General features: G+C 54.9%; 18 protein-coding genes across 35 annotated transcripts; 6 read left to right on the forward strand and 12 right to left on the reverse strand.

Moving 5' to 3' along the window:
• Nucleotides 1-6,515: 6,515 nt before the first annotated feature.
• On the forward strand, nucleotides 6,516-57,160 carry NOL4L (nucleolar protein 4 like). Of its 5 annotated transcripts, none has more exons than XM_048962659.1 (11): nucleotides 6,516-6,831; nucleotides 22,150-22,305; nucleotides 25,283-25,394; nucleotides 28,998-29,107; nucleotides 42,565-42,706; nucleotides 50,608-50,879; nucleotides 51,088-51,273; nucleotides 51,359-51,550; nucleotides 51,657-51,779; nucleotides 51,895-52,096; nucleotides 53,229-57,160. In XM_048962659.1, the coding sequence occupies exons 1-11, from the start codon at nucleotides 6,523-6,525 to the stop codon at nucleotides 53,426-53,428; spliced, it is 2,004 nt and encodes a 667-aa protein (XP_048818616.1). In that variant the 5' UTR covers nucleotides 6,516-6,522; the 3' UTR covers nucleotides 53,429-57,160. The 5 variants fall into 5 exon arrangements, with proteins under 5 accessions (XP_048818616.1, XP_048818617.1, XP_048818618.1 ...); XM_048962660.1 differs by lacking the exon at nucleotides 6,516-6,831 and adding an exon at nucleotides 19,559-19,671 and having other exon boundaries at nucleotides 53,229-57,155; XM_048962661.1 differs by lacking the exons at nucleotides 6,516-6,831; nucleotides 22,150-22,305; nucleotides 25,283-25,394; nucleotides 28,998-29,107 and adding an exon at nucleotides 37,102-37,326 and having other exon boundaries at nucleotides 53,229-57,150.
• A 1,273-nt stretch (nucleotides 57,161-58,433) lies between these two features.
• ASXL1 (ASXL transcriptional regulator 1) lies at nucleotides 58,434-73,623 on the reverse strand. The gene is made up of 12 exons (XM_048962658.1): nucleotides 73,492-73,623; nucleotides 70,506-70,588; nucleotides 68,147-68,255; nucleotides 66,998-67,118; nucleotides 66,824-66,921; nucleotides 66,453-66,546; nucleotides 66,026-66,178; nucleotides 65,443-65,606; nucleotides 65,243-65,339; nucleotides 64,675-64,780; nucleotides 63,659-64,274; nucleotides 58,434-62,933 (listed from the first exon to the last, which is right to left on the reverse strand). Exons 1-12 carry the CDS (start codon nucleotides 73,549-73,551, stop codon nucleotides 60,027-60,029), a joined length of 4,608 nt encoding a protein of 1,535 aa, XP_048818615.1. The 5' UTR covers nucleotides 73,552-73,623; the 3' UTR covers nucleotides 58,434-60,026.
• An 879-nt stretch (nucleotides 73,624-74,502) lies between these two features.
• KIF3B (kinesin family member 3B) lies at nucleotides 74,503-84,188 on the reverse strand. 2 transcript variants are annotated; one of them, XM_048962740.1, is made up of 9 exons: nucleotides 84,086-84,188; nucleotides 81,000-82,432; nucleotides 80,317-80,418; nucleotides 79,540-79,662; nucleotides 79,313-79,431; nucleotides 78,966-79,079; nucleotides 78,209-78,314; nucleotides 77,832-78,010; nucleotides 74,503-77,555 (listed from the first exon to the last, which is right to left on the reverse strand). In XM_048962740.1, exons 2-9 carry the CDS (start codon nucleotides 82,380-82,382, stop codon nucleotides 77,462-77,464), a joined length of 2,220 nt encoding a protein of 739 aa, XP_048818697.1. In that variant the 5' UTR covers nucleotides 82,383-82,432; nucleotides 84,086-84,188; the 3' UTR covers nucleotides 74,503-77,461. The 2 variants fall into 2 exon arrangements, with proteins under 2 accessions (XP_048818697.1, XP_048818698.1); XM_048962741.1 differs by lacking the exon at nucleotides 84,086-84,188 and adding an exon at nucleotides 83,422-83,627.
• Nucleotides 84,189-84,337: 149 nt separating this feature from the next.
• Nucleotides 84,338-89,113, reverse strand: POFUT1 (protein O-fucosyltransferase 1). The gene is made up of 7 exons (XM_048962744.1): nucleotides 88,907-89,113; nucleotides 88,706-88,827; nucleotides 88,421-88,603; nucleotides 87,702-87,814; nucleotides 86,880-87,072; nucleotides 86,383-86,625; nucleotides 84,338-85,800 (listed from the first exon to the last, which is right to left on the reverse strand). The coding sequence occupies exons 1-7, from the start codon at nucleotides 89,004-89,006 to the stop codon at nucleotides 85,612-85,614; spliced, it is 1,143 nt and encodes a 380-aa protein (XP_048818701.1). The 5' UTR covers nucleotides 89,007-89,113; the 3' UTR covers nucleotides 84,338-85,611.
• On the forward strand, nucleotides 89,113-101,211 carry PLAGL2 (PLAG1 like zinc finger 2). The gene is made up of 4 exons (XM_048962743.1): nucleotides 89,113-89,210; nucleotides 91,532-91,756; nucleotides 92,979-93,372; nucleotides 94,283-101,211. Exons 3-4 carry the CDS (start codon nucleotides 93,110-93,112, stop codon nucleotides 95,502-95,504), a joined length of 1,485 nt encoding a protein of 494 aa, XP_048818700.1. The 5' UTR covers nucleotides 89,113-89,210; nucleotides 91,532-91,756; nucleotides 92,979-93,109; the 3' UTR covers nucleotides 95,505-101,211.
• A 1,328-nt stretch (nucleotides 101,212-102,539) lies between these two features.
• Nucleotides 102,540-118,469, reverse strand: TM9SF4 (transmembrane 9 superfamily member 4). Of its 3 annotated transcripts, none has more exons than XM_048962748.1 (18): nucleotides 118,345-118,469; nucleotides 114,302-114,415; nucleotides 112,711-112,810; nucleotides 112,153-112,321; nucleotides 111,943-112,072; nucleotides 110,630-110,753; nucleotides 109,922-110,040; nucleotides 109,614-109,725; nucleotides 109,079-109,149; nucleotides 108,361-108,493; nucleotides 107,741-107,822; nucleotides 107,542-107,617; nucleotides 107,119-107,202; nucleotides 106,752-106,927; nucleotides 106,350-106,413; nucleotides 105,642-105,761; nucleotides 105,001-105,090; nucleotides 102,540-104,632 (listed from the first exon to the last, which is right to left on the reverse strand). In XM_048962748.1, the coding sequence occupies exons 1-18, from the start codon at nucleotides 118,366-118,368 to the stop codon at nucleotides 104,483-104,485; spliced, it is 1,938 nt and encodes a 645-aa protein (XP_048818705.1). In that variant the 5' UTR covers nucleotides 118,369-118,469; the 3' UTR covers nucleotides 102,540-104,482. The 3 variants fall into 3 exon arrangements, with proteins under 3 accessions (XP_048818705.1, XP_048818703.1, XP_048818706.1); XM_048962746.1 differs by lacking the exon at nucleotides 118,345-118,469 and adding an exon at nucleotides 117,860-118,254; XM_048962749.1 differs by lacking the exon at nucleotides 118,345-118,469 and adding an exon at nucleotides 117,899-118,252.
• A 407-nt stretch (nucleotides 118,470-118,876) lies between these two features.
• HCK (HCK proto-oncogene, Src family tyrosine kinase) lies at nucleotides 118,877-126,859 on the reverse strand. Of its 4 annotated transcripts, XM_048962755.1 has the most exons (14): nucleotides 126,195-126,859; nucleotides 125,721-126,085; nucleotides 125,304-125,394; nucleotides 124,991-125,030; nucleotides 124,730-124,829; nucleotides 124,545-124,643; nucleotides 124,308-124,411; nucleotides 123,848-123,997; nucleotides 123,439-123,591; nucleotides 123,161-123,343; nucleotides 122,924-123,000; nucleotides 120,930-121,083; nucleotides 120,534-120,665; nucleotides 118,877-119,742 (listed from the first exon to the last, which is right to left on the reverse strand). In XM_048962755.1, exons 2-14 carry the CDS (start codon nucleotides 125,774-125,776, stop codon nucleotides 119,540-119,542), a joined length of 1,542 nt encoding a protein of 513 aa, XP_048818712.1. In that variant the 5' UTR covers nucleotides 125,777-126,085; nucleotides 126,195-126,859; the 3' UTR covers nucleotides 118,877-119,539. The 4 variants fall into 4 exon arrangements, with proteins under 4 accessions (XP_048818712.1, XP_048818714.1, XP_048818715.1 ...); XM_048962757.1 differs by lacking the exon at nucleotides 125,721-126,085 and having other exon boundaries at nucleotides 126,222-126,859; XM_048962758.1 differs by lacking the exon at nucleotides 125,721-126,085.
• Nucleotides 126,860-126,935: 76 nt separating this feature from the next.
• CCM2L (CCM2 like scaffold protein) lies at nucleotides 126,936-130,279 on the reverse strand. 4 transcript variants are annotated; one of them, XM_048962753.1, is made up of 10 exons: nucleotides 130,148-130,279; nucleotides 129,825-129,992; nucleotides 129,560-129,643; nucleotides 129,283-129,466; nucleotides 128,410-128,858; nucleotides 128,195-128,330; nucleotides 128,015-128,078; nucleotides 127,756-127,903; nucleotides 127,534-127,672; nucleotides 126,936-127,365 (listed from the first exon to the last, which is right to left on the reverse strand). In XM_048962753.1, exons 1-10 carry the CDS (start codon nucleotides 130,175-130,177, stop codon nucleotides 127,085-127,087), a joined length of 1,683 nt encoding a protein of 560 aa, XP_048818710.1. In that variant the 5' UTR covers nucleotides 130,178-130,279; the 3' UTR covers nucleotides 126,936-127,084. The 4 variants fall into 4 exon arrangements, with proteins under 4 accessions (XP_048818710.1, XP_048818709.1, XP_048818708.1 ...); XM_048962752.1 differs by having other exon boundaries at nucleotides 127,756-127,906; XM_048962751.1 differs by having other exon boundaries at nucleotides 129,283-129,484.
• A 47-nt stretch (nucleotides 130,280-130,326) lies between these two features.
• Nucleotides 130,327-139,104, reverse strand: XKR7 (XK related 7). Its single transcript, XM_048962754.1, has 3 exons — nucleotides 138,674-139,104; nucleotides 134,326-134,525; nucleotides 130,327-134,218 (listed from the first exon to the last, which is right to left on the reverse strand). The coding sequence occupies exons 1-3, from the start codon at nucleotides 139,102-139,104 to the stop codon at nucleotides 133,263-133,265; spliced, it is 1,587 nt and encodes a 528-aa protein (XP_048818711.1). The 3' UTR covers nucleotides 130,327-133,262.
• Nucleotides 139,105-142,338: 3,234 nt separating this feature from the next.
• On the forward strand, nucleotides 142,339-143,929 carry PDRG1 (p53 and DNA damage regulated 1). Its single transcript, XM_048962857.1, has 5 exons — nucleotides 142,339-142,513; nucleotides 142,590-142,665; nucleotides 142,742-142,816; nucleotides 143,000-143,080; nucleotides 143,535-143,929. Exons 1-5 carry the CDS (start codon nucleotides 142,430-142,432, stop codon nucleotides 143,615-143,617), a joined length of 399 nt encoding a protein of 132 aa, XP_048818814.1. The 5' UTR covers nucleotides 142,339-142,429; the 3' UTR covers nucleotides 143,618-143,929.
• An 834-nt stretch (nucleotides 143,930-144,763) lies between these two features.
• Nucleotides 144,764-155,619, reverse strand: TTLL9 (tubulin tyrosine ligase like 9). 3 transcript variants are annotated; one of them, XM_048962855.1, is made up of 13 exons: nucleotides 155,344-155,615; nucleotides 155,083-155,261; nucleotides 154,632-154,743; nucleotides 153,315-153,500; nucleotides 151,341-151,409; nucleotides 150,675-150,765; nucleotides 150,200-150,240; nucleotides 150,034-150,121; nucleotides 149,128-149,186; nucleotides 148,086-148,282; nucleotides 146,399-146,512; nucleotides 145,793-145,914; nucleotides 144,764-145,244 (listed from the first exon to the last, which is right to left on the reverse strand). In XM_048962855.1, the coding sequence occupies exons 1-13, from the start codon at nucleotides 155,356-155,358 to the stop codon at nucleotides 145,174-145,176; spliced, it is 1,344 nt and encodes a 447-aa protein (XP_048818812.1). In that variant the 5' UTR covers nucleotides 155,359-155,615; the 3' UTR covers nucleotides 144,764-145,173. The 3 variants fall into 3 exon arrangements, with proteins under 3 accessions (XP_048818812.1, XP_048818813.1, XP_048818810.1); XM_048962856.1 differs by lacking the exon at nucleotides 144,764-145,244 and adding an exon at nucleotides 145,251-145,679 and having other exon boundaries at nucleotides 155,344-155,619; XM_048962853.1 differs by lacking the exon at nucleotides 144,764-145,244 and having other exon boundaries at nucleotides 145,251-145,914; nucleotides 155,344-155,619.
• A 73-nt stretch (nucleotides 155,620-155,692) lies between these two features.
• Nucleotides 155,693-168,119, forward strand: DUSP15 (dual specificity phosphatase 15). The gene is given in 18 exon segments (XM_048963579.1): nucleotides 155,693-156,129; nucleotides 156,286-156,446; nucleotides 158,184-158,217; nucleotides 160,223-160,305; nucleotides 160,704-160,753; nucleotides 161,098-161,172; nucleotides 161,659-161,830; nucleotides 161,947-162,155; nucleotides 164,764-165,026; nucleotides 165,029-165,294; nucleotides 165,297-165,500; nucleotides 165,967-166,156; nucleotides 166,360-166,412; nucleotides 166,589-166,679; nucleotides 166,800-166,901; nucleotides 166,973-167,353; nucleotides 167,474-167,592; nucleotides 167,698-168,119. Coding segments are annotated over 17 exon segments (2,454 nt in total). The 5' UTR covers nucleotides 155,693-156,129; nucleotides 156,286-156,425; the 3' UTR covers nucleotides 167,839-168,119.
• A 763-nt stretch (nucleotides 168,120-168,882) lies between these two features.
• Nucleotides 168,883-170,286, forward strand: FOXS1 (forkhead box S1). The gene has a single exon (XM_048962838.1). It carries the CDS (start codon nucleotides 168,915-168,917, stop codon nucleotides 170,151-170,153), a length of 1,239 nt encoding a protein of 412 aa, XP_048818795.1. The 5' UTR covers nucleotides 168,883-168,914; the 3' UTR covers nucleotides 170,154-170,286.
• Nucleotides 170,287-172,189: 1,903 nt separating this feature from the next.
• MYLK2 (myosin light chain kinase 2) lies at nucleotides 172,190-180,042 on the reverse strand. Its single transcript, XM_048963388.1, has 13 exons — nucleotides 180,025-180,042; nucleotides 179,856-179,932; nucleotides 178,121-179,275; nucleotides 177,676-178,010; nucleotides 176,746-176,851; nucleotides 176,502-176,595; nucleotides 176,305-176,414; nucleotides 175,817-175,958; nucleotides 175,607-175,677; nucleotides 175,298-175,426; nucleotides 175,025-175,177; nucleotides 174,602-174,734; nucleotides 172,190-174,376 (listed from the first exon to the last, which is right to left on the reverse strand). The coding sequence occupies exons 3-13, from the start codon at nucleotides 179,239-179,241 to the stop codon at nucleotides 174,296-174,298; spliced, it is 2,475 nt and encodes an 824-aa protein (XP_048819345.1). The 5' UTR covers nucleotides 179,242-179,275; nucleotides 179,856-179,932; nucleotides 180,025-180,042; the 3' UTR covers nucleotides 172,190-174,295.
• A 3,744-nt stretch (nucleotides 180,043-183,786) lies between these two features.
• On the reverse strand, nucleotides 183,787-198,763 carry TPX2 (TPX2 microtubule nucleation factor). Its single transcript, XM_048962844.1, has 18 exons — nucleotides 198,740-198,763; nucleotides 193,393-193,533; nucleotides 193,057-193,182; nucleotides 192,761-192,866; nucleotides 192,105-192,236; nucleotides 191,571-191,621; nucleotides 191,320-191,442; nucleotides 190,773-190,906; nucleotides 190,285-190,442; nucleotides 189,702-189,873; nucleotides 189,437-189,575; nucleotides 188,712-188,928; nucleotides 188,399-188,497; nucleotides 187,608-187,784; nucleotides 187,318-187,464; nucleotides 186,648-186,759; nucleotides 185,809-185,996; nucleotides 183,787-185,467 (listed from the first exon to the last, which is right to left on the reverse strand). The coding sequence occupies exons 2-18, from the start codon at nucleotides 193,493-193,495 to the stop codon at nucleotides 185,357-185,359; spliced, it is 2,295 nt and encodes a 764-aa protein (XP_048818801.1). The 5' UTR covers nucleotides 193,496-193,533; nucleotides 198,740-198,763; the 3' UTR covers nucleotides 183,787-185,356.
• A 202-nt stretch (nucleotides 198,764-198,965) lies between these two features.
• On the forward strand, nucleotides 198,966-216,785 carry BCL2L1 (BCL2 like 1). 3 transcript variants are annotated; one of them, XM_048962842.1, is made up of 3 exons: nucleotides 198,966-199,167; nucleotides 201,235-201,896; nucleotides 215,106-216,785. In XM_048962842.1, exons 2-3 carry the CDS (start codon nucleotides 201,345-201,347, stop codon nucleotides 215,241-215,243), a joined length of 690 nt encoding a protein of 229 aa, XP_048818799.1. In that variant the 5' UTR covers nucleotides 198,966-199,167; nucleotides 201,235-201,344; the 3' UTR covers nucleotides 215,244-216,785. The 3 variants fall into 3 exon arrangements, with proteins under 3 accessions (XP_048818799.1, XP_048818798.1, XP_048818800.1); XM_048962841.1 differs by lacking the exon at nucleotides 198,966-199,167 and adding an exon at nucleotides 200,897-201,030; XM_048962843.1 differs by lacking the exon at nucleotides 198,966-199,167 and adding an exon at nucleotides 200,933-201,004.
• A 601-nt stretch (nucleotides 216,786-217,386) lies between these two features.
• Nucleotides 217,387-222,243, reverse strand: LOC125701218 (bactericidal permeability-increasing protein-like). Its single transcript, XM_048962898.1, has 16 exons — nucleotides 221,905-222,243; nucleotides 220,735-220,914; nucleotides 220,486-220,600; nucleotides 220,211-220,339; nucleotides 219,977-220,132; nucleotides 219,832-219,895; nucleotides 219,673-219,733; nucleotides 219,494-219,585; nucleotides 219,239-219,415; nucleotides 219,089-219,148; nucleotides 218,625-218,792; nucleotides 218,417-218,484; nucleotides 218,138-218,180; nucleotides 217,955-218,018; nucleotides 217,801-217,877; nucleotides 217,387-217,726 (listed from the first exon to the last, which is right to left on the reverse strand). Exons 1-16 carry the CDS (start codon nucleotides 222,032-222,034, stop codon nucleotides 217,685-217,687), a joined length of 1,626 nt encoding a protein of 541 aa, XP_048818855.1. The 5' UTR covers nucleotides 222,035-222,243; the 3' UTR covers nucleotides 217,387-217,684.
• A 1,680-nt stretch (nucleotides 222,244-223,923) lies between these two features.
• On the reverse strand, nucleotides 223,924-224,821 carry ID1 (inhibitor of DNA binding 1, HLH protein). The gene is made up of 2 exons (XM_048962840.1): nucleotides 224,333-224,821; nucleotides 223,924-224,190 (listed from the first exon to the last, which is right to left on the reverse strand). Exons 1-2 carry the CDS (start codon nucleotides 224,804-224,806, stop codon nucleotides 224,149-224,151), a joined length of 516 nt encoding a protein of 171 aa, XP_048818797.1. The 5' UTR covers nucleotides 224,807-224,821; the 3' UTR covers nucleotides 223,924-224,148.
• Nucleotides 224,822-228,902: the final 4,081 nt, after the last annotated feature.

Here is a 228,902-nt window from a genome sequence, read left to right on the forward strand (position 1 = left end):
GCCGTTCCAGCACTGGGCCTGCCAGGAGGTGACACCCTGCTCCCTGCCACGGCACAGCGTGTGACCCTGGCAGCTGGGCACCCAGCAGTCTCCCGGATTCTGACAGACCTTCAGTGGGCTTAGCAAACCGTGGCATGCCCTGGGACCCCCCCCCCTTGGCAGAGCTGGGCAATGCCTGTGCTTCCACCCACATGCACCCCATTCCCTCCGCAATGGCCGCAGAGGGAAGCGCTTGGCTGCCCTCCAGGCCGACCTGAATCAAAACTTGGATCTCCTGAAGGTTTTGCAGCCGTGGGGTTTGACTCTCTCCCTTGCTAATGTGAGCGGATCATTTGCACCTGAGTCATGCTGATGAGAATCGACTAAGTTGTGCAAGCAAAGGAGTTTATTGAATCATACACAAAACTGCTGGGGTGATAGCGATCAGGCAGGGCCAGGAGCAGCATGTGGCCCTTCCCATCACCCTCCCATCGAAGAGGGCCGTGCAGGGGCTCACAGATCTGCCCCAGCTCCCAGCAGGGCATCAGTCCTGGGGAGCGCTCCACAGTCATTGCACCTGTGGGCATGAAGCAGACATGAGTTCTGTTGTGTTCTGTTCTGATTTGTTGGCACTCTGTGATTACGTGTTGCCAACGTCGCAGGCATTGGGGCGAGCAGGGCTGCCCTGTTCTGCACAGCCTGGCTCCCACAGAGCCCCACAGAGGGTCCCTGCTGTGATGCTGTGATGCTGCCCTGGGTGAGGACACCCATGCTCATCCCAGCCCCGGCTCTCCCCCCTGCTGACATACTGTCCCTCCACTTGTTGATAAACAGAAAAAAAAAACGTACAATGGAGGCATTGAAGTTGTGTGGCTGGGCAAAGAGCGCAGCAGCACCGAGTCAGACGGGGAACCTCGGTGTCATTTCTTGCTGTGTTATTTCAGATGTGGGAATAGGCAGGGACACGAGGCATAGGGCCGGGCCTGGCAGGCACAGCGGTGCTGCAGGCAGTGGGTTTGCACCCAGCGCTGTACCCAGAGCCCACGCCTGCAGGAGGTGTGTGCAGGATCGGGCCCGGAGCAATCTGTTCCCATAGAAGTGGGCGGTAAATGAATGGGAACAGGAGAACATCCCCCTGCCAGCCCCAAAGCTGGGGGCAGAGCTCTGAGCCGCCGAGAAGGCTCGAGCCCTCCGTGCCATTTCATCGCTGCTGCTCTGCGACGGATTTCCCAGGAGCACTGCAGCCTCGGCCTCATTAATTATGCAAATGAAAAGGTGTTGCCAAGGCGCCGTCCCTAGGTAGGGTCCCCGTGGCCAAGGCCGGCTCTGGAGCTGCCCGGCCGCTGCCCCTCGCTTGGGCCAGCAAGGTCCAGGAGCACATCAGGCAGGATGGATGTTTGCAATAATTATCCAGTCATCCCCTTCAAGTGTACTGCAGCCATAGCAACAGACAGATGTTCTGTCCCAGCCAGAGTCCGCAGCGAGCTGGGGAGAGAAGCACAAAAATTAACCCGTTGAGGCCCAGTGTGACACAGAATCCACGTTATCCTGGGACCGGGGTGACCTTTGGCACCCCTGGGAAAACACCAAGAAATCTGGCAAAAAAAAAAAAAAACCCTAACCATTTGCCCCTATAAAAAAGGAAATAGTCGCCTCAGTGCCCACTCAGCTGCTGTCTTGCTGGAGCTGGGAGGAAGGAGCAGCATCCCATCCCACGGGGCTCTCCCAGCACCCAGCCCTGCAGGATGTGCTGCTGCAGCGATGCTCACACTGCAGTGAGCCCCCCAGACAGGCAGGGCCACAATGAGGACCATCTTCTGCCAGTTAACAGCTTTGTCTGAGTGTTTGGGCATGAGGAGGTGGGACAGAGGCAGGCTAGGAACATGGCTGCCCTGCTGTCCCACAGTGCCCTGACCTCAGAGCACTGCAGGCAAAGCCCCTGCAGACGTCTGCAGCTGCAGCTGCTGCCAGAGCGCACCCACAGCATGGATTTCAGAGGAGGACAATGGCAGTGGGGGAGGACAGCCCACACAGATGCACCTATAGAGGAACGAATGACACCTAGAGGGAAGGAGAGCCGCTCCTCTGGGCTGAGAGCACAAGAACCCACATCCCTGCGCTGCTCTGAGCTCACCGTTTCACTTCCCAAACCGCACAGCTGTTTTCAATGCACATCATTTCCCTGCCACACAGATGATGAGATCTCCCTGCACCTGTCCCCTCCAGCTCTGCTCACACCACATCCATGCAGCCGCTCCCGGACATCTCCTCCTGGCTGAGGTTTTTCTTCTTTCTCCTGAAGGACGAAGAGGAGAGCAGCAAACGCGCTGACCCTGAGGTGCAGTGCTGTATGCAGAGTGCAGGCAGGTGCCAACTGATGTCCTCACACAGTGCAGGGACGTAATGCAGTCCCGAAGTGCAGCCCCTGCCCGCTCTGCCCCAGCACCTGGTGGGTCTCAGTCCAACCAGAAACTGCTGCACTCCTTCTTCTGCCTTTTTTTTCCCCTTCCCTTTTTTTCTCCTATCTTTTTTTTCCCCCACGCTCACCAACTGAGCACTCACGTGGTCTGATTCCCAGAGCTCTGAAGCTGGAGTAAGAAGGGTGGGAGCAGCACCTGTTATTCCCACAAATCCCAACTCAGTCTGCAGCTCCCACTCTTCAACTTGCCTCGGTCCCAGGCAGGAGACACCAAATAATGTTTTGATGCTGTGACACAGACAGAAATTTAATGGGCTCCAGAAGGAATGCGGGCTTTTTGTGGACTACCCTTAGCGGTTTCAACTTTTTATCTGACCCGGATCTAAATTAGGTTTTGATTAAAGTCAGGAATAGTTTCTGCTTGGAAAAACCTCAGAGTTGGCATTACTGGAGAATGAGAGCCGCTGTGTGAGGAATGGTCCAGCAGTGATGCCCAGTGGGATGTTCCAGGGGTGATCCCAGGGAGCTGCTGCCATGCTTTGTTAGCACCTTCCAAAGCCAAGCATGGATTTACACTACTGGTTCCTTCCTAGCTGTCCAATGCAGTGCTGCAGTTTGCTTCTCTTCCCTGTGTCCATTTCCTGATGGTCCACAAACCTCTCCCTCTCCGCATCCACCTCCGCATTGCGGCTCCCACGAAGGGAGCTGCCCAGTCGCCCGGGATACCGCTCAGTTGTGACATTTGTTTCAAAATACAACTAATCCCCCTGTGATTATTTGTTCCAAAACATCACGGTGCCCACCTGGCCGGCGCCCTGCAGCGCTGCGTGGATCAGGGCCGGGTATGGAGAGCAGCTGTGGGGTCGGAGCAGAGGGGAAGGCAGGAAGCGATGGGATATCGCTGGGTTGGATCCATCCATGCACAGTGCTGTGCTGCCCCGGCCCTGATAAACATCAGCACTTCAAAGGAAGGCCGGAGTGCCACGGCGAGGAATGAAATGGCCACAAAGGAAGCATCTTTCTGGCTCCTGACAGTCGGTTTCAGGCTTATCCTCTGCAGCACACGTGTTTATCTCCCCTTTTCTTTTCCTGAAGTCCTTCCATGTGTCTCTCCTCCAAATGGGGACCCTCGCTCTTCTGCCATGAGAAGAGACCTCACAGCTCACACCGCTCACCTTCCCCACACGCTCCCCATGCTGCAGAACCCCACTGCAGCCCCTGAGCTCATCTCCCATTTCAGCCAAACCTCCTTCACGTTCCCAGCGGAGTATTTTCTGGGTGTTACAACCGCTAATTCCCAACTCCCTCATTTTTATGTCTCTCCTGGTGAGAGAATGATCATAAACCAACACGACAGCCCACAGCCTGGGGTACCCTGCGTGGCAAAGCTTTACAAAGAGAAGTGATGCCCAGTTCATATTAATTGGCAGTGAGTGAGGACAACTTTCAGAGCGTGAGCAGCCCTGGACTGGCCGTTATCACGTGTTTGTCTGCAAAGGAGCCCTCAGCAGATCCTCTGCGCTCAACAACGGTGTCTGTCATCCAGAACTGAGAGCCTGAATGCCAGCGCCACCAAACACACTTATTTTTTTTTCCTTTCCCCTTCTATTTTTAAGGACAAGAGTGGCCTCAATTTCATGCGTTATGATCTGGCATGTCATGAGATTACCCATGCAGCACAAGTTAAAGCCTTGTTGGATCTGTGCTGGATTGGGACCCAAAGCAGGGAGCTGAGCTCTGGGCCCATCTATGAGGGGTCCTCCCAGAACCCCACGCAGGGTTTAGCAGTTCTCAGGTCCTCCTACAGACTGAGCCTCCAACGTGCTCCTTCCTGCTCCTGCCATGGCACAGCCCTATCCACACAACGCCCCATCCTGCACTGCTGGAGCCAGCACTGTGCAGCACCTCCCATGGCCGGGAGGCTGTCAATTCATCACTGGGGAAAATAGAATGGGAAAAGGTCCCTGCCCCGAGCCATGCCCGCAAGAAGCCCATGTGCTGAGCCTGACCTCGCCTGTGCCAGAAAGTTGGCCGCTGATCCCAATCATGCAGAGCATTTTTCTCTTTTCTGCCACTTCCACCCTTCCCCAACTGCTCCTTGCAGCTGTCCCCTGAGAAAGCCGTGCTTCCACGGCTGACCGAGGCTTTAAAGGATGTCCATCTTATTTTTAGTGGTCAGCAAAAATACTGCAGCGTGTGAGCAAGTTCCTCGAGGCACCCTGTGCTGTGTGCCTTCAGATAGAAAATCCCAAACTGGGACTTCCTGCACTCCCCCTGTCCCACTCCATCGGTGTCACTCCGGGCTCTGCACAACCTGGATGGCGGCACCGGGAAACGGCTCAGAGCCGACCAGAGACCTAACGGGGTAGAAGGGCTCAATGCGATTCACAGCGGCACGTTTCAATCATTAATTTCAGTGCTTCCGTGTGACAGACGGCACCTTGCTGTCACCGCGCCGCCTCCAGCGAGGCAAACCCAACTGTCAGCTCGGGGATGTGTCGGACGGGTTAAGGGAGTGGGGTGAGGGCAGCAGGCAGCCAAGTGCCCCCGCCTGCACCTCCGTGCCCGCGTCAGCTCCCTTCTCCAAGCTCACATCTTGCTCCCACCTCCTCCGCTCACCCGTACTTCTACTGGTACGGGGCAGGAGCGTGCCACTGCCGCATACTGGCACGGCACACAGGCGTGGCACGGACGGGCAGACACGGAGCGGGCACATGGCACCACGAGAAACACGGCCCACGCGTGCACCGAGTGAGAAATCACCGGGTTCGGCGCATCCCGTTTGCCCCCGGTGCTGGCGGAGGCTGCCACCACCGGAGAACCCAGGGGGGAAAGAAGCGGGCAGGGACGGAGCCGCCGTGCGGGGCCGGGGTCGCCGCGGGGCAGCGCCGGGACCATCCCGCCGCGGAGACCGGCCGGGCCGGTGCGTGCGGCGCAGCGCGGACGAGAGCGGGGCCGCCCCAGCCGCGGCGGAGCGGAGCGCGGCCCCGGAGCCCCGTGCCACCCCCGCGCGGGGCCGGGCTCCGGTCTTTGTCTCCAGCCCCGAGGCTGACAGAGGCGCGCCCGTCCCGGGAGCGGCGGTGCCTCGCTCCGAGCGCCGCGCTCAGCCCGGCCCGGGACCTGCGACGCGGGGCGGTCCCCGCCTCGTCCCCCGCGGGCAGCGCCAGGCCGCTCCGGCGGGCGGCGGACCTGCGGCTGCCGCTGCCCCGCGGCTCCTCCCCGGCTCTGCGGCTCGGCAGGTGCCCGCCTCCGCCGGCCCGCCCGGCCCCGCCGCGCCCGGCCCGCGGCCCCGCCGCACACGTGCGCCCGCGCCCCGCCGCGCCGCAGCCGGCCCCGGCCCTTTGTCTGGGGCCGACACCTGGCCCCGCGCCCCCGGGCCGGCCCCCGAGCGCCCCCGCCGCCGGCCCCCGCCGCGCCGCCTCCGCCGGCCTCGGCCGCCCCCCGGCCCGGCCCCCGGGCGCCCCCTGGGTCCGGCGTCCCGCCGCGGCCGGGCCGGGCCGGGGGGCAGCGCGGGGCAGCGCCGGGGGTGGGCGAGCGCGAGGGCGGGAGGGCCGGGAGCGCAGCGCGTGCCCGCGGCTCCGGGCCGACCGCGGGGAGCACGAGGCCGGGCGGGCGGGGAGGGGAGAGAAGGGGAGGGGAGGAGAGCGCGGCTCCGGGCCGGGCGGAGGGCAGTGGGGCACCGCGGCTCCGGGCCGGCCCGCGGGAGGGAGGGGGCCCGGCGGCGGCGGCGGCGCGGCCGCTCTAACAGGTGGGATCCCGCTGAGAGGAGGAGGCGGCCGGAGGGGGCGGAGGAGGCAGGGACGGGCGGGCGGGCGGGCGGAGGGAGGGAGGGGGACGAGCCGGAGCCGCCTGTGATCCTGTGACAGGAGCGGCTGCTGCTGCTGTAGGCGCCGCCGGTGCCTCCCTCCGCCCGGCTCCCGGGTCGCCGTCCGAGCCCCGGAGCTCCCCCGCCGCGGCCCCTCCCGGGCATCGCCCCCGCAGTCCGTCCCGGGCCGCGCTGCGCCGGGGCTCGACGCGCCTCCCCGGCTCCGCCGCGCAGCGCGCAGCGCACAGCGCCCGCCGCACACCGCACGCCGCGCCGGGACAGGGCGCGGGGCCGCCGCCGCCGCCGCCGCCACCGGGCGATGCCGAAACCGCCGCTGCTGCTGCGGGGGAGCCGCCCCGGGGACAGCGAGCTGGGGCGGCAGTTCCGGGACTGGTGCCTGCGCACCTATGGGGACTCGGCCAAAACCAAGACGGTGACCCGGAGCAAGTACCAGCGCATCGCCGAGGTGCTGCAGGGGGGATCCGGCTCCGGCAGCGGCTCCGGCGGGGGGGAGAAAGGCAAGTTCCAGTTCTGGGTCCGGTCCAAGGGCTTCCGCCTGGGAAACGGCACCAGGGAGGCGACGAAGATGGGTCAAGTGGTGGTTTATGTGCCGGTGAAAACGGGAACGGTTAGTGCGCTCCGTGCCCGGGGGTCTGTGTCTGTCTGTCTGCCTGTCCGTGTCTGTCTGTCCTCCCCGGGGGTGCGGGCGGGGAAGGGAAAGGGTGGGGGGGGTACACCGGGCGGGCACCCCCGGGGCCCCCGCCCGCGCCGCGCCGGCCCCGTCCCGTCAGCACCGGGCGGCCCAGCCCCGCCGCGCCGCCGGGAGCGCGCATGCCCCATGCGGGGCGCGACGCGGGGCCCGGCCGCTCCCGCAGCCCCCGGGGCTCCGGGCGGCGGCCCCGGGGCAGCCGCCGCGCCCCCGCGCCCCGACCCCGTCGGGATGCGGATGGCGAGCGGCGCCCGCCCGGAGCCTCGCACCCCCGCCCCCGTCCCATCCGGCGCAGCCTCCATCCCCGAGCGGGCGGCGGCAGCGGCGGGAGGGGACGGGAGGGGATCGGAGAGAGGAAAGGAGGGGGGGGAGGGCGGCGGTGCCCCGCGCCCGCCGCCGCCGTGCACCTGCCCCCGCGGGGGGGCGGGGGGGACCGCGCCGCCGCCGCCCGCTGCGGGCTCCCGCCGCCCCCCCCGCCCCCCACCCCCCCTCGCCCTGTCCGATCACGTTCGCCCTGCATTTCCCATCCGCCCCACGGCCGGAGACAGGTTTGCAGTCAAGGGCAGAGCGGCGGCGGGGAGGGGGCGCCGGCAACCTCTTTCCCCCCCCCCCTCCACCCCCCCCGCTCCTCGTCCGCTTCTGCCGCGCCCTGCCCGCCCCGCCGCCGCGGAGCGAAGCGATCCCGGCCCGCTGCGGCTCGCCCGGCCCCGCCGTCCCGCGGCGTTGCCCGCCCCGCGCGGCCGCTGCAGCCGTTGCCCCGGGGGGTGCGGGAGCGGCAGAGCCCGGATCAGGGCTGCCTCCCCCCTCCCCGCGCCCGCCCGTCCCGGGAAACTCCCCCGCCGGAGCCTCATTGTTCGGCGCCCCGCCGGGCTCGGGGCGCACCGGGCCGCCCTCTGCCCCCCGCCCCGCCGCGCTCGGGGCTGCCCCGCCGCCTCCCCATTGTTCCCGTCCCGAGCGCTCCCCTCGGCTCCCCGGCGCGGAGGGAAACGCGCAACTTTCGCGGCCCCCCTGCCCCGCGCGCACGGGAGCGCCCCGGCCCCGCCGCCCCCCGCTGGGACCGGCCCGCAGCTACGGCCGGGGCTGCTCCGGGCCGCCGGGCACAGAAGGACTCCGGGAGAGATTTTTTTTTTTTTTTTTTTTTTCCTGTCCCTCCCCTCCTCTCCCCGCTGCTGCTGCTGCTGCTGCTGCCGCTGCTCTAAAGGGTGCAGTGTTTTCTGTGCACACACAGACTCCAGCATTGATGTGGCTGGAGGATGCTTCCATTGAGGGCAGCCCATCTGTGGCAAATGCTTCTAAACGCACTATTTACCTCCCATCTGGTCTGCCTTATTATTGGGGGGAGGGGGAAGGGTCATTATTTCTCCTTTTCCCTTCGTGGTGCTCAGAGGCTCCTTTCTTTCTCCCCTTGCAGCCCCCCTCCCCCATTCCATGCCCCCAAAAAATTCTTGGCGATTTTTTTTTTTTTTTGAGCCGTTCTCTCAGCTCTCCTCCGCCGAGCACCGCCGAGAGCCGAACCCCATCCTCACATCCTGTGCTTCCCCAGGGTTCCCCCCACCTCTCCGTCCGCTCCATCCCACACCATCCAAATGCTGCAGAGTCATGGCACCCCGGAGGCCGCCGCCGGGCTCCCCCAGCCTCACCACCGGCCAGACATCCCCTCCCCTTTGTCCGTGGCGGAGTCCTTAGGGTCAGGAGCTCCACCAGCCCGCTGCCAGCCTGCTTATTCCCAAAGGGCTCCCGCACAGATGAAGTTTCAGCCAGGAGTGCGTCCAGGCCCCCCACATCTCCCCCGCCACAGTCCCTGCAGGCTACAGATAGGAGCTACACCCAGGCTCCGTACAGCCTGCCAACAAAAAGCAGGCATGCCCGGGAGGGACGGCTGGATTTATTTCCAAAGGGCAAAGATATCCGTCTTTCCTGCAGCCTGTGTGCTGTACCTGCCCCGAGCTGGGACCGGCAGTGCCGTGCGGAGCCGCTCACGGGCTGCAGGGAGGAGCTGTCAGCGCTCCCCCCAAATCCTCCAGCACTGGGGATGGGGTTGGTTGCTGCCTCTCTCCTCTCTCCTCTCTCCTCTCCTCTCCTCTCCTCTCCTCTCCTCTCCTCTCCTCTCCTCTCCTCTCCTCTCCTCTCCTCTCCTCTCCTCTCCTCTCCTCTCCTCTCCTCTCCTCTCCTCTCCTCTCCTCTCCTCTCCTCTCCTCTCCTCTCCTCTCCTCTCCTCTCCTCTCCTCTCCTCTCCCTCCCCTCCTCCCCCCCACACCCCCAGTGCTGCTCTCTGCAGGGAATCCCACGTTGGTTTCAGATGGATGCGCTTGCTGGGTTTTGGTTTTGCCTGGAGTGGCTCTCCAATGGAGAGATAACTTAATAGGGATTTTTTTCTTCAGTGCTTTGGGTTGGTGTTGTGGGTGGATTTCATTTCTTTCATGCATGCAGTCAAATAATTTGAGCTTTTTGCTCAACAGCAAAGCGCGTTCTCTGCTTTCATGCCATTCTGCTGCTTTTCCCAAATACTCCTGGGCTGGTGTGCTGCGTGCTTTCTCCTGGCCGTGCAGCAACCTGATACCACCCGTCCCGTGCCTGTTCTCCTGCATCCTGCAGGTCCGTCCCACGATGGAAGGGCTGAGCAGAAATACCCTGGCTGGGGGCAGCGTGGGTGGGGGCACCTTTGAGCTGCTCCAGGAGCTCCGAGGTGCCACAGCCAGAGCTGGATGAGCTGGAGGAGAGGTGCTGAGGAGCACAACGTGCAGCGGTGGGGATAAGGGCAGGCCCCCAACAGGGCTGGGGTGGCTCCTTAGAGAGGAGGGGAAAAAAAAAAAGAAGGCAAAAATAAAAATAACCCCGCAGCAACCAGGGAGAGCAGCACCTTTTGGTTTATGCATCTCGAGCTGGCTTGTGTATTTTCAGCGCATCTGTAGCGAAAACATCATTACCGCGTGGTTATTATTTTCTCTCCCGAGGAACTTTCCCTTGCCCTCCTCCAGGCCTCTCATCAGAACAGGCCTAATCAGATTTGGGTGGCTTGAGAGCTGCGACTGTGCGCTGAGAAGGGGGCATCTGCCTTAGGTGGTGGCCGGAGCAGATGGTGGTCTTCTCAAAGAATGCACTGGGAATAGGAGCAGCAGTGCGGACGGATGTCTGGCACAGAGGCTGTTCGGATTTCTTTTTCCCAGATGAACGTCCCAAAGATGCTGGGCGTTTAACACACACAATTAAAAAAGCCCCTGACGGCTGAGGTGCGGCGGTGTGGGACGTGGCTGTGTGACAGCTCAGCTCGGGCTGGGCGCTGCCTGCAGGTCCGGGCACTGAGGCTGTGCTGAGGAGGGCAGCTTTGTGTGCTGTGTGCTGCTGCGGCGTGAACAATGGCTGTCCCAAAGTGCCCAAGGCTGCCGTTCCCTCGCTGCGTGGCGAGAGCTGAGGTGCAATGCACCCCTTTATCTGCCTGCCCCGTTGCTCGGTGGGGGCTCCCCTCATCCCAGCTTTGCTGAGAACTGGGAGAATTTGCTCATGACAAGGTGCTAAAATGCAGTTCCTTATAATCTCTTGTCCCTCCTGTCCGAAGCATTTAGCATCACTCAGGCAGTGCGACAAGGGGCAGGCAGCCCTTCAGCAGCACTGGAGCTCAGTGTGAAGCAGGGCAGGGCCAGTCCCAGACCCCAGCCCGGCTGCAGGAGGGGTCATGCCCTTCTCTCCATCAGTGCTGCCCTTCCCGTGCCCTGTGCTGGCATGGCAGCCCATGGTGCAGGCTGGGCGTGAGAGGAGCTGTGGGGAGAGGTGCAAGGAAGCCTCGCATCAGGCTGACCCATGGGGTATTGTGCAGAGCTTGGGGATTGGGTAGGCTCTGCAGCACTGCCTGCAATTTGATGTTGCTTTCCTGCTCGCTGTCTGTCCCCTGCAGAGCTGGCACGAGGTTCTGGAGTTCTTTTAGGCATTAATAAAAGGCCGATGACATTTGTGAGGGTGGGTTGCTATTGTTGTACTGGCGCGGTTCACCTATGCTGGCTCCCCCAGAACCAGGTGTTGGAAATCACTTCACAATTGCACCCGGTGAAATCCATCCGTGGGGAGGTACTGTAGCAGAGAAGAGCCCTGTAGAGAACAGAATGAGACCAAAAAGCAAAATGGATGCAGGCCTTTCACTGGCAGCAGGAAGAGCATCACATGGGACACCAGCTCACCCACTGCAGCACATCCCCAAGTATGTTTTAGTTCCCAGAGACAGGGATGCTGTGCTGCTGGAGCGTGCGAAAGCCATGATGCTGAAAGCTGCAGTGCTCGGCCTCGGGACAGCACAGCACAGTGGCAGAAAGCTCGAGCTGAGAAGCTGGGCATGCTATAAAGATGCTGCTCCAGCAGTTAACAAAGGCTATGTTTTTCCTGGTGCAAGTACACTTCAGTGCTCATATTCAGTGCCCCCCAAAGCTGCATGGCTATGACTTCCAAGAACGTGAGCCAACAGAAGGTTTTCACTATTGTGAATAACCACTTAGACCTTCTGTGGACTTCACATGATAAAAAAAAAAAAATATTAAGGCTGTTCAGAAGAGCCTCAGACAAGGCAAATGGGCCTAAGGGCATTATCTGCGAAATAGTCTCTTACTTCTCTGGCACAGCCTTACTTAGAGCACGCAGAGCCTTCACCTGCTGTGACAGAGCCCCCCCGTGCAGGGCAGCACTGGCTTTGCAGGGAGCTGTGCCGATGGCAGGCTGACATTCAGATGTACCCTTAGGAGAGCAGCACAGTGCTGCTGGGTGTGTGGTCCTGTAACCGAACCCAGAGGAAGTCTCCTGCCACAGTATTGCTTCCATCTTCAGCCCCCATGTTTGCACGGTGCTGGCAGCACATTTTACTGCCGAAGACTGCTGGTGCTGAGGGTGATGCTGCTGACAGTCCTGCATTCTGTGCTGGATGGCCCCAGCCTCTCCCACAGGCCTGAATGAACAGTTCCTAAAAGAACAATCTCTCTCCATCCTCTGTGCTGTGCAATCTCCGTGATTCCAGACGCACTGTGGCATTGCTGAGCTGAGAGAAGCTGAGCTCCAGGAGGATCCCTGATATTTTCTCAATGAACCACTCATATCACTGGAGAAGGGAAAAAAAAGAAACAAATGAAGCACAGCTCTGTAAGACCTTGTTAAAAATGGTGCTTAAATGGAAGGGCAGGGAAGCCAGGCCCAGTGAGAAGCTGCTGGGGTTCTTCAGGTTATATCCCATCCCTGCAAATGGCAGAGGCATGCAGGCACTTGGGGCCTTGCTTTAACCAGGAGCTCAGCACTGATGGCAGCAGCAAGGGGAAATGGTTTTAAGTTGAGGGAGGGAAGATTTAGGATGTCACAGAGAGAGCAGTGAGGTGTTGAAACAGCTGCCCAGAAAGGTTGTGGATGCCCCATCCCTGGAGGTGTTCAAGGCCAGACTGGATGGAGCCCTGGGCAGCCTGGTCTGGTATTAAATGGGGAAGTTGGTGGCCCTGCATGTGGCAGGAGGTTTGGAGATTCATGATCCTTGAGGTCCCTTCTAACCCTGGCCGTTCTGTGATTCTGTGATGGCAGCAGCAAGATACAGCATGTGTGCAGTGTATAAACTCTGTGGACAGAACAAATGGTGGGGAGGACACAGAGAACCATGGAGCATCACGGGTGCATCCATTCCCCCAGCCCTTGTCTGCATTGCTGGGACAGAGCAATAGGCACTAATTTATCTTCATAGAATCATAGAATCTTCCTTCAAAGCAAATTAGCAACGATCTTCCCCTAATCTTATATTAGCTGTGCCCACCTCTGAACAACTGGACCAAGATGGGCCAAAATCGCTGCTGAGTTTCAGTGTCTCATCTAATTAGCTGATTGTGGCTGGGAGGTACCTCTGGGCCAGAACTGCTGTCTTTGTTGGAATGCTGCTGACTTCCACTGTTATGGCTGGTGCCAAAGAGGAGCAATTTATTTGAGAAGAAAAAGCTGCAGAATGTATGTGCGTGCATATGGGAGCAGGCAGTAATAGCCGAGGTTTGGAGTAGTCGTTTCTCTCCTGCACATCTCAGATTAAGGCAGCAGCCATTAGAAGTTAGGACAGGCTGGTTATGTTGTACCAGAATGATACAGGGCCTGTACCAGAGATGCTCTGTAAATGATTTTCCCTTCGCCCTTGTTCTGTTTCAGCTTGGCAGCCCAGGATGCAATTCTTCTCCAATCTCAAACCCTCTCCTTGCTGTGAGAGAGGTTACAGTGGGAAGGATGGGGCAGGTTGGGTTATCTGTTTGCTAAATGTGGTGACTCTGGGCTAAAGAGTAAATTCCAACCAACAGCCACTACCCCAAAAAAGGAAAACAAAACAAAACAAAAACGTAGGGACTCCTTGTTTGGCTTGCATTTGAATGGTGAGTGATCTAAAAGCAAACTCTGGGTCATCCGCTCATCTGGGGCACATGAGCTCTTCTGGGTTTTGGTGCTGCTGCGAGTGCTGGTGTCCATTTGCAGCAGGGCTTTAGGGGGGGTCTGGCAGCACCCAGCCAGGGCAGCTGGTCCCTGTGTCGGCCGTGCTGTGCCCATTCCCGGTTGGGGTGCTGGCAGCTCAGTGCAGCAGCAGGAGGAGGAGGTCTGCCTGCACCAGCTCACCTGCGCCAAGAGCTGTGATCCAGCAGAAAGCCCTTGAGCTGGTGACAAAGGTCTGGATGTGGGCTGGAAAGTACAGTCCTGTCTCTTAGCAACTGGCTCCTACCTCTGAGCTCTGGAGCTGTGTGTGGGACAGAGAGCATCAGTCACGCTCCTGTGGCAGCAGCAGCAGCACCAAGCAGGGGATGGGGGACCCGGCCTGCTCTCACCACAGCCGAGATGCTTAGAGAAGCGCAGGCATTTCTAACACAAGCAGTCATCTGTGAGTCCTAATCAAAGCTTCGGTTTAATTGCTTTCCTCGTGCCCTGTCTCTACAAGACGAGCGGCTCGCCCATTGGCTGCCTGCGGAGGCTGCTCTGTGCTGTCCTGCCTTTTGGTCGTGGGGTGGGGACGGGGCTGGCAGGAAGAGGAGAACACGGCCCGTGTATTTCTAGAAAAATGAGGTGTCACAGGGTCCTTCCCCATTGCACCACGCTTGGGAATCCCCTGTCCCTCTCAGGGACGTTCGCACTGCTGTTTTCTGTCTCAGTGCTTGCTTCTGCTATTTCACCCTTGTGTTTCCCCCTCCTAACCAAAACCATCTCCTCACCGGTGAGCATTTCTCAGAGGCTTCCTTGCAAAACACTGTTTCATAAACATTTTCGCAAATCCTTTGCTTTGTTCTCCTAATTAACCATCCAATTGGCCCCCAATGGAGCCTTCGCCTCTCCTGTGAAGATCTCGCTTGCACAGATTATAACCTGTCAGCTGCCAATTTAGTCCTCATGCGGAGGGCAGGTTGCATTAATTGTCTGCCTCCCCTGCCCCATTTGGTTTGCCCTCCCTTTCTTCTACTCCCCAGCAGCATCCCTGCTGCAAGACAGAGGCTTGCAGGCAGCCGTGGGAGCCCAGCTGTGTGGCTGTGTGGATTTACCCATGTCCCTGACCTGCAGTGCTGTGGCTGCTGGACCAGATGTGATGGGATGCTGCTGGACCGTGTCTGACCCAAGAGAGGGGCCCTCTGATTAGCTTTGCCATCACAGAGCAGCCAGCACTGAGCAGCATGCTCAACTTTGGCTTCCCTATGTGTAGCGTTGGCCGAGAGCTCAAAAAAATCTATTGGGTTGGCCCAGGTTACTTGGGAATTCCTGGAGGAGCTGGGGTCTGCCGTGTGTGGCTGTGGTGGAAAGAAGCCACATTCAGAGGGGGTTTTCCCAAGTGCAGACATTGGGCAGAGTTCAGTCACCTTTCCCTCCCAGCCCCTGTGCAGGACGGCCGCCCTTTCTGGTCCCAGAGTAAATAAGTATGGTGACAACGTCAGGAGCCCACTGTCACTGGGGGTGGGTGCTGCGTGTTTTGTTTTGTTCAGCATCACTAAAGGTGGTGATGGAGTCCAGTGTGATTGCTGTGGCTTGGCACTGCTTTTGGGGTGAAGACAGAAGAAAGGCACAGCATGCTTAGGTCCTCAGTGCCCTTATCTGGTGAGGAGGCTCAGATTTTGGAGGAGGGGCTGAGCCCCCCCACATTGCCAAGCTGTCAGCATGTTCTTAGGGTGGCCCATGTCCTCTGCATCACTGGGGAACAATGAGCTGACACCAGGACACCATCATCTGGGGCTTGGCCCCAGCCTGGCCTGACCTTGATTTGCTGTAGCATCATTTGTAACTCACTTTACATAATTTTGCTTGCCCTGACGAGCACTGCTGTGTTCTGCCTCCTCCCACGGAGTTCCATTTTGACATAGCCATGTCCTAATGCAGGTACGAGGATGCTGTGTGGCTGCCCCAGTGCTGCTCAGTCTGTTCCCAGTTGGAACAAGGGGTGACCTTACTGTAAAGGGTGACCTTGCCTGTTCCTCTCCATCTGAAAGGTTTTACTTTGGTTGTGATCTTTGTTAGATTCCTGCCACAGCGCTGGGAAGGTTGTTTGCAGCAATGAGCTGCTGTAGGGAAGAGCCACCTTGAAGCATGTTCTTAGTGTTGCAGCGATGTATTTCAGTATTATCTCAATATTCAATATGTAATTTTCAGTATATATCTGTAGATTTGTTTCGGAATGCTACTTAATGTGCTCTTCCAATGCTGTTTTGTATGTTCTTCTAACTACAAACGCAGTTTCTCCCCATCCCCCAGCACACCTCCCCAAACCACGTAAAACAGATCCAAATGACATTAAGCAATTGTTACAGATCAATGTATATATAAAAAAAAAAAGTCCCAAACTCACACAAACTCTGCTTAATTCAAAACAGTCAAAACCACTGCAGCATGACAGCAGCCACTGGACCGCAGTGTCGGTGCCACCTGTGCGGCAGTGCTGGGCGTTGTGTCACAGGGCTGCCCCGATCCTCACCCAGCCCAATGGAATGGAAGCAGAGCCCAGCCCTGCTCTGGGCACCCTGCGCTTTGTTCCCTCGAGGCTGATGGCTCTTGCACCCCATCACCCTTCTGCAGGCTGCATCAGGCCGTGCTGAGCCATGCCAGGCTGCACCAGGCTGTGGGGCTGTGGGGCCCAGCAGTGTGCCATCCCCCACCTGGTACAGCGTTTCAGGTTTTCAGATTCCAGGCTGCAGCTCCGTTGCCCTGCATCCAGCAAAGCGTCCTCTGCTCCCTTGCACCCTCTGCACCCCCCCGGCAGCACCTCGGCACCCACAGATCCTGCACCCCACCTGGGCCCTCCCTGCTGCCGTTTCCAGGCTCGCCCCTCCCAGGCAGCTGCGTTTTCATGCAGAGCCCTGGGAGCTGGCAGAGAAATAAGCTGAGGTCAGAGCAAAGGGCTCACAGAGACGGCTCAGCTGTGGCTGCTGGAGGAGCAGCTTGCTCTGCGAGGCCACTGTCCCCAGTGAAAGGCACACACCTCAGCTTTGTTTGCCATCTAAAAATAATGCGCTCGGCTCCCCCTGACAAGGAAGTATTTACCTTGGGAAGAAAAAGTATTGTGTGCCACGCTGCTTAGAGGAACAATGCAGGGCAGCAGTGCTAGGCTGGCAGTGGGCGCTGGGCATGGTGCTCTGCAGGGCTTGGCCAGAGGAAGCATGGAGCCCAGGGAGCGCTCCTCCATCTGCCCTGGGACTCTCCCACAGGAATTGCCCCTCCTGGGCTGTGTGGGGATCCGCTGGGCTGGTTGTGCTGCAGGGAGGGGACTGCTACACATCTGCTTGGTACAACGTGCTGTGCAAACGTGTAACATAGAGAAACATTACCAGCACTTTAGCTACTGCTTTTCCTCTGTTTTGCCATCCGATCTGTGCAGGAAAAAATAGTCAGAAAAATCTTTCCAGGAGAAAAAGGAGCAAAATCCTGAAGAGGGAGATTTGCCATACTCCCCCAATGGGTTCTGTTTATTATTAGTAGTGCAACTGATGCTTTCCCTGGCTGAGCATTTCCCCAGGGCCTGTGCCTGAGGCACGCACCTTACGAGGGACAGGAGGAAGAGGGAAGCTCTAGGAAAGGAGCCCTTCCTCCCTTGCAGCATTAGCCGAGGGAGCCTGCTGTGGTTTAACATATCCCCCGCAAAAGCTGCTTTCATCCTACACCTAAATACCATGAGGAGTGAACTTCCTAAAGCCCTGGAGAAACCTAAATATAGAAGCCAATCAAGGGCTGACTTCTCAGAGATGAGAACCACCAAGAACTGTTTCTTGATCAAAAGTTGTAAGGGTCCATATTGGGGTGAAGCGTCTGGCTCGGTGCTGAGGGCTGTGCAGCAGTGGGCTCACAGCACCTGTGTGCATGGATGGCACGAGCTGCATCCTTCAGGGCTCTGAAAGGGATTGTTCTGATGTGCAGCAGAGCCTCACTTGCTGTGTGTTACCACTTTTGTCCTCTGTAAGTACCCACCGCTTTTTCCTCCCAACTGATCATTTTTTGGGAGAAGAATGAAAAGATTTCCCTAGAACAAAACACAACTGACAGGAAATTAGAAAGGCACAACACCGAGCTTGCAAATCTCCAAGCAGGTATTTGGCAGCACAGCAGAGGGAACTGTCACGGGCAGCTGGGGGCTGCTGATGGCAGATGGGAGCCTGGTCCCAACCTGCAGCGTGGCACACAGAGGGGCCGGTGCTGCCCCTTGTCCTGACTGTGTGAATGTGACCCGGGGGGGGAGTTGGCTCAGTGCAGCCATGCCGTGCGGGTGTCCCTGGGGATGAGCGTGACAGCGTCCTCAGATAGCCATGGGAAATGAGAGCTTAACGTGCTGAGAGAGGCTGTGCCGTGCAGCGGGAGATGCTGTGTCCCAGATGAGCATTTTCACATGAGCAGGAAGGGGCAGAGGGCCTGCTGCACGGACAGCACGCGGAGCTCAGCCATTACCAGGCCGTGCAGTGCCAGGAAGTGGCTTTCTGCTCGCAGGAAGCTCAGTTCGGCTGCTATCAGCCCCGTGCGCTGGAGCCGTTATCTGCCGCTGAGCACAGCAGATGGGGAAGCAGCTCCCTCCTACCCCGCTCCCTCTCCTGCACCCCCACGGCCCTCGTGTGACCCCGCTGAGAACAGCCACCGCTTTCCTGGGGAGCGGTGAAGCGGGGCTCAGCGCCCTGCATGGGGGCAGGGATTGCCCCGAGTGAAGGCGGGGCCCCTCCTGAGCTCCTTTCGGGCCCGTACACCACGTCCAACAGCAATGACAGCCGGGGAGCCGCACCCCTGCCTCGCTCAGGCCGAACCCGTCCCAGAACCGAGCGGGGAAGGGCATTCGGGTCGGCCGGCTCGGCAGGGCACACGAGGCAGGCCGGCTCCGGTTTCGCGCAGGGCGGACGGGGGGGTCAGCGCAGATCAGGTGGCAGATCTGCCGGCCCTCGGCCTGCCGCCCCGCCGCACGCGGCGTTCGCCCTTCGGCCCCGCTCCCTCCGGCTGAGGAACGGAACCCGAGGGCCCGTAGGACGAACAGGGGCTGCCGGCGGACCCGCGGGGCCCGGTGCGGGCCGGGCCGCGAGCTCCCCGCGGCCGCCCCCGCCGGCCACCGCCTTCCCGCCGCGAGGCGGAGCCGCCCGGCCCGGCCCGGGGGAGCGGATTACCGCCGGCAGCGCGCGGCCCCGCCGGTTGCCATGGCGACGCCGCTACCTGCCGCCGCCGGGGCCTCAGCCCGGGCCGGGCGGGGGGGAGCGGCCCTTCCTCATCGCCGCCGCGGCAGATGGCACCGCCGGGCCCGGCCTGGGCGCTCCGGGGCGGCCCCGGCGGAGCGCCGAGAAGGGAGGGAGGGAGAGAAGGGGACGGCCGCGCCCGAGCGGTTGGGTCACGGGGGACGGGGGCGAGAGGGCAGGGCGGCGAGCGGAGAACAAAGGTGCGGGGAGGAGAACCGAATGGCCTCGATGTGCGCGGGGAGCGGAGCTCGGCGATGAGCTGCAGGGTGCTGGGGCGGGGAGGAGATGCGGGGGCTGAGGAAGGCCGCTGGATGGGGGTAAAGCAGATGTGAAGTGTGAAACGGGGGCGAGCGAGGAAACGAAACCAGAGGGAAACAAAGGGCTGCGGGGAGCGAAGGGCCGGTGGGAAACGTGGGAGAGAGGGGTGAGGAGGGTTAGGGAGTGATGGAGGTGTGGAGAGGGGAAGGAGGGAGGTCTGCAGGAGACGGGGACAGGAAGGTGGGAGGGGGAATGAAGGGCAGCTCAGGGCGATGCAGGGAGCCTGGAGGTGCGAAGGGCTGCTCTGCCAGGCTGCTGCTGGCACTGCTGCGTCTGCAGGCTGAATTCTGCCCCTGAGTTTTCTTACGCGCTTTGGGGGCAGGCAGCTTCCAGTATAGCCCCAACACCAGAAGGGGGCAAAAGCATCCCTTGTTCTCATCCGCCTTCATCCCAAATGATTTTTATTGCTTTTTAAACCTAATGGCTTTTAAGCCGTTCTGAGATACTACGGGCTGTGACTCATGCCTTGAATTCTCATGAGCAGTGCTGGTGTGGAAGGAAGAAAGAGAGGGGCACAGGCCCTTGGAGAGGTAACACATAGCACATGTGTCCTCTTAAATCCTGAGTCAACATTTGGTTATATTGCCACTGATGAACCTTGGTAATCCTAGAATCACCAACTCGATATGGCTTCTGATATCCAGTGGATTTGATGCTCGCACCTCACCTGCTTCCCAGAACTGAATAAGCATCACAGAGAGCACGATGAGGGGATGTGGAGCCCTTAGCTGCAGGCGTTGTAAAACCCAGGAGGAAACAGGCAACCACCAGCCCTGCAGGGGTGAGGCTCTCTGTTGGTCAGGTGGCCCCGGAAACAGTGGTTAGCATGTGCAGTTGGTTGCAACCTCAGTTTTGAGGGCTCTGCTTGTTTTGTCTGCCTGTCCTTTTTTTCCCCGGTGCAGTTTCCTTTGTCCCATTTCTCTAATTATCCTCATTTCAACCCTGCTCTGAGGATTATTGGTCAGTAGGAAGGCTCCTAATGCCTGCTCCTCCTTGGCAAGGGAGTACCCATGCCCTGGATTAAAGTGAAACTCCCTGAACAGTGACAGAAGAAATTAGATCTATTCCTCAGAAACCCTCCCTCAGGCAAAGTTCCCCGACCCCCACCACGTCAGCCCTGCACCGTGCCCCTTGTGTTCGCTCTCAATATTCTCTTTGTTGCAGCCACCTTTATATAAGGCTCAGTTGGGGCACCCAGGGGAAGGCAGTGGTTGGGTTGTGGAGGAGAACCCCTGTGGTCATGTGTACAGTCAATAGGTGTACAGTCAGTAGGTATACAGAGGTTAGACTTATTAAGATTAGTGCAATGGAAAGATAATCAAAATAGATGGAAATGCTCACCAGTGTCGTAGGCTCACAGCAAACTCCACAAGGAGCAATCTCCAAAAAGAGCTCCTTCCTCAGTGGCAGTCAGCACTTACATAGGATCTTGGAGAGCTGCAGCCAGGCTCCATCCCTTCTGGTAGCACAGGTGAATTGTCTTCACCTGTGTTCCTCCAGCTGACTCATTGCTTGCCTCAGGTGGTCAATCAGAGGTTCAGGCTGTGATCAACAGTTCCCATACATCATGCCATGCATGAGTGCTCTGCTCTGCAGTTGGGGTGAGGAGCTGACCGACAGGCTACTTCCCAGTTTGTGGGAGTCCTCAGCAGGGACCGTTGCTCTGAAGGATTGGGTTTTTTTAAAGATTCCAATGACTGGACACTTAACAGCATTTATTCAGTCTGTAGGCTGTGTGGGAATGTAAAGCCCATCCACCAAAAGCAACAACAAAACAATAAAGGCTGGGAGGTGGGATATTTCCTCTGCACGCAGAGCTCTGCCTGCATTCACAGATGTAAATGCACATGAAATAGATAGTTTGCAGGTCGTTTAGATCATGGAATCATAGAGTGGGTTGGGTTGGAAGGGACCCCAAAGCCCCTCTGCCTCACCCTCTGCTGTGGACTGGCTGCCCCTCCTCAACCCCCCGCTATCAGATCAGGCTGCTTATGGCCCATCCATGGCCTTGGGCACCTCCAGGGATGGGCACCCACACTTCTCTGAGCAGCCAGTGCCAGTGCTTTGCTGCCCTCCAAGTAAAGAATTTCCTCTTCACATGTGACCTAAATCTCCCCTCTTTTTGTTTAAAGCCATCCCCCCTTGTCCTGTCACTATCTGCCCATGCAAGGTCAGTCTCCCTCCTGTTTATAAGCTCCGTTCAAGTACTGGAAGGCTGCAGTGAGGACTCCTCGGAGCCTTCTCCAGTTTGAACACTCCCAGCTTCCTCAGTCTGTCTTCATAGGAGAGGGGCTCAGCCCTGTAAGTGCAGATTGCCGTTCACCAGCCTGCTGTGTACAAACTGGGCTGCATCTGTGCGCTTATTTTCAGAAAGCAAGCCTCAAAGGGGTGCGTTGTATATAGGCATATTTGTAGGAATGTGTGTATAATATATCTTTATATATATCCTATGCTGGCGTTTTTCATGGCGCAGCCTGAGCAGCTTCCAGAACCCTCCCCTGGTGCTGTGCTTTGTGCCGGGAGCGCCCGGGCAGCCCCACAGCCCCCCTGCTATGCGAGCTCGTTCTGCTCCTTGCAGCCAGCTTGGAGCAGCGCTGCTCCGCGCTTCCCACTCCCACCAGTCTGTCGCCACGCTGAGCTGCATGCAGCCTCCTGCTCCCCGGCACATCCTGACACAAAGAGCTGTGCTGCCGCTGCCAGCGCTCAGCTGCTCCGCGTGGGCGAGGGAGGGAGGGTGCCGCGGGAAGGTCAGCGTGGGGAAGGAGGGCGATGCTGCCTCGTTCCCTTCGGGGCTGCATCCTGGCATCGCGGTGCAATCTTGTCCCGCTTATTGGTGGTGATCAAGGGGACTGCCTTCAACCCTACTCATAGCACACGCATTCCAGGGGTTCCCGAGGTGGTTTAGCACCCTGTGGGCCCAAAGAGCTTCCCATGCCTATTCCCAACCTAGCAAAATTACGAAAACTACATTTCTCGCTTGGTTGTGACTCTGGATGTTGTGATTCTGGACCCTTCTCTTGTTTTTATTCCTGGCCCAATTTCCCTGGCAGCGTGAGCAGCAGAGCAGCAGCAGCAGCCACTGCCCTGACCACAGCATCCTCCTCCCAGAGCTCTCACCCCCCCCCCTTCCCCTGCGCCCGCGGCAGCTCGGGGCCAGCATGCTGCAGCTCTGCCCCCACCATCGCGTTAGCCCCGGGCCCATCTCGTCACCCCTGTCACCCACCGCTGACACTAACTCGACTTGCCTGCACTGTTGTAGGGGGCAGATGGACTGTCGGAGCCCGAGGGCATCTCTCTGAAACGCGTGGCTGTGGTGGAAGATTTCTTTGACATCATTTACTCCATGCATGTGGAGAGTTCGACGGAGCCGGGCAAAGCACCCAAACATGCTGGGCAGAAGAAAACCTACCGAGCGGTGAGACTCCCTCTGTGGGGGGACGGGCACAGGGGACCACTGCTGCTCACAGGGGAGGCCGGAGGCAGTGGGGCCGCTCGCCTGCACGAGGAGGCGTGAGAAAGGGGCTGCTTAAAGGCACAGCAGCTGCGCCAGGGAGACGGGAAACGGGGCCGCAGCAGCAGCACGGCTGCTGGAGGAGGAAAGACCAAATGAATTATACAAAGGCAACTGTACATGTCTGGGGGAAAAGGAAAAAAAAAAAAGAAATGCTCAGTGTTGCTGATGTGAGGGGATGTTTACCCAGACCCCCCCCCCCCCCCCGCTGCTCTGTGTGCCATCTGCCTCCCCTGTGCCATCCGCTGTCCCCAGGGCCTTGGGGCAGCAGCAGCCAGGGAAGGGCCCTGGGGCTCGGCTGGAGCCCAGCCCTGTGCTGCACCACAGCATTGCCCTTGGCTCCCTGCTCTGCAAAATGGAGGCAGCTCCCGAGTTGGGTCTGCTCAGGTGCTCCCCGGTGCTGAAAACCAGATCTATCCATCCTGAAACCACTCTAGTTAGGTCAGGCATAATTCTGCTTGAAGTGTGCTTCTCCAGGGAGCTTGCCGTTTCTCCTGACTCTGCACAGCCCTTCGATGCAAATATTTGGGCTCTTCTGGTGCAAGAAGATCTTGAATTCATGGTCCAAATCCAAGCTGCTCTCACAGATCCTGCAGCCTAGGACTTGGGTCGCTTGGAGACATGTGGCTGGCACAGCTCACGCCTGCTACGTGCCTCCTTTTAGGGAGCTGCCTTGCTGTCTGCTCACCCTGGGGCTGTGCAAGGCTCAGTGCAGGGCTGGGGGCCGTCGTGTCCCATTGGTCCTGCACGTGACATTGGCTGTGCAGCCCCCACCCTGCGGGTCCCCTCTGCTGTCACTGCACAGTGCTTTGTGCCCTGCAGACCACACCGACCCTTCCCTGATCCCTTTGCTTCATCTCTCAGAAGCACAAAGCCGTGCCCTGGGAGCAGGCTGCATCCTGCTCAGCACGCTTCCCTCTCGCCCTCCCTCCCAGCTGAGCTCCTCCCGCAGCACAGCATGGCACCCAGGGGCCGTGCACTGCGTGGCCACATCCTGCCGGCCCCTCCTGCCTCCCTGCTGCCCTCCATTTGTGATTAGAGAGGCACTGGAGAGTTTGCCCTTGTCCCTGACCTCCGGAGGGAGGCAATCAGAAAGGGAGTTTGGATGGGAGATAACTCATCAGGGAAGCTGTCTGCTCTGCAGAGCATCAAATCAGCTGAGAAATAACAACTGTATCACTAAAATTAGCTGAACGGTTGCAGCGGGAGCTGGGGCTCTGCTGGAGCAGAGCAGGCAGGGACGCAGGCACAGCCCTGCTCGAGGCGGAGGGGCAGCCACCGCGCCGCATTTGCCAGCAGCAATATTCAGGCCCTTCAATGTCAGCATTTCTGCGGGTGCTCCGAGTGCTGGAGCGCTGATAAATACCTCACAGAGGCAGCGGCAGAGCCGGGCATCCCTGCAGTCACAGCAGAGCTGGATAGGGCTGTATCTAGGCAGGAGAATCCCATGAGGACCAAGCACTGCATCCTCCATTTGGCTGCTGGGACGAGGTCCCTGCCTGAACTTTCCACCCGCACGGCGTTTACGTGTGCGCCAAAGGCTGGGCTCTGCTGCCGCTCAGCGGAGGTGGACGCCTCTCTCTGCTGGGCCTCAGGGCTCTGCTGCTTCAGCCAAGCCCCCCGCCCTGCCCAGGCTGCACTGCTTCCACGAGGTTTTTTTTTTTTTTCCCTTCGTTTTTTCAAGAAAGCTTAAACGTCACCCCTTCCCGTGAGGTAGAAAAAATGCTTGGAATGTGTGCGTTTTTGGTTTTGTTATGAAATAGGTGGGAGGATGGTGCCTATGGGCCAGAGGAGGGGGCCGGGACGTCCCTGCTCTGCCCTGCTGTGCTGTTTCCCATTGGAAGCCCCGCTTCTGCCAGGCTCGCCGCCCGAGGAGAGGCCCAAACAATTGGATTTCTGTCTGCTTTATGACCCCACTTGTAAGTGCTGTGACCCCTGTTGGGGTCACGGCCCTGGTTTGGGAACCGCTGTGCTGGGACAGGGCCTTCAGACCAAATGCGATGGGTGATTAACCGTAGGAGCCAGCCCCAAAGTAAGAGGTGGACTCCCCACCCTCTTAATGTCTTTCAATTAAGACCAGATATCATGCTGGAAGTTGTTTTATAGGCAAAGCACTGGCTGCTGAGCTGCAGGAGAGCCTGGGATAGGTTCCCTGACTTTGCTGTACAGGTGGGGCACCCATGATTTTGTGGTCTCTTATGGCCTTACAGAAATCTTTACGTTAAAATCACATCCTCCCTTCTGAAAATAATCTAGGCTTGGTCTTTATAAATGCTGTGAAGTTGCTGCTAATGGGGACTGCTTGGAACAGAGGGCTCCTGACCTCCAGGTGCCTTCTGTGGGTGCTGAGGTCTGGATACAGTGTTCAGGGATCCAATTTTAAAAATGCATCCTCAGCTGTTTCCCACAGTTTTCCCACAAAGGTTTAGGACTTTATTCATTACTATTTGTAAAAAATGTTTTTGATTCCCTAGGTAAAATATGTCACAAAAGTGCAAAGTGTTATGAACAGTAATTGATTGTCGTTGTGGGAAAAAGTGACCTGCCCTTCCAAAAGATTAATGCATTCTTCAGGTTAGCAGTGCAATGGTAATTAGCAGTGAAACAGAGCTGGAAAGCCCTAACTTTCTCAGTCAGTCCTTATACAACCATGACTTCTCTGCTCAGAGCCCAAGCAGAGCAGGAAGGAGTTTCTGGGCAGGAGGGGCTGCATAAAAAGTCCACAGATGGGGTTCAGGAGCAGCGTGCTGCTGTGTTACGGTGCTCAGGAGCTTTGTACAGCTGTGTTCGGGGATTCAGGCTAAGAGGGCAGTGCTCGTGCTGTGTCCCAGCCCTCAGGCTTTCCCTCCCAGCACATACAACCCTTTCCTTATTTTCCCAGATCGCAGAGACCTATGCTTTTCTCCCAAGAGAAGCTGTGACCAGGTTCCTGATGAGCTGCACAGAGTGCCAGAAGAGGATGCATTTCAACTCCAACGGACTGGAGCCCAAAGGTAAAGGCAAGCAAACTGCACGAGCGGAGCCAGCAGTCACCCTACAGCAGACACCACTGAGAGCTGTCAGTGACTGCTTCGTTCATGAGATTTGTCTCTGCCAAATGCATTTCCTAACCCTGTGTGTTTTCAGCGTGCTCTTACAGCAAAGCTTGGGGAATGGCTTAAAGTCCATTTGTCCATCGCTGTTTGGGTGCTGCTTTTGGCAGAGGCAGTGGGATGGGGCTGCCCAACCCAGCTCTGCTTCTGAGCAGTTCCACCACTGGTTCCCCTTCTCCAGTGCAACCCCACAAAGCCTGGATCAAAGGCACTGCAGCTGTATCTGCAATCAGCTCATAACTGTACATGGGTAGAAGCTCAGATCTCTGGAAAAACCTGACCTAAAGTTTTTCTTTAAACTATTAATTTGGTAATGAAAGACAGTGAATCTGTTTGAATAATTGAGGTTTCTGATAAAGAAAAAATTGGCAGTAATTAATAGATACGCACGTCGTGATCCCATTTTGGATAACAGAAAATGTTTTGGTAATCAAAGTTATATTATGCCTGTGTATACAACCAATTAGCATGGTGACTGTGGTAGTTAGCTCATTACAGTTCTTTTATAAAGGGAGCCAATCTGCAGCTCCGAGGCCTAGGAGCTATGAGCAGAGCATAAGATGGGACCAAGTTTCCTTCTAGAGAAGATGGTTAAGTTTGATGTTTGGATGGGTTTTCTTCTGAATTACAAACTCGTTTACCTCATCAAGTGCAAAGCTCTATTTTTCACAAACTGCCCCAGATAACCCCCTGATGTTTATTAGCCCAAGCTCCATCTGCACAGCACCTGCCCACCCTGCTTGCCGAGGACCCACTTCCAAATTAGGTCGAGGGAAATTTTGGCCTTTGGTCTCTCTGGGGGTGAACCCAGCTGTTACACCAAGCAGAGCATTTGGCTTGACCCTGAGCAGCGAGCAAAGAACTGTCACAAAGTTTTCCAGTTCTCTTGGAAGTAAACCCAAAAGGGAGAGAACAGGCATGGAAGCCCTTCTCCTTTCCCACCAGAAATGGAAGGACAGAAATGCCCTTCTGCTCAGAGTAGCACCTAAATAGTGACTTAGTACCTGTGAAACCACATAGAGTAGATTAGATAAGATTACTTTTACTGGGGAAGAGTATCTGATTTCACTACTGTGTGTTCCACAATTCATCTGGAGCAAATCACCTACAGAATGGTGGGGTCATAGGGAAATTGCCTGGGTGTGTGTGTGTGACACAGACTGACAGATGTACGTAACGTTTAACGTGGTGAGAAAAAAAAATGAAGTCATTCCTATCTACTTCTACCTGTGCATTAAGCAAATCTCAACACACTTCCTATGTGATCAGAAAAATCCCTAATTAAACATACCTGACATTGAACCCTGCAGGGCACTCACATAATTCATAGAAGAAAATTATCTTGCGCCTGGGAAGCTCTGAACATTGGGCTTCAATGTGGCATTTTTACACTGTTATTAAATTAGGAGTAATTCCAGTGCAATTATACAGACTTGGAATTAGGATCCAAACCATTTCACTTCAGCTTTGCCTTTTTTATCAGTATTTCCAACACTTGGGGTCTGTGATACAGCATCTTCTAAAGAGGAGCTCAATGATTCCAGTTGCCCCTTTTGTGACACAAGGTATGAGGATTATACCTATGGAGTCCCCCAGGCCCTTTACAATGAAGGTTTTCTTTCTTTTCAGTTAGCTTAAAAAAAACCCAGACATTTTGGTTTCTCAGGCACAAGAGCTTGTCTGCTGCAGCTGTCCAGATTCACTGGGCATTCATTGCTGCTGATGGGATGGCTGCAGGTTTACACCAGGATGGTTTCAGGCAGGGCTGAGCACTGAGGTCCCCCTTCTTCCAGCTCCTGTCTGAGGGTGCTCAGCTGTTTCCCTGGAGCCTTGCTTGCTGTAGCAAAGGAGATTTTGTTCCTGGGAGCTCTTTCCTAGCACTGAGATTTTAGCATCTCTTCGTCACAAGCTGATGTCCTTGCACAGCAGAAAAATGGCTTATTTTGCTTGCTTAATGTATACAGAGGCATGCTTGTCATTAATTTGTAGGTCAAAGCATGATGGAGAGCGGTGATGCACAGGCATGGAAAAGAGGCGAGGGGTTAGTTTACAAGATTCCTGAGTTTACAACATTCCTAAAAGCCGTGCAGCTCCATGTGTGTGCAAGCCAGCGACCCGAGTAGTTGTGGGTATCCATCAGCTATCCAGGATGCTGCAGCTGCCCAGGACCTGAAGAGCAAACTCTGCATTTCCATGGATCTTAACTAGGCTCTTGCAAAAGCTATGTAATGTTTAAGTCAGCTATGGACAATATGCTTTTGGGTCAGGTCATTTCTTAATCAGACACAATAGATCTGATATTTCCAGAGGTGTGAAGCACCTTCGGGTCCGCTGAGTTTCACTGGGCTTTTGCAATATTCAGCATTTCTGAAAAGCAGCCCCATTAGGGCTGGCTGATGGATTTTCTGAGGTGCTGTAAAACATTTTGTGAAGGCCGTTTGTAAAAGGGGCTGTGTCAGAGGTGCCTGTGAAACTGGTGACCCCAGAAAATGCAAGGCAGGCACTGAGGTTCTGAGACAGGAAAGGAAAACTCCCACTGCCAGTTCACCTTCAGCTCCTGGAAATCCTCCTTTGCTGCTGTTGGATTTGTGTTCTGGTGGGCAGAACACGCAGCCTTTTGGGGTTTGCTGGGAAGCTGGGCTTGTCCTCTGGTGCTGGCATATATCTGTACAAAGGCACAGAGATTTCCCTTTTCACCAGCATCTTTTCCTGTGGGAAAAGGCAACTTTCCTCTTGAACACGCACAGTCATGTGAAGGTTGTGACAGAAGAAATAATTACAGAGGTCTCCAAGTCCTGCATGCAGAGCTTCACAGCGATGACCACAGAGCTGAGAAACATAACTCAGAAATCTCATGGAGGGTTTGCCTTACTGGGAGTTGTCTAGGCTGGGTGGAAAGGGGATCTGCAGGAGCAGGCTGGATCCAGAGGGATCTCTGGAGTTCAGTGTGATGCAGGCAGAGGAATCAACAGGAACAATTTAAATTAGAGGTTTTTAAAATTAAGCTTTTAATGTATTTTAATGAGGGTGTTAAAAATAATCTTCATCAGCAGATAGAGACACTTAATAAGTTGCCTTAATGATAACCCCTACCTGAGGGAATCCCAGCAAAACTGGTGAGACTTTGCTATGCCAAAGCAAACTGGAAATTCCTGATCACCCTCTGCATCAATCCCATTTGCATGGAAGTGTTTCTGAGACCTTCAGCAAGGCTGGCTTTCTTCCTCTGTTAGCTTTTAGTTTGGCAGACTGAAAAACTATTTCAGTATTGTGTGGGCTTTTCATAGGTGTGACAGCAGTGCTTTTTTTTCCTGCAAAACAACATCTGTTCTGTAATTATCCTCTGGGTCATGTTCGTGTGGGAACCTCAGCTCAGTGGGCACTGGCTCCAGTTAGGGGTTTTAAGTGCTTCTAAATACATATGTTTGATAATGATGGCAATGCATCACAGGTTTGTGCTCCCACAGCTCTGTATCTGAACAAAGTTCTTTCTTTGTTCTTCAGAGAGCGAACCACCTTCCTCTCTGGTTTCTGGGATCATCGACTACAACATGCCTCTCACCTCTACTTACCTGAAGCAAATGAAGCTGCGGGTGATGAATTCACAGGAGCAGGTGAGTTATGCCCCTGCCACGGGGCAGTGCAAGGCACAAGGGGGGTTTCTGCCCCTGGGGCTGGGGGGCAGCTGGTGCTTTTGGGAAGATGTTTGGAAGATGCTTTTGGAAATGTTGTGTTTGTCCAGGTGGGGCAGGCTTTGACTACATACTACCAGTGCTGGTCCATGGAAGCGGGGTGCTGTTGCTGTTATGGATTGTAGCAGTCTGCTTGTTCTTTAGGCACGTGGTTCTACTATGAAGTCTTAAAAATACGTATGGGGAATAGGAATTTATCTCTTTACCTCCTCGTGTTTTTCTGGGAGCCTTTGCAGGTGGGGTGGTTGTGGCCAGCAGCTCAGTGTGGCTCAGCACCATCTGCCCTCACGTCATGCTGGGAGGGAGCTTGGTTGGCTGCTGGGGGTGTCAGGCCACTGCATTTGGATTTGGAGCAGAAGGGGCAGAATGCCACAGGATTAAACCCAGGCTACGCAATTTTCTGGAGTTCTGCAGCTGCAGAATTAGCAGTGGGAACCTCTGTGCACCATGGAAACAGTCTATAAAAAGCAAAGCATGTTCTGCTCACTCCCCACAAATCGGCACTGGGAGCCAGTGCTGGATCTGCTTTCCAGCACACCAAAACCTCAATCTGATCTCGTACGCCGCTGCCAGTTCACAGGAATGAAAGAGTTTGCATTGTGCAAGGGAGGGGAAGACTGCTGATAGCTTGAGCTGTGAAGTTGTGCCAATGGATGCTTTTTATCTGGGGGCAACCCGAGGGGGCATCGCTTAGAGAATCTGGTGCCAGGGTGTGAAACTGCAGATGTTGATCTGCCGTCAGGAGCGAAGGGGTGGGCACAGAGCTCCTCTGGCATTGCAGCAGCAAAACCTTCCTGAAACCTGACATCTGGCAGGAAGCACTGCTGCACCTCAGAGCGTTTCCCTTGGCGTGTGTTGGACACTGAGCAAGCTGGAGGTTCTGCCTCAGAGCTGAGCTGCTCAGAAGGAGCTGGAGGCAGAACTCTGGACAGCTCCAGCCCGGGGCTGTGGGACCCGCTTGGCCACGCAGCATCAAGGGCTGCCCTTCTTTTGGTTGCTGGGTCTGGGTGCAAATCAAAGCAGAGCTGTGATTGCAGACCCTGCTGCCGTGCGTGCCGTTAAGCAGCAGCCTTTTCCTCACCAAGGACTGCAGGTCACGCTTCTCAGAATTTGAGGCAGTTCCTTCAAGTTAAGTTTGATGCGCATGTGAAAGACAGCCTGAGGGGTTTGTGTACTCACCACTTACACCTTTTCCACTGATAGGATTGTTCCTCTTAGCCCCTGTATAATGAACGTACAGATGCTATAGTCATGAGATATACCAGAGAGCTTGGCTACACAGCTATACTAAACCAGAATAGCTAGGATGCTTACCTGTATCCTGGGCTCACTGTGAAACTCCAGAAGAGGGGATCTCCAGAAGAGATCCTCCCCTACTGGCAGTCAGCTCTTAAATGGGTCTAGGAGAGGTGCAGCCTGGCTCCACTCCTTCCTGCAGCACAGGAGAATTGCTTTCACCTGTGCTCCTGTGGCTGACTCAGTGCTCGCCTCAGGTGATCAATCAGAGGTTCAGGCTGTGATTCAGCAGTTCCTATACACCCCCCAAAGCTCCATTTAGGAGATGTATGCCATGAGGCTTGCCCAAACTCCTGTGTCAGTTCATGCAGGTGGAAAACAGGACTCTTAGTTTGCTCTTATTTCCATAACACAAAGTATCATGGAAGCTAGCAGACAGGCCTACAGAGTTAGGAGTTGTGAAGTTACATCTATGGGAGCGCTTGCTTGGAGAACTTTGGATTGGTGATTCAGAGATGTGAGAAGTGTGTACCCTGAATTTTGCTGTAGGAGTGTGCACTGGCTCTCCCACTAGATGAACAGATACAGTACTGCTCATGAGAACACTCCTGAAGACTGTGATCAAAGCACAAGTCCTGCAGGAACAAAAAGAGGACCAGCTGAGGCAACACACAGAGGTTGGCCTAGACCATAAATCACTGTACTTCAGTTTATTTCCTTGCCTCTTTGCTGCTCTCTGTGGTATGTTGCAATGCAGCTTTTTGAGCTGCAGCAGATGAGGGAAAAAAAACTATTTGGAAGAAGTAAAATTCACGTTTCAATGTGTCCCTGAAATTCCAGTGAGATTCCTGAGAGAAAATGGCAAAAGATCACAGCCCTGCTGCTCAGATCCATGTAGCACTGGAACTCCTTATGATACCTGACTGTAGCAGCAGTCTGAGGAGGATACCAGGGTGGGAACCCAGGGATAAAACCCAGGTGCCATTGATGCTGAGGGGCACGGCCATGGCCACCCCTGGGAAGGAGCACCATGCTCACAAATACACACTGCATGGCTTTCATGTATCCAGCTTTACACTAAGAACTCGTCCCTCTATCTCATCTTACTGCCCTGCCACCTCACTGCCCAGCACTAAGCCAGCATTTGATGGTAATAATAGAAATAAATGAAGCAAGTGACTTGTGTTCTACTTGGCTTTTGCCAAAAGCAATTATTTGTATGCAGCAGCACCAGGAGGAGCTTGCTTCACAGGGGCTAACAATGAATGAATTTATGCCAAAGTGGCCTTTTAACTTCATTATTCAGGAGGAAAAAAAAAAGTGCATGTAACTGTAATTTATGACTGCTGTTAAGCATATCAGTATCAGGGCAGCAGTGTCTCCACCAGGAATCGCTGCCAGAAGAACCTGAGAGCATTTTGTCTGCATCGAGGGACAAAAAGCATCGCAAAATAAGGAGCTCTTCCCAGGGTTGTTCCTGCAGTGAAGGGTTCCTGCAGCATTGACAGAACCAGAAAGCAAATCACCATCCTGTATGGAAGCGTTCAGAGAACAGGAGTCAGATTATTTTCTCACATCAGTGGAGATCAATATATTTCAAGTCAGCACATCTATTCTGGCATGAGTGCCCCACGCTGTTTAAATTGGGTTCACTGGAACATGCAGGAGCTCCTGGGCAGTGAGTCTTCCTTCTTCCCAATCTTATAGCAGTTCTCATGTGTGAGAGGGCCCAGGAGGGCCCGTTCCCTTTCCGCACAGTGCAGAATTAGCCATATTTCAGGGATCTGAGGAGGCACTGAAACATCCCCCAAACTTGTGACCTTCTCAATCTTGCAGCAAAAAAAGGAATGAAGGTATTTAGTATTCATCTATAACGATCCTTCCGCCTCGTTTTCAAACGATAAACATTAGCGTGTTTAACCGATTGCTTATTTGAGTTTTATTGCAGTCATTTCCCAGGCCATCTTTTTCTATCACGCTCAGACTCATCCCCGGGTTTATTTTTCACACCACGCTGTTCAGGTGATTTCTGCCAGTGCTCAGCACTGGATGGAACACGGCAGGCTGAGATGCACAGAGCTCCAAACCTGCTCTGCTCTGGAGGTGCGGCTGCTACCTTGGCAGGCACAGCAACCAGGTTGAAGCGATACGGAAAATTTCCAAAGGTTGCTTCAGTGGCTGCTGACAGAAGGTCACCCAGTCGGTGAATGGCAGGATGTGAAATAACAGAAGCTTTTCTCTTGTTGCCATGGCTTTGCCACGCTGACTAGTGAGTGCCTGGGAGGGAGGGAGGAAGGCAGGAGGGGTCTCGTCCTGCACCCTGGTGCACGGCTCCCTGCTCACAGTGTGCACTGCAGGGCTGGAGGGGGCTGCAGCATGAGGGCACGGTTTGAAGAAATAACCAAAATGAAAGGGCAGCCCTGAAGGTATCTGGAAGATACTGCTTCGCTGAATGCAAATTACCCAGTTCAGTACAGACATAACTGTTGGAAATACAGATTTAATTGATGCAGTAAAGGCTTACTCGTAGCTCTGCATCAGCAAAGCCCTCTAGTGGAGATGCAGCTTCTGCTGGCAGAGAAGGCTTTGGCTGATGCGTTTCAATCCTGCCCTGAAGGACAAGCTTTCCAGCCATGGCAGCAGTGGGTCCAGCCCTACAACTCCATTCTGCACATTTGCAGCTTCTCTCCACCCCTCTTAAGCTGACAAAGACAGTTTAGGGAAACTTTTATCCTTGGCCTTAATGGCTCATGAGATGCAGGAGGTCAGATGATCAAACCATTTAGCCTGGTTTCAAACTTCTCTGAATGGCTTGCTTTCAGTGAAGGTCAGCTCATTTTTGTGATTGGAATTAACCATGAGGTTCCCAGCTAGTTAAAGCAGGAGGCGTTTCATTTCCAGCTGTGTAGATCCCTCAGTGTCTGTAGCTGCATTGGTGGTAAGCTTTGTATGTGTTCAGTGCAGTGCTCAGTGCAAGCAAAATGATTTGAGATCCAGGTGTGGGCTGGCTGGGATAAATAATGCTTGCATCTTCCACATGAGATGCGATGCTGTGGCCCGGACTCCGCACTGCTAAGGGAAATCACCTTATTTCCTATGGGAAGGAGGCACTGAATGAGGTGGCACTACCAGAACCTAATGATACCAGTCACCACATGTCCTTTAAGGCTGCTGGCTGCACCAGGTACCACGTGGCACTGCTCAGGTCCCTTATCCTGCTGGCGGCTGCAGACTGGTGGAGAGGTGCTTGGGGGAATGCACTGTGGCTCCTATGGGTCCATTCCTCCTGTAGCCTTGGGCAGGCCATGGCTGTGGGCTCTCTGCCTTGCCTCCCCTTCACTCGTTGACGTGCTGCGTGCTGACTTTGATCGAGGCACACAAATGGTCGTTTCCTAATTGCCCTCTCCCTTTAAGAAGGGGCTAATACCTCAGAGAGACTTCTGAGGTCTCGCACACTAATAAAGCTCTTCAAGAGCTTGGATGGCAACTACTTTGAGAGCGTGAACTGTTATTAATGATTTCCGTTGCTGCAGAAAATGAAGCTGTGTGGTTCAGCGTTGTAACCTTGAGTTGCGTTCTTGCTTTTGTTCCTGCTCCTGTTCTACCTGCTCAGGCAGGCGTGCGCCTCGCTGGGGTGCCGTGCTGCAGGGCTGGGGATGGGCGCGTGCATCTCCCAGCAAATGCTGGCACTCACAGGGATGGATGCTGGAAACACGGTGTGGCTTGAGAATGGCAAAAGATGGGCTTTGTGTTGGTTATGGTGTAGCGTTGGTTAAAATGGCTCAGTTCTGGTGTGGTGGCTAGGAGAAAAGCTGTGAGTCTTTGTCAACCTATGGCACAGTGCAGAGGTGCTGAGGGGCGGTGCTCCAGCAGAAGCTGGAGGGGGTGGGATATGGATCCTGTATGGGGATGGAATATGGATCCTGTGTGGGGGTGAAATGTGGATCCTATGTGGGGATGGAATATGGATCCTGTGTGGGGGTGAAATATGGATCCCTGGTACTGGCATCCAGCTCTCCCCTGGGCTCCCGAGGAAGGCACGTTCCACCTGCAGAAGCAGCTCTTTCCTGCTGCTTTGCTGGGACTGGGGCACCCTGAGGTGTGCTGTATTTCCCTTCCACCTCTTGGCCTTCGCCCTTGAAGAAGGAAAAAAAAAAAAGAGCACTTCTATTTGTGCATATGCCAAATGCCAACAGCTGTTGCTTCTGCAGAAGGAGTGACCACGAGAAAGGGGAGCACAGCCCTCAGCCCACGCAGATCTGCTCTGTAACAAAGCTTCCCAAGCCCCTTCTCCCCATTTCTTCCTGACTCTGCTCTGAATGCCAGGGAACTAAAACACAATGCAGGCAGAAGTCACACCTCCCCTCATGCCGTGGGGCTGTGACCCTGCCCCTTGCTGTCCTGCTTTCCTTACAGGCATCACTTGGCAAAGCTTTGCATTTTTAATGCTCATCACCCAGTAGGGTTTGGTGGTCACGGAGCGGTAGGTGCAGGAGGTGCTATTTGTTGTTTAACCCACTTCCAGAGGCACAAGAACATCAAGTAACCGTGCACAAGGTCACCCCTGAGTCAGTGTCTCCTTCAGCATGAGAGCCAGATCCCACGTCACGCAGTCCTCTGCACATCTCTGTGCTCACACTCACCAACAGTGTTCCTACAGGCAGAACCCCTGGGTCTGAGAGCAGCCCGGTGCTGCCTGCGTGCCCTGGGAAGCACTGGAGGACGAGGTCGGGTGCTGCCAGCAGCCCCTCGTGGCGTGGTGCTGGGTGTGCAGGAGGCAGCCCTGCGGGCAAGGCTCGGTTCTGTGTGGGCAGGCAGGCAGGGAGCCGCAGGGATGTGTGTGCCCACAGGGAAGGGTTTGCAAGGTTCAGAGGTAATGAACGCGCCGAGGGAAGGAAGCGACTTATAAATAATATATTTGATGTGTTTTATATATAATATAATAGCAGTAGTACCGGTTTATTATGTTTTTTTTTTTTAAAGCACAGTTCTGTAAGGCACTTACCCTATTCTTGACAACTTGATAAATGATCATTACGGATCCTATACCTAATTGCCAGTTATTTCCCCCTCCACGGTTTGAACCCGAAGGATCCCCCCCAGAAGGGCGCTCCAGTTGCCGTTTTTCAGAGCCCTCCCTCCCACAGGAGCCCCATTTCCGTGCCCAGCCTCGCTGTGCTGGCCTGGCGGCCGCAGGCACTGCCACAAACAATGGCATTTCTGTCGGGCTCGTGACCCCGCTTGTGCGGCGGTGACCCCACCGGGGTCGGGTCCCGCAGCCGGCACTGGAAGGGTTCCTGCCTGCAGCCCTGCCTGCTCCTCCACCCTCTCTTCCCGAATGGATGCGTCTGTTCCACGCTAAGTTTGCCGATGCAAAATTTAGGTTAATCCATTTCCAAAGTGGATTAACCTAGCCCACACAAAGGCACTTAGTATAAAATAAGTGTCCACATGGTGAGGCAACACAGCGGCCGCGTCAGGCTTGCGCCCTCGCTGCTGTGTGCCCGGTGCAGGGGGCTGGCTCTGCCGCGTGGTCTAGCTCGAAGCAAAGGGAGCGTGAGGAATAAACAAAGCCCAGCAATGGGAAGGGGTTAAAACCCTTCCGAGGTCCACCGCAAGTCTCCTGTTCACCTTAAATGGTCAGGATTTTATTTTAGCTTCAGGGAGGAGCGGCAGCCATCGAGCTGGAAGCGAGCGCAGCCGCTGCCCTCCCACTGCAGGGACCCCGGGGCTCCACTGCTGCCCTTCAGCTCGAGCTAGGGAAGGGTGAGCCATGAGTGCCCACGGTGCCCATTCAGGCCCCCACCCCACGGGGCTCAGCACAGCGCTCCCTGACCTTCTCCTCCCAGCAGTGCTGTGGTTAACGCACATGGCAATTGGACATGGGCACCAGCAAGCAATAACCAGGGATGTGCAGTTCCCATCCTTGGCGGTGGTGAAGGCCCTACTGCCGGGCTTATTTCATCAAAATTCCCCTTATAGCCATCAAGGACTGGAGGCACAGAGCAGGTTGGGGATGGAGGGGCACTGAGGTGCGATGTCCAGGAGCAGGTCAGCAAGCACTGCCCCACCGGGCAGCCCCAGGAGCAGCTGCAGAAAACGGCTGAGCCCTGCGCAGAGCTGTGTTGTTCACGGAGTGGGTGCTCTCCCTCTGCTCTCCCACCGGAGCGAGGAGGGGATGCGTGTGAAACAAAAGGATGCAGCCGACGTGTGGCCTGGGCACCGTGCGCCCACCGCGCCCGCAGCCGGGCGGAGGTGAGGAGCCGGACCCGATCCCGGGGTCCCGCTCCCGGGGTCTCGCTGTTCGCCAGCCCACAGCTCCGGGACCGAGCTGGGCCGGGGCAGCGGGACACGGCCGAGGCGAGGCGAGCCGGGCGCGGCGCACCCCCGGGGCCGTGCCCTGCCGGGGGAGCCCGGGCGGGGTGCAGTCGCGGCGGTGCCGAGCCGTACCGAGCCGCGCCGTGCATTCTCGCCGCTCTCCAGCAGGCGCCCGGCCCTGGACATTGTCTCTTCCTCCCGGAGGAAGGGCCCTCCCCGGCCCTCCACAATGTGCTCTTCCAGGCGCGGCTCCCCGCGCCCCCCGCCGCGCCCGGCCCGGTGCGCCCGCCCCCCGCGGCCCCGCTCCCCTTCCCCCGCCGCCGCCTCCGCCCCCTCCGCCCGCGGCCGGGCCCCGCTCGCCCCCCTCCGCCTCCCCGGCCCCCCCCGGGAGCCGGGAGTGACGCGCTCCGCAGCGCCGGCCCCTCTCCCCGGGCAGCAGCTGGTTGTCAGCCTCTCCGGAGCGCCGCCAGCCCGGGCCCCCTCCCTCCGTCCCTTCCGTCCCTCCGTCCCTTCGCCGCTCCCCGCCCCGCGCTCCGAGCCGCGCCGCCGGGCTGGCGCAAGCCGGCAGGGCCCGGGCCCCGCTCCAGGTAGGCTCCGGCTGCGGCTCCGGTGGGGGCGGCGGTGCGGGGGATGCGCGGGGGCGGCGGGGCGGTGCGGGGCGGTGCGGGGCGGGGGCCGTTCCCCAACTCCGGGGCCGCCGGCGGGGGGAGGGAGCGGCCGCTTCCCCGGGAAGTTGCGGCTCGGCGGGGCTGCGGGAAGGGTTAAGGTTAGCGCGTCCTTCCCCGCGCCCGGCGCGGCTCCCCCTTCCCCGGAAGAGCACAAAAGCCCACAAGAAAGTGGGAGGAGGCGGCGGCGGGAGCGCTCCGGCCCCATTAATTCCCGGGCACCGGCCCCGCGCCGACGCCGCCATCGCCGCGTCGCTCCCCCGGCCCCGGCACCGGCCCCGGGCGGGGATTGCGCTGGAAATAGCTTCCTCCCTCGAGGTAAAGCCCTACTTACGTGTCAATCCCCGCCGCACGCCGAAGCCCGGCTGCCAGCGGCGGGGCCGTGCGCGGGGCCGGCGGAGGATTTGCGCCGGGAGCGGCCGGGAGCATCGGGCGGAGGGCGGCGGGACCGGGCCGGGCCGGGAGAACGCGGGGAGCCGCTCCGCGCGGCCCCGGGTCCCGCGCTGAAGTGGCGGGGCCGCGTCCCGCTGCCGGCGGCCGCTGTCCGCCCGTGCCCGCCGGACCCGGTTGCTGGCCGGCACCGCGGCGGAAGCGTCGACCGGCATGCAAAGCGAACGCGTGTTCGGCGTGGGGAGAGCTCGGTGCGGCGGGCGTGCGGGGCAGGGAGCGGGTAGGGGCAGGGCAAGGTAAGGGCAGGGGCAGAGCAGGGGCAGAGCAGGGGCAGAGCCCCGCGGACGCTCTGCTCTCCTCTCCCTCCCGCGCCCGGCCCCACGTTCAGCACCTCCCCGCTGAACAGCAGGAGCCGGGAGAGCCCGCGACCCCCGCCCTGCCCGTGCGTTCGGTGGGTGATGCGCCCGGAGGAAGGCAGCTCAGATGTGTGTGTGTGTGTGCGCGCAGAGGTGATGGTCCTCCCTTCCTCTTCCATTTGTTGTTCACGTTGCAGATTAACTCTTCCAGTCAGTGTTTTGGGAAGTAGCAAAGTGCTCGTTCAAATCAGCAGAAATGTCAGTCAGTGAGGATGTACGTACTTGACAAAGAGCGCCCGGGATGTTTGGTTGGTGCGTACATTGGTGGTCACAGATCGCTGCCCCTCAGCCGTGTTCCCTCACACCGAGCGATTCCCAGAGCAGCAAGCACCGTGCTCATCATGGCTGTGGTACCAATCCTTGACCAGGAGCGTTTATCTTCAATTAGTAAGCCTTTCTCTGTGCTGAACTGGTTAAGTTAGGGTCAAATCTGGTTCAGTACCTTCTTGGCATGTTCAGAGGGCTGGGTTTAAACAGTGGCTGAGATGAGACGAGGCCACCTTCCTACTGGCCTCTCTCTAATGGCTCTGTCCCAATGACTCCTTCCCAGTGGCTGTTTACCAATGGCTCCTTCCAGCATGAGCTGCTGTGCCTGGGATCCCCGGGCTGTGCATCATCTTTGTTGCTCCTAAAACAACTGCTGCTGAGGGATACACACTGCTCAGCTCCTGTTCCGCTGCACCAGGAAAGTCCGGCTGTGGTGTGACAGGGTGTGTTTTCAAATAAAAGACTTCAGAAAGAGAAGAGAAAATAAACTGTGTTGACAACTGGAGCCTGGAATACGTAGCGTAAGGCACGGAGTGTCAGTGATGGGAGAGATGTTTGCAAGGCAGTCGCTGAGAAATTGAGCCAAGCTGTAAAGTAAGCAGGTTACCGATAGCCCTGCATGCATGGCTGAGGTGTGGTCACTGGAGCAGCTCCCCTGCCCCGTGCTTGCCCAGCAGTGCTGCAGGAGCTGCCCTGCTGCAGGTGAACCCCACAGCCCGCGTCCCATTGCTGGAGCCGCTGTGTGTGGGATGGGCAGAGAGCTCTGTGGCTGGGAGAAGAGCTTCCCAGTTAGGAGGGGAGCTGAGGGGTTGGGCAGAGGTGCGTGCAGACGGCTCTTGAAGATGCGTGGTGCTTGGTGGGACAAAACACCAAGCGTTCACTCTGCACATGTGAGCGCCTGCCTTTGCCAGTACAAAAACATTGGCTGTGAGCGTCTGTAAAGCAGCTGTGAATATTGGACTGTAGATAAGAAGAGGAGCGAGGACGTTGTTTTTCCAAACCCGGCGGTGCCTGCAGCCCTGGCTTTTGGGTGTGGTTTGTGAGCGCACCCGCAGGATCTGACTTCCCTTTAGCAGAAGAGCTGCACGCACGCTGCCTGACCCTTGATCGCTCGGTGCCTTCGTCGCTGGAAACAAAGCGATGGGACCTGGCTGCAGGCTGGGGAGATCCCCGTGCAGAGCTGGGGACGGCAGGAAGGAAGCAGGCAGCGGCTGCGGGGCCCCGGGCTGGAGGCGCAGGGTGGGCACTGCCACCTCCCTCTGTGCCACGCGTGGCGTGGGGCTGGGGCCGGTCCTGAGACAGGCGATGGTAATGGATTGTGCTCTGTTTTCTAATGAAAGTTTCATTTGAAGTTTGTTTACAGGAAAGAAGAAATTAGCAGAGAGAATTCTCCTGAGAACCCAGAGAGGAAAAAGAATGAGCTGCCTGACTTGCAAGCCAAAAGAGGGTGGAAGGGTAGATTAGATTTACCGTATTGCTCTGAGTCGTGGCCGTTGTTCACAAATTCTTCCTTGTTCTCCCGGTCGCTGAGGTTCGGTGTTCAGCCCCGTTGGTGGCATGTGGGGACAACTGGGGGCTGCCCATCTGACCAAGCAGTCGGTCCCACTGCTGCATTGGTAGCTTCGGGGCCAGGGCTGTGTGTGCCCAGGGTCCTGCTGGTAGAGGAGGCAGTGCCAGGTGTCCCAGAGCTCTGCTATGTGTCCCCCCCCGGGTGTCCCAGGGAGGCGGCATGCTGGTGGCCGGGGTGGGCACAGGGCAGCGGGGCTGCTGGGGCTCAGTGGAGTGCCAGGACGCAAGCAGTGCTTCTGTTGGTTGTCAGGGAAGGGGCACGGAGGGACAAGGAGCTCCCACGGCTTGGTGCCAAACAGAGAGACTGCTCTGGTGGCTCAGTCCCCCACTGCATCCCTGCGGTGTTAGCTGTGTGTTGCAATCCCCTGCAGCGTGCTTGCACAGGGTGGGCTCTGCCTCCAGACCCACACGCTGTTGGAGAGGTTTGTCCTGTTGGCACTTTGGGTGAGGATGGCCTTGGCTGCACAGCAAAAGATGGCACTGGGGACACGGGGATGGCGTGGCCCGGCCCCACGCTGGCAGCCTGTTTCCTGCTGGGGGCTGGAGTGTGGACTTGGGAACGTGCAACATCTGTGTTTGACCTGAGTCACATTTACGGTTTCTGGCTTGAGTATTTCTAATAATAGGCCGACGTTGTTGCACCTCAAGAGAATGGTACACTTTTGTAAAGCCCTTTCCGCTGCATGTGCGTGCGAGGCATCTTTCGTGCCTCTGATTTTCCAGCCTGCACGAGTGCCTCTGGGTCGGGGTCTGGGTGCCGAGGCTGTGCCTTGTGCAGGAGTTGTGCCTGAGCCAAACCCTTTGGAAAGCTGCCTGGGGCTCCCACCTGCCAGGTGAAGGCTGTGGGCAGCCAGGACCTTGGCATTTGCATTTGTCTCTTAAGCTCTGACAGTAATCTTGGGTAAGCCTCGTGAAGGAGGCCAGATATTAGGATGGCTGGCTCCCTGTGACTGTGTGCAATGGAGACTATATATAGTGTGTGGTGGGGAGACCTGTGCTGTCCTCTCCTGTACGTGCACAATGGGATTTGTGGGGAGGCAGCGCCGCTCTTGGCTGGCATAGCAGCCGGGTGTGCTGGCAGCGCTGTTCCCCAATGCCCCTCATGCTCCCAGTTCCCCAATGCCCCCTGCCCTGCTTGAGCTCAGCCATGGGTGCCTGAGCCATAAATTCCAGGAAGATCCTGGGAGGTGGGGAGCGCCATTGCCCTGGGCCTGCAGATGTGTGTGTGGGGACAGGGAGAGGAGGAAAAGCCCCAACCTGTCCTGAAAGACGTTCGTTTATTCACCATAAAATCTGTCAGCCAGAGGCAGCCAGACAGGGCAGCTTTTACGAGGCACAGCCGTACGTTGGAGAGGCTTTTGCCAATTGCTCCTCACACGGAAAAGGAGCGGGCGGTGTATGTAATCTCAGGACGAGGGGAAGGAAAGAAAAGAAGCTGAGCATTTACAAGCCTGAGAAATGCTTCAATCAAAGGAAAGCACATCTGAAGGCCCTTCTGGAGGGCATTTTTTTGTGTCCCCCGCCGCCCCGCAGTTCTGGATGCGGCCTCTATCCGTTATTTTGGGGGAGCGGTCAGGGAGAGGAAGGCAGATAAAGGGACCGCCGACGGGACCGTGTTAATTTGGGGCAGCATCTGCTTCCTGCAGAGCGGGCGCTGGGGGGGGTGAGGGGAGCACCGGGCCCCTCCTCTCATTCAGGATCCCGGCCTCGCCGGTGGTGGTTTTGAAATCCTGCGGCTGACCTTTCCGGCTCTGGAAGCGATCCAAGGGCTGTGTCTCAAAGTGCTCTAAAGGTTAGTGGGAAGGGAGAGAGAGGCAGAGAGAAAATGTCCTTCCAGCTGCAGGAGTGGGAGAGAGGAATGCAATCTATGCTGCGGGGCCCTGGGGCTGCCTGGGCTCCATTGCCCCGCTCGGTGCCCCCCCGGCATAGGATGAGCACAGCTGCCACACTGGCAGCCCCTATGGCAGCACGACGTGGGCAGCCCCAGACCCCAGAGCTGACCCCAGCCCCTTCCATGGGGTCTTCCTGTAGCACCGGGCAGTTGGAGCCTGTGGGATCTGATCTCATCATCCCCATTTGCTCCCCACCAGCGCAGCTCCGTCAGCGTTCCCTTGATGCAGGAGGTGGTTTGGTCTTAGAAGGGTCTGAACTGTTTGTAGGGCCGTTTGAGCGGAGCTGCGCCCTATCTCCACTCCCACGTGCCGCTCACTTGCCAGAAACACGCTAGTGTGGATGGAGATTAAAGGGTAAACTCCAGGGCTCAGCCATCCGCTCCTACAGGATGCGAGCTCTTTCTAATTGTCCTCAATTAGAGACAGTGCCATTGCTCAGGCACGTCTTCAGGCAGGAAGCGGCGCTGGGGCGTTCTCCTGGGAGCCACCTCACCCGGGCTGCTTGCGGGCTCCTGGGCTGCAGGAGCTGCGTGTCCTGGGGAAGGCTGCGGTGGGGAGATGGCAGAGCGAGAGGATGGAGGGAGGAAGAGAGCTCTGTGCCTTAACCGTTTCCTGCTTGCCTTCAGGATGAGACATCGGTGAGCAGCGAGGACTTTGATATGAATGACTCCACATGGATCTCAGCTGACCAGCACCTGAACTCCAGCCTGAGCCCCAGCCAGGACGAGAGCATGCGCAGCCCGCAGAACCTTCACGGCCAGGAGGATGGTGAGTGCCTGCAGCCACGGGAAGAGCGCGGCGCCTTGTGCTCGGGGTGTTTTTGTGGCTCATTAAACATTAACCAGTCCCTTCTGATCGGGTGTCCCACCTGTAGGATGGATTTCATATCAGCACGGGCTTCGAAGCCTTCCCGGTCAGCCTGCAGGCTGCCGGTGGCCAGGCCCTGCCCAGCTCTGGGCTGAGGGTTCTCATGGGGGACACGGTCACAGCCCCCCAGGTCCTGAGAGGGCAGTGGATTGGGGTCCCCGGGAGCAGCCCAGAGAGCCCCGTGGCTCCTTGCCGCGGGAAGGAGAGCAGCCTCTTGCAAGAGGATCCGTGCTCAAAAAGCTGCACCTGAGGCAGCACATGAGAAAAATGCACTGGGATCATGGAACGGACGTGAGGTGTCTCATGGCTTTGGGCAGGTGGCTGGAGCCCATATGTGGGCTGGGAGGGAGGGGGCCTTTGGTAAGGAGACGTGCTGTGTGTCTTCTGTGAAGCTAGTTTAAAAAATTGCTCGAGTAAATAAGTGGCAGAAGTACGGGCTCAGGTCGGAGTTCATCTTTGTGATGCTTGCAAGGGTTCAGTGCTTGGGCTGCTCCTTGGCTTGTGCTCATCCACAGCCCAGATGCTGGGGAGAGAGCGGGCAGGGAGTGAGGAGCAGCGCTGAGAAGGGGCCAGGAGACCCCTAGGAAGGAGGGGCTTCTGCAGCCCAGCATCTCCCAGGGGTGGCTTTGTGCAGCCGTGGGACAGGGATGCTCCGTTCATTAGCTTGGAGCCAACTGTGGCATTGCCAGGTCTCTGTATCCCCAAACTTTGCTGTTCTCCTGCCAGGACATTTCAGGCTTGCGGCTTATCTCTCGCTGATGAATTCCCAAGTCTTGTTTACAATCTAGAATGACATGGATTGGATCCTTTTACTCAACACTATTATTCTACACGACAGTAATTTAATAAGGGACTCACGTATGTAAGCAAATCAAGATGTTCTCACTCAAGCTGAGTCCTCTCTCCCTCTTTCTGCCCTCTTAGGAAATGCGTCCAATTTTTTGTGCCCTGTGATTTTTGTTTGGAGGCAGGTGTCCTCTTTGGGGCCCTTCTTGGCTCTTTCAGTTTCTTTTGTAAGGCTCAGCAGTGAGTAACAAAGTACAAACAGCTCCTTCGTTTTGGTGAGGAGTGCACGTGAAGTTGCAACTGACAGAGCAAAATGGGAGGAATCAAAGAGAGAGCAAGCTGAGTTGGGTGTTAGTAACAGAACTCCCCCAGGAGAAGCCCAGCACTGGGATTTCCATCAGACTGCTCTGTTTCAGGGGCTGTGGGACAAGGAGCCCAGCCCCATCACTGCTGTGTACCCAGCACTGGAGCTGTGAGCTCAGGGCAGTGCAGGGGTGCGGGGCCTCTGGTGATCTCTTCATTTAACCCACCCTGCTGTGGGGCTTCAGCAAACGTGTTTTGCCTTGTTTGTGCCAACTCACAAAGGCTATCCCAGGGAAGACTCCTAAAAAGACAGATGGCAGGGACTGAAACTTGTGGACTGCACCACAGAGGGCACAAGCAGGGCGGCATGAGGGCTCCACTCGGTGTCCTGGTCTCCATCCTCTGCAAATCCTTCTCTGAGCTGCTCCCATCCGCTGTTGTTTAATGGGAAGGATGCCTGGAGCGTATTTTCTGTGACGGGCTTCCTAAGAGGCAGACTTGTAATGAAGAGGTGCCTGTTTGGACAGCGGTATCATCTGACACGCGTGGTTAAAAGAAGTCCTGTTTGAAGTGCTGAAGCACAACTGCATGTCTTCCAGGGGGCTGCAAGGGGTGAGTGTTCTCATATGACACATGAGCACAGCAGCATGGAACAGAAAGGTGGGAGAGCAGGAAGCCGTTGTCCCATGCTTTGAAGCACAGGTATCTGCTGCATCTTCAGCGAGCTGAAAAGCAGCTCAGATGGAAGCCAGCACCTCATTTTGTCTCTGTGCCCAGAAACCTTGGCCCCATGTAACCATGCTGCAAACAGCGTCAGCCTCTGGAACGTGAAACAGCACAGGGTGCAAATGAGAACTGTTGGCTGCAGGAGGTGAGGGACAGCAGGAGGCACTGCTGGGAGGAATGTCTGCAGCAGAGATGGGGCTCGTGTTGGCTTGGTGTCACTGCAGGCTGCAGGGGAGTGGGGACACATTGCAGGATTCATGGGTGCATTGCAGGATGGAGAGATCTTTGCAGGACACAAGGACACACAGATGCACGGAGGGACGCTGGGACACAGCAGGATGCAAGGATGCACAGCAGGATGCAGGGATGCAGGGACACGTGGAAGGATGCAGGGACAAAGAATCCATCCCCAAGCAGCAACGCTGACACAGGCGCACGCTTGCTTCTTCCATTTTCCTTTGTTACTCATCCTGCGGGCCCCAGCACGGAAAATGTGAAGCTCCCTGCAACATCCCTTCCCTATAGGATGTTACTCACAGCGTTTGTGCCCCGCAGGAAGCCAGTGGATACCCAGAGCAGCAGCAAGATCAACACAAACTTTCTGCTGCTGAAGCTGAGCCATTGTGCAGGAGGACATCCTGGGGGGATGCGTCTGTGGGATCCAGCACACATTCAGAGCAAAACACCCCAAAATCTGTGGCATCAAACTGACTCCATCCCCAGTGTGCCACTGGGCATTGCCAGCCCCAAGATGGCTTCACTTGGAGCCACAGCAGCTGGGCTCGGGGCTGCCTTCCCATGGCTCAGGGTCGGGTCACTCCCAGCAAGATTCCTGTGCCTGTCCTCCATGCTGTGTCCCCGCTGATCCCGGTCTGCCTGGATCCGCTGCAGCCGCTAATCCAGACCTTGGAGAAAGGACTTTCTTAACCTACTTAATGATGAAGGCACGCTCGTCAGGCTGCCCCTTGTCCAGGACATCTCCTGAGGGCCAGGAGGAGCCACAGGGACGTGCGCATGGCATACTTTGAGGTCATCTCAGGAACTGTGGGCATCCCAGCACCAAGTCATCACACGGCTTCTGTTGGCTCTCTTGGCTGAGAGAAGGGCTCCCGATCAATTCCCACCACCCCAACACCTTGGTGCTGCAGGCAGGACGAGGCCAAGCCAAACGCCTGCAGCTGTGCCAGGGAAGATGCCCATGGCCGTGCCCCGTGCTGTGCGGCCGCGAGCCGCTCGCTCTGATGGCAGGAGATGGCACCAGGGGGTACCGCCGGGCCGGGGGGGCTGGGCGCACAGCACTGCCTTGTCCCAGCAGAGCGTTGTGCCCGGCTGTGCCAGGTGTCGGCTTGTCGGGGACTGCGGCCGGAGGCCGGGACCCGGGAGGATGGGAGGAGGATGGAGGCTTCGTCTGGGATGTAAGGAGGTTTGAGTGAATGAAGGGAGGCAGGAAATACAGCGCCTTCAGTGGAGGCGGGCCAGGCCTGCTGCTCCTCATCCCCCATCAGTGTTCCTTTTTTCCTTTTTTTGTGTGTCATGGAGGAAATGGGCCGGGCAGGACCTGCAGGGAGCAGGCGTCCCTCTGCACCCCAGCCCCCAGGCCCTGCGTGCCGCCTGCGTGTGCCTCCACCAGGAGCCATCCCCACCTGGTCTCTCTAATTTGTATTAAGTGTCCCTTCCTCGCAGGCTCTCCTCCTCCCCTCCTTCCCCCTTCTCGTCTCTTTTGTGAGTGAATAATTTATGGCACTTTTCATCTTCCTGGCTGTTGTTACACTCAGATGTCTGCGGGATGCTTTGAACACTTCTGACACTCGCTTGCAGGCTGGATGCGGAGCTGCAGCCCACAGCAGAGCGCTGGGCACTCCAGCCTGACCGGCCACAGGCACGGCCGTGTGGGCACTGTGGGCACAGCTGGGACACGGTGTGGCCTCGGCTTAGGTCTGATGCTCTGGTCTGACTGTGAGGGCAGTGAGCCCTGGCCGAGCCCTGTCCCCTTGTCCATCCCTGTCTCCATACCCGTCCCATCCTGGCCCAGGGCTCGGCGGCCCCTGCCCGGCCGTGGCAGCGCAGGGCTGCGGCGAGGTTTCCGTGGGCTGCTGGCTCTTACATAAGCTCATTGTTTTCCGAGTCAAAAGAGGTTTTGTCCTGGCTCTGGAGATGTGACAGGAGGAGGAACAATTTGCCCCATTCATCTTTAATTCTGCCTTTGGACAGTGGCGTGGTGGCCCTCGCTGACATAGATGTTAAACCCAACCACTTCCCTGCCGTAAAATCTCCCGGGGAGCAGGTGTTGGAAATCTCCCCTTCCCCTCCTGATCTCTGCAAATCCAGTGTCACAGAAATCAAGGATAATCCAGCAGCCTCTTCAAAATGAAAACGCTGAGCCCTGATTAATTCATTTAATAAGTGACTGATCCCTCCTCCCCCATCACCGCTACCCAAGAAGCCATTTTGCTTCTCGCTTCCCCGGGATTGGCGCAGCCGGGGAGGGACGGAGGCCACAATAGACTCCAGGCTGTGTCCCCATCCCCTGCTCTCGTGGTGTTGCCCCGTGCCACACACCCCACTCCTGGGCTGCCCTCGGCCCTCAGCCCAGCTCTGCTGAATCCAAGAGGGGAATGAAATATTTTGCTTCCCAACCGAAAGATCAAAACGTCTCCAAGTGACATTGTTTTTACAGATCCATCTGCTTCAATTAGGGCGTGGGGGTGAAGCAGGGGGGCTTCCAATTATCCTCATTAGAGGGGCTCCTCGCTCAGCCAAACTCCAGCCGTGAGCAGGGAGCTCACGAGGCTCGTGCTGGTTGATAATGAATATATTCATGGCTGTGCAGCCTGGCTCTGCTCTACCGCTGCTCGCGGTGCCCTGCTATTTATTTGTGTGCTTTGGGCGCTTGCTGGGGGTTTGCAGAAGACCTCCCAGATGTCAGGGGTTCTGCATGATGTGGCCCGGGGTGCCATGGCCATGGTGTTGTGGCCATACGTCCCTGTTGCAGGGTGTGAGGACGGGTTGAGGCCAGGCTGTGGCAGCTGAGAAGGAACCCAAGTGCGGTCCCGATCCCATGGATCTGCCCCTGTGCTGCCTCTCGAGGGCATCCCCGTTCTTAAGCTGGCTGAAGCCATTCCTGCTCTGATCCAGGGTCCTCAGCAATCTGGATTTGCGGCCGTTCCTCTGCCCACAAGGCAGATTAATCCACCACTCTATATGCAGATCTTCTGGGAAAGCGTAACCCGTATAAGTGTAGAAATAAGAAAAAGATCAGGAGCGGAGGGTTCACTTACATTCAGCCTTGTTTTACACTACAGTGTTCTTGCAGTTGGTACATAGGAGCTGCAGGAGCTGCGGCACAGCTGGGGGCCATGGGAAGGCTGCAGGGGTGGGCAGGGTGCCCAGGGCAGTAAGGGGTGCTGGGCAATGTGGGATTGCTTGGCCCAGTAAGGGATACCTGGACAATGTGGGGTTGCCCGGGCGGTTTGAGGATGCTGAGGGCAGAACAGGGATGCTCAGGTCAGGCTGAGGATTCTCAGGGCTCTGCAAACTCCTGTCCCCAGTGCCACCTCTCAGTGCTTTGGCACAGTGGGATTCTTGTGGCGGGGGCCCCGCTGCGTGCCAGGCACAGTGCTGGGGCTGTCTGCCCCCTGAGGACTGCCAGCAGGTCGCTCTGATAGCTGCAGGGCGGCACTGATTGGCCATGAGCTGTTGCTGTGGCCGTGCCTGGGCTGGCGGCGGGGCATGGCACGCAGCTCATGCCTCCATGCAGAGGAATAATGCTCCCTAATCCTCCCAGAGGCATCGCTGGATGAGGCCAGAGACTCCCTCTGAGAGCAGAGCAGGGGGAGGGACGAGGCTCAGCCCCCACTGAATGTAGTACCACTCCACCTGCTCCGAATCAGCATGGAGCCTGCACCCAGAGCCCAGCCCCAGCCTTGCTGGCGGGTTTGGCTGCAAGCCCACATGCCAGCGCAGGGCATGCATGGAACAGAGGCTGGGGAGCTGAGCGGGGTGGGCTGGGCTGCTGGCTGCAGGGCAGGGCCCTCAGACATCCTCCATGCCTCCAGCCCCTGCAGGCAGCTGTGCATGGGGCAGAGACCGGCACAGGGACAGGGACATGGAGAGCGCTCAGGTGCAGAGCCAATGCTGGCCTCAGCTGGCAGCTGGGGCTCCTGCCTGCACCCAGAGCAGTAAGTGGGTCAGTGCAGGGGGGAGGACAGAAGGGAGCTCTGCAGGCTCTGTGGGGGTGTTCCAGTTCTGGGGCTCGTGGGGAATGGAGCCGCCTCGGAGCAGGGAGCGCCCATTCCTGTGCTGGGGTGGTTCAGGACAGGCACGGCCCCCGCGGGCTGCTCAGATGCCAGAGCGTCCTCAATCTGTTTATTTTAAGGGATACAAAGTCCTGCACTGCTGCAGCCTCCGCAGGGGTCACAGGAAAGTTTGCCACAGCCCTCATTAAAGTTCTCTGCAGATGCCGGCGGAGGAAGGAGGAGGAGGAGGGTGGCAGCAGCTGGGCACCGTCCCGCACCCTGTGCCTGTGCACCTTTGGACCTGGCACCCGTGTGCCTGGAGCTGGTGGCACGGTGCTGGTGCCGCCCCACAGCCCGACCCCAGCTCTGGGGGCCAGGGAGCCGGGCCTGCGGATCACAGACCAGGGGCCGGGGACCGGGGACCAGGGACCGCCATCTGCTTGTCAGTGGCTGCAGCTTCTTTGTTCGCAGCACACACTTGCACAGGAAGCAGCTCCCCACGTGCTTCGCCCTTTCCCTCTCGCGGAGGCACCTAATGAAATAAAGGATTTACTGCAGTGAGGGGGAGGGCAGGGGAAGGGGCTGAGCGGGGACTGAAGATGTAGTGCTGGGGCTGGGCTCCCCGGTGTGCGTGGGGCGGTTGTTGATATGGGAATGGGGATGGAAATGGAGATGGGGATGGGGATGAAGATAGGGATGGGGATGGGCTCTGCTGCAGTCAGGCAGAGCAGCACAAACAGGAGCCTGGGGACAGTCAGGGACCTGGGTGTGTGAATGGAAAGGAGAAAGAGAAAGCACTGCTGTGTGCTGGGAAAGGGAATGGCGTGCTGCTCTGCCAGGGTGTGGTGATGTGTCTGTTTGGGCAGTGGGGCAGTGCAGGGAGGCTGTGGCTGTGAGGAGAGTTTTGCCTTCAGAGCAGCAGTAGTGGGAAAAGGGCATCTGGGAGGGCAGGGGGAGAGTGGAGGAGGAGGGGACAAAAGTGCCCTGGAGGGACCCAGCGTCCTTCTGCACTGTGATGGGCAGTATGGTTGGCACTTCTGCCATATGGATAGCTCAGGGACACGTGGAAGTAGGCAGGAAAAGAGATCATCCACATAGGGCAGACAAGGTCAGTGGGGCTGCAGTGAGCTGGGACAGGTCAGGTGTCTGTGCAAGTCCCTGTCCCCTTCCCAGACCAGATGAGGGCTCTGCAGGCCCTCACCAGAGTCCCCAGGCAGGTCCCCAGCCCCACTGCTCCACTCCAGCCCTCCTCGAGCCTCTGTGAACTGCACTTCATCACCTCAGTTCTGGCCAGACTCTGTGCCAGGTGCTGCTCTCGTTAAAGCCATTGGAGACAAGGGATTCATGCAGGGAGAGGAAATGCCCCTTTCTCCTCCCTGCAATGTAAACAGAAACCTAAAAGGACCAAATTCCAAAGTTCTTATTCAAGCCAAGGTGCCGCAGGCCCCAGGCAGAGGCGTGGGCAGTGGGATCGTCATCTGCAGAGGGATGGAGGGACAGATGGATGGATGGATGGACGGATGGACACGCTGTGGATGGGTGCAGGACACGGCGGTGTCCAGCAGCTCAGAGCGTGGCAGCGGAGCTCTGGAAGCATGGCCCAGCAGTCACAACAGCAGTGCCTGGCCCTCGGGCTGCTGCCTGTGATGGCCCCAAGCTGGACCCTGCAACCTTCGCACCCGGGCCATGGGCTTCTCTCCACGAGGTCGATGAAGGGTGACCTTGGAGGTGACCGCACACCCCTCTTTGCAGATGACTCCTCGTCAGAGAGCTGCAGCGGGAATGGCTCCTCCACCCTGAACCCCTCCACCTCCAGCAGCACGCAGGGCGACAGCGCCTTCCCCGAAATGAATGGAAATGGCACCGCAGCCCCCATGGACTTCACTGCCTCCACCGACGACCAGCCCATCAACCTCTGCGACAAGCTCACACCTGCCCACGTCACCCCTTCCTACCAGTCGGACAGCTGCAGCACCGACGGGCTGCGCAGCAGGGTGAAGTACGCGGTGAAGACCACAGCAGAGGTAGGGGGCTGGGGGCACGGCGCGGGGAGTGAAGGCACTGGGGTGTGCGTGATGCTGGGGCTGGCATGGCCACGAGTCCCTCTGCCTGGGCTGTGGCGGGAGGATGGGACGTCAGGAATGGGGATGGTGGCAGCGAGCCAGAGGGAAAGGTTTGAGCTGCAGCTGGGGGAAGGTTGAGGCTGTCTGCTGAAACCCTGCCCCCTTGCAGTCCCCACCATACAGCTCCGGCAGCTATGACTCCATCAAGACTGAGGTCAGTGGCTGCCCCGAGGACCTGACAGTTGGCAGAGCCCCCACGGCTGACGAGGATGACGATGACCATGATGACCACGAGGACAACGATAAGATAAATGACTCGGAAGGGATGGACCCGGAGCGGCTAAAGGCCTTCAATGTAAGGACGGCGCCACGGGGCATCGAGTTTGCCCTCCTTGTGGGTTTGGTGGGTTTGGTGTTCCCACCTCTCGTCTCCCCTGCAGATGTTTGTGCGCCTTTTCGTGGACGAGAACCTGGATCGGATGGTTCCCATCTCCAAGCAGCCCAAAGAGAAGATCCAGGCCATCATCGAGTCCTGCAGCCGGCAGTTCCCCGAGTTCCAGGAGCGAGCTCGCAAACGCATCCGCACGTACCTCAAGTCCTGCCGCCGCATGAAAAAGAACGGCATGGAGATGGTGAGTGGCTGCGCCGTGCTGTGAGCGTGGCTGTGCCGTGCCCTCTTGTGCTTTGCCCTCAAACAGCGCTGGGGCCTGAGCTCGGCTCTCCCTTGTGTCCCTGCAGACCAGGCCCACGCCGCCGCACCTCACCTCGGCCATGGCTGAGAACATCCTGGCTGCTGCCTGCGAGAGCGAGACGCGGAAAGCAGCCAAGAGGATGCGGCTGGAGATCTACCAGACCTCGCAGGTACCGTGCCTGAGGCTGTAGCGTGTGGGATAGCACTGTGAGCAGGGGGGAGGTGGTCTCTTGCTGCTGCAGGCAATCAGACTCTCTGCAGCCAACCTCTGTGCTTCTTGTGTAGGACGAACCGATCGCCCTGGACAAGCAGCACTCCAGAGACTCCACAGCCATCACCCACTCCTCCTATTCACTGCCAGCTTCGTCCTACTCTCAAGACCCCGTCTACATCAATGGAAGCCTCAACTACAGCTACCGTGGCTATGGGTCCCTGGGAGGCAGCCTGCAGCCACCTGCGCCGCTCCAGACCGGGAACCACAGTAATGGTGAGCAGCCCTGGCAGTACCCAGCCCTGGCAATAGGGTGAGGCAGGGGCTGGCCCCAAAGGAGCCCCACTCCTGTAGAGCCTCTCTGAAACACCCCTGTGCCCCCACCGGAGGTCTCTGCCCCACCATCCAGCTTGCATCATTAGCAAGCAGTTAATTGTTGAACTGAACTTGAAAGGACAGTCTAGGTGGAAATGGTGGAGGAAAGGAGTGTCACTTAGAAAAAAAGGGAATCTGTACCAGCCATTCATTAATGATTAACAGAGCGGTGCCTATCGCCACCCTGATCTCATTGCTGGTATGAGCTGTCCCTTCCCCAGCCTTCGTCGCCTGTTCTTGGGGACAGGGATGGGGACAGTGCAGGCTGCGGGCACAGCTCTGGCTGCAGCTCAGGAGCGTGGCTGCACGGCAGACAGGATGGATGCTGCAGGAGGGAGCTGCAGGAGGCACGTGAGGCTGCAAGCAAGTGAGCAGCATGGAGCAGTGTGGGCTGGAGCGGGGCACACAGGGAGGCAGCGCGGTGCCGGCTGCTGCTGGAGGGGAACAGAATGGGGCAAAGCAGCCCCGTGGCTCTGCTCACTGTGAGCCCCAGTGGCCACTCCTTCCCGGCCCGCTGCCTTTGCCCACCCCAGCTTCCTGCTCCTGCCCTCCCTGACGGAGCGCGGATTTGAAGGGATGTGATTTCCGGAGTTCTGAGAGATGCCTGTCTGGGATTAACTCTTATCATCCCTTCCTAATGCTTCTTAACCCTGAATAAAGATCCCACCCTGGCCTCCAGCTGCTGGGACCTAATCCTTGTGGCTGCAGTTCTTGGTCCCCCTGAGCCCAGCCCTGGCCCCACCGCCCTTCTCTTACCAGGTGTGGGCACCGAGTGCAGTTCCCATGATATGAGACAGCAAATAGCTGCAGGGAGAGCCCCGGTGTGAGCCAACAGGCCCTGCTTGCAGCAGACGTCAGCGTCTTTGCTTCTTTCTAATGGATCTTTAAACCTCTGACTCCCAGTTTTCTTTCCTTCTCCCAAGCACTCACCCAGCCCCATGCAGGTCTGAGCACGGTGGCAGCTCCCACCCATGGGGAGACCCGAAGTTTTGCAGGACTGCCTCTCACTGACGGGCTCTCGTTTCCCTCGCAGGTCCGACTGACCTCAGCATGAAGGGGGGGGCCTCCAGCACGGCCCAGTCCAACAGCACCAGCAGGGGGATGCAGGCTGCCCAGCTCAGCCCCACAGAGATCAGCGCCGTGCGGCAGCTCATCGCCGGCTACCGGGAGTCCGCAGCGTTTCTGCTCCGCTCTGCAGATGAACTGGAAAACCTCATTTTACAGCAGAACTGACTCCTCGTGGCTGCGGCGCTCCTCTGTCAGGAAGACAATTTACACCTGCTAGCAATTGGCTCCCAGCGGTGTCCCGCTCAGGACCACCACCGTCCTCCCGTGAAGCGGCAGCTCCGCGTAGTTGTAGAAGGTGGAACCCAACAGAGCTGTTTTCTTTTACACTCCGAGCACCTGGGACTTCAGGCACGAGGCCACGTTCCTGACCCGTACCAGAAGCCAAACGTGCGGCTTGGAAGGATGCGGGACCTCGAGGGCAGAAGGGAGCCTGGGGAGGTTTGGGGCTGCAGATGTATTTAGGATGACCTTGATGGACCCAAATGTTAGAATCCCGTCCCCAGATAATTTCCAAGTCTTAGGTGAGCCGAATCACATATTTATTGAGAAATGGACCCTCTTCTCCCCTTAGTAATTTATTTTTCTGAAAATGGATTCTTTTGAGTTTGTACAGATTGCCAGTTTTGTGTCTGTCTGATCAGAAGGAATTTGTTCCTGTGAGATAACACATTCCATATCACAACACTACTAATTCCCAGGCAGCTCTGCCTGTTTCTCTGGGCAGCCCCCATCCCGCAGGGCGTGCGTTTGCTACCACCCGGCCCCATCCGCAGCAGCAGCGGGGCTCCACGTCCTGCAGAGACTCGGACGCCCAGCAGACCTCATGCTAAAAGGATGTCTCGCACTTGCTAAGTCATTGCAGATAAGAAGGAAGGAAACACCCGAGAAACACTGTCTTGCGTTCACCATCCGCATTCTACCTCACACTCCATTGTGGGCTTTTTCCAGGACCCCCCCCCCCCCCAGCTCTGTGACTGTCAGTGCAGTGGATGTGGATGGTGCCCAGCAGCGCAGTGCCCAGTGCTGCCCGACGGCTCAGCGGAGCGGCCCTGGGGCAGCAGCGCAGCACCGTCGCATCACGTGTGCAGTGCATTGGGCAGCAGCCCCCACTCTGCCCTCCCCCCTTCCCCACCCGCAGTCCTGGAACAAGCCCACAATTCCCAAAGTGTGGAATTGATGCAGTCCGGTCACCGCTCCGCCCCCTCCCCAACGATGCACTTCGTTTGCTCAGTGCAATACCTACAACCAGTGCTGCTAAACCAGGGACGCGCTCGGCGCCGCGGTGCCACTCCTCCCCAGTGCTGGCGCGGCCCTCCTCGAGGGCAGGAATTGTCACACCAGACCCATTCCATAGCACAGAACCACATCTCGTGTGCGTTAAGCAGAGATAGGCGCTCTCTTTGGAGCCGGCTGTTTCATTTTGCCCTATTTTTGGCCACTTTGAGCCTGAGGACGAAGGCTGCTGCCCTCGCCCATGCTGCAGGAGCCCCCAGCACCGCAGGTTGTGCTGAAGGCTGGTTCCCCGCCAGCAGAGCCGGGCAGCACGGTGCAGCCTTCTGAACCAACCGAACGCCCAAACACTGGAAGAAAAACAACCCCCAGCCTTTAGTTTCAGTGCAGGAAAAGCCACCAACGCGAGGACAGGCTTTTGCCTGGCCCAGCACAGAAGGGACGAACCCTTGCGTTGACTGCTCTGTTCCCCAAACCTGACAGTTCCGGTAACGTTTGGAGGAAGGGGATTCGGTCCCTGGGTGCAGATGGAGCCCACGCAGCTCTGTGCCATCAGGGTGGCTCCGGGGCAGAGTGGGACCCATCCCCATCCCCGGCTCACGCTCCCCCCGCGCACCGCCAGCCCGCTCCGTTCGCATCCCTCCCATCCTTGGAATTTATGTAAATATTTATTTTTGTGTGAATACCACGAAGTAACAAAACCTTTTACGAAATATGTAACCCACGGCCATTTGTGCAAGTCTTATTGTTAAAGGAGGAGAGGCAGAGACAATCGCTGTCCCAGAATTTCTCTCTTTCCGACGTGCTCCCGCGTTGCTGCCCCTGCTGTGCCGCAGAGCACGCAGCCGCCGCGTCCCGCCGTGCTGCACGAGGGTGCCCAGGGCCTCACCAACACACCCGCATCCATTCCTTTGGCTTTGATTTACGCAGAGCTGTAGCTGTTTCGAGCAGACCGCCCTCGACTTTGTCTTAGCGTGGATTGAAGTTTCGTAGCTCTTTTCTAAGCTGCTGCAGAACGCGGCGGAGGCCCCACGCTTGCGTAGGAAGGACACTGAGCAGCCCCCCCCCCCCCTGCCCTAAGGATGCTGTAACTCAGGGCTGCACGGTACAGACGCACAGCCCCGCTGACAGCCGCATCCCAGACAAGCGATGAAACAAACGGGATTGACTACAGATTTCTGTCAGGGATTTATGGTGGGTTTTTTTTTTTTTGGTGGGTTTTTTTTTGTTTGTTTTTCTTATGTCTTTTTTCCCTTTAGTCCCTTCGGCACAAGCTCTGTGCAGGTCCCACTGCCCTGTGCTGGCGCTGGGCCGCGTGCTGTGTTTATTTAACACAAACTCATCGCTGATGGAGTAAAGAGATCCCTGTCGTCTCTCCCTTTTGGGTCACTCCCAGCTGCCCGCAGGGGCCGTTCCCGTGCAGGGTCTCTCCATGGGAGCACTCCGGGTTGGTGGCACTCAGACCTCCCGACCCGCGGTCGGATCAGTACCAGTCCACGTCAAATGCTGCTTTGAACTCAGAGGGTTGATATACTTTTGATTTGTAATTTTTTGTAAGACTTTTTACAAGGTAGCATAGTACTTCACCGGGATACCAACTACAATCCGTCCATGGTCTGATTTTTTATATAATTTAGTGGTGCTTTAGGAACTTTCGTTCGGTTGTTTCGGAGCTGTCCGGCTCAGTTTTTTCGCCTGTATCTACCTAAGACCAATGTGAACCTTTGTATTTTTGCTCCTAATTTTGGACTCAGTGAAAGTGTACTGTTTACATGTACAGAACTCCCGGCCCCTGTGTGTTCCGCGCGACCGCCGTTGGGGAGGAACCGGCCCGCGCCCGCTCGTCTGCTTGACCAAGCCACAGTCACACCTCACCCACACCTCCCTGCCCCAAACACCCCCACCAGCTGCTGGAGGCTTTGCCAGCGGCCGACGCAAAGATTGGCTGTGATTTGAAATGGGAATCGATGTGAAGCTGCAGCCGAGCAGAGCTCCAAGCTCAAGAAGGGCAGCGCTGACGCTTCGCCATTCCCTCCGGGCCCGGGCGTGAAGCTGCCCCCCAAAAACACGAGGAGAGCCAGAATCACATCCAGAACGGGAGAACAGCAGTGGGCAGAGCTGGAGCTCAGCGCCCAGGATGTGGGATGGGGTGGGATGGCAGCGCTGCCCAGGGCTGGGGGATGGCAGCGCCTTCAGAGGGGCAGTGAGAACGCATTCGGCACTTCATCCAGCTCCTAAGGTGACACTTTATTGCTTAATGGGTTCATTTCAAAATGATATTTTTGCAGATAGGCACCTATGCAACTTCGTGTGGCTCTTAAGCAGATGAGCACTTCCTCCTCAATGAGCTCGATAAGAGTTATTTGTGTTATATACTGTGGATTTTTCCAGTAAATGTGGCTTAATATTTTAATTCTTAGAACGTGTGTCTATTATATATGTGATGCAACTTAATTCTGTTCTGTTTGTGGAATGATTAGCACAGGCCCACTCCCTGTTCCCCTCACTTAACGAAGACCAATGAGCTGTTAATCGAGCTGTTATCTCCATGGTATTACTGCTAAATGCACTGATTTCATACGTATGTGGAATCCTTTTTATTTTTTTTTTTTCCTTTGGAATCTGTATATCATATATAAGACTGAATTTGCTCAATAAACACTGTATAACAGAAGGGCTCTCTGCTCTGCTCTCACCCCAGGGAGCTCGGCTCCGAACAGCCTCGAATTGGGGCCTTTGGAAAAGAGAGAAAAGGGCCAAAGCCACTGCAGAGAGCTGCCATGGAGGTGGTGCTGCCCATGGGGAACAGAGCAGCACTGGCACACGGGGAGCAGCGCAGACCTCAACTTCTCTGCTGGCAAAATTCATTTTGGGACATCTGGTTTTATTTCTGTTTTTGTTTTGTTGTGAAACTATGAAGCTTTCATCAAGGTTTGGGGAAAGCTCTCCATCTCCTCCTGGAAAACGCTCGTTTTTCATTATCAGCTTTATTCACTCAGTACAATAAACCTTTGCACCCCCAAAATGCCTTTCTCCAAGCACTACACAGGTAGAACCTCCAGACCTGCACTGTCCCTGGCTGCAGCAGGAGGCCCTCATGCAGTGATTGCCATTCACACACACACAGCTGAGGTTTCACAGCACACACACGAGGCCCGGCCCGGTGTTCCCATAACACAGCCCAGGCTTCCAATTATTTAACAGCACCGGAGCTCACCTAAGCAACGACCCTGCTTGGTTACTGCAAAGACCCGCAGCGGTGTTTGCAGACCCCTAGCAGGCAGCAGAGCATCAGTTCAGCATGAATGGTGAGGCAGCACCCAGGGCAGGCGCCGCGCAGCCATGCGCTTCCCTCCTTGCAGCCCCAACCCCGACACATGAGCTCACCACACACAGCACATCCACGCACCGAGGCCAGGACTGAGACACAGAATATCACCATTTGCATTATTCCTTTCCAAAGCCTTTCCTGCCTGGAAAAAAAAATAAAAACTATTGCAATAAATTGATTGGTAGCGAATTAAAAACAACTCGGTGTAACTGGTGTCGTCATCAAGCTTTTGCCAATGTTTCAGAGCCAGGCACGGGGCAGCTCTGCTCAGGGATGGCCCCTGTGGGCTCAGCAGTGCCTGCACCACTCTGAGCTTTGCGGCATCGCCTCCCCGGGGTGGGCGCACGGCCTCTGGTTGTCTGCAAGGGTACAAAGAAAACGACGGGATGAAGCTGAGCCAACAAACAGCGCCCCTTCCCCATCCCCTGAGCCAAGCTGGCGAACGCTCCCGCTTCAAAAGAGAGGAAAGAAAAAGCGACGTCGCCACAGAGAGCGATTTGAGGAAAAGAGCACTGCAAGCACAGACGCAGCTTGTAGAGAGTGTTTATTGTTCCAACACAAGGGATGTACACCAGGCGGCTCGGCGCAGCCCAGGGCCCCCAGCAGCAGAGCCCACCGCGCTGCTCTCTTTGGTTCGCGCTCCTCCGCTCCGAGCCCAGGTGGTCGCCGTCTCCCTGCAGGTGTGTGAAGGATGAGCCCTGCAGAGGCCAAACCTGGGGCAGCCCTCAGGGTCGCGTTTCCATTAGAAAATAAAAATAATAAAAAGAAAAAAAAAAAAAAAAGAAAAAAAAAAAAAGTGCACAGTCAAGGGAGGTAGGAGAGAGCTAGAAAAGGTACAAGCAGAAAAAAAAGTACTAAAAAAATCCTATTCCTTCTACTGTCTTCTTAAGGAATGTCTGAGTTCTGCTCCCACTGAAGCAATTCGCGCTCGGGAGTTGCTCTGGAGGAAGAGGAGCTGTTCTGCTGTCAGCCACCAGAGGTGTGAGGACATCCACCTTCGTGCACCACCGGGAGACACAGCAACAGCAGCAGCTGCACAAGGTCCAGGAGTGAAGCACGGAGCCCTGGGCACGGCGGGCAGAGCCTCACCTTGGGCGAGACAGAACACAGCTGCTCTGACTACAGATGCAGATTAACAACTAACACCACTTTAATGCAATACTGCTGGAGAGCCCGAAAAATCCAAGGAAAAAAGAACCCTTTATGTACTATGTACATTACATCCATTTACAGAGTTGGCCAGTACTGTGTACAACATATAAATACATGTTCAAACAGATGCATAGAGGATACTTACAGGAGCCAAATAATTCACTTTATACATCCAAGAATGAAAATATATATTAAAAAAAAAAATAATAATAATGAAAAAACACTGCTTTAAATGTTAAGATGATCGTCACACAGATGCACAGCTAGACACTTGCAAGTGGTCAGATGCTGTCACGGTAAGGTCCTCACTGCAGGGCTGCAATGCACAGACGGCTGCTGGCCACGCACTGTGCTTCTCAGAGCCTTCCTGCATGGACGTGTGCTACAAGGAGGCTGCAGCAGCCTCAGCCTTCAGCCGGTGCCAGAGTTCAGCTGGGCAACCCAAAGCCACGCACATCCTGCAGGCAGGAGCCGTTTTCCCTTGCCACGTGCTGCCTATTCTTCCTCTTGCAGCTCCAACCACAGAGCGCTTCGCTGCTCACCGCGTCCAACCTTGGCACCGGAGGCATCTGCGTCCTGCCTGCACTGCTGTGCTCAGCACACAACCGACCTCGGAGATGGCAGAAGGGGAGAGTGGAAGACTGTAGGGGCTAACCTAGAGCAGCCCTGAAATAGAACGCACCCTGTTCCAGTTCCTTTGGATGTAGAGGTCTCCTCTCCGGAGGGTCCACGGATGCCACAGCAAACTGCCTCCCAGCCAGGTGTCAGCTTCACACACATCCCAGGGCACAGCCAGCACGTCCATGATAGCACAAAGCAGAAGGATTGGCTCCGGTGGGGCACAGCCCACAGAAATCGGAGTGTCATCGTGAGCAAGGAAGGGTTTTGCACTGTAGATTTCAGTGGGAAGGAGAGTCAACTTTCCTCACCGAAACGAAGTATAATAGCATTTCTACTATAAACAGAACCGTATCCTGTGTACAGGTTTAGGATCAGCCGTTATCAAAATACGCACACTGAATATACAACCTGTCCCATGGCCATAATTTATTATCTCACCACAAGGCACAATACACAAAGCTTAGAGGGTCCTATACAGTCATCGTGACAAAACGCCCCGCAGCCTTTACACATGATCATGGCTTTAAGGCTGCACGAACACTTGAAGGATATTTCTTCAACGCTGCTGCTGTCGGCGAACATCTGCACGGAAAGGGACGTGTTGTGGTTTGCAGCAAAGTTCGCTTTGTGGCTGAGCTGCATCATGCTTCCAGCGAGGCTTCTGGGAAAAGCTGGAGCGCTGGATGAATAATTAAAGCTGGTGGAATTGAGCTGCAGCTTAGAAAGCTTCCCATAAAACGCTTGTTTGATATTGAACTGAGAGGGTATGGAGGAAGGCTCCAAAGGGTGATTGTGTCTTTTTCCTGCTTCCCTTGAAAGCTTCAGGAACGGCAAGTCCATCGCCACAGGAACGCTCTGCGAATGCTCCCGCAGCTCCGCAGGGTTTGGTGCTGCATCCTTCTGCCTCTCCCCGCTGCCCTTGGTTGGGCTGCCACACGCCAACACGTTCTCATTTTTTGGTCCTCCCAGGGTGTTCCCGTGCTGCTTCGAAGCCCACTCTTCCCTTGCAGCCGGCATTCCTTCTGCAGACGCACAGCTTTTGGTCACAGAAATCTGTTTGCTCGGGGCCAAGGCTCCCATGGCTGACACCTGATCCGAAGCCCTCGAGTGATGTAGCCTAACGCTGGGGTTGCAAGGAAAACCAGAACCGAAGAGCTTTTTGCCTTGAACTCCAACATAATTCTGATTGACAGATGCATTCCCCATCTGATTTGGGCCAAGAGAATCTACATTTGGAGATAAAAACGGAGGCTCTGGAGGCAGGTTCGGCTCCTCAGGACTCTGCTTTGTGACATTTGTTAATGGGTTATGCTGTGGCACCCGATGGACCTTAGCCAATTCTTTTTGCTCTTCAAAGCTACAGGAAGAAAACGTTCTTTCCCGAGGGCTCATGTCTTCAGGCTTCTGAGAGGCACTTGCCACATTTGCCAGTTGGTCTTGGCAGCTTAAGGTTAAGCCAATTTTGGAATGTTTTTCTGGAACGGGCTGATTCTCCATACCCTCCGCTCCAGGCAATGCTGCTCCTGACCCACGTGTCTTCTCCTGGGGATCTACAGAAGATCTCACTGAGTGGAACTCATCACTCCTGGTTAGGGCACTCGTCTTTATCTGCACATCTGGGCAAGATTCTTTACCAAAATAGCAATTGCCACCTCTCTCCATTGGCACGGGGAGGCTTTCTGACTGCTTGTCCACAGGCGGCCGCGCGCCTTCCACCTCGATGTTGGTGTGAGACCCAGGGAGAACCTCTTCCAGCAGACGGTTCCCCTTAAGCAGCTGCTTCACCAAAGGGCTGCTGGCATCAGAGGACACGGACTGAGCAGAACCTGATGGCCTCTCGGGCTTTGGGGGCAATGGTGCATGCAGTCCCCACCTCTGAGGTGGAGGTGCAGTGCTCACTGTGGCCACTGAGGAGAAGTCCACACCGCAGGGCAGATCACCTGCTTCCAGAGATGATTTTGAACTAATTTTATCACATTCCTCAGTGCTGCTCTGACAGAAGGAGCCCTTCCTAGCCGCCTCCCTACAGCTGAGGTTTCTGTAACACATCTCCATCTCCACATTCTCATCAACCACGTCAGCTTCAAAATCCGAAGCAGTATCTGTTGATTCACTGTGTGTACTCTGTACTTCATCATCTCCGTTTGCCTTGAACTCTCCAGTCTCCCTCAACGGCTGGCACTCGTCTTCTGATTCTGTTCCAGGGCACCTCTCCCTCAGTTTTTCAGAGGTATCTATCCTATTCTGAGAAACAAAGCCATCACATAAAGAGGATTTCAACAGAGATTCCGCATTCTGTTCCTCGCTGCTCAGTTTGCCATCACTCTCTCTCCCTGCCTGCAGGTGTGTGAAGTTACACAGTGCAGGCACTCCTTCCTGTGCTCCAGCAGTCACTATTTTGGAGTCACCACTATAGTTTTTCACGCACTGTTCCACTAACGTTGTTTCAGAGCCATTAAATCTAAATCTTGATATCATGTTCTGCTCGTGGCATTCTTTACCACCTGATGGCAATTGTGGCAGAAGAGCAGGATGACCGGTGGAATTCTCCTTTACATCAGAAGGATGTACAGCGGGAATACCAACATCTCTGAGTTCTGACACAACCCTGCCTCCTGCAGGACCCATCTCAGCTCCCTGCGCCTGGGCACACGACAGATCGACTGCGGGAGGAACCACGTGTGTCACCTCTGTGCTCTGCCCCTCCTGCGACGCAGCACGTGACGAGGATTCAGTCCTGGCATCGCAGAAGAGCTGCTCAGGGCTCTCCTGTGGCCTCTCCAAAGCCGTGCTGTCCAATGCCGACGCCGTCAGAGCATCACAGCGCTGCCCTCCGGGCGAGCCATCGCCGGACTGAGCTTCCCCTGAGCCAGCGCCCGCGGCGCACTGCAGAACACCGCTTCCCTCAGCCTTCGAAGAAAAGGAGTCTTGTTTCGAGGAGGCAAAGGAATTTGCGCTGGCTGCCTGCGCGGCCGCCTCGGAGCTGGCCTTCTCTCCGTTCAGACGGAGAGCCGAGAGTAGTTGTGTTCGCTGTAGATCTGACGAGCGCTTTCGCCGAGCTCTCTTTGATCTTCTGCGTCTGCGATGGCTGCTGCGTTCTCCTCCACCCCCCTCAGAGTTTCTCCCTCCGCCGGGGCCGCCTCCACCACCAATGGCGGCGGCGGCAGCTTCTCGCTGGGCTCGGGCCTGCAGAGCACGGGCCTTAATGTCTGCGAGAGTTCTGGCCCCGCTCCTGCCCCGGGCGGAGGGCTCCGTGTTGGGGATGATCCTGGGGCATATCTGGTAAGCTGGCTGACCTTTAACCACCCAGGGTGGTTTAATACGTGAAAGTTGAATCTGAAAGAAAAAGAGAAAACACTCGGTTGTAACGCTCAGCCATTTTCAGACAGCAACATGCATTTTCTGAACGTCTTCTTATCGCGACGTTTCGTTAAGGAGTTAAAATTCCAACTTCAACACAAGTTTTGGCAGAGCAGCAGCACGGTTCCCGTAACCCCTGCTTATGTGCTCTGTCATGCGGGATGTAAAGCTCACTCGCTATGAACGCTGCCTCGCCAGAGCCAGCAGACAAACATGAAATAGGTGCTTTGCCTTCAGACCTTCATAAATCAAAATGGTCTCCTTTACATCAGGGTGACTGCTCTGAAGCTAGCAAGATGGATGCCTCCAGTTGAAATAGTGTAAGTCTGAAGGAACACTTTTCTGCCCCCAAAAGAAAGGAACGGGGAAATGACACAGGATAAAGAATTTGATTTGAAGGTCTCTGTCGCAACGAGTCAGCTGGTTTCAGGAAAAATGATTTCTGCATCCACAGAAATTAAAATTAACACAGTAAGTCAAGGTTATGCTGAGCTCTTGCACAAAGACCTTGGAATGATTTTCCATTCTTTGCCCTTCTAAACAAGATAGTAAACTGGGGCAATCAGAGGTACTCAGCCAGCTCTGCCAATGAAACCCTTCCACTTCTGCTAACATGACAACACTTGACATTTTAATAATGTTTTGATGCTACTAAGCGTGAGAGCCCTGAGATAGCAGGCAGCTATAATTCTCTTTCCTACCCGGATGGGTGGGACTTTTGGCTCCTCTTTAGTAGGTTGTGGCTTTTCTGAGTGAACACTTTCAATTGTGTTACGAAAGGACTGACGATCTTCAAGCCGGGGCTTCTTTTCGGGGAAGGAGGCAGAGGCAGCCTCCTCAAAGCATTTCCTCTTCTGGTCCTTTGGTTCCCGAGCAGGGCTCTCCTGGGACAAACAGGGAATCCTGTTTGCAGTTGCCAATGACAGATCTTCCGATTTACTGTGCAGTTTGGAAGTCTCTGGAGAGAGATGCGATTCTGAGTTCTCTGGCTTCAGCACTGCAGCAGAAGCACTCGTCAGGTCATCTTCCTTCTGGTCCACCTCAGACTTTGTGTCTTTATGAAGAGAGGAATCCGGTCCCACAGAAGCAGTGTCTTTGGAAGCCTCTTTTTGCTCAGAATCACGCAATTTGTACAGGCTCCTCCTGGCTCTGCATCGCAGGTCGCCCCTGGAGCGCTTCTTGAAGTGCCCATCCCTCTGCCGCGTGGAGGGACCGCGTGGCAGCCTGCTTTCTCCTTTCACAGACAGAGCTGTCCTGTTCTCGGCATCTTCTTGCACCAAATTCTGCTCCTGGGATTCTTCTTGGGTCAAGCCCAACCTGTAAGGCCAACGCAGAAACTAGTTAAGATCTAAAGCTCTAAGCATCTCATCTATTATTCATAGCCGTACCGTCACCACTATACATAGTAACATACAGATTACAAAGCAGAGACTCATCAAAACCTCATTAAGTCAGCCTGCAATGAGATAATCTCTGTATCTGCTATCCCACATTATTGTCACAGGGAGTAAGGGAAACAGGCAAAACATAAAGATACGTGATGGGAAACAAATCATATTAACTTGTCTTGAGGACAAAACAGATGGGCTATGAAATTCTGCTCTGACCAAGCCAATTCCCCCTAAGGAACCATCTTCTCATGTATCCACAAGCAGAAGCACACACTGCCACCTGCATAAGCATCCATAGAAAGGACAGACGGGGCACAATTCCTTACTTTTGTCCATAGTAGTCCTCAAAGAACTTCTCCTTCCACTGCTCCACTCTCTTCTCCTTCTCCATCTCCTGCCGAATTCGAACTTGCATTTCATGTGTGAATTCACCTACAGGGATTGAAGATACTGAAATTCAGTTCCAAGCAAAACTGATTTTGTAAAAACGATCTCTTTTAACAGTGTAGAACTGAAGTTATATATAAGGATGCATGTTTTTCTTATTCTCTGCTTTCTGCTCCACTATGGATCCACGTGCCACCTGCAACTATTTAAATGCAATAGTCACAAAGCCTGAAGTAAATCTGGAAATTAAACACTGTATTTTACCACTTGGAGGTCACCATTCAAGAAAAGGTAAGTCTGGCACCACTTTACACCCCCACTGTTTTGTTCTGAATATCCCATGGCATCTAGAGAATATGAAATCCATGATTATAAAGGAAAATAAAGACGAGCTGGGGGCAAGACAGCCCCATATACTGGGACTACATTCCCACTCCCTAACTGGGAAAGAAAGCCCTTAAAACAAGTACCTTTTCTGCAAGCACCAGAGAAAGCAAAGCAACTCACCGTCAGCCAGGCGTTCCCTCCAGCTCTGAGCAGCATGGGTGAAAAATTCATTATTCAGAGCGCTGCCACTGAGACGCATCAGCCCATCAGCCCCAACCTTAGGGGACAAAAAACAGGACAAAGAAAACAGTGCTTCAGCTGTCCTGCCAGGAAGAGCCAATAGGGTGAACAGAAAACAACCACGTGCTGCACCGTCCTACCTGCCTATCGACTTCTGGAAGGAGGTAAAGCAGCTGCTGCTGGAAGTGCGATGGGAGTGCATTAAAGGTCCTGGAGTTTATCAGAGCCCGCAGGTTTGTGTTGACAAGAATGGAACCAGGCGTTTCAAAGTCAATATCCTCACCCCTGTTTCGTTTCATTTGCCCTGTAATTTAAGGGCAGGCAAAGAAGATAAAGCATTATTGTATAAAAATGCATCAGCATTACGTGCAAAGAAGACACCACAACAGACCGCACTGTAAACTACTGCAGCAAAAGGAGTAAGTAAAGACTGCAGTATTCAAGCATGAAGAATGGCTTCTCAACGATGCCAATTAATACTAAGCACGCAACTGGAACTTTGACACGAGTCACACTGCTGTCACATACAGACACAGTTCTCAATACCATTTTCCACAGCAGGAAACTCTTAAACAACTGGTTCACTAAGTTTGGAGAGAAAGATCCAGACCACGAGCCTTAAGATCATCATGTGCCTTCTAAAGGAAGGGTTTTCTTTACTCAGAAATACAGAGATGTCATCACTGCTGGCTTTTATGGCCTGACTGTAACAGAAGCACTCACCAGCTGTGGGCTTTCGGATTCCTCTGAGCAGCTGTGGAGGATCCCTGTTTATTTCTGTCCGGCTGCGCAAGGTGGCACTGCACAGAGCCAAAGAGCTGCTGCTGCTGCTGGATGTGCTGCTGCTCTCCCCATCAGCATGCCTTCCTGTGAAGCCTAAAAGCAACAGAATTTTACAGGAATATGCAAAGAACAGAAAACCAACTTGCAGAGTAGTTTTTAGCCCTTCAGAATTATCTGCTAATAAAAACAGTTCGATTCTTACAGGTTACTGGCTGACTGAGATAAACGCACCCCCAGTAGCCCAAATCAGTCACATGCATTCTCAGCAAACACTAAAGAAGTCCCCAGGCAAACTTTCTGTTAGGGACCACTGATCAAAAGCTATCCACATATTTATAAGAATCATCAAGACAAAAGCAATGCTCACCAGATGCAGACTCCATGTGTGCCCCATTTACTTTCAGTGGCGTTAAGACAACACGTGGCAACATGACACCTGTCTTTCTCTTTTGTTTGGTTGTCTGTGGTCCAAAAAGAAAACAAGAAGAATACAAAGGCACAGTGACACGATGGGAAGGCAAAACAATCTTCCAAGCAACGTATTTCCCAGTTAAAGAACCACCTAGCTTCAAGTATCAGTCACTAACTATATTTATGAACAGCAGAGAACTCAGAACTTCAACCCTGTACGATTTCTAGAAGCTCCTCACCTAAGCACACAGCCCCACCACTCTCCCTGAGGCACCTGTGCACCCCTGGTCCCTGTCACACAGCATGGAAAGCTGTCCTCTCTCCTACCTGTGAGGCTGTTCTGTTGCTCTCCCTGGCAGTAGAGGGTCCCTTGCTCTGAGATTCGGTGGAACAGGAGGCGTTGGAGGAGGTTTCATCAAGGGACACTGAAACAGACGAGCCCTCAGCCAAAAACAGAAGTGGATACTTGCAGCTTAGAGATGAATGTTATTAGACACTTACCATCATTGTCACCACTCACAGTGCTTGTTTCATTGGACTCGCAGCTTTCTGCATCTGCTGTATCCTCCAGTTCATCCCCTTCTGGCACAGACAGGTTCCGAGACCACTGCAGGGCATCCTTCTAAATAGACAAACAAAACTCAGGTGGCTGCAATCCTCCTCCCAGCCCCTACTGCTTAAACCAATGGGAGCTTCACAGCTCCACAGATAGCTTCACATAGCTTCACAGATACAGGTTTTATTTTGATTTCTTCCCTGTTTTAATCCCCTTCATGCAGAAAGAAATGTAGGCTTCTAGAGGAGCAGAAGTCACATAAGCCATGAGCACACTTTGAGGACGTTTCCATCACATATAACTAAAGCACACACCAGTAACTTTATATCAGTCTTGTGAATCAAGCACACAGTTTCTAAGGAAGAGAAATATCTCAACATCTCATTCTTGCTAGCTAAAGAGCATCACTCAAGAAGCCAGCTACTAAGACAGCAAGCTTGGGAGATGCATTTACTAACTGTGTAACCAAAACCATTTCAAGTCCTTCTGTTTTTTCCAAAGTGTGACAGTTTAACAACATTTTCTGATGGCAGTAAAAGAGCTGCAAGATATTAGTGGTCTATAAAGCTGATATTTATCTGGGTATCCAACAGTACAAAAGAATGCCAATGAAAAGCCTGAGGCATTTTCAACAGTGAAGATTACTGGGACAAAAGACTAAAATAAAGCATTTCAGAGAGAACTCTGAAGGAAAATACATTTTGCTATCAAGATTTTACTTGTAGCTGTAAGCCCTCAGACCAACACAAGTTACTGGCTGGCCACATTCCTTTGTGGCTCTTGGATGAGTGAAACAGGGCTATTTTGGTAAACAACACCTGAGTTGAAAACAGAAAACTGGAATAAGCATTTATCTTCTGGTGCAATTCATGAAATAACAGGCAGGTTGAAAGGACTGTACCACATGTGGATGAACACAGCAGCAAGGTACAAGAGCTACGATGAAATAATGAATTCCAGAGACGCTTTCACACAATGATCTCACAGCAGCACTCAGCCCATGCGATGCTCAGTGACACTTTAGCACTCAGCTACACACAACAAGCACAGCTCGCAGCTCAGCCTTCAGCCCAGAGCACAAACTCTGTATTTACCTTCAGGGTGAACAGGCTGATCCGTCCAGGCAGTTTGTAGAAGAGCCCATCGCCTCCCCTGGAATTGGAATGGAGCATGGCGTTGAGGCAGGCCAGGGGAGAGGTGCCACTGAAAAACAGGAGGGTGCAAAAGGGATCATTTCCAGAAACGGCCCAAAATGAAACATCTGTTTCAATCAGCATCAGCTGCTGACGGAGGGGAACAAAGATGAGACTCATTAACCTCACAGGACAGGCACTGCAGTCAGAATAGCATCACTGTTTCCCACTCTGACCTGTCCATTTGCCTCAGCACATCACAGCAAAGCAATCTGCACAACACAGGAAATGTTAGGCTCGTTTTGAAGTTACTCTTGGTCATTTTTAGTTACTTCTTTCATTACACATTTCCTCCGTTACCCTGCTTGTAATTTTCAGACCAGGATTGATTCTACTGAAAACCAGATTCAGTCAGCAGCAGCAAAACAAGAACAGAGACAGCAAAAATGGTACGCATACGTATTTCTGGGATGTCTTTCCTGATTTAACTCTGCACTGGCAGAGTTAGATGTAAAAGGTCTGAGGAACCCATTTGGCAAGCCCTCACAGTGCCCCAGTTTTGCCATTTGTGACCAAAGCAGCCATCCTACGCTCACAGCAATGGAACTTCCGTGCCATGCAGCCTCATGTTTTCCAGTAAGTCACACAGGGGCATGCAGAAAGCTACCTGGAAGAGACATTAAAGCAGTCCTGATTTCACTGTTATTAGAAGTGAAACTGAAAACTGGATGGAGACAAAAAGAAATCAAAGAAAATCATTCTCATACTGAAAACTGAGTTCAGAACCATTTCTGTTTTCACTCTGCGTTGCATTTGGGTGCTGGGCGTTTATTCACAAGCCTCAGCAGCAGACAAAAATCACCCTCAATCATTTTTAGATACCATGAAAAAAATTTCCCAGCCTTCTGGCCTGTCAGACAGTGCTTTCCCTTCAGTACTTCACAGAATGTTTCAAGTAAGCCAGCCAGCCACAGAGCACATTTTCTTGAAATGGCAAAAAAACACCAAAAACAAAGCAACAGAAAAACCACAGACATGTTTCTTTTTTTTTTTCCCAGAAGGAGGGAAAAACAAATGGCCAGAACTTTTCCAGGAGGAAGATTTTGGCTGTGCTGCTGGGTGCTGACATCCCAGCTTAGCACAGGGTCCATAGGGCTGCTAAGATCCAGGCCCATCCAACTGGTTGAGGTCACCCCCAGAGCAGGACAGCACAGCCTCAATACTGATGCAAAAGGAAAACCCCCTCCCGAGTCGCTAAGCCGTTTCCTTCAGGAAATGCATTTTCAGGAAGGGCTTTTATTCAAGTAGCAGGAAAACCTGCTGCATGTTTAGCAGACAGGATCGCTGCCTGTGTCCTGTGAACAATTATGCTGGGAAGAAAACAGGCTTTTCTTACAGCAGAGAGTTAACAACAGGAAGGAAAAGCAGACATCCCAAAGGAAACCCAGTGACTGCCAGATGAGCAATGCAGCTTGCAGGGCTCTGCACAATGCAAGGTTTGGTTTGCAGCTCCCTAACGTGAGAGGTCACTTGGCACAACTGGGAGAAGCCCAAAGCAACTGCTGCTTCAGGACGTTCCTGATGCAACCTGGAGCAGCAGAGATCTTCAGCTACCTGCATAAGGTGGAGGACTGATCCAGAAAGGCACGGAGTATCCATTAAAATGAAGCCACTTGGCAGCTTGCACTGGCTGGATTCTTCTGAGAGCTGCAATACCAAAGCACTGGAGATGTGTGTGGTGAAGAGCCCAGCCATGGGGTGAGCATTCAGCAGCCCCAGTGAAGCAGCAACTGAAGAGGACATATCTGTACAGTGTCAAGAGCCACAGCAGTGTAAGCAGTGCTTTCACAGTGCTCAGAAGTACTAGAAGTGCCTGCTGAGTACTGGAAAATACAGTGAGATCCTTCTGAGTCTCCTAAAATGTAATGTCTGCTCTAGAAAGGAAGAATCAGAGGAGACAGAACTGAAACTATTACCAAACTGAAGTCTAGTAGTAGAAAGCACCGGGAGCTACTTCTGAGAGAAATATGCAGGGGGAGTAAATCAGTGCATGAATCAGTGTGGGAGGCTGATCTGCAATGGGCATTTGTGTCACAGCAGATGATGAAGGGAATTCCATAGGTTACAAAAAAAAAATCCAATTAAAAAGAAGTATTATAAGTAACTGTATTGTCAACTGAAATTACCATGCTGGAAAGGGAAAAAAAGGAAGCAGGAAAGCAGGCTGGGGATGAGGCAGAGTCACACGGAACAGTTCAGGCCTTCTATGCAGCCTGCACCACGCACATGCTGGGTTTCACATGTGATCATCAATACTAACCTCATTTCCTTCAGTCCTTCAGCCTCTATGACCTGCAGAATCTGCTTTGGGGTCATTGGAGCATCCGAGTAGTTTTCCAGCACCTGAAGAAGAGACAGAAATACCAAGTGTCATCACAGGCTTGCATCTACCTTCACAGAGCTGCTCAACACACCAGGGATCAGAGCCTGAAATACACCTCAGAGAGCTTTATTTACCTACAGAAGACAGGTGCTAAAAATTTCAGGTACTTCATAGTAAGCATGACAAAAGCCTCGACTCCACAACATGAAAGCCAGGGGGAGCTTCATCAGAACCCAACATGCAACACCAATCTGCTACCAAACAGCCTTCAGAACTGTATAGCATAGTAGTTAGGGACCTTTAATGATGTAAAATGTTCTCCCAACCATATGCCTCCCTACCTCCCAGTAAGGAATCCAGCATTTTTCTGGCAATAAAAATATTACTGGGCAACTGTGTAATTCCTGCCTTGGCTTACTGCATTCAGCTCATCTTATCAAGGGGAGTGCTGTGGGTAAGTGTTGGGAAGGACAGAGCTCAGGAAAAGACAACAATGATTAAGGACACAGAAAAAATGATGGGTAGGTGCTTAAAAAAAATAAAGCTGCATGCCTTTGAAGGAAAATGAGTGAAGTCAGACACTAAAAAAGGCAATAAAACAGATAACAGCTCGTCCTTCCATACATCATATGAAGAACAGAACTGCAACTTACACATGAGGAATTAGACAGGCTGATAGTAGATGTATTTTTAAAGCCTGTGGAAATGAGTGCTCCACAGTACTGGCAGGACCTCGAGGGTTCCAAGAGGACTGACATCTCTGCTCATATGGTCTGCCTGCATTTCCACCCCATCCCTCGGTCAGAGAGAAACCCAACCCCGTGCCTTTCAGCTCTGTGCTTCAACCGTGTTTTCTGATCAAGGAATTATTTAAACCATAGCCACCCTGCATGAAATCTTCAGGTGTTTGAAGATGACAAGAACGGGCGTCAGTAAGCTACTGGGAAAGAACCGCATAGCCTGAGATCCCATGCAACAAACACACAGAGTTTAAAGGAAAGATCAAAGAAAGCAATAAGCCAAATTCGAAGCGTAAACACTTTCAATTCCTTGTCAGTGCAGCTCCAGCACGCCTCCCTCCACTGATCACAGAGCCTCTGTAGGTCACCATCTCTGCACCCTCCTCACACCCCAGTGCTCTGCATCACCCCAATGGGACAGACACTGACAGGAGAACATTCCTGTCTTGGAAAACAAGGGAATCCTTCACAGCTGACAAAGTCTACCTCAAGTGTCGGACACAGCACAGCCTAAAACTGAGCACAAATGAGCGTTTACATAAAAATAAAAGAATCTGCACTCTTGGGAACAATTTCCACTCAACAACTACATACTACTAGTGGGGAGGCTTGCACACCTCCAGCCAGCAGCACCACCCCTACCTGCCTCATTGATGGGGATTCCAACAGGATCTCCAGCAACAGCAGCTATTCCCTGCCCCAAGGAGCCGCCTTCCTCCACCATTTGTAACACAGAGCTGAGGATCCTACATGCCCAGTGATGGAGGCTGAACCATGAGTGGTGTGGGCACCCGGCTCTGACAGCGCCCATCAAACGATGCCACGATTCCAGGTGCCCAACTCATCTCTAAGGGTTTGTTTTATGGGGTATGCATGATGTTAGCTCTGTAGGAGCAGCAACACTAAAAAGCCTTTTACCTGCGATTCTCAGAAACATGGAGAGGAATATGAAACCCAGCAGAGCACGTCAGAAAGGAAAATTAAAAGCATTTTGACAGGGAGCATTTGTAAGCCTAACGTTAAATAAAGATCTATTTTTAGTGGATTTACAATCAGTCCTGCAAGCTGGGAGTGCAGCTATGCAACTGCAGGTCTCTCTAAGTGGATAATCTAGCAGGAGATGGTTCTATTTCTGGTCCTTCAGTTGCTCTGTGATGCTGCTGAGGGCCTGACATCTCCATTCTAGTGTCCAGAGTGCAGGCCCAGAGGGCAGGTGAGAGAAACCATGCCTGGGAGGGGATCTTCACTGCTTCACAGGGGCAAAGATGTGCATCAGGAAACAGCTGCTCGGCCACCCACTGAGCACAGTGCTTGGGGCAGCCCCACACACTGAGGTTTTCACCCATTGGAGCTCAGGACTTTAGGATGAGGAGGGATTTGGTGCCACACAGCCCTGTGCTGCCTGCAGCCCGGGCACAATGCTTGCACACAGCCCCACAGAACCGGGACCCCATAGAGATACAGCGCAGCTCCACAGCACCCAACTTCTGCCCTCTCTGGTTTGTCAAGCCAAAGTCACGAGGGCCAAAAATACAATCATTTTTCACACCCAAGGGGACGCGAGCTGCAGGACAAGAGATGTCCACACAGCGGGGCTTCCCCTGGGCTCAGCCACCCAAACGAACCTCACACAGGAGGAGCACCACGGCTACCTCAGTACAGACCCCAAGAGCAGCAGGGACGGGTGCTCCTTTCCTGCCCAGTCCTTGGCTCCGAGCCTTGCAGTCACTATCTCTGAGCAGCACGAAGCCAAACAGGACGGCCAGCAGCCCTATAAACCCGCAGCCCTATAAACCTCACACGCCGTCAGCTCGCAGCCCGGCGCTCAGCCAGCAGGACACAAAGCTTGCTTTCCTTTCCTTTTCCTTTCCTTTCCATTCCGTCTCCGGGCAGCTCACCGTTCCGCGCGCGCTCCCGAGCACAACGCGGGGCCGGGCGCGCGGCCGCATCCCGTCAGGGCCGGTGCGATGAGGCCCGGCCCGGAGCTCCGCCATGGCCGCACGGCGCGGGGAGAAGGGCCAGGCCCTCCGCCGAGAAACCCCCCATACACACACACACACACACTCATACATACATACACACACATACATACATACGCGCGCGCGCACACACACACGGCCCGGGACGGGCCCCTCCGCCCCCCCGCGGCCTGCCGAAGCCCCGCGCGCCGTTCGGGCCCTCACCAGGCGGGCGGCCTCGGCCCACGTGCGCTCCTTCTTCCTGCGCTGCTTCATCTCCCTCATCCTCCTCCCGCGCTGGCGGCGGCGGGCGGGCGCGAACCGTTAGAGGCGCGCGCGGGCGGCGGCGGGAGCGGGGCGGGCGGCGGCGGCGGGGGCGGGGCGGGCGCGCGCGGGCGGCGGAGCGCGCGGGGCGGGGCGGAGCGGGGCGCGCGGCGGGGGCGGCTCCGGGCGCTACGGGAGGAGACGGCGGCGGCGGCGACTCGGGCCCGACATAACAACGGGGTCAAAGGGCTCGGAGCGGGGCGAAAGGGGCGGGGCTCGGCGACGGCGGCCGCGGTGGGACACGGCGAGCCGCGAGCGGAGGGGCCGGGCGCCGTTTGAAGGAAAACAAAGCGCGAAGGCCGCCGGGAGCCGTAGGCGGCTGCGCCGAGACGGCGCGGCCCCGCCCCCCCCGGAGGACTACAGCTCCCAGAGGGCGCCGCGCGCCGCGGGGCATTGTGGGGCGGCGCTGCGCCGGGGCCTCCCGCAGCATGGAGCGTACCGTAACCGGACGGCTTCGGTAGAACGCGAATTGAAGCGGCCCGGAGGCGGCTGACAAACGATGAAAAGTGGCGCGTTGCGATGCGATAAATCTGATTGAGTTTATTACGCGCTGTGTTTTAGGGTCATTTTACATTCCTAGACGGAAAAAAAAACAAACAAAAACAAATAAATACGGGCGGAATTATCGCCGGGAGGGGATGGGCGCGGGGGGGCAGCGGGACCCCCGGTGTCAAAGCCAAGGGATGGGGAAGGCGGGCAGCGCCGTGTTATGGCAGCACACCTCAGCCTGGCGCTGGGCTTTGTGCAGGTTCCGTTCGCCAATCTGTGCTTTAACGCAGCACGAATGGAATGGTTTAAAGCCCGGACGTCACACGGGAAAGGACTGCAGGGCTGCGGGTGTCTCCGAACCTCAGTGCATCTCCAGCGAACAGAAGCCTGCTCTGATCTGTGTAATGCAGCTAAAACGCTGTCACAAAGGTATGTGTCTGAGAAGATTGGAGCAGCATGGCAGTATTGTTAAAAAGGCATCCGATCTGTAGTAAGGATTTTAAGAAAGTGCTTGAGCTCTTACACCTCAGTGCTGCTGCCAGAACCAGAGGGCCGCTTCTGCTGCACGTCGCTGTTTTGGAAGTACAGATCCCATTATACAGATCAGAGCGAGGATAAGGATGTAAAAGGTCCCTATGAGAAAAGCTGGGGCTGTGCACAATGTCCCAGGGCCTCTTGCAGGAGTCTGCTGGATTTCCTGTCTTTGGCAGTTAACCTGCAGGAAGCCCAGATGGTTCAGATAACACCCAGAGGCACGCAAAGCTTGGCAGGAATGTTCATTAAAAACTTTAACCCAGTGCTCGGTTTGCTTTGTAGAGCTTAAGACAACGCACTTCCCTTAATATCAGTGCCACCAAGTATCTGCTCATGGGTAAGTCCATCGAAATGAGAATCTAAAAGCTTCTGTAACAATCTGTAGCACACTAACCAAACCTCTAACCACAGCTCTGATTTCAATACAATGACTAAATATGCAATTTTATTCTTTTTTCCATCCTACTGAACTTCTTTCACCTTGCTAATGAATTTCTACAGAATTAAAAGCAGAGCCTTTCCGACATATCAACCAGCTAGCTTGTCAACATTGAAACGAGAACAGTTTGGGTTTGCACTGTAATTTCCACCATCCTGGTCCTGCCACAAGGGGAGTTTCCAGCACTTGAATGTAACATAGAATTCCCTATGGAACTGTGGTGACTGAGGAAGGGTGTGAGTGTGCAAACACAGCTGTGGCTGTGTGTGCATATCCACGTTAAACATACGTGTACATATAGGTATGTACATATACATGTATATATATTAAGTTGCTCTGCCAGGTTGTAAAACCCCCTTGTTTCATTTCAGTTCTCTGAGCATTTACAGCATACAATCATCTTTTAAAATGTCAAAGTACAGAAGATTATGTGCTAGAGAGAAAGACGGAGGAGAGGGAAGAGAAGGTGACATTATATTATGCAACAAGAGCTAATTAAAAGGCTCTCTGTACATAAACAGCGCTTTATAAAAAGGAAGATTATGCCAGGTTTCCACGTTCTAGTTGAAAGAAATCTGTCAGATGACTGCTCTCTCAGTTACAGGCAAACTCATCTTTCCTCCACCAAAACTAAAATATATATATGTGTGTGTATATATATATATTAATCTTGTGATCCAGAAAAGCACTCCACGAATCAAAGCAGCTGACTTAGAGTTTAACCATGCCCACCCGGGCAGCTGGCTCACCGAGGCACCGTGCCCGCAAGATGCAGAGGTGAGCTGTGCTGAGTGTTCAGTTCCTTCTGCTCATGGGGGTCAGATATAATGGAGTTCTCCAGCCTGGGTGAAGTCACTCAGCAGATACGTAACGAGCACACAAGGTAGAGTCCATATATCAGAGCATTTCTAAAACCAGGCAAGTCCTCAGACACTCACACATGTCAGTCTGGAGGAAGTCATCAGTGAAGGAGAGGAAATAGGTAAAAACATTCATAGGATGACAGCCAACAGCAACCAGAAAAATGTAACATCCCAAGTCTCAATATACAACAAACTAAAACTTATGAATGAGCTGTGCAACACTAGACAGGGACACCTTACTGTCTTCAACATGGCAGCTCCATCTCCCTCAACCCTGCCACACGAGCCTGCAGCTTTACAGTAGCCTGCTTAAGTCAAAGGGCAGCTTGCAGAGACCATCAGAAGCAGGAGTTCTTCCTCCCTTGTTTTCAAACTACAACCCCTGGATTTAGTACCAGATTTCATTATACAGACTTGGCTTTATGTGCTTTCACTCCCACTGGGCCCTGCCTGGTCCGGGAGGTGCAGGGGACAAGCTTCTAATATGGATTGGGTGAGGCACAAAGAGTACCGTGTGTTGAAGCTCCTTAGACACCAAGGGAAGGGACCATACTTACAAGAACAGTGCACAGATGGCTTCTTGTCACGGTGCTCTACCCTCGACCCAGCTTACAGGGGAGAGCAGAGGCAGCCCTATAGCTCCATGCCAGTGCTACATTTCCTGCCACCAGTGGGAGGTCTGAGAAAGTTGCCATGCACCACACCACCGTTCAAAGTGTGGATACTGGTTTCAACTGCCAGGGAAGAAGATGGAGGCAACAAAGAGGAAGCAAGCTGTGGAGCTGGCATTGGAATGCAGGTATATTCTTTGACAAGGTGGTTCTTGTTGGTAGGGGTGTGATCTGTAGGAGGTCAGTTTAGTGGAGCTAAACTTATGCTTGTAAACAAGGACTTCAATTTCTATTGCTTCCTGTCTAGAAAGCAACAAAATTCTTTGAAGTCCCTTTTTTGTCCTACAGTTTGAAAGGGAGGCACAGCTATCTGGTGGTGAGTACATGCTGACAGCTGCCAATCTGCCCGTTCAGATCAACTTCTTAACCCCAAATGATGATGCCAGTCTTTCAAGCAGGAAGAGGAAAAACTGCACCTAGTCAAGTTTGGGTGGATCCTCTGCTTTTTAACCTCATTTCATTCTCACTATGAAGCTCTGGAGCGGTGGTTCTGTTGAGATGACTTTCAACTCTGTCTTCTTACCGCCCAACAAAAAAGCCAAGTGCAGCAAAAGGGCTAGTGCAGGAGGAGAGATGGTGACGCTGTGAGGTGATCCCCATGCTTCCCATTGCTTCTAATACACTGTAACGTACCTCATGCATTTCTGATTTCCTAACTAAAATCTGTTTCCTACAGAGGCCAAATGCTGAATTGCAAACACGTATCTTCCTGTGGCTCAGTGTACCTGGACTGGCACAAGTCAGTTAAACAGCAAAGAGGCCACCTCCAGGGGAAAGGGGTTGGAGTCTGGCTGGGAGGTCTCTCTGCAGGTTTTTACTTGTCTCTGCTCTCAGAAGGCAAAAGCTGTTCACGCCCTGGAGAGGAATTGCTGGTTTTACTTTGGAACCAGCCCTCGGGACTGTGGGTAGAGCTGAGAACTATGGGTGCCTGCTGAAGAGGATCCCCCTGATTTCCTTCCAGTTTTAGGCCTGAAGAAGTAAAAATGAAAAAATAAACAAAAAGCCCCAACAATGTCACCTTTACATGTCAAAATTAATCTTCCAAAGCTGTTGGTTATTTTTTTTTCTTTATATTGGATTTATTTTCTAATCAGTCCCAGCTTTCTCTACTGCCCTATGTTCCTTTCTTTCTATTTCTGCTTTACAGCCAAGTTAGACATAGCTTTACTGATGAGAACTGCAGACAGAAAGCAATTGTATTTGTAACTCTATCTGCTAGTCTACTTACTAAAACATTTGACTCACCTGGATTTTGGTTTTTTATTTGAAGTGCTCTCAAAGGTTGAAGCATCCACCTGGATCTCGTCTTCATCCTGCAAAGCTGCTTCTAGAGCTGCCTGGACTTTGGGAGCAATGGCTGGACCTTCGTAGTCTCTTGTTGTTCGGCTGGGCATGTCAAGTTCCAGTAATACAATATTCTCTGCCTGAGGAAGTACAAGTGGAATTAAAGCCTATACACTTTCATACAAATAGTTTCTTTTCCTCTGGAAACTTATTCTGCAGGACATTATAAATGCATGCAAGACACTCTGTACGTCCCATCAAAGAACAATCCTCTGAAATTTACATTTCTCTGATTAGGAAGGTGAATGTATGAAGGCTGTAGCCACATCTGGGCTTACCCTGTACCGAGCCTCTGGACGAATCATCATGGACGTCCTGGCATGCTGGCTCAGCGGCCTTTTGTATCCTACAGCAGACACTGGTCTTTTCATCATTTGCTGGTTACTAGAAAACACATATTCAGTCTATCATACACCAAAAGTGAAGACTTCTTGGAGTTTATGAGGTAAAACATTTGGAGATGTATTTCAAGCAAGCAGAAACTACCTAGACTGCATTTCCCAGAACAGCTCTTCCTACAGACAGAGATGAGAAGGTAAGATTGTTATCCCTTGGCATCTGCATCTGTTCCCTGCATGAAACGAGGGATTTCTGCTTAATTTTTATCACAGAGGCCACAGATGCACACAGCTGCACCTAACATGCTAAGTTTACTTTACAGAACCTCCCCTGTAAAGAGGTAGGATCTATCCACAGCTCTCACATCAAAATTTTTGAGAGCTTTCTTAACCAAATCAGACAACAAATATGATAAGAGCTTACTGATATTAAATGGTGCACGCAGTGTTACACATATTTTACATTTAAATGTCAGGCTCACTTAGAAGGAATTTTCCAAACTGTATATTCCTATTTTATTCGACCTACTTAGATGAATGAAAACTTTGTTTTACAACACAGCAAGAATACATAAGAACTCTGGAAGGCTGTTTCAAAACCACGATTTTCTCTGTTGGAGTACCTTGTTTTTGGCAACTAGAGGGCTTTATGTGACCTAGGATTTGATCTTAGTTAGAAAATCACAAGTACACTCACTCCAGACGGGTTATGGGATGCAGTTTCCACTGGTCTTCCTCTTCATCAAAGAATGACCTGTTCATGATCTTATTCTTTTCTTCCAAAGGAATAAAATTTTCAATAATCAGGTGCCTGCATACAACCACAAAAATGGGAAATACACAAGAAACACAGTTAGCTGATGACTCTCCACTGCTCCTCTCCCTGGGAATTAATACAGCCCTGGAAAAGGGAGGAACGTTTTAGCTTTCTCCTGTTTAAATCTTGTTCTGCAAGCATATGAATTCAGTCCCTCCTTTTACTCCCCACCCATAGAAACAATCTCTGTTACAGTTACCAGCAGGCAATGAAGTGAAGGGACTCACTTCAGCTTTAGTTCCCTAGTAAGCTCATTCTGGGTCTGTTCCAGTTCCTGGCGCTCCTTGATGTGCTCTTCTTGGAGATCATGGATCTCTGCCTTCACAGCTTGCAGCTTGGAAAATAACTGGAACAGACCACGGGACCAAAGTCACAAATTTCCAATGTTCCCCTCAGTCTCACACACAGGCTGGTTTTATTTAAGCCACGAGATGTGGACTCACGTTCTCTTTACCTTTTTAAGTTTCTTGGTCTTTATATCCACCTCTTGCTGAAGAGAACTGTAGGTCTCCTTCAGCTCCAGTGTTTCCTCATCCCGACTTTCCATCTGCTGCTGGATCTCCCGCTCCCGACGTTTCTGAAGAATGCCAGGTACAAAAAGTCAGAGACCACAACTGCCCTGCTACCTCCAGGCTGACTGCACGAATCCAACACTCGGGAGGCTTTTACTTCCCTGGGCTCCAGGGCTTTTGCTTTAGCTTCTAGTTCTTCCTATCTCTTGCCTTAGAAATACCAGAAGCATTAGCTCTTCTTTGCCTTTATTCTGCTGAAGGGTCTATTGGAATCAGATAGCGTGAATAAGTGCTCAAGCTTTAATTAAAGTAATTAAACGCTGTGTTTAAATTTTTTTTTTTTAAATCAATTCATACAACAAAGAATGCATAACAGAAAATAAGCTTCTATCATATAATAAGCACCTTTTCTCCTGAGTTAACAGCTGTCACAGTCTGAGGCCTTCCAATTAATTCTTCACTTACAGACACAGGATATAAGAGTTCCATGTGAAAAACTGGAAGAGAACTATTACAAACCTTCTCTACCAATTTCACTCAACAAATAGGATGCAAGCCCTTGCCCCTTCTTTTGAAATCAACAATTGCCATTAAAGCAATGCCAGGGTTAGCCCTGTGCAAACTTTACCTTTTCTCCTCATACAACCTTTTATAAAAGTTCTGCAGGTAGGTTTGGGCTGGGTTTTTTGGTACACAGTAACTAACGCTGCTGCTTGTACCTGTTCTGCAATCTCCTGTCGTTTCTGTTCCAAGATTTTCTGCTGCTCGTTTGTGTGATCCACAATATTTTTCCCTCCCACCAGAAGTTTGCTTTCCATTGCCTGAAAGAAAAAGACAAGGTTGTATGTTTCCCTCCTGGTGACCAGATAACAAAGTCTTTCCTACAGAACCCAACTTTCTCTACTTCTCCAACTTCTTCACGAGGACACCTCCCTTACTTAACATTCTCTTGTAAGTCAGATGCTATGAGAATGGCTATTTCTAAACATCCCTACAAAAAGTAGGAGTCAATGAAGCCATAACTTGCTTAGAATTACAAACTCCTGCAGTGTGGCCTATCTGAAGAACTAAAATGCATATTCTACGTAAAAAGAACTTGTTAATGATCTGTTGCACAATGAAGCATTGTTTGTTTCACAGCTTGTGATAAGATGTATCATCACGTTTTACTGTGCAGATTGCTGAAGATTCCACAAGACCAGCACATAAGAACAATGCAACAACTCATGAATATTGAAGAATGTAATTAATGGTGGAAACTCAACAAAATCTTCTGATCAAACACAAATCACTATTCTGGAAAGCTTTTGAAATATTCTTCCAAATTAAGCAACCAGCTATTCTCCCCATAGCCTAACTAAATTGCTTGTAAGAAGTACGAAAGCACAGCAAAGAATTCTACCTTGATTTTAGCACTCAGCATTTCTGTTGCTTCCTTCTCTCGCCTCAAGTCCTCCATTTTCTTCTCCTTCTCTTTCAGCAGTCTCATCTTTTCTTCGGCTACCAAGCTGTGGTCCTCAACAATAGCTTTCTTTTCAATCTCCAGCTTCTCTTGTTGCTCTCTCCAATAGTCATCTTTGTCATCCCCTTCATCCTCACCCTCCTCAGTATCCTCCTCTTCTTCCCCACCCTCTCTCCTCCTTTCCCTCCTCTTTCTTTTGCCAATAGACCGCTTCTCCAGCTGTGCCTTGAGTCGCGCGATTTCTTCCTGGAATTCACGCAGCAGAGCATCCTTAGGATCCTCATTCACTCTTGGCTTGTTCTTGATGTTTTTGGCACGATTGGCATATCTCAGCGTCGTGAGAGTCTCCTCTACATTGTAAGAGGCAGGGCCTATATTGGCCACCATCACGGTCTTGGCATTGCCACCTAATGAGTCTTGGAGTAACCTAGTTAGCTTTGAGTCCCGGTACGGAATGTGTGTGCTTTTGCCATCTACTAGGGCAGATATAACGTTGCCCAAAGCTGAAAGAGAGAGGTTGATTTTTGTAGCTTCCTTTAACCTCTCCCCCTGTGCTCCAGTCTTAGCTTGGCGCTCGCTGCCTGCAAGGTCTACCAGGTTGAGTTTTCCGACACGGATGTGATTCTCTCCATCGAGTCCCAGCTCACTGCATTCGATAGTGATCACAAAAATGGCGTGAGATCGAGAGCTGTGTTCATTCATGTTGGTGGCACCAACGGAGCGATTCTGGTTTCCCACGTTCATGACATGCTCTATCTCTTTGACACTTTTTGTAACAAAGGAAGACAAATCCTTCACGTATACACCTGTGTCTGGCCTCTCTTTTAACTCCAGCCGTTTGGATTGATCCTTTGATAACAAGTCTCTGATTTCTTCTTGGTATATTTCCAGATAAGAAGCTCTAACTAGGTACTGCTGATTTTGAGATCTAGAGATGTGGGTGAAGATGTGCTCAAAAGAATTGGGGATGACCCCTCTTTTTTCAGGATCACCACGCACCCCCTCCATCGTGTAGGTTTTCCCCGTTCCAGTCTGCCCATAAGCAAAGATTGTCCCATTGAAACCTTGCAGAACAGAGTCCACAAGAGGTCTGAAGGTCTCATCGTAGAGTTCAACCTGTTTGGAATTCCAGTCGTACACAGCATCAAAGGTGAAAGTTTTAGGCAGTTCATGAGATGTTCCCCGTGGATTCTTCACCGAGACCTGCCCTAATTTGACATCCACATTAACAACCTTTTCATATGAAGCTGACTTCTCTTTGCTGTTCATCGGCCGGCATCGAACCACCACCCGAACAGACTCAGAGCTCTTTAACTTAGACATGGCAGCAGGTCTGTGGCTGATGTGACGACAGATGATCCAGTGCTAGAAGCCTAAAACGAAAACAAAAGAGGAATAAACAAAGGCAGTTTCCTACAGATGGCAATTTTGCCAATAGTCAAAGATTCCACTCATCTATTCAAGCAGGATTTTGGCATCATTTAGCTTTTTGATGTAAATCTTCTACTTTGAAAATCCAGTATAGAGTTGCTCTGTCCATACTGTCTGGAATACAGCTTGAAAGGGAATCAGTCAGGTGCTTTCATTAAGCGCTTCACCTACTTATCAAAATACCAATGTGGTATTTTCTGAGTGTCCTCTTTTTACACCTCCAGTGTACCGAAGAAAACATTTTTATGAGACCTTTATGTTACAATTAACTCACATCTGAGACGATGTGGTGCATCATCAGGACCATCCTGCTGCTACAGGCTTAAAACCTACATCCTTTTTTTTCTGAAGCAACACTAGTGCATTGGAATGCCGCCCAAAAGCTTTTTCATGAATTAAAACTTGTGAAGCTGCTTCCTAGAAGCCCACTTACAGCACAATAGATGTTCCAAACAGCAGCCGCGAGGATTCAAAATAACATCATTAAATAGTCTGCCCATTTTTCATCCCCTGAATGTTGTGTTTCCACACCAGGGAAATCTGATGTTACCTTTACATTCTTCCAAGAATCGAGAGACAGAAATTCTTACACCAACGTTTTCACAAAGCCATGCAATCAAGCTGACCACAAAGCAAATCATCAAGGCAGCCAGATGTAGCACAGTCATTGTGCTTGCAAATATTGTCAAGCAAACCAGCTAGGTGAGTACATCACCGCAGTGAGCTGCACTCCAACACCAACCAACAATGAAGAGGACAACTTCCACTGCTCCATTTGGGTACGGTGAGGCAGTGAGCTGCAGCCCTGGCTGCGCAGCTCATCTGCTTCCTGAGTGCCCAGGTATGGCTCAGGGTGTAGCGAATGCATTTGGAGGCAGACTCACAATGACCACAGCATGCAGCAAACTGAGCAGAGCAGTTAGAACCATACCGTTGTTAAGGAAGACCTTCAAGACGCCCAGTACACAGTGCCAACTGCCCACGTCCCTCAGGGCCACATCTCCAGAACACCTCCAAGGACAGTGACCCCACCACTCCCTGGGCAGCTGCACCAGCACATCACCGCTCTTCAGAGAAGAAATCGCTCCTAACAAACACCCAGCTTTTTGGGGTCGGACCAGCAGATCTCCAGAGGTCCCTTACAAGCGCTGTGATTCCGTGCGGTTTCTCACAAGGAATGGCTGCTTGTGAGGGGAGCAGCAACCCGGCCGGCAGCAGCGCTCGGTACCGGGCCCGGCCGGCAGCGGGGCTGAGAGCACGGCGGGCACACGGCGCCCAGCCCGGTCCGTGGCCTCGGACCCGCGGCTCCCCTCAGAAAGACCCTCCGCGTTCCGTCACTCCTCACCTCGCTGCAGGAACCCCCAAATCCACTACCGCTCTCTCACGGCTCAAACCTCCCCGATCTCGGAGCTGACACATCCCGGCCCGGCCGCTTTTGTCCTTCGCTCCTTCCCCGCTCTGTTCTAAGCACGGGAGCCCAGTACGGGCCGCTTCGCTCCCGCTGTCAGCGCCAGCCCTCCGCCCGTCGCTCGCCGCTCGCGCTCAGTCCCGCCTCTGCGGGGACACCTCGGCCCACCGGGCCGGGCCGCACTCACCTGCGCCGTCACCATGGAGCCCCGCGGCCGCCTCCTCCCGCGGCACCGGAAGTGGAGGGGTGGGAGCGGCCGCCGCCCCCCGCGCACTTCCTTAGCAACGCGCGCCCCCCGCCCCTCGCGCACTTCCTTAGCAACGCGCTCCCGCCCCGCGGCGCCACCACAAAGGGTTGGCGGGGTGCGCGCCGCCCGCTGCCACAGCTCTGAGGCGTGCGGGGATGGGGGGGGAAGAAAGAAATGTCAGTGGCACGCGAGTGAATACAAAACCGATTTTATTGTTATTAAAAAAATAACACATTTGTTTAAAAAACAACAAACCCTCCATTCTCCAGAGGGAGGGAAGGAGCACCTCAGCGCCCTGCAGCACTCGGACCTTTCTCCGCTCGCCCCGGGCTCCTGTGAGAGCCCACCAGTGCAGAGGCACAACCAGCTGACACGGAGCTGAAGCAGAGCCCTGTGTGCTGCAGAGCACCAGCCAAAGGATGGGATTAAGAAAAGAAGTCGGGCAAATTGGGACTTGCCACACCCAAATTGCACCGGGCCAAACGGCCTGCATCACCCCAGTGTTTGTCTTGTTGCTGCCTGTTCCCAGTTGGCCGTGCTGGGAGCGAACCCTACAGGCAGGAATTCTGCTGTCAGAGGGACTATTTTCACAAAGTACAAAAATAAAGAAAAAATAAAACCCCCAAACCGCTACCAAAGACCTGAGGATGATTTACACCAATCCCCATGCCAGCTACTTCAGATGTTTTGACCTAAGAACAGTTAGACTTCTATTACAGACCTCCACCATCGACAGCTACAAAGCCCTACATCTCCAAACTCTGCCTGCCTAGGAGAGATTTCCCATCTGTGTCCAACAAAAGGACAACTGCCACGTGTAGACACACCACCACCCTACTTCTCCAGCACCACTGAGATCACTGTGCCCCACAAATGCTCCTTCTCACAGCGCTGCTGTAAGAGGGGATTAAATCTCTTTACAGGGAATGGAAAAAGAGGCACCGAGGTGATGTGGGTCCAGTAAAGCAATGGCACTCAATAAAACCAGACCTTACAATTTCCAATCCTAAGCTTCATCTTGCACTCCTATTCAGGGACCACAACATTCCTGAATATACTTTGCACCTGAAAAGAAACTTATGATCAGTTTTGGACAATAAGAACCTTAATGACATTTCCAGATAAAATTAATAATGAGAAGAAAAAAAACAATAATTTGAGCAGCTTCTTCATAATTGTTGGCAAGCCCACCCAAAAGAGGATGGAGAGCTATATAAACTACGTCTTAATAACTACATATAGTTTACAGTTTCCAATAAACTACATGATTTTGAATTTCTTTTCTGTCTGGTATCACAGAAGTGAAGTCAGACAGAAGAGTGACTGTGCAAAGTATCCAAGGGTTGGAAACATCTCTGCCACAACCAGGCAGCATGCTCTGCACAGAGTGATCAACACCAGCATGGTCCCACAGTGAGGCACCAGGTTTAGAGCCCTGAGAACCATCAAGCCTGCTCCTCTTTCGGTCAGAATTCGTCCCGTAACCTTGGAGGGTGGTCCATGCCAAAAAATGAAGAGGGTTTTCCATGCACATCGCGCTCTCTTTTTACAAATGCAGTAAATGAAGAGACACAGTTCCCAATGAAGTGATCAGATTGGCCAAGGATGTACAAGTCGATCTGAGCCACCTCTGGCTGCAAGCTTACAACTTTGATCTGTGGAGAAAAAGAAGGAAAGTAAATGAATCTAAACCTCTAAACACCCAAATGTCCGTCTTCACATCACACTAGAAATGGGAACATACAACACAAAAAGAGTGGATTCTGCCCTAAGTTGCCCTATAATTCATCTACGAGTAGATAAAGGTCAAATCCTTTTTGAAAGATCACCTAGAGATAAATGTGGCTCATCACATCTTCCATTTCTCCCTTATAATCTACAGAATTAAAATGGAGTCCAGAAAGTATGAAGACAGGCTGAAGGTCCTCAGAGAGGCGTTACTGGTGTTCGTTTCAGCACAAGATTCCAAATGCTTCAGGACACTTTGCCCCTCAGTCTCTGAAAGAAAAGCAGCCAACCCCAGCGTGCCAACCTCTGCCCAATCTTTCCACTCACTCACTAGGAAGTTTGACTCTTATTTCAACAACAGGCTACTTTAACACCTTAGATTATTAAACCTGATGTCCCTGGAGATCTATTACACAACTGTGCCTGCTGTCTGTGGGAGTAACATATCAGAATCTGAGGACAGTTTTTACTGAAGCACTTTTGCTGGATCAAGTTTCCGGAAGACTTACCTTTCCTTGGAAGAACTGCTGTATTTCCTTTGTGTAGGGCTCAGAATCTGTAGCAATATAAACAGATTTGGCTTCTGTCTTTTTCACCCAGACCTTGAGAGCACGCTTAATCTCTTTGAGGTCTGGCAGGCACATGTCCATGGTAAGGGGCACAGCAGTGCTGCGGTCATAGCCCACACACTGAGGTGAAGCCATGAAGTGAGACCCAGCCGTCCCATCCTTTAACATGTTACAAGCATTTTTCTGTTGGAAGAAAAGAAAAGATGTTAGAATGAAAACAGCAAGTCCCTCACCACTGCCAGCAGCATTACAATCTGTCTGTAGGAGGAATCCCAGCAGCATTTCCAGCACTCAAACACTGTGAGCTGCTGAATGTAAATACAATCAGGCTTCAGAAGGGCAGTTCGTATTCCAAGTGTTTTTCTGCTGAATGTTAGTCACCCCCACCTACAGCAATTCCATGGGTTACAGCAACAAGCCTTACAGAGGAACCATACCCAATCTGAGCCGATCCTCAGGTGAATTCCTACGTAGGGCCTAACCAGCAGAGAATGAATGTAGGCTTCTCCTTTCTTCACCATTTCATCAGACCACACCATGTACTTATGGAGGGGTCGGTGCTCCTCTAAGACTGGAAACTGGGCTGGAGCTCCAGGTAAAGCAAGTACAGGGTGCTCAGATGGTGGAAACCTAAGGGGAAACAGACAGGAATACAGGAATATAGCAATTCTGCATGCCTAATTAAGCACAGAGAGCACTGCAAGTGAGTTTGTGAAGGTCAGAACGGAAACTGAACACCCTGAGATATACAGTATCTTTTATACCAAACTTACACAAGATAAATCTTAATCATTTTGCTACAGGAACAGAACACTGACATAAAACTCCATCTCTGGAGGTCCCTTCCAAACCCTACAATTCTGTGATTCTGTGATTACCACCTTTTACCTCATACCTGGTAACAAATAACAAAAAGTGCTATTTGAAGATGAAAGGACAGCAGTCTGAAACACGAAGCAACGAGTGGTAATTTAGCTTATACCTCCATCCCAGGCTACAGCAATTATGTCACCCAAACATACTGATATGACTAAAGTCACTTATGACTCAGTAAACACAAAGCAAGCAGCAAAACAGTTCATGATCAGCACAGTGAACAGCTCAATGAACAATTCATGAAAAAAGTATTAATGTTTTTATTATATTGCTACGTAATCACTTCAATCTCCTCCTCAAATTGTGATGGCTCTACAGAGTGACTAGAAGAACCGTTTTCCTGAGCGATTCTGAAAGCCCACACTTCTCCAGCTTCACGCTACCTTTGGAGCCAATGGTCCCTGTATGCAGAACTGAAGGAGATCCCCTTGAAGAGTTCAGACTTATCAAAATCCACTTTGAACTGATCCCAGAATGGACCAAATGGGTTTCCATCCTGCAAAGGAGAGAGAAGCATTCGCTCAATACACACAGGGCTGAAAGACAGATTGAACAAGATCCTGAGCTGAAAAGTCAAATTACTCCTCTGTTACTGGAAGAATGCAGACGGATATCGCAGCCTGTGTGCCCACATCAGCTCCACGGGAAGAAAGTGAAACACTGAATAAAGTTAACGGAGAAGTAAGGCAAAGGAAATTGAAAAGAAAAAGAACACCGCCGTTCACAAACTTGCTTTTAAATGAGACAGCTTTACAACTTATAGCTGAACAACTACGCTGCATATGGGAACAAGCGAGGACCAGAAAAGAAGCCTTTTTTGTTCTAAATTTGTTCTCCTTGCAGTCACAACCAACTCTGAAGCAATATAACTCACGCTTACAACCTTCATGAACCCCATACTTGCTGACAAAGAAAGGCAGGAAGGTGCAGCTAGGCACACAGTGAAAGGAATGCACAGAGTGAAAGGAATGCACACAGAGTGATTTGGGACCCACAGCTCCCAGGTTTGCAAATGAATGGCAAGCAGCAGGAGGCAACTGCTCCTTTTGGAAGGCCTGCGAGATCCAGGCAGGCAGGCTATGGGGGTGCAGGAGGAGCTCACCTTCATGGGACAGGTGCTTTTGTCAGCACTCCTCTGCGCCGCAGCCTCAAAGCAGTATGCCACTCTCCTGCCGGGAGGCCAGTGCTGCGGTGCCAGCTGCTCCATGAACTGCTCCAAGCTGAGCACGCGGTGGTACTGCATGAGGGGCTCCAGCTTGAAGTACTCCTCGTAGGGAACGTGCAGCTACAAGGCAGAGACAGCTTCACTCGGGGACCCGGGATCCCCCACCCAACCACGAGGCTCTCCCCGGCTCTGCCCGCCCCCCACTCCCCGTTCCTGGCTCACGTTGGTGTAGGGCGGGCGGTGGTGCCGGTACTCGATCCAGGGCGGCACGGCCAGGGTGCGGTTGAGGGCTCGGGCGAAGGCCAGGGCGCCCAGGAAATGCTCGGCCTGGTTCCCGAAGCGGCCTGCGGGAAGAAGGGAGAGCAGGCTTCAGCCTCCGCCGGGACCTCTGCACTGGGCCCAGCGGCGGAGGGAGGGCCTCACCCATGCAGGGGCAGTACAGCAGGTAGCCGGCTGCATCCCAGCCGCCCGCCGCCACCGTTACCGTCACAAGGAGGAGAGCGGCGCCGGCCAGCGGAACCATGGCGGCGGCGGCAGCAGAAGCAGCAGCGGCAGGATAGCACCCTGTCCCGGCATGCCCCGCGCGCTCCGGCACGGCCGCTCTAACCGGAAGCGGCCGCCATCGGGGCGGAAGTGGGGCTCGTGACGTCACTCCCACAATGCCCCGCACAATGGGGCCGCCGCGGCCTGGGCCGGAGCCGCGCCTGGCGGGGCCCGGGGGAATGGGGTGAGTGCGGGCAGCGGAACCGGCCCGGGGGCGGCGTCGGGGCGGCCTCCTCCCCTCCGCGGCCGGGTTTCTCCTCAGAGCGAGGTGTGAGAGAGGGGCGTGAGGGGGCAGCTGGGGGACGTAGGCCCGGCCCTCCTCCCGCCCTCCCCTCAGCGCTGCGCCATGGAAACGGGGAGGGGGCGGCACGAGGGGCCTTCAGTAGGGCGGGAGATTCTCGGTGGGACCGGCGGTTCCGCTGTTTCCCTCTGCCGGCTGTAGGCGTTCGGTCCTTCGGAGCTATATGAGTGGAAGTAGAGATTTGGGGGATAAGTCGCCCCGGAGCCATTTTGCGTGCGGGGTTCCCCGCGGTTCGGAATCGGTTCGGCCTTTATGTTCCCTCTATGCGCTGTCAGTGGGGAGATCGGTGGGGATTTGGGGGATGAAACGGTCCGCGGAGGAGGTTCAGGAGGGAAAAGCACCCGTGTGGCCAAAGCTTCAGATATTACGGAGTCATAGAACCGTTTGATTTGAAAGGGAGCCTTGTATACATGCGAGGGGAACTTCCAAGGTGCACCCGGGGTCAGGCAGAGAGGTGAGGCTGAGGTTGGAGCTGGAGTTCTACTTGCAAATCATGGAGCAACCAGAGTTGTTTACTGTGAGGAAATAAGAGTTGGCACAGGGGATCCCAGTGCCACATGTGTTGGATGTGTGGTTGTAACCACAGGGGCAGAGCAGCCCCGCGTGTGTGAGGAGGGAGAAAAGTGATTTTCACACCTGACTGTAGTGTTGGAAAGGCAGTACTGAAGGACTGCAACCAGGTCAACACTGCTGACGTGAGAACAATGTTGGAAAATGACAGAAGATATGGAAGAGTCATACCAACAGTGTGAGGTCTGGCAGTAGCACTTTGCAATCGGAGTTGGAGCAGAACTCGATTAGGATCCTATAATGGGGCTGGCTGTGTTTCGGTATGAGGAGCAGTGCTGCAGTGTTGTAGTCACTTTATTGGAGTGACTGTGGGGAATGATGGAGCCCATGCTCCTGTGCCTGGCAGGTGCCAGTTCTGCCAGGAGCTGCACTGAGCTCCAGCTCCAGGCGAACACTGAGCTTCCATCAGAATTACAGCTCTCTGCTTTTTCCTGTCTTGCTGGTGCCTTCCACCTGAACAAGTAGAAGCCTGAACAACTTAAATTAGCAAAGGAAACCTGAATGGGACACTGATGCAGCTCAGGGAGGAAAAACTTAAAAATAAATTACTTTTCATTGGGGTGAGTTCCTTCAGAGGCTCCATACTGCATAGCTGGGCCAGCTCCATACAGAACCAGGTGGAGACTCAGAGCCCCATGGCCAACCCCACCAATCCCAGGAGAGTTGTGAACACAAGAGTGCAGCCTCTGTCTTCAGGGGGGAAAGGACTCCTGGCACAGCAAGACTCACCAGACACAAGGGTGGACAAACTCAAATTATACACCAGCAATGCTCTCTAGAAAAGAGAAACTGCAGCTACACAATATGGGACTCGTCAGGCAGGGCCGTTGTCCTGGCTTCCTTACTTCTGCCAATCTGCTGCAGTGGGACTGACACAGCTCAGCTGGTGGTCAGTGAACCCATCCAGACTCCTCTTAGTTTTTCCTATTATTTTGTACAGGTCCCAGTTCTGTGGCACTGGAAGGCTGTCCAGGGGCAGAAGCTGTGCAGCAGCAGTTTTCTGTACTACTCCTATCAGAGTTTTCAGGAGCTGCGTAGGCTAGAAGTAATTTTATGGACTAGAGTGGGACTTTCTTAGGATAGAGAGTTTCTTCAGTGCTGGTACCAATGCTATGGTCTGAAAGAAGAGAACAAGTGGAGGTGAAGTGTATCTGTGCTGTAGTGTCTTTCTCTGGTGGCTACAGCATTAGAATCAATGGGAGCGCATTGGAAACATACTTTGAATACAAAAAATGGATTGTACAGAGTTTTCTAGCCAAGCATGAGCTACGTTGTTAATCTTCAGAAGATCTGTGTCACTGTGCTTCTGCTGTTACTAATCAACGAACCAAGTTGCTATAGAGTTCACTGATAATGTGCGAGCTCCTCATGTTGTCCTGTTTTTCTTTCTTATTCTGCAGCTGTCAGAGTGTCCTGTGACATGGCTTTAGAATTAGAAACAGGCTCAAATAGGTGGAGTCCTTTTGTCTTGCTAAAACCTCACTATTCTAAGGACAGGTTAATTAAATTTTACAGTAATCAATTTCAGAGATTATCGTATCTTAACTCATTGTGTTTGGGTTTCTGCTCAGCGAGCAATAGTTCATGTACCATGCTATTAAAGACAGCACTTCTCAAATTTTGTCTTCCTTCAGGTAGTTCTGAAACCAGCACAGATGGCTGAGCTTGTTCAGAGGGAAAGAAGTAAATACCTGGAGAAAATGGCAGAGACTCTTGGAATGTGCGCGCAGCTCTGACACAGGAAATAGAAAGCATTTATCTTTTCCAGCACCCGTCCCGTACAGAGGTGAAATATTTGCAGTCTCAGACACCTATGAAGGAAGACCACTCTGAACCACAGGATTTGTGCATCTTGAAGGGTAGGAGCAGCTGTCGCGTCGCACTGGCTTATATCAAAATGGCACCTCAGCAATGCCTGCCCTTTTTTTTCTATTGTGCTCTGCCTGTGTGGGTTCAGCCCACGCCAAGCTGAACTCCGTTCTTAACAGACATTTCTAAACCTCGTGCTTAGTGACACATTGTCTTAAAGCCGTCCCGTTTCCCGGTGCTTTCCACCCCGTGGGGACACTCAGGTGTTGTGATGGATTGTGTGGCTGCCGTTATTGTTGTGTCAGCTATTTATAACGTTCACTGGTGCACTTTCGTGGTGGGGGTTGGTGAGTTCCCTCACAGTTGCACATCCTGCCCACAACTGGCACTCATGCTGATGTACAGGCAGGAAGTTCCTCCCTCTGAAGCAATCATGGAGTAAGAAAGAGCTTGAGGGTTTGATGCTATTTTAAGAAGAGTTTCTTAGGCAGCTAAATTCAGTGAAAGAGATCTTTTCTGAGGTTTTTATTCCAGCTAACTGCTTACTGGTAACTGCTGGTAGAACCTTACAGAAACGCAGCGCTCTACCGACAAGACAAACACTACTGAAGAACAACAGAGAGGGTAATTCAGAGAGGGAAAACTTACCCTACGATAGAAAACAGAAAGCACAATGACTAATAGCACCCTCAGGAGAAGTCGCATTTTCTGTCTTCCTGAAAAAGGTGTGATGTTGCTGGCAGAAGCAAGTTTTCTTCCACAGCCTGGTTAACCTATGAGTGGTTGTGTGGATTGGTTTGCTAGGAGGTGGTCTTACTAGTGTAACAGGCTGGTGGGGTGAAAAACAATACATGCATACCTTAGTTCTTCAGGGAAGTTCTAGAAAGGAATGCCATGTGAGCAAAGGTCAAGAGGAAGGAAGAACAGACTACAAAGAACATAGAAAAAGAAGATGAGAAGAAATTCCACAAAAAGAGCCTGGGAAAGGTGGGGTATGTGGAGGCACAGGGAGACACCCACTTATTTCAGGACAATGCATGCAGCAGGTAACACTGGTTGCAAAAACATTATTCAGAGAAGCTTAAGCTTTATTCAGGCAAGTGAGATAGGAGTTAAGGGAGAAAAGAGCCACATGGATTCTGGAGATGTGAGTTTCCCAAGGCTGTGAACATGCAGTATGAGTGTCTTCACGTGTGCTTGTTGAATCTCACCTGTGTTTTGTGCTCAGGTGGAAGATGCAGGGCCTTAACACCAATTCTTCTGTGATTCCAGATGATGACGTTTTGCTGTTAAAGCAGTTTGGTCACTGAGGGTTCCAACGGAAACTGCACCCAGACAGCATCAAGTGAGACATCTGCAGGCTCGAGTTCTGCTTGACATGGCCATGTTGTACTAGGCCTGCCATGACGGCATTTTTTCCCAGTGTTCCCAACTGGATTCAAGATGCAAAGCAGGAGGACGAGGAGACAGGCTGGAAATTAGTTCATAGGCCAAGAGGTGAAGAGACTGAAAGTCAGGGAAAATGCCAATGTGAAATATCAGAGACCTCCTTCACCAATGTGGACAAGCTGAGAACTCACACGCTTTCTCATTCTGAGCAGAGACCGTACAACTGCCCTCAGCTGCACTGTGGCAAAGCCTTTGCATCTAAGTACAAGCTGTATAGGTAGGTAACTGCTGAGTGCCTCTGCAGAACAGTGCTCCTCTACCAGAAGAGGGGGGGAAAACCCCTCCATCGTGTTTTTTTGATTGAATTTCTGAGAAGGTGGAGGAGGGGGAATGCCCTTGTTACCTTGCAGAGCAGCTGAGTCCCAGACATTACCATACTTGGCATCTCTTTAAGCGCCCTGCAGAGAGCTTCAGATAATAGTTTATCCTGAGCTCAGTATGTTTTTCGTTTTACTAAGAAGGAAATTGAAGCAGAAATTGAAGTTCACAGATTAAAAAAACAAAATGAAAGGGAAAAATAGCGTTCACATTTGTTAAGCCCTACCTTTGTAGCTTTAATCACAGAAATATTTCTGTGGCACTGCCTCTCTAGCATGAAGTAGAGCTCACATTTATGCACTGAAATATTAGATAGAATAATTAGAGTTCCACTGGGAATTGAAGACTAGATGAACCACGGTGTCAGACAGTATAGCATACCAAGATAAAATCAGTCCATATTAGCTGTCAGCAGACAGCGACAAAGTCTGATGCTTCCTGATGAAATGAAACTATCTCATCAGCAAACAAGTATTTCTTGTCATGAATTTTCATTGTCATTTCCCCCTATGATAGCCTCAACTTAAAGAACAGGAACCAAGTAGGCAACTGAAGTGTTCATCTGCAGAGTTGATGCCTACTAGGGAGGACAGGTACTGCTGGGACAGCCTCATTAACCGGTGCATGAAATGCTGTGCTTCTGTGCCTGCTGCCCAGGCTGCCAGTTCTGCATCTGTTAGTGAAGTTAAAATGCCACCTGGGATTTTGATGGCATGAAGCATAGAACACGTGGAACGTTTTGGAAAAGTAGCACGCGTTCTCTGAGGGGTTGGACACTAGTCTAAACTGTGGTGCTTTTCTCCCAAAAGGCATATGGCCACTCACTCTGCTCAGAAGCCTCATCAGTGCATGTACTGTGAGAAGATGTTTCACCGGAAAGATCACCTCCGCAACCACCTGCAGACCCACGATCCCAACAAGGAGGCCCTCCACTGTCCTGAGTGTGGCAAGAACTACAACACAAAGCTCGGCTTCAGGCGACACCTGGCCATGCACGCTGCCGCCAGCGGTGATCTCAGCTGCAAGGTGTGCCTCCAGACGTTTGAAAGCACCCAAGTCCTGCTGGAGCACCTCAAAGCTCATTCCAGACGAGCTTCTGGTGGAGCTAAGGAAAAGAAGCATCCGTGTGACCACTGCGACAGACGCTTCTACACCCGGAAAGATGTGCGGAGACACTTGGTAGTGCACACGGGGCGGAAGGACTTCCTGTGCCAGTACTGTGCTCAGAGGTTTGGGCGGAAGGATCATCTGACCAGGCACATGAAGAAAAGCCACTCCCAGGAACTGCTGAAGATTAAGACAGAGCCAGTCGACATGCTGGGTCTTCTAAGCTGCAGCTCATCCGTAGCGGTCAAAGAAGAGCTGAGTCCCGTCCTGTGTATGGCATCCAGAGACATGATAGGTGGTAAGAGCTTCCCTGGCATGTTGCCTGTGGGCATGTACAGTACGCATCTCCAAACCATGCCAAGCTCAGGGATGCCCCATTCTTTGGTTCCCAATTCTCTTCCAATGGGAATGAGCTATCCTCTGGAGTCGTCTTCTCCTATCTCTTCCCCACCGCAACCTCCTCCAAAGTATCAGCTTGGATCTACCTCATATTTGCCTGAGAAACTACCCAAAGTAGAGGTGGACAGCTTTTTGTCAGACTTCCCTGGCAGCCTGTCTCTCTCATCTGGTGAGCCTCAGTCCTCTTCGCCTCAGCCACCTGCTCTGGATGAGGCTTTGCTTTCCAAGAGCCCTGCTAACCTTTCAGAGGCTCTCTGTGCTGCTAACATGGACTTTTCTCATCTTCTTGGCTTCCTCCCCCTAAATCTTCCTCCTTGCAATCCACCTGTATCTTCAGGGGGATTAGTCATGGGCTACTCACAGGGGGAGACACAGCCACTGCTTTCCACTTTGCAACATCAACCTCAAGAATCTCCTGGAACTGGGGCCTCACTGAACTTTGGGCCCCTTCACTCGCTGCCCCCCGTCTTCACCTCAAGCTTGAGCACAACCACGCTGCCACGTTTCCACCAGGCATTCCAATAAGCTGAACATAGCACTGGAGAACAGATCTTTCAGTCACCCTTCTGTGGAGAGCCTTAAAAACGCACAACTCTTACTTCCCTTTGGGGTCTGAAAGCTTTGCAAAGCTGATTCAGACAGGAGGTTTCTGGTCTCTGGCAGGAGCACTTGTAAGACTTGAACAGCAGAAATTCCCATGCCAGTCTCAGTCCTGTACAGCGAAAAGTTTTCATCTAATAGACTGGATATATTTTATCTAATTTTTAAATCTGTGAATCAGGAGCCACACTTAGCACTGACCTTCCCTGAGATCCTGGAGCTATGTTCCTCTTTGGGAGGGGACTGTCCCTGAGAAGGAGTTGAGACTCTTTCATCTCGGGCTAAATGTTTGAAGAGTCCAGCTTCCATTTCAAGTGATCACACTGCTATTCTGGCAAAGCAGCTAATACCTTCAATGGAGAAGGAGAAGTCAAGATACTCACGCTGTATGAAGCCAACGGGGAAGAAGCTGTCCTTCCCCACTACCTCTCACCCAACACAGCTTACTCCATCGAATACAGATGACTCCACATCAGTGTTAAACAAAGGACCGTTTACATGCAGAGTTCAGACATCACCTCGTTCTTCTTTGCGGAGCCTTTAGGTTAAACTCAACACAGTGAACATTGTTTACACAACGCAGTTCTGTTTCCACCGTTACAAAAATAGGAGGCACCAGAACACACTGGCCTTATATCTGGTGTAGCTAGAACACTGTTTACACGACGAAGTCAGGTTGCACTGATTTCTCTTCACGTATCACATTTTTCCCCCATGGGGAAATACATTGCTTTCTGGACCACTTCAGCCTCTGCCACTGGAGGCAGCAGCTTCCTGCGTATTTTCTCTGACTATCCACGTGTCAAGGGGATGGAGCAGCTTGCAGAACTAAGCTTATGTTTGTGGTGTATGTATAGAGCCCTTTTAAATATCTCCTACAGGCAAACAGATCATACGTCTGTTTTGGAAACCAAAGCATGAGAAAAGGCTGGGCTAGGAGGTGGGGGCCCACAGCTCCAAGTCTCGTCCTACCAGGCAGGGAGGAGAGCAAGCTTCAAGCCCCTAGGTTTGCTTTGTTTTATGAACCACAACCATTCAGCGAGGTCAGTACCTTCTGGCTTACCCATGAAGCGGTCTCAAGAGATGCATGCTTATTTTTTTTTTAACCTGTCCTAGGGTGAAGACATCCAGGAACTGGGAGGAAAATTTGGTCCCAGCTTCATTTACACTTGTCACTGTATTTGAAGCATTTTTCCCAACACTAAGTTCTAACAAATGCTGAGGGTTCAGGCCTGCAGTCACTCTTTCACTTAGAATTTGGTCCCCCTGGCCTTTTTGTTCTCTGCTTAAGCCTTGCCTCCAGAAATCCAATCCTGCTTCCAGTCCTACCTCCCAAATCCTTCCCTACCTACTGTGCAGCCAAGCAGCAGCCAGCTGCTGGGTGTCATTTAGCATTTGTATGGTCCCTGCTCTCACATTCCTGAGCGTTCTCGCTGAACCTTAGAACCCGTTTCTGGTTATAGACACACGGATCTTCATACCTCAGCATGCAGGAACTGCCATAGGCCAATATCAGCCAGGAAATCTGTCAGTATGATTCCCTGTAAATCTAGGAAATGCAAAATCTACCTCTACTCTGTTAACTCTTTCAGTGAAGCCACATACTGTCCTTGCTCACCTCCCCAGAGCACCCATTTCAGTCAATGTTACCTTCTGCTGAGCCACCAGTCCCACAGTGTGCCTGTGCTCATGGGCTTGTCCCCTTCCATTGTAGTGAAGAATTTTATTTTTAACTTAGTTTAGTGATTCTTCCCAGAATGACTTTGTAGTGATCCACTGATTCTCCAAAACATAGATCAGTTGTTTTAGATTAGCCAGCAGTGCTGCAAATAATACTTCTGCATCAAAATGTAATATAAGATTTATTTACCTCAGCAATGTCCTGTGGCAATGATTCCCCTGGGTTAAAATGCAGTACTTCCCTTTCTCCACTGTAAATTGTTGCCTTTCCAAGTTCAACGAGTGCCTTCTTGTTCTCTATCATAGAAAAGGTAAATAGGGCATCGCAGCAGTCTTCTGTTTACCATCACTGAATACCTCAGTCTCATCTGCTGTTGCTTTTCTCCTTGCAAATTAGAGTTTCACAGCGTTACCAGTGATATGCAAGCCTTAACCCTGTCTTCAGTTTTAAGAGAATAAATGGGTCAGAATGGATCACTTACAGCAAGGAGTGTCAGATTTATGCAATGCCATTGCACACCTTCTTTCCTTTCTGGCCTTCTTGCTTTCTGCCTGCATTGTACTCCAAACAGACGTCAGCACTGGAATTCCTTTAGCAGCGGTAGCAGAGCTTAGAGCCAGGCATCTTCCTCCTACCAGTAGTCTGTCAAAGAATAAATGGAATTCGTTTCACTATTAGTTGCACGTGTGGTTTGCTTTGCACAGCTCCTCCAGCGGACCTGCAATAACACTTGTGAGTTAAATCAAACCTGACAGCAGCAAAGGGAGCACTCTTGCAGACTGAAGGCTGCATAGCAAGTGTTTGCACTGGAAGCTGGATTCAGTTTCTGCTCCACAGCAGAGCCTAGCGCTTGCAAGGAATTTGTCAGCCGGTCTGAAATAACAGGCTGCTTCCATTTGGAATGCTAAGCACACAAATATTATTTCCTGAAGTGAATCAGTGGGCAACTTTTAGCTGATTTCTAAGAAAACAACGTTGAGCTTCTAAGATACGCCGCTTCAGAGTCTAAATTCACTGGGAAGTGTCCACTGAGGTACCAGAAAAATCAGCAGACATCACCTCAGGCAAACTGGTGCTGTTTGTAGATAGAATGCAATGTTGGGTGCTGCAGCACAGCCTGCAAAATTGTTCTGTGTATGCACAGGATATTCGTGCGTGAGGGGACAGCATTCATTGTGCTGCCAGGGCTGGATGTCACTGCAAGTCAGCCAGGCAGATGGAGCCATCCTGGGAGGGACAAAATACTTCAATGGAAGAGTTTTTGAAGCAGGAATTTCAAAGAGGCTAAATGAATGCAGGAGACAGCAAGCTCGGCTGGGTTTTACACACTGAGGTGTGACAGCAAAGCTCTTTATTGCAGGCACATCTGTGCCAGAAAGATGTCATCAGATTGAGCCCAAGGGAAGCAACTACAGCGAATAATTGGGCAGGAGGGTTTAGAAATGCTTAGAAGCATGGTTAACTTGAAGGTTCAGGACTGTGCAGATAGCCAATGTATAGAGCACGAGTCCAGGAAAGGACAGGACATAACCTAAACAGCAATTGTAGATCAGAATCTCCCTAAATTATCAAAAAGATGAGGATGTAACATCCCACTAAAACAAGGATGCCCTTTGCTCACGCCAGGTGAGCCCCATCCACAGCAGCACAGGATTAACTCACCTGGCCAGTCCTTCCCAGGCTCACATTTCTGGAGCTGTGCGAGAATCCAAAAAGCTTTTCCCCATGGCATTACAGCTTGCTCAAGACCCGTTTGTATGAAGGAACAACACCTTAACTTGCTTTTGTTTCCAGTGAGTTTCACTTGACAGAACACCCAGCTATGGCACTTTGACAGATCCCGCTCAGCTGGCTCACATTAGTGCCTGCTCTTTAGCCCTGGTGTTGAAAATGTCACTTCAATGGGAATCCCTCTTTCCCCTCTGGCAGATGGATGATCTCAGTCCTTTTGTTGGGAGTTCAGCTCTTTGTTCTTTAATTCCTTCCTTGCTGACAGGTGAACAGCAGCTGCTTGGGAGATTTCCTGCAGTTCACTGAAAAAAAAAAATCCTGGTTTCCTTTCTCTGACTTTGCTTTGCCTTTGCTGTCTGGAAAGAATGATCCCACAGAGGCATTTTCTACTTCTTGCAGTTCAGATTCTTAAGAAGCAATCTTCAAAGACGCTCTCCCCATCACCACCACCTTCTTGCTCCTCTCTAATCAGTTACTCAGGCTCCCTCGATTCTCCCTTGGGTGCCTATTTCTCAGTTAATTACTTTAGCCCAGTCAGATGCTCTGCTGCTACAAAAGGCGAAGTGCATGAACCAAGGCAGAACAGCTCAAACAGAACCACTCCATTAAAACTCTTTGAGCTTCCATCATCTTCATCCAGGACGTGCTGCTTTCTGTCACACTCGGCTCGTCTCTGCACTGCTCCTCACCTGCCACGCGCTCACCTCACACCAGTGGATGAGCAGGCTGCTTCAGGAGCCCTTCCACATACCTCAGGCATTCTGTACCTGCAGGTAGGAAGTCTTCTCCCACGGCATTTCCCAGCAGACTCTGCCATCCCCATGCTGAGCACTCACCAAATGCTTCGGAAGCATCTTAAGCAGAGTTCTTCTTGGGTCTGATTTTCTAATGTCCAAAACAGATCATATTCTGCACATCCACACCCGAGGTTTAGCTTTGCTTTCCTATTGAAAGCACAGTTTGCTTCTTACGTGCACAGGTAGTTTGCATGCTCTGCACTGTGTGCTCGTGGCTGAAGCTGGGTCTTCCCCACTCCTTCCCACTGGTGCCCAAATTCAGCACACACATCCAGTGACACGGAGGTACCTTCTGTGTACTGGAGGTCGCTGTGACAAGGCACTGCAAAAGAAAGTTATGTGGAATTTGGACTATTAGATACATCAGCTCTTCATTTTCAGTTAGGGAAACGATCCTCAAACATCTTGTTAACACGCACCTCACTTTAACTGTTACCTTCCCCTTCATCCTCACCATCTGCTTCACATATTGTATCACTCTTTGAAACTACTATGCAAGTAGACAACCAGGTCTGATGGCGAATGTACTGAGACAACAAAGAGAAAGCTGTGCAAAGCCTATGGGACAGGGAGAGCTCAGTGCAGGCCCAGGTCAGCAGGCCCACAGCCCATTCCTGGGTGTCCCCAGCACCCTCTGCTCCAGGCTGGTGCACAACGCAGTACTGGTGGAAGCCAGTCCTGAGCTCACACCTCCTCCTTGCCCTATTGAGTGCCTAAGCCTTGGCTTTTTTTTCGTGCTAGGGGCCCCTAATATCTAGCAGATATTTTTAGAAAGTTTGTTTTGTAATGTTTGTACTGGTATTTTACTTGAATGAGAATATTGAACAAGGAAAAAAAAACAAAAGTAGAGATCTCTGCCCTTGAGGTGGTCGCAGAGGAAACCTGTGGAAGCTGTGAAGATCCCCACTGGGAAGCCGTCATGCTTCAACACTGCTGCAGAGCCACAGGGAGAATCCCAGCCCTGCTGAGGATTGCCATGGGTGGCATTGCCCACAGCCCAACTTCTGCTCATCAGAGGCTCCTCAGATCGAGGGCAGAGCATGATGCAGAGCTCACCAATGTCTCAGTCGGAGGGAAGAGCCTGGGATTCCTGCTTCTGGCAGCCAAAGGCAGGACACACCATCAGCCACTGTGCTGCAGTTCCTGTTCTCCGGTGCTGCAGAGCTCTCCCTCCCCACTGCTGTCCAAGGCAGAAGCTTCCCATGGGTACAGCCTGATGTTTTTCTATAAAGAAACTTTCTAGCACTTTTGTACACAGCAAATAACCTCTTTTTAATGGAGTATTTTGAGGGGCTATAAACAAGGTTTTTTAATTGTAAAAAAAAAAAATGAAATGAAGTGCCATTAGGAGATGTACAGGTCACAATTAAAATCAGTGCTTTCATTGTTTTGCAAAATGAAGTTCAAATTGAAAGCTTTTTTTTTTTTTTAATAAGGAAGTTGTTTATTAAAAGCATTTGAATCATGCACCCTGGGTACTGTTGTGGAGGGGAACGGGGCTTGGGTTGCCCGGTGTTAAGGCAAGTCAGAGATGCAGTTTCCTACACAAATGCCCAGACTTTGGCCTTTCTTTCAATCACAGAATGAGACCCAAGGAAGGACACAGCACCCTGCCTGGGCAGCCAGTGCCATTCTTTTGCACTAAGGAGGAAACCAGTTGTTAGACAGCATTGGTCCCTTGGTTCCACAAATGCCAGCCCACACAGAAGCACTGTGAAGCATCCAGACACGCTCAGCTCCTCAGGATGGTGCTGAACCAGAACCAAACTCGCAGCTCAAGCAGGGAGCAGCCATTAGCAGGAGCTGCAGCAGCGCTTTGCCAAAGGGGAGCAGGGTGCTGCCCCCTCAGGGATCTCTTTTCAGGATAAGGTGTAAAAGCCAAGTCATTTTCAGTGCCCAGATACTTTCCTGGGTCTGATCTCGTTCTCATCCCTATCTCAGATGGGTGAGACGTGCCCATCCCCCCTCAGCACTCTCCTCCCTCACTAACACTGAGCACAGTGGAGATAGCTGGCACTTCTGCATTCTGCTCAGAACCAAAAGTAGCAAGCTCTGCACAGACTGTCCTGGTGGTGGAGCTGAAGCCTTCCTTTGCCCTTTAAGAGAATTGACTACGCCAATGACTTTTGGAGTTTTGATCTTAAAAATGCAATATTTCCCACGCTGATCTTGGCAGCTGATCAGCATCAGACATTCAGCAGCCACCGGTGCCAGCAACCCCACAACCCACAACGATCTCACTGCCACCTCTGAAGGAAACTTGTTGCTCTTTTCTCACAGCAAAAACAGACAGGCAAAGATAGACATCAAGCTGAAAGCCAACGGTGAAGCTCACCATCCAGCAGCACCCACACACCTACACAACACGAGCAGAGGGGACGGCAGCTCCCTGCCTGCTGCCCTGCAGCCCCACGGTGCCTCTGCAGGCACAGTGCTCTCAGCATCAGCTGCACGAGTCGCACAAACACGAGTGAACGGAGCTGCAAACCATCTGACAGCACAGCACGTGGCAGCAGTACTGCAAGGAATAAATCAGAGTACCTTGGCTGGTGGCAGCTTCATGGCAACGTGCAGGACATGCGGCGCTGGGAGGAACCTTGCTGCTCCATCAGGTTCTCCTGGAGAAAAATAGGACAGAAGAAACCAATACCCCAAGCTCTGCTTCTGATGAAAGCATGCAGACTACAGGGGTGTCTGAACAGGCAGAGCATAATGGGAAGAAAATCAAAGAGGCGGCTTAGGAGAACCCAGAACAGGACAACGGCAGATTTATTTACAGTAGGACACAAAGAATACATACATTAATTAAAAATTACAAAGAATACAGAGAAAACACTTTGGGGAAGGAGAGAAATCAATGCTGGCTGAGCCTCCCCGCTGGAGTGGGGATAGCAAAATAAACCCAAAATCTCCTCTACGATCTTGAATCAGAAGTGATGCAGGGCTCACAGGACAGCTGGCTCGTGTGTCCCCTGCTCTCTTTTGCCATTCTTGATTCCTGGCTGGGCAGACTTTGGCATGGTGGGGGGGCTGAGGAGGAGTCAGAGAGACTGGAAGCTCCCTGTGGGGACCAAGGCCATTGCTGAGAGCCATGGGTCCTTGCATGGACCTGATGGAAACCCTTGGGGCAGTATGAATTAAGGAAAGCAAACCCACCCAAAGCCCTCAAGTGTACGCAGTAGTGCTGGTTAACAAAGAGGGTTTGGGACAGCTCTGGGTTGAAATAGCATCACCTGGGGCAGCTGGTCACTTGGAGACATAATTTCTTGCTATAGGAAAGAGCAAAAGGGAAATTTTCATAGCTCTCATGGAGAAGAACAAAAAACAATACCACCACCACCTGTCCCTGCAGCCCTGACTGAATCCAGCCATTCTGGGGATGGAGGGAGCCTTCACTGCAACGTGGAAGCCCTTCACCAGTAAACATCACATAGATTATCAAAACAAAACATTTAACCTCATTTAAAACGAGCTTCCCATGGGTTTAATCAGGCATCAATCCACAGAAACAGAGAAGCCCACTGCAGAAAAGCCTGCACTGGCTGTCCCAAAGGGCTTAAACCATTCTGTGGAAAAGAACAAAATACAGCTGAGGGAGCGCATGCTTCTGTACCCTGGAGGTAGAGAATCTAAGAGAAAAGAGCAGCAAGAGCAGCTGGAATGCAGGGCAGGTAGTGAGACAGCTGCTTCTGGCCATGGAGAGCTCCTGGGGGCCGCTCCCTTTCCCAGCCCTTCTGCACAGCCAGCGCACCCTGCAGCAGCTGAGGCTCAACACTGCATCAGATCGCTTGGCACTAACACAGCAGCAGCACAGACCTCGCTCAGTGGGCCCTGCACGACCCCGCAGGGCTCCCAGGAAGGAAGCCTGCCTGTTTCCTCACGTGGCTGGAGCAGAGCTGCTGATGTACCAAGCCCTCACACATCTTGCTGCGTCTGTCCTCACGCAGCCCAGTCCCACAGCAGCACGCTCTGCCACACCTTCTGAAAGAGGGGAACATCCCCTCCAGCCCTTCCAGCAGATGCATCCCAAGCAGCCCCGTGCTGTCCAAGGCCAGAAGCTGGGAGAAGTGATGCTGCCAGTCGAAGTTCTCCAGCTCTTGGGGTGAAATTGCACTTCCTGGGCTCTGAATGGCACCTCCATCCAACTGTAAACAAGTCGAAGCCAGGATTAGACGGTGAGAGCGTGCTGGGTGAGCTGGGTCAGCCTTTTGGGATCCTTTCATTTTGCCACAGTCAGGCTCCCTCTTCTGTGCAGACATGAAGGAAACCCAGCCTGATACTTGTTGAAGTCTCCCTGAATCCTAGAGCACCCTAGGGGCTGGAAGAAAATGTTGTCACAAGTGTTTCCACTGCTGTCTTAAATCCATTCATCATCAACAGAAAAAAAGAATTAGCAAAAAAAGGGGTTTACTTATGCAGAGGGATATTTCTTTGCTAAAAAACTCCCTCAAATCTCAAACAGGATAATAAAGTTAAAATGTAAGGTATCTACAGACCCCTTTCCCCCCAGAAGTAGCCCAGAATCCATGTACACTGTGCCAGAAGTTACATTCCAAAATGAGGAGTTATTTATTTCTCTTGTCACTCTCCCAACTGGATTTTGTTTCCTCGAAAGCACTGGGAGAAAACGTCCTCCTCACTGCCAGGAGGATACGTGTTCAGAAGTGTCTGTTCTCTGCTGGGTCTGTGCATCTTCAGTCTATTTTCACTGCGGCGTAGATCTTCCGGACAAACATGTAGGCTGCATAGAAGCCAATGGTGCCAGTGAGGAGCCAGAAGGACAGGACCATAAGGGCAGTGTAGCCGAAGTATAGTAAGGAGGGAATGAACTCAACAATATCCAGCTAAAAGAGAAAAAGAGGAAGGGGAAAAAAAAGAAAAAACAAGTGAAATCAAGTTCTAAAGTAACACAAGTCAGCTTCCAAAGCAGCCACCACCCTCCATTCAAAAAGGAAGAGGAAACCTCCTGCTGCAGGCATTTCTGTTCAGCTGAAAAGACATCCCTTGGAGGGAGGGCACTGTGAGCAACTCATTGCTCCACACAGGTAAACCCAGGCTCTTAAACCTCCTGTCTGCTATGGAGATGTCAGTGCAGCTGGCAGCTCAGCTGCCCCGTGCTTGCATAGGGGCAGACTGGGTGGTCCCACCATTTCCTTTCCCAGATCCAACAATCTCCTCTAGAAAAGTGCCACGTAAAGAGGGATAACAATACCTTGTTCACAAAGTAGAAGACAGCATAGATCAGCACATAGAAAGCAGATCCTCCAGACACCAAGAAGGTCCTCCACCACCAGCGGTAATCCTGATAGGGTAAAAAAAACCTCAGCATTATCCCACAGGGTTCCTTTTTTCCTGTGCCCTTTTTCCCTAGGTCAGGAGGGACACAAACTTATGGGCACAGGGAGGACATCACTCATTTTCCTTGAAAGGAAAGCACAGGTTGGGCAAAACGGGGAACTACTTTGCCACAGAGGTGTTTCTACACAAAGGATGAAAAGCTGTCAGTGAAACAGAGCCATGTCAGTATTGCAGCACTGGCCAACAAAGAACACTCAGCCTCCAGCCCTGCATTTCTCTTTGGATGGGATGGAATGAAACTTCTTTCTTTGGGAAGAGATGTCAGCTCAAAAGGCCCTGATCCCAGCAGAATTTCCTGTGTGAAACCACTGCTCCCAGTCTCACAGATATCAAGTAGCTTCAACTCTCCTTAAAGCAGTAAGAGCCATCAGAACCACACAGCTGGACCGTGCTAGATTTCTGCTATGCAGCAACAACATAAACTATGCTTCTCCAGAAGCAATCTTGCACTCTGAGCTACTGTAAGAACAACAGAGGAGATGGAGGAAATCTCACCTCAGCACAAAGCTGGAAGTACACCATGACGATGCTGATTTGGGAGCACGATACCACCAGGATTATAAACACCAGGAAGAGAAAACCAAACAGGTAATAGAACTGGTTCTCCCAGATTGCCTGAAACGAAGACAGTGTAAAATTGTTTCCATGCTACTGCAATCCATCAGTGAGTGCAATTCCTCCAGTTAGTGCAGGAAAAAATGAGGGTCCCTCAGCTTCAAATAGGAAACATCACAGATCTGGGGTGTTTCACTGCATTACACTTTAGAGAAGTCTGCTTGTAAAAGGTGGCCAAAGACAGCTGTGGCATCTCATTCCTCCCCTTCACCTTCCTAGCAATGGCACAGCAAGTTCCTTTATGTCCACAGGAAGGTGAGAGAGAAGTGACAGCTGGAACAGCTCAGCTGTCCCAAAGCCAAGATTTCTCCTTGACATAATGTTGCATTCAGCTTCATTTTCACCACCATCCTTCACATCTCTCAAAAAGGTTCTACAGACAACTCCACGTTTTCAGCACAAAGGGTCTGAAGAGACCCAGAGCCCAGCTCTCTCTAAGGAAAACACTGAAAGTGCCTGGAGGGAACCTGTCAGCCCTCAACAAGGACAGCAGAATCACTCCAGGTGGGTGCCCCCTCCCTTTCAGAAGCCCAATCCCTTCAGCACAAGAGGAGCCCTATTCAGAAGCAAAGTGTGTTAAATGCTTACGCTGAAAATGAAGAACAGTTCGATGAACATTGCTCCAAAAGGCAGAATACCAGCCATGAGAATCCTACAGAGAAAGGAGAGAGAAAAAACTAAGCAGCACAATACAACTGTCTGCCTATCAGAAGCTCCCTGTGAGCACCTACAGCACTCCTACCAAAAGCTCTAAGCTCCAGCGAGTGTTAGAATAAGTTTCACATAGTAAATGACACAACTTTCCCCATTGTTGAGCACATGAAACCTGTCAAGATTAGATCTCTGCTGCTGCACTACTGAAGAAAACACATCTGTGTTTGTGCTGCAGATCACATCTGTGATCTGACATGCAGACACCAGCAGAAAAGTGATGTTCAGGAGGCTAACAGAACTATGGGGAAGGGGCTCAACTCACCGCATGGCACTCACCCAACAAATTTGTTCATATACCACCTCTGCTCTGGGATCTGCCTGGGAATCTGATTGGTCCGTACAGGATTGTCATAGGGCTGTTTGCGAAATCCAAAGTAGTACCCCAGGTAGACCAAGGGCAATGAGATCCCAAACCACATACAGAGCAAGGCCACCATGGTAGGGAAAGGCACCTAGAATCACACCAAAAGTAACAAAAACAAGATCACTTATTCTGGAGTCATTGGCCAGGCCAGCTTCAGCCTGCTACTGCACTGCCACCCGCAGTTAGAAAGACAGATGAAAGCAGGCATTTCCTGACAGCACAGTCACCCACCTCCCACTCCAAGAGGCCCCACAGATGAAGAAGTTAGGAGTTACCTACCGCTCCAGAGGAGTGTTTTCCCCAGATGAAACAGTTCAGCACAAAGCAGATACCGAAGACGACACCCGGATACAAGGTAGCTGTCTGCAGGAGCAAGCATAAGTCAAGAGAACACAAGTGGCTTATCAACCAGATGCTTCTTTCTCATGAGCCCGCTGTTGGGACGAAGCATCCTGTTTGCTGCAGCAATAATACATGGCAGGAGGGTGTGGGTAGGATCTCAGACAATCTGGTTGCTTTGCTGTAGTAAAAGCTCTGGCTTTTACCCTGTACTTTTTATAAAGCTACCAGGACTTCTTCCACACCAAACCTTTGCAGAATAACCAGGCTGCATCCTGCTACCCACAAATACACAGGGAGTTCATCCACAGACCTTGCCATCATCAAACCTGGACAAGTAGCACAGAACACCGAGAGACTCACACAAAAGGCTCCCTTCTTCCATCGATGTCCTTTCAGAGTCCGGTACAAGCGGCCAGCAAAGAATCCACCAAAAACCCTGGACAGAAACAAACCAGGACAAAGAAAATAAGTTTCCATTGCTGCAAACAGGGAGGGGAAGAAAAGGGGAGTGGAAGGGGCGGGCAGGACAGTTCTGCTGCAAGAAGCAGTGGTCACCTACCCCATGAACATGAAGAGAAAGCAGGCAGTAGTCATCAGCGCACCCCGGCTAGAAGGCGACAGCATCCCCAGCATAGCAACAACTGGGGAAGAGAAAAGGACAAAGTTGAGTGGCTCTGATGCACACGTGCTATCCTGCATCTGGAGGACAGCAGCCATCCCACATACAGAGTGCAGCTGCCTGGGATCTGTGCCTCTGGCACAGACCTCATTTCCTTGAAAGCTTATCGTATCCACAGCTCCAGCACCGGCAGAGAGAGCCACAGCTTTGATCTCAAGCTGCAGACCATGTGTGAACCTCATCTTAGCCAGATATTTGAGCAGGTGCAACTCAGAAAGCAAATCACGCGTGCAAAAGTCTCTCAGCCCACTATCACACAGCGCTTGTTCAACAGAAATCGTGACCTCCTACCTTGATTACAGACAATACAAAAATAAAATAAAAAAGCCTTCAGCTGGGAAATGCATTTCTAGAATACCTGGGTATCAGAAATGCTGAGCAAAATCATATAGCCTAGATTGACCCTGCCAAAAGGAAGCAGCCTTGCCATTTCCCCCAAGCTAACGTGAGCACTGATTGAAGCTGCAGTCTGGAGCACTGTTCTTGTTACTGCCACTTACAGATGACAATCAGGATCATACAGAAGAGCTGAATTCCAGAACCCAGGAGAGAGCTGAGGATCATGGGATACTGTGGAGGCCTGAAAACATCTCCATGCACAAGTTTCCACCCAGATTCCTCCATAGTATCTTCCTGTAGCAACAACAAGAAAAGAAAGTATTCAATTACAGCCCACCAGTAGAAATGAAGGTCCTATCACAGCCACCCCAACAGGTTAACTTCCTTGCAGCCAGTTCTATAGCATTCTATCACTCTAGTTAAGAAACTTCTTTTCTCTTGGGCTTAGAATGGTTCAGACCCAAATTGTCAGGGCACACATTTATCAAACTGACAGCAGTCAGTACCTAGCTCTAAAAACATCTGAACTGGTATCCATTATTGAATACAGAGCAGAAAAGGTGCCACAGGATTACAGAATGGTTTGGGTTGGGAGGACCCTTAAAAATCACTTGCCCCCCCCACCATTGCAGGCAGGGACATCTTTTACTACACTTGGGTTGCTCAGTGCTTTCTGTCCAGTCTGACTTTGAACACTTCCAGAGATGGTGACAGCACAATACAGAACTGCACCTCTCATCTTCAGAATTGGAAGAAAAATGGAGCAAAGAAAAGAGACAAGATGGAAAGAGGTGACTACATCTACATCTTCAAACCAGGCTCCTGCTGCTTTCTGTCCCCCTCCCTCTCCCATCCCAGCCCCAAGAACAAACATCATACAATGTCATCTTCCTTGTTGTAGTTGGCTATGTCCTTCCGGAGGGTGCGAATGATGATCATGCTGAGAATACCTGAAAACAAGTACAGTTTAGCTCAGGGGCTCCTGTGTGGCCCTGCTGCTCTCATGCTGTGCAGCCACACTGATCCCACCAACAAAGACAGAGCTGACTAGGAGAGGAAGCCTTGAGTCATGACTCTTCACCCCCAACCTACAGCAAAACCAGAAACAAAACCCCAGGGAGCAGAAAGGCCAGTGCACCAACAGGGCACTGTGGCTTTCCTGTTGTCCTTCTTTAAACCACACTTATTCTACTACCTCAGCTACCCGCATCAGAGAGCAGACCTTGGTAACAGTCTGATCCCACAGAATGCTGCCCAAACCAGGAGGATTTAAGTGTACTAAGGTCTATTTCACGCCCCTTCTGATCAGGCTTAGACATAAGCAATCCTCCCCAGGCTACCTGCTGTTGAGGCTTAAAGAAAACTCCGTGCACATAAATGGTAACGCCTTCTTCACCCCACACATCTCACTCACCTGAAAGGAAAAAGACGACCACAACGGAGTTAATGATGGAAAACCAGTGAATCTGCACGTCACTCATGGTCAGGTAGGTGTCCCAGCGGGATGCCCATTTAATGTCACTTTCCTGAAAGAACAGCAACGTGTGACCAGAGACCCTTCAGACATCCCAGAAACTATCACCATCCCATGTCTTCTCACCACCACATTCCCAATGTCTTCCACAACACCCATGTGGCACACTCAGAGCACTAACTGCTAACAAGTCAGTGCTGGTTGGGGGTGGCCGGCTGCCAGCCAGCTTTTCCCTTTTTCTCCCTCACCTCCCAGTGGACAGAGTAGGTGAACAGCAACTGGTTCTCCTTGGTGGGGTCTATTTCCTGAGGGGCAGAGCCTGTTGCTTCAGGCAGGGTGCACATGCCCTTGTCATCGGCCTTCAAATCTGTAAAAGAAGACATGGCATACACTAGGTCATCCCTGCCATCCAAAGCACCATACCTCCCACTGATCATTCTGGCCCCACATGCTTCTATTACTCCAAACACTGCAGGGGAAGCATTCAATCCTTCCCCAGTTGCTATGCAATACTCAAAACAATTATTCCAGTCAGCAGAGGAATAGCATTAGTAAACTTTAAGGAAAACTATGTGCAGCCTTCACCTTAACCAGAAAGGCAAAAGCTAGAGGCTCTGAAGCCTAGGATCTAGATCACAGCTAAATCCTCTGTCCCACTACACACTAAGAAACAAGACCACTCCAGCAAAGCCTGCTACTGCCAGAGGAAAGCTGCATGGGATGGTACACACTATGGGCAGCTCTGCTTTGAAAACCTGCTTTCACGTTGAGCTTAATGAAATTAGAATGCTACTCCTTCAACTATTACTTTTTAAACTTCAGTCCCTCTGGAACAGCTCCTGATATTCTGTGGATCTCTGGACTGTCAGCCTGCTGGCATCCTGAGACAACAGCAGAGTTCATATGGCCATAAAAGAGATTCTTCTCCCTTGCCCCCTTCCCTAAAAGTCTCCCACCTTCTAGTTTAATGCTTTGCGGAATCACTTCAAAGCGCACGACTCTGTAGGTGGGCTCCTGGTTTTCTTCCACGTCCTCTCTGTGGTAGTAAAGGATGAAGGAGAGGTGGTTGTGCAGGTAGAACTAAAACAGATTGACAGTAAATAAAACATTAGCAACCCAAAGAAGGAATGAGCGAATTTTAGAAGCACGTGGAGAAAGCTAGGGAAGAAAGCTAAAGGCTCCAACTGTTCCCAGACACATTGTGCTACTGCACAAGATCAAGTTAACACCTTCCAAGGCTAAAGGAACAAGAGCAGAGAAAGGGTATTGAAAAGGTGACAACTCAATGACTCCAAGCAACAGTGACAATGTTTCAGCCTATTTCTGGCCTAGACAATACCGTTATATTCAGATTTATCTCAGCCACGCATTCAGTGAAAACTTCAGTGGCAAAAGAACCACAGAATGGATGCTGGAATGGCCTCAGTAGCCATGGCCTTGAGTTTGCTGCTTCCTTTCTCTATCAGATAAACATTAATTAGTCTGTGGGTGCTCACAGCTGTCCTAAGTTTGCACTTTCAATAGGCTTTTACATCACCTACTACAGGAACAAAGTACAGATCGTTAAGCAGGCACAGCAGGTTTGTTCACCAGTGAGAGCTTACTCTCCAGTAGCAGAGCTGTGTTTGCACCCAATCACTGCCTGCTGAACAGATGCATCTGTTAAGTCAAACAGCTTCTCTTCAGAGCACACAATCAAAGAAAATACCTGCAGGAGCACCCATGCTAGATCTCCATTTGCAGGCTTATGAAGCTTCTCCCAGATGCTCACAGACAGGAAGCAGCTCTGTTTTGTCAAGTTTGCCAGAGCTTTTGTTTATGTTTTTTTTTTTTCCCCAATATCCAATACCCTTTTCTCCCCTCCTAAACTGTGCTTCTTTCACAGGTAACCAAGTACACTGTACTGAAGGAATCAGACTTGTGTTTACTCTAGTCTGGAATGTGACTACATTGTGTTTGTTTTGTTTGTTTGGGTTTTTAAGCACAAGATGCTCCAAGGCTGTTAAAGATCAGCCAGCCTTTGTTCTCCTGAGAGAAACCACATGCAATGTGTCAGTGCTGGGAGTCTTGGCTGTCACTGCAGTATTCCAGCAATTCCAGCACCTGCCCCCACTGCCTCCCATCAGGAGACCTCTCTCATATCTCCTCTCTCTATAAAAGCTTCTGTTGCCTTCCTAACCCTGATGTTCTCTGGGGGATTTCTAACACCTTCTGACAGACACCCACAGCTCCTCCGGGCAACCCCTCACACAGCATCCAGATTCTCTACCTTGTTCCCATCCAAAAACCCAAGCCTGTATCCATGCTCGAACTGCACATCCTTCTCCTTCTTCTTGTCCTCTTCCTCGCGATTGGAATAAAACTCCAGCCTTGTTGCCACAGGTAGGTTATCAGCAATGCTGAAAACACAGATTTCAGATCAAACTTGTCCACACCACAGAATCCCCACTGACACAAACCCATGCTCAAGGTGACTCACAGGTGGACATAGTAATCTTCCCGGATCCGCTCAGCCATCAGTTTGCTCTGATCCACCGTCAGAGTGACTGGCTTGTTGGGAAAGTTGCACAGAACTTCACATTTCTTCTCTACGTTCATGAAAACCTGGAAAGGCGTATTTACAATTCGATCCCCCCGGAGAACCTCACCTGGAAAACAGGGAAATAAGGGCAAGGCTGAAGACTGCCAGGCTTCTTGCCACTGGTACTGCCCCAGGTTTGCAGTGCACTGTACAGCCAGAGCGATGAGAGCAGGTCTCCCTTGTTAGCACAGATACAAGGCTGAAAGATGGCTCATTTATCTTGCTGGAAAACCTACAAAGCTGCTTCCAGCTTTCCTTCAGGTCAGTTGTCTCCCTTCTAAAATACACCAGCATCCTGGTTTGCAAACTGCCAGTATATATAAAGAAATAGAGCAGGCTCTCCGCAGCTTACTAGAGAGGACACTGCCAATTGCTTTTCCTCCTCTAAACCCACAGTCAGCTCCCAAGGGGCAGCCTGCCTATTGCTGGGGAGCATTCTCATCAGCAGATACATACCAAGATTCTCAGCTTTGTACGTTATCTCGCTGGGCTGGCAGAAGGGCAGTGAGTAGTACTCATATGGTAACTGGGTTCGTGAGCTGGTGAGCTTCACGGCCTGGAGGAAGAAAGGAAGAATTATCCCTGTGACAGAACCCACTTTCCTACCCTCTTGACATCAGCCAGAAGCTGAAGATCAGTTCAAGAAACACCCCAACATCCCACACAGCTCACTCTTGGAAGCTGTAAGAACACACAGAAGGCCCTTGCAGAGCTCCAGCTTGCTTTCTTTTTGCACAGTTCCAAGCTGTACATTCTCTACAACTTAGTAGCACTTAATTCACAGAGAAACCATTGAAGAAAGGAGCACAGTGGATTGTTTTCATAAATTTATGACTCGGTGAAGTCTCACAGAACAGCAAAGAGCTTCAAAGAAATTCAAGGGTCAAATTTTGTGCAGCTGTTTCCTTAAAAAAAAAATAGAAATAAAAATCATGTCACGCAGGACCTAAAGGTCTGGCCTCTGGAAGCATGGAGAGTTGAGCAACTTTTGTCTTTGGAATCCATCAGATTGGGAAGACAAAGGACAGTGACAAAACCCAAACACTTCTGGAGAGTTCTCACAAATCACACTGCACAGGAGAAGTGCAGAGACACACTGCAATAGCCAGGGCCACAGCTGCTCATAAAAACAGGAGAGTTTTGTAACACAGCCAAGCTCATTTATTGGAAGAGCACTGGCAAACATGCTGACTTGCCTTATCACTTGAGGAAGCATTTGGCTCATGCAATCCCTTTGAGAACAGCCATTCCAATACCTCCTCCTTCCAGGAAGCTTACTGTAGCCACAGGCAAATCTCATTTGCTTAAAAATAGCCCCGACTGCAGCCATAGAGCAAATTGTGTTGTGGGAGCATCAAACCTCAGCATCCCCAGGGGTGCTGGATTTTGCTGAGACAGAGGCCACAGCTTTAGAAAAATAAATGAAAAGGGCTATAAATTGCTGATGCCTGGAAACAAGGCCTGGCTTCCTCCTGTATGGCAAGAGCAGTTCCAGCACTCAGCACCAGCAATGGTGCACAGGAGCAGCTCTTCAGCAAGCCCAGGCTGTAAGATCCTGTAAGATCCACTGCACTCAGGAACAAATGTCTGCACTGGAGAGGACTTACGGTTTTCACTTGACTCAATACAAAACACACTAAAGAGGAGAATACTGAAGAGGTTTGACACAAGCTACTTCTCTGACCTACCACCCCCAGGCCCACCTTCCACACACAGTTGGAGAGTCAGTAAAGTGCTGGAGAAAAGTCAGATTAAATTCACTTCAGAACCGTAGTGAGAAAGGGGGCTCTTTCTGTCAAACAGAACAACACCTCAAGGAGTTTGGTGCAACTGCTGAAGGAACTGGGTAGAAGAAATCAGAAGCAAGAGAAGGAATTGCATTGGGAATGGCAGCGACCACCTGAGGACTGCTTACCCCCAACACCACACGTGAAGGCAGCACAAGTCTGATCTGCCAGTCCCATTTAGCAGCTACAATACAAAGTAGGAAAATGAAAAAGCCACAGAACCCATAACAAACATACCAGCAGCTTCAAGTTTATCTCACCTTTATTTCTACAGGATCGTTCCAGTGGAAATTGATAGGAGCCACACCAGGTACGTAGAAAGAATCCGTACCATGAAGCCACAACAGCAAGAGCAGCAAATACCTTAGCCTTTCCTGCAAAAAGAAGAAATATTAAACTACAAAACAAACACCAGAACATCATTGGAGGAGGGCAACACCACTGAAAGCATTCATCCCAGACATTACAGAGTCCTTACAGTTGAGCAGTGAAACATCAGTTAATTCAGGAAAGCTGTTCACTTTGGTCCATGGCTCTCATTGAGCACCTTCCACTCCCTGCTTGTTCACGTGCAATGAGGAGAGTGTTGGCTTTGCTCAGCTACAACACACCCATGTTTATCTGTGCTATGATTTGCCTAGAGATTTACCAGAGAGTTAACATTCACCCTGACCTGGATTTCCCTCAGCTCTGTGGGTCAGGAGCTGCCCTGCACCATTACCTGCTGCACTCACATCACAGCTCACAGCACCCAAAGGGGCTGCTCACATCTACTCTCTTTCCAACAACAACTACTGTGATACAGTTTAATCTTTAAACTTGAAACATACATAAAATATAAGTGCCAGAGACTTGCCCAAAACGTGTTAAAACTAAGTTGCCAGCTACTATCTACCCCCATCACCACCCAAAGGAAGATTTCCAGACTTATCCCAATTTCAGCTTACTGTAGTTACAGCAGGCAAAGATCATCATCTGGAAAGCAACTGGGAAATGCGTCTTAGATGTGAACAGTACCCTGACATGGGATAGGTTTCATGTACTTCACTAAGTTTTGCCTTCTCTGATCATGTAAAGGAGAGCTGTGACTCTGAGCCATTAGGAAGAGATGTCCCCGGCAGGTGAGCACCAGAGGGAGTGCTGTGCCCCACAGCAGCCAGCTGCCTGTAGCACTTCTTGCTCCATTTGTCACCAAAATGCCTGTCATCCACTGCACGATATTACTTAGCAAAACCTAAGCAAAATCGAAACCACATTGGTGCAATCCTTGTCATGACAGGCTTGCAAGATGACAAAAATACGGATAGAGCCTTTGGAAGGCACTCAGGAGACACACAAGCACATAGAAGATGCATTGGTGATGGATATGGATGGTGATGACTCAAGACAGAACTGGACAACAGAGAAGATGAGAGGGGGACTATAGAAAGCATTGCCAGGAAAAATTATTTGGGGCAAGAAGTGGGAGCACCACCACGCAGCAGGAGGGATGGAGTTTCCAAAGTGACATTGGAGGGAAGTACGTGTGATGCCTGAAGCCTTCCTCATTAGGATCCTTGTTGCCATACTCATAGATCAGCCTCCCCCCCCTCCAGCTAAAGAGAGCAGCTTATCAAGCCAACACAGATATGCACCAAAACATCTGCACAGCTCCTGGGCCTGGCCAGGCCATCTCTCATCTAGAAGATACCTGCAGGACTGAACACCACCTGTGCAAGATCAAAATGAGCAGGACAGAGCCCTGCTTATCACACTCTCTGGTGAGGCACAAGCTTCCAGAAAAAGGAGATCCTGTTTTCATGGCCTCTACCACGAAGCTCTGAGCATTTCAACACACACACATAGAAATCACTCTGGGGACAGCCTAGCATCTAATGTGCCAGGTAAGCCCACAGCAAAGCAGCAAGTAGTGCAACACAGATGCACAACTCCAGACCACGCCAGCCCAGGCCATCAGCATGGGGAGCAGCTATGGTGCTGCAGGCAGGAGCCCAGCACTGAGCAAGGCACAGAGCCTCAGCAGAGACACAGACACGAAACTCAGCACCTGAAGCCTGTGGGACTCCTAATGAAAGAATCTGAAAACATGACAATCCATTCCTGTAGTTAACCTTAGAGTGTACCACTTATCTGTAAAAGTAAATTCACTCGAATCTTTCTTGCAGTCATTCTAACACTGTATTTTTTGTCCCATGCACAGTGTAACACTGTAATGTGATGGAAAGTAAAGCAACAGTAGTGGAGTGGCAAAGTTTGTGACTGCAGCAAATGAGGACAAGCCCAAAGGCAACAGTTGCAGATCCAGAAATGAAGGAAAGAAACTGCTTACCTTTAAAACACCTCAGGTACGCAGGGATCTCCAGTGAGATCCCCTCACCTCCACTGCCAGCCCTTAAATGAAGGCTGGAAGGGGTGGATCCTGGCTCCAGCCCTTCCATCACTCAGATGCACTGCTTACACCTGAGCTCCCCTGGGTTGGCCCTCCTTCCCACCAGGTGCTCCATCACTGCTTCAGGCCACAGCTGAGCATCTCCACTACACACAGCCACAAACAGAAACTCACACAAAAACCCTCTCCAAGAAGGTATTCCTGGATAACTGCCACTAGGCTTAATGCATGCAAGCAATTCCAGGACACTGTTTGTTTGATTTATCTCATCTAGAAAGACTTGAACAACAGTGCCTTTTCTTCTGCGAATTCTCAAAGGATTTTTGTGAAGGACCCTTCAAGCAACAGCAATTCCCAGCATCCCGCGAGCACCACAACACAGCTCTTTCTGTACTGGCTCCCAGTTCAACTACAGACTTATGAACATAGTGCAGTATTTTCTTAAAGGGAAGAAAACATGAGAACAGCAGAGAAATGAGAACAGCATATGAATGAGATGAAGGGAATATGAAAAAAATGGCAGAAGATACTTTGAACAGCAGAAATCAAGAGCTTTCAATCTTCACTTTTGAAGAAAGCCAGGGAGAGCAGCCTCTGCCTGGCCATTTGTCCAACCATTTGTCCAGACAGATGCACAAAGCCCTGATCCCAATCACCATGTTGTTCCAAAGTTTCAGTGACTACAACCTTTAAACACGCTGTCAGAAAGGGAAAACTGAACACAGTCCTCTAACATGCAGTGAGAAACAAAACCCCACACACAACAAAGTGCACCTGGGCTCTCCCCACAGGCACTCACCAGGCAGCCACAGGATGAGCCCAGCATTACCAGCACCTGCTCACCACCCTCCCTTGCTTATTGTGTCCCTGACAACTGCTTGCACAGCCTCACCCTTATCACACTCCTGCCCAGCCCATGCTCATACCCAGAGGAGTCACTGAAAGCCTTTAGAAAGGAGACAAGCACTGCATTCACATCGATCTCAGAGAGCCCCTTTGAGACCAGGAGAGCTGTCAGCAGCCTTCACTGCCTTTCACAAGAGGCTACAAGGAAATGCTCCATCCCTGGAGGCATCCAAGGCCGGGTTGGATAGGGCCCTGGGCAGCACGATCTAGTCCTGGCAACCAGCCCAGGGCAGGGGGTTGGAACTAGATGATCATTAAGGTCCCCTCCAACCTAAGCTATTCTATGAAACCCCCAGGAGAACCATCTCCAGCACTCCTCATTGCCTGGGAGGCAGCCAGCAGATCATGGCAGCATTAAAGCCAAATGAATGAAAGCCTCCACTACCCACACAGCGTCCACCTGAGAACGGACTCAGTGCAGCACACAGCCTCTGTGCACAGCCCTGCTCCTGCAGAGCTTCACCGTCCCTCCGTGCTGGTGGGGAGGAAGGCTGCTGTCATGAAAGACCAGTGAGTGCCTCACCATGTGTTTCGTCCTGCACACGGGGGCCCTGATGCTCACCCACATCGGCGGATTCCCACCGGGAACAATTCCGACGACTTAAGGAGTAATTCAATCGTTAAAATATAGCCACAAAATTGGGAAGGAAGGGATGGAAGGAAGGATTCAGCCAGCATCAGCCACTGTCGAGCACTTAGGATGGCACACACGACCGCCCCAGGGCAGCCCGCTGCCGGGACGGCACCGGACCGCAGGATTGGAGCACCGGACCCCGGCTCGGCCCGCGGCGAAGCGCCCGCCGCCCTCTGCCCTCCGCAGCCGACATCGCCCCGCAGGGCCGCAGGGCCACCCCGGAAGGAAGCGAGGCCGCAGCCGGACTCGGAGCACCGCCCCCGGCCCCGAGAGCACACGAGGCCGAGGAGCAGTCAGACTACGAGCGATGCAGGTGCCGCTCCCGCCCGACCCAGGCCCGCCGGACGGAACTCGCGCGGCCGCCCCGCACTCACCACCATCGCCGCCGCCGCCGCCATCTTGGATCCACGTGTCGGCGCCTACGTCACCGGAAGCGGCGCGCGGTTGGCTGCGGGGCTCGTCGCCATGGCGACGGCGGCCTTGGCGCCCTGCGGCCGACTGCGCTCGGCCCGGCCTGGAGCTTCCTCCGACGGCAGCGCGGAACCCGGCGCAGCCATGTCGACGGCGGGGCTGGGACCACCAATAAGGCGTTAGCGGCTCGGAAGCCTCGGGATGGCGCAAGGGTTGAGGGCGAGCTGCGCCGCCATCTTTACTGAGGGCAGCGGCCTTCGCGCTGAGGACGGGCGCGACGCCGCGGGCGCCATCTTGTGTGAGGGCATTGACGCCTTCGTCTCTCCCCGGCGTAGTCGTGCCATGGCGGGGCTGCGCTGAGGCCGGGGCGGCGCTGCTCCTGTTTCAGCCCGGTTGTACGGAACTGAGGTGGTGCCACAGGCAGGGCTGCAGCTGTGGGGCGGCGTAAATATTTTATTGACCGCAAACAGAAGCGTCTCAAAGCAGATATTAAAGCCAGCAGACAGCGATGTTTGTTTATGTGAGGAGAAAACAAAAATCGCTGTCTCTCTGTTGTAAGAAGTAGGGGACAAAAATTCTGTACAAAAATAATTCTCCCTTTCTTCTTCCCCAGATGCCACATCATTAAATACTAAGAAAACCAGAAGGACAAACTGAGTGCATAAGGAACATTCATTGCTCGTTGTGCAAAGCCCTGCAGTGCTGCTGACGGCAGCCATCATGCTGATGGTCCCAGAGAGGCTCAGTGATCCTCGTGGGTCCTTTCCATCCCACCATGTTCTGTGGTTCTGTGATTGTATGATATCACTGAGGTGCAATCAGCCCCACTGCGTGTGCATTCCTCACCCTCAGCAGATGAAGCACCACAAGAAGTGTGTGGGACACCCAAAGGGAGCTGTGGTTCATGTGACACCTCCGCAGGGCCCCGGGGCAGGGATGAGATGAAGTGCTGCAGTGCTTTACCCAGAGGCTCAAATGAACTGCTCCACTTTTGCCCCACCAGGCCACATCTGGAAGCCATCATTTTCTGTACCAGGCTGGCAGATGAGGAAGGCACATATTGAACACCACAAGTGGGACAGGGAGGAGCAGGGTGCGTACGGTGCTGCTGGGATGGCGTGCACAGTGCTCTCCGCTGCCTTCACCGCGCTTTCTGCTCTATGCCTGCTGCTGGTAATGGCCCTCTGTCGCAGTAAAGAAATCCTCCAGAATGCTCTGCATGTACTCAAAGGTGGGACGGTCCTCTGGTTTGGTTCTCCAGCATCTCATCATGACATCGTAGAGCTCCTCAGGACAGCTTTCCGTACGGGGCATGCGGTAGCCGTGCTCCAGAGCTCTGATCACCTCCATGCTCGACATCCCTACAGAAGTGGGGCAAAACATTTCAGGGGCTGTCACTGATTTCTTTAAAAAGGAACAAACACAAAACCCAGCCCTCCTTTGGGCAGCGTCACTGCGGAGAGAAAGGACAGGTTGGAGGAGCAGGGGAAGGGGAGATCCTGCTCTGCTTCAGGAAAACGTGCCAACAACTGTGATGCCACATCCCCTGTCGCCTGCAGTTTTGTACCCCATTTGAGCAGATCAGATGGGAATTGTTTTGTATGAATTCCTAAGAAATAAAGGCTGCGTTTTTCCATCTGCTGAAGCTTTAATAAGCCATTCTTCCCTGTGTCACTGATAAAAACAAGGTAGTGTCGATGGCAGAGTGGGTCCATCCCCCACAACACTTTCAGCCACTCTTTAGCCTTCATGCATGGGTTGTGGCAATGGTTACTTTCCAGTTACAGTCATTTTCCAATAAAAAAAGGCACCAGAGAAGCAATTAGGGTATAACAGAGAACACTTCCTAATGATGACAATATACAGATTGTTTGAGCTTTCCCCAAAACACCTGGCTCAGCCATCAGCCCTGATGTTCTGCTTCCAAACAATCTTTTCTGCAGGAAGCAGAGAAACAAGGGTAAGTGCTATAAACACAAATAATTGTGGCCTTGCAATCTCTGAGCTCAGTTTCCAGTGTGAGATTCAAATTTCTTGCCATTGCCTCTGTTTTTGGTGATCAAACTTCATGGAGAAAAAAAAAATCCTATAGAGGGAGCTCAGAACACGGAGAACATCTTTTGGAACTGGGTTAGAACAGGAATTTTTGTACCTGGGTATGGAATGCGCCCATAGGTAATGATCTCAGTCAGGAGGATCCCAAAGGACCAGACATCAGATTTTATAGTGAAAGATCCATAGTTGATTGCTTCTGGCGCAGTCCATTTAATGGGAAATTTGGCACCTGGACCAAGAGATCCAACGAGAAACATGAGCTAAAACCCAAATGTTGAGAATTTGGCAGTGAAATATGGGGAAGAAGAAACAAACAGAAGAGGAAGATACGGAGCAATGCAAATGAGAGGGGCTTCCACTCATCCGTTCATTGCAGTATGTCTCTCCCCGGGTCCCTGTTGCCAAGGCTGCACAGCGATGAGGGGCTCTTAGGGAATCCCGCAGCCCTTCCCCATCCCAGGCAGGGGCCAGGCTCCCACAGCAGCTCTCGTACCTTCCCGAGCCACGTACTCATTGTCTTCAATGATCCTGGCCAGCCCAAAGTCTGCAATCTTGCACACCAGCATCGCTGACACGAGAACGTTGGCAGCTCTCAAGTCTCTGTGAATGTAGTTCCTCTTCTCAATAAAAGCCATTCCTTCTGCAATCTGCAAAAAGCAGAAAGGCAGAAACACGGGTCTGTTTGAAATAACACAAAACCCATAGCTAGGAATGGAAAAAGCTCAACTGATTTTGTGAGCACATAGAAAAAAAGGGCAGGGGGGGCTGAGCTGCGGCAGGGCATGGGACATCTATGGTGGAAATGTGATCGAGGGCTGCGTGGGAAGCACTGCAGTGTAGGATGGTGAAAGAGGTTGGGGTGACCCAGCAGTGCTCATTTATGGTTGGGTGAGAACAGCAGCAAAGAACTGGTGTCCAGGGAGCTGGCAGGCTCAGGAGCAAATGTCTGGGGATGCCCACAGGCCGAAGTGTGGCAGCTGCATCCATAGCCATGTAAATGTGCCGAGGAGTAAATCATTCTCCATTATGAGCAGACATGAGAACAGCCTCCAAATGCACAAACAGCTGCTGGAGAGAAGCGCGATCTCCTCTTTGCTAAAAGGGCACCAAATGGAGAGGGCTTCTCTGGGGAGAATAAAAAGCCCTGAGATGGGTCTCTGGAGAGGGCTGTGAAGTCAGCCTGGAGGCAGGATAGTGCTTCTGACCCCAAAGATGGTCCCAGCTCCATCTTCTGAGCTCTCTATGCTCGGTGACTGCACAGCTGTTGGCTCCTGAGCGGCACAGAGATGCACTGCTGTGTGCACAACCCAAACCCAACTTTGTGCTGACTTAGCCTGAGCTGGGATGCTAGCAGCATCTAGAAGGTAAAAGGGCCGGAGCAGCCGGGGGGAAGCACTCCCCTCCCTATTACACCACAGTAAGATGTACAAAATACAGAAGTAAGCAGGCACTGCAAGAGTGGAAGGGCCATTTGCAGGGCCCCACGTGGCTTTGCTGCCTGTGACTCAGCAGCATCTCCAGCCAGGAGCCCAGCTACTGCCTGCTCACTGCCCGGTGCTGCGCAGAGCATGACAGCCTTATAGGGATGTGCTCCAGAGCCAACGACCTGCTCTGCACCTCCAAAGCCTGGGCTGCAATCTGAGCTTTGCTTTTGCTCAGGTTCTTCCATTCATCGAGGCATCAAACTTGGCTCCAAGGTGGGCTGTCAGCCAGCAGCTGCAGGCGCTGCAAAAGCAGCGGTGCCAGGATGGTGTCTGCACAAATGGTTGCACACGCAAAGCGAGGTGGGTAAGAGCACACCCAGCTGTATTCCAGACCCTGAAAATATCCCTGAACCTCTTTTCGCTGAGTCCCTCTTCTCTCCAGCTGCCTTCTCACAACCCATGGCAACTCTGTGGCTGAAAGATGAATTTTAAGCATAGCTTCTACCGTAAACCTCCCCTAGGCATTGCTGCTCCATGGGGAGTCGTGTGCTTACAACTGAGGCTGTGCTACTCAGGGCCAGCACACCCTGAAGAAAGGCCTGCAAAAATGAGCGAGAGAGATCCAGCTCCACCTCTTCACCCTACAAAGCAGAGCTGCAACATGGGCCCCCAGGGCTGCAAACCCATGGGGCAGGAACTCAGGGCCAGCGCTGGCAGTGCCTGGGCTTGCTGAAGTTAGTGGGTTAATGGGGAGGAAATGACTGCTTCTCCTTTTGTGCACATCTGCTCCCACAGTCTGCAGCACAACAAACCTCACTGCCCCATTCCTGCATCTCCTGTTCTACGAGTCCTCACCATGCACAGAGGATCTGCAGCATTTCCCTTCCCTGGGAGCATGCTGCCAAGCCTTGCTCTGCTTTATAGATCCTTGGCAGGGAGGAAGGGTAGGTCCCCAAAAGCCAGCCATGAGCTCTCAAGGGATTTAAGCCACTCGAGCTCAATTTTGCTTTGCTAGAACTGAAAGATGGAACGGGAAGCTGGGGAAGATCTGTGCCCTGCTCACCTGCGCAGAGAAGTCGATCAGCTTTGGCAGTGGCTGCTTGTTGCCTTCCTCACTCTTCAGGAAGTCCAGCAGGCTCCCTGAAGGCAGAGCATGGCACTCAGCCTGGCTGCAGCCCAACAACTCCCATGCTCACCCACCGGTGGCACAGGGCCCCTCCTGTCCCTATCTCTGTCCCTGCACCCCCCCCAGCCCCACCTCCTGCACCCCCATGTCCCACACCATGCAGGCCAGCAGCACCTTTCTCCATGAACTCGGTGATGATGAATATGGGCTCCTCCCTGGTGACCACAGCATGCAGCCTCACCAACTTGTCGTGCTGCAGGCCCTTCATGAGGTTTGCCTCCTCCAGGAAGGCACTCACAGACATGCTGCCGGGTTTCATTGTCTTCACTGCCACCTTGGTGTGCTTGTTGTAGGTTGCTGCCAGGATACCAGCCCCACTCATCATCGTCCCACCATCGTTCCACCACTTCTCCCACCCCTCACCTTTCTCCCTTTGCCACCCTCACTCTCACCCATCCACACTTCTCCAAACTGCCCGGCTCCCAGCTTCTTCTCCAGCTTCAGTGACTCCCGAGGAATTTCCCAGGCATCTTTCTCCCAGGGCTTCTGGGGTCTGGGCACACTGCAGGGGTAGGTGAGCCTCTGGCACAGCCCATCACTCTGCCCTGCCAGAGAGCAGCAAGCGCAGTCAGCCAGGCTCCATGATCTGTGGCTGTGGGGCATCAGCTGGTGTCAAACACCATTACTGCAGCATAGCACAGCTGAGCATTACCATGCAGCATGGCACAGCCAGAGCACCAGCATGGGGACAGGCAATTCCCAGGCCCTGTGAGCATTTGGTGCCACCAACACCCCTGCCAGGCATTGCGGGGGGACACAGAGTGGCCAAGGTCTCAGTGGAAGCAATGTGCCAGGGCTCACCCTTGTAGTGCTCCACCAGCTCCTGCAGTGTGTCAAAACTGCTGCGTGAGGAGATGTAGAAGCCACCACTATCCAGTGTCCGGATCCTGTAGTGCTTGATGCTGACTCCCTGCAGGCCGTCCCCATCCCGCACCGACAAGGAGTAGCAACCTGCTCAGAGATGGATGAGCTGTGCCATGGGGCAGCGTCCCTCAGCTCCTGGCTAAGCCACCAGCATGGCATCACCCTGCCTGGCCCCAGCACAGCCCCAGGCAGCAATGGCAGCCCCATGGGGGCACATCCCCTGTCTCCTCATGGGGTTCAGGGCAGCATTGTGGGCTCATGCAGAGATGCTTGCAGCAGCATGGTGGACTCCAGCTCTTGCCTGGCAGCAAAGCAGATCCCCTAGGGTGTATTGAGCCTCTCTCCTGGTCAGGTATGCAGAAGGGAGGCCTTTCTGGACTGCCTCACCCCCCGGTACCTTTGGTTGTCTCACTGTCCCGAATCATGAAGGATCCCAATGTGTTCCCGGGGCTGAGCAGCTGCCGCTCCGCATCCTTCCTGCTGATACCCTTGAAGAACCACCTGCAGCAGGAACAGAGTAAGCAACAACCGCTGCTGGGAGCCGGGAAGCCAAGGCTGGCACAGGCTGGGGCTATTAGCCCTGGCAGGTGGGGACACGGGGTGTGACTGGAGATGACTGCAGTGGGACTCTCACTCTTCTGCCTCCAGTGAGTTAGCTCGGGCGACGAAGTTGCTGGGGATGAAGCCCTTGCGCCCTGTCACCAGCGACCGTGCCTGCCACCACTCTCCCAGCCTGAGGACACAGACAGCCACGGGTCAGCACAGGGCACTGCCAGCACCCATGAGCCATAGGGACAGCCCTGGGCAGGGGACACGTACTGCTCCAGGACCTGCAGCTGCTCCCCTTTCTGGAAGCTCAGGTCCCCAGAGTGCATCGCCTCGTAGTCATACAGTGCCAGCACCACGTTGTCCCCTGAGCCTGCAGTGAGAGTGGCTCTTGTGTGCCTGTCCCCATGTTGGGACCACGCACCACACACCCACGTGTCCCTGCTGCCAGGAAGCACACAACTCCCACACCATCAGGTTTGGTTCCAGTGAGGACCCCTCTGTGCTCCCCTCCCCATCACTGTGTGTACTCACCATCCGCCAGCAGGGGCACAGACACTCCGTGTTCATCGTGCTGCAAATGGAGCAACAAACAGGAGAGTGTAACGATGGCACACAATGGGACCTGTGGGGGTCTTGGACACTCGTCCAGCTTGCCCAGCACTGGCAGAACGTCTCCTTCCTCAACACCTTCATCTCTGACTGTCCACATTCCTTTATTCTAACCAACGTGGGCTGGGACAAACTTTCCACTCCCATCTCAGTTCCCACCCCAGCCCTGTGCCTGCTGCCACCCAAGTGGCTCCATGTCCCCTGTGCCCCCCAGGGCACTGCAGCTCCCACTTACTTGCTTGCTGCCAGATGCTGGGTCCTTCTTATCATGGCCCAACTGCATCTTCTCTTGGATGCTGCCTTCCTTTGACTTCATGCAACCCATCCTGTGTGTGTGTGAGGATGGCGTGGGGGGGGGGAGAGAAGTTGCAACAGCACCAAAAGCCCCACACCCACAGTTCCCACTCCAGCACAGCTTGGTGTCCACAGCCCTGCTCACACCAACAGGTTGGGCTCCACAAAAGCAAAAGCCAGACTCTCCCCCAAAGAAATGTCAGTAGGAAAATGTGCTGCCAGCAGCAGTGGTGCAGGGAAAGCCCCCAGAAGGCACTTCCCTCTCTCCGACAGAGACCTCAGCCCAGGGAAAGGAGAAGGGTGCAGCGAAGGAGGAAGCAAAGGGCTGTGGCACTGTGGGGGACATGCATAGCACCACCTCAGTCCCACGGTCCTCGAGAGACTATCACTGCCACCTCCCAGCCGCGTCACCATCACTCCTGGTCCTTTACAGCAAGCCAGAGCCTTTGCCCACCGTGCTCTCCAGCAGAGCAGATGTGTCTGAGCACCTCACAGTCACCAACTCTCCACGTCTTGAGGCACTGTCCCATGCAGTGACCTGGTAGCATTGGGGATCCCCTGGTGCACCTCATGTTCTGCAGCTCCCGTGGCTGAGCCCAAATGTGGGGACAGGAAGCGACACCACGGCATCACCTCCTCCTTCCCAGCACCCCAGCATCCATTTCATTGGCACTGCCCCCCTGCCATCCCCAGACTTTGGTTCCCATCCAGGGGCCACCACACCTAGCAGGGACAGGACAGGGGCCGAATCCAGCACAGGGCAGCACTGCAGCAGCTCTGCTGTCTCAGGCAGGGATGGCGAAGGGCATCGGGGGCTCTGAGTCCCACTGACCTCGCTGCCCTGGGGCTCTTCTCTCACCTTGGCTGCTGTCACGGGTCCCGGTCCCCGTCCCAAAGCCAAATCCACTGCTGCTGCCACCACATCGAGCTCGGTGGGTGTTGCTCCCTGTCCCGGTGTGGCTCCGCCCCTCTCCGGTACGACACTCCCTGTCCCAGCCCTCAGTGACATCCCGGTCCTCAGCCCCGACCAGGGCTGCTCGGGACAGGGAGCCATTCCTTCACCCGCCACGGGACGAGAGCAGCAAGGATGGGGTACAGGATGGGACCAGAGCATTGTCACTTCCCATCGGTTCTGTGCCCCCAGGAGAAGTAAAGAGAAAACCCGAATGCCTCACTTGCACAAGGATTTGCATACATCATTTTTAGGGAAGTAACTTGCTGCGGGCAGCCCTCACGCTGCCTGCCCAGGTGCTGCCCCCTGCTCGGAGCTGTGGGGCTCCTGGGGGCTTTGCTTAGTCCAGGAACAGCCATCCCCACCACTCCCCATCCTGTAGGAAGGCAAACACTTCACTGCAGTGCATCCAGACCCCCGGCACAGGGAGGCTGTGGCTGCCACCCTCCCATCCCAGCACAGCCACACTGACCCCACTTTGCTGTGAGAGCACCCTCCTGTGCCAGCCCAGTTTGTCATAGCACTGGGGTGGGTGGGTGTCCCATCTGTGAGCTGCCCCTGTGCCCCAGCTCACCCGCTGCCCAACACATTCCCTTTGCACCAAGGAAGAACCTGCTCCAATCCCCATCCTGGTCATTTAATTGCAATCTGCAAAAATTACAGCACTTGGCACCGCTGGTGGGGGCTCCCCTGAACCGACACCGCCCTGAAATGCCATCAGCCCAGCCAAGAGGAGAGCCCTGTCCCTTCCGTGGTGAAGGAGGCACAGATCACAGGTAGTTGTCCTCCTCCTCTTCCTCCTCCTCCTCCTCGTCCCGTGCCAGTGCCTCGATGTCATTTGTGATGTTGGTGATCATGCGGTTGAAGGACTCGGACTCAGAGCGCAGGGACCAGCTGTCGTAGCTGCGCACAGCGGAGGCTGACGTGTTGCTCATGCTGCGCTTGATGCGGCCGAAGCTGTCGGTGAGGATGCCGCCCTCCCGGATGCCAATGCTCTCCAGGAAGGTCTCGAAGTACCCAATGTCTTGATCGGGGATGAAGGGCCTCATCCCTGGGACAAGTGCCACAAAATTTCATGGTGTGACCGTGCCAACCCCATCTGGGGCAGCGGGGTCCCACCAACCCCTTGCTGCGCACCCAAGACCCCGTCCCCAAGGATGCACGGATGGTGTAGCACAGACCTATCGCTCAGGGCTGCCCCAATCCCTGGGGCACTCACCCAGCAGGAGGAACTTCCTCCGGTCCCCGTAGAGGCGTAGGAGCTCTGTGCAGTACTCCTGCACCGGAGTGCCCAGCCGGTACTCACGGAGCATCAGGGCAAACTGCTGGATCTCCTGGGGCGACAGCTTGTTGCGCAGCTGGGGGGAAACAGGGATGGGTCGGGGCTGGGGGCGGAGGTGCTGGAAAGGAGTGGGATCCCCTACCAGCCCCCAGCCCTCACCGTCACCATGTAGTCCTGCAGCTGCTCCAGCCCCACGCTGCTCTGGTCGCTGCCGCTGCAGGCGGTAGCCAGGCTGTGGTGGGACTGGTGGAAGGAGGGCGAGGATGTCCCGCTATAATATGCCTCAAATGTCTCATGGGAACCATTGCTGCTGGAGGACAGGGCAGGAGGGGGTCAGCGGATGCTGGCACTGCTCTTGCACAGCACCCATCAGGCAGGGCAGCAAGGATGTGCACCTGCCCCAGAGCTGGGAACTCACAAGGAGCTGCAGCAGCTGTAGTCAGCATCGTAGCCATACGTCCCATCTGTGCGGCAGCTCTCACCTGGGGAGGGAATGCTGAGCTCAGAGAACCAGGGTGTGAGCCCCCACACTGTGCTCATGCCCTTCAGCCCCGTGTCACCGCAGTTAAGGCTCCCACACCCGCCTCCATCCACTCACTTCTGCTGGAGAGCCAGGGCCGTGTGGGTGTGGAGGTGTAGTGGTACCCGGCACGGTCCACACACTCGATGCTCTGATCACCGTAGATGATCTGGAAGACCTGGCAGATGAGGGCGCAGGACTCCTCGGCCGCATCCTGCAGAGGACCAGAGGGGATGGGGAGGTGGGCACATGCCGGGAAGGGAACCCAGTGCCGGGAACCCGCGGGTGCTCACCCTGTTCGGCACAGCGAGGATGACGAGGTTGGAATACGCGTCGGGGCACGGCTCCTGGGGGTCCAGCGGGTTGCCACCGGGGTGCCGTCTCTCCCAGCTGCCGAAACCGGTGCCGCGCTCCCAGCTTCCACCCGCCGTGCCGATCCGCCGCCGCTCCCAGCTGCCGCCGCACGGCTGCCTCCTCTCCCAGCTGCCCGACGGCCGCCCGCGCTGCCGCCGTTCCCAGCTGCCGCCCCTCCGCCGCTCCAGGCTGCCGCCCTGCCGGCCCTCCTGCCCGCCCCGAGCCGCACGCCAGTCCAGGCTGCAGATGGTGTGCCGCCGCTCCATCGCACCTCCCAGCCGCCCCGGCTCCGGCCAAGAGCTCCCCGAGCGCTTCTCAGCCGGGGGCACCTCCGGCACCGGGGCCGCTTCGGGGTATGCGCCAGCGGGGACTGGGTCCACTCCCAGGCCTGGAGGCAGCGAGGAGGGTCGGGGCATCAGACTGGGGTCGCCAGCTCTCACACCTGCCCCATCCCACTGACTGGGCGAGCTTAGGAATGCACCCCATACCCAGCCTGGGGCTCAGCCCCCTCCCCAGGAGCCTGGCTGTCGCTTGCTGCTGAGCGTGGGTTTGCTGAGCACCAGAGCCCCTGTTCCCTCATCTGGGCTGGATGCAGTGGGGGTGGGGGGCACTTCCTGCATTCTCTCCTGCTGCCATTAAGTGCAGCTGGGGCCGGGGGAACAGCTGGGAGCTGTCTGCAGGAGCAACGGGAGCAGTGAGTGGGCAGCTGCTGCACGTGGTGATGCCCTGTCAGAAGATGGAGCCGGCTCCTCCCCATCGCATCAGGGTGCCAGGTGCTTGGAGCCAGCTGTATTGCAGTGGGGTGCCTGCACCTGTTTTGAGGATGAGGAGGTGCAGGGCATCGTCACGCAGGTAGGAGGCTGCGGCGATCTCATGTGTGGGGATGCGCAGGATCAGCTCCTCGTTGTCACGCCAGGTGAGCAGCAGGCAGCGGGCAGACAGGCTCAGGATGCTGTCCTGCTCCGGGGTCGTCTGCAGAGGCAGCTCCTTCAGCTGCTGCAAGCAGAGAACATTCTGGGGTGTGGGGACTTGATGCTACTGTGGGGTAGCACTGCGGGGTGACAAATGGAATGTTGGGCGCTCCCTTACCCTGGCAGTGTCCAGCAGCTGCAGCACCTCATCCCGGCTGGAGGGGTTCAGCGAGGCTGTTACCCAGGTCAGGTGGCCCAAAAACTGGGGGGACAAAGCCTGGGGTACTTTTGGGATGGAAAATCATCCCCCCTGGGATGCAAGGGGAACACAACACAGGGCCATGGGGAGCACACCTGCCCCCCCTCCCCCCCCTGCTCTCCCTGTCTCTGGGCAGAAGGGGACCAGAAGCACTCCCAGCCCTGCAGGTAACCCCCTGCTTTACCTTCACCTCCTTCTCCACATAGTCATGCAGCAGGATCTGGGGGTCGATCAGGTAGTCGGGGGGGTACAGTGGCACTGAGTGCAGCGGCCGCCGGTAGACACTGCTGCGGAGAGCTGCCCTCCGTGCAGCCTTGGGGAACACCAGGCGCCGGATGGGCGACACGAAGCCCTGCGGGGTTTGGGCACACATCAGCACAGCTCCTCCCTGCTGGATCCCCCTGAAACCTGAGGGGCTCAATCCCAGCACCGAGGGGAGCCCCCAGCTCCCAACCCTCATCCCGGCACCCCAAGACCCAAGGAGCCATGGCCCCAGAACGCACACACCTTCTTCCCTTTCTTGGTCTCGCAGTCCATGGCGCTGCTGCCGTCCTTTCTGTCCAACGCCTTTGTTGTTTTCCTGTCGGAAACTCCACCAGAATGGCTCGGATGTGAGTTCCTGCCCCTCCGCTGGGCTGGACTGGGCTGGGAATGGGACTGACAGTGGAACTGGAGTTTGTCTGGGCTGGGCCTGAGACCAGAACTGATATGGGATTGGGACTGAGCTGGGACTGGCGCTGGAACTGGGACTGAGACTGGGACTGGGAGCAGAACTGGTATGAGACTGGGATGGAGCTGAGACTGGGATTGGTACAAGACAGTGACTGTGGGTGGTATGGAGCTGGGACTGGGTCTGGACCAGAACAAGAGCTGGGGTGCCTGTGCACTATGCAGCAGATCAGCCCCTTCCCCTCACTACCACGGGGATCCCAAGGATCCCTGTCTGCCCCCATCCTGGCAATGGAGGAGGACTCCATCTCGAGGCCACACAGCAGTGCCCAAAGCTCTCGGACTCTAGGGCAGCCCATGGACCCCTGCTTTGGGACTGGGGGTCAGATGGTGAATAGGGCCCCCCGGCATGGAGGAGGTTGGACTGGGATCGCTGGCAACGGGGCTGTGTCCAGCAGTTTCCTCCCCAGCACATCACATCCTGCCCACACACCCCTTCCCTGCCAGAGGCAGCAGAGCTGAGGGCTCCAAGCAGGTGGCTCATCCACAGCTGTTCCCAAATGTCCCCAGCATCCTGGGAGCTCCACTTCAAGGCCCTGAGCCTGGCAACATGGGGGGGACTGGGGAGAGCCGGAGGAGCCAGCAAGGAAAAGGCTCTGGCAGGCAGTGCTTATTGAAATGAATTTAATATCTCATGTTGCAGCAAAATTAAAAATATACAAAAAGTTTGTGGTATACAAAAAAGTCTCGGTCAGACCCCGGTCTCTCGCTCATCCCCTGCCCCTGCCAAGGGTCCCAGAGAAGAAGGTGGCACACAGAGTATTTACAGTACATGACAGCCGGGCTCCCAGGTCCCAAGCACCAGGGGGGGACGTGGCTGAGACCCTCAGTCCCTGCTGGGGAGAAACAGCCCCAGCCCAGAGCAGCGGGGCCTGGTCCTGGTCTGAGCTGCATCCCCCATTCCCTGAACTTGGGGTGGTCCCGCTGTCCCCGCCAGGACTGAGGCCTCTCAGAGCTTCCCCTTTCCCAGCTCAGCCCCAGCTCAAGCCCTCTTGGTGCGATCCCAGCAAGTGCTGCTGTCCTGACACTGCTGCCATCATCACTGCTGCCAGCTGGGCTTGATTCCCCTGGCACTGCCCCTGGAGCAGGGCTGGGGAGCCACCGGGCTCAGGGGCCATGAGGACAAAGCAATGGAGTGGCCACGTGCCATCCCACACAGCCCCACACCGCAGCCTCTGCCCTGATCCCGACATGGGAGCAGCCCGGGTCTGAGGGTACCGTGGCATGAGTGCATAGAAAAGAGTCCCTATGACCTGTGCCCCCGGGAAGGGCACGGGCTGCACCTCAGCCCAGGTGGCGTGGCTCCACATGGCAGTCACAGGCAGAGGGCTGCAGCATCCAGCACCAGCATGGCACTGGTGTGGCACCAGCACAGCAACTCCTTGGTGGCTGGGAGGCTCCAAGCTGCTGGCACCCAGCTGCTCCATGCCCAGCTGGCTCCCATCTTCCATTACACTTCCCTGAGGATAAGGGCTGCCTCCTCTGCTGGGACCCGGCTGGGGCTGTCCTGGGGCTCGCTGGGACAGAGTGGGATTTTTTGCCCATTCCTAGTGGTAGAGGAGGAGTGAGGGTCACGGAGGGGCCCAGCCCACTGCCCAGACCCAGCTCTGCTCTGCGCCCTCCTCCAGAAAGGTTCCGAGGCATTCAGATAGCACCAGTTAGCACCAGTGACCCCACGTGGCCCACCCCAGCCTGCACTCATCCCTCGAACTTCTTCGGAGATATGGGAAACAAAAGCAATGCAGCCCAATGGGCACCTCCCAGCACCGTGGGACACCGCAGGAACACCGGGGCTGGAGGAAGGCACCGGGGCTGTGAGGGGCTCTGGGTGGGATGTGTGTCCAGGGGACAGCAGACCTGCCCTGCGAACCCAGCTGCAAACGCACACACACACACACACACACAGAGACACAGACATGGGGCACAAACACAGGGTGGGGGTACATTCAGCACAGCCCTTAGGGCAGGGGGCACTGCGGGCTGGGACCAAGCCACGCACACATTCAAATGCAGAGCCCAGGGCAGCTCTGCTCCTCTGGGGAGGAAGTAAGGAGCTGAGGGCATCGTCTTGGCTCAGGTTCCTACTGCTGAGCTGGGGGGGCTGATGCTGATGAGGGGTGGATGGAGACGCTCCCGGCTGGAGAATGGAGGGGAGAATGAATGAGGGTGAATGTGACTTCGGGGAGCCCCCGGGCACATCACCACTGCCTTGCACAGTCCTCCCAGTGCCAGCCAGGCCCTGCCCCACCAGCGTCAGTGGAGGTAGAAAATGTCACACAGAATGTCACCCGTCTGGTGAAAACCAACACAATGCAATGGAGTGGTTCCCAGGAGGGCAGGAGGGAGTGGAGAGGTGCTGTGCCTCCCACCACTGGCCTCAGGGCCAGGATCTCTGCCCCATGCATGGAGCAGTGACCCCAGGGGTAGGGAACAGCCGGAGCGTGTGGGGGGGAATTGAGGCTGAGATGAAGAACAAGGGGGGGCTGCCCCGGCTCTATGCCATGCGCTACTTGGGGTTGACAGGAGCCCCAGACTCCAATACAGCCCTACTCCAGACCCCTCAGCCCCATGGCTCTCCCCCAGCACCCACATTCTCCACATTCCCCCGTGCTATGTCCCTCTGTGCCCAAAACCCCTCACCAAACGGGCTGCTCCCGTGCACCCCGCAGCCCCCACTCTGTGCCACCGACCTGGCGGCTCAGGCACAGGTGAGGTATTTTGGCAAGGACGAGCCCCCGGCGCACGGCCGGCCCGTGGGGGGATAGCACCAAGGGACCTCACCGGCCCCTGCCCGCGGGGCGCTCGGCACGGCCACCCCTAAGTGCCGGCAAACCGAAAAGAAAGGCAAAACGCTGCGAAGAGACGGAACAGCCCGGCCGGGGACGCCCCTGCCCTACACGGTGGTCTCATACTCCAGGAGCTCCTGGGACACTCCTGCTGTGCGGTACTGCAGGCGCGGGGTGCTGGGCGAGGCGTACTCCAGCGCCAGGATGGTCTTCCGCAGGCGCCGGTCGATGAAATGGGCGTCCCAGGCGGGGTACTTCTTCCTGGGGAGGTCTATGCGGATGACGGGTCCCTCTGTCCGCGGGGTGCGGGCGGCCGGCGGCGTTGGGGCGCAGGGCCGCACCTGGAAGACGGGCACGCAGCTGTCCCGCTCCCCCGGCGCCCCTTCCCGCTCCCCCCCTGTAGTCCGCGGCAGCGAGCGCGGGGGGCTGGTGACCACGTCCGCAGGGGAACTCGGCGCAGGGGGCGGCCGCTGCTGCCGGAAAATGCAGCCCCCAGAGCTGGGACCGAACATGGGGCCGTTGGGGTGCAAGAGGCAGTAGTAGATGAACATGAAGAAGATGCCGAGGGCGAAGCTGGAGCTGACCACGCAGACGAGGATTAAGGCGTTGAAGTCGGAGATGGTCTTGCGGTCATAGTAGAGGAACCAGAGGATGGTGAGGGCGGCGTTCTCCGACAGCGTGATGATGTAGTAGATGAACATGCGGTAGCGGCTCCGTCCCTCCTTGACATTGAACCAACAGAAGATGTAGATGATGCCCACCACCATGTTGTAGATGATCTCCTCCCACTTGGACATGCAGAAGTCCGTCTCGCCCTGGATGATCCAGAAGGTCATGATGCACCAGTGGGTGACGATGAAGATGCCGAAGTAGAGCTGGAACACGGAGGCAAAGAGGGCGAAGGCGATGGCGCGGGCAGCAATGGTGAAGAGGTGCCACAAGATCTGCACCACAGCTCCCTTGTAGGACATGGGCATCTTGTCCTCCCGCGAGTCCCGCAGCACCTTCTGGTAGGAGGCAATCATCCATGCCAGGGAGACGAGTGAGGCCGAGGCTGAGAACCCTATGGGCACAGAGGGGCTGTGAGAACGGTGGGGGGACAAGGAAGGGATGCGGCCATGACCAGGCTGCAGCCCCCCAACCTCTCCCTACCACCCGGAGGCTCCCTACCCTGCAGTGCCTCGATGTCATTCTGCTGCACCATGATGCTGAGCTGCAGCACCAGCTGCGGCGCGCTCTTCAGGAAGGTCTCCAGCAGCCGCAGCATGCTGATATCTGCGTTCTCAAACATCATCCTCCAGTAGAAGTGGCGGCGGCGATGCTCGGCCTGCCAGCGGCTCTGCAGCCCCAGGTACAGCGTGCGGAGGTACCTGTGTGAGGGGGAGCATTGAGGACGGCCCCCACCACGCTCACATCCCACAGCTCTGCCCCGTGATGCCGCCATCCTGCTGCAGCATGGCACATCCCTCCTAACTGAGGCTGTGGAGATCCTCGTGCAGCAGGTGTGAGGCAGCAGGGATGCTGCACTTGGTGCTGGTGCCAAGCCACTCTCACCCAGCCCTGTGCCCCACTCTCCCTGGCACAGGATCTCATTCCTTCCCCCAGCCATGACCCCACTCTTCATCCTCTGCACATTTCAGGTGTCCTGCTCGCAACCCATCACTGTGCCAGGCTGCTTCTCAAAGTGGATATTTTGGTCCTGGCTGGCTCGCAGCCCACGCTGCCTGCCCTGGGCAGAGGAAGGAGGGAGCAGGAGGACCAGCTGGTCGTGCAGGGTGCCCACAGGGAGCTACCGTGCCGGTGCTGCCTTGGCTCTTGGCAGGGCTGAGGGCCTGAGCACAACCATATGGTCCATGCTCAGGGTCAGTGGAGCCATGCGTGGCACCGACGCACCACTGAGTCACCGGGAGCCCTCCCCATGGCACCAGGCCAACAAGGCTCAGGGAAATGCCGTGTCCCTAGGGAGGGAACACATGTACCATGGAGGGGAAACAGGGATGGATGTGTCCGGGCTGCTCCATGCTGACTGCTCACAGGTTTGGTAGGAGAGAAGGGAGACGGATGAGTACGAAAACAGAAAGATTAAGCAAAAGGAAGTCAGACCATAAAGCTCCCTCCCAACCTCGTAAAAATGTCACACAAACTGATGGCCTTTATATCAGATCCATAAAATGCTGTCAGTCGACTCCATTAGCCCGTGAGCACTGGGAGAAGCCCTGATCCCAGCACTTTCAGCTCATCCATCAGCAGGAAGAGGCAGAAGCCAGCCCAGTTCCCTCAGTGGCCGTGTCCCGGCGCCTCCCACACCAGTGGCCACTGCAGGGCTGGTGCAGGGTTGGGGGCTGCGTGACCTGGAGGTGGGGAGAGCATCAGCTGGTGCCATCCAGGCCCCAGAGCCACCCTGCTGCCACCACCATCTGCTCCCACAGCATGCAGGGGGGAAGGCAGGGACACCAACCCCACGGGGCTCCTGGTGATGCTTGGCAGGGGCACGGGGTGTCAATGCAGCACTGCCTGCAGCATCCTCCAAAGCTGCCTCCATCACCTTCCTGCCAGGCTCCATCACCCTTCTGCCCAGCTCCAGCATCCCCTCTCCTGGCTCACATGAAGCCAGGGCAGCCCAAGGGCCCTGCTGTAGCCGGGGCTCAGCCGGGCTGATTTCAGCCTTCCCATCTGGCTCCTCCCTCTCCCCATCCCTGCTCCGTATGGCTCCTTCTGCAGCCTCTCCTCTCTGGAGAAGAGCCCAGTGCCGGGTGGTGGTGGCCGCATCCTGCAGGGCTGTGCCGTGAGCCAGTGCTGGAGAGGTTGGGGTGGCCAAAAGGAGCAGAGGGGACAGAGGGAAACTGGGGGGACACAGGCTGAGCTCTGCCAACCCAGCCCTGAGAACCTCCCAGAGATCTTTGAGCACTGGCAGCCAAACAAGACATCCCCATTTGCAAATTACACCATTTCCATCCAGCACCACAGTGGAAGTGGGGTGAGGCTGAGGAACCACACACACCCCCCATCTGCAGCTCCTCACCGCTCAACAAGTGGCCCTCGGACCCCCCCGCTTTCCACGGGGCCCGGTTATCCTCCCACCTTCCTGTCAGCTCATTAAACCGAGATTTCATCTCCTATCAACTTGCCAGAATGAAATGCTGATTCCTATTTGTTATGCATTTGATCACGCCGTTTGTGTTTCAGCCCAGGAAAAGATCCCCGCGCGCTGACGGAGCACCGCCAGGTTTTTATGAACTGAGCGCAGCAGCAGCTGCATGAGAAATACAGAATCAATTACTTTAAAAAAAAAAAATCATTTAATTTTCAAAAAACTGATGATGAGGCAGAAACAAACCGAGAGAGGCTCTTAGGGCTAATTACTGCCTCCTTTGTATTAAAAAGCCCAATCCGACAAAAATCTCCACGGAGGGTTGGGGTGGCAGTGGGGGCAGGAGCACTGTTTGCTCACCCCCAGCCCCACAGCACAGCCCCTCAGTCATCAGTCATCCCACAGCCTCTTCACAGCCCTCAAATCTGTGGTCCCAGTGCCGTCCCAGCTTGCAAAGGTTGGCAGAAAAGGCCAATCTTAACCCCAACCCTGGCTCTTCCAATGCTTGAGATCACCATCCTCAGGTGAGGAGCCACAGGACCTCCCCCATTCTGAGAGTGAGCAATAGGAAGTATGATTTTCTTGACAGGTCATTTGAGATATCGTCCCTCATCGCTTTATTAAAACAAGGAGAAAATTGCTTTCCTGTTGCAGCCATGCCAATCCATGACACAACCCACAAAGCCAAAATCCCCATTGGGGGGAGCCCCGTGTGCAGACCGATGCCCGACCAGCAAGCAGGCCACGGTCCCCAGGTGCTCCCTTCCCTGCAGCCCCACCTCACCCCAAATTCAGGACTGTGGGGAAAATCTGGGGCCGTGCAGGGAGTGACTGGGGCGGGTGAGAGCTGCCAAGGGAATTACAGTGGCCCCAGCCACAGGGCTGGATAAATGCAGGAGGGGAGGCATGAGCAGGGAGGGCCCAACATCACGGCCAAGGAAAAGCCTTCCTTTCACACGCAGTGTTTATTTGGCTGTAATTCAACACTTCTTAAACTGTCACATCCACCTGCACCAGACCCACTCTCGCTAATGGGTTTAGTGAACTGCATTTAACTGGTCACCCGAGCAAATCCCAAATCCTCGGATTAGAAAGAGCCTCAGCTGCAGCTTGAAACCAACGTGTCCTGGAGGGTCAGTGCTGAGAGTTACCACTTTAATTGGCTTAGGAGCCTGCAGCAGATAGGAGGCTGCAGCTGACACAACTGGGAGCAAAACCTGACCCGGCTCCAACCAAACCCCAGTAATTGCTCACCGAGCCCCAGGGATCTCATCCTCTTTCCCAGCTCTCCCAGTACACCCAGAAGGGGATCGCTCCCATCCTGCTGGACCAAGGAGGTGGACAGATGGGTGGGGGGCAAGCGGGGAGGGAAGGACAGGAGCTGCTCACACAGAGCACATTGCTCTGTGAAACAAAGTTAGAGATCCCCGCAGCATCCCAAGAAAAGCAGCAGAGAAGCGCATGCAGACAACAAGGAGGAGGAAAGCAGCCTCTGTGCCACAGTAGCTCAGGAGGGGAAGCAGCACCAAAACAAGACCGAGAGCATTGCTTGCTCAGGGCATTGTTTCAGGAATATGCCATTGTCTCCACTCCCCTCCCAGCATCTCAAGGCTTCGGCTCCATTGCAGAACACTGGATGGAGTTCAGCAGAGCTGGGAGGGAGCAGCACTGGCTCCATCACACAGGGAAAGAAGGTGCTCAGATGGAAATGAGCATGCCAAGAAACCATCAGCTTTGGAAGAGGGTGCAGAGGAGCATGCACGAGGGGCTCGAGTCTGCTCTGGGCCAACTGCTGCTCATTCTGCCTGCAGGCCCAGCAGGGCAGGGAGCAGAAATGCAGCCCCATGGGGAAACCTGGGGACAACCACTCCCTCCCTGCCCACAGCAGCTCCAAGCAGGAGAAGGAGAAACCGGGGAGGAGGCTCTGAGCCCGAGGTGCTTGGTGCCCAGCAGGAACACTGCATATCCCCAGGATGCGGTCCCCATGGTCAGGCAGATGCCCTCACCAGGCCCAGCACCACCCAGGGACAACAGGCCCGTGCCACCCAGCAGGGCTGCAGCCCCTCACACTCTGCCCACGCCCACAGCTCTTGCTCACAGCCAGGCTCTGCCAAGAGCCCTCCACCCCCTACTCCTTTTGTGGCTGCAGAGGGATTGGTCCCCACGCCCACCCCAGCTGCACATCGCCATGCCCACCTCCATCCCCCACCTGTGTCCCGGCCATCTCCACCTGTGTTCTCTGTCCTCCCTGCACGTGGGGATCCCCGCTCATACCCGTACTGCGCTCTGCCCCTCCATCCAGCCCCATCCCATCCCTGCGACCCCTTCCTTTTACCTCCGGACGTGCCCCAGCTGCAGAAGCTGGATGCAGCCCTGCAGCCCCATTAGGTTCATCCCCATCCCGTCCCTCCGACCCCCTCCTTTTACCTCCAGACCTGCCCCAGCTGCAGCAGGTGGATGCAGCCCTGCAGCAACCAGACGCAGAGGCGGCAGCAGCCGCGGCGGCCGCGGGCGCTGTCCTTGGTGCTGCCGGCGCTGTCCTTGGTGCCGACGGCGAAGTCGTACACGAACCACCTGAAGCTGAGCAGCTGCACCACGAGCGAGGGCAGCAGCACGAAGAGCAGCGTCAGCCCGAACCACCACCGCTGCCCCCGCACGTAGTAGTGGGCCGCCAGCCACAGGTCCGAAGCTCCGTCCGCGAAGCAGACGAGGAGGGCGCACAGCACCCAGCAGCCGTCCCGCAGCCGGTACCGCCGGGCCGGGGGAGTCGCGCCGCCCGCCCGCCGCCCTCCGCCGCCCTCCGGACTCTCCAGCCTCACGGCCGGGCCGCCACCGCCGCCGTCCGACTTCGCGGCCATGTTGTCGGGGGAGAGGAGGAGAAAGGAGGGAGCGGGAGAGACTTCCGGAGGGAGGACGGAGCCGCCGAGCCCGCCCCGGCAGCGCCCGCCCCCCCGCCGGCCTCGCCCCGCGCCCGCCGGCCGGGCCAAGCCGCGCCGCACCGGCACCGGCCCCGCCGCTCCCCCACCCCGGCAGCTCCCTCCGCCGGCCCCGCCCCGGCCCCGCCGCTCCCCCTCTCCCGGAAAGGGCAGCGCCCCGCGGGCGCCTCCCCCCGCCCGGACCCCCGGCAGCCCCGGCTCGGACCGGCACAGCCCCGCCGCCGGCTGAATGCCCGGCCCCGCCGCCCGAGTGCCTCTGCCCGCATCTCCAGCGCCTGGAGTATCCCCAGCCCTTAGCCCTCATCACGGCAAAGCCTGCCCGTGGGTCCGGCCCCGAATGGGTCCGGGAGGTGAGAGCCTGGACCTGGGTGTACAGAGGTGCTGTGGGGCCGGGGCAGGAACGTGGGGACACATAGACATAGAGACGCAGAAACACAGACACGTGGGGACATAGAGACACAGGATCACGGGGACTCAAGGACGTAGGGACACAGGGACATAGGCTACCAGGCTTCCACCCAAGGCAGCCTGAGGGAGGGAAGAGGGCAGCTGCTGGGGCTGCTCCCCCTGGCACCTGAAGCCCACTGGGCTGAACCCATGGGGAAAGCCTCTGAGGAGCCGCACAACCTGGCCAAGCACCAAGGTCTGTGCATGGACCTCACTCTCCTCCTCCATTTGCTGCCTATCAGTGTTCAGATGCAGCACGTCCTGATCATCCCCTGTCATGGGGTACAGGGAGCACATTGCCAGCAATCCCAGCAGCGCCTGGAGGCCCAAGGGGAGGGAAAAGGGCTTTTTGCTGCTTTGCAGGGTGTCTCCAGGGAGAGTGATGGCACGGAGGCAGCTGTCTCTTTACAGCAGTCTCAGCCCCTCTCTGCTGGCTGCGTTTCAGCCTGCCAGGCTCACCTCAGCACGGTTGCTGCTGGAGGAGCCAAGCACTTGGATGAAGCCTGGCCCACGGTGCACACACTGCAGCACAGAGTGAGGGAGGGTCTGTTTTATCCCAGGAAACGCAGCCAACTTTCCAACTCCATCTTGCATAGTGGCAAAGGGGGTCAGCTTAGAGCTGGGAAGAGCCTGGGTTGCTGGTGCATGAAGCCCTGGGAATATGCTGTGCAAGGAAGGCATTGGGCAGCCCAGGGGAGCAGAGGCAGGCCCCCTGCAAGGTGCATGTATTAGTACAGGTAACATGACTTAAATGCCACCTAACCTTGAGATGCTCCTGACAGATCCCCTCCACAAATACCTGGCTGGGGGAGGGGATGCTGCCTGCATCCCAGGAGGACAGGAAAAGAGCCATGGCTGTCCAGAAGCAGGGGAAGCACCACTGGTGCAGAGGGGTCTGAATTCTGTCCCTGGGAGTCTAGGCAATGGTGCAGGAATGGTGCCATAACCCTCAGGTGATGGTGGGCACAGCCGCAGGACAAGGGGAAGCCGGGGGGAGGAGGGATTCCTTCCTCCACAAACCCTGAAACGCCACCTCCAAAGCGGAGTTGAATGTCCAATGCCTGCATACGAGGTGACTGTGGTTTGATGTCTGATTTATCTTAACAGCAGACCCTGGCAATCACAGGAAAAGATGAGGGGAAAAAAAAATCCATAAACAAGCCTGAAGCCTTCCTGTGCATCTGTCAGCAGACAGGCAGAGGGGGTTTCGAGCTGCATAAATAAAAGTGCTTCAAGAAAGGAAGAAAAAGGAACATGCTGAAACCCAAACCTTCAATGCGTAACAAAATACAGACAGATGCAAACCATCCCATAGCAGCGGGTGGATGGCCACATGCTCTGGCTGCACAGGTTCCCAGGAGGGAACATAAACATGCAATCAATCTGAACGAGCTGCCAGGCTGAGTCCAGCTTGCAGGCAAGCAGCTTGCCCGTGGCGCCAGGTCCAGTAGAAGAAAGGCCGTGATGATTTGCGACTGGCTCAGAGCCTGCTGTGGGAGAGACCTGCAGAGCGTGGCACCAGCAGCCGTTCATTGCCTTGGGAATGTTTTCCAGGTGCCCAGGGCTTTGTGATGCCTCCTGCCACAGCTCAGCTGCAGCTCCAGTGCTGAGCTGCAACCCCCTGCGTGGCCACGGTAAACCTGGCCTTCATTTTGGTGTGAGCTGGTGAGCAGCGCTGCCTGCCTCAAGGATGGTCATCGGGCTTCTCTCTGCTGCTGCTAAGACACAGGGAGCCCGTCTTCAGCCCATCCCCATTCTCATACCCAGCCCCATTCCCATTCCCAGCCCCCAGTCCTGATCCCCAAAGGCTGTGTCCACGTATGTGAGGCAGGACAGACGGCTACGGCTTCTACTGCCCATGAAGGTCGGGAGAGAGTGTGTCCCTAGGAAGCAAACCCAGCTCCAGCTCCAGCTGTGATCCAAGCACGCATTATGGAAATCAGGCTGTCTCCTGATCCCATCAAAGCAGAAAGGATCAAATGCTGCCAGGCAGAGAGCTGGAACCAAGGGCTCTGTGGTGGATGCTGCACTGTGGGGCTGTAGGGCAGGTCTGCGTCCCACATCCCATCTGCAGCCAACCCCAGCACTCACATCACAAAGAAGCTCCTCAGAAGACAATGTGGATGAGGAGCAGATGGATTCCAGGCCCACCTCGAAACCCCCACTGAAAAGGAGCATTTCTCAGCTTTGGCATGCAGCCCCATCCTGCTGCTTCTTCTGCTTGGTGTCAGGAAAAAAAATCCAAACCGAGCCTGAATCACTCCCAGCCCGGCCAGGATGCTGTGCACAAAGTGCTCATTTCCACCGCTTCGCTGAGAGCCTTCTTATTTTAGCACTCGCTGCCGCAGACTGAGATCTCTCCCGTTAACTGTCACAAACGACCTTACGAGATTAGGGCCGGTAATCTTCCGATCTGTTTAATCTTCCTCCGGGGATTATTCGCACAGCTCCGCTCCTCGCAGCCGCAGAACCGCAGAATACCCCGAAATGGAAGGGATGACCGAACCCAACCCCCGGCTCCACACGGGGAGCCTGGAAATCAGACCCCGTGTTTGAGAGCCCCGGCCTCCGGGGCAGAACCTCACCCCGACACCCAGGCGAACCGCCCCGCCGCAGCCCCGCGCCGCTCCAGGCGCAGCCGGGCCACGCGGCCGCCCCGCAGCGCCCCCCGTCGAACCGCCCGGCCGTTTCCCGCAGCGGCCGCACGGGGGCGCTCTGCCGCCCTCCGCGGAACTCCCGAACGCGGCCGCTGCAGCCGCCCGGCGGGGAGCGGAGGACGGACGGAGAGGCGCCGGCCGCCATGGCGCGGGATCCGGCCTTCGTGCTGCGCTACCTGGCCGAGGTGGAGGAGCTGGCCGAGGACGTGCTGGCGGCGCGGCAGCAGGTGAGGCCCGGTCCGGCTGACGGCTCGGCGCCGCCCGGCCCCCCCTCCCATCCCTTCCCTTCCCGTCTCTCTGCAGATCGTCGATCTGGACGTGAAACGGAACCGGAACCGCGAGGCGCTGCGGGCGCTGCGCAAAGACCCGGAGCCCGAAGGTGAGAGCGGGAGCCCCGCGGGGACCGGGGCGGAGTGCGGGGGGCGGCGCTGAGCCCGTCTGCTCCTCGTCCGCAGGAAAAGCCATGGTGTGCTTCGGGAGCACGTTCATCGAGCTGCCTAAGGCCAAGACCGAGGAGATGCTGCAGAAGGGTACGGCGGGCTGTGCCCGGCGCTGGCCGTGATGAGGTTTGAGCTAAAATAGCCCCCGGGTCCGCGCTGTGCGCCGCTGCCGGCCCGCCCCAGCACGACCCCCTCCCGCCGCGGGTCCTGCGGGCTCTCTGTCGGTCCTCTATTCAACCCCGGTCCCCCTTATTCCTGCTCTGCTATTTTCAGATCAGGAACATCTGGATGAGGAGATAAACAACCTCCGGAAAGAGCTGCGTGTGAAGGTCAACCGTCTCTATGAAGCTCAAGGTAAACGCTGCTGGTCTTGAGCCCCGCAGCAAAGGTCTGGCAGCAGAAAGTCAAGATCTGGGGCTGCTCTTCCTCTCACTTTGAAATTCCCTCCCTGCTCCGGCAACAACGCATTGCTGCAAAGCTGTCACCCAGCAGCGTGCTGAATGCATGCAGCAATGACCAGGTTGGATATTAGGAACAGTTTGTTCTCTAGAGGAGCAGCAATGCAGTGGCACAGCTGCCCAGGGGGGTTGGTGGGATCGCCGTCCTTGGAGGTGCCCAAGAACTGCAGAGATGCAGCACTGACAGACGTGGTCAGTGGGCACAGTGCAGTAGGTTGGGGTTGGATCTGATGCTCTCAGGTTATTTTCTTTTCCAACCTTCACGATGCTGTGAGAACAAACTGCCCTGCCCACATGGAATGCTTCACGTGTTTCATAGCAGAATCCCAACGTCCTGCACGTCCTCACAGGTAAACCTGAGCTGAAGGGATTTAACCTGAACCCCATGACACCGGAGGAAATGAAACTCATCAATCGCATCCTGGAAGGCTGAGGCAGCTGTGCCACCACAACTGTGTGCAAACACTGCTCAGGGTGCTGTGGCTGGGTATCACAGTGTTTGCACTGCATCAGCCGCAGCCTCCAGGATTTCCAGCACTGCTGTGCTGCTGGAGCCTCTCATAAAGAGCACGGGGAAAGATGCAGCTCCTCAGCTACATTTCTTCTGGCTGTAAACTCCCTGCTCCTTGCTGAGGATGGTGGCAGAGCAGTGCAGAGGCAACTGCTGGAACAGTGGCTTATTCACAGCCTATGACAAACACCCGCTCGCAAGGGGGATTATTAAAATCAGCACTGTTGGGCATTCCTAACTGTGTGTGTGTGTTTGTTGTTGGGTTTTTATGTGAGAGCTTCTGTAGTTTGGCTGCAGAGCTGCAGTTCACTGTCGTGTCAGGGACAGGAGTAGGAGGAATTGTAAATCTACAGCGTGCCCAGAGCATAGAAGAGCTGTGTGTGCCTGTGGTATTAAAACAAAAATGAAACTATACATCTGAAACATGTCAGGAATCTCCTGAAAGATGTGTAGGGAGGAACAGAAGAAGGCAGCATCCTGTTAGCCTTAATGGGAAAACAGGCTGCTGTCAAGGTGGGAGCCAAGAGAACACAGAAAATGAGGCTTTCAAAACAGGATGGAAGAATAAAACATAGATATATAAGCAAAAACCTGCAGCTTGAAGAGCTGGGGCTTGGCCTGCAGTAAAGGGATAATTGTTTTAAGTCATAATAGTTTCTTCAAAGGTTGTAAAACTTACTGTCTCATGCACTATTCTCTTCATCCTGGAGTTGCTACCCCCATACAGGCTGGGTAAGACCACAGCAAGACTTGTGAAAGTTAATCACAACTGTCAGCATACTGCAGTGAGTCTCCTTTCTACAAGTTCCTGCTCTTCCCCTTCTGGACTTACATAAGATTGTTTTAATGGAATTTAAAGACTTCAAACACTGCAGTTGTCCCTGTGTCACTGGCTCTCCTGGTAGCTCATCTGCTCTCCAGGAGTAAGTCAGAGATGCAAAGACTGAAAGTAATGTTAACTTAGCCTCTGAGGCACCTTACAGCTGCTCTGGAAGTGAATGGCAGTACATTGCCAAACGCCTGTGTTCTAACTGCACTCTTACATAACCTGCATGGTACAGCCAGGAAATGTGTCTAACATGTGATGGCAAGGTTATTTTTACAGTATCATGGCAACAGGTTTTATGATCTGACATGTTTCCATAGTAGTAGCAGCAGAAGGATTAGGTGTCTGCCTTCCCCAAAAGCTTTGTTTTGCTGGTCAGAACGCCTTCAGCTGCTTTATTTTCTCATGCTCTATGCAGAATGCAGGTGGTCAGCTGAGAAGCCAGCATCACCTGCGAGTGCCTTGTCAGACACTGCAAAACACTTCATTCAAGCCAGTCACAGCCTCCCAGCTGGGGAAGCCTTCAGGAACCAGGAGGCCAACTATGTTGGGCTGAGGCAGAGAGAAATGTGAACTGCTGCTACACAATAGGAGGAAGAGAGACCATGAACTTTATCTACAGCGATCTCCCAACCCGAGCTTGAGACCAGCCTCACACTGTCTGCTGTGCAGGAAGATTCCCAAAAAGCTCTTCCAGTTGTTTCTTCCTGTCATTGAAGCAGCCTGCAATGAAAACAGTAAGAGGGGAGGCGCCCAGGCCCTTACCTTCCACCTTTCGTGAGCACAAAGGGCAACTGCCCACTTTCAGCTGAAGCTGTATTCACCTTTTATTTATGAACTACACTCAGTGGTGACTGTAGGCACACAAATAACCTCCAGACACGTGTTGGCCTCTCAGAAGGATTCTGAATGGTATTAAGAGGGAAAAAAAAGCACAACCAGCTGTAGGGGAGTGCTCAGTAAACATCTACTGCAATGGCTGTAGATGAGATTTTCTGCCACGCTGACATATGAAGAACTGCAGCAATTTAAAAGCTTGAAAAGCAGGGCTATAAACAATATTGTTCCCTCCATGTTTGTCTGCTGGATTTCAATAGTGCTGCTGTAATTCTAGTTGCTCACATCCATGTTTGGAAAGCATGGGTTCCTTCTGGACTCCTGTAAGAGTCAATGTTCCCTGTTCTCTTGTTCCCGAGTGACAGAGGTGTGCTCCCCTGTGCTGAGGGAGGGACGTAAGCAGGGCACCATGCCTGCACTGGGTGAGCACATACCTAAGTGTGTGTTTGCCATGAAGTTCCCATCCACCAAAGCACCCAGGTTTCCTCCTCTGCTGACAGGCCCATCGTTCCACATCAGGTCAAAGCCACCAACACGTTTCTCCTTCCCAGTCAGCCTACAACATCAGATACAGGTACTGAAGTACAGTGCTGATGATCATCTTACCTGCACACAGGAATAAACTTCCTGGTCAGAGATAAAGCTGAGCAGCTGGAAGCAGTGGGCATCTTCCTGCTATAAATATCCAAAGCTGGCACGGTTGTAAAGTCAACCACAAAATGATGCAAGACTGGCTTCTTGGAACAGATCACTCCAGAAGCAATGAGTGTGGGAGGCACAATGCAGAAGGAGCTCTGAAGCAGTTCTTGTGCAAGTCCCAGCTCTAACACCAACTCCATTTCCTTCGCAGCACTGTGTTGCTTTGTTTTCTCCCCTCTGAAGCAGAGATATTCCTGCTTGCTTTGCCCAGCCTCTGGAAATTCATTATTTAACAGCTATAAAGCTCAGCACCTTCCTATCAGTTGCCAAGACAAGAGTGTGTGTGAAAACCTTCACGCAGAAATAAAAACCTTTAGGGGGTAAAAAGCATCTTTGCCCACCTGCCCTCCATGTCCACAACATGAAGTGTGTCTTCAAGCAGGTGACACTTGAGCTCATAGTCCTCCTGGCTGCTGGCAGCAAGGGAAGGCGATGCATTTACCTCCAGAAGCCAGCTGAGGAGGCAGAGCACTAAGTTAGGGAGAAACAGGCACTTTTACCCATGGCTCATCTACCAGAAATGCCTGTCCACAAGAACACCACACTGCCAGCAGGCAGGAGTAAGTGTGAAGCAATAGGAAATCCAACCCCAAATCTCTTTCCCGCACGCTGAGCCAAAGAACATTCTGAGCTTATTGCAAAGTTTCTATTCCTGTTCTCGATGGTAATAAAGAAAAAATCCCTCCAGCATCAAGAAAGACATGCAAGTTAAAACCAAACTCTAGAGAAAGCAGTAAACATTGAGGACAAATCACAGAAAAAGCACTAACCCATTTTCGGTGCAGGAATGCAGAAGTGTCCTGGGAACAGTTTGACAGCACAACAGTGTTCAAACAGCCCTCCCAGAGAGCCACAGAAATGAGGCAAGCAGCAGGAGTGGCATCCAAGCACTGCAATATCAATGACTTTCAGTCCAATCCACCACTCAGATTTGTTTCCTAACCAGTTGAAGTCACTGCAGCTCCTTCTGTGCAGGCAACCTCCACAATACTTTGGTCTCAGGCTCTGCACTGAGTGGATGGCACAAATTAGAGCTATCCAGGACCAGAGCTGAGCTGCATTCCTTTGCTCATTCCAAGTAAAGCTGTCCACAGTGGCACCACATGAGATGCTAACAGGACACGTGGCTGTCACAGGTAAAGCAGCTACAAAGAGCATACATCTCAGGGATATGTCCTTACCTATGGTGCTACTTGCATTTCACGTAACTGAGGCTGCAAGAAGAATCCAGCTCGTCATTTCTGAAGCACTACTTGCTGCTATTTCTCTCAACTCATGTAATGACAAGTTAGTTGCACTTTCGGGTTCCTGCTGTTGCAATACTTGGGTTGCACATTGTAGCAGATAAAAACTGGAGAATTTCAGCTGAACTTTGAGTCATGTTTTTCACTTAAACTGTGAGAAGAGCTATACTTAAAACATTTAAGTACAGCCAGATTACGTTTTAAAGTCCTGGGGGTTTTGTTGTTTTTGTCTCTTTTAAACATCCTCAATTATGATTTGATATTACACAGCCTCTTTCTCCACAATTAACAGGAGGTGCCTCTTTCCATTGGGGTCTCCCATCATAACACAGACACAGGGGATGTGTTTTAGTGCTAGCAGCCTCGTGGTGGTGGCTGGACATCCATCACCACTGATGGGACACTGCTGCAATACACACAGCGGGAGAAGAGATGCTAGCAACCCTCCTGCCTCATACTTGCTGTGACACATCGATGTTTGAGGGCACTTATCACAGAAATAACCAAAACAGCAGGTTTTCACAACACAGCACAGGAGATTTCACAACGTTACATGCTGCTGCACCCCACGTTCTGAACAAGAACAGCTGCATTCCTCACAGATTCCAGCTTCCTAGGTGCAAAACCTCCCTGTTTCACTCGCAGTTCCTGGACTGGTTCACTCACAGCCAGCCTGCAGGCAACTACCTTCAGGATGCAGAAGTGTCCCCAGACATCCCCACCATCCCAGGGCAAGCAGCTGGCCTGGCACTAGAATCCCTTCCACGTTCATTAACCCCCTTACGGTTTCAGGTGCTGATCAATCAGGATGTCGTAGCCATAGAGCTCGAAGCAGCGCTTGTCACTGATGATCACTTTCTGAACGCTCTGGAGGCTCTTGATGAAAATGTTGTCCATATCTGCAAAGAGAACTTCCACCAATCCTGCTCCATGTTTGGCAGTCAGGTACTGCCTGAGCTGCTGAATCATCCACTTGCAGCCCTGAGACATCCAAACACGATTATATACAAGCTGCTCCCAACAGACGAGCACACATTTAACCTGTGTGATTTTTTTTTCCAGTCACTCTACAGCCAAGCAAGAATTCTTAGTAAAAACCCAGGGACCAGGAGGCAAGGGCTGCCAACTCCACAATGCAATTAAGCAATTCATGTTTGATTATTTTTGTCTACAAAGGAGAGGAGGAATTTTAAAAAAGCCTCCAGGTCCCCATCAGAAACTCTCAAAGAGCAAATCATCATCTTCTGTCAGGATACTGCACAGAGCCTCCTTTCCATACTGAATTTATAGAAGGGAACAGCCTATAGAGTGGGAAGTTCAACTACTCCCAACTGTTGACTCTGATCTCACATCTTGCCATGAACCTGACATCTCATTTAAGATCTTCTCCCCCTTTCAGCTGCCACCTCTTCCAACAGGAAGCTCAATGGTGACAGTTGTGTGTAGCAATCATAGCCTCATTGTAACAGTAGGGCCTTAAAGTGAAGGACTAAGCTACAGATAAATGCTTAAGCAGGATAATATGCTTATTATTATATATCAGATAACCTCTAAGAGCTTTCTGCCTAAGTGTTTAAGTCACAAACATCAGCCTTACAGATGAGCAGACAGCTGCAACACAGCAGTTACAGAACGCTCACCCAAGCTCTCTCCTATCAACAAAGTCACATTTATGGGTGTCTGGAGACAGCAGCACAGTTCAGTGGCTGCAGCACATGTGCACAGCATGGCAGCTGGCACAGGGAGGTCAGCTTGCTCCTGTCTGCCAGACCAGCCCCCCTGGCAGGCGCTGGGGCAGCGTGGTGCAGGCAGTGCTGCTCACTCACCTTCTCAGGATCGTAATCAGGCGCAGTCTTTTGCACTGCCACGTTGGTGAGATGAACATCTGGCATGAAATAGAGATAAGGATCAAAGCCAAACAGACACTGAGCAAGTAAATACTGAATTCTTACTCTAAACCAACCAACTTTGACTCAGTCCTAATTAATTATTTCCTCTGTAATCAGAGGCTTCAGTCACCTGAGCTTATATGTAACACTGCATGATGCTATCAGTGAAAATGTAAGGGAGACAAAAAAGAACAAGAGAGGTGTTTGGAAAATGAAGAAGTGACTGCCCTGAAGTAGCAGCATGGCCCACAGCTGGCATGAAGCTCTCCACATAAGTGTGCCTCCAGAACCAGTGCACCCCCACCCCAGAACAGCTGCTGCACCTCCCCTCTGGGATGGCTTTGGATCATTCAGAGCAAGCATGAACTCTGCTGAACTTTCACTGAGAGAAGTGATGGATTTTCCTGTCTCTCAAGCCATCAAATTAAGGCAGGATACCTTTTGGGAAGATGTGTTAATCAAATAAAAGCTATCAAACTCAATACAGTAAGCAGCTTGACACGCAGGAAATCAAATAGTTCTGTCCCACGAATCACTCTGTCCCTACATTCGCTGAAGCTAAGGAAGAAGAAAGGCTGCCAGAATTCAACCACAACAATAAAACTAGGACTGACATTTCAGCACGGGCCCCAGCTGATTTGTCAAACTGACATCTGCAGTGATCTGGTGACACCAGTCTGCCAAAAAAGACAAGAGAGAGAATGACAGTGGCAGCAACAGGACAGGATAATCCTGTAGGTGTTTGCTGGAGTCACAAGTAACAAGATTCAGCTCATACTAAGCAGCAAACCATACACTCCTACTCTTACCCCTCCTTCCAGCTCACACAGACAGGTAGGATACAGTGATCATCTATGCTGCTCAGAGTAAACCGCATACTAGAAAAGCGAGCAAATCCATCTCTGTACAACCAGGCCTTCAGAGGGCTGTACTGGGAGAAAAGGAAAAGAGCAACTGAGAACTGAGATGAAAAAACCCAGTTCTGATATAAACAGCAGTTTGCACTTACAGATGTCACTAGAATATAAACTCTTAGGTCAAACTTTCGACCTACAAAGAACAGAAAGATATCATATAATCCACCTGCTGATACAGCTGCCCAGTCTTAGATGCACTTATCAACAGTTTCTACCTAAACATACACACAAAAGGACTGAAATCCACATTTCTGGTGACTTTATCGTGGGCTCTTTGAACATTTAAGATTAAAAACACCAGTGGGACCACTGCTCCAAGTCAGTGGCAGCTTACAAGTTCTGGAAAAACAATGCAAGATGCAAGCATTGAAGGATGCATCCCTTTGAGTTAGCTTAACAAATGTTTGGCCCCACAACCTAACGAAACTCTTAGTTTCAGAAAGGGAGCCACATGAGGCTCAGCACACAGAACTACACATGGAGTCCTGTCTACCCAGCGAGAACTCCATGGGTGAGGACAGCTTTTACCCTACAACAGAAAAGCAATGGCTTAAATGGGCCTCTCACCTCCAATTAAGTATGGATTTTCAATGTACCGCTGCACTACGTAAGGCTCTATCTGCATTTCATCCTTCTGCTCGCTCGTGCGGCCACCATCCTGGAGGAAAACAAGCAGGCAGATCCCCCTTTCAAGTTTGTATATGGAGAAGATGGTGAAAAAACACTCAGTTTTTTTTCTGGAAGCACTGCCTCCATTTCAGAAGCCCAGATAAAGTGTAACAGCAAAGAGAGCAGTGCAATGGGAAGATGCTGCAAAAGGAAGAGCACTCACCTGCCTCTGAAGGCTCACAACAGCTCCACAAAGAAGGGATCTCCAACCAGAGATCCTTCCCCAGGGGCAGTCAGCCCTTAAATGAGGTCCAAGAGGTGCAGCCTGCTCCACCCCTTCCTGTCTCACAGCTGAATTGCCTTCACCTGTGCTCCCAGGGCTGACCAGGTCCTTTCCCCAGGTGCTCCATCAGTGGTTCAGGCCAGGACTCAACAGTTACCACACATACAGCATCCAACTACTGGGGGGGAGATGTGCAGGAAGGAACTTACAGTGAACAGGGCAATAGTGAAGGAATATCACACAAGATCAGCACAGCCAACCAGAACTCCTTGATGGAAAGAGAGGAATGAAAGAACAGAAAGACAACCTGTTCCCCCAACAGAACACACAGCCATGCTCACCATCTTCCAGTCGAAGATATCCTTTAGTTTTCGGAACAGGAAAATTCCTTTCCCTTGTGATCTGCCAACCTACAGCACGGAGAAGCCGAGTTACTTAGCATCAGGATTTCCTGCTGTTCCCCACAGTTTCAGCACAGAAGCCCTGCACAACCTGAGTCATCATCTGTTTGTATGCAAGCACGTTTGTGTAATGTTATGGAGACAGGCAGAAAACGAAGGCATCTGACAAGAGCTCAATGCTGAACACTCGGGTTTACAAGTGTTAGGAGAATTCCTGGTGGAAAGGGCAGAGCAGGCAGGCAGCCTACAGGAAAGTCCCACAGGGACAAATAAACAAACTCTGTCACGTGCTTGCAGCAATATATCTAACACAACATATGTTGCTGGGAATCTTTTAAGTCACACTTAGATTTGTGTGTGCGCTACAGAAGAACTTAACTGAATGGGGAAGTCATGAGCAATGTCAAAGAACGATGGCAAACAAGAGCAGAACAAACCTGAAGACAGCCTAATTCACAATGTATGAAGTAGCCTGGATAAAGCACCTGAGAAGGAAGGCTCCCACCAGGCCTTCCAAGGGAAGCCCAGACTTCTGCAGTCACAGGATCTTCCATTCTGCATGTCCAGAGCTACAGTGCCCAAATGTGGGAGTAGGCAGCCTGAGACAGCACAACACAGGGCTGCTCAAGAGCACAGACCAATAGAGTGTGTAACAGAGTTTATTTTTACTTGTTTGTTTTGAAGTCAGCCCCCAAACTATTTCATTTAAGGTGTTGGTAAAATCCCAGTCATTACTATATTTACATATATCTTTGTTTAGTGTATCTTGGTTTTTTTTTTACCATCTTAATTGAGGTTGTGGGCATAAAAAAATCAGCTTAATATAAGGTTTTCTGTTGCCAATTAACACATTCCCATGTGTAGAGTTGGATAATCACTAGCTGATATCTTCCTGGCTGTAATTCACATGTTAGTTTGCATAATTACCTCCCATTTACTTCTCAGAAGTGCCCTTACTGATAGGCCTGACTCACAGTGTAAGGCAAGTTGTTCTGCCCCAGATCTCCTGCACAAGGCAAAGCAGCTGTCCTCTCACAAGTGAGCACATTTTCAGTTACGTACCCTGGCCTAATACTCATGATGTTAAATGGCTTGAGTCACCTTGCAGAAGCAAAGGACTTGTCAGATTTATGTTGTATTGCTGTATTTCCTTTAAAAATTCTTCCTTGGTTCCTAGGACACTGGTCGAATGGGAATTTGCTCCATTCACCATTATTCCATGTAGATACAGGTTTTGTGGGACAAACGTGATGCAGAGCACAAGGCTGCACTTCATGGTAGAGCATGGAAAAGCTAACATTAACAAAATCCACCCCAGCTTGCACTCCAGGCTGCTCATGGAATCTTCTGCAATCTCTCCATATTCTCAGGATGAAAGTCCACTCAGTAAATTGGCTGGATTTACAACGGCTGACATTTAACGTAGTGGGATTTCCTTGAAACCAAACAGATGTTTTCATAGCTGCATCTTTGGGGGCTGCCCTAGAACACTGCCTAACAACAAGCCCAATTAGCCAGCTGCCCTGCACACACACACACACACGCTCTTGTACACCTGCAGCTGAACTGAAAGATTTAAGAGCGTGAACTTGGCCACAACCACACAGTGAGAATCCCTAGGAGCACAATCTGTTCCTCCACAGAAAAATCCGGTCCTCCACGCCGTCAGCACCGAATTAACTTCAGCTCTACAAATAAACTGAGCTGATTTTCAGTTACCGAAATGAACTGCAACAAAAGAAGGAATGTCTGGGTAGTACATGTCGGCCAGGAAGCCAGCCAGCATTGTTGCTCCTAGCTACCCTGCTACATGCACTTCTTCCTGTGGGTTTCCTGCGTGTTTTCCTCTCCTTCCACAGGATGAAGGCATCCATTCATCTTTGTCTCACTTGAGGAAAGTGATCGTGCACTTACCGGTTTCATGATCCAAGTGGTGCCAGGCTTCTTGCGAAATTCTTCCACAAACAAATGGTACTCTGAAGGCAATTCAAAGGTCTTTGGAAAAAAATCACATCTTGCTGCCTCAAGCTTCCCTGCTTCTCTTTCTAACTGCTTCCGAAACCTCTTCAGGTTCTTTACTAAGTAGTTCTTCCGACTCAGCTGGGTAGAAAGAGAAAGATAAGGTTAGGCTCAACAGATGCTCATGCAGACTGGCTCGCTTTCATTGCACTTGAGAAACCTCTGGTGATGTCTGGGAACTACCTGTACTACATCTTCTGCAAGGGAAAAAGTAAATAAACATACACACTATTGAGAACTGTGTTTGCTCTGCGCACATAAGGCTTGATTTCAGTTTTCTGTTTAATCCTTGCATGAACACAGGGAAGCCAGAACAGAGCAGGTCATACGACCCATGCGTTACCCTTTCTAACGTACCTTTCCGTGCAGGCAGCATACTCATTTCCAGCACAGCTCCAGTCAAAACTGCCCACACCAAAAGCTGTAATCATGTTCACAGGCAGGCTTAACTCAACCCGCTCCTGAGATTGCTGCCCCTGTGGCACAACCAGCAGATCTGGAAGCGTATTGGCTCTTGAACCACTGCAGGTTGCAGGTGAGTGTTATAAACCACTGCCAGTCTCCATTTGCAGTAGCACTGGTGAGCAAGAAGGCTTGGAGAAGGTACACATGCTTCTCGGCAGCCCTCACAAGACTGGAAGTGACATGCAGGAGAGGATGGTAGCAGACCTCGTATACATAAGATTTTTAGGTGTTGCAACTTAATCTGCTCATAAATACAGAAGAGGCTCCCCAAAATACTGCCACTTTGGAGGACCTCTTGCAATACACCATCCTCAGATGTACTTTTGCCAGGCTAAGGGTATACACGTGCATCTGATCCTAATGAACTGGATCTGTAGGAGTTCTCACTTTCCTATGTCAGGAAATGCACCTTTACCTACCAAGAGGAAGGTCTGGTCTTTAACCAGACCCCCTAACATGCTACAGTTGGTTTTGTTATTTTCAAGAGTCACAGACTTGTTGGTGTTTACCAGACTGAGAACGCAGCAAAGCAAAGTGTCAGGTTCCCAAGTAAAGCCCTTCCCAAGACAGGGGATGTTGACACATACTGATGGTTTATCAGAGCTGTAAGAAAGAGGCCAGTTTCTCGCAGTGGAAAACATTACCAGGTATTTCCACTCATAACTGCTTCTCATGGAAACTTACTGACGACTTAAAAATACCTCCCCATACCCTCCTAGTTTCACTCCACCTTCGAGGGCTCCTTACCTCATAGTGATTGCGAAAGTGGCAGATACGAACGTGCTCCTCCAAGTACACGTGGTCAAAATTCTCCCGAAGCCAACTGACATCGCACCAGAGGAAATCCCACTCCTCCTCACTGGGGAGAAAGGGCCCATGCAGAGAGCACAGCACATGTTCACACCACCACCTCCACCACCTGCAGTGCTGTGCAGCCTCTGCTCCCCTCCACCGCTCTCCATCCCCAAGCAGGGCTGTGGGATGCACTCCCCATTTTAAACGTGAGGTTGCAGCACTTCCCACCTCCACGCCCGGCACGGCCTACAGGCTCTGCGGGCACAGTGGAGTGGCACAGCTCTGGGACAGGCACCCAGACCAGGGGCTCAGCGTCCCCAGGGGACTCCCGGGGACCCGTGCCGCCCCCCCCGGGGATGGATGCCAGCAGCGGCCCCGCGGCCCAGCAATAAGCCGTGCTTACTTCCTCGCCTGTTGCCAGCCGGGCCGGCAGCGTAGCACATCCAGTACGGGCCCGGAGAGGCCGCACTTGAAGCGGATACGGCCGAGTGGAAGCGGGGCGGCAGCACCACGGATAGAACCGACAACGCGGCCTAGCCCGACCGGGTGCTGCTTTGTCCTCTGCGGGACGCGGGGAGCGGCCTACGGGAAGAGAAGAGAGGAAGAGCAGTGAGGAGAGCCGGGCCGGACCGGCATAGCGGCAGGGAAGCCGGGCAGCGCTCACCGCCAGCTCCGCCATGCTGCGGGCCTAGCAGGCCGCGCCGTCTCCATGGCAACGGCGGCGCAGCGCCCCGGGCCCGCTTCCTCTCGGGCCTAAGGAGCACCTGTAGGCCTCGCCCCACCCTGCTGGCCCCACCACCTCCGTAGGCCTCATCCCCCCTGCAGGCCTCGCCCCCCACTGCAGGCCTTGGCCCCACCCTGCAGGCTTCGCCCCCCTCCTCCCCCCGTAGGCCTCAACCCTTCCCGTAGGCCCCGCCCCGGCCGCAGGGTGCTGGGGTTGTGCTGGAGCTGTGCCTGGAATGCTGTGAGCTCGTCCCCTGCCCCTGTGACACCCAGCTGGCTGTGGGGTGGGTGCAGGCTGGGGCTGTGGGTGGACTGGGTGTCCTGAATAGCAGGTTAAGCCAGGCCCAGAGCTAGCACTGGGCTTTCTGCAGCCACGTCAGCAGCACTCAGGGACAGGTTATGGCACTTCCCTGTGCCATCAGTGCAGTGACAGCTACTCCATGTCCACCCGGGGGGAAACTTTCCCCCTGGGTGGATGTGGAGTAGCTGTCACTGCCAGCCTGCTGGTCCATAGGGGTCTCATCCCCCCACCACTGTCACAGCGAGGGCTGGGCATGCTGCTGTGCCGAACAGACCGCCCTTGATCAAACAGGACAAAGGTTTTGTTCTTCTCTTCACACTGCAGCCTTGTCCGTCTGCGCGCTGGCAGCAGCGGCTGTCAGCAGACAGCGCAGCGCTCCCACACCACCGCTCAGAGGTGGAGTTTCTCCTCCTTTGTCTCCTCCCGGTAAGAAGGAGCAGTCGGTGCGAGGGAGGCGGGTGCTGGGGAAGGGCTTTAGCAGAAGACGCAGGGGAAGCGGACGGGGTCTCTTCTGTCTCTTCTTCTGGGGGATTGGGCTCTGTGCTGCAATCGAGCCCCTTGTCACAAGCAGCTGTCCCACAGGAGCGAGCTCTTCATGACAGAAACCTTCCCAGGCAGCATCCGGAGCGTGGACAGCAGCTTCACCTGGGGACAGAGAGGACAGTAGCATCGGGGACAAGGACACCTGCTCCCCGCCTATCCCAGGGCACGTGCTGCAGACCATGGGAAATGGCATGAGCAAGGTAAAGGGAGCACTGGGGTGCAGGTCTGCAGAGCTGGGTGCTGCAGGACAGGCTTGCAGCGCTGGAAGTGGGAGATGCTGGTCGGGCTCTGTTTGTGATGCTGAGCAGTGTTAGGTGTGCCAGGGAGCCACCCGCTGGTGCTGAAACCGGCACAAGGCACAGCTGGTGGAAAAGCTTGTTTACCTGCAGGCTAAACAAAATCAGAAGCCGGCAGGGATGCTGCGTGAGGCTGCAGCAAGGGCTCGTCCTGACAGCCACCTCCAGCCACTTCAGTTGGGGTGTGCATTCTTTGAACAGGACTGGTGGGCGCTCTCCAAAGTGTAGAGGACAGGAGGTCACAGCAAACCCTTCTGAGGGAGGCAGGAAACTTTTCCAACACCTTTAAAAGAAAGGTACAAGCTTCCAATCACTTGCCAAGGAGTTCTGTTAGACCCAGAGGCTGATGGTGCCACCCTGTGCTTGCTGGCTCAGGGTTCTGCACAGTGCTCAGAGCATCGCTCGATGGGGGGGACAGGCTCTATTTTTTGGTTGTTTGAGCTTTTCCTGGGTCACAGGTGAGCAGAGACATCTTCTTTCTGCTTTAATAATCCCCTTCAATCTATAGCCACTCGTTATCTGGGAAATTTTTCAGTGTTTTAGGTGGAGCTGCAATGCCCCATTTTATTCAGCAAGGAGCATATCAGAAAGTTACTGGGGACAGGAATGTGCCATTATTCATGGCTCATTGTCCTGCCCTTGGGAGCTGGCCTTGCTAAATGGCTCTTTTACCATCTCATTTTCAGTGCACTTGCTGAAAGTTACAGGCACCCTGTCAATATAAAATTGATCTAAATTGTTAGGAATTGTAAAAAAAAAAAAACAAAACCAACAACAAAAAAAACCAAAAAACTCCTACAGCTATTAGAGCAATAAAAATGTTTCCAAGCATGGGCAGTGAAGTAAGTGCAAGCATTACCAAACATGCAGCAGAGAGAAGCTGGAAGTGAACCAAGCCACACACAAGTGTGTACAGGCTGTTAATCCTAATTTTCTGTGATGGGAAAGAGGGAAAACATAAAATAACTGAAGGTAGGAATGGATGCATGGTATCTCACTTCTGTAATCTGGAGTACTGTTAATAGAGGCATTGTCAAGTAATTGCCTTTTCATCAAAAGAAATGGAATTTCTCAAGGCAAATAATTAAGATACAGTGTCGAGAGCAGCCTGTCCCAGGCCTGTTGGAAATGGACTCCTTGCAGAGCAGAGCAGAGCTGGGGCTGTGGGAGATCATGTCTGATCGCTCCCTACTCTGCCAGCACTGATCAGGGCTATCCTAGATCTTGTCCTTCCCTGGGTACTGCTGCTGCTTCAGGTCTTGAGGCAGTGAGGTGACAGCAGTGAGGTGATTTAGGCACTCATTTTAATGGCAGGACTTTTGCCTTTTTGACTGAGGCCAGGCTCACCCTGGCTCAAGTCCCTCTGCAGGCTCTGCTTCTGAATCACAGACATCACTGAGCAGCTGTGCTCATCCCACACCCATGTGCAGCCCCATGTGCAGGAGCCTGTGTCCATGCAGCTCTGTCAGGGCAGGATTAGGGGCATTGGCCACAGCCCAGCCAGCAGCATGGGGTGGAAAGGAGTCCAGGGGAGGGAAAGCATGTGGTGAACACTGCTAAGGCAGATGGGAACCCCAGGCACCGGGCACCATGGCGTGTGTTCAATGCTTACAGACTGAAATCTTTCTCTGTGTCCTGCAGATCCTCCCTGGCCTTTACTTGGGAAACTTCATTGGTAAGCAGAGCCCCACACTGCTGAGAAGCCCCCGCAGAGTTTCCCTGACCTCACAGTCTGCTGCAAGGAAGCTCCCCCACCTGCATGCCTTTGGTGCCTCTGCCTGTGCTGCTCTGGGTGGGCTCTGCTTGGCTTCCCAGGGCTTGTCCCAGCTGCTTTGGGAAGGCTCAAAGGCTTCTTCTTCCTGCTGATGGATAAAAGCTGCTTTTCATCCCATTTTATCATAGCTTCCCTGAGATCTCAGGAACCCAGGGGCTGAGAAGGGCCACGATCTTGCTAGGGAAAGCCCCAGCAGATGCACCTCTGCTGTGACACGAAGCAGAGCAGGGACATCACTGTTTGAGCCCTCCCAAAAGCTTCAGCTCCCCCACATTCTAGCAGCCAGGCAGAATGGGGCTGTGCACGCTTGGGTGTTGCTCCCACAGGCCAAGTCACGTTCTGACAGCAATTCACTGTTATGATGGATTATCACTGTCAGTCACTCATGACTAAGGACTGGCATCTGCCATGAAAAAACAGCATTTATCAGAGCTCCTGCCTTCCCAACAGCTCTTTTGATGCCTTTATCCCGGCTGGAAGTGCTGAGAGCATTTAAAAACACTGGCATGAATTGCCAAGGAAATGTCTTGGAAGTGGCAGGGCAGCCTGGCTGGCAGCAGCCTGCCACAAGAACACTCCTCACTCCTCAGCACCCAAAGGGAGCAATGTCTAGGCTGAGGGCTGGAGGAGATGCTTCTGGCAGGTGCTGTTTGGGAGCCTTGCAGGGAGCACATGGGGAGGACCCAGCTCCAGGCCCATCGCAGAGGTTACTGCAAGCCACCCCCAGTGTCTGGGCCTGGCCAGATGCCACCAAAGCATTTCTCCACCAAGAAATTCAGGGTGATGACAGAGATGTAGGGCCTGCTAAATTAAGCTCTGACAGCTCATAGAGGCATTTTCCCCAACTGAAAGCATTTTCCAGCCATAATAAGCCTTTATAGACGTGTCACTAATTGCTGTCATGCTGACTGCTGGACTTGGGTGGGGAGGTGACAGCTGATGTATGGGTCCATGGACAGAGGGTCCCCACCTCTTCCTCCTGCATGCACAGCATGGACTCTTAACATGAAGCAAGTCTCTTGAAGCTCACCACTATTAAATATTCACGTTATGCCATTAGCACATCATATTTCAGATTCTTGGGCTAAGGTTTTACACCACTCTGAAGTTCAGAAACCCAAAAATCACAAGTGTAGAAAATATTAGTACCCATCTCCAGCAGCCTGTGCAGTATCAGCAGGTCATGTTATGAAAGGAAAACAGCTACAAAGCTGCTTAGCCAGCAAGATGAGCAGGTCTGCTCCCAGCAGAACTTTTGTGCTAGACCAGTGACCAGAATCACAACCAGAGGATGCTGTAAAAAGTAGGTCATTTCCCCAGAAAGCTGAGGATACCTGATCTCCATGCATGCAATTGCAGTAGGATGCATGCAAAACGTTCCAAATCACAGTTCTGCAGATCCCTCTGGCCATGCCAAACAGCACTGATGTGAAAGGCTGCAGCCCCTCTCCTGCAGTCTGTAAGATAAAGCAGATCAGCCAGGCTGCAGCAAGTCCCCTTCCTACATGTGCATGCGTGGAAGCAGTGTCACCATAGGGCATGTTCTTTCCTCCCTAAGCTAGTGAACAAGTAGAGGCAAGCGCAAAGCTGCCTGCTTGCATAAGAGTGTTTTCCCATGCAGAAGTGAATTTTCACCCAAGCAGCAAGGTCAAGTGCCTTTGGAGGGAGTAGGTCTCTGTTTTGGTATCCCTGGGTTTGCATTCCCAGGTTTCCAAGAAGTGTTTGCGTAGCTGCCTGTGTCTGCTGTGCTACCAAGTGCGTAGATGCACGCAGGGGGGTGTAGTGCAGCTGTTCCTCCAGAGCACAGCTCTGCGTGCTGGTTTGTCTGCAGGAGCGCAGCGGACGTGCTTGTGGGAAGAGGAGGGTGAGAAATAAACATGTGCTAAGATCAAGTTTTATCCTTTAGATGCCAAAGACCTGGAGCAGCTAAGCCGGAACAAGATCACCCACATCGTGTCAATCCACGAATCTCCCCAGCCTCTGTTGCAGGTAGGATCCTCTGCCCGATGCCAGCATGCAGATTTCTGCAGCTCTCTCCATGTTGCAGCATCTCCCCCTTCCAACTCTGAGCATCCCATGGCACATCCCTCTCCCCAGCAGCAGTCTCAGACGAATGAGGCAGCCCCTCTGCTCTCTGGGAAGCTTGTTGGTTCATGAATATAACCTGGCTTTGAATGTTGATGAGAAGATTTCCAGCTCTCCAACCTTATCTCATTTTCCACCTTCTCCCTCAAGCTCTCAACCCCCATTGCTCTCCCTGCTGCATTGCTGAGGGGGAGCGTGGCCCTGTCCCAGAGCAAAGCTGTGCTGTGGGAACAAGGCCCAAGAGGAGCTCAGGGGCAAGGCACCGGTGGCTGAGCTTCTTGTGTTCCTTTTATGTCTTGCAGGACATCACCTACCTCCGTATTCCCCTGCCAGACACACCTGAGGCCAGCATGTGAGTTCTCAGTGAGGCCAGCACAATGGGATGCAGAGAAGGAATAAGCATCCCACCTGAGAACCCAGGCAGAGCTGCCTGGAGAGCAGGGAAAGGCGCAGAGCTGGCCAAGAGCAGTGGCATGTTCTGAGTGTGAGCAGCCAAAGAGGGCTGTGGACCTTTCCTTGCGAAATGAGCACTGAGCTGCCTGGGTCTCAGCAGCTAGTGATGGTGCCTGGAAAGTAACAGGCATTTTATTTTAATGCTTTGTCCTCAAATTCTTCTCATGGTTGCACCACCTGCAGCCTAAAAATCTGGTTCCACACCTGTAGTCCTTATTCTGCTTGTTCTCTTTTTCCTGTTAGCAAGAAGCATTTCAAGGAATGCATCAGTTTTATCCACCAGTGTCGCCTGCAAGGAGGAAACTGCCTCGTCCACTGGTAAAGCTTCTGTATCCACATGTAACACCATGTTCTCCCAGCACAGCACAGCCCACAGAAGGGGTCCTGCTGGCAGAACCCCTGCTGTAGCTGTGCATATCTGCCAGGGTCCCGATGTCCATGAACCCACTCAGGATCCACTCTCAGGCTCAGCTGCAGCCCCCAGCTGAGCAGGATTTGGGGAGCCCTTTGGGGGATGGAGAACCACTAGAGAGGGCAGATTTTTGCTGCAGTTGAGCAAGTGGGAAGGGAGCAGTTTGGGGCAGGCTTCCAGGCAGCGGCTGCTGCTTTCACTTCCCCTGGGGAGCAGGTCGTATTTATAGACACTGCTCAAGAGGACCTTGGAAGGGCTTTGGCTTCCCAGAGAGCAAGTTTGCTGAGAAGAGGAACCAAAATAGCTGAAAGCACAGGGGCAGGCATGGGGTCAGGGCAGCAGCCAGGAGTGCACACTGCAGATGGTGGCCCACATGCTCTTTCCTTTGCCAGCCTGGCTGGGATCTCCCGCAGCACCACCATCGTCGTCGCCTACGTCATGGCTGTCACAGAGATGAGCTCTCAGGAGGTGCTGGAGGCCATCAGAAGCGTGCGACCCGTTGCCAACCCCAACCCTGGCTTCAAGCAGCAGCTGGAGGAGTTCAGCGGCAGTGCAGCCCGCAAGGTGGGATGCAGACAGCGCAGGGACAGTGCATCAGATCCCTTCCCTGTGGCCCTTGTGTGCAAGCTTGGATTCACACTGACACAGGCATGCTACTCTGCTTCTCCCTCTTTCCCCAGATGCGCAGGCACCTGAAGCAGAGGTATGGGACGTCCCCTTTCAATGACGAGGAAGAAATCAAGGCCTTGCTACCAGCGGGGAGAGGAAGAGCATCCCAAGCAGAGGGAGCTCGGCAAGGACTGGTCCCAAGAGCCAGGGACATCAAGAGCACTGCTCCCTTCCTGCTGCGGGTGAAGAGGACGTTCTCCTGCATCCCAGCTTGTCTGAAGTGATCCCAGCCCGGATCACCTCATGGCCTGGTAAAGACTAAGGAGCTGCAGCAGCAGAGAAGTGCCGCATCGCAGAGCCACAACGAGCCCAGCTCCTTCTCCTCTCTGGGTTCAAGCGTGCCATCTTCTGTCCTGGCTTTCAGCTATTGGGGGAGGGATTCATTCACACTGCTGAGCTCTGCAGGGTCAGTCCATTGGTGCCTGGTGTGGGGGACGTCTGGCAGAAACACAGATCACGGTTCCCAGTTCACCGTGGCAGTGACAGACGGGGCTTCCCAGCACCCAGGTGATGCTGACAGCAGCTTTAGCACTTCAACACCAGCTGCATGGGCCTCAGGGGCACACAAGGTGCAGGAGATCTCGCTGACTCCTCGGAGCAGTTTTCCCACCAGCAGCAGCAAGCTTCCAGAACCAAGGTGGCTGCAGTGCAGGGGCACACAGGAGAAGCTAATCATGTTGTACTGGTGCTCCAGGCCAGCCAAGCACAAGCCTCAAGCAAACACTGCAGCTTTCAGTGTTCATTGCACCGCATTCCCACCGATCCCAGGGCACAATCTTGAAATGGTGGGAAATAAATGTTTAACCTCGCCAGACCTCACTAAAGCAGAGCCTTAAGCCATTTTGCTTAAATACTTTCTATGTCCTTGTAGTATTAAACTTCTGTTTAATGCAGATTGACCTGCCTGGGACACAGAGGGGGAGCTGGGGCAGAAGGTGCCTGGCGTAGGGCGATTCTCTTCTCCCAGCCAGGAGATGAGAAGCCTGTGTTGCTGTTGGGGGGCTGAGGGCAACTGCAACCCTACAAATGCAGCTTGGAGTTATGTGAGCAGCACCCAGCCACACCTTGGCAGCGTCACCCATAGAAGACACCTGTGTCTCCAGTTTGCAGAGCAGAGGTTGCTCACAAGAGCCCTGCTCAGGACAGAGGCCAGGAGCCCTGCTGCTGCTGCAGGGAACAGGGCTGTGTGGCTGGGCAGGGGCAAACAAGTACTCACATAGATATTGTTCTGCTGCTCCTTCTTTGCACCACAGAGCTGAAGCCTGCTGGGAGCTGCAAGAAGGCTGACCCACACCAGGAGCTGCAAACCCTGCTCTTCCCCAGCCCTGTGCTGTTAACACCTCACACCGTGGCAGCTACAGGTGGGGATGATGCTGGGCTGCCAGGTGGGCCATCAGCATCACCTCTGCTGGGTGTCTCCAGGGTCCCTCTAAGCTTGCAGGTGCTGCATGGGGTTCCTGGAGCCATGTAGGATGCCTGGCACTGGGGCTTTGACACACTTTCAGGCACCTCAGTGTCCCATTCACTTTCATTACAGTAACTTAGCACCACCCCACACCGCTTCTGCAGGTCCCCACCCTACTGCTTCCCCACTCCCTCACCCCACAGTGAGGAGATGTGGGGGGGCTCCAGCCCAGCACTGCTTGGCAACCCCACACCCAGACATTCTGCATTAACAGTCAGGATTTCCTGGTCTGTGCCATAAACCCACACCGAGGCCACGTGCAGAGCAGCAGCACCTCCAGGTCCAGGTTTGCAGCACTGCAAAACATTTATTTTGGCAGATCCGGTTTGCACAACTGGAAAAATACAGGCAAGGGCAGCGTTAGATGTGAGTTAATGTTTGACTGCCTTTTGAAAGGCATTTCAGCATTGAAAGTGGAAGGGTTAAGCAGCTTCACCTTCCCTGTGCAGGGAGCAGCTCAGTAGGGGAACAGATTGCTGAGCATCTTCCCTGCTGGCACGCTAATTGCATCCCTGGGTCCTGCACGTCACCATCTCTGTGAGGAGTGGAGAATTCCCCAGCTGATAAGGGCTGTTATGGCCATGCTGGGTCTGCCTGATGAGCTAAGATTAGATTGAGGACTTGGAACCAATTTGTGCAAACCACCAAGACGGCAGCAGCCCCTTGGAGCCATCTCAGCGCACACAGGAGTAATGTGAGTCCTCCTTTGCACAACCCCTGCCCACTTTTCATGGAATAAAGCAGCTGGCTCACACCAATAAGGGGTGAGGAGGGGCTGCCTCTGCCCAACTACTTTGCAGGGGCTGGAATAGGGCTGGTGCTCAGCCCACATCTGAGCCGCTGATGGAAATCCCGTGTTTGCAGTGGGGAGGCCACAGCAGCTTCCTGTGCTCTGCATCCCCTCCCAGTGTCCCTGTAACACCTGGACCTGGCCCAAGCAGGATGGCTGTACACTGCCAGGGCCAGCAGGCTCCTGCCCCCTGTCCCCAAACTGCCCTGTGCAGCACTGGCACCTGGCTGTGCCCTGTGCCACGTGGCTGTGCCCCATCCCCACACCCTGTGGGAAACCCCAGGGAGGGGAAGGCCAGAGCCTGGCACTGTGTCACCGCTTACTCATTTTGAGGATTTCCAGCTCAGAACAGCCCTGATGCTGGAAGCATCGTCCCTGGCCCAGAGGTAACTTTCTCTTACTCAGAACTGGAAATGAAACCCAACGGGGCGGTGATGGAGCTGCAGTGTCAGCCCCCCAGGCACAGTGCACAGTGCAATGGAGGAAAGAATTGGTAGAGCCAACATCACTGCTCACAGCAACTCGCCCCAGCCTGGCTCCATGGTATTGTGTAGCTTGGAAAAGACCTCCGTGATCCATCCCCAAGTCTATCCTCAGCCCACCCCACCATGGCTACTGCACACATCCCTCAGTGCCACATCTGAGGACACCTTCAGGGACGGTGACCCCACCACTCCCTGCGCAGCTGTGCCACTGCATTATCACTATTTCTGAGAATAAATGTTTCCTAATATCCAACCTGACCCTGGTGCGGCGTGAGGCCATCACCTCTCATCCTATCGCTGGACAAGAGACCGAGTCCATTCTTGGGCAGTGTGGGGGCCCGCAGGGGAAAAAGGGACGTGCCCAGCTCCCAAAACCGGGAGAAAAGGGGAAAATATCTCCCTAAGGTCAGCAAAGCGTCACGAGTCCAAGCACAGACTCAGGGCACTGCAGGAAGCGAGGTGTGCCGACGCGTCCCGGTGCCCCGGGTGCGCTGCGCCCTCCCCCCGGGCCGGGATCCCGGGGCGGCAGCGAACCGAAAGCGGCGTCAGGAAAGGGAAAGTGAAAGGCCGGGTCCCGCCATGCTTTCGCTTTCAGGGTCGCCGCACGCTCCCGAGGGCGGCGGGACCGGGCCGGGCCGGGCCGGAGCCGGGATGGCGGAGCCGGGGTCTCCTATGCGGCTGAAGGAGTGGCTGATCGCGCAGATCGACAGCGGCCGCTACCCGGGGCTGCGCTGGGAGAACCGCGAACGGACGCTCTTCCGCATCCCCTGGAAGCACGCGGCCAAGCAGGACTACCGGCAGCAGCAGGACGCCGCTCTCTTCAGGGTACGGCCTCTCCCAGAGCCCCCCCGGAGCCCCTCCACCGGCCTCGTGCTCTCACTCCCCCCTACATCCCCGCTGCACCGCCCCGTGCTTCCCTCGGATCCCCGCCTCGCCGCTATCTTGCAGCCCCCCTAATCCCCGCAGCACCGTCCCTGTGCCCACCCGGTCCCCGCTGCTCAATCCCGGTGCCCCCATCCCCGCAGCACCGACCCCGTGCGTCTCCGCTCCGCGCTGCGCTCACCCCGTGCGCCCCCCGACACCGTGCGCAACCCCGGACCCCGCTGTTCAGCCCCCGTTTCACCCCCCGAGACCCGCGATGCCCAGCCCCTTAGCCTCCCCCCATTCTCTCCGCACCGGCTCCGTGCCCCCTCGAACCTCCATCCCCTCCAGCCCCCAGCTCCGGGCTCCCACCCACCCCCCTGGACTCCTCCCATCCCCGTGCCCAGCGCAGCCCCTGCTCTTCCCGCAGGCTTGGGCCGTCTACAAGGGCAAATACCACGAGGGCACGGACAAGGCGGACCCATCCACCTGGAAGACGCGGCTGCGCTGCGCTCTCAACAAAAGCACCGACTTCCAGGAGGTGCCCGAGCGGAGCCAGCTGGACATCTCCGAGCCTTACAAGGTGTACCAGATCGTGTGCGACGGCACCCGGGATGCAGGTACCCCCTGCCGGGCTGCTGTGCCATTCCCCTGTGTCCCACATCCTATGGGCATCACCGTTCCGTCCCCTTCCTCCCCCAGTCCTCGTCCTCTGCAGAGCTCAAGGCTGTGCTCAGGCAAAGTGCTGTGCTGGGGTCAGGACTGGGCTGGCTTTCCTCATGCTGTTTTTGGGGCTCAGTGTTTTGTTCCCTGTTCCCTGCAGAGAAGGATGAGAAGGATGGCAGAATGCAGCCCACAACCAGCAAGGACCCACAGGTGAGTCATCCCCCACCGGGGGGCTCGTGGGGAGTTGGGACCCCCAAATCCCTTCTTCCTATGTCTGCTCCCCCTGCCCGCATCCAGCATCCATCCTGGTTTCCCATACCTGGGGTCCAGGGGTAGCAGAAGCTGGTTCAGGATCATTCATTGCCCTCGCACACTCTTGTCCCCAGGGCCACATGGCTGAGGAGAGCCACCGAGGCACAGCAGGAACGTGCCACATGCCCACATTACCCCTGCTAACTGCCCATCCGGCAGAGCGAGGTGAGAGAAGGGCCCCTGTGATGTGAGGGGCACAGGGTGGGACTGAGCACGGGTGCAATCACTGCTCTGCAGGAGCCACTCTGCCCTCCTGGTGCCCACACCACCTCCACCCCAACCCAGGGTACCACGTGCGGGGAATCTTCTATGGCTGGAGCCCGATCCGCAGCCACCTGCTCCCCAGGGCCCCATCCTTCCTCCCTGCCGAGGATGTCAACCACTCAGGTAGGAGCTGTGCCAGCCAGGCTGCAGCCCCCCGGGACCCCCAGCCCCACACTGACCCCCACTTCCTGCAGACTGCTGGCTGCACATCCGCCTGTACTACTGCGACGTGTTGGTGAAGGAGCTCACCACCCGCACGGCCGAGGGCTGCCGCATCGCCTCGCGAGCCGAGGGTCCCTACGGCCCCTCCTGCATGGAGCAGATCGAGTTCCCCCCACCACGTGCACTGGGAGGTGGCGGGTGGACAGTCGCTGTGACTGAGGTTCTGGAGAGGCTGCTGCCCCACCTGGAGCGCGGGGTGCTGCTGTGGGTGGCCCCCGAGGGGGTCTTCATGAAGCGGCAGTGCCAGGGCAGGGTGTACTGGAATGGGCCGCTGGCCCCACACCGGGACTGGCCCAACAAGCTGGAGAGGGAGAAGACCTACAAGCTGCTGGACACGCAGCAGTTCCTGGAGGGTAAGTGCCTGCCTTGCCACGCAGCCCTGGGGGCTGTCAGCCCCATCCCCATCATGGGTCCCATCTTTGGGGGATCGCTGTGGGGCTACAGGGACGGTCCCATCCCCTGCGGTGTTGCAGAGCTACGCAGGTACCTGAGCCACGGGCAGCCAGCCCCGCAGTACCAAATCCACCTGTGCTTTGGTGAGGAATACCCCACCAGCACCGGCCACCACCTCCAGAAGCTCATCATGGCCCACGTGAGTACACACAGGGCTGCTGACGGCTGTGCCCATCAGTGGGGCGATGGGGATCCGCGGTGCCAAGCATGGACCCCATCCTCCCGGCAGCTCCGTGTCCCGTAGGTGGAGCCGGTGTTTGCACGAGAGCTCTTCCACCACGCCCAGCGCCTGGGTCCTGCACTGATGCGGGGCTGCCCCCAGCCCTGCACGCCCGCAGCCCCCGGCCGCATCGCCCACGTCCTGCAGCAGCTCTGCCAGCCCTGAGCCGGGCAGTTGAGGGGACACGAAGCCTGGGGACGCGCGGCCGCCCAGCGGCGAATCCGTAAAGCCACAGGGCGTTTAGCAGGGACGGCTGCAGATGGATGCTGGCTGGAGCGGGGCACTGCACGGAGCGCTGTATTTATTCCCCAAGAGCGCAGCGGAGGCTGCTGCGTGCAGTCGTGCCCAGCAGGGGACAGCCAGCTCTGTCCTGGTGCCTCGCACTGTGGGGACTTGCTGTTTGTGAGCTGTGGAAATAAAGGTTGTGTTTCGGTACCGCTGACTGCAGCGTTGGGGCCGGGGCTGTGCTGCGGTGCATGCTGCGGGGGAGCTGAATGAAGCAGAGCCAAGCACTGCAGGGACATCAGGAGCTGAGCGCTGTTTGGAGCCACGCAGCTCCCGGTGCACCGAGCCTCATCCTTGCCTCTGCTTCCCAGCCCCTTGGCAGGGCTGTGGGTAGCAGCGAGGTGCCCAGGAGCCACCCTCACCACCGGGCACCACGCCCCAAAAGCACTTGCTGCCCATGCCTCAGTTTCCCCCAGCGGTGGGTGGGGGGACTCACTGGGAGTGTGGGGTTGTGCTGCACCCCAGCGCTGATGTGCCCAGGCACCTGGGCTCGGTGTGTGCACCCAGCATGGCACGGGGACCTGGTTTAGAGTGGGGACGTGGCACAGAGCAGGGACACGGCACGGTGCGGGGATCCACACCACCCCAAGGACGGGGTTGCCAGGGAAGCCCCATCCCCACCCTGCAGCCTCCCAGCCCACAGCACTGCCCCACTCCACACCACATCACCACCACCCGGGGCTTGGTGCTGCGAGCGGGCGGGACGAGCCCTGTGTCCCGGCAACCTCCCGTACCCATTAAACCCCACAGCAGTGCCAACCCGAGCCTGCTGGCTCTCAGCCCCGGGGCCGGCCCCGGCTGCGCGTCCGGCCGCAGGGACCAGCGCTGGACGATGGGGCCCCGCTCCGCCCTGGGCGGCCCCACGGCACCGTAGAGGAGGGGCCCGCCGCCCCCACACCGTTGGGGCGTTTTAACGGGCTCGGCCGGAGCCGGGCAAGCAGAGTGAGGACGGCAGGATGCAGCCGGAGCTCCCAGTCGGCTCCGCAGCTCTGCGCGGCCGCACGGCCCCGGACAGCCCCTATCCCGGCCCCTCGCCGCCTGCGGAGGCCACCAAGCCTCCCTACAGCTACATCGCCCTCATCACCATGGCCATCCAGAGCACTCCTGAGAAACGCATCACTCTGAGCGGCATCTACCGCTACATCATGGGCCGCTTCACCTTCTATCGCGACAACAAGCAGGGCTGGCAGAACTCCATCCGTCACAACCTGTCGCTCAATGAGTGCTTCGTCAAAGTGCCTCGCGACGACAAGAAGCCGGGCAAAGGCAACTACTGGACTCTGGATCCCGACTGCTACAACATGTTTGAGAATGGCAGCTTCCTCCGGCGCCGCCGCCGCTTCACCAGGAAAAGGGCCCTGCAGGACGGTGAGGGGGATGAGGGACGCAGGAAGACCCCCAAAACCCACTCACGGGCACCGCTGCCGGACGAGGGGAAAGCGGAGAGCGGCTTTGCGTCGCCGACAGCAGAGCAGAGAGCAGAAGGCGTCGGGGTGCCGGGCTGCGCCGTGCAGATCTGCGCTCACCCGCAGCCCAAAGCGCCATTCTTCACCAAGGAGCCACTCGGGGTCCCCCAGGAGAGCCGCCTGCCCGCCCCCCCCCAGCCCAAGCAGACTGCCTTCGGGGGACCCCCGGCCGCGCTGCCGCTGCCCCGGCCAGGTCAGTACCCACTGCCTGTAGAGCCCGGCCACCCCGCACAGCGCTCCCCGCACCACACTGCGTCCCCCCCGGGTGATCTGGAGGGCAAAGAGCCGGCGGCCCCCGCCGTGGGGCTGGGCCAACCCTTCGGGCAGGTGTCTCCAGTCTTCCCCAGCACCCTGCTGGGCACGGGCAAACCCCCCCCATCTTGCTTCCTCGACGGCGATGGCTACAAACAGCCCCCCCTGCCCGTGTTCGGCTCCTTTGGCCGCGCGGGGCCCGAGGCGCTGGGGGGCAGCTACCAGTGCCGGGTGCAGGCGCTGAGCTTCTGTGTGAACGAGCGGCCGTGCGGTGCGGCGCTGGAGCATCTCCTGGCTGCGGCCCCCACCGCTGCCACCGCCGCCCCCCCGGCCCCCCGCCAGCCGCCCTTTGGGGTGGGCGAGCAGAAGGAGACGTGGGGCACGGGGGGCACGATCCCTCTGCAAGGGGGCAGTGGTTACCCCTTGGGGCTGCCCCACTGCCTCTACCGGACGCCCGGAATGTTCTTCTTTGAGTGATGGACTGACACCTCCCTCCCCACCCCCCCGGCACCATGCGGGGCTCTGGCTATGGAATAAAGCACATTCGCCCACGCTGCCTCTGTGTCTCTGAGACCCGCTCGGGGTGGGGAGCAGGCAGGGTGCATCGGGGCCACTCCATTCCCAGCCGGATCGCTGCTGGGACACGTGTCTCTGTGGCCACCCACTGCGGCTCTCCTCCATGAGGACCCCCCTTCTGGTGTCCATGGAGCTGGATGGTCTGGCATCCCCAGAGATGATGGGGATGGAGCCCCTTCGTGATGCAGCTTTGTCCTGGAGTGACAGAAGGGAACCCTCTCTATAAGGGGCTGGGGACCATGCTGCACCACCCTGGAGCAAACTCTGCGCTCGCTGCCCACAGCCTGCACTGCTCACACATGGTTTGCCCCATGTGCTGTGCACGGTATGAGCAGTGCTGGCCTCAGTACCCATGGAGAGAGCCACTGGGGGTGAGCTCCGTGGGATGGGGTGTAGGGGGAGATGGGGCTCTCCCTGCATGGGGCTGTCTCCCTGCCAGGTCCTCACAGCACTCCACAGAGCTGGGCTGTGCCAGGGCTGCCTGCAGGCATGGCTACAGATGGGAATGGCAAGATTCCTCTGACCTGAATCATCCCGGGCGGCTGCTGGTAAGGAGCATCGCCTGAGTCACCACTGCTGGGCTCGGCACGGGCTGGGCTGTGCTGGGACAGGGTGGGATGGTGTCCCAGGTCAGGACGTGGCTGCCAGCCCCTTTCCACCCACAGGGCCCACTTTGTAGCCTAGAGCAGGGGCTGGCGAAGTGGGGACCTGTACCTGTGCCTCCATCCTGTGTCCCTGGGAAGGGGCCCCCAAAGAGGCAGTGCCCCAAGGCTGTGGGATGCAGGTGCACAGGGCTTGCACCTGTGGGGTACAGATGGCGTCCATGCTTTGCATGGGGGGCGATACTGGTGGAAGGGCTCTCCATGATGTTTTGGGGATGGGTGTATAGCAAAGCTCCCTGGCCCCCCTAGGCAGGGTGATGCAGCTCAGCCAGGCCCCAGGGTCTCAGCGAGGGCCAGCCCTGGCGTCACTCAGGGACCAGAGCACCGCCACTGCGTCACCCGTTATCAGCCCCAGCAGCCGCTGCCAGGCCATGGCTGTGTCCCAACCCAGGCAGGGCAGGAGGGGCCTCTGTTCATCATCAGCACAACAGCAATGGTCTCTGGGTTGCGGGCTTTGCTTTTCTCCCTTCTTTTTTATTTTTTTTTTTTTTCCTTCCCTCCCCTGTGGAAAACAATATTTGAGTGCCTAGATCATGCTGGCGTCTCCGGAGCCGTCTACAGCGAGCAGGGCTGACCTCAGCCCCCTCCTTCGCACGGTCCCCGGGGGCGCGGGAGGAAGCGAGCGCCGCGGAGTCGTGCCCAGGGGCCGTCTGGTTCCCACACCACGCAGCCAGGACGCCCGCCCGCTGGGCTCCCGCCTGTGCCTGGGAACGCATGGCCGCAGCACCAGCTCTGGGAGCACTACAGGAACCCATCGCTGCCCCGCGGCACAGATCCTGGCATGGAGATCCCATCCCTGATGGCTGTGGGTCACAGGAAGGTGCCCGGTTAGCATGCAGTGGGATGGGTGCCCCCGTGCAGGAAGGAAGCAGCGGGGCTGCGTGGGAGCGTCACCCTGAGGGTGATCCAGACCCAGCCCTGAAGGCTGCACCCTCAGCATTGCTGCTCCCTACTGGGATGGGGTGGGGCAGAGCCCCACTGCCTCCTCTGCCCAGATGCGCTGTGTATGGACGCCCTCCCTCCATTGCCCCCCATGCTTGCAGCTCCCACCATTAGCTCAGCTCTGGCCATGGCCTGCTTCTCTCCCTGCCCTTCCTCCCCCCACCTCGCTGCCGGCTCACTGGGTGGCCTGGCCCCGACCCACTCATGTCTGGGACCGTGCTGCAGCGGGTGCTGGCATGGGAGCACAGACCCCCAGCTCTGGGCAGTGCTGCACTGCCATGTGCTGCTGCACAGCATCACCCTGCTCACCTTCCTTCCCCTCTGGGGCTACCAGTGGGGTCACAACACCAAGAGACCCCCGTGTGATGGGAGACTCACAGAGGCTGACTGCAGTGAGAGCGGCGCACCAGGTTAGGACCGTCTCCATCGCCGTGCCCCCAGCAGTGATGGAGATGCAGTGGTGACCCACATGTCTAGAAAGGGAGAGGAGGGGGCTGCAGAGTGGTGGTCTCCATCACTTCACACCTGGACTGACCGCCCCACATCATCCTGCTCTGGGGCAGCCATGGCCCAGCCGTGCTCATCTCCGAGTGCTGCTATGGTAGGCTGGCTCTGTGCCACTCCCACACAGCTGCGGCTGAGAACTGGCACCCACAGCACCCGTGGGCACCGGGGCTGCCCCACAGCTCACCCTGCAGCCCCCGTGGCCCAGGGCAATGCACGGCTCCTGGGGCCCAGACAGGAAGGAGACGTCACTGCCGCGGAGAGTAACTCAAACCAGATGGGGCCGCGCTGTTCTCCAGGACCGCAGGGTGGTCACCGGCAGGAACTGGTCAAAGGCTGCCGGCAGGAAGCGGGCTGGGAGGGACGCCCTGGGCCCAGCAGCAGCCCTGCCTGCTCTGCCTTAACTGCTTCAGGGCCGGAGGGCACGGAACCCCACAGGTGTGGGGTGGGAGGCAGTGGGACCCCAGGAGCCTTTGCTAGGGCACAACTTCTTGAGCAGCGCTGAAGCCGTGAGGACACCTTTGTCTGTCTGCCTGTCCGTCTGCCCATCCATTCATCCCCTTCCCACCAGCACCCCCCAGCCACGATCTGCACAAACCCTCCTGGAAGCACTGCCTGGGGCCACCCTCGCTGTCCTTCTGGCCCTTCTGCACAGGACAGGATGCCGTTCCCATCCCCTCACCTACCAGCAACGCTCGATTCCCAGCTGCTGGCTGCACACCTGTGAGGCTCCATCGCCCCTGAGGCCAGCACTGGCTGTGAGGCTGCTCTCAGACCTGTACATTTATTTACAAGAAGCCGAACGCACCGGTGTGGGCTCTCCCGCGTCACAGCCCTCACCCCAGCTGCAGGGATGGGGAGCGTGGTGCCATTCCTGCGCCACGAGGTTGGGGCTCATGGGGACGAAGGAGGGGATGAGGGTTGGGTGGGAAGCGGAGCTGCGCCCGCGGCCCCGGCACGGCCATGCTGGCTGCGGGGGGACGCTGGCGGGCGGCAGTTCCTGTGTGTTGGTGGTCAGAGCTGAAGCAATCCTCCGGCGCGGGGGGAGCGCGGCCAGCTGCTCTGCATTAGGATGCCTTTATCTGGCGGGGACGTGTGAAGGAGCGGCCGTGCTGCTCCCCCGCTGGCAGCGCGGAGGGCAGGGGTGAGCAGCAACACAAAGGCTCCTTCTTCGTTCGCCGGCTCCCAGCTGGGGATGGATGCTCCTGGAAGCGAGCTCGGATGCTTCCTCCCTTCCTGTGCAGCCCTCCCGGCGAGCAGCAGCGCGGGGGCCAAGTCCGGCTTCCTCCGGCGGGGAGGAGCGGCCGCAGCACCGGTCCTGCGCCAAGCGCCGGGGTGTGGATCCCCGCCTGCTTCAGCATCCCCGCACCGTGGCACTGGCATCGCTGCGGGAGAGGAGCCCAGCACTGCAAAAAGGGTCCAACGAAGCGATCGCGGGGCACTGCTGCAGCATTTACAAGCAGAGCTGAGCGCCAAGCGTGGGTGCGAGCGCGTGGGCTGCCCGTGCAGCGGGGCTCATCCTGAGCCGCCCCAAAGGCAACTGAGAGAAATGCGAGCGTGGTGTGGGTGGGACATTGATGGGTGCGGGGAATGGCGGCTGCACGGCCGTGGCAATGAAGGGGGGAGCGTTGTGGGGATGCGGATGGTTCAGGCCCTGAGGGTCCATAAAGGTGGGAGCAGGTGAGGAGCGCACACAGTCTGTGCTCTGAGCAGCCCCGCAGCACCCGTACCAGCGCAGCGGCCGCGAGGGATGCGGCAGAGCTGGAGCGGGGCCGGGGGTGGAGCAGGGTCGGTGCCAGCCCTCTGCCCCACAGTGGGATGGATGCAGGTGGGGCCGCCCCCGTACAGATCCTGCTGCGTCCAGGAGCCGGACTCGGGCACGGCCCCAAACCCATAGTCTGGCCCGAGCTCACGGTGCTCAGCCCACACCCGTAATCAGACACCCAGCGCCGTCAGCGAGCCCGAGCTGGTGATCTTCCTGAAGCGGTTGGCGGCACACACCCCAATGAAGTTTTTCTGCAGAAGAGAAGAAGGGAGGCGTGAGTCCCACTGCAGACCTCTTGGTTGCACCCAGAGGGGCTCCCAGGGCTGGTTCAGGAACCCACCCAGGAACATTCTGTCCTGAGCCCCTAAAATAAGCCCTTGGGATGCACCCGGGGGGAAACTGCCTGGGGATCCTCAAGCCTTCCCAGGCAGCGCAGCAGGGTGACCTCAACCCCATCCCCTCCCATCCCTGCACACCTTCCAGCGCCGTCGCATGACGTATTTCTTGAGCAACACCTGGGACTTGAGGCGGCGGTTGCAGCGTTTGGCTTTCTCTGCCAGGTTGGTGAGCCAGGGGTGCTGCAGGCACTGCCCTGCACTCATCCGGGCGCTGCGGGGTGAGAGAGAAGCTGTCAGCCCACAGCCCCTGCCCACAGGTGGCCCCTTCCCGTGCCCCATCTGTGAGCCCTGGCACAGGCTGTGCTCCGACCACCAGCCTTGAGGGCCAATGGGAAAAGCGGGTCACAAATGGTCCCACACATCTCATTTGGTAGCCCTAACAGGGACATGGGACAGCCGGTGGCTTTAGGGATGCCAATGGCCCCAACACAAAGAATGGCACAGGGGTAGAGATGAGAGCACACAGGTGGGGGACCGCCGTGGCTGCCGCCAGCTCCGCACCTCTTCTCTTTGATGATGAGGTTGGAGACAAAGTCCTTGGCCTCATCAGAAACGCTCTCGAAGGTCTCCTCGTCGAAGTACCAGTTGGCTGCCAGGACGTTGTTGAGTGTTTCGGTGTCGTTGTCACCCAAAAAGGGGGAGAGGCCGCTGAGGCTGGGGGATCAGAGGGCCGGTGAGCAGATGGTCTTGTGCTGAGGCACCCAAGCTGCCCTGTGTGCCAGCATGGGGACCACTGTGTGCCCAGGGGAGCGGGGGGGGATCAGCCCAACGTACAGCATGTAGGTGATGACTCCCATGCTCCACATGTCTGTGGAGTAGGAGACCTGCTCGTAGTTGACCACCTCAGGGGAGAGGAACTCAGGAGTGCCAAAGTTCACCTTCAGCTTCTCCTCGGGGTTGTACCTGTGGATGGGGCAGTGATTCAGCAGGGGGTGACAGGCTGTCCCCGAAGCAATGTCCCCCCTGGGAAAGGATGAGCCTGCTCCCACCAGGCTCTGCCCTTCCCATCCTCCAAACCCAGTCCCACCCTGAAGGGTGGGAGCAGGCATGGAAGGAGCCGAGGGAAGAAGGGGAGCACAGCACCTTCGAGCCAGCCCAAAATCAATGATCTTCACCATGTGCCCAGTGGCAGTGACGCAGAGGATGTTCTCGGGCTGTGGGGACAAGGACAGGGGGTCAGCGGGGGGGGGATGAGGGCACATCACCCACACCCAGGGCACAGCAGTGCTCCGTGTCAGTGCTGCCCAGAGCCCTGTGAGCCCCGTTCTTTCCAAAAGCCTCGAGTGAACTCACCTTGAGGTCGAGGTGCAGGACGCGCATGTGGTGCATGAAGCGGATGCCCTCGCAGATCTGCCGCACGAACACCATGCAGTCCACCTCTGTCAGGTGGTAATCGTCGTCGACGATCCGCTCAAAGAGCTCTCCGCCCTCCACGCTGTAGGCACAGGTAGATCCCTGCATCACTGGGGGCTCCGTGTCTTCCTGTAGAACCCCGAGCCCCCAGCACCACGGGCACAGCCAGGGTGGGACGTGCATGCTGGGGTCATTGCCAGCCCCAACACAGCCGTGCACAGTATTGCCCCGAGACAGAGGTTGTCCCCGATCCCAGAACAAGAAGGAAGGTGGGACAAGCAGTGCTGGGGACGTCCCTCGGTGCTGACCAGCTCTGCTTGGTGTGAGGCCGGCACCTATGCTCCATCCCCACGCATGGACACAGCCTCCCTGCCATGCTGCCCCTCACCCAGGCATCAGGCACCGTGCAGCACAGCCCCAGAACTCACAACTCCAAGAAGAGGATGATCTCCCGGGGCGTCTCGATGGCATCGTAGAGCTGGATGAGGTTGTGGTGGTTCAGCTGGTTCATCACGTCGATCTCCAACAGCACCATTTCCTGTGGCAGGACCCCCACCATGGCACTGCTGTCAGACCCAGCTGATCCCCAACTCCACATGCTCAAAGCCAGGCTCCCATCACAGACCTTGTCCTTGGCTCCATGCTTCCGGATGACTTTGGCAGCCAACTTGAGCCCCGTCTGCTTCTCTGTGCACGTGTGTACTTCACCGAATTTTCCCCTGAGGACAGAAAGGTGTTGATGGCATCACGGCTGCATCCCGCTCCCTGCACCCATCCCAGGGGTCAGGGCAGTCCTGGGGGCTCGGAGCCCCCCCTGGGAGCCAAAGGGAGTCGGGTGTCCTCAGCCCTCCCATCCCACTGCCCCTTACCCTCCTAGGATTTCCTTGGAGCTGAGGTTGTACTGGGAGCTGACGCTGCCCGTCCGCAGCGTGACGATGCGGTGCGCAAAGGGAGCGGGAGGAGGGGGGACATCATCTGCCGAGAGAGGAGGGGAGTGAGAGCAGCGCTGCGTCACAGGGAGCCCATCGCTGGGACTCCCGGCTGCGAGCGTCTCGGGTGCTGCAAAAAGCACGGTCTGCCAGAGCCTGCCAGCAGCTGCCCCGGCACCTGCAGCACTGCCCTGCCGCATATCACCTTGCTGCGAGCCACCCTGCCATGTGTCCGCTCACCATCCGCCGGGCCACCATCCCATGTGTCACGCTCGCCCTCTCCAGGCCACGCAGCTGCGCGTCACCCTCAGCGGACCACTCTCCTGCATGTCACACTCGCCCCCTCCATGCGGTACCTCGCTGCCTCCGTGCCACCATCCCTGTGCCACACTGCCCTTCTGTGTCACCACATCCCACTCACCCACCCAGGACAGACCCCACAACAACAGAAGCCCCACGAGCAGCCCCCAGCCAGGGGTCACCGCAGCCCCCAGCCCTGCTGTGCCCCCCAAAGCCGTGGTGCAGGACATCGGGACACGCTGTCCCCTGCCACCAGCCAGGCGGTGGCTGTCACTCCGGCCACGGGGACGGCTCCTGTCCCTTTGGGCAGCCCCGGGAAGCACAATGTGTGCCAGGCTGAGGCCGGGAGAAGCCTGGGGAGGAGACGCGCCACATTTAGCCCTGTTTACAGTGAAACTGGAGCTTGAAGACTGCCGGGCGGGCCAGGAGCCAGCAGCATGAGCTGGCACCCCAGGAGGGCGGCAGCAGAGATGTGAATACACCCCAGGGCTGCTGCACCCCTGAGGGTGCTGGGGTGTCATCTCCACAGGGCTGAGGGCATGGCACAGATCTGCCGTGGCGCAGCCTTACCTAGAATCTCAAAATGGTCTTCCTTCCCAAAATCGGGGGTGAGGTAGGGGCTGGGTGGTGGCTCTGCCACCATTGCAGCTGGCTGCCCCGTGGCCCCAGGGCCCGGCTGCTCTGCGTGCCCAGGGGGCTCTGACCCGAGCTGGGGCTGCTCCTCGGCACCAGGCAATGTCCTCTCCTGTGGGACGGCGGCGCTGCCCACAGGGACGGGCTGCTCTGGGGGCTGCAGATCCCCCTGGGCTGGGCTGGGCTCCACCAGATCCTCTCCTGCTGGTGCCATAGGGGTTTCCTCTGAGATTGTCTCCATCGCAGCCACCTCCAGCCTGAGCTGCTCCTCTCTGCAAGCAGGAGCGGGAGGTGAGCATCACCCTGAGCCCAGCCCCCAACCCTGCCCCAGGATGGGACCCATCCTAGGAGGACCCCATCCCAAAGGGTGAGCACTGGGTACCTCTGGCAGGTGGCCGGGCAGCTCAGGCTCTGCATCAGAGCTGGGCGTGTGGGCTCGGGTCCCCTCAGAGGCTGCTCCTTGTTCGTCTGCTCTGTGTTGGCCTCTTTCTCCACTTCACCCTGAGCCCCTGCAGCAGCCGGGGCCTCCTCTGTGGGCTCCTGCCCTCCATCCTCAGCCTCTGCTGCAGCTGGGGGCTTCTGTGCAGCATCTGTAGCCTTCTCCTTTGCAGGTGCTGTGGCTTTCTCCTTCGCAGTCTCTTTGCCTCCATCCTGAGCCTTTGTCACCATTGTATTTTTTTCCGCCTTTGTGGGTTTCTTCCCTCCATCCTTTGCAGCAGCAGGGGCCTTCTCCTTTGCAGGCTGTTTTGCAGCCGGGCTTTTCTTTGCCTTTGCAGCATTTTTCCCTCCATTCTCGGCCTTCACAGCAGCCGGCTGCTCCTTCGCAGGCTCTCCCTCACCATGGGCTGGTGTTGCAGCTGAGGCTGCAGCTGAAGCCGCCTTTTCAGGCTTTATTTCTCCTCCAGCCTCAGCTCCTGGAGCACCTGGAGCATTCTCCTTTGGAGATTCTTCCTGAGCCCCTGCTACAGCTGAGCCCTTCCCCTGTGCAGGCTCTGCTGTCTCTCCTTGGGACTCTCCCATTGGGGTTTTCTCCTTCCCAGGCTCTTCCTTCCCTCTGTGGGTCTCTGCAGCCAAAGCCCCCTTCTTGGCAACTTCCTTTTCCCCACCACCCCCATGCTGTGCAGCATTTAGGACTTTCTCCTGCTCAGGCTCTGCCTTCCCTCCTTCGGGCTCAGCTTTCTCCCTCACTGCACCGTGAGCCTCAGCAGCAGCACCCGGAGCCTCAGCAGCAGCACCCGGAGCCGTCTCCTTCCCAGGCTCCTCCTTCCCTGCAGCAGTTGGCACTTTCTCCTGTGCGGGCCCCGCCGTCCCTCCACGTGGCTCTCCTGCAGCACCCACAGCCATCTCCATGGGCTCTTCCTTTCCTCCATTCTGAGCCCGGACAGCAGCAGCGGTGGCAGCAGCGGGGGCAGGCTGTGCTGCACTGGTCTCTGTTCCAGGGGGGGGCGCACTCCCAGAGCCCTCCGCATCGGCAGTGCTGCCCGGCACGTCGTGCTGCTCCATGGGCTTGGGCGGCTGCCCCGGGTCGGCGAGGCTCCTGCAGGGAGAAGACATGACTGGGGGCACTGGGGAGCAGCGGGATGCACGTGGCTGCCACACTGCCGTGGTGCTCCGCTATCTGCCCCGCGGTGACTGATCAGCAGCCTGACACCGGCACCTGTTGTGGTCACGGTGCCATGCGGACAGTCGGGGCAGCTGGGGGCCCATGGGTGCACATGTCCTGGTGTGACTGCCAGGTTGGCACTATGTGAGCCCCCAGCCCAGCTCTGTGAGCCTCCAGCCTGGCACTACAAACTTCCAGCCCAGCAGCATATTCATACTCCACTTCCCACAGCCCTGACCGTGCTCAGCCACGAGCTCCGTTCTCCCAGGACCCAAAGCACGGCTCCCTGCACGTCCGTCTCTGAGGTGTGGGCGGCCCATCCCAGGAACAACCCCCCCCCAGCAGCCCTTCTGGCCACGGAGCTGCTTTTACAGGGCTTCCCACAGCTTCTGCAGTGCCTTGTGCTCAACCCTGTGCCTCTGCGGTTTGGGTGAACCCACGGCCACCACGGAGCTGGTGACCCCGGTGACTGCACGGACCCCTCCGCCCACCCCATAGCCCCCATCTCCTTTACCTGGGGTCCCCGGGGCAGAGGGCAGTCAGGAGAGCAGCATCCGCGGTGTGGCAGCGCCTGGAGGGGAGCAGCCCCTTCTATACTGGGTGTAACGGAGCCGGATTAGTGCGGAGAGAGAGGGGTATTCTTTACACCAGCAGGAGCCGGCCCGCTTCGCCTTTCCCAGCACCTGTTGCTGCTGGAGCCCGTTCAAAGGACACGCCACTCTTCCATGTGCTCCCACCGGCCAGAACGCACACAAACAGCCATCGGGAGCCGGCACACGGCCACCAGAGAGAGAAGGAGGGCTGGAGGTGGCCCCGTGCGGGGACTGCGCCGTGCCTCGCCGCTGGGGACAGCCCTTGGCCAGGGCGTGCTGGATGCTGCCCAAAGGACCGAGCGCTTCCAAGGCGCCCACAGGGAACACGGCACGGTCACTGCATGGAGATGGCACTTGAGAGCCATCCATAAAGGTGCAGCTGAGCTGCCGGTGGCTTTGCCCATTGGTGCCAACTCTCAGGGACAGTGGCTTTGGAGCGATGCCATGGGGTGCCACGGGCACAGCCAGCTCTGGGCATTGCTGCTGGGGACCAAGAAAGAAAGGGATATCCACTGGGAACTGAAGCAGCAGCCCATATCCCTGTCGTTTGGAAGCAGTCAGAAGGCACCGAGTTCAGAGTGCATGTCTGGGGATCAGGAGCAGAAACAAAGACACCAGGACTGCTGCTGGGTGCACCACGAGCCCACGGTGCACAGCAGGGCTTTGGGGCTGATCGAGTCCCCAGGGCTGTGCCAGCTCCCTGCTCCCAGCAGAGCCTTGCTTACTTTAAATCCCTGAAACCTAAGGTGAGGAAAGCGCTGCTCACAAGGGCACAGATATCCCCCGTCGCTCGGGTTTCTGCAGGGGGTGGAGGCGGTCAGTTGAGGCTTTCAGGAGGAACCCCCGGTAACCGGACCCGGCCCTCCCCGCTGGATGAGGGCGCTCCAATTATAACAGCTCCTAAAGCCGAGAGCGCTGATTTATCACGCGGTGGCAGCCGGAGCACCAGCGCCTTGAGGAGGAAGGGCTCAGCCTTTTGCCTGCATTGCTCCTTTGAGAGGGGACAGCAGAGCTCTTGGCTTGGTGACGCACCATAAAGTAGAGAGAGCAGAGGAGGGAGCCGCCCCAAGGCACACGGGGCCAAGGATTCGCTCCTGACCCCGCTCCTGCTGCCCTGCGCCGTCCCCAGGAGCACCACTGCTGCTGCTGCTCGGGCACTGCATGCAATGTGGGTAGGGGGTGGCCCAGTGCTGATCCTGGGGATCCCCTCCGGCAGAGAAGCCCCGGGAGCTGCGGGTTTGCCCTGGCACAGTGCGCACAAAGAGGTGGGAAGGGGCTTCAGGACCACCCGTGGCACCAGCACTGCTGTGCTCTCCCTCCTGTGGGCATCGAGGGGGAAGAGAACTCTGTCACACAGCAGTTTCTCCTCTCAGCACAAACCCTGCTGGCAAAAGGAGCTCTAAAACCAACCTGGGTGGGAAAAGCTCCAGGATAAGCCTATAAAAGACCCGGGCCATGCTCCTTCTTAATCAACCTCAGTGGAAAGTGCAGGGTGAAGCACAACCTTTTCAGGCGCATGGCTGCCAGTGGCCTCACGTCCCACTGCTGAATATCGAAGCAGAGCCCCACAGTAGGGCCAGCACTTCCTGTGCCAGGGGGATGCAATGCTCACAGTGTGAGCAGATGTTAATGCTGGGCAATGGCTGCCCGTGAGCCTTTCCTCATCCTTAGCACACGTGAGATGCTCTGTGAGCTTGCAGGGCTGTGGCCGGGGTCAGCCATTGTCTGTGCAGGGCATGAAGAGCAGGATGCCAGGTGAGGATATGGCCACCACTGGAGGAAGCCCAAAGGCCTGGGGCAGGAAGGGCTGTGATCACATTTGCTTCTGCAGCAGAGAGGAGCAGTGAAAATATCCCCAGCACCCTGCTGCCCACTCCAAATGGAAGAGACTGGGAAAGAAGCAGTTTTTCCTTCTCCTTCGCTGCTCATCCCCAGGGCTGGGGTTCAGGGTGAGGCTTAAGCAAAAGAGAAAGCACAGCGTGGGGCTGGGAGCTGCTTCTGATAGCTCTGCACGATGCCAGAACCTCAGGCATCTCCCACCACAACCACAATGCGAGCAGCAACAATCGCTCTGAAGGATGCAGCCTCACTGCAGCCCTGGCAGTGCAGGTTCATGGCTGCAGGCAGCCGGGCTGCGCTCCCACGGCTCAGCTCCCCTCCTCCAGAGATCAAAGGCAGCGTCTGGTATTCGGCAGGGCACCAACGGGGTCACACAGGAGCGGATACGGCGCTTCCGCCACCCCATAAACGCGTGATGGCCGTGCTGGGGCAGCGTGGGCACGTGGGGCTTCGGGCAGCGCTGGTATCCACGGCTCTCAGGGACTGCACAGGGACAGCTCTGTCGTTGCCAGCCGATGGCCTGGCCTCCATGCATTGATGCCAGGCGCCTGGAGGCACCTCCCTGCAGCCACGGGCTCACAGCGGGTGCCACCTCTGCACGGCACGCTTGGGAAGTGAGTGAGGGCAAAGGAAGAGAGCTGCATCCCAACTCTGCAGGCCAGGAGCAGCACCTGGAGCTCAGCGAGCGTCCTGGTTCATCCAATCTTATCTCATTTAAGAAGCTGCTGGAGCACGGGAGGAAATTTCAGAAGGTGAGGAGCAAAGCTCTTGTGTTCTCTCAGCACAAACGTGGCTGTCTTAAAGAGGTGTGAAGGAAGAGCATGCTGCGGCTTGTTTTGGTGCTCCTACAAGACCATGTTTTGCAGGGAACGGGAAGCAAGCTGGATGAAGATGGCTGCCTCACAAGGAAGATTCAGAGTGCTGTAGGAAGGGCACAGCTGCTGCACTCTGGGTTTTGGGGCACAGAGCTCCAATCTCTGCGGATCATAGAAGACAAACCAACCACCATTGGTGGTTCTCAGGCTGTAGGGGGGTTTTTTTGCCTCCCCATTCAAGCACTCAAGCCATGGTCTACATTGGCTGCAACTGGAACGCAGGCTGTCGCAGGGAGGTCTGGCACAGCACCAAGCACACCGTTCCCAAGCGACGCGGTTGTCACAACTCCGGCAGCGTACTTTAACCTTTATGCTTTCCATGGGTGAGGAAGGTTCTTTGCACAGCCAAGCCCCATCCAGGAAACCCAACACCTCAGCTAAATCGAGCAGCGGGGCCACGAGCAGAGCCCACCTGAGCACTGGCTGAAGCATGGTAACACAAGCCAGCCTGCCTGTCCCCACAGGGACAAACCCAGACCTGTGGTCAACAGCTTCACTGCCTCTATGTGTGCTGCAGGCCAGCCACAGCCCTACCATGTCAGGTCTGATGGAGGTGAGAACAGACAGGGAGAAATCCCAACGCCATCAAGAGATGCTTTGCAGAGCTTCCAGCAGCTGAGAGCAGGCAGACAGAACCGAGGCCAGGGGTCTGACGGCGTAACAAAGCCATTTTAGTCAGGATCCTCTTTGCCAGCTGATAAAATCCTCCTGTTCTCAGCTACCCTTCAACATAAAGCCCAGGAAAACATTGCCTTTCGTTCCAGCTCTAGTGGGAGTACAGCAAGTTACTCCACAGAAACAACAGGACTTAAGAAAAACGCTGGAGATTTGATGCTGGAATTTCTCTCTGCTCCAGTTCTCCATCATTATTCCTGCTCCCAGTCCCACTCACCCTCCATGCACGCTCAAAGCTGAACTTTGAGTTGTGGTTCTGCCTCTTCCTCCCTGGCACGCAGCTCCCCCCCAACACCCAGCATTTATTGCTTTTCAGCACATGGATGTTTTCCTCCTAATTAAGAGAGCAGCTCAAGATTCTGTACCCCATTCAGCAGCACTGCCTGCTGCCCCATGCAGCACGGCAGCTCCAGGCCCTCTTTCACCAAGTTTGCAGTTTATGGGGAATATAAGAGGCCATATCTGCAGGAAGAGGTAATATCTTTTATTAGCCTCTGTGATATAGTTGGAAAAAAACAGCAAGCTGTCGGGCATACAACCCCTTTCTCAAGTCCAAAGCAGAAGCCATGTAAGGCCATCACGGAAACACAGTTGCTCCATCATTCAGGGATCGCTGTCTGCTGCAGCTCAGCAGCCTCGTTATCCTGCTTGCCTTCACATTCTTCCACAGCTCGTCAGCATTCAGGTTTCCCTCTGCCTCGCCACGAATTCACAGCTCCAGCAGCCCACGCGCTGCCTGCTTCACAGGAACTGGCACTGGGGGCTGGAGGAGTTTCTTGGTGGCACATTCAAAGTCCCAGTTTCTGTGTCTGGCAGCTCAGATGGAACAGCTCCACTGCACCAGTGCTAAGCTTACGGCACACTGAGAAGAGGCTGCACAGCTTTGGTCAGGGAGAGCCGTGCAGACCTGAGCATTTTCAGGAAGAAGTGATGAACAGCACGCTCACATGCTGCTCTTGCATTCTGCAGACCATGGGGCAGCACCATTCACCCACACACAGATCTCGAGGCCCTCAGTCACTTTCTAACTGCACAGTACTTAAGAGAACACACACCCACAGCCAAGCAAGAACCTCCAGGTACAGCAAACACCCAGCTTTCAGTTGAGCTCTCGTAGGACGTCCTGCCCCTATCAGTTCTTCAGAGAAAAGCCTGCAGCCTTACACACCTTCAAATTCTATCCTGATGCTGAGGGATCATCTGAGTGAGCTTTAATCTGGATTCGAACATCTCTTCACAACACTGCAATTTTTGCCCTCTAGCACCTCAGACCATGTGGTCTATATTTAGTTTGGCTGTGCTAGACTGGCCAGGAGACAATGCATCTTTAGCCAACATAGCTGTGCTGGCACAAGCCAGGGAGGCAGCAAAACAGCAAGAGTCATTTGCCAGTTAACTGGTTCCCCAAATAGAATGACTTCAGTTATAAAACAGCAGAAGGTTTAATGCTCTACCACACACAGAACTACTTTAAAGCAAGACAAGACAAATATCAGCATCCATCTAAACATCATGACAGACCTCCGACACGCTGGCTTGTGGAAGTCTCGTATTATTCAACACGACTCAAACTTAATATATTGTAAAAGCCTAAGAGACAGCAAACTGAAATCAATACTTAGGTGTACAAAGGCAAGGCAGCTCTTCCAGGTGCGCACAGCCCCGCAGGTTCAGAGTGTCCTTTAAGAAAAGCTCTCTTGGAACGAGACTGAGCCTGCTAGCAAGAGACAGCAGTCAAATTATGACTTTTTTTTATTTAGTTTAAGTACACAATGCTTGTATGCAATATAAAAACCTGGTTTAGTCTTGGGAGACTAAGATGTCTAGATGTAAAAATGAGGCCACGGAGACTGCGTGGCTCTCAGTGTGCTGTGCCTCTGCCATCTGCCTCAAGCGGAGTCAAACCACTCAAATGATAACGGAGCCAAGTGTGGCTGTTGAGACCGAGGGGATCCACACTCCAACTGCTCCTCCTCTGCACATCAAGGGGCAGAGCAGGATGTGCTGTACTCCTGCTATCACCAGGATGCATGTCAGCATCGGAATCTGTCCGAGAAGTTTGGAGATTTGGGCATAGTCAGCGGCTGCTCACTGGGCTTCACTTCTACGCTGCGGTATCTGCGGATTGGGTTTGCCTTGTGAACCTGGAAAACCAACGTCAACGTGAAGAAACGGCTGTGGTTATGATGAAGCTGAAACGTGCAGGCCAGACATCTGATCTGCCCTGGTCACTGGAGTGAGGCACGAGGAGCACAAGACACCGAGGCTGTGGGTTTCACTAGGATTATTGCACTCCACACGTGTACAGCTCCAAAATCAGTTTGCAGCCACCTTTTCAGTTTTTACTTTTAAGCTGGGACATCAGTAAGGAGGCTGGGACAGGGAGACTTGAAAATACAGTCTTAAAGCGGTTCAACATTGACATTAGCTCATTTAGTACACTCACACGTTCCTTTGGGTCCCTGTTTAGAATGAGTTCACTTACCAGTTCTTGTCTTAGCTTAGCAATTTCTTCCTTTTCACGTTCCTCTTCTTGCTGTCTGACTCGTTCCTGAAGCTTCTCTCTTCTGGCTTCTAGGTTTGCCAATCGCTTTTCAAACTCCTGTCGCTCTTTAGCTCTCTTTTCTGTTGCCAGCTCAAAGCTTTCAGGAACTACAGAACCAGAAAGGCTCTCTAAGTTTAGAAATAGAGGGAATAACATTGGTGCAAAGGCAGTCAGGTAAAGCAGAGCAGTACTAATATCAAGAAGCAGCCTCCCTGTGGAGAGCTTCATCTTGTGGGGGTAGTTAGTAGACACTTCTGGGGTTCCAGGGAAAAGCTTACAGTTCAACATGAGTAGCACTAACGCAGGCACTGCCCATGCCACAGGTGTTCTCACAGGAGGGAGCAAGCACACAGTGGTTAGAACAAACAAGTTTCTGACTCCTGTACCCTATGAAGCTTCTAGCTCCACATAAACTAAGTTGTAGATGCATTCATCTCATTACAAATGGGAAGAAAAGACTGACAGCTGCTGCAGAATTGCCATCTGTCTCTACAGGGAGCTCCTTGCATACTGTTTACCCTTGTCCCAAGCTAGCACACACATCAATCATCCGCCAATTGTAGCATAGCTGTTAAATACAGCTGCCATGTTGGCTTGGGCCAGGGGGGCAGCGGAGAGGAAACTCCCCCACGCTCCCCAGGGAGGCAAGCTGTTAGGGAATTAGTTAAGTGCACAGCACCCCTGGCTGCACTGATAAAGAAAGAGGCATCAGCCAGCCTAAGCATCACTAATTGCATCAGTTCTGAGTTACAACCAAGCCTAGGTAGCAAGTACTGTACCTGATAACATCTTATTTTCCTTTTTAGGCACAAAAGGCTCCTGGTACACCACTACATTGGGACGAGCTTTAAAACATGCTGCCTCCTTCTGCTTTTTCAAGTCTTTTTCAAGCTGCATGAGAAGAGAACCCATCAAGTGCCAGGAATAACAAAAACACCATCTTTCCCCCCCACACAGAATTCAGCACTCCAGACACTGGAAAAGCCAGGCTGCCTTCAGATTGGATCACTTGCACAGAAAACATTATTAAAGCCAAGAAGATGTGTCACTTGTTGCCTGCCAGTTACTTTTGGGAGGAAAAAAAAAAGCTCACAGTTTCAGATCACAGACCAGGATAATCTTCAAGTTTCCACTGCAAACTTGACGTGAGAAAAGCAATATATTATTCATACATCAATAAATCCTTCAGCACAGAGATGGTCAAAGGGATTCAGCAGCACATAGCTGCTGCTTAGCAGATACCCCACAGCTGTTCATGCAGTCATGGGAAGCCCATCACCCACTGTAACGGGTGAGAGAAACCCAAATCACCAGTCCCTTACTCATGATAAAATCCCATGCCAAGTACAGAGCAATCCATTCAACTTACACCCTGATCTCAAGTGCTGAAGCCGAGCTCAACCCCAGCTACTTTCAGCCTGCTCCTATCTGTTACCTTTGTTATCTCACCTGCTGTTTCCAGCTCTGTTGCTTGGCAGCTCCCCGCTCGTCAATCTGTAGATTGAATGGCTCAGGCTGAGTTGGGGTTTTGACCTTCTTTTCTGGCAGCTTCACGTGGTCAAAATAAGGCAGAGGTAACGCCTTGAACTTCGGCACCTAAAAGAAATAGCTTGAAGTATTCCTTGCCCCTTCTGCAAACGCATAAAGCTTGGGATGCTTAACAGACAACAGCAAGAAGCAAGTCCTGCAACAAGCTTTCTACTTATGAGGTGGAATACAGGGTGCTTTCTAGCTCTTACCTCTTCCTTCTGCAATTCTTCTATTTTTTTCTCTTTTTGTATTAGCCGCTCTCTGTCACGGGAATCAAAAGAGAAGGGGCAAACTTCCACATGCCTCTGTTCTGGCATTTTAGGTTTGAAAGGCACTCCGTAGTGTGGCATAGGGTGAGCTTTGATCACAGGGGCAACCTCCTTTTCCTAAAGTGATAGCAGTGTTAGGATCTGACGCACAGCACTCTGCAGCAAGGTTACAACTCAGGCCCCAATGCCTAGAATCCCTGTAGTAAGGGTCAGAATAACTTCAAGAAAACACTTTTGATACCACAAGTAATAAACCAAGTAGCACCAATATACAGGCATGGCTGGACAACATTTGATGCCTCATTTGGCTCTTAATCCAACTCTGGGTGTATATAATTTGAACCATCTCCTTCAGTAACCGGAGTGAGACAGCGACTAAGCTGAAAGGGAAGTGCAATATCTGTCCTTCTCAAATAGAGAAAGCCAATATCCTTTATTCTCTGGAACTAAGCAGTTTACTTTCCCCATTTGCAGAGGCAACTCATCTAACAGCCTAGACAGTGTCCTCATGTTTTAAGAATTCTGCTCTTCCCCAAGAGAATTCACTTTCTGTGGAATGAGTGCCAGTAATTCAATCTTTAGCAAAGAACAGTGCCCACTGGAGGACTGCCTAGCAGGAGGAAAGGGCTGGCCAAACCAGAGCATCACACCAACCAGCAAACACAACAGGATGACTGAGGCAGTCACCACGGTGGAAGAGGAAGGCTTTACAACAGCACATCCACAGTTACCTTCTCTTCATCTCTGCTAGTCATTCGGGTTCTGCTTTTCAAGGCAAAGACTGGAGACTTGGGTACAGTAACAGGAAGCACTTTCTTCTCTGGAACACCCTGTTCAAGACAGACAGTAAGGAGTCAACTCCAATCAACAAAAAAATGCCACAGATAAGCAGTCTTACATATTGCATTCATTGCTGTCCTTTGTTCTTACTCAATGACAGACAGCATTTCACTGAAGACAATTAAATACACAATGAAACATAGCTGAGGACACTTTGAAGCTAGTTGTCACCTCAGTCCTAATTCCTGGGTATTATAAACTCACCACAACGTCCTCCAGGATTTTAGTTGGACACGGCCTGGAATGAAATTTGAAGTGCTCCTCTTCCTGCTGTTTCTTATTCTCACGGTCCTGAATTCTTTTCTCTATTTCCAACTCAAAGCCAATTGGCTGTGTGAGTTCCTTCACTGGGGGTTTCTTGGGCAGGATTGGCCCACCCTCCAAAATTTTGTGATCCAGCTCCCGTGCTTTGAATTTGTACCTACACAGGGATGATAAACAGTCACCTACACACTGCATGCAGCTCCTAGCAAATGGCTTCTCATGGCATAAGTCAGCAGCACTCGGGTTGTGCCACACGCATGCATTGCTTTGTGTGCAGCTCTAGTTGGCAACTCCTTGGCTTTTGGAAAAAGCAAGACTTCAAGGACCACCTTACAGATTGCATTCTTAGAAATCCAAAATTTAGTTTACAGGAGAGTTTTAAGCTATATGCAGATTATACATTGGTGCTATATCAGATTGGCTTTACTAATCGTAAGCTGCACTCAGCAACCATCTCTTCTTGAAGACTCTCCTCTTCAAAATAAGTTGGCTGCTTTTATATCCTTACATTAACTACCACAGGATTGTGCATGACACCCAGAAGAAGCTGAAGTGTTTTTATGGTTCTTTCACACATACACACACAAAAAAGGGGTCTTAAGATGCAGTATTTTGTTCCAGTCACAAGCAGATCTCTCAGAGGATCAGAACCAGCCTTTACTTACTGTTGAATTTTCTCAATTTCCTCTGCTTCTAGTTCTGCTGCACTCTTGCAGGCAACAGGTCTGAAGCGGTGCTTTCTTTGAAGCACTGGTGTTTTAGGGTTGGTAAGTCGAGCTTTCACTGGCTTTGCTGGAGCTGGGCCTAAAATTCAAGTAACAGAGCTGAGCAGTTAATGGCAAGGCCTGCAACAGACAGACAGCTTGCCCAGCAGAGTAAGCAGAGAGTCTCTGTGCAGTTTCCTGGCTGTACTTGTATGGGTTTGCTTACCTTCATCAGATTTCCTGCTCCTCAAATGGTAACGAGAGGGTGTGCGTTTCTGGAATGCTTCAACCTGCTGAGCAAGGGACACGTACTCTGTTGAGGTGTCTTCCAGCTTTCTTTTGCTTCCCGTGGACAGATTGAAAGGTTTGGGGACAGTGGGTCCCTTTGGCATTCGCAGCTGGAGAAAGAAACAAGATTGCAGTCATTATGGCCATTTAACAGAACAATGTGAATCAGAGAGAGAAGGAAGCTGCAATTTCTTCCCCTTATTTAAAAAGGGGACAACACTTAATGTGACACAAATCTCTGAGCACGCATGATAGCCATACCAAAAACTGTACAAGGGAGAAGACTGAAGCATAACATGTAGCAGCTAATAGATCCAATACTGAAGGGCCCAGCTTTGCAAAAGCATCCTTTAGCATCTTGTGCAGTGCAGGCACCCAGTAAGCCAACAGTTACACACAGCTCTCACCTCTCAAGAATTTACCAGCTGAGAGATACCAGCAGCACGTGTTGCAAAAGCAAAACAAAGGAAAGTAGTGTGCAGAATTATTCAGCTGAGTGCTGGCAATACTCAGGTTCTTACTGGAGAAGGAGGATGCTTCCTCAGCACTGCTGCAAAATCCACTTCCTTGTACTCCTTCTCAGGCTGGCTTTCCACATGTTGCTTAATTCTATTCTCTGTGCAGAAATGGAAGTCAACTGGCTTCGTTACTTGACCAACAGCTCTCTTCACAGGTTGTCCTAGGGAAGAAGGGCAAGTAAGGACTGGAAACCTTTTGGGGTGGGATCAGAGAAAGACTTTTTTGGGAAGGGGAAAAAAAAAAAACAAAAAACATTCCCTAATATCTGGTGAAGTTTTTAAAGAACTTATTTAGAATCTTTCAAAACATGACAAAATAAAACTTTGTTTCCAGGAAGTTTAAGGAGAAACGCACATAAAAGCCACCTAAACCATAACATGTAGGACAAAATCTGGAATGCTTGCTTTCCAAAAAATACCTGCACAGCTTCATGCAGCATTCTCCTCATGAGCCCAGCACAGGCTCAGCTTGCAATTCAGCTGGAGCTCACCTGTTCCAGCAATAGCTGCCTTTAGGGACTCCTCATTCTTCTTCCGCAGCTCCATGACCTCCCGCTGCAGCTGCTGCATCTTTTCCAACTCCTGCTCCTCTGTACTCTTCAGCTTGCCAGCAGTATTGGTCCTCCTGCAGAAGCACAAAGACTGAGATATTCCCTTCCCTGGTTATCAGCATATTAGTGGACAGGAACACGCTCATCTCTGAGCTCACTGCAGAAGCACCATTCTTCCTACAAATAGATTATTTAGAAAATACCTGTTGGGATTTTGTTTCCTCTGCCACCCCACACAGCCATTTGTGGCACACACACATTTGGTCAGAACAACTTTTTTTCCCCCTCAAAATTAAAGGGAAAGTTTTCCCTTGCACAGGAAGAGTCGGTGAAGTATATTTCATGGTAACGTTGTTGCCTTATCTCCTATTTACCAGGTGCAATGCCATGGCACTCTGAATTGAAGTTAGAAACACTACAGCAAGGACTGTCACCTCAATCAACTGTCATGAGCAAAGACAAGCTTCAGCCACAGCAAATGACCTACTTTAACATTGTTGGCGTGGAGGGCACAGTCAGTTTGTTTTTCCCTCTTGCTGGGGACAGGTCAGGATGATGCAAAAGCTCCTTCTTTGGGGATCCATCTGTCAGCTTCTCCTTGCTGCTAGAACTGCAGAGACGAGCTGTTAGGGCAAATCACCGACCGCCACGCTCTAAACAAAACATCACCTGCAGCTCTCACCATCCCACACAGCATCCCAACACCCAGTGAGTTAAGATATGCCAGATGGGCCTTACCTCACCACGGGCCCAGGCACAGACCATTTAGTTTTCCCTGGCACCCTACGGCTGTAGAAGGGAAGATTATTTACTGAGTTTTTGCAATTTCAGCTTTTCCTTCTGAGGAGGTAAACGTGCTGTACTTCATCCTGGCCCTAAGCTTATGGATAAGTAATATCTCAGCAGCTAAGCAAACCTGATAAATATTTTAGCTGTGACTCCTCCAACACTTACGACTAATTGGTGACCTCCTGTCAGGCAAGTGAAGCCAAATTCCAGCTAGCTGACAGACACTGAGTGTGCAATAAAAAGCTTCAGAATCCCAAGCTTATTTCATTCACACCTTCACCATCAGAGCACTGAATTCATGTCTTACAGACATTTCTCCTCACCTATGAGACCACTATCCAGGAGCCAGGCTTTGGTCTCCTGCCCCTAACCTCCAGAACAGCTCTGAGAACCAAAGAACCCTGCCAGCCAAGTGGAAATCCTTTTGAAAGGAAATATTTTCAACCTCTTTCTCAGCCCCAAACAGAAGCTTTGATGACATACATTCTCATTTTTTTCAGTGGTGGAGCCTCTTCCTTGTTAGCCAATGCAGTAGCATTTTTCTCCACTCTCACTGCAGCTGGCTGTTTGCGTTGCTGTGTTTTCCTTTGCTTTGCAGCTGGTCTTCTGCCCGCTCTGCAGTGGAACAGAAAGCAGAGGTCAGCTTTCCCACCAGGTCCAAAAAGACTTGCAATCAGTACAGCACCACATCAGTGCCTTCCCCACTCCAACACGCTGTGTGCTTAATCTAATGGGCCAAATGCAGCATAAATGACTTCAGTTGTCAATCCACAAACATAAGTCTATGGTGTATACAAGTGTACAGAACTCCTTGATTCACATCAACAAGTTCTGCCCAACTCATAAACAAAGAAACTTTATAAGTCACCTCAGTTTCAGATATCCTCACATTCCAGAAGCTCCCAGTGCCACAGAGTCTCATTTGACAAATGTGAGACACTGCATTGCATTGCCACCCCTAGAGATTACCCTTCCAGCTTAGCAAGCAGATCAGCTATCCCAAAACACAATCCTTGAGCTAGAGAGCATTAGTCCCTCGGGACAACCCCAAAACAGCTAGAACTGCAAACACTGAGAGTAAGGACCTGCTAAATCACACTGCTATCAAGCTTCACACAAACTAAATACTAGTATTTCACCTTTGAGGGGCCTCAGCAGGAGCTTTCCAGCTTGTCAGGGATCCAGCAGTACTCTGAGGAACCACATTGCTCTCTGATACTTCTGCTCCATCCTCACAGCTTTCATCTGAGAACAGCAACACACATCAGCTTGAACACACATACACACAGTAGAATGCAAAAATGAAGCCACAGGAGACTTTGCTACACAGCAATATAAGAAGATGCTTCCAAAATAGCCAAACTGAGGCTTTTCCATTTCCCTCGTGAAAAACAGGTAAAATTTATCCCCTCCTCCCCACCCTGTGCCAGCTTACTCTTTGTTATTCCTTGTGATGTGAGAGGAAAAAGAATGAGAGGAGGCTTTGAAAAAGCAGGACTGTTCTGCAAGACCTTTGCCAGATTTTCTGCAGGAGGGATATTCTCCAGGTTGGCTTGCTGGTCTGTGAAGAAAAGGAAGGAAGACTTTCATTATATACACTATATTTGAAGTTCATAACAATACCTCTGAATACCATTATGATGCTACGATGAAATCCACTGATGAATGATGCAGTCAATGACGACTCATCCACTGGCACAGAAGCCAACCAAGCATCACAGCAAGCCCTCATCCAAAGAGGAAACAAACCAAGGAGTTGGAAACAACTTACCAAACCAGGAGTCTGCATTGTGCACATCATCATCGCTTAAAGTCGCAAAGTTGATGCAGGGGTTTGGGACATCGAAGGAGTAGCGAGACCCTGAGCGAGCCATCTTCACACCTGGGAGGCCTCCACCCGCACTGCTCAACCCTGCAGACAACAAGAATTGCCAGCTGTTACACCAGATCCCAGCACAGGTGTCCACTCCTGCACTCTTACTAGAGATAAAGGTATCTATGGTATGTTTTCCCATCTTGCTATTCACAGCCTTAGGGCAGGAGGGCTCACAAGCAGCACAGGTTTGAAAACATCAAGGCTAAACTGCAGAAGTTCTCTGTGTACATGGCAGGGCTAGAAATGTATTTCCACAAGGAAGTGAAGCACAAAGCTTTTTCACACAGTGACCCATCTGCTCTTTCCTCCCTCTCCACACACAGCAAAGGGGACTTCTTACAGTTACCAGATTTGATGCACAGAGCAAAAGGCTGACAACCAGGTGGATTCCAGAGCACAGCTCTGCCTTTCTCCCTCTGCAACACTACAGACAAGAGCCAATAACACAGAGAAGCTCCAGCGTGGAGAACACTGATTTCCAAAACAGAAAAGAGTTCTGCAAAGCATTGTCATAGAGCAACAAGCAGGAGGAAGTCAGAACTGGGTTGCTGGCAAGTCCCATGGAACTCCGCTGAGAGGCTGGCCAGGCTGTAAACAAACCAAGCAGTAGGAGAGTGTCAAGATCAGTCCCTGCAGTTAATTAGGAGAGCAATGACAGCAGAAGGAGTCCTTATGTCAACAAGTGTTATTAAATACAAGGGAACAGGAGTAAAGGCAGCAACTAAGTAACAAATCCGCAAATTGGAACCACAAAACCTTTTTGCAAAGGCCTTTTTTTTTAATAAAGGAATGATTTTGTAATGCCTCACTTAGCCACAAGGCAAAGCCCTGGAGGATAGGTCATAAAACACTCCCAAAGGAAAGCCCCTGAACCTTGCTTTTTGGAGTCCAACCAAGTCCAAACCAAAGTATTCACATCCCACAAATTCTGAGGCGTCAGCCATTGGTCCAGGCAGAGCCCACACAGCTCCCCCTAGGCAACAAGCTGCAGAAACAGGAGCTTAAGAGTAAATAAAGCAGCACCTAGGAAGTATCACTGCTAACTCTAACCCACAGGCTTACACCTTCCAAAGGAGCTGCACTGAGAAGCCTGCAGTGCCCCAGCACAGCTATTGTAAGGGGAAGAATGCCATCACAGAGGCATCACCCCCACGACTGAAGGTGTCAAGGTAAGATCCAAAGAAGGCAAACGGAAGGATCTGAGCCAAAACCAACCGTAATCGAGCTCAAGACACGGCTGGAATCGAATGCTTTCCTACCACCCTTAATCAAGATAGGGTTTCTGTCAACACTACCCACTTTTTTAAAAATCAAATGCGTCATCTGCATTCTCCCCTCACCCCCCGGTCAGCGCTCGGAGCTGAGCTGCAGGGATCGTGTTTCACAGCTACTTGTTTCCACTGCTCACTGCTGCTGGGTTGCAACACCTCCCACAAGCCAAATTGCTTCCAATTTTTTGCTGCATAAAGCCCATGTTCTTCCACGGCTCAAGCAGTGCAGGAGAGCCTCAACACTGAGCCCTTTCCCTCCCCACCCCGGCCTGAACACAACAGCCACAAAAACAAGAGCGCAGCAACACCATGTTTTCATACTCCAAGTCTTTTGCATGGTACAGAGCTGTTCTGAACGACCCCCAGAGTGCCTGTGCTTCAGTCAGGTGAGCTCCCAGCACCCTGCTCATAACTCCCTACACAGCCCCCAAGTCTTAGGCTAAGGAATTGCCAGCACAGGGTCACAGAGCCCTGCAGGGACCCACAGCCCCATCCTGCGGGGCGGCTCACAGCACGGTTTGTGCCAGAGCAAAGATCCAGTGCCCTCGCTTTCAAGAACAGCCCAAATTCATTCGGTAAAAGTGACTGCAAGACTAAAATTGTAATTCTCTTCCCAGTTGCAAACTGGCCTGAGTGACGTAAATAAGCTACACACAGACGTGACCCCATCCAGCTTCTGTACAGAGCAGCAAAGCCGTATCTGCAAAGGTGAACAGACCATGGGCTTCTCTACACGTCAGGTTGCTTTTGAGTAACTACACTTCGGCACGTTCCAGAAGAGTGCCTCAGCCTGGTTGGGATTAGTTGGCTTTGATAAAGGATTAAGCTAAATTGGAACAAGCATTCCTATCCCAGAATAAGACTGATCCAACAGCAAGCGCAATGGGTGTTTTAGAATAACTTCACACCTCGCTCTAATCCAAATTAGCTTTAAAACGCTGACGTGATTGCATCACAGATGTGCTCAGTGTCTTTATCTCATTGCAGTTGTGAATTTCTTGCCAGAAACGTTTTGGCTGGATGAGGCCAGAGAGGAGCAACTCGGGTGACACCTGCACAGTGCTGATCCGGCTGCAACACAGCACCAAGCATGTGCTAAGAGGATGCTTCAGCTACACAAGTGTGATCTGACCACAAGAGGCCCCCCTTTGGAGGGGTTCAGTGTTGGGAGAAGGAGGGTGCAGGGAAAATCTGTTCTTTCCCGCTCCTCTGGTCCATTTGCAACACCATCATATGACAGTTCACCATTGTAGCTTCATAAGCTGCAGATGTTACTTCCTCTAATATCCACTAGGTTTGTGTAAGATCTGTAAGCACGCAGGTATTGTAAAGGATGATCAATAAGCGTACAGAGAAGTTAGGATAGTAAGATTATCACGTTGGAAAAGATAAGCAGAGATAAATGGAAATGCTCCCTAGCGTCATAGGCTCACAGTAAACTCCACGAGGAGCAATCACCAGAAAGAGATCCTTCCTCTGTGGCAGTCAGCACTTAAATGGGAAGTCTAGGAAAGCTGGAGCCAGGCTCCAACCCTTCCAATCATACAGGTGAACTGCTTTCAGCTGTGCCCCCACAGCTGACTCAGTGCTCACCTCAGGTGATCAATCAGAGGTTTGGGCCACGATCCAACAGTTCCCCTACAGTTTGGAAAGGCAAAAAGAATCCAAACATACCAGACGTGTGAAAAGGACATCCTGAATTCCACTGGGAACCAAACAGATCCAACTTATTCAAACAGGAGTAAGCAGAAGCAGCCCCCTTAGGGCTGAGGACAACACACAGCCATTTGCTGCAGCAATTCCAGTGTCTTTTGCTGTTGAACTCAATGCTGACTGCCATTTAATCACAGAACGCTGCACTAACAGGGCAACTCCTTTAATTCAACCTGGCGGCTTTTCCATTCTCCTAGAGCACACAGCTCCCCATGATAACCCAAAGTTCCCAGGTGCTTTTCACTGGATAATATATAAACTGAGCTGTTATAAAGGCGTGGAAACTGCCTTCTCCAGAGATACAATCCTGCCACCAAAGGCTTGGGGGAGGCTATCCCCCCACACAGCTGCCATGCAAACTTCCTCAGGGGGATGACAGCAGCCAGCAACACCCTCCCTTTCTCCTGAGTAGGGGTGAGAATTCTTGAATTCTGGATTTGCAGCTTCTCTTTCTTCTTTAGTTTCATCATTCAAAGCTGGGGGGGGGGAGGGAGGAAAAACACGCTTTTCTGCAGCACAGAACCGACGTTGAATTCATTGCCCTCCCAAAGAGCAGTGTTATTAACCCATCGTGTAATGCTTGGATTGAGGCAGAGAGCCGGGCTGCAGGCAGGAGGAGCCGCACACAGCAGCCCGAGGGGAGCGAGGATCCAGCAGCCTCTGCCCTGCAGCTCGCCTGGGCTGATCCCTTTCCAACAGCCCAAAATAGTGCCCGGCCACCTCACACTCCGTAAATGAGACCCCACAAACTCTGGGAGGCACGGAGATGGCACGTTCTAAGAACAGCCACCGAAGGAACCGAGCGTTATTTTTAGGCAGTTAACCTCTGCTAGGTATTGGATAAACTGATGTCCAAATAAAAAAAGAAGAGCCGACGCGATAGCACTCCGTTACCGAGGCACACCCCCCTTTCCTGCTCCTTACTGCTCTGAGGACTGAGATCCCGTTACAAAGCAGCAAAGCCCTTTTCCCCCATTTCAGGCACACGTTTCTCCTCCCAGAGCCGTTCACAGCGCCGGGCCACGGCCTACTCCCAAAATGTGGCCAAAGGGGTCCAGAGGAGAACAGCGACCCGGGACGCCGTTATCAAGACGCACTCAGGACGCGAGGAGAGGCCGCTTCACCCCCGGTTCCCCTCCGCTCCCACTCACCTCAACGCCGCAGCCGCCGAGCGCGGGGCCTCTGCCCGCCGCCGTTAGCGGATTTCAAACTGGGCTCGTGTTGTCCGAATGGACCAATCAGCGCCTAGAGCACGCCCTAGCTGCGTGCTGATTGGGCGGGCTGCCCAGACGCTAAAGGACCCGGATGAGCAAGCCCGCCCCTCCCCACCTTCCCTCCTCCCCTTCCCGGGGCTGCCAGCAGAGGCTGATGGGAAATGTAGGATCCAAAGCACCGAGCCCCGACCCCAACATCAAGAACAAACAGCAACTCCCATAATGCACAGGGAGGGAGGGGTCTAGCCAATCAGGGGAGGCGGAGCTCTGAGGCAACCTATCAGCTGCTTGGAGGCGAGTCTCCCGGACAGGGCAGAGAGCCGTCCGGCTGGTCCGCGTCCGGCTCCCACATCCGCCCTCTGTCGGGTCTGGGCACGGTCAGCATCCGCGGCAGCACGGCGGTGCTTTCTTTCAGGCTCTTAGAATTAAAGGAACAAGGCTCCAGAGCCTCCAGGCCCGCTTGACATCAGCAGCAGCAGCCGCCTTGCTCCTTGGCTCGTTCCACCAAGACGCTGCGGGCAGGAGATAACATCCCTAGCTATTTCTGTAGCGGCTTAAAGATCTTTTGGTCGTGAGTCACCAGCGACTGGCCCGGCAAGATGACAGCGGGGGTGTTTTGTTCTCCATACAGCTGCCAACAGAACCACGGTCTCATGGGCATTGCAGAACAGAGCCATGAGCACTCAGTTCCTGTGCCATTGCTGTGTTACGGGTCACTGATACGCCTGGCTCATAGCTCCCATGAGCAAAGATGTCTGTCTCACTCCTACTGCAGAGGCTCTGCAGGGGTAGAAACGGTACACAGTGCAACAGCAGGGCTGTCGCCTTCCTGCTCTCCTTACTATGCTGTATCTCTCAACAGATGACAGGTCACCTGATTGCAGGATCCAGGAAGGATCCCACATTCAACTCCCCACATCCGAAGAAGTCACGGCCCCGCACCAACCCCTCACACCCCACACAGCTCTCCATGGCCGTGGGTTCAGGCAGCCACGTCAGCCCTGTGCCACATCGGCTTCAGGCCTTGCCCCGGGTTCACCTCACCTCCGCAAGCACAGCACCGAACCGCAGTGCGGGGCACAGGACAAGAGATGCGTGAAAGGCGAGAACTGCGAGCAGAAGAGAAGCGGCTGCCACCAAGGGGCGCCCGAGTCCAACCGTCCTCGGCGCCGTTGCGCTTGCGCACTGGCACGGTTGCCCAACGCTCTCTCGCCCCGAGGTTTTCGCGCATGCGCACCGCTCTTCACTCAGCCTCGCGGCGTTGCACGCATGCGCGCTGCCCCCTCCCGTTCTCCCGCCCCCCCCGGCTCGGCCCAGGAGCGCGGTGGCCGTTTGGTGGTGATGCGGCAGGAGACCAGGGACTGCTGAGCGGGCCGAGACCCGGCGGGGCTCCCGGCCACCCCGTGCGTCGTTGCCGGTTGGGCCCGCGGAGCGGGATCTGTAAGGGCCCGGACCCTCCACCGACCGCTGAGGTGAGGGGCGGAGCGGGGCAGGCCGTGAGCGACGCGCGGTTCCGCCAATGAGAGAGGCCGCTCGTCGGCCCCGCCCTCGCAGAGCTCTCGCAGCGAATGATTGGCTGACGGCGAGGGGCGGGCCGCGTGGGCGCGTGCCCTGTGGCGGCCCTCGTGCGCGGGCCCCGTGCGGGCGGCCCCGCCCCTCTGTGCGTCTGTACGGCGGCCGCGAGGGGCCGAGGCGGCGCTGGGGGTCGGGCCGCCCCTCCCGCAGCCCTCCTGGGGTCGACGCCTTTCCTCGTGGGTACCGGAGCCGCTTCCCTGAGAAAGCCCGGCTGTGGACAGGCTGTGCGCCGAGGCCTCCCCTTAGGACGGGTGGGAGCCCTATGACCGCGGGGCTGCGGTACCCCAGGGTCTCCATTCCGACGAACCCCGCGGCTCTCAGCCCGGCCCCGTCTGGGCTGCGGCACCTTTTGTTCCCGTCTATCGGGGCCGAGCTGCGGGCCTGTAGCACTGCTGTCCCTGGGGATGTCACGGCTCAGAGCCCACAAACCAGCACAGCGGTGCTTTGTGCACTGCCCTGCAGCCCTTGCCCTACCTGTGACCCAGTCCTGCACTGATCTGACTCACTGACAGGCTTTGGCACGAAAAGAAGGTTACGGAGGAACACCATTGTACAGCACATAAATTATTGAGCACTTAACACACCGTCACTGTGAGCAGAGGAGCGGCCCTTGCTTTCTTCATAAATCATACGCTTCATTATCTGCCTTTTGGAGAAGAAAGCTTAAATCTCGGTTCTGCTAGAAGCTCTCTGCAACCGTGGGACCTCCCAAACTGCTGGGGCTGGCAGGGCTGGGGGTACCGTGGGAGCACGGAGCCTTGGCACTGAGCAGCAGGCAGGCAGGGAGGGCAGGAGGGGTGGAGTGGGGTGGGAGCACCGTGGGAGGGCCGGGGAGTTGCCTTCTCTCAGCGTCAAATTACTTTAATCCAACTCTCTCCGCCAGAAGCCGGAGCGAGCTGAGATTTCCCAGCCCAGAGCTTTCTCTCCGCAGTTTTTCACGGGTGGGCGGGAACAGAACAGTGACTGTGCTTTCTGCAGCCCTGCCTGCCCACTGCTATGGGTCTTAGGGAGGAGCAGCCCCTCCAAGCTTTCCTCACAGACCCCAGGGTGGGCTGAGGGGGGGATGCAGGCTGGCAAGGAATGCATTGCATGGAGGGTGCTGGGGTGCATGTAGGGACAGAGATGCCTTGTGGGGAGGAGGGGCAGCAGAGTCTGTGCAGAGGAAACAGAGCAACTGAGCGTAGAGACCTCAGGCGGTTTAAATAACGTTACAAACACCCTTTATTTTCACAGCAGCGGTGGTTTCACCTGTGCGTAATTGCTGGAAGTCTTTAGAAGACTTTTCCTGGGGTTGTTTCTGTTCCTACCTTATTCCTATGTATGCTTCTCACGGTACTTTCTACCCTGGTACCTCAGTGCTGAGCCCCGTGCATCCTTTCTCCCACTGCAGCCACGTGGACAAACCTCCAAAGGACACCCCCGCACCTCTTACCTGCTGCTTTTAAAGGACACTTGGAGCCTTTCTCCCTCCCATTTCCCCTCGCTGGGGGCCGTTTCGAGGGGCACGGGGCCGGGGCGAGCCCCCGGGGATGGGAACGGGAAGCGGTGCGCTGCAGCCCCGGCTCGGACACCGGCGGTCCCGTTGGGCAATGCCGGCGGGGGGCGCGGCCGGGCCCTTTAACGGGAGGGGCCGGGTGGGGGCGGTGCTGCCTCCGCCTCCGCGGCTCTCCGGGACTGACGGAGCGGAGCGGGGCCGGGCCGCCCGCAGCACCCGCAGCTCTCAGCCTCCGCCCGGTGAGCCCCGGCTCTGCCTGCGCCCGGTGAGCCCCGGGGCTGCGGGAGGGCTGGGATTGACCCCATGGCGGGGGGGGGAGTGGGTCACTGTTCTGTGTGCGGCGTCGGTTCCCAGCGAAGCTGGATGATGAGCTCAGTGTAACGTTAAGCTATTGATGTGCACGGCGCAGCAAGCTGTCGTATTAACCGTTTCCTTGCCTCTCTTTTCCTCTCTGTCTGTCTGTGCAAAGGTCGGATGTGTTCACCGGTCGCGAGGGAGCGCGGAGCCAGGAGCTGCTGAGTGTGCTCATCTGCTCGTGCACTGGACCATGGACTCATTGAGGGCGTCTCAGGTGTGAAAATGTCCAGCAGTAACCGGGAGTTAGTGATTGACTTTGTTTCCTACAAGCTCTCGCAGAAGGGGCACTGCTGGAGCGAGCTGGAGGAAGAGGATGAGAACAGGACTGACACTGCAGCAGAGGCAGAGATGGACAGCGTCCTCAATGGAAGCCCATCCTGGCACCCGCCTGCCGGCCACGTAGTGAATGGAGCCACCGTGCACAGGAGCAGCCTGGAAGTTCATGAAATTGTTCGAGCATCTGACGTGAGGCAGGCGCTGAGAGATGCAGGGGATGAGTTTGAGCTGAGGTACCGGAGGGCTTTCAGCGACCTCACCTCCCAGCTCCACATCACCCCTGGCACAGCGTACCAGAGCTTCGAGCAGGTAGTGAATGAACTCTTCCATGATGGTGTGAACTGGGGGCGCATCGTGGCTTTCTTCTCCTTCGGAGGGGCTTTGTGCGTGGAGAGCGTGGACAAGGAGATGCGGGTACTGGTGGGACGCATTGTGTCTTGGATGACCACGTACTTGACCGACCATCTAGATCCCTGGATCCAGGAGAATGGCGGCTGGGTAAGAACTGCTCTCCCATAGGGATGACTCCCTGCATCCTAGCTCAAGGCCAGCAGCGGTGCTGGCCAGATCAAGCTGCCTGCAGTGATTGTGCCTGTGCTCGGTCTAGACCTTGCAGGGAGGGCAGTAAATTGGTACGTGGCCCTTCCCTCTGCGTTCTTAATGCTCTGCTGCAAGAGGGTCAGTCCACTGATGGTGGAAACAAAGAGTTAACGTTCTGATTTGTCCTCCTGCATCCCTTTTTCTCCTCCTTCTCCCTGGCTGTTACATAAGAGACCCATTTTCCAAGAGCCTGTGGAAATGTAATGTCATCCAAGCTTGTTCTTCAAATGGGAGCCCTTGCTCTTGGGCATGTTCCTCGTGTCATTTAACAGCAGGGAGTGGAGCTTCCTCCTCTATGTGCTCAGCAGTGTTCCAGCCCGGCCCTGTGATCTGGTGGGGTAACAGCTACTTCTTCATTCTGGAGATGGGACGATGTCTGCCGCTGCCATCGCAGTGGAGTGAATCCTGCAGCAGCTCTCTGTGGGTGGGCAGCTGGGAGCAGCCCCTCACAGCACGGTACGGAGCAGCTCTGTGCCAGGGAGCTGCTGTGTCTTCAGCTGCTCCTTGCTTGGCTTGGAGCTGTATTCCCAGCCGCCCTGAGCAGCACACTGAGTGCTTTCAGTGGTTAGGTATTAACATGAATAAGCATTTCTTCAGGAAGCATTCTTGAAATGCTTGGTCTGTCTGTGCGGGACGGCATGGGATTGCCAGCAGGAGGTATATAGCCTGCAGATGTTTGAGTTTTCTCTTTGCTTCTACTTCTGCATCTTAGTGATTCCCTGCTGATGTAACCTTTACTGGTGCCCACTGGAAGGAGTTTGTGCTATCAATCGTTAGCATCTAAACAGTGGGGTACTGCCTCCTTTGCATGCGTGCTGTGGCCTTTTAGCCTTATTCATCCCCAGCTCCCAGCAGCCGGCCGCAGGGCAGGATCCTCAAGGCCAGCTCTACACCCTCCTGGCAGCTGGGACACACAGGGGCCCTTCAGCAGCACCAGGACCATGGGGAGTAGGTGCACCCAGGGAGGGAGCGGTGCACCCAGCGTGCAGGAATCCCTGGAATGTGGCCGCCCTGGGGCACTGCCTGGGTGGGGCTGCTCTGAAGCTTGGTTTCGATTAATAACCTGGGATCTGCTGGCTATTTTGGCTGGCTTTGTCTAGCCCATTAGCTCTCTCATCGCGCAGATAACGCTGGCCAAATGCTGAGTTCCTTCCCCCCCCCCCCCCCTGCCTTTGGCTTTTAAAGCCACAGATTAGTCTTGGAATTGAGTGATCAAATTGAGGTTTCCAAGCTAGTGTGGCTGTTGCTGTTAGTGACGGATTGGGTTGTATCCTGGAGACCTAGGCGATAATGCAATCTGATTTTTTGTAAATGAACTCTCTGGGGGATTTAGATTAAATCACTGGTGGAAAATCACTGGTCTCTGCTTGTAGGGAATGAAATACCTCCTCCCTCTCTTCCCCACCCCCAATCAACTATCACAGTTAAGACTCTTCAATTTTTTTGTGTGTCTGTCTCTAAATTCATTGTTTGTAGCAAATATTTGTTCAAATAGATTGCAGAAGGGCCAGGACTGCCCTATCTGACCCACCCACCCACTCTGCCTTTGAAGATCTCTGTTAGCCTGCTCCTCTCCCAGAGGAGCAGCCTTGCTCTCTCTCCTCCCAACCTTGACTGGGGTTCCCGACCTTGCTGCTGTGTGTGAAACAGAGCTGGGTGCTGCATGGGGGCCGTAGCAAGGGAATCCAACCCAGCAGCCTCCAAAAAGCAGGCTTATAAGCTCCCCTCAAGTACTGAAAAGCCACATTGAGATCTCCCCGGAGCCTTCTCCAGGCTGAGCACCCCCAGCTCCCTCAGCCTTTCTTCATCAGATGCTGTGTAGGCTGCTGAGTGCCTGCGATATGCTGCATCCATGGGATGCTCCCTAGGCCTTAATGTGACTCCTGCTACAGGGAGCAAACTGCCTGGGGCAGAGCAGCCCCTCTCCTGCTGCCCTGTTTGGTGCAGGACTGCTCCCAGCTTTCCCAGGGGGTGCAGTGGGTGAGTCCCAAGGTGGGGGATCAGCTGAACAAAGGAGAGCAGAGGATGGTGGAGGGAGTGACGGTTTGCCTTCAGAGAGGAGTGCTCAGGCTGCCGAGTGCTGGACTATAACAGCTTTCCAGATAAACCATTTTTTGAAGGGGAAGTAACGATAAATCTTGCTGTGTAATATCAACGTGGGTATATTTTGTCATGTTTACTGGCCCTGCCTTGGCTTCTCCATCACTCCACAATCTGCTACTAGGAAAACAAACACACAAGCAGAACTTCAGGGGATTTTGATAGCCAGCCCTGGGCTGAAGAGAGCTGCTGCCTCTGTGACTCATCAAAACCAACCAGCGTGTGTTCTGGAAGTAGATGCTTTGAGCAGGACTGAATCCCCCTGGCTGTGAACTTTAAACAGTGAGGCCAGTGGTGATCTGCAGCATCAATGGGGTGTGGAGAAGTCTGGTGAGAGGTCAGACATGAGAGGAGGAAACGCAAGGTGAATGAAAAAGTGCCTGACATGCAGAGGTGCATTGGCCATGCCTGATGTGTTAAGAGGGAGGGAGCTGAGCAGTGACAGTGTTGGGTGACTGTGTTTCCTTTGAAGTTAAATGTGCAGACTAGGGCCTGCAGCCAGTGCCGTGGAGGGCATGGGGGTAGCTCTGTGCACAGAGACAAGAACAGGATATGTGGTGGAGGCCAGGGCTGAAAGTGTGCAGGGTCTCTGTTATCAGTCTGTAACTTCTGAATCCTGACAGTCCAGGCTGGTCTGGAGTGGACAATTCCCTGTGTGTCCCATACTATCAGTGCTCTGTGGCCATCAGGGCTCCATGTGCTGAGGCAGACACGTTGTACTGCTCTGCAATGGACTGGAAGCTTGTGGTTCTCTTTGGGGAAAACCCTTAGAAGATGTCAGTGTAGCGAACTCATTTTCTATTTTCTCAGGTTTTTTTTCTTGAATGGTAGGAAATGACTCAGAGTGCGTCATATGACAGATTGCAGCTGGGATTTCATCCTGTGCTCTTGCTCCAACCTTCTCAATGATCTCAGGTTAAGAGCTAGACTCCCATTCAGCTCTTCAGAAATGCTTTTTGGCCTTGTGCTGCTTGTCTGGATAAACTGCACACGTTTTCCCCCTGTACCAGTGATGCTGGCTGCCCCTTTCTGCTGCTGCTGTACCCTGAGATATGCAGGGGAGCAGCATGAGGTGTGCAATGCATGTATAGAGTGGCCCAGCTGCACACTGTGCCCTGTGGGGAATGCAGCCACCCCTGGGAGAGCACTGCTTTCCAAAGCTCTGCTGTTTTGATGAATGAATGACTCTGGTAGTACACAAGGTTTTGGGACACCCAAGCACTGTTGATCTTGTCTGATCTCTCAGCTCAGCTTTATGTGTTGGCAGAGTTTGCTGTGGGATGTGACCAGGCAATAAGCGAGGATACTCTCTGCTTTGCCTTCAGTGATTGTTCTATGCTCTGGACCCCTTGCAGCTGAGATGATGATCCCACTGTCACCTGCTTGGGGTGAAGAAGCGCTGTCCCCAGCCGAATCCCTGCTATCCCTCACCAGTACCAGGTGCTGCTGAGGCAGGATGGCAGAGCACTCCAAGTGGCAAGAGCTGGAGCTCTGGGCTCTGCAGCACTGGCAGCTCCTCCAGCTGGCTGGGAACCGGGAGTCTTTTCTGCAGTGCTCTCCAGGAAATGCCATTGGAATGACTTCCACTGCCGCTTCCTGCCCGGCCACAGCAGCATTCCTGCCGCTAGACCGTGAAAGATGCAAAAACGTGCTTCCAGAGCTCTGCTTTTCACCCCTTTTGCTCTCCTTCTCTGGGGCCCCGGCCTGTTTTCCTTCTGCCCCTGGGCGTGTGGTGCAGTTTGATTACGTTCCTTAGATCTGTGATTACAGCAGGCGCCTGCAAGGCAGAGCTGCCATCTCTGGGGCTGGCGCTGGCTGTGACTCAGGGCAGCCGCTTAACCCCGAGCGCTGCAGCACAAGGGGATAGCATTTCCTCCCCTCCCAGGGGAGCCTGTGGGAACTCACACTCGTAAAGCCCTCTGAGATGCTTTAATCCAAAGAGCCGTGGCTTTTAAAAAGCACCTGTGAAATTATTAACAAACTGTTCCTTACTGCTCTGTGTTCACAGCTGCTCTGGATAATGCTGGTCATCTTGATCATCCCGCCCTTGTGTAGAAGGGAGCCGGGTCCTTCCCTCAGCACAGCCCATGGTAGCTGCTGTGGGGCACCACATCCCAGCCAGGAGGGCTGGGAAGGAGCAGCGTGCTCTGCAGCATTCTGAATGTGTCCGGAGTGCTCAGCTGGGAGCAGCTTGGTGTTCCTGTGTGTGTTGTCCACCTCCTGCAGCACTCATACAGCCCACACCAGGCATTAGCATGGTGCCATGCTCCAAGGCCTCTGCTCAAGCTTCTTTCATTTCTACCTACCTGCTGCAGGCTACAAGCATAGCCCCTTCCTGACAGCACAAAGAGTATTCATCCAGCAGCTATTTCCCCACTAAGAGTGAAGCCAGAGCATTCCCAGAGGGAAGGGGAGGGCTGGGTATCAGTTGTACAAGTGCAGCTGAGCCGCTGAACTGAGAGCCAAGGGGATTGATGGTGGTTTCTGACATGGCAATGCGAAAAGGGGTGGGAGAGGCTGCCCTTCCCCTCTGGTGATCCCAGAAGGGGCTGTCTTGGAGGTGCTGCCTTTCTTCCTGGATGATTCAGGGTGAAAGTACATTCAATTCAGGGTGGCTGCTGGCTCGGAGTGGCAGGAAAGCAGCCACGTTCCTGCCCTTCTGAGAGGGATGTTGCCCTCAACCACTATTGTTCCGACTGAGTAAAGATGAAGGGTGATAAGAGGCATGAAAGGGAAGCAGTGTTCCTCTGTGCCAGGGCACTCCTTGGCTGGCTGCTCTGCCCTTGGACAGGGAAGGCCGGTCCCTCCTCCCTGTCTCCACCTGGGAGGGCGTGCAGAGAAGTGATCACTGCTGTGAGATCTCTGAAGTTGTGTGTCAGGATGTCCTGGGGACACCCAGGGTTTCATTAGAGGACCCTGAGAGCTTCCCCTGCATGGCCTTGGCTGGTGGCTGTGCGTGGGGGCTCGGCTGGGGCTTGGGGGTTGTCGGCAGCCTCCAGGTGGGACACAGCATGCACTGCAGCACAGGGAGGTCGTGGGGGCCGGCGGGGGCCAAGCCGTTAGCAGATGGCCCCAGCTGGGGTTACCGGGGAGCAGGTGTGGGTTTCGGGAGGCAGTGTTTGAAGAGAGATGTCAGTTGTGAACCCGGGGGGGGGCTGAGCCGCAGCTTGCACACCAGGGAGCTGTGACCTACTTGTGCTGTCAACACGTTCCTTTTAGGGTTGTTTTGGGTTGTTTTTGTTGTTTGTGTTTTTTTTTTCCTTATTTTTAGGTATTTTGCTTATTTTATCTTCACGTTTAATTTAGTTAGAGAAAATTAAAAATAAAATAAAAAATCCAAGGGCTGAGCAGTGCTGGGAAAGACTGCCTCCAGGAGGGAACGCCTGCTGCAGCTCCGTGCAGCCAGCATCCCTCCTCCGCCCCTGCCTTCCCTCGGACACGTGCGCACGTGTACCAGCCCAGTGCTGTCTCTCAGGATCTCTTTAATGGGAAACCCAGTGCACTCAGCACGGCTGTGTGCCTCCGGGGTAGCGAGGGAGGGAGGAGCGGCCGCGATTCAGAGCATTAACCAGAGCGGTTCCTGCGGGACTGCGGGAGCGCTGCGCTGTCCTGCTCTGCCCCCTCTGCCAATGGAAGCTGGGGGAGCACGGTGTGGGATCTGCTACCGGCTCGGCAGCAGTGGTTGCTCTGGCTCTGTCTTGATAGCCGTTAAGTGTACGAGGAAGGGCAGTGAGATGTGTTCAAGCAAGGGGAACGTTCAGGGGTCTGTGATTCCCCTGGGGAGAGCTGCTTGAATTTATTGCGTTATCCTCCTTCCTGCTCAAGCTTGCATTTCAGCTGTGTCTGCAGACATAGCTCTTGATTTAAGTAGATCCAATTAGCAGCTGGCTGCTGGCATTGGCTCAGGGCCGTCACCCTTGGGGTCAGGAGCCCAGGGCATACAGGCCAGGCTCACCTATGGGCACAGGGCTGCCTGAGCTGGGCTGGGAGTAGGGCTGCCCCGCTGGCTTCATGCTGCTGGAGCTGCTGCCAGCCTGGGGCTCTCACAGCTACCATCAAACACTCCAAAATGCAGCTGCTTGGCAGCATGCAGGGCTCAGAGCAGGAGCTTGCACCAGAAGAGAGGCAAGAGCTGCTGAGTGGTCCTGCAGGGCCACCCAGTGACACAGTGCATGCTGCCTGTACCCGGTCCTGTCCTGCAGCTGGACTGCGTGCCTGAGCAGAGGTGGCTGCTGGAGCTGCTGTCAGTGCGGTGGTTGCTGCTCCAAGGAGAACAGAGCTTTCCTCCCTGCTGCAGGATGAAGGGCTCTTTGGAAAGCCAAGAGAAGAGGCTATCGTGTAGCTGGCTGTGTCTGTGAGCAGCTAATGCCGTGCTCCAGCAGAGCAGGGCAGCTGTTGGTCCCATCTGCACGTTGCTGTGCTTTTATTATGACTTAGGCTGCAGAAGGTCGGGGACCTCACGAGCGTTGTGCAAGAGGAATGGTGGGTGGCAGGACGTGGCACTGCTGTGCACAAAGCTCGTGGCCTGGGCTGGGATGTGCAGGCAGGGTGTGTGTGTGGCCCCAGGCAGTTCTGGGTGACATAAGGCTTATGTGCTGAGAAAATGAGGGGTTGCTACCTGTGAATGGACGACCGCAGTGGTGCTGTAAGTGCTTCCATCCTGGAACACTGTGGCTCAGGAGCGTATTACACTTGTCAGAGAGCTAATGTCTTTTATTAGAGCAACTGACCTCATTTAGAAGCTTCCAGTGCACCAGCCAGTGATTATTTCATGCAACAGCACATATGGAGGAGCCCAGAGCAAAACATAAAGTCCTCTTCTCCTGCTGCACTGTTCTCATACGTTTGCTGTATCAGCTCTGTCCTCTGCTTCTTCCTCTCGAGTCGGTGAGGATTTTGCTATAAGTGGCTCCACAGGCAGAATTATTTGAGATTTCATGTGGACTAACAGGAAGCGAAAACAGAATGAGCACATCTTCCTCCTCTTCCTGCCCCTCCACCCTTTCCCCTTTTTCATTCAAGTGCCATGTAAAGAATGCTGCAGCCTTGTGAGGCGCTCGGGATGCGGAGGGAAGCAGGGTGTGCTGCTGGGATGCTGGGGATGGGTGACTCCAGGTAGGACAGCCGGGGAGCAGGCACTGTGAGGAGTGCAGCCAGCACCACTCAGCAGGGCCTCTGGCTGGGGGTAGGGCTTGTGGCGAGGTCAGTTGCTGGGGAGAGCTGTGAGGATCACACCACAGCCCAGGGTGAGGGGAGCGTGGCTCTGCACCTGGGCACACGTGAGCACAAAGCATCGTTGGCACAGGGTGCCGTTGGGGAGAAGCAGCGATAAGGTGAAAACAGAGCTTTGTTCCCTGGGCGCTGCTGGAGCACGGAGGTGCTCTCCTTGTGTGCCAGGCTCGATCCAAGGAATCGCCGTGGAATTAAAGCAGGAGCATCCCCTGCCCCCGGAGCGTGCCCCTCGCACAAAAGGCGGGCAGGCTGCTGTGCCTGCCGGGGTTCAGACACCATCTGTCTGCTGGGGAGAAGCATCAGAGAGAGACCGTCTTTCCTTGGACTATTCGGCCTAATGCTCTTCGGAAAACAATCCCATTCCCAGCAGGTGCTAATCTCTTGAGTGGATCCGGCTCAGCCCACGTGCTCTTGGCTGTGCCTTTGTGCCTGGGCTGGTGGCTCCCCGTGCCCTGAGCCTGCTGCTGGCCTGGGCTCCCGCACCCCTGGGAGCCCTCAGCCCGGTGAGTTCTGGGAGAAGCTCTGATGAAAGATGGATGCAAGTAGATTAGTCACTCGCACCGTCTCCTGCTTTAATACACATTAATGTTTCAGCAGATTTCTGAAACGGGAGAGCACAATTCCCTCCCCTGCATCTCTTGCTGCGTGCAGCAGTCTCTGGGGCAGGGAAAGGGGTTACAGCTGTCTTCCGAGCCCCTTTCATGTATTTGGAAAACGCTAAAATTGTGCTGAATGGTGTGGGGTTATTGCAGGTTCCCTGGAGCTGGTGATGAAACCAGTTTGACAGGAGGCTGCCGCGGCGAGGATTAGGGCTGGAATGTGCTGCTGAGGGTTTGTTTCTGCTTAGGGAAGAGCTGGCTCCAACCCCGGCGTGAGCTGAAGCCCTGCAGGTTCGGCGGGGCAGGGCTCGGTGCGGGGCTCAGCTCGTCGCCCTGCGGAGCTGCGGGTCCATCCTCACGCACAGCCCCGCAGCTCTGCGCCCCGAGCGGGCGGGCGGCATTCCCGGCCATTGTCATGGAAATCGGCAGCTGCTTCCCTGGAGGTCGGCATTTGCATAACACAGCCTCGTCCCTGGGGCGTGCAGCTGCGCTGTGTCCGTCCCCACGGCCCTTCCCCAACCCGCGTCCCATCCCCAGCCCGAAGCTGAAGGGCTGGAGAAGCTCAGAGCGGCGCCTGGATGGCAGATCTTGGCACGATGCGCTCCGGTCGGGGGCTCAGGCTGTGCTCCGTGGGGTGACACCGCTGCCCTCCTTTGCGGCCTGGGCTGAAGATGGGGTGGGACGGGGGCATCCCTGCTTGCTGTGAGCCTGGGGTTGAACCTTCTTGGATAGTGGGGCATTGGGGACCTCCAGATGGCTCTGGCACATTCAGGGACCTGCTGCACCCGCCGTACGGGGACCCGCTGAGCTGTGTTTACAGGATCCCACTGGCAGCCTTTGGGAATACTCATGTTTTCCATTTTTCTGAACGACCTCAGCAGCCTTCCCCCCCCCCCCCCCCGTGCTTCACCTACAGGTTTGCACATGCCAGTCCCATGCGGTGAGCTGGCAGCCCACAGGGGCTCTGGGAACAGGTTGCTGCCGACGCGAGGCTTTGTTCTGCTCTGCACTGAGCTGCTGCCTTTCTTTCTGCACGCCTGTCTCCTTTCTGAGCACAAAACTGTTCCCAGCATCTCATTAACGAATGTCTGTTTGCCCAGATGACTCCGCTCCTGGCCGTAACCTCTTAGCAGTGACACAGCTGTACTTACAGCTAAGGTACAACAGAAACAGAGCGCCTTGTTTTCAAGTGAAACATTGCCTCGTGATGAGGATGTGTGGATCGGGAGTCAGATGCTGTGGGTCACGCTGCTGGCTCATGCACAACCCCAAGCAGAGCACTTAACCTCGCTGCACCGCTTTCAATCTGTCTGGGAGCGGTGTGGGCTCATCCCGCAGGAGGTTTCAGAGAGAGCCAGCTCATTTTTCATCAAGCACAATAAGGTTCTGGGCTGGGAAAGCCTTTTGTGTGGGGCAGCCTCAATAGGTGCGTGCTTGTGGGATGGAGCGCAGGTGGGGGCTGTGACGTGCAGCTGGTGCTAGCAGCCAGGCTCTGCTCTGCTCCGTGCACACAAAGCACAGCCCTGGTGGCAGTGGGACCCCGTCGGTGTTCAGGGCATGGGGAAGCCTTCTGCCTGCTGCCAGGGTCCCCGTGTCAAAGCTGCACCACGTGGCCCTGGCTCACTATGAGCAGGATCCTGGGCCTGGCTGCTTCTCAGCACCTCAGTGCCTGCCACAAAAGGAAGCCTGGGGTACCCGAGGTGCAGCTGCCCCTTCCCCTCCTTGCAGGGGAGCAGATGGGGATTAATTGCTGGCATCTGCTGCCTTCACCTCCCTTCACAGCTCAGTGTTACTGAATCCTCTTTCCCAAAGTGTTGCAGCTTATCTTGAAAGAGGAACCTGGTCTGTTTCGCTCGCCATGAATGGGATCCAGTGACTGTCGTCCCCGCTGTTCATCCTGTGCTGCTGAATGAAGGCAGCTGGCCTGGCGTGTGGAGCAGCAGGAGTCTGAAACTCGGGCTCTTCCCCATTTTCAGGCCTGTCCTGAGTGCTGTCTCAGCTCAAGCTCGAATCTCCTTAACGTGCTGTCAGACCCAAGACAGAGAGCACTTGGAGTGGAACCCATTCATGTTTTCCATTTGCTGCAGCCTGCTGGTCTGTGTTTGAAGGGCTGCTGCACCCTTCTTGGGGGCAGCATTTTGAGGTGGGTGGGTGGCAGTTTGAGTCACTTCATGAGGTCCCGAGCCCTCTGGCTGCTGGCCCAGGAGAGGCTCTGCATGGGGCGGCACGGGGTGCATGCAGCAGGAAGCTGCAGCAAGAAAAAGGGCTGTCCTTCCTGAGAGCTTCAAAACTGAGGATTGCCTCAGCGAGGTAAAACCTCTGCTGTTTCCTCACTGCCTGGGCCAGAGCATCCCCTCTGTGTCACAGGGATGTGACGGGGTTGGGGCAATGGAACGGCCTGTGCTGGGGCCGGAGATTGTGACACCGACGTGCTGTTGCTACCATAGTCCTCCTTCTGAGCAACTCAGGAATTCCAAATATTTCCTCTCAGATAAAGGTGACTGGGGGAGGCCAGGATTATCTGGACGTGTCTGGACAAGCCTCAAAGTCCAAACACGAGGCCAGAATGGTCAGAATTGATGCTCCATCGGAGCACTGGACTTCAGGAGGAGGTGTGTGGGGGGGTGGGAACCCAGCAAGATGCTTTTCCCTAACCTTCAACCCCCCCAGGCTGGGAGAGATGAGGCTTCTGTCTGTTTTTGCCACTGCCCTTGCTCCAGGATTGCTGTTCCCGGGGCACACATCTGGGATCACAGCTGTGCTCTGTGGCAGGACGGATCCCCAGGCCCCTTATCCATGCTGCAGTGACCCCAGGGGAAGGAAGGGGGTCCTGTCCCGTCCCCCCCCCCACCACACTCAGCTCCTATCCCGCTCTTCTCCTGTAGCACCCGATAGTTCACCATATGCATTTATCTCTTCTTCAGCAAGCACTTCCTTTTCTTAGAAACAGGCTCTCCAAAGCCTATGCTTCTTGGAATTGCCTTTCCCCAAGCTGCGAGGTACATACCAAAGAAAAGGGAGCCTCAAGGGATGGGATGCTGTCCTGTCCCCCCTCTGCCCTGGGGCCTTCTCCCTGTGACTCTTTTTTCTCACCCTTGTGGGAGGCTGTGGCTCAGAGGTGCTACCATCTGCGTGGCCCCTGGCACCTCTGTGGCCTCACTGGGTACACTGGGGACATCTCTTTCCATGCCCCAGGAGGACCCTGAGGAGCAGGGACAGAAGCACCTGGCGCTGGGCTCAGTGGGACCTGCCTTAAGGAATATCTGAGCAGTGAGACTTTTTTCTCTAGAGAAGATATCTTGATGTGCACAGCATCTTTCTTTTGACCCGAGTGCAGCTGCAGCATCGAGTGCTTTGTGTGCAGCTGGGACGTGACCCAGGGGATGGAGCTGGGGGCCACAGCACGGGGGTGCATTGGGGCTGCTCTGGTCAGTGCTGTGTCTGCTGTGCTGCTCCCTGTGCCCACTGGTTCCCATCAGTTCTTCTACTTGCCACATTCTGTCACCACTCCTCTGCTTGTCACCACCTATCAGCAGAAGGATTTCCTATGCTGTAATTAAAAATATCCCCTCCGTTGGTTTAGGCTCTCCTCCCATCCATCTCTATCTGTTTCCACAGCCTTCCTACTGAGACTGCTGAGCAGAGCTGGGAGCAGCTGCTCTGGGCAGCACCTACACGAACCAGTGGCTGTCAGCTGCTGGGTGGGAGGGCTGTGTGGCCAAACAGGGGAAGCAAGACAAGCTGCATGCATTGTAGTGCAGCACCTTGATGTGCAACAGCTTGCTGTGCAATGCAAACGTGTGGCAAGGTGAAAGACCAGGCAGGAATGCTGTCCCAGCCTTGGAACACTGTGGCGAGGCGTGACACCAGCACAGTGCCAGCCAGGCTTATCTCTGCTTTTCCAGAGCAGCTGCTTACTGGAACTGCATTCACTTATCAGGGAGCAGAGGCCTCGCTGGGAAGATGGCTCAAGGTACAGCACTGCCAGCCCCTGGCTGAGGCTGAGCTGCAGGAGGTCCCAAGGCCAGAGGTACACAGCCTGTAGCCCTGGGGCTCCTGCTCAGCTCTGATAAACCAGTGCAGTGAAGCTCCCTGCAGCCTGCCTTGCTGCTGCCACAGGGCCCTGCACTTATCCTTGGTCTTGCAGGGTGATATCCAGGTCCTTGGCATTCTGCTTCCTCTTGGTTTTGCAGGGTCAATGGTGCAGGGCAGCAGCACTTTGCTGCACGGTGACATCTGCCCAGTTCTGGCTGTGGCTGGGGATGCAGGGCTGGAGAGCCGGCTTGGCTGGGCCAGGCTGGAGCAGCTGCATTCCTGGGCTGGTGCTTGGCCACACTCCCACAGCCTGGGGGAAGGCAGGGCTTCTTGTCCAGCTTTACAGCAGCAACTTGCAGAACCCAAGTGCAAAATGCAGAGAGTGCTGCAAGGTGACCCAGAAAGGACAGGGGAGCAGAGGGATCGTGAGGCCCTGGACACAATGATGCTTGCATTGCGATCATGGGCTGCGGCCATGCTGCTGCTTCTCAGACTTCAGTGGCAGAGTGCAGCCTGACACTGGCTCCGTTTGTCTCCTGCAGTGATCATGCTTTGATGCTAATTTTAGAGCCTTGTGGTATTCTCCTTGAAAATCTTTCCTGGCATCGACTTCTCTCATGGCCAGTCCTGTGCTTCCCCCCCTGTCCTGTGTGCATAATTCAGAGCAAGGAAGCACACGGCGTCTGTCATCCGCTCGGTCCCCACCAGTGCTTTCCTGCCTGTGGGAGCCTGGCAGCCTTTCTGTCAGTAGGGCAATGAGGCCCTGGCACTGTTGCCCAGAAAGCTGCGGGTGCCCCATCATTGGAGGATGGGGCCCTGGGCAGCCTGAGCTGGGGGGTGGAGGGGGGCAACCAACCCATGGCAGGGGTTGGGGACTGGATGAGCTGTAAGGTTCCTTCCAACCAACCATTCTGTGACTCTGTTTCCCGGGATGCCTCGGCCTTTTCCAGCTTTGTGTAGGAGAGCCCAGAATCATCACAGCCTGCACTGTGGCTGAGGAGTGGGCAGCAGAGGCGAGGGAGCCCTGTGAGCTCTGAGATTGAGGGCAGGCTGTTCTCCAGGGCCCCAACCGCCCTGCTGCTCGCTGCTGGCACTGCAGCCCCATTCCTTCTCCCTGCTCACCGCTCTCTTCTGCCCACAGGAGCGCTTTGTGGACCTGTATGGGAATAACGCTGCTGCCGAGCTGAGGAAGGGCCAGGAGACCTTCAACAAATGGCTCCTGACCGGAGCGACCGTGGCCGGAGTGCTTCTGCTGGGATCCCTGCTGAGCCGCAAGTGACCCCGTGGTTGTGTCCCCTGGCACCAGGACGGCTGCGCCTTCACCGCCACATCCACCACCCAGCTCCCGAGCACCACCACCACCACGGGGCCCTCACCCCGCTCCACGGAGCTCCTTCCCTTGCGCCTCCAGCTCCTTTTATTGTAGCCCCTCTCATTTACTGTTCCGTTGTGTTTTAAAGGCGCTGAGAGTGATGCAGCACTTCAGCCAACAGCTCCCAGTGCTGGGCAGATCCCACCAGTAGTGGCTAGAAGGTGTCCCAGCCCTGCAGGATCCTTTAGATCACTTTGAAAAGAATAAACAGACTTATTTTTGCATGTGTGAGTGCGTGCGTGTGTGTAGATGTGTCACTAATATAAAGTTCCCCAGCCAGAGCAAGGATCTGGGCTCCAGCCTCCGGCAGGGTTCCTGCTACCAGCCCTGCCCTGCTGCAGCAGCCTGGCCACCACAGGGACAGGGCTGAGCTTTGCCATCCCTGTCAAATCTCTCGATTGTCCCCTGCTCGCCTGGCACTGCAGTGAGGCAGAGGGCACTGGGAGAAGGCTGATGGTGAGTAGCCCCAGACTTGCCTGGCAGCCCCAGAGCCTCTGTCCCCTGCACCTACACCAGGCACAGGGCTGTACCTCCTCCTCTTAACCCCCTCTTCCTCATCCCCCTCCCTCTGCTCAGAGTTGCTGTGTGGCACTGCATGCCCTCCTCTCTGCCCCATGTCTGTCCCTCCCCACACACCCCATGCCAGGACCCCGCTTTGCTGTTGCATTGGGGCCGGGATGGAGGCAGGGGAATTGAGGAGCACTTCCCCTTCCTGCAGACACACAGCCAGAGTTGGGGGGGGGTGGCACAAGGGGCTCACCTGTGGGACCACAGCATCCCAGCAAATGCAGGAGCACGGAATGGGTGTCAAACAGCCAGGGGATCAGGACCCCACGGGCAGCAGACAGCACAGGATGAGGCTCTTGTACATCCCCGGGACCACAGCAGGGGAATGGCTGGGGTAGGCGAGAGCCTATGGGACCAATGTAATGTAGAAGCCAACCCCAGAGGTGGGAGAAGGGCTGAGCAAGTGGCAGAAGCTGAGGGCTGGTGGCCACATTCTCCCAGCTGCTGCTGCTGGTCCCCAAAGCGCAGGCAGTGGGGTCCCTGTCCCGTGGTGTGGCTGTGACGGACGTGTGAAGTGATAGAGGTGACCACACCGCTTCCTCAGGAGCAACTCCTCATCCCTGGGAGACCACCAGGGCCCCCCGGCTGTCCCGGTGGGCTGGGCTGTGTACATAGCGCCCGCGCTCTGCTGTACATATCCGAGTAGTTTTTATTCATTTGTGAATACTCTAATGCTATTTTTGTTATCTGTACGTCTGTATTTATGTGTGGTGCCACGCTCTGCAGAGGGCTGGGGCCGGGCTCCGCTGCTGATGGAGCACTCGAGGGAGTGGGGTGTGAGTGGGGTGTTCTCCAAGCCCCGCTCCCCGGCCCTGCGGGGCGAACGCTGAACGCTTTGGTTTGCAGGTGGAGGTGAGCCCACAAATAAACTCTGTGATTGGAGCTGGTGCTGTGTTTTTTGAGTGTCACACTGCGGGGCTTCATGCAGGGCTGCCCTGTGGAGGGGCAGGGAGGGTGGGCAGAACAGGGAGGCAGAGGGTTCTGTCCCCATTGGGGTGGGGGTTACAGCTGTGCCCGGGGGTGCTGGGCAGGGTTGGAGCACACACAGAACCGGGGCACGGTGCTGCCTGCTCCCCATCCGGCACAAATCCATGCTCATCTCTTCTGCTTCTCCTCACTGGGATCGGGCTCCTGTGTCCGTCCTCGTGCTGTGCCCCCAACGCGAGGACAACAGAGCGTAGCTGGAGGCATCCTGGTAACCCCTGCTGGGCTGGGGGTTGCTGTTGAAGCCGTAAGAAGGGGAACGCAGGGCTCGGAGAGGCAGATTGCTGCGGGGCCCGGCCGCGGAGACCCCACCTCGTCCTTTATCCCCTCCCTTGGTTCTGCGGAGCCCCCGAGCGCGGCGCTGCGGATGGATGCTGTAAGCCCGGGGCTGAGCGCTCCCGGAGCCACGGGCACGGGCTCCCTCACGTGGGCGAACCGGGAGCTGCTTGACGGCATCGCGACACGAGAGGGCTGCGGGACCCCCCAACTCAGTGGGACCGGGGGGGGGCGCCGAAGGCACCGGGAGGCACGAAGGCCCATCCGCACGAGCGGGTGCCGCCGTCCCCTCGGAGCACCACGCGGTAATGCGGTGGTGACGGCTCCGTGCGGGGCTGGCAGCGGGACGAGGCACACACAGCCAGGCTGAGCCACACTGCCAGCTTTAATCCCAGCCGATGGGGTATAGGACCCACTGCTCAGCCGAGGCTGTGAGGGCATGAGATGCCAATGGGATGGGGAGAGGGATGGGGATGCAATACAGCGTGCAGTGCCAGCGTCTTCTCACGCAGATGTAGGTCTCAAGGCTTGTAGTGCAGGTCTGTGGCGATGAGCATGAAGCCCTGCGTGGAGAGACAGGTAAGAGAAGGGCATGGTGGCACAGGGACAGGGGTGAGGGGACAGGGGTGGCACCCACCTTGTGCAATGACAGGCGTGGGTGCAGCAGGGTGATGCCATGAGGGGTGGGCAGCGGGATGCCGGGACGGAGCCGCTCTGCAGGGATAGCAGAGCTGTGAGTGGAGTGGCACAGGGATGTTGGGGGTTCAGGAGGAAGGGGACACAGCACTTACTGTTGGCCCAGGGCACCCCAAACAGCCACAGCCCAAACTTCAGCATGTTCTCCAGCTTCTCCACCTGTAGGACATCCGTGAGCGCAGCCAGAACATCTCCCTCAGCCCCTGGCCCCATGCAGGGTGTTGTCCTCACCCCCCACCCTCTCCTCATCCACTTGTGGCCCCATCACCACCACTCACCTGCAGTGGGCCCACGTACGACATCACCTGCACCACGCTGAGGCTGAGAGGAGAGAGAGGAGTCAGCATCAAGTGCAGGGATAGGGCTGTCCCCTCCATAGGGCAGGAAGGGGCTGAGGGCTGGGATAGAGTTTGAGCAGCAGGGCAGTGGGCACAGGTGAGAATCAGGAGCAGGATGGAGTCGGAGCCGATGACACGGACCCAGGGATGGGAATAGCCAGAGGTGGAGTGTGGGGACAGCTCAAGAAGCCTGGACACAGCACAGGGCTGGGGACTCACCTCTTCAGCCCCACTGTGCCCCCCAGCCTGTTCCCAGCAATGGTTGGCTTCCCTGTCACATTGACATCCTGCAACAAGAGGAGAGGTCAGAGAGACCGGAGCAGCGCCAGCATCAATCCCGCATGGCCCCAGCATCACCTCGTGTCACCCAGCACGGCCCCAGCACACACAGCCCCCAGCCCCAGTGCTGTGGCAGCCTGGCACTCACAATGTTCAGCAGAAAAGCAGGGACTCGGGTGGCATTGGGCAGCACCACGAAGGCCTCAGCAGAGCCGAAGAGAGCCCCATGCAGGGCGTTGGGATGGCAGGAGAGCAGGGGCTGCCGGCGGGCCCAGAGGTGCAGCTCCATAGGGCGGCTGGGGAAGTGCTGCTGCAGCTGGCAGAGCAAGGGCAGGGCTGGCACCGAGCTGCCATGGCACTGCCAGCACCCAGCAGCGCCACAGCCAGGGAGTGACAACACACCCCATCCTGCCCACATCCCAGCTGCATCCCATCCTATGTCTCATCTTCCTGCAGCACAACACAGCTGTGTCCTGTCCCAGCTGCATCTCATCCTGAATCCCATCTCTCCCACATCCCACCCTATGCCTCAGCCTGCCTGCACTCCATCCCAAACGTCCCATCCCTCCCACATGCCTCCCCATGGCCTCATCTCCCCCACCCCACGCCCACCTGCGGGGCGAAGCTCCCCATGCTCTCTGTGTTCAGCTTCAGGGGGAAGCGCCGTGGGAGCTGAAAGGCAACAGAGGTTGGGGTGCTGTGGGGGCACAGGGGCACCACGGCCAGGACCCCAGGGGGCAGCAGCTCTGCCCTCACCCGTACCATCTCAGCAGTGATGTTCCTGCGCAGAGCTCCGGCTGTGAAATACACAAAGGCTGCAGTGTTGGCGACGAACTCGGTGACAGCCACCAGCAGCATGGGCTCCTGCAGCTCAGGCAGCTCCACAGGCTGTGCTGAGAAAGGGCTCTGCCACCGCCCGCGTACCCCAAAGAACTCTCCCTGCGAGGACAGACCCAGGGATGATGTTTGGATTGATGAATGTGAGGCCCAGCCCAGTTCCCTGTGCGATGGCTCTACCTTGAGGTCAACGTCCCCGTGCTGCTTTGTGATCGCTGGCTGTCCCAGCAACGAGAGGTCAATGGCAGCAAAGGGGTCGAGCTGAGCAGACACTGCAGGGTGGTGGGGACACACAGGGAATGAGCCAGACCCTCGTGTCCCACCAGCCCCCAGTCCCACTGCCCCCTCTCCCCACCCACCTCGCACGTTCTTCAGGCTGTCCTGCAGCCTGCCAATGCCCTTCTGGATCTCGACACAGAGCTGGAAGCAGAGCAGAGCGTCAGGGAGGCTCAGGGTAGGGGTCCCTGAGCTCCAGTCCAAGGCACAGGGGCAGCGCTGGAGTCACCAGCCGAGCTCACCTGCTTGTTGAGCTGCTGCCTCAGGGTTCTCTGGAGCAGCGGCACCAGGAGGTTGTACAGCCAGCTGTGGGGCACAGAGCAGGCGCTCAGCTCACCTCCCCAACCCACCCCCGAGCCACAGCAGGAGCAATGGAGTGACGGTCACCTCTGTCCCTGGTGGAACTCCAGACGCAGGTCGGTGCCGCGGGCATCACAGCCAGCAGCCCACATAGAAGGCTGGCCCTGCTCATCAGCACCCAGCCCCAGCAGCACAGCCACCGCCAGGTCCCTGATACGCAGCCGCAGTGAGCCGCTGTCCCGCCTGGGGATGGCACAGCTGAGCACGAGGACAGAGGTGGCCCTGTCCCTGTCCTCACATCCCGGCCCAGCGAGGACTCACCAAGCACCCAGCTGTGCTCGCCAGGTGGCACTGAGCTGGATCCGGGCACGCTGCACTGTCAGCTGCACACCCACATCCTCAGCAAAGTCCACGGTGGAGTCGTTTATCTGCAGCTCGTGGATGTGGATCCTGCACACAAGGGGTGGCTGGGGCTCAAAGCAGCGCCTCGGGGATGGGGAAAAGGGAGAGGGGTGGATGTGGAGATGGGGATGGGGAGGGACATGGAGATGCGGACAGGGATGGGGATGAGACGAGCACATGTGGGCAGCTCTTACTGAGGCACGGTGTAGTTGAGTCTCCCCAGGAATGGGGTCTGGTAGGAGCCCTGTAGGTTCACATTGTGCTCCTTCTGCAGCAGCGAGCGGAGCAGATCCAGCCCAAAGCTCCGGCCTGGGGCAAAGCAGGGAGCTCAGGGCTGGCACAGGGGCACCCAGAGTCCCTCCAACACCCATCCTCAGCATCTGCGTGTGGTTCCTAAAGGCCCCACCACCATCAGCACAGCCCAAGCAAGTGCAGACACCTACCATATTCCAGAGCACTCCGGGTCACCCGGCCCTTGATACCAGGGCTGGAGGTGGAGGTGGGCACGCAAGCAGCCATCAGGAGCAGGAGGCACAGCCACATCCCCAGGGTTGCACCGCTCAGCAGGTGGACACGGGTTGGGAGACTCCCACTGGCACCAGAACATCTGCAGGGCCTTGGAGCTGGAGCAGAGCACATGGCTGATGGCACCCAGCCGACGCGGAGCCCCCAGCATCCTCACCAGCTCAGGCCTTATATCGGGGCACATCGACTGACATCAGCTCCCGTGCGCACATCGGGGCCACCGCGGTGCTCCAGCCACCAAAAGCCCGGCCTTGCCCAACGCGTGAGTCAGAGGGGAAGCCAGTTCCCCTGCTGTTCCCCGTTTGCGCCTCTCCTGGGAGTGCAGGAAGGAGAGGGTCCCACACGCCGTCACTTCTGGCTGTGGGCTGCACAGGGATGGAGACACCACCACAGCCCTGCCCTCGTGTCCCAGAGAGAGGGGACAGCACATAGGGATGTGTGGGGACCCAGCAGGGCCTCCGCGCCCTGCCTAAGGACAACTGAGGAACAGGAAGATGGGACAACGTGGGCCTGGGGATGGGTTCAGCCTTTGTGTAACCGTTCCCACCTCGGGAGGGTTCTGGGTCATACAGGGTCAGGGAGCCCCAGGACATGGCTGACAGCCCCAGGCACAGGGTGACGGGAAGGCAGGGCCAGTCAGAGCGAGAGCAGAACTCTGTGGTCCTGCTGAAAGCCCCGGCGGGCGGTGAGGAGCTGAGCTCTGAACCCACTGCAGGCAGGGAACAGCCCACTCCCATCCAAGGAAATCCCCTGCGGGGATGGGGCAGGGGGCTGCATGGGGGGAATGCTGCTGGCCCAGAGACAACAAGTGGCCAGGAACGTGGACACACACCCACAGCCCGGCTGCAGTGCACACTTCTTGGGTCTGGGGTCCCACCCTGGCATTGTATGGGACACAGACCCCTGGCCAACCGCTGCTGAGCAAACCACAGCCCCATACAGTGCACCTTAAAAACTCTTGCCCTCTTCCTCTGGGCACCCATAGCTGCGTTTCCCCCTAGGCCAACCCAGCCAGCAGCACCATCCCAGCACCCCGGCTCGGTGCCATCCTGCCCCTCCGACCCCAGGTGCCCCATGCCCATCCTCACCGTGGCCAACAGGGGCAGCGGGTCCCATGGTGGGTCCACTTTCCTTGTGAGTGGCAGCGGGCAGCAGGGACCTGTGACGCCAATGTCCATCCCGGGGCGGACGGGCTGGTTGGACCGGAACATCACCCATGTCCCCGTGTCCCTAATCCCTTCCGGGATGAGTCAGGCACCCACCGCAGCACCCAGGACCTGTTGGGTGCCCGCAGGGGCCAGGCCCTCCCTGGGGCTTTCCCACAGATGCCGGCGTGGATGCATCCGGCACAGCGGCACGTGGCAGCACTCAGCCCAGCCCTGCTGGCCTCATCCCTGCCCTCTGTCTCTTCCCAGCGGTGCCCGCCCTGTGTCCCTGCCACAACATGTCCCTATGCCTCAAACCAGGAGGATGCCACGTGGCGATGGCACCGAGCAGGGTGGGAGCAGAGGATTGGGACAGTGGGAGCGGCGACACGCAGAGCTCTGCTCCCCATGATGATACACGGAGAGACCACGGCCAGACCCTCCATCAGGCAGTGCTGAATCCCCCCCCAGGGCAGCCGCCCCCCGGGTTCAGCCGTGCAGTGCGAGCGGACACCGGGAGAGGGAACCAGAGCTGCGGGAGCAGAGTGCTGGAAAGGGATCGGGGAGGTGCTGGGAGAGAGGCGGGACAACGGGTGAGTGCAATCCCAGGGACCCGCTTCCCACATGCTCCGCTGCTGGCATCAGGTGGGCTCGTTTGGGCCACATCCCAGTTCCCTGCATCCCTCGCTCTGCTGGGAGGGACTGGTTGTGCTGGAAAAGTGCGCACGCAGCTGTGAAGGCAGCACTGTGCAGCGGCACTACTGGCCACACACAGGGATGGGACTGCAGGAGCGATGTGGGTCCCATATTCCCACTATTCCCACCCCATCCCAACCAGAGTGGGACACACAGCCATCCCCTCATCAGGGGCACATCAGTGCACCGTGGGTATGAACACTTGGAGTCAGCCTGGGGGATGCAGCTGGAGCCCCCAGAGCCTGGGTTGTCCCCCAGCCCTGCAGGCTGTTCCAGGATACACCACACCCAGCGTGAGCACCCAAGCCTCTCCAGTGCCACCGTAGTTGCACAACCGTGTCCAATGCAATTTCCTTCACCAGGAACGTTGCTCATGCCCTGACCACGATCCCAGGGTGAGCAGCAGCTGCACGGGCAGCGCCACAGCATCCCAGGCACAACAGCTGCTGCTGCAGCTCCAGGCAGCACGTGGGGAATTGTCCCACGCAGTGTCCCCTGCCCAGCTGCTGGAGTGACTCACAGGTGACAGCATGTGAGTCATGGGAGAACCACGGGCATCCCTGGGGGGAAGCGGGGTGAGGGCAGGCCCAGGAGTTGCCCGACAATGGCCCAGCTGCAGCTCAGCCCTGCCCCGAGGTGTGGGACCCAGGTGGGCTGGGAGCCCTGAGCCCGGCACCCACCTGCAGGGGGCAGCTCCAGGCCTTGCTGCTGTTTCCCACGGCAGGAACAGAAGTGGGAGCCTCTTTCCCTCCAGCTCAAATCTTAGCCTCAAACCACGCCAGAACCCAGGGCAGATTAAGCAGCAGGACATGATGGTCTCAGGGCAAAGCCACCGGCTCCACAAGTACGGTGCTGGGACAGGGATGTGACATCTGCAGTCCCAGCAGCGCATCGCAGAATGCTCCAGCCAGCAGCCTGCACCCCAAACCCCCCACCAGGAAGCTGTGGCCGCCCCAGAGGGAAGCAAGGAGCCAGCCCAGAGCCTCCGGCACCGCGGGGTGCACAGGAAAACCCACGGCCAGCTCAGGATCTGGGAATCCAGGTGCTCCCTGCTCCATCCCAAGGTTCCCTTTCCCCAGCCCACCCCGGGACGCCCCAGCACCACCACCATAGCCCAGCCCCAGTGCTGCCACACCGCGTGCAAACAGCCCGCACCAGTGCAGAATGGCTCCTAGTGTTTTGATGCTCCGTGCCCAGACCCCCCCCCTCCCCACCACCACCACTCAGCAGCCCCATGCAGTGCGACCACGAGGAAGAAGCTTGCCTGGTAATCAGGGCTTGTTTAATAACAAAACTCCAGCTATTGTAGAACAATATTCTCCAGCATCATTGTAATATACAATACAGGGAATGCTCTCAGCAATCTGAGAAGGTTACGAGCCGCGGCCGTCGGCTCCGTAGGGGCGTCCATTCCGTGTGCTTCGGCACAACCCACAGCTGCCGGTCCGGTCCGTGCGCGGGGGGCCCCGTTCGGGTCCGTGGAGGTCTCTCTCAGCGGCACAGTATGCGGTCGGCAGCGGCCATGCACGGAGCCTGCGGAAGGGGAAGCGGGCGGTCAGTGTGAACGGGGCTGGAGCAACAGGACGGGGCACAACCGGAGGAGGACCGGGAGAAGCGCAGGGAGAATGGGAACGTGACCCGGGGGTCGGGAAGGATTCGGAAGGGCTGCACTCACCTCGGGAGGCTCAGCAGCAGCGGGGGGCCGAGGAGGGCCGGGCTGCAGCGCCAGCTGCAGGTCCCAGATGTAGTCGATCACATGCTGCAGGAGCTCCACTTTAGAGACCCTCCGGTGCCGCGGCAAGGTGGGCACCAGCGCCCGAAGACGCGAGTAACAGCCCTTCATGTCATACAGCAGCGCGGCGGCCGCCTGCTCAGCAGCTACAGCTCCCGGGCCCGGCCCACAGCGGGCGGCTTCTCCGGGCCGCATGGCTTTCAGTGCCCCACCGGGACCGGCGGGCAGCGGCGAAGGAACGGCAGCAGCGACCTTCATGTCGAGCGGCGGCGATGGGACCCTGCGGGCGGCCGTGGGAGCTCTGCGCTGCGCAGCGCCAATTATAGAGCGCCGCCGACGGGGGGGCGGAGCCTCGTGGCGAGCGACGACCAATAGCAGCGCAGAGGGGGCGGAGACAGCCGCGCCAGCCCCATTCATGCGCCCCGACGGGCAGCGCCTTAAAGGGTCCGCAGCCTGGAGAATGGAGTTGGGGGGTGCTCAGAAATGCGAAGGGGGTTCCAGCGGGTGCGGGTGGCTCTCGAGGTGCGGGATACAAGCAGGCACCGCCCGCCCTGCCCTGCCGTAATCCCATCGGCAGTGACCCCGTGGGCTCCCGGCGCTGTGTCTCCCTGCACCCTCCCGGGATCCTCGCATTCCCGGTTCCACTCAGCCCAGCGCACCCTCTGCACCCCAGGACACGCAGCCCCGCGCTTCCCGCAGCCTCTCTCCCTCTTCTCCCTCTTCTCCCTCTCCCAGCCCTGCCGACCCCACGCGCTCACTGCAGCCCCCAGGGCCCCGTGTAGCCCCCCCCCCCCCTCCTCCCGCCTCCCCAGACCGTTAGACGCCAGGGCCGTGACGTCACCCATTCATAAAACTCCGCGCGCTGTCAGCGCGGCGCCGCGCGGGCGGTGCCCATGGCGACGGGGGCGGAGTGGGGCGGGGGGGGGGGGGGCACCTGCAGCCCGACCCGGGAACGGGACACGGCCACCCCTAAGGAGACACGGGAACGCGGGAACACGGCCACCCCCATGGGGACACGGTGACACCCAGCTCGGGGCGCCGGTGAGCGGCACCTGGGGCCGGTTGGGCGGTGGAAAACTTCGTGCGGTCTGAAGACGAAACAGAAACCCAGTCCCTGCCCTAAAGGGCTTCCGATCTAAGCGTTAATTAGCGTTAATGATCGCTACCTTAGCTCACACCTGCAGGGAGGTGCGGTCACGGCTTTGCGGGGGCCGGGCAGCACCGAGCGGAGTGGCTGCGTGGGGACCCCCCCCCCCCGGCACAGCTGCGGGCCTTCGGGCACCGTGCGGGCAGCGCGGACACGTGGGTACGTAGGTGTGCACACACACGCACGAGAGGTTCACACGCACAAAACCTCGTAGATGCACACACACACATGCACGTATGTGGATGCAGAAACACGCGTGGACAGATGCACGTGCATACAGCAGGTACGCTGTGCGGGGGGTCGGTGCGCAGGCGTTGCTGTGGCTGCAAGGGGCCGCGCCGTCCTGCCCTCGTGACAGGGGTTTGTTGTAGGTCAGACACCCCCTCCTCCCCCCTGTGTCCATCCCATGGCTCTGTGCAGAGCCGCAGCAGCCTTCCCTGGATCGCAGTGAGTTAAAGGCCTCCCCTCATCCTCCTCCTCTGCAAACAGGGAGCAGTCCTGGAGAGCTCTGCACACAGAGGGCCTTTAACCCCATCACCTTCGGCTCTGCCCTGCCAGCCTGGCTGTGAGAGCCGCATCCCCCAGTCCCTCCATCCCTCTGCCCCCTCCACCCCCACCCCGCTGCCTTTGTGAGCACCTCCAGCTCTCTGTCACCATCCCTCTGTCCCAGTGCGGTTCCCAGGGTGGGCACAGCTCTGGGGTCGCCCCCTCCATTCAGAGCCCCGCGGAGGGCCTGGTGCTGCCCGGTTCCCACCACGGCTCTCAAAGCCACTAATTAGCCCCCATCTGGCGGTGCTGGCCTGGCCGCGGCGGGGAGGCCGAGGACATTGTGCACAGGAATGCCTTTCAGCAGAGCCGGGCGCCCGCCAGCTGCACCGCCAACAATACGCCACGGCTGGGATGAGCCAGCCCTGAGCATCGGCCACCCCGGGTGGTGAGGGGACAGCGATGGGTGTCCCGTGGTCGCCCCATTCCCTTAGGTGGCTCTGAGGGACCCCCCCTTGGCACGTTGGGGTGCCGGGGATGCCAGCCCTGCACCGCTGCCTCGGCCGCAGTTGGGAGCGGGTGCGCCGGTGTCTGCGGGCAAGACGGATGGCTTCATTTCCATCTCAATTCTGGGAAAGGGGCACACGGTTCGGTAACAGCGGCCTCGGCCATATGGCGCTGGCGGGGCGCAGCCTGGCCGGGATTGTGGCTGCTTTGCGCCGAGCAGGGGTTGCCCAGCAGCAGAGCACTTCAAAGCCTCCGGCCGTTCCCCCCACCGCGGCACCGGAGGGACCACACAGGGCACAGCTGCACCGCCTGTGCTGTGGAGATGATGGGGACGCTGCCACAGCCCCGTGGCAGCACCCAGCCTCGTGCAGGGCTCCGCAGCTTGGCTGCATTTTGGGGGCTGGGGCTTAGGATGGATTTTGCAGCCCAAGCAGCAGCAGCAGTGTGATAGACTCAGGAAGGACAACGCGTCCCAGTAGCACAGATCGGGATGCAGACACACGGCTGAGCAGCACGGACCTGCATGGATGCACAGATCTGCAGACACCAGGATTCAGGCTGGCTGTCCTCCAAGCGAATGGAGGCCCCCAGCTGTGAATACACTCCCCAAAACCCAGATTGGGGCTGTGCATTGCCTCCAGCTTAGCCACCCCTACCATATGGCTCCTCAGCACCCCACCCTACCCTGAATAGGGCTCCTGGCAGAGCGGGGCACTGTGGAGCTCCAACCTTGCCGTGTGGCCACCGGCACCCGTTACACAGCTGGAGAAGGGCTGAGGCCTGAGAAAAGCCCCCCTGCGTTCCCCTCCCACCTTCTCCCTTCCCGTTCCCGGCTCCATCCGCTGCAGCCCAGACCAGCTGGAGCCAGGCGGCCCTTCCTGGGATTTATTCCAGCTTCCTGCCCCTCCTCGCCAGCAGGCCGGGGATGGGGCTGCTCTCTCCTGCTTCCTCTCCCAGCTCACAGCCGACGGTCAGGCGCCGGCACTCCGTGGGACCCCGGCTCTCATCAGCAGCACCCCCACAGTCTGCACTAGGCATCTCCGTCCCCTGGTGCTGCAGCTGGGCTGGGGGATGCTTGGACAAAGCAGATGCAGTGGGGTGCTGCATCCAGCACACATCCCCACATCCCTGCTGGGTAAAACACATGGTTGTGAGCGGCAACCCCAAGCACCAACACTTCTTAACCCGTGTTTGACATCTGAACCCCCTTTGCACCCACAGCCCATCCCGCTGGGGCACAGGGCTCAGCTACAACCCCTGGCAAAAGGGGCGCATGCCCACAGACATCTGCATAGCTTTCCAACTCTAAGCTCCACAGCTGCAGCAGGCTGGCTCTGTCCTGTCCCCCAGCTCCACACATTGAGGTTTCACACCGGAGCCGGGGCGTTTGCATTTCCGTGTCCTCCCCCTAAGCCGGAGGGACCCTGCGGGGAGGGGAAGGTGGCCCAGACAGAGCGGAGCCGTGCAGCCTCTGCAGGACCCAGGTGCAGCACGGGCGGGTGAGCCCGGGGCCGCCCAGGCGCCAGCTTTGCTCCCAGCTCCTTGCAGGGCCTGAACGCTTCCTTCCCTCCGGGCCCTGCCCCGCTTATCGACCAGGCAGGGCTGGGGTGACCCCGCTCTCCCCTCTCAGTGCCTTCCGCTCTTCATGGCGCAGCCGTGAGCTCTTGGAGAGCTCCCAGCAACCCGCTGTGCTCCCGCTGCCCTCAGCTCTGTGGGCAGGAGGAGGGAGCGAGGAGGCAGCAGGCAATGCAAGGGCGAAGCCTAGGGTACGGCGTGGGCCCCAACGCAGTCCTGAATCCTTCAGAACCCCAAAAGCTGCACGGGGATGAGCGCAAAAGCATTGGGGCACTAGGATGCTCAAGCCTGGGAGGAGGCAGAGCCCCACAGGTTGTGGGTCCGGACCCACAGCCCCAGGCAGGGCGCAGCACCCCACGGCACAGCCCGTGTCATTTTCCATGGGACGCTGGAGGCTGCTGAAATCACATCTGGAGTCTAGACTCAGCGACTCCATGGGCCGGGCCTGTCGGCCGCACCGTGCCCAGGCCCTGCTGCACACTGTTTGCTTAGCTGGAGGTATTTAATTGGAATTAAAGTGGCCCCTCTTGTTTTTGCGGACAGGGCTGTTGGAAAAGGAGCTGTAAGTCATAGAAAACATCTGTAGGAGGCTGCGAAGGGTCATTAGATGGCAGAACGCAAGGCGCCACTTTTAGTGCTCACAGCCGACGTGGGGAATAATAGCTCAATATGGCTTTTGTGGAGGGGCTGCCAAGCCAGTGAGCACTTTCTATTTATTCTGGCAGAGGGGACAGCTAGAGAGATGCAGGATCCTCCACACGCAGGCCCTGAGGCAGCCATGGATGACACTGCGTGCTG

This window comes from Lagopus muta, chromosome 16 (assembly GCF_023343835.1).
Source record: "Lagopus muta isolate bLagMut1 chromosome 16, bLagMut1 primary, whole genome shotgun sequence".
In the NCBI taxonomy this organism is placed as follows: Eukaryota; Metazoa; Chordata; class Aves; order Galliformes; family Phasianidae; genus Lagopus; species Lagopus muta.

Bases quoted from the DNA above. Each gene is read 5' to 3' on its own strand.
- HCK (XM_048962755.1), bottom strand. From the start codon at position 125,776: ATGGTGACGCGGCTGGGAGGTGGCAGTGATAGTCTCTCGAGGACCGTG. The intron at 125,031-125,303 runs GTAAGTGGGAGC...CTCCATTTGCAG, and splicing joins CAGCATCTGGCAGCAAGCAA to CACGATGAACACGGAGTGTC. The intron at 119,743-120,533 runs GTACAAAAATTC...CCACTTCTGTAG, and splicing joins TGGGCGCATTCCATACCCAG to GGATGTCGAGCATGGAGGTG.
- TM9SF4 (XM_048962746.1), bottom strand. From the start codon at position 117,904: ATGTGGGTGAGCATCAGGGCCCCCGTGTGCAGGACGAAACACATG. The intron at 108,494-109,078 runs GTATGATGTTTG...TTGTTGCTACAG, and splicing joins ACAACAAGGAAGATGACATT to GAAGATACTATGGAGGAATC. The intron at 104,633-105,000 runs GTATTGTTATCC...TTTCTCTTTTAG, and splicing joins TCTTCTACTTTGTGAACAAG to CTGGATATTGTTGAGTTCAT.
- POFUT1 (XM_048962744.1), bottom strand. From the start codon at position 89,006: ATGGTTCCGCTGGCCGGCGCCGCTCTCCTCCTTGTGACGGTAACGGTG. The intron at 87,815-88,420 runs GTGAGCTCCTCC...TCTCCTTTGCAG, and splicing joins AAAGCACCTGTCCCATGAAG to GATGGAAACCCATTTGGTCC. The intron at 87,073-87,701 runs GTAGCGTGAAGC...GTTTCCCCTTAG, and splicing joins AGGGACCATTGGCTCCAAAG to GTTTCCACCATCTGAGCACC.
- PLAGL2 (XM_048962743.1), top strand. From the start codon at position 93,110: ATGACGGCATTTTTTCCCAGTGTTCCCAACTGGATTCAAGATGCAAAG. The intron at 93,373-94,282 runs GTAGGTAACTGC...TTCTCCCAAAAG, and splicing joins TCTAAGTACAAGCTGTATAG to GCATATGGCCACTCACTCTG.
- PDRG1 (XM_048962857.1), top strand. From the start codon at position 142,430: ATGGCGCGGGATCCGGCCTTCGTGCTGCGCTACCTGGCCGAGGTGGAG. The intron at 142,666-142,741 runs GTGAGAGCGGGA...CCTCGTCCGCAG, and splicing joins CAAAGACCCGGAGCCCGAAG to GAAAAGCCATGGTGTGCTTC. The intron at 142,817-142,999 runs GTACGGCGGGCT...TGCTATTTTCAG, and splicing joins CGAGGAGATGCTGCAGAAGG to ATCAGGAACATCTGGATGAG.
- LOC125701218 (XM_048962898.1), bottom strand. From the start codon at position 222,034: ATGGGTGATGTTCCGGTCCAACCAGCCCGTCCGCCCCGGGATGGACAT. The intron at 219,149-219,238 runs GTACGGGTGAGG...GTTGCCTTTCAG, and splicing joins GGAACATCACTGCTGAGATG to CTCCCACGGCGCTTCCCCCT. The intron at 218,019-218,137 runs GTGAGTGGTGGT...GATGTCCTACAG, and splicing joins CGTACGTGGGCCCACTGCAG to GTGGAGAAGCTGGAGAACAT.
- KIF3B (XM_048962740.1), bottom strand. From the start codon at position 82,382: ATGTCTAAGTTAAAGAGCTCTGAGTCTGTTCGGGTGGTGGTTCGATGC. The intron at 79,080-79,312 runs GTGAGTCCCTTC...GGTTGTATGCAG, and splicing joins ACTAGGGAACTAAAGCTGAA to GCACCTGATTATTGAAAATT. The intron at 78,011-78,208 runs GTAAGCCCAGAT...GTACTTCCTCAG, and splicing joins GTCCAGAGGCTCGGTACAGG to GCAGAGAATATTGTATTACT.
- BCL2L1 (XM_048962842.1), top strand. From the start codon at position 201,345: ATGTCCAGCAGTAACCGGGAGTTAGTGATTGACTTTGTTTCCTACAAG. The intron at 201,897-215,105 runs GTAAGAACTGCT...TTCTGCCCACAG, and splicing joins TCCAGGAGAATGGCGGCTGG to GAGCGCTTTGTGGACCTGTA.
- ASXL1 (XM_048962658.1), bottom strand. From the start codon at position 73,551: ATGAGGGAGATGAAGCAGCGCAGGAAGAAGGAGCGCACGTGGGCCGAG. The intron at 66,547-66,823 runs GTAGGAGAGAGG...TTTGGACCACAG, and splicing joins GCAACAGAACAGCCTCACAG to ACAACCAAACAAAAGAGAAA. The intron at 62,934-63,658 runs GTAGGAAAGAGA...TTTTTCTTTCAG, and splicing joins CAAAAGTCCCACCCATCCGG to ATTCAACTTTCACGTATTAA.
- TTLL9 (XM_048962853.1), bottom strand. The intron at 154,744-155,082 runs GTAAGCACGGCT...CTTTCTCCCCAG, and splicing joins GGCTGGCAACAGGCGAGGAA to TGAGGAGGAGTGGGATTTCC. The intron at 148,283-149,127 runs GTGAGTGAGCAG...TGGATGTCTCAG, and splicing joins CTGATTACGATCCTGAGAAG to GGCTGCAAGTGGATGATTCA.
- MYLK2 (XM_048963388.1), bottom strand. From the start codon at position 179,241: ATGGAGCAGCACGACGTGCCGGGCAGCACTGCCGATGCGGAGGGCTCT. The intron at 176,852-177,675 runs GTAAGGCTGCGC...CTCTCTCGGCAG, and splicing joins AGACCATTTTGAGATTCTAG to ATGATGTCCCCCCTCCTCCC. The intron at 175,427-175,606 runs GTGCTGTGCTCC...CCCCATCCACAG, and splicing joins GATTTTGGGCTGGCTCGAAG to GTACAACCCCGAGGAGAAGC.
- TPX2 (XM_048962844.1), bottom strand. From the start codon at position 193,495: ATGGCTCGCTCAGGGTCTCGCTACTCCTTCGATGTCCCAAACCCCTGC. The intron at 188,498-188,711 runs GTGAGTTTATAA...TGTCTTGAACAG, and splicing joins AAATCCTGGAGGACGTTGTG to GGTGTTCCAGAGAAGAAAGT. The intron at 185,468-185,808 runs GTAAGTGAACTC...TTGGTTTTCCAG, and splicing joins CTAAGCTAAGACAAGAACTG to GTTCACAAGGCAAACCCAAT.
- NOL4L (XM_048962659.1), top strand. From the start codon at position 6,523: ATGCCGAAACCGCCGCTGCTGCTGCGGGGGAGCCGCCCCGGGGACAGC. The intron at 25,395-28,997 runs GTAAAGGCAAGC...TTTGTTCTTCAG, and splicing joins CAACGGACTGGAGCCCAAAG to AGAGCGAACCACCTTCCTCT. The intron at 51,274-51,358 runs GTAAGGACGGCG...TCTCCCCTGCAG, and splicing joins AGCGGCTAAAGGCCTTCAAT to ATGTTTGTGCGCCTTTTCGT.
- XKR7 (XM_048962754.1), bottom strand. From the start codon at position 139,104: ATGGCCGCGAAGTCGGACGGCGGCGGTGGCGGCCCGGCCGTGAGGCTG. The intron at 134,526-138,673 runs GTAAAAGGAGGG...CCCCTCACACAG, and splicing joins CAGCTGGGGCAGGTCTGGAG to GTACCTCCGCACGCTGTACC. The intron at 134,219-134,325 runs GTAGGGAGCCTC...CTGTGCCCATAG, and splicing joins TGACATCGAGGCACTGCAGG to GGTTCTCAGCCTCGGCCTCA.
- FOXS1 (XM_048962838.1), top strand. From the start codon at position 168,915: ATGCAGCCGGAGCTCCCAGTCGGCTCCGCAGCTCTGCGCGGCCGCACG.
- ID1 (XM_048962840.1), bottom strand. From the start codon at position 224,806: ATGAATGGGGCTGGCGCGGCTGTCTCCGCCCCCTCTGCGCTGCTATTG. The intron at 224,191-224,332 runs GTGAGTGCAGCC...CCCCTTCCGCAG, and splicing joins CTGCTGCTGAGCCTCCCGAG to GCTCCGTGCATGGCCGCTGC.
- CCM2L (XM_048962750.1), bottom strand. From the start codon at position 130,177: ATGGACTGCGAGACCAAGAAAGGGAAGAAG. The intron at 129,485-129,559 runs GTAAGGGAGCGC...CCCACACCCCAG, and splicing joins AGCTGCTGGACACTGCCAGG to AATGTTCTCTGCTTGCAGCA. The intron at 127,907-128,014 runs GTGAGTTCCCAG...CCTGTCCTCCAG, and splicing joins TACAGCTGCTGCAGCTCCTT to CAGCAATGGTTCCCATGAGA.